This window comes from Rhinatrema bivittatum, chromosome 1, assembly GCF_901001135.1.
Source record: "Rhinatrema bivittatum chromosome 1, aRhiBiv1.1, whole genome shotgun sequence".
NCBI classification, from domain to species: domain Eukaryota; kingdom Metazoa; phylum Chordata; class Amphibia; order Gymnophiona; family Rhinatrematidae; genus Rhinatrema; species Rhinatrema bivittatum.
The window spans coordinates 739,739,137-740,011,748 of NC_042615.1; the positions used below are offsets into that span (position 1 = coordinate 739,739,137).

At 45.3% G+C, this 272,612-nt stretch overlaps 1 protein-coding gene across 3 annotated transcripts; it reads right to left on the bottom strand.

Moving 5' to 3' along the window:
* Window positions 1–37,947: 37,947 nt before the first annotated feature.
* Window positions 37,948–213,860, bottom strand: NIM1K (NIM1 serine/threonine protein kinase). 3 transcript variants are annotated; one of them, XM_029577920.1, is made up of 7 exons: window positions 213,616–213,860; window positions 188,618–188,816; window positions 187,459–187,624; window positions 156,786–156,873; window positions 89,579–90,674; window positions 47,671–47,939; window positions 37,948–40,795 (listed from the first exon to the last, which is right to left on the bottom strand). In XM_029577920.1, the coding sequence occupies exons 5-7, from the start codon at window positions 89,877–89,879 to the stop codon at window positions 40,049–40,051; spliced, it is 1,317 nt and encodes a 438-aa protein (XP_029433780.1). In that variant the 5' UTR covers window positions 89,880–90,674; window positions 156,786–156,873; window positions 187,459–187,624; window positions 188,618–188,816; window positions 213,616–213,860; the 3' UTR covers window positions 37,948–40,048. The 3 variants fall into 3 exon arrangements, with proteins under 3 accessions (XP_029433780.1, XP_029433799.1, XP_029433789.1); XM_029577939.1 differs by having other exon boundaries at window positions 156,786–156,893; XM_029577929.1 differs by lacking the exon at window positions 213,616–213,860 and adding an exon at window positions 191,125–191,304.
* Window positions 213,861–272,612: the final 58,752 nt, after the last annotated feature.

The window sequence follows — 272,612 nt, forward strand, 5'->3', positions numbered from 1 at the left end:
ATGTTACAAGATGCAGGAGAAACAAGTATTCAAGCGTGCTTCTTTCCAGCCAAGCAAGGAGTGAGATCCAGGGCAGTCCTTACAGACCCAACACAAGGAGTTAGGGATTTGTTGTGCCAGTGGAGACTCTGCAGGCTAGGGGTTTAAACAGGTGTGCTATCAAGAGTGGGTGTCCTTTTGTGCCAATGAGACTTTGCAGGGTGTGTTCCAGCCCCCCAACACCTGGAGAATAGCCAACATAGCTCTCCCTGGAGGGCTCCAGCCTGCCCCCTGACTAGGTTAGAAAATAGAGTTGAGAGTGAGACCATTGCAATTAAGTAGTGGTCAATCCAAAAAAATCGCTTTAACGCGCCTTGTGTCACACTGTAAGATATGGATGCAATTTAGATTGTTGAATCGCCCTACTTTTGAAGAACTGCCTCAGATACCTTCTACATATTGTTTATTAGATCCGTGTCCATTTTGGCTCATTTGGGAAGTAAAATTATATGATCCAGTTGTGAGGATAGTAAATGCTTCCTTACAGAAGGGTGTGTCCCAGACCTGGAGAATCAAAATAATTATGTTTCCCTAGCTCTACACTCAATATGGCCCTCTCCCTGGAGGGCTCCAGCCTGCTGCCCCCTCAACCAGTGGTTCAAGACCCGCTGGTTCTGATGGTATTTTCCTCTCCTTATGGCACCTCCATGGACATCCTTTTGGGCTCAAACATTCCTTTTTGAAAAATACTAAACTTCATACTACATAAAGATCTCCTATACCAAAAAAGGTGTTAATCGCAGATATCAGTTAAAACCAGAATTAGTCATTTTGAAAGTGCCTTCGTGGTCAGCGCTATTGATAGTCTCAATAGCTGCCCTGCTGACCTTTATGACAATTAAAATGGGGCAAACTTGGCTCTGATAGAGTCAACTCTAATCCCAAAGAGATTCCATACTTGGGGCTGTTAGGTTTGGTGGCTCTTGGAGCCACCACGCTCACCCTAGGACTCTCCTGCCAGCTGAGAACGCTGCTGACCGTTCTATGTGGCATGGATGCCGCCAGCCTCCTTCTACCTGCGCGCATATCTGCACCGGAGTTTCATGTCTGCATGTGCGGGCGGGTGACCAGCTCCGTGTGCAGGGAGGGAATTTTAGAAAAATACTCAAGGCGACGCAATCGGGCCTCCCCCAGTCCGCTCCAATTAAGGAGTGGACTGGGAGGGAACTTTCCTACCCCTAACTCTATCCTTGCACCCTCTTCCCCTCTTCTTCCCATCCCCCTAAACCTACCTTAACTTTCCCCAAATTTTTTATTTTGTTACTTACTGCTCCTCCAGTAAGTGCTGAGCTCAGGTAAGGTTGAAAAAAAAAAAATGAGAAAGTTTACCTGAATCAGAGACAGTTAGAAGGGTTTCAGGACTTTCTCTGGTCTCTGTTCTCGGCGTGCCATGCCGATGTTCATTCCCGCTCCCGTTGAGGTTGGGGAAATGGTCAGGCTGGTGGGTTCAGTGGCTCCCGGTGGGTGAGGCCCTACACTTGGGGGTAGATTTTACAAATTTGTGCACACGCATACTTTTGTTTGCGCACCAGGCACAAACAAGAGTACGCGGGATTTTAATAGATACGCACGTAGCCACGCGTATCTGTTAAAATCCGTGATCAGTGCGCGCAAGGCTGTGCAAAATTGGCAGCCTGTGTGCACCGAGCCGCGCAGCCTGCCTCCGTTCCCTCCGAGGCCGCTCTGAAATCGGAGCAGCCTTGGAGGGAACTTTCCTTCCACCCCCCCACACCTTCCCCTCCCTTCCCCTACCTAACCCAACCCCCCAGCCCTACCTAAACCCCCCCTACCTTTGTTGCACAAGTTTCGCCTGCCAGAGGCAGGCGTAACTTGAGCACGCCGGGCCAGCCGCCGGCACACGATTCCCAGGCCCGGGAGCCATTTCGGCGGCCTCGGCCACACCCCCGAAACGCCCCTGGGCCAGACCCATGCCAGCAGCCCCGCCCCCAAATGATGCGCTGCCGCAACACGCCCCTGACACCCCCCCCCCCCCCAAGGAAAGCCCCGGGACTTACGCACATCCCGGGGCTCCGCGCGCTGCCGAGCCTACTCAACATAGGCTCGGCGCACGCAGGGGGAGCTTCAAGCAGGTTTTCGGGGGGTACGCGCGTATCTTTCGAACGTACCCCTTTGAAAATCTGGCCCTTAGATTTTTTTCTTGCATGCCACGTAATAGGCCGCAGCAGCCATTTTCATGTGCTCTTGTGCATGCTCTGCTGCCCTCTATAAGCTGTCGGTGTGCGCAGTGTGTCGGCTCTGCGCATGCATTGTGTGCTCAGTTTTTGGACTCGCTTTTTATGCGCACAAAAGTTTTTACACGCTTAACTTGATGCACAGGTTGTACATGCGCTTTGTCGCACTTTCTTCTAGGCGCTTATTTTTTGGGCGCATTTAATTTTTTAGTGTGAGCCGTTCCAATGTACATTTACCGCAGCAATGGTGCCGGTAAGCAAGAAGCCTAAGCGTCTTCCTATTTGTGTTGCCTGTCATATTAGGCTTCTCAGCCTTACCTGGCTTCTAACCTGTGTCAGTGCTGCTCAGACGTTCAGGGAGCGTTGTCTTTCTCGGATTTTTGCTAAGCGTAGCTCTTCCCATTCTGATGATGGGTTGGTCACAGGCTTTGACTGGGGGGACACCAGATCTTGGTTCTCCCTTGACTGGCTGCTCCGCTGGCGAGGGCAGTTCTGTGGGACCAGCTCCATTTCCTTCTGGGCTTGGTCTGGACCTGGTTTCTTTTTCTTGGGTGGAATTTTTTCAAGGCTTACAAGCCTTTCTTCAGGCGCAGTCCATAGCTGGTGGCTCTTCCCTCTTCCAGACCTATGCTTAAGCGCTGGGGCATGCCTCAGCTCCCTGTGGGTGTTCCCAACAGAAATCCAGTTGGCACTGATGATGAGGTTGATTCTGATTCCCTGGAAGATGGGGAAATTCCTCCAGGGCTGGAACTGTATTGAACCATGTTGCGATTCTTTCATAGAGATGAACCACCGGCTCTGATTTCCCAGACCTTGAAACAGCTGGATGTTCCTGTGTTGCGCCCTTATGGCGAGATCTTATCTGCTTTTCTCTCAGGAGGTTGATGAATCTGGAAGGAGTTCCAGAGCGGTTATGGAGCCTGCTGCTGCCTTTTTAGCAGACGCAGGCTGTGATTTGGTCCGGACCTTGACCAGAGGAGTGGCTTCGGTGATAGCAGCTAGGCATTGACACTGGTTGTAAAACTGGTCAGCTGACACAGCTTTCAAAGCCACTCTTACCAAGATGCCCTTTAAAGGCTTGCTCTTGTTTGGGAGCGAGTTGGAGAAACTGGCCAGTAAGTGAGGTGAGTCTCCAGTGCCTTGGATGCCCCTTTGGTATCAGGGGTCATTTCTTGGGTTCCAGGCATTTTCGTCCCTACAGAGGGACAACCTTTTAGCAGACTCAACCTTTCAATATGTCTCAGTCCTTTCGTCCCCAGCAGCCCAATCGAGGAGCGGGCTCGGGTGGTGGACCTTCCTGAGCTTCCCAATGAAGGTTTGCTGACCCACCTTCCAGAACAGGAAATAGGGGGACCTCTCTCTCTATTGGGTCCTGGAGGTGATACGTAAAGGGTATGCACTGGAATTTTGCAGTATTCCTCAGGAAGTGTTCATGGTGTCCCCTTGCCATTCCCCACAGAAGAAGCAGACAGTGGAGTTCATGTTTCAAAAACTCCTCAGACTGAGGGCTATGGTTCCGGGGTCAATGTCTCAAGAAAGCATGGGGTGATATTCCATTTATTTTGTTGTGCACAAGAAGAAGGGCTCCTTTCATCCCATTTTGGATCTCAAGAGGGTCAACCGACACTTGAAGGTGACTCATTTTCGAATGGAAACCTTAAGCTCTGTAATAATGGTGGTGCAGTCAGGGGAATTTCTGACCTCCTTGGATCTGTCAGAGGCTTATTTTCATATTCCCATCTGATTGGAACACCAACACTTTCTATGCTTTGCGATGTTGGGGCGCCATTATCAGTTTCAGGTGCTGCCTTTTGGTCTAGCCACCACTCCCAGAACATTTTCCAAGATTATGTTGGTGGTAGTGGTGGCCTTGCGAAAAGAAGGAATCCTGGTGCATCTGTATTTGGAAGACTGGCTGATTCGAGCTAAGTCTCAGGAAGACAGCCGCCTGGTGACACACAAGGTGATCTCCTTATTGCAAGAGCTCAGTTGGGTGGTGAACCTGACCAAGAGCAATCATCAACCATCCCAGTCAGAGTATCTAGACATCCAGTTCGACAAAGGACAGGACAGTTTTCCTACCGGAAGTTCAGATCCAGAGATTGATATCTCAAGTGCGTCAGTTGATGAATATCATTCACCCAACGATGTGGTCCTACCTATATGTACTTGGCTCAAAGGCAGCTACCCTGGAAGTGGTGCCGTGGGCAAGGGCGCATATGCATCCTCTTCAGCGCTCTCTGCTATCTTGTTGGAAACCGCAGTCTCAAAATTATGTGGTTCGGCTTCACTTGCCAATGGAAATCTGCTCCCACCTCCAGTGATGGTTGCAGGGGGATCATCTGAGAAAGGGAGTTCCCTTGTCCTCTCCGGCCTGGTTGGTACTCACAATAGATGCGAGTCTTCATGGTTGGGGGGCACACTGTCTGGAGTTAATGGCCCAGGGGTCCTGAAATGCTTAAGGGTCCTGCTGGAACATCAATTGCCTGGAGGCCTGGGTGGTATGGCTGGCATGCTTGCAGTTCAGCCACAGGCTGCGGAATCAAGTGGTTCACTTGAAGTCGGATTTGATGATGGTGGCTTATATCAATCACCAAGTAGGAACCGAGAGCCAGCAAGTGTCACAGGAAATAGACCAGCTGATGGAATGGACAGAAGGTCATCTGCAGATGATCTTGGCCTTTCACATTGCAGGAAAAGACAACGTAAGAGCGGACTTTCTCAGCAGGGAGAATCTGGTCCCAAGAGAGTGGGTGTTGTCAGCCAAGGCATTTAAGCTGATTGTGGATTGCTGGGGCCTTCCGTTCCTAGACCTACTGGCGACCTGTTGAAATGCAAAGGTTCCTCGCTTCTACAGTTGCAGGAGAGATGCGTGGTCCCTGGGAAGAGATGCTCTCGTACAGGTCTGGCTGGAAGACAGATTGCTTTATGTCTTTCCTCCATGGCCATTGCTGGGCAGGATAATTCACAAGATCAAAGGCCACAGGGGGCTAGTACTCCTGGTGGCCTAGGCATCTGTGGTATGCGGATTTGCGATGACTCCTGGTGGAGGCCCCCTTCGTCTTCTGCCACACATGGATCTGCTTCAGCAGGGACCAGTTCTTCACGAGGATCCAACTCAATTCTGTCTTATGGTCCTTGAGAGGGCTCGCCTGTTAAAGTGTGGTAATTCCTCTGTTGTGATTGCCACTTTACTTCGTACTTGCAAGTTCTCCACTTCCTTGGCTTATGTGCGGGTTTGGAGGGTTTTTGAGACCTGGTGTGAGGAGTGGGGTGTTCTACCTCATTTAGTTAAGAACCCTCTCATTCTGGAGTTTTTGCAGGATGGACTGAATAAAGGCTTGGCCCTTAATTCCTTGAAAGTGCAGGTTGCGGTTCTTGCCTGTTTCAGAGGCCTGGTGAATGGTGTTTCCTTGTCATCTCACCCTGATGTGGCCCATTTTTTGAATGGAGTGAAGCACTCTTGAGGTTACCGGTTCCATTGTTGAGACAATTTGGTGATGGACTTTTTGGCAAACCCTACATTCCGACCTCTGTGTAGCCTTTCCTTATGGTGGCTATATGTTCTGTGCATTGGATTTCTGAGTTGCAGGCTTTGTCTTGCCAGGAACCGGTCCTTCGGGGTGACTCTGGGGGCATTACAGCTGCATACTGTTCCATCCTTGCCCAAGGTAGTCTCGGACTTTCATTTGAATCAATCCATCTCCTTAACATGCCTGGATAAGGTCAGGGATCTCTGAGTATTTTCGAAAGACGCACTGTTAGCCCACGTTTGGATGCGCGTTTTCGACTCGCTAGCTTTACCCTTATTCAGTAAGGGGTCGAAAACGCGCGTCCAACCCCCCTGAAACTAATAGTGCCTGCAACATGCAAATACATGTTGATGGCCCTATTAGTTATTCCCGCGCGATTCAGTAAGTAAAATGTTCAGCCAAGCCGCACATTTTACTTTCTGAAATTAGCGCCTACCCAGAGGTAGGCGTTAATTTCTCTCGGCACCGGGAAAGTGTACAGAAAAGAGGTAAAATCTGCTTTTCTGTACACCCTCTGACTTAATATCATGGCGATATTAAGTCGGAGGTCCCAAAAGTAAAAAATAATTAAAAAAATAAAAAATTTAATATCGGCCCGAGGCCTGCGGGTTGATAACTGGACGCTCAATTTTGCCGGCGTCCGGTTTCCGAACCCGTGGCTGTCAGCGGGTTTGAGAACGGAAGCCAGCAAAATTGAGTGTCGGCTGTCAAACTCGCTGACAGCCACCGCTCTTTTTACCGCGGGCCCTCATTTAAATACTGAATCGCGCACACAGGAGAGTGGCCTGTGCGCGTGCCGGGAGAGCGGGTGCTCGCCTGCTCTCCCGGGACTTTTATTGAATTGGTCTGTGTGAGCTTGCCTGGAAATACAGCCATTATGCTGCTAGGTGGTGTGGGTGTGACTGGATTTAGTGTGACTTCTTGGTTAATGTACCTCATCTTGGCGCTCCATCAAGCTGTGGAATATGTAGCTAGAGGACATAGGCAAAGTGACTAGCGTAGTGGGGTTTAAAAGAGGTTTGGACAAGTTTCTGGAGGAAAAGCCTGGTAAACTAAAGAAAGCTATTGTTATCACTGGGGGAGAGAGTAACAGGAAATAGATCTACTTTATGGGATCGGCCAGGTACTTGTGAGCTGGATTGGCCACTGTCTGAGACAGAATGCTGGGCTTGATGGACCTTGGTCTGACTCAGCATGGCATTTATGCTCTTAACGAGGTCGAGGAAGGAAAAATTGGCTACTCTAGAAAATAACATTCAAGCGATGAAGGTGAAACATAAATTAGATTGCTCTAATATTATACTAAGAGCTCTTAATTTGGCAACTGATTAGTTGAAAGCCTTACAGATACCCAAAATGGAATGCTCTCTCAGATATACAAAGCAAACGTATTGTGAGCATGGGATATAGAATTGGCCCATTATTAGTGAGGGCAGTTAGAAAAAAGACAAGAGAGGGCAGCAATTTATGGGATAAGGGATGCTAATTGCAATATTCAGTAGCTTCCATTGAAATAAAGACTTTGGGCATTTTTCTCTCATTTCTTTGCTTCCCTTGGGGAGGTGGCCTTTCTGGGTTTGTTAGAGCTCCCAGGATGACAGGAGGAATTTAGGGCATGTTTATCCTTACCCTTATCTTGGGGGAGGGCAGGGGAGCAATTAAGACTTTAGCATTTTAGGGCAGAGACTTGGATGGGGACAGGCAGTTTGGCTCTGCCTTCACACTTTCCTATTAATTTTAAGCAATATAGATCAGTTAGCAGGGAGTATCCTACTGTGGCACATACATTAAAATTCTGGGTAGCAGCCATGAAACAAAAATTAATGAACAACCTAATCCAAGGGCAGATTCTGCCCCGGTTTTCCTCAGTACATATTTATCTCCCAGTTTGTCTTCAGCAAATGCATTGGTTTGGAGAGACTTGTTTGAGGATCGATATTTTAAGCCCTTTTTAGAGTGGAGAGTAAATTTCAGATTCCTGCTCATACAGATTATTTCTACTTGCAATTCCATAGGGACAATATCAAGAATTTGGAGACGAGGTAGGGAATCAAGAGTGTTAGGGACTGGAGAAGCTATTGTGCTGCCCAGACAAGAATCGACATATTGTGTCTCTGACATACTCCTGTCTTAGGGAGGAGAAAGGGGAAGAGGGAGCTCGGAAAACTATAATCCAAAAGTGGAATGCTGATTTATTAGGAAATCTAGGTTAAAAGAGTGGAAATGAATTTGGCATGCTTCCCAAAACATTTCAATTTGCTATAAGTGTTGCAAGCACTGCGGCCAGGCCCTTACCTCTTGATTCCCGGACCTGCTCCCGCCTCCGGAGCCCTGGCCTGCGGCCTGTTTGGCGGCGCCCCCACTGGGGCAGCGCCGCCAGGAAGGTTCCGGGGGATGCCCTGTCCCTAGGCACGCGCCACTTGGGCACCTTTGTAGCCCGTTTCCCGCTAGTACAGACTCCGCCCAAATCCTGACGTCAGACGCCACGGCCTTGATAAACCGGCCACGGCCATCCAGCCCTTGCTTGCAACGGGTTAGCATCCTGGTTTCCTGTTGCCTTGCACCCCGGAGTGACCCGCTTGGCTACGTCGCTCCGTTCCTGCTACAGTACCTGCTTGGTTCCTGCCTGCCTGCTACAGTTCCTGCCTGGTTCCAGTATCCGAGTGTTCTACAGTTCCTGCCTGGTTCCAGAACCCGTACCCAGTTACAGTATCACTACTGTCCTAGTCTGGTTCCAGTTACCTGTCCTGATCCACAACCCGCCTAAGTCCCAGCGGCCGGGCCCCTACGGGCTCCTCCCAGGGGGGCTTCGGCTTCCAAGGGTGAAGCCACCTAAGTCCCAGCGGTTGGGCTCCTATGGGCTCCTCCCAGGGGAGCACCAGCTTCCAGGGTGAAAAGCATCTACGTCCCGCCTGAACATCTGCCTCCCGGCCCACTGTTCATCAGAGACATTGTCCATCTCTTCCTATTCTCCAGTAGGTCGGCCCAAGGGTCCACTAAACTGAGACTCCCACAACCGTAAGAGAAAGGAAATTTTAGACTACTACACCATACCCCCCTTTTTTTAAATTCTAAATTTAGCAAATTGAATCCTGATTGCTGGAGAGGGTGTGGATTTCCTGGTGGCTATATCCATTTGTGGTGGTTTTTCACAGGTTTGGTTTTAAGTCGCTCAAAGGATGCGTGTCACTTGTGGATGTGCATTTGCACTTAACCTATCACTTGCTTGTTGGGAGTTTGGAAAGGGGACTGTACATCTAGGACAGTAGATAAGTTGATTGGTTTATTCCTCCATGCTGCTTGTCTCATGATTGCCCAGGATTGGAAGATGGTGACGAGATTAGAATTGAGAGACAGTAAAGTTGCAGAAATTGCTGTACGGAACGTATGACATATACCCTTAAATTAAGGTTGGGTACATATGAACAAATGAGTGTGTGTGTGTGTGTGTGTGGTGGGGGGGGGGCGGTCTCCAGAGCAACATGATAATGGGGATTAGCCTGAAAGTGAGTCTTGCAATCTGAAGTATTTTGATATATTGCAAATGGAACAGTAGTTTATCTCTGTCAGTTATATGAAGTACTATTAAATAAAAAGTTACCAACTCCTACCCCTCCCACCCCCAAATCATGGAAAGTACTTTTTCATTCAGCACACAATAAAATGGTGGAATCTGTTGCCAAAGGACATGCTCAAGGCGACTAGTTTAGTGGGATTTAAAAGAGGTTTGGACAAGTTCCTGGTGGAAACGTCCATACAACTTTGTTAGCTAGGTAGACTAGGGAAAACCATTGCTGTGCCTGGGAGTCAGCAACAAGAAACAGATCTACTTTTGGGGATCTTATGGGTACTTGTGACCTGGACTGGCCATTGTCGGAGACAGGATGCCAGGCTCGATAGAACTTCGGATAACCTAGCATGGCATTATGTTCTCATAGGGTCAGAACTATTTTAATTAGCATGATGTTCTATGATGATTTTATTTTGTGGATTTATGTATTGATTGTATGCATTTTTTATAGTTTCTAATTAAAGGGTAATCAAAAGTTATAAAAAATTAATTAGAAAAAATTGAAGAACAATGGGTCTTGATATGAATTATAAAGAAGGCAGGCTCGGAGGAAATACTGTTTTACTGAGAAAGGTGATAGATGCCTGCAAAAGCCTACTAACAGAGGTAGTAGCAACCAAAAACATGACAGAATTTAAATATTTATGGGACATATACAGTGGTGAGAGCAGGAGAATAGAAAGTAGAAAAAACTGGGAGGGGGAGAGGAATCATGGAATGACTGCACCAAGCATCCACAAAACAGGAACAGGGATAACCAAGGGTGTGATATATTCTTAGGTGGAGGAACTGTATAGACAGGTTGGGTCAAATGGGCCTCATTTATTTTATTTATTTATTTTATTTAACAGTTTTTTATACCGACCTTCATAGTAAATTACCATATCGGATCGGTTTACAGTTTAACAAGGGGAAAAAACTAGAGTAACAAATTCACATAAACCAAAGATAACAATAAGAAGGAATAAGTCAAAGTTACAATCAACAGGGGGAGAGAACTAGGAAGCTTGCAACAAGCCGGAAAGAAGAAAGGCCGGTAAAATTATTTTTACCATAGAGTTAGAAACTTAAGAACGGTGCTTTAACCTGAAAGTCTCAGAGTCCATTTATTTTTTTTTTCTTTGAGAAACGGAGTGCCAGACCGGGTAGGAATGAAGGCCAACTAGTAATTGTCTGGTGGTTCAGGGAAGGCTTGGTGAAAGAGCCAGGTTTTAAGTCTTTTTCTGAAAGTTAAAAGGCAAGGCTCCAGTCTGAGATTGGATGGGATGCTATTCCAGATAGATGGGCCTGCTATCGAAAAGGCTCTGTCTTTAGTCGTAGCGAGGCGTGTGGCTTTAGTGGGGGGAACATTAAGAGTGCCTTTGTAAATGTCTCTAGTTGGTCTGTTAGAGGAGTGAAGTTTGAATGGTATTTCCAGGTCAAGTTGAAGTTGATGATGGATGGTTTTGTGGATTAAGGTGATTGATTTGTATAGAATTCTGAAATTTACTGGTAACCAGTGTAGGTTCCTGAGAATGGGAGAGATGTGTTCGTAGCGGCTGGTACTGGTCAACAATCTTGCTGCCGCATTTTGAATCATCTGCAGAGGTTTGGTAGTGGATTTGGGGAGTCCTAGTAGAAGGGCGCTGCAGTAGTCTATTTTGGCGAACAGTAGCGCTTGGAGGACTGTCCTGAAGTCATGGAAGAATAAGAGAGGTTTAAGTCGTTTTAGGACCTGTAATCTGTAAAAGCAATCTTTCGTTGTTGTGTTGACCATTTTCCTTAGGTTTAGTCGATTGTCTAAAATCACCCCAAGATCTCTAACCTACTTACATGTGATGTGAGAGTTAGGTGGTGTTGGTTGGGGGATATTGTTATCATTTGAGGAGATGAGGAGAAGCTCTGTCTTGGAGGCGTTGAGGACCAAGTTTAAGCTGTTGAGTAGATTGGTGATGGATAGTAGGCAGTTATTCCAATGGGTGAGTGCTTTTGAGATTGATTCTGTTATGGGGATTAGAATCTGTACGTCATCTGCGTACAGATAATAAATTAGGTTGAGATCTGTTAACAGTTGGCTGAGGGGGAGGAGGTATATGTTGAAGAGGGTTGGGGATAAAGAAGATCCTTGTGGTACGCCAAGATTAGATATTGTTAGGGGTGACGCTTTATTATTGATTTTGACTTTGTAAGTCCTATTGCTGAGGAAGGACTTGAACCAGTTGTAAGCAGATCCAGAGATGCCGATATCTGCTAGGCGATCCAACAGGATGGTGTGATTGACGGTGTCGAAGGCCGCCGAGATGTCTAACAAGACTAGTAAGAAGGAGTGTCCTTTGTCTAACCCCATAATTATATGGTCTGTTAGTGAGATGAGGAGGGTTTCAGTGTTGCGTGATTTACGGAAACCATATTGCGAAGGGTGTAAGATCTTGTGGTCTTCCAGATAGTCAGAAAGCTGTGTGTTTACCAGTTTCTCCGTTAGTTTAGCGACGAATGGGAGGTTAGAGATGGGTCTGAAATTTGCTGGTACATTTGGGTCTAAATTGTGTTTCTTGAGGAGGGGCTTGAGTGAAGCGGTTTTTAGGATGTCTGGGTAGCTTCCTTGGGATAGGAGGCTGTTTATGATGCTGGTCAGAGGTCCTGAGATCAAGTTTGGGATGAGAAGCAGGAGTCTCGATGGAATATTATCAGCCGGATGGCTAGATGGTTTCTGTCTTTTTAGAAGGGATTCAATCTCTTTGGTGGAGATTGATTCGAAACAGTCGAATTTGGGTCTATTTAGAGAATTGGAATTCTCGCCTGACTTGATGGGAGTTGTATTTGTAGGAAGGAGGGCGAGGGTATTTAAGATCTTCTGTTGGTAGAAAGAAGCGAGTTCTATAGCTTTGGAGAGAGCTTGTTCATCTGGGATAGGTGGTGAGGTCGATTTAGTGATTTGTGATACGTAAGCGAAAAGGGCCTGGGCATCATACTGAAAATGGTGTATTTTGTTTGCATAGTATTCCTTTTTTTTCTGTAGAATGGCGGTCCTGTAGTGATTTAAGAATCCCTTGTATGATGAGAGGGTTGTTTTGTTTGGAGTTTTGCGCCATCTGTTTTCTTTCTGGCGTAAGTCCTGTTTCATTTGTTTCAGTTCCGAGCAGAACCAAGGTTGGTTTCCTTTCTTTGTTGGGTTGAGTGATTTGGAGATTATTGGGCACAATTTGTTTGCAACTGTTTCTGTAATCTTTTGCCAGGAGGATAGGGCTGAGTCAGGATTAGCTAGGTCTAGGTTGGAGAGTTCTTTGGATAGCTGATCGCTGAGAATGTCAGAAGGACATGCTTTCCTGAATTGAATGGTAGAGGTGTGTGGAGAGGTGTGTGTCTGTTTGTGTGTGGAAAAGGAAAATTCTATCAAGAAATGATCTGACCAAGGGATTGGGGTACAGGAAGGTTCTATTGTGCAAGTGAAATTAGAATTGATGAATATTTGATCCAGGGTGTGACCATCTTTATGCGTGGGGCTGTTGATGGTCTGAGGCGGCCGTGGGTAAGTGAAAAATCGGGCCTTACCCCGGCGGGTCTCCGGCGCCGATCGCGCAGGCCCTGCTTCCCTGCTCTGCCGTGCTGCGTCCAGAGGAAGAGGGCTCAGTCCGGGAGATCTTCAAATTTAAAGGCCAATCAGGGCTGTCCCCTGATTGGCTGAACGTGGTCGGCGTGCCCCTCGGAGGCGGAGGAAGGTGAGACGGATGTCGTCAGCGTCTCGGTTCGACGGAGGCCGGCAGGGGCTGCCTCGTGGTCGGGGTCGGAGGCGGCCGTGGGTAAGTGAAAAATCGGGCCTTACCCCGGCGGGTCTCCGGCGCCGATCGCACAGGCCCTGCTTCCCTGCTCTGCCGTGCTGCTGAACTGGTGGTGCACCCTGTTACCTTTTGTAAATGCTAATTGAAATACCTCAATAAAGAAGAAAGGCATCACTGCCTGAAAAAAAAGAATGTGAGGGGATTTTTTCAGTTTGCTAATATGGTTTACATACATTTCACTGACGTGTTGTGTACTGGGATGTAACTGAACAAAAACACTAGGTGGCAGTATAACACCACATTAAAGAAGAGCGTGTAAAGCAACATTTTTTTGAGTTGTTTCTTTTGGGAAAGTTTCTTCTTTTCTTCTTTTTTGAGTTTTGTTTCCTTTTTTTGTTTTCTTGGTTTCAGAAAATAGTGTATACTTTTGCAAATAGTGCATGCTCTTTTCTGATATATATAAAAAAAAATGGAAATGGAAATGAATCTAAAAAAAAAAAAGCAAAAAATGTCCCAATTGAAATGCCATAAAAACCCAAGTAAGACCCAAAGGTCTCCAGAGACACCCCCCCCCCCACCCCCTCTGCCGCTACTGGAGGTGGGACTGGGGGGTCTCCCCAGGAAATGCAATAATTATTTGAAAAAAAAACGTGATGGGCCTCGCCCCAAACCTCTCTTTGTTAAAACATAGCCCCTCCCTCAGGGGCCAGGCCTCCACCACCCACCCCAGTCCACCCTTATGACTCCCTCTCTAGACTCACCAGATTCCCTCTGGTGGTCTAGTGGGGGATGGAAGCAATCCCTCCACTCCTGGACCCAGCCAGTGCCATTTTCCAAAATGGTGCCAGCAGGCCTTTTGCTCTATCATGTGACAGAGGCTATCCAATGGCACCAGTAGCCCCTGTCACATGATAGAGCAAAGGGCAGACGGCACCATTTTAGAAAATGGCACCAGCCGGACTCAAGAGCAGAGGGGTTGCTCTGGGCCCCTACTAGATCACTAAGGAGGATGTGGTGAGTCTTGGTGGGCAGGTGTCAGGAGGGTGGGCAGGCAAGCACTAAGGAAGTGGCTATGTTTTAACAAAGGAGAGGGGTTGGGTCAAACCTGTGACCAAGAGTGGCAGGTTGCTGGGTCCAGGATTTCCAGAGACCCCCCCCCCCCAAGGAGGAATGTTTGTTGGGGATACCTGTGTGCAGTATTTGCAAATAGTGGGGTAGATTTTCAAAGGGTTGCGTGTGTAAGATACGCGCGCAACCCCCGAAAACCTACCCCTGCCTCCCCCTGCACGCGCTGAGCCTATCTTGCATAGGCTTCGGTGCGCGGAAGCCCCGGGACGTGCGTAAGTCCCAGGGCTTGAAAAAATGAGCGTTCCGGGGGCAGGGCTGTGGGCGGGGCACCGGCCCGGGGGCGTTCCAGGGGCGGGACCGAGGCCTCCGGAGCAGCCACCGGGCCGGGGGATGGAGAGCTGTCATGCGCAAGTTAGAAAGGTCAGGGGGAGTTTTTAGTAAGGGCTGGGGGGGGCAGGTTTGATAGAGGAAGGGAGGGGAAGGTGCGGGGTGGGGTGGAGGGAATGGAGGTAGGCTGTTTGGCTCGGTACGCGCAGGTTGCACAATTGTGCACCCCCCTGTGCGTGCCAACCCTGGATTTTATAACATGCACGCAGCATGGTATAGTTTTGCAAATTTTGTTTTATGAGAAATGGTAATGCTTCTGTTTTTTTTTTATTGTTGGAATTCATATAGAATTTGGCTTGTTGTGGTTTCCAGTTCAGTTTTTGCCTGTACATTTCCATTTATAGTTTATGGTCTCTTTATTCTATATTTGAGGGGCTATCTGTGTTTTGCATGCGTGACTGAGTAAGGTATTCCAATAGTGTGAAGTTTGTATGTAGAGATCTATCGCAGCTTGGCTTGTTCTGTTTTCCTAATAGGGGTGTATTAGTGTTTTAGGCCTGGTGTAATATTTGCAGTGATAACTCATAGGTAGAGTTGTTGCTGTTTGAGTGCTGCCAGTTAGTGTTGTTTTGATACAGAAAGTTTATTGCATTGTAATTCTGGTTTTTTGTGGCTAAGGGTCATGCCCATGCCCAAGATGTATTGCAGTAGGCTTAATACCATATGAGTTCCAACTGTCTCTTGCTTTTTTGCAGGGTTTTCTGGTTTGCACCACAGCAGATAACCAAAATAGCTGGTGAATGTTATTGATATTTTAACTTGAAGACTGCTAAAGATGTTTAAACTGGCCATTGATTAAAGCCCGAAGAATTTGAGAAGCGGCAAGAGAGAAACTACATCTCCTTTTTGATGAGACTCTGCCCTGATACAGCATTCTGCGAAACGTTGCCAACGTCGGCGTTTCTTGTGTCTGTTGGCGTTCCGGCAGCTTTAACAAGCACCGCTCAAAATCTTAAAGAAGAAAAAACTGCTTCTAACACCTGCAATAGTTGCCGATATGAGTACCATTGGTTACTGGGCTTATTTGACAATTCATGTAGACTGAGATATTTTGTAACAATATTGCCAATTTGGCTTTGTACAATTAACTTGACTCAATTGCTACAGTGCTGCTTAAATAAGCATTTCCTGAATTAGTAATTTAGCACTGTTAATAAGGCATTGAAGTTTTGGAGCTAACACAACATACAGTAGCTTATAAGCACATATGCTCATTTTAAAGAAAAGTTAAAAAATCATAAAAAAGATTTCTTAATAAAATATTTTAAGAGGTTTTTTAAAGACCCATGATTGCACCGACTGGTTCAAAATCTGATAAAATCATTCAGAAACAACACCAGTGCTGAGGTCTTTTTTCCTCTGAAATTTACAGTTTAAACTTCTTTAGCAGTCTTCAAGTTAAAATATCAATAACGTACACCAGCTATTTTGATTATTTGTTTGAACATACACTAGTGGATCCTTTAGTATTCTTTCTGAATCTGCACCACAGCAGTGCATGTAAATATAATATACATATTGAAAGTGATATTTTTACCTCAGAAGACTATGCTTTGGATGTCCTTTTTCATGTAAAATCTATTATAAATGCATAATTTTTAATTGTCTCGCTCATTACACAACATAGAAACATAGAAACATAGAAACATAGAAATGACGGCAGAAGGAGACCAAATGGCCCATCTAGTCTGCCCCGCAAATTTTCTCTCTCATACTTATCTGTTTCTCTTAGCTCTTGGTTCTATTTCCCTTCCACCCCCACCTTTAATGTAGAGAGCAGTGATGGAGCTGCATCCAAGTGAAATATCTAGCTTGATTAGTTAGGGGTAGAAGCCGCCGCAATAAGCAATCTGCACCCATGTTTATTTGTTTTACCCAGACTGTTATACAGCCCTTATTGGTTGATTTTCTTCTCCCATGCCGTTGAAGCAGAGAGCTATGCTGGATATGCATCGAAAGTGAAGTATCAGGCACATTTGGTTTGGGGTAGTAACCGCCGTAACAAGCCAGCTACTCCCTGCTTTGCGAGTGCGAACCCTCTTTTCTGGATGTGTGAAGTATCAGTTTTTCTTCTCCCCTGCTGTTGAATCAGAGAACTATGCTGTATATGCATTGAAAGTGAAGTATCAGGCTTATTTGATTTGGGGTAGTAACCGCCGTAACAAGCCAGCTACTCCCCTCTTTGTGAGTGTGAATTCTTTTTTCCACATTTCCTCTTGCTGTTGAAGCTTAGAGCGATTTTGGAGTCACAGTAAGCCTGTGTATGTTTATTTAATAAGGGTATTGACTCCAGGCAGTAGCCGTCATTCTGGCGAGTCACCCACTCTTCATTGGCAGCCTCTTGACTTTATGGATCCACAGTGTTTATCCCATGCCCCTTTGAAGTCCTTCACAGTTCTGGTCTTCACCACATCCTCCGGAAGGGCATTCCAGGCATCCACCACCCTCTCCGTGAAGAAATACTTCCTGACATTGGTTCTGAATCTTCCTCCCTGGAGCTTCAAATCGTGACCCCTGGTTCTGCTGATTTTTTTCCTTCGGAAAAGGTTTGTCGTTGTCTTTTGATCATTAACACCTTTCAAGTATCTGAAAGTCTGTATCATATCACCTCTGCTCCTCCTTTCCTCCAGGGTGTACATATTTAGATTCTTCAATCTCTCCTCATACGTCATCCGATGAAGATCCTCCACCTTCCTGGTCGCCCTTCTCTGTACCGCCTCCATCTTGTCTTTGTCTTTTTGAAGGTACGGTCTCCAGAACTGAACACAGTACTCCAGGTGAGGCCTCACCAAGGACCTGTACAAGGGAATAATCACTTCCCTTTTCTTACTCGATATTCCTCTCTCTATGCAGCCCAGCATTCTTCTGGCTTTAGCTATCGCCTTGTCGCATTGTTTCGCCGACTTCAGATCATTAGACACCATCACCCCAAGGTCCCTCCCCCCCCATCGAATACAGTTCATTCGGATTTCCACTCCCCATATGCATGACTTTGCACTTCTTGGCATTGAATCTCAGCTGCCATATCTTTGACCACTCTTCCAGTTTCCTTAGATCCCGTCTCATTCTCTCCACTCCTTCCGGCGTGTCCACTCTGTTGCAGATCTTAGTGTCATCCGCAAAAAGACAAACCTTACCTTCTATCCCGTCCGCAATGTCGCTAACAAAGATATTGAACAGGACCGGTCCCAAAACCGATCCTTGTGGTACACCGCTTAAAACCGCTCTCTCTTCAGAGAGAGTTCCATTTACCATCACACATTGTCTTCTGTCCGTCAACCAATTTGCAATCCAGGTCACCACCTCGGCACTCACTCCCAAGCTTCTCGTTTTATTCACCAGTCTCCTGTGCGGAACCGTATCAAAAGCTTTGCTGAAATCCAAGTAGATGACATCGAGCGCTCTTCCTTGATCCAATTCCTTGGTTACCCAGTCAAAAAAGTCAATCAGATTTGTCTGACAGGATCTTCCCCTGGTGAATCCATGTTGCCTCTGGTCCATTAATTCTCCTGACTGTAGATAGTTCACTATTCTCTCTTTCAACAGTGACTCCATTACTTTTCCCACCACCGAAGTGAGGCTGACCGGTCTGTAGTTGCCAGCCTCCTCCCTGATCCCACTCTTGTGAAGCGGGACCACCACCGCTCTTCTCCAATCTCTTGGTACCACTCCTGTTTCTAGGGATCTATTGAACAGGTCACACAGCGGACCCGCCAGAACATCTCTGAGCTCCCTCAGTATCCTTGGATGAATCCCATCAGGCCCCATGGCTTTGTCCACTTTCAGGTTCTTTAGCTGTTCCCATACATTCTCTTCTGTAAAAGGATTTTCATCTATTCCTCTTCCCTCCAGTTTCTTGTTGTGTAAAGATGGTCCTTCTCCAGGGTCTTCTTTAGTGAACACAGAGCTGAAGTATTCGTTTAATATTTCTGCCATTTCTTCATCTCTCTCCATACATTGATCATTACCACCTTTCAATTTCACTATACCACTTTGGACCTTTCTCTTTTCGCTGATGTATCTGAAAAATGTTTTGTCACCATTTTTTATCTCCTTGGCAATCCTCTCTTCCGCTTGACTTTTTGCCAACTTGATTAATTTCTTTGTCTCCCTCAGTTGATACAAATATTCTTCTTTGTGTTCCTCCCTTTGGGAACTTTTATATTTCTTGTATGCTGTTCTTTTAGCTTTAATTTTGTCAGCCACCTCCTTTGAGAACCAGATAGGTTTCAATTTTCTTTTGCTTTTCTTTACATTTCTAACATATAGAGCAGTTGCCTTGGTGATTGCTCCTTTTAGATTGGTCCACTGCTGATCCACATCTCTTTCATTCTCCCATCCTTTTAGTTCTTCCTCCAGGTACTTCCCCATTTCCTCAAAGTCTGTGTTTTTGAACTGTAAAACTCGGGTCTTTGTGGTTCTTTTCCCTATTCTTTTAGTGATATTAAACCATATCGTTTGATGATCACTGGTGCTGAGGTGGGTGCCCACCTGGACATCGGAGACATTATCTCCATTAGTGAGCACTAAGTCTAGTATAGCTCCTTCTCTCGTGGGTTCCAACACCATTTGTTTGAACAAAGATACTTGCATGGCATCCACTATCGCTCTGCTATTTTTAGATTCTGCAGATGGGATTTTCCAGTCTACATCTGGCATATTAAAGTCACCCACGATCACCACTTCTCCCTTCTTACCTATCTTATGGATGTCTTCAACCAGATCTCTGTCCAGCTCTTCCTTTTGGTTTGGAGGCCTGTAAACCACTCCAATATAAATGGATGGTCCGTCATCTTTTTTTAGGTCAACCCATAGAGCTTCTTCCTTGCCCCAACTTCCTTGCAGCTCAGATGCTTGGATGTTGTTTCTGACATAAAGAGCCACACCTCCCCCTTTTCTATCCACTCTGTCCTTCCTTAACAAGTTATAGCCTGGTATTGTTGTATCCCATTCATGAGATTCTGTGAACCATGTCTCTGTGATAGCAACAATGTCCAATTCTGCCTCTGTCATTAGGGCCTGTAGATCTGGGATTTTATTTCCCAAACTATGAGCATTTGTGGTCATAGCCTTCCAGGTACTCTCTTTAAGGTTATTGCTTTTCCTGGACTCCTTATGAGACTTTGGTTGAGATTTGTTATTCACTTCACTCATTCCTTTTGCGGTTGTGCCACTGTTGACAGAGTTATCCATCTGAATTAGATTTTTCTTTTGGTTATGGAACTTGAAATTCTGCATGCATTGTGTTTTTTTTCTCATTTCTGGTAACACGTCAATGTTTTTCTCAAGAACTTCATTAGTTTTTAATATAGAGAAGGCTTTTTGTTCTTTTTGCATCTGGTACATTGTGTGTCTCCTTATCACAGGTCTAATTCTACCAGAGCCCACTGTAATCCTGGATTTTAAAGAATTTCTTAATGACCTGTTTGAGTGGGGGGGGTGTACCTGTTGGCTGCCCATCTGTCAAGAATGGGTGACTGTGGGGCCTACCTGAGCCTAATGAATCTCCTTTTCTTGACTCTTGGTTTTTCTGTGATATTGGGGAATTAATTTCTGAGTAATGCAATGTGGGTGTAATACTTGTAATTGAAGCTAATTGAGCTTTAACCTCAGTCAGCTCCTTTTTCAATGTAGAGAGTTGTGCACAAATTGGGCAAGCTCTAAGTTTCCAGATGCTTTCCCTGAGAATACAGGCTCCACAGCAGTTACATTGGATAGTCCTCATTTTGGTAATATTTGATTTGTATTTCCTTGACCTATCAATGTACTAATTTATCTTGCTGCTAATGTTAAGTTAGGCAGTCTTTATTAGAAAACAAGCCCCAGGGGTGGGTGGGTAGAGGGGTAGGGTGAGAGGGAGTCAAACAGTTTAATCTGGGACAAGCTGGGTAAAGCAGGGCACTTCCTGGAGCAATAATAGTCCTCTATTAAATGATCTCTCAGTACTTATGTGCCAATGTTAAACAGATTATAAAGATAGCTCTACAATAAGAGAAATGCAGGTATGCTGAATCTTAAAGCAAACGAATTAGCAAAGAACCAGACCAAATATATACTCCAGCCTCTTCACTGACCACAATGGCTCTCCTTCTCACTAACTTTACCTCCCCCAAGGTCTGAGACACACCCAATCCAGTTAGATGAGGTCACTTCTGGAAGTGTATCTGTCCTTTGATCAATTGCTTTAAAACAGACTTTATGCCCCAATATAAAAATTTGACCAGATTATTTATGCCAGCTAACTCCAAAAAGAGAGAGATTTTACAGATTAAAAGCTGGACTGCTTTTCTGTGGGGTTTTTTTTTTGTTTGGTTTTTTTTTTTTTACGTTATGGCAGCAACCAAACAGCAAATTAACTTCAAGAATATATCTTACTAACAAGAAATGAAACACAGGCAGGAATTATTCACAGAAGCTTTCCACAAAACTTGAAAGTAATAAGCAGAGTACTTATCCAAAATGCAAAATCACAATGCAAATTCCAGTAGCACAAGGAGAAAAACCTTCCAGCCTCTTCACTGACCACAACTTCACTGAGTTGGAAAACTTTGTTAAACGTTTGTACAGTAATGCCCATGACCAATGCAAGGCTGTAAGGTTTTCCTAGAGCGCCTAATACCCTTGCACTGGCCATGGGCATTACTGTACAAACGTTTAACAAAGTTTTCCAACTCATGGTATTATGTGTTGTGTAATGGGTGAGGGCACAGTTTTTCACTTGGCCATAGGCGCCATATTGCCTGACTATGGCTCTGGTGGGTGGGCAATGGGTGGATTGGAGCAGCACTACTTAGCCAGATAAGTTATCCAGCTAAATAGTCATAGCAAGTCTAAACTTAGACGGATAAGGCTTAACCCTCTAAGTAGCAATTTGTCCAGGGATATTTAGCATCATAGACTGAATATCCCATCTAGCAAGGTCATTCATCAAATCATATTAGGGTGTTTGGTGCACTAGCAGCTATCAAGCTAGGTTGAGAGTACAGTGTTTGATGCACTAGATGCTACCAAGCTAGGTCGATAGTACATTGTAGAAATCTCATCTTTGTGTACCTTTCCTCACTCCAAATCACATTAAATCTTTACTGATGTGTACTGTTCTATTCGTACTTTTGTGCGTGTAAAATTGCCCCCCAAGCCCTAGACCATCACCAAAACCTCACCTCGAGTTACTAGTTGACCCTCCTACAGTGATATAAATAGTTTACTTATATAAGAGCCTTGTAAAGAGTCGCTCTCTTTCTCTCAGCATTTTTCTAACCATGCCTTTTTTTTTTTTTAATCTCAGGCGCTATTCATGTGAAATTTATAGCAAAATCATGAATCTAGGTCTAAGTTAGCTGGCTAACCTTTGTGTTTTTTCTATTATTTAGTAAAAAAAACCCCCAAAATGTATTTATTTACAGAAAAATGAAACATCAACAATGTTGTTATTATCTATGTCATTTCAAATGAATGCACATACCTATTAAATAATGATTTTTCTTGCATTTGAAGAGTTCTTTTATTATGTACTGAGCAAGTTGTATGTGGTTGGCCATATATAGGGACCTTCATTTTCAGGTTTGTTTTTTTTTTAATTTTCCTGGGAATATATTAGGGTTTATTATGACAAAATCAAAAATAGGTGAAAATCAGTGGAAAGATGTGACTATTTTTCTGGGTAAATATCGGAGTTTATTTGGATGGACAGAAGCCAGGACAATAAAATGATATTAAGCAGATTCTGCCACTAAGCAGCATCCCTCTCTACCCTCATCCCCTGCCTAGCATGTCCCATTTGTTCCCCACATCCCCAGCGAGAGTCTCCCTCTCTCAACTCCCCCAAACATCCTTACCAGTGGTGGCTCCAGGTATCTCCTCTCTGCTTCAGCAGCAGCTTACTGAGGCTCCCGAGCTCTGCAGCACTGCACTTCTTTTCGTGGGGCCAGGGGCCCTGCTGGGAAGTGCTTCTGGTGGGCGTGGCCTTCAAATGCTGCATTGGTGGTACCGAGCAGCAGGTACTTTGGTTGCTTGGTGGGAGGGATTTGAAATAGCACATCAGTGGCACTGGAGGGCAAGCGCTTTTGCTGGTGGGGAGTGGGACTTGAAATGCTGCAGGTGTTTTGGCCTACACTGGCTTCCAGCAGTTGCTGGAGGCCTTGAGAATCTGCATCTGCAGCTCTGGAGCTGCTCTTTAGTCAACTGAAAATTAGGGTGAAAATTGGTTTAAACAAATTGCCACTTTTGGAAAAATCCAGGAATTTATGGGTGAGAAATAAGTTTAAATTGAAAACAAAGAACCCTAACCATAAAGCAGTGCAGCATAATGAAGGCACTTTCTTAATTCATGTTTTTTTCTTTTATGCTCGGTTAGATTTTATTAGTAATTGATAATATGAAGGTCTTTATTTTTTTTTGAGGAGTACTGTCATGTTTAGTTCAAGACAGGCAAGACTGGCTCTAAAGTAACCTGTGACCTGTGCAAAAATGGAAACTGGCACCTCCTACCCTTTCTATAAAAAAATAACACTTTATTTATTTATTTATAATATTTATAGAGTGCACAATTGGTATTAAAAAAATAAAAGTACTTTATAATCAATCTTTAAGACAAATAAAAAATACTTAACAAATTAACTCCCAGTTTTCTTCACTGGTGCCACTGCCTGCAGCCTCTTAAGTGATCCCTTCCCTATGCCCTACTTCCACTGGTGCAATCCCTACCCAATTCCCCCCCCCCCCAACATGAAAAATTTAGGTTTTTACCACCTCTAGGGGCTGTTGGTGTTTTCATCATTCTCCAACCCGTAATGAAAACTGGGGTCCATACAGGATGGAGAGAATCCCAATATGCACCTATATCTCAAGTTCTCTAAACAATGTGGGGTAGATTTTAATATATGCGCGCAGGTCCACGTGTGCGTGCTTCCCGGCATGCACACATGGACCTGCCAATTTTATAATCCGTGTGCGCATGTGTGTGTATTGCGTGCAAGGGGGGATCACTTATGCTAACTTCGCGCGGCGACGCATCCCGGCCTTCCCCAGTTTCCTCCCAGTCCGCTCCAATTAAGAAGCAGACTGGGAGGGAACTTCCCTACCCCCCTACCTAACCTCCCTTCCCCTTCCCCTCTCCTCCCCACCCCTAAACCCTTTCCCTTACTTTTTTTTTTCTTATTTTGTTGCTTGCTTACTGCTCCGTTGGAGTAGAAGCAACTTGTGCACACCCTTCGTCCCTTCCCGGTACAGTGGCAAATGGCTGCTGTACCAGCCGCCTCCAGCCCCGCCCCTCCTTGCCCCCCCAGACCACCTCTTTTCTTTGGCCTGGCACTTCTGCGTGTAACAGGAGTTACACGCATGGCCAGGCTCCTTTGAAAATGTGCGCAGTGCACGCGAGGCCCAGCCACACACGTAACCCCCGTTTTTCACATGCGCATCTTTTTCAAAATCGACCTGTATATGCACTTTCACCCACAGAAACTCTCCCAACTATATGAGCAGAAAGCAGAATTAGGATTTTTCCCCTAACAACTCACCAGACCAATAAAAGGTAAATTTTGGTGTCACCTCAATAAAAGCAACACAAAGCATGTTTGTTTACCTGTAAACAGGATTCTCTATAGACAACAGGATGAATTAGCCAGGTCGCTGTAGAATTCAGTTTAACCTCTTTTTTTTTACTTCCCTACTGCATTATGGGGTAGATTTTTAAAAAATGCGCGTTCGCGTACTTTTGTTGGCGCACCAGTCGCAAACAAAAGTACGCTGGATTTTAGTAGATACGCGCGTAGCCGCGCTTATCTTCTAAAATCCAGGATCGGCGCGCGCAAGGCTGCCGATTTTGGGCAGCCGGCACGCGCCGAGCCGTGCAGCCTGCCTCCGTCCCCTCCGAGGCCGCTCCAAAATCGGAGCGGCCTCGGAGGGAACTCTCTTTCGCCCTCCCCTCACCTTCCCCTCCCTTCCTCTACCTAACCCACCCCCCCGGCCCTATCTAAACCCCCCCCTACCTTTGTCCATGGATTTACGCCTCCCGGAGGGAGAAGTAAATCCACGCGCACCAGCGGGCCGCTGGCGCGCTGAGACGCAACCTGGGGGCGGTTCTGGAGGGCGCGGCCACGCCCCCGGACTGCCCCGGGCCAAAACCACGCCCCCGGGCCCGCCCCCGAAACGCCACGTCCTGCCCCCAAAACGCCGTGTCGATCGGCCCCGCCCCCGACACGCCCCCGACACGCCCCTGACAAAAACCCCCGGGACTTACGCGAGTCCCGGGGCTCTGCGCGCGCTGGCAGGCCTATGGAAAATAGGCGTGCCGGCGCACAAGGCCCTGCTCGCGTAAATCCGGGCGGATTTACGCGAGCAGGGCTTTTAAAATCCGCCCCTATATTTATTGCCTCTACTCAGCAGGAACTTCTGCAATATGGAATAGTGTCACTGATAATCAGGAAAGCGAAAAATTACCTGAAATTTCACAAGGCTTTGAAAGAATGGATGTTTTCTCAAATATATGAGGATCATTTAGTTTAACATAATATACTTGATGGCTTCTTTTTTACTTCCATTTTATCTTGTCTGATTTTAATGCCATTTTAATCTTTTTTTGAATTTAACTTTTCGTTTACCTTAATTATATTTTTTATTGAATTTAATAATTGCTTTTAGAAATTTTAGGTTTTTTAAAATGTTATGCTATTTATTTTAATGTTGTTATTGATTTTATTTTATTTGATTTATGTTGCTAGAACATGAGAACATAAGATTTGCCATACTGGTCCATCCAGCCCAGTATCATGTTTCCAACAGTGGCCAATCCAGGTCACAAGTACCTGGCAGGATCCCAAAAGGTTGCTAGATTCCATGCAGCTAATCCCAGGGATAAGCAGTGGATTTCCACAAGTCCACCTTTATAATGGTTTAGAAATGTCTGTTTTTTATTGTTAACTGTTATAATAGTTTATAAACTGAATAATGGTCAATCAAATCAAATAATAATAATAAATAATGAGGTGACTAGTAAGACCCACACGTAGCCACACATGTGCGTGTTTACGGGCTCGCGAATATGGACAAAGCAATTTTATAGCATACACGCATATATGCGCATGTTATAAAATTGGCTATATGAACGTACATGTGCGCACAACTTTACACTGATGCGCTCATGGGAGTGTAAATGCTGCCTCGAGTGTGCAAGTGGGAGGAGTTTAGTAGATATGTGCACTGACACAATTACCTATTTCCCCAGTTCGTTCCCAGTTCACCCCAGTAAAGGAGAGGACTTCCTAAGCCCCTTAGCTAACTTGCCTCCCTTTAACCCTAATAGCTCCGACCCTTATGTTATGGTTTCGAGGTGTTTGAGTGGATTCCTGGGTACTGTGGCAGATGACCACATCCACAGGGGGGGGGAGCCACAGTACTGGGCTAGACTCAGGATGCACAAACACAGAGTTATGTCTTTTATTGTACAGCTGATGTATACCATCAGAAGTGGCAGTAGTGAGGTGATCCAGAGGAAGCAGTCCATGGACCCTCGGCAGAGGGGACCCGTCTCACCAAGATGGTATAGGGATATCCAGGTGTAGGTTTCCCAGTACGGCAGAGCTGTAGATGAGACAGATTGAGAATTAGATTACTCCCTAGATGGTAGCTGTAAGGGTGATGATTTCACCAAGCAGAAGCAGATGGTAACAGGCACCGAGGTAGGGAGAGCAGGCCCTTGTGGAGCGAGTACCTGATCCCAGTAAGGCACCTGAAAGAAAGCAGAGGGCCTCAGAGGAGCAGGTACCCAGGTTAGAGAATACCCCAAAGGGCAGAGAGGGCTTCCAGCGGCAGCACGGAAGCGGCAGAGTAACTTAGACCGGACGAGCCCAATCCTTGCTAACTCAAAGAACTAGCAAACAAGCGTAGGCTAAATACCCGGATGGCGTGACATCACTCAAGGGGGACGCCCCCGAGGTTCCCGTCATGAGGTGGATAAAGACGTGGGTGGTGTGCATGCACGCACCCTAGGAGGACCTTAGGAGAAACATGGTGTGAGGCTTTGCCATAGCCGTTCCGGGGACGCCGGAGGATGCAGCTTGCAGACGTGACAGTAGCCATCTTCCCAAGGCTAACAGGGAGAGCAGAGAGAAAGGTGAGGCACAAGGGTCGAAGCCGTCTGAGACCGATGGACGCAACACCTTAAAACCTGCTGACTACCCAATTTTTTTTTTATTTCACAACTTACTACTTACTCGCCGTCCATAGCAGAAGTAAAGTTACGTGGTAGAGGACTCCATTGTGTGCTTGTGCACATAAAGACTTATGTGCAGACTTCATAGTCCAGACCTGGCCTGCCCATGTCCCGCCCAGACCACACCCCGTCCCTTTCTGTGAAAAAAATCTTTGTGCACGTAGCAGGAGATACGCAGATACTTGCGCGGTTTTTAAAATCCACGCGTTATCTCCCAGCTTTGGTGCACGTAGAGCTTTTAATATCGACCAGAATGTGTGGGTGATGTTATTCAATGGCACATACATTGATTCAGCTCTTAGAGCTCAGTAACTACTTCACTGAGCATAGGAGGCAGTTCTCGCATTTCTATCTATTCTAGAGCCTAAGCTTAAAAGGTGAATTTTAAAAGCCTGATGCATGCCAAAATTAGGGGATGCACAAATGCTGGGCTCGCGCACGCCATGTGGATGTTAAAAGCCGCTCAGATACGCACGTAAATGCCACTGTGCGCATATATCTCGGAACTTCTCCAAAAGGAGCAGGGTGTGGGCATGCTCTTGCCGGGGCATGGGTGGAACATGGGTGTTTCGGGACTTCCACCAGAAATACTTACACGATCCGGCTTACGCCGAGCCTCCCTGCTGCGTAACTTTACTTCTGCTATGGATGGAGTCTAAGTCCAAATAAAAAAAATAACGAGCCATTTTGGAGGGGTTTAAAAGATCTGGGATAACTGGGGGGTGTACAGGCTATCAAACCAGGAGGGGATGGAGGACCTATTTGTTAACTGGGCAATATGAGTCTTTTCCACAATTAAAGTTTAGGGTTTCTCCTGACATATCTAGACAAACACAGAAAAAGAGAAAACAGTTTTTGTTATTTTGACCAAAAGAATTACAAATTGGGGCTTTTTTCCTCTTAAAATGTTCTTGTAAGTGCTATGTCAAATATAAAGCCCTCTCATATATTTACTTTCTTTTATCTCAACTTCAAAAAATACAGACTTTGTGGACATGGGGAAGTATTTGGAGGCAGAATTTACAGACTGGGAGAAAATGAGAGAGGTGGAACAACAGGGGTCCAAACTAAAAGGAGCAATTACTAGGGGTATGCATTCGTTTTTCGACGTATTGGCAATCCGCAACGTATATGTCCCTATTTGTTGTATTCGTGGGGTCACAAAACGTATGGCGAACCCCCACGAATACAACGTATCTAACGAATAAACCCCCCACCCTCCTGACCCCCTCAAGACTTGCCAAAAGTCCCTGGTGGTCCAGCGGCAGTCCCGGAGCGATCTCCTGCACTCAGGCCATCGGCTGCCAGTATTCAAAATGGCACCGATAGCCTTTGCCCTTACTATGTCACAGGGGCTTCCCGTGCCATTGGTCGGCCCCTGTCACATGATAGGAGCACAAGATGGCGCTGGCACATCTGTCCACTGCACTTCCCTAGCAATTACCAAGGCAACTAATCTATATGTCAGAAAAGTAAACAAAAGCAAGAGAAACAAGAAACCGGTCTGATTCTCAAAGGAGGTGGCTGATAAAATAAAAGTAAAAAGAACAGAGTTCAAGAAATATAAAGGATCCCAAAAAGAGGAACACAAAGAAATATATCTGGTGAAACTGAGGGAGATGAAGAAAGCAATCAAGAAAGCAAAAAGTCAAGCAGAAGAAAGGATTGCCAAAGAGGTAAAGAGAGGGGACAAAACATTTTTCAGATGAATAAGAGAAAGGAGAAAGCTCCAAAGTGGTATAGTGAAATTGAAAGGTGACAGGGATCAATATGTGGAGAGAGACAAAGAAAAGGCAGAAATATTAAACAATTACTTCAGTTCTGTGTTCACTAAAGAAGACACTGGAGAGGGGCCGTCACTAATTAAGAAGACATTGGAGGGGGGTGGAGTAGACATAACTCCATTTACAGAAGAGAATGTATGGGAAGAGTTAGGAATTCTGAAAGTGGACAAAAGCCATGGGACCTGATGAGATTCATCCCAGGGTACTGAGGGAGCTCAGAGATGTGTTAGTGGGTCCACTGCAAGACCTGTTCAATACATCCTTGGAAATGGGAGTGGTGGTGGTCCTGCTTCACAAGAGTGGGAGCAGAGAGGAGGCTGGAAACTACAGGCCAGTTAATCTCACCTCAGTGGTGGGAAAATTAATGGAGACTCTGCTGAAGGAAAGGATAGTGAACTATCTACAATCCAGTAGGTTGCTCAACCCAAGGCAGCATGGATTCACTAGGAGAAGGTCCTGTCAGACAATTCTGATTTTTTTTGATTGGTTGACTAAAGACCCCAATCAGACCCCATCAGCCACAGAATCCAATACAAAACCCTAACCCTCATACATAAAAAAATGATCAACAATAAGATGGACTGGCTAAACTCTGCTATACTCATACACCCCACACAGGAACCTCAGATCCACAGATTCTGGGCTCCTCACCGCCCCCACCTCCAAAACAACGCACCTGACATCTACCCAAAAACGCGCCATATCAGTAGCCGGACTCACGCTATGGAACTCCTTCCCACCCCACCTCAGAACGGAACCATCGACTCAAATCTTCAAAAAACACCTTAAAACCTGGCTCTTCCTGAAAGCCTTCCCGCCAGAAACTTAGCCCCCCGCCCAGGCCCTACCTCTGTTTAGAAGTGAATCTTCCTTTCCCCTTTATTGCACCCCCCCTAAATGCATCCTCCAACAAATCTGAATACAACAAACCTGAATACAACCCGTAATCTACCTCTTCCTCCTTTGGCACAAGCATATCAACCCATCCCTGCCCTCCTCCTCTTGCCCCTTTCCCCCGTAATTCCATACCATATTGTAAATGCACCCCACCCTAATGTCATACTCTTACCTCCTTGCAAGACAGCCCTGTTTTCCCTGTCACCCCTTCTACCCAGTCCCCCTCATCTACCCTATTTGTTCCCCCTGTAAAAAGTCACTGTAAGTAGTTAAACCTGTTTCATTTTATTTTTATGACTACTTATCTTCAAATCACTTGTTAAATGTTATCATCTCAAAGTTATTATGTAAGTTAGCCTTCCTAAATTCTTAAATGAGTTACAATGTAAAATAAGCAACCAATGTCTTATTTATGTTCACTTACATGTGAACTGATGTGATATCTCAATCGAATGTCGGTATACAAAAACAAATAAATAAAATAAATAAATAAATAAATTGGAATGAGGAAGAGCGCTCGATGCAACCTACTTGGATTTCGGCAAAGCTTTTGATACAGTTCTGCACAGGAGGCTTATGAATAAAATGAGAAGCTTGGGAGTAAGCGCAAAGGTGTTAGATTGGATTACAAACTGGTTGACAGATAGAAGGCAGCATGTGATGGTAAATTGAACCTATTCTGAAGACAGAATGGTGTTAAGCAGAGTGCCACAAGGTTCAGTGGTGGGACTGGTTCTGTTCATTATCTTTGTGAGCGACATTGCGGAAGAGATAGAAGGTAATGTTTGTCTACTCCTTCAGACGTGTCGTCTGAAGGAGTAGAAAGAATGAGATGTGATTTAAGAAGCTTAAACAGTGATCAAAGACATGGCAACTAGGATTCAATACCAAGAAGTGCAGAGTCATGCATCTAGGGTATGGTAATCCAAAAGAGATGTATATGATGGGGGAGGGGTGTGTGTGAAGGGCTGTTGTGCACGGAGCAAGAGAGGGACCTTGAGGTGATAGAGTCTAGTGATCTGAAGATGGTGAAGCAAAGTGACAAGGCGATAGCTAAAGCCAGAAGAATGCTGGGCTGCATAAAGAGAAGAATAACCAGTAAGAAAAAGGAGGTGTTAACGCCCTTGTACAAGTTCTTGGTGAGGCCTCACCTGGAGTATCGTGTTCACTTCTGGAGACTGTATCTCAAAAGGGTCAGAGACAGGATGGAGGCGGTCCAGAGAAGGGCTACAAAAATGGAGGAGGCTCTCCATCAAATGACTTATGAGGAGAGGTTGAAGGACCTAAATATGTATACCCTGGAGGAGAGGAGGAGCAGGGGAGATGTGATACAGATCTTCAGATACTTGAAAGGTCTTAATGATGTACAATCAACAAACCTTCTCCATTGGAAAGAAATTAGTAGAACTAGGGGCCACGAAATGAAACTCCAGTGAGGAAGACTCAGAACTAACATCAGGAAATATTTCTTCACGGAGAGGGTGGTGGATGCCTGGAATGCCCTTCCGGAAGAGGTGATGAAGACAAAAAAGTGAAAGATTTCAAAGGGACATGGGATAAACACTGTGGATCCCTAGGGACTAAAGGATGGAAATGAAGAGGGAAGACATGGGGGTAACTTGCTGTGTGGCGGTTGCTACCCTTAACTATTAGGCCTTCATACTGTTGATGCAACTCCAGTATTGCTCTCTGCTCCAATATTACTCTTTGCTTTAACGGTAGGGGGGAAAAAAGTGTGTGTGTGTGTGGGGGGGGGGAATTGGACTCAGACAGCAACCAATGAGGACACTGGATTTTGGGGTCTGGGAAAACAAGTAGGAGTGGGGGTACCTTGCTGATGCTGCTGTTACTACCCTTAACCAATAAGCCTTATACTTTTGATGCTACCACAAGCTTGCTGGGCAGACTGAATGGACTATTTGGTCCTTTCTATGTTTCTGTATGTTCATTTCTATGTTTCTATATGTTTCTATGTTTCTATCTCTTTTTCTGAGTGATAAGATGGTTCAACAAACTGAAGTCAAGTGAAGCTGCCTCTGCTTGATGCCCCAATTGTCAGTAATTGGATTCTCAATGTATAAGATGCCTCCGTTTTTTTTCAGTGCTGTAAATTTTTCTTTCCTGTTATTTTTAAAGATTTCTTGAAATTGTGTAATTGGATCTCTTATTGTAGACTTGGGGAAAGTTGGGATGATTGTATTTCCTGTTGTTGGTTTTGGCCTGATGCTTAATTTCACATATGAACCTTCTTTTTTTTGCTATGTCAACATTATCTTATTATTTCAAAATATTATACATTTTGAAACTGCATAAATAAAAAAAAAACATGCACATCACATGTAATGTAATTGCATTTCGCTGTAAAATTAAATTAAATCACATTTCTATGCATGTTTTGAGAAGAATGGAACTTATATTTGTCACTTCTTAAGCCACCATCTGGAGAACAACATTCAATTCCAGAGATCATGCAGGTAGTTTTCATATAAGTGCATAATACTTTTGTAATCGCTGTTTTATAAACATTGAAATTACATGCATACTTTAGGGTTTGCGAGCACATATATGCACATAAAAAAGGGACAGTCTGGGGGCCAACAGTTATATGTATAATTTGCCATTTTAAAAGAGATTTGTGTGCATAGGAACAGATTTTGAAAAGCAATTTACATGCTTAAAACTGGGTTTTACATGTGTAAATGCATTTTATGCAAGTGGGCTTATGAAAATTGCTTCTATAAATGCCATTGAATTGTTAATAGGTTTTACCCAGTTAAATGCATTATATGCAGGTAGATTATACTTTTGAAAATTGTTACGATAGTATGTTACATTTAAATGTATAACTTTTGAAAATTCACTTAATAGACTTGGCAATTACTCGTGTAGTTTTACACCTGATAATTTTTTTGCTTAAGTGATATCAAAGGTGTTCACTGTGTAAGACTGGCTGGGTGGGAAGTCTGGGTAAACTTCATGCAGTATAACTAAGAGTAGAGATGTGAATCGGAACCGGAATCGGTTCCGATTCCGGCTCCGATTCACATCATGAAATTTTTTTCGTGCGGTCCGATCGTTTTTGGTTTTTTATCAGCTGCGCCCTTAGATTCCCCCACCCTACCGACCACCCCCCCCAAACTTTTTAAAAGTACCTGGTGGTCCAGTGGGGGTCCCTGGAGCAATCTCCCGCTCTCGGGCTGTCGGCTGCCACTAATAAAAATGGCACCAATGGCCCTTTGCCCTTACCATGTGACAGGGTATCCGAGCCATTGGCCGGCCCCTGTCACATGGTAGGAGCACTGGATGGCCCGCACTATTTTAAAAGATGGCACCGGCCGTCCATTACTCCTACCATGTGACAGGGGCCAGCCAGTGGCAGGGATACCCAGTCACATGGTAAGGGCAAAGGGCCATCGGCGCCATTTTGATTAGTGGCAGCCGACGGCCCGAGAGTGGGAGATCGCTCCCGGGACCCTCACTGGAGCACCAGGTACTTGTAAAAAGTTTTGGGGGGGTCAGGAGGGTGGGGGAAGCTAAGGGATCTGTTTTAGGGCTGGGGGGTGGGTTGTTTCTGTGTGCCATTTTTCCCGCCCTCCCCCAAAACGATAAGAGAACCCCACGAACAATTTTGTGGGGTTTTCCTATCGGTTTCGGGAAGCCCCAGATTTCTGACGACTTTGAAAATATCGTACGATATTTTCAATTGTCAGAAAAACGATTCACATCCCTAACTAAGAGGGTCTTGATGACCTGGAGAAGGACTTGGTGACCTGCTAGAGTAAGTAGTAAATTGGTCATTTCAATTACAAGCGCATGTTTAAAATAGACTGACTTGCATGCATAAATCAGGTTTTATGCAAGTCCTACGTTAATTCTGTGTGCAAAATACATGCACATATATTTTTAAAATAATTAAGAAAAGTAAGTGCTTTCGATGCATTGAAATACTTTTAATACACTGTATGCATTCGCACGTAAGCATACATATGCACATAGGTGCAGATTTTCAAAGGGGTACGCACGTAAGATACACGCGTACCCCCCGAAAACCTGCCCCAAGTTCCCCCTCGTGCACCGAGCCTATGTTGAATAGGCTCGGCGGCGCGCGCAAGCCCCAGGATGCGCGTAAGTCCTGAGGCTTTCCTGGGGGGCGTGTTGCGGTGGCGCGTCATCCGGGGGCAGGGCTGTGGGTGTGGGTCTGGCCCGGGGCGTTTCGGGGGCATGGCCGAGGCCTCCGAAACTGCTCCCGGGCCGGGGAATTGCGCAGCCAAGGCAGGCGTAACTCTTCAAACAAAGGTAGGGGGGTTTAGATAGGGCTGGGGGGATGGGTTAGGTAGGGGAAGGGAGGGGAAGGTGCGGGGGGGGGGGGGGGGGGGTGGAAGGAAAGTTCCCTCCAAGGCCGCTCCCATTTTGCGCCTGGTGCACGAACAAAAGTACACGCGGGCGTACTTTATTAAAATCTACCCCATAGGTTGCGGGGTAGAGATACACATATTTTATAATGCACGCGGGTTAAAAATACTACTATAGATCTATGTGAAGCTATATATGTGCGTATATATATATGGGCGTCCTCACGCGCGCGTGAGACTGAGGAGGAGCAGGCACGTAATGGCGGCCGCCACGTGGAGTGAGAGAAGCCCCCAGGGTCCACCATCGGCGGAACGCGGCGGTTCCTGAAGCGGAGGTATGCAGGGTTGAGCCCAAAGCGAGGGGAAGCGGTGGCGACCGCAACAGGATTGGCCACTGTTGGAAACAGGATGCTGGGCTTGATGGACCCTTGGTCTGACCCAGTATGGCATTTTCTTATGTTCTTACCTGCTGCTGCATGGAGTTCTTTGAAAGCTACCCTCCACATCTATAAAAGGACGTTGAAATGGTAGAAGCAACTGAAAGAAGGGCCACCAAAATGGTACGTGGTCTGTACAATAAAGGGCAGATTTTAAACTGCCCGCATGTGTAAAATCTGGTCTTTATACGCTTGGCCGGGCCTTGTGCGCGCCTGGGACATTTTCCAAGAGGCTCAGCCATGCACGTAAAGGCCAGTACGTGCACAAGTGCCGGGCTTCCTGGAAGGGGCGGCCGGTACAGTGGCCATTTGCCACTGTGCCAGGGAAGCGCGCACTGGCCGACTGCCGGGCTTCCTGGAAGGGGCGGGCTCGGGAGCTGAAGTAAGTTGCAAACAAAGAAGAAAAAAAGAAAAAGAAAGGGTATAGAGGGTGGGGAGGAGAGAGGAAGGGGAAAGGATGTTGGGTATGGGGGTAGGGAAGTTCCCTGCCAGTCCGCTCCTTAATTGGAGCAGACTGGGAGGGAACTAAGGAAGGCCGGAATGTGTCGCCGCGTGGAAATTGCAAAAATCCCCGCCTTGAGCGCACCGCCTGCACATACGCACATGGATTATAAAATCTGGCACACATGTGCACGCGGCCCACGGATTTTTCACCATGCACGTGCTGGCACACGCTTGGTAGAAAATCAACGCGTCCATGTGTGCGCAGTGGGAAGCGCGCGCACAAGGACGCGGCGCGCACAAGTGGAAAATCTACCCCTAAATCACACACACAATGACAGAAGGACCTAAAGATGTGCGAAAAAAGGAACTGAAAGGAGAGATATAATACAAACATTAAAATATCTACCAGTCTTCTATAGAAGGTAGCATTTTCCATAGAATGAAAATCTCAAGCACAAGGACAAGGACTAGGGGGTCACATCATATGAAGTTCAAAGGATAGAAGCTGGAAACGAATGTGAGAAATACTTTTTCACTGAGAAGGTGGTGAACACCTGGAAGAGAATTTTGGCTGAGGCTTCAGAAGCAAAAATAGTGACAGAATTCAAGCATGCATGGAATAGACACTAAGGGCCGGATTTTAAAAAGCATTTACACACTTAAAATTGATTTTACACGTATAAAAGCACTTTACCTGTGTATGTGTGCATTTGAAGATTGCTACAGTATATGCCATTAAATTGTCCATAGGATATTCACGTGTAACTGACTTTTAAAAAATCGCTATGATCGCAGGTTACTTTTACTTTAAAATTATCTCCAAAGAGGGTAATATTCAGTAAGGTGGCCAGTGATCGATCACGTTATCTGGATAAAGTTAGCTAGATAACTTGTCCCGGATATTCAGCGGGATTAAAGTTTTGATGAATATCCCTGATCAGAGTTATCCGGCTAACTTTAAACCTAACTGGCCAGCTTTTGAATATGGCTAGTTAGGTTTAAAGTTATCTGGCCTTGTGTGGCTGGATAACCTGCCATTTAACTGGTTAAGTGGCAACAGTTATGGGCTTTTTTTTGTTTTTTTAAGTTTGATTGCGGACCTCCTGGCCCATTGACCACACCCCTCCCCTACCATAAATTTTTAAACTCTTGCGTCCGAATTTTAAAACGGCCACGCGAGTAAAAAACGAGGGTTACGCGCGTGGCTGGGTCTTGTGCGTGCCGCCCGCATTTTCAAAGGTGCCCAGCCATGCGCGTAACCCCTGTTATGTGCAGAAGTGCTGGGCCCAGACAAAGGGGCGGTCCAGGGGGTGGGGAGGGGCAAGGCTGGAGGCGGCCGGTACAGTGGCCATTTGCCACTGTGCCAGGGAAGCGCATAGTGGCCGACTGCCAGCGCACACAAGTTGCTTCTGCTCCAACTGAGCAGTAAGCAATAAAACAAAAAAAAAAGAAAGGTAGGCCAAAGGATTTAGGGGTGGGAAGGAGAGGAGAGGGGAAGAGGGAGGGAGTATGGGTAGAGGGGTAGGGAAGTTCCCTCCTAGTCCGCTCCTTAATTGGAATAGACTGGGAGGGAACTGGAGGAGGCCCGATTGCGTCGCCGAGCGCAATCTTACAAAATTGGGCCGCCCGCACATGTGCGCACGGATTATAAAATTGGTGTGTCCATGTGTGCGCGCCAGGAAGTACGCGCACCTTGTAAAATCTACCCCTTGGTGGCTGAGCCCCCTCCACAAAGGAAATTAATAGACTCTCCCTAGTAAATGAAATAAGAAATATGGCCTCCTGACTCCAGCACTCCCCCACCCAATCACTACCTAACCGGATCCCCGTTTGCAGCGCTAGGGGCGCTTCCAGTGTTGCTCTGGCTGGGCTGGGCATGGAATAGGTGGGTGGGTGGAAGGGTTAGGGTAGGATGGGCTGGGTGGAATAGGTGGGTGGGTGAAAGGGTTAGGGTAGGATGGGCTGGGTGGAAGGGTTAGGGTAGGATGGGCTGAGGAGGCCACACTTTTATTTTATTTACGGGGGAGAGGGAAGGGGAATAAGAGAAGATGGATTGGAGCTGAGAGTCTCTTTCTTTTTTTGCTTTGTAGGGGCTTGGCCAGCAGGGGTGTTAAAAATATAAGGTTGTGATCGGGGGGGGGGGGGGGGGGGGCGGGGGAGGAATCAGGCTGGGAGCCCCACGATCAAAAGTTTAAAAAAAAACCAAAACATAAGAGTGCTACAGGCAGTGCTGAAAGCATAAGCTTAACATATGTTTACACTTCAAGGGTCGGGGGATAGGGGTGGGGGTGTTCCAGCTATTTAGTATATCCTTGTGGGTGTGGGTGGGTGGGTAGGCGGGAAGGGAGGGGGGACACCAGAAGTTAACATTGTGAACACACCAGGACGGGGGTGGGGCTGTCTGGTTAACATTTTTAGGAATGAGAGGGTGAAGAAGGCACGGCCAAGAGGGCTTTTAGAGATATTTGGGGGGGGGGGGTGGCTGAGTGAGGGGATGGCCTGCTCTCTTTATGTCATACTTTTAAACTTTTGGCAGTGCTAAAGAGCCAGATATCATTAAGATATTCAGTCACATAGCAAATTATCCGGCCACACGAGGTTGGATAACTTTATAACCTAACCGGCTACATTCCAACCTAGCCGGTTAGGTTTCAAAGTTATTAGCGGGATGTATATCCTGCTGAATATACTGGACAATTTATCCGGCTCACTGGAGCCAGATAACTTGTCTTCTAAATGGCCTATTGAATATTGGCCTCCTAAAATCTAACCGGATATGTGGAGGATATATGAAAAGTCGGCATTTAGCCAGATAACACGAGTTATCTGTATATGCTACTGAATATTGACCCCAAAGAGACCTTCCTGGTGGAAGGAATGAGAAGGCCACAGATCAAATAAGACCTGTGCCAGCACAGTAGGCAGATACAAATGGGCAGAATTGTTGGAGCCAGTGATAAATTTTTATCAGCTTCTAAGTTTCTGTTCTTTGTGGTGTGGCAGCTAAATAATTAGTGGCACCTCCTTTCCTATTCTCTTAAAGGGAACGAGTCTTCTCCCTTCATTATGACGAAACTCACATTTCAATATTTACAGCCAGCCTGTAATTCTTTCAAGGGCTTCTGGTGATAGGCTGTGCATTATCCTTTCAACATTTAGTGTTCTGGTTTCTAATGTCTCCAAGCAAGGAAAATACAAACCATTTACTGTCTTCAATTAGTTTAAAATATCACCATTAAACCCCTCAAAAAAGCAATAATGACCAATATTAAATTGTAGCAAAATAGTGTATTACATTGACTAATATAATAAAATACAATATAAGAATAAAATTCCTAGTCCATCCCTTTACAATTATTATTGAACTACAGTGTATTGTACCTTTTGGAACACTGTATATGTACAAAATGAAAACTTCATGACACTAATGAAAGTTTACAATTTGCATTTGCATGTTAGTTATACTAATCTCTTAGTAAAATTCATGCATCTCAAATATGATCCAAGGTATTTCCATACCATATATTAGCAATAATGTGTGGACAGTACAATGGTCTTAAATGCACTTCAATGAAAGTTAATGCCATATGATGCAATATTTTACAATATTAGACATGCTATCTTTGCTACAAATATCCCTTCCTCAGGAATGGATTCTTTCGTATCGGACTAGATATGGGTCATTTATACATGCTAATATATTACAATTATACAGTGTAAAAATGAAATGAATGCCCAAATGATCCAATCATAAACATTAAGGGGACATGCTTCAACATGTGAAATCACACTTGGTTTGTAGGTTTCAGTATAAATCGAAAACGCTTGAATGCACCATTGCAAGAGAGTTTTTCATAGCTCAATTACTATGAAAAATATTGGTTTGTGGCATACAAATAGCAGCATTAAGACAGAACTGGAAAATCTCTTTCAGCCTTAGATGAGTTTTGATCACATCCTGTCAGATTGTGTAAACCACCTCACTTCATCTAACCATAATATTTCTGTGATTAAATGCTACAAGTATGGATAGGATTTTCTGTCTTCAATATTTCTTTCCCAATTTGGTGCTAGTACAGACTTCGCTCTAAAAATAGTCTGACCTGCATAATTTGAATTTCAGAACTTTCAAAGACCAAGACTGGTATCTTCCTAATCGCCATCAGATTTCTGCATTACCATTAATAGAGTCTTATAATGTTCATCCATATACACTGCTGTACACTTCCAAAGTGAATATTTATCTGCTTTAAAGAAAATTCAGAGTTCCAAGCACTGCACTCCAGGGCCCTTTTTCAGACAAGGTACTTTAATTAAGGCTGGTTTTTCTGCATATATAAATTCAAATTAATATTACAAGAATTAGGGGCTTGACTTATAGAACACTTTTCCCACAGGCACAAGATAGGGCAAACACTTGTAAATAAATTAACCGTAGGAATTTAGTGTATCCAGACAGCTGGATTAATCAATTGTGGATTTAATCAGGTCTGGCTCTCATTAACCTATTAACATAATTAGGGCTTCTGATTTTAGGTTTTAACCGATAAACCCCAATAAAACATCCCAATGCCAAAAATATAAAATAGATAAACCCTGGAAAACCGCCACTTCCCCTCGTACTCTCTCACCCCCCCTTTTGCCAGTCCTGAATCCTCTGCTTTCTTTTTGTGTCTTTTCCATGCTGCACAAATATACGTATTTGCTTCAACCAGAAAAGATACCCAACAATAGTACCTGTGCCACAAAAACACTGATAAACACCGATTTTGGTACCCCCAACAAACCCCTAATTAGCTAGGAAAAATAAGCCTAAAGTTACAATTTTGATAGACTGTGATTGCTAGTCAAGGACCAGCAGGCAGGATGCTTTGGTACATGAGCTTTTGAGATGATACAATCCCATCTCCTATACTGTAGCATCTTCTCTGTTATTCCTTGACTAGCTATTGCAACCTACAAAGACTCTTGGAATCTATTCATTTGAAGGTATGGAAGGTATGGATAATTTTAAAATACAGGGCTGCAAAGTCTCCCCAAATGGCACAGGGTCATGTTCCATTACTTTGGATAACAAGGAGAATCCATTTACAAGGACCTGTAGCTTATTGGATTGAGATGTAGAAGCAACTTTGCTGGGCTCTTCCAAGGGAAAGAAGCTTCATTTTATTCCATCAAAGGAAACAAGCGGGTGGAGAACCATTGTAGGGCACAATAATAAGCTGAAAAACTGATCTTGAGTTTTTAAAAAAGCATTATTAATTACAGTTTATTAAAATTACAAAATAGCATGAAGCTAATATTACCATATCTATGAAAGATTTCAGAAAAATGTTCTCTGTTTACATTTACGGTAATGAAGTCCCAAATACAGTTTATAAAATAGAACAAAATTTCGATGTGTGTCTTATTTCTCTGTATGTTTTATATTTCCTTGATGTCTTCTCTTTGGGGTCCGAGTATGTTACAATAGGGATGCTCTCCTCGGCCCTGCTCTTCTGGACTCTGTGTAAAATAATTCTGTACACCCCAGTTATGGAGCTCCGAGAATCCTTCCCTCGGTTGTTTAGAATATGCTCCTCAGTAATCCCCAAGTTCTGCAAAGTGTTTTTGACCTCTATTTCTTCTTCCTTGAGAGTGCTTGCCTCCGGCAAATGCCTTGGATCCAGCTTAAATGGTGCCAGGGGTTTTGGATACTGTATGCCGTGCATCCATTCACTGGTCATAATGTGCTGAAGGCTGCAGCGATCCCCCGGTGTCGGCTGAAGCATTCCCCGAATCAGCCCCTGACAAGCTTCCGAGACGCAGGGCGGAACACTGTACGTCCCATCCAGAATGCACTTCTTCAGCTTGGTCACCGTGTCTGCTCGAAAAGGCATGTTCCCCGTCACCATAAAATATAAAAGAATACCTAGCGCCCAAATGTCAACATAGACGCCAAGGTAATTTTCATCTCTGAACAGTTCCGGGGCAGCATAAGGAGGGGAACCACAAAAAGTGTTCAGAGTTTCCTCTCCTTTGCATATTGTGCTGAACCCAAAGTCCCCCACCTTCACACACGTGTTACTTGCATAGAACACATTTTCTGCTTTCAGGTCCCTGTGAATTATTTCATTGTCATGCTGTGGGACAAGGAATGAAAACAAACAGAAAAACAAAACACCAAAAAGATCCAGTTACCAAAAGCATAAATCACTATTTGATTTAATTTAAAATTTACATTCTGCATTTTCAGGCTAAAAAGCCTTTTCAAGGTGGATTACTATTTATAATGAAACACACAGGGAGGATCGTACCGTATGTATAACATAACTATGGCACATTGTGTATGCACATACATCCAAGAAATCCTGAAGGTGAATTTTAAAACAAGCGTGCAGGCGCACACGTGTGTCCATGTTCGTCGGCCCGCAACCAGGGACGTAATCATTTTAAAAGATAGGCATAAAGATGCGCACATGTTGGAAAACAGCCCGACCGCGTTCATGGGTGTGCGTAATTTTAAGTGAACCTGTGCCTATGGGGTCGATTTCACCAGTTTTCCCATTTCATTCCCAGTTTGCTCAGGTAAGGGATAGGACTTCCAAACTCCCGAGTTTAATAGCCTTCCTTCTCCCCTGTTAGCCCTAACGTTTAATACCCCGCTGATCTACCTAGAATTCTTGGTTTTACAAATTACACATCATCCATAGCAGAAGTAAAGTTACGCCGCCAGGGAAGCAGGTGCGCGCTTGTGCGCGTATTTACGCACAAATTTCAAGTTTGAATCCAGGAAAAGCCGTGCCCTGCCCTTTTTTTTGCAGCTTTTCATTTGTGCATGTAGCAGCAGGTACGCGCATATTCGGCGGCTTTTAAAATCCATTCGGTTTGCACCAGCCTGACTTGTGCGCATATCTCCCAGTTTTGGTGCACGCTGGACTTTTAAAATTCACCTTATAGTGAGCCCAGAGCAGAAATAAAAGGGACATTAATTAAGGTTGGTAAAAAGGGAATTCACTTTTTTCTTTTTTTCCCCCCGCAAAAAACCCATGGTAAAAGTGCCCATGGGTGGCACTCACACCTATATTTACTGTCATCCAGAGGCAGAACTTTTAATTGAAAACAAATGATACTTGCACGTCTTTAACCTTGTCTTTATCGCTGTTATACACTTTGGGGTGAATTTTGAAAGATATTTACACACTGTAAGGTGAATTTTAAAAGCTGGGTGTGCGCCAAAATTGGAAGATGTGTGTTCATCTAGCACATGCACGTGTCCCCCAATTTTCTAAGCGGCCCACATGCGCATACAAGTACTGATGGGCAAATACGTCGTATTATTGGGAAAAAAAAAAGTGCAGAATGGGAGCAGGACATGGGCTTTCCAGGGCGGGGCCAAGAGATATGTGTGCAAGTAGCTATGCGCCTGGGCGTGCACCCAGATACTCTTATGCACAAGTTTACTTCTGCTACGGAGGCGATGTAAATCTTTATAAAACTGTTTCCAGGCATCTCTGAAGTGTTGAGGGGGGTCTAGGTTAACTGGGGGGAGTGCAGGCCAGTAGCATACTGAGGGTCTCCAGCAACCAGGTGCCAATGCATTTGTGCAGCGCGCCCCCCTTCTTGTACTAATGCTGAAGGTCACAGAAAATCAGTGGAGTCTCTACACAGAAGAATTGGGGGGGAGGGGAAAACCAAAGTGACATTTCCGCACATCTCGCCCACCTCCTTAACATGGCCCCCTGCCCTGAAACTGGCTATTAAAGAAGTCTCAATAATAAAGTCCCAAGGGATCTTCTGTGTAATTTAAAAAAAAACAAAACAAAAAACTGGCCAGTTTAACCCTTCTAATGAAACTGCTATCAAAATAATTTGATAACCTCATTCAGCTTATTCTATATGGCTCTGAGTGAAGTCTGGAATCTACAACAGGAAAGGAGAGAATGTCAATATAAACCCCACACCTCCAGTTCTGTAACACACTGCCTCTCCTTGTTTTTCAGCCACCAGTGGGATGGGGTCCACTGGCGACCGCATAGGCCTCCCTATGTCGGCCATCAGCAACCCCCTACTTCCCTGTGCCTGGGTGCATGGGCACCCCCATCCCCAGTTTGGAGGACCTGCCTCTAGACTGGGAAAACTGGTGGTTGAACCGGTGAAACTGGTCATGGCCTGGACGTGGGTCTGTTATAAAATTCCCTCACTTGCGCGTCTCAATGCCGACTTATGGAGCTGTGTGTGCACAAGTTTAAAATTAGGAGCACGCATATGCACGCCAGGGCTATTTTATAACATGCACTCGTATGTACCTGCAGGATATAAAATTGCCGCATACCTGCCGCAATCCCATATACAATGTATATATGTGTGCCCAGGCGTCCGTTTGAAAGTTACCATTCTTGGGGTAATTCAAAAAGGATTTACATGCATAAAACTGGGTTTTATGCATGTTAAGTGGGCTTTTAAAGATTGCTACAATATGTGCCATTGAAATGTCCATAGGTTATACACATGTAAGTGCACTTTACACATGTAAATGGCTTTTTAAAATTGCCAGAATAGCATGCTACATTTACATATGCAACTCCTTTTAAAATACCACCATAGGATTGAATTTTCAAAGCAGTTGCACGTTTGAAAGTAGCATATACGTGCATAAGTAGTTTGTACTCATGTACATGCTATTTTGTAGACATAAAAATGTGCATGAATTTTCAGTTTCGCACACATTTACCTGCACAAAAATGGGGCAATCTAAGGGTATTCTGGGTTGGGGCCAAGAAGAATGCACATCAGTTGCTATTTTATAAGAGATTTACGTGAATTCATTAGGAAATTATTCATGCAATTTTACACCTGCTAATTATCCAGCATAACTGAGATCAGACTCCTCGGTTGTCTATTATTGGTTGGGTGGGAGGTCTGGATGAACTGGAGGAAGTTCAGGGTGAAGAGCTAGGAGGGTCTCGATGATCTGGAGATGGACTGGATGAACTGGTGGAGGTATCAGCAAACTGATCATTTAAATTATGTGCGCATGTTTTAAAATATACCAACTTTCATGTATAAATCAGGGTTTTATGTCAGCAAATTATATTTTTTACATACGGAAAATATATGCACGTATGTTTATAAAATAGGTAGGAAAGGCATGCGCTTTCAACACATTGCATGTATTTGTGCATAACCAAACATATGCGTATTTTATAATCTACTCATATCTGATTCGCGCAGGTTAGAAAATACTGTAGTAGATCTCCACTCAGCCATGTATGCACATATATGGGGTTGTGTGGCGTTGTTTGAAAATGATCCTCATAGAGTTCAACTTTCAAAACTGTTCACGGTGTATAGTTTGCACGTACAACTGGACGTGTGGAGATTCATGCACGTGTTTAATAAACAGTGTGGCAGGTGCCGCGCTGTTTCTAAAAATACTCCATATTTGTGCCACAAAAGTACACACGCTCGTTAAAGTAAACATCTATGTTTCCAATGTCTGAAAATGCTTACTTTCTCTACCTATTTTATAAATGTACATACAGAATGTGCATTTTAGGTGCATAGAAATATATAACATGTCTGTCTCATAACCCCAATTTAAACACAGAGGCAGGTATTTTGCAAAGTATATGCATATACCATTATGAAATTACTTGCGCGCAAACTTGGACTCACCAGTTTGCTGATACTTCCAGCAGCTCACTCAGTCCTTCTCCAGTTTACCTAGACTCTCTAGCACTTCACCCTGAATGCCCGCCCAAAAACTGCAAACAAAAGACAAACCCGATTTTTAACTGCATGAGTTCATTAGCTGGTGTAAAAATGTTCAGACAAGTTCGGTAATTCTGTGCATATGCCTCTTACAAAATAGCCACTTGCGTGTGTACTTCTGAACCCCACGCCTGAATGCCCCTTTTTTTCCATCCGGTAAAATGTTTGGGTCATACTGGAAATACATGCATGTTCTCAAGGCTTATAAAATAGCAAATATGAGTGAAAATGCTACTTATGCATTTATATGCTATATTTACATGCAAAATCCCTTTAAAAATTCACTCCATAAAGAACAGATTTAAATGCATAAATGGCTCGTTATACAATTGCCTGGGATTTGTACATGTAAAAGTTTCTGCAAAACACAATTCTGCATATACTTTTGTGCACATAAGAAAGAGGAATTCCATGGGTAGGGGTGGAATTTGGATCTACATGGATAATTTTGATTTAAAAAATAGGCACATAAATTCACACGCACAAGTTTCATGTTGCAAACTGCAGGAGGAACTTTGTGTAGGTGAATTTCTGCAAGTACTTTTGCATAAGTTCATTTTGAAAATCATGTGCATAAGTTACCCGTGATGTTACAAAATTACCCTCCCTATGGTATCTAAGTTCCAATGACACCTAAAATAGGTTGTGATCCTGATAATAAATACATTTCTCCATAAGTCCAGCTTCAAGATTCTGCATTATAGCAATAAACTGAAAATCATAGAAAGGTAGATTTAGGTCCAAAATGTAGAACGTTCTTTTTTAATGATGGAAAAAGAATAGAAACATTTCCTTACTGTTAATTCCTATGCTATTAACTCTTACAGCAGTCAGGATCTGTGAGTTATTATGGCTCAAGGCATGCTTAGACCATCAGCAGTTTTTAATGGAACTTGTCACGGACCTTGTAACTTCCATTCTGCCTCCCTCCAACTCAGCAATGGTCCTTCCCATTCCGCTGTCAACACTTTTCCAACACTAAGATACTGTGAAATCGACTCTCAATACAGCAATATGTTATTAGACTGCTCTAATCTAATTACACATTTTTAATTTTATATATTTATATATTTGATTTATTGAAGTGATTTATATGTCACCTTTCAGGAACTTCAAAGCAGATTACATTCACATAACTAACCTGGCTTAGTTCCTGCCAATCACGGCCTCATTGTTATGACTTAATGCCTCTTCTGTATTTATACCTGAATCTTAATTCTTCTTTCCCATACAATAGATTCATCAGTTTGGGCTCTAGACCAGGAGTCATTTCTCAGCTCTTACATAGAACTGGGGTACGGAAGTTATTCTAGGCCTATTTACACTAAATAACAACAGCTGACTTGTTCCTTGTTCCGTGTAAACCGAAGTGGTATGCACTAGTGCATGAACTCCGGTATATAAAAGCCTTTAAATAAATAAATAAATAGTAACAATATACAGTTCATAACCTGAGTTCTTTTTTAAATATTTACAGACTCCAAATTTATATTTCATGACACTCGATTAATATCCTTCCATCTTGTACTACCTATTGTAATTCTTCTCAATCATGGCCTCGCCGTTTTTGTTCAAAGGCTCTTATTGATTTATTGTTGTGCATCTTGGCTACCTTGTAAGCTCCAAGGAATAGGGGCTGTCTATTTTGTGTCGCTATACAGTGCTGCGTACATCTGGCATATGCTATATAAATCATGATATGAATGATAATAATAATATCACACTACACAGCCAAGCTGGCCCTGTATATACTAGCAGCTTTAAAGTGTGTCGCAGGAAGTATAGTCCTGGATGTCTTAGGAGTTAATAGAACAGGAAATAACAAGAAGAAAAATTCACATAGTACTGTACTCCTTTACAGGCAGAACCTTATAGCAGAAGACCATCATACAACAAGAGGGAAGGACCACTGGAGTGGGAGGGGAGAGAGAGAAGGAAAGAGCTGGGAGGCCCAGATTCACAAAACCAGTGGCAACTTCTCACCTTATAAAAGGAGGAGATTGGTATTCTTACTCCCCAGCTTGCAGGTTCTGATTGGTGGGAAGCATAACAGGGCTCAAAGGATACACATGCTAACCTGTATCTTCTGAACAGTGCCTTATATTACCAGAGGGAAGTGTGAAAAGAAAATGGGTGAAATGCCTTAACAAGAAGTTTCGCCCGGAACTAGATGAGCCTACTTTCTGGGACTTGTGTGTATGCAGGCCGTGGAAACACGCTAATCCAAAAACACATACCCTGTCAAGAGTCCTCATGTCCCCTCTGATATAACCTGAAAATGTGATGTAGATAGGGCACCAACCATAAAAGTTATTTATTTATTTATTTATTTATTTACTGAATCTCTTATTCTCTGTTGATTCCAATTTATCTTCTCAGCAGATCACAGCCTTAACAAAAACAAGCTAAGTACACAGCAAACATGAATAACCAAAGGGCAAACACATACAGTAAACAATCTAAAAACACAAATAACCAAAGCACAGTAATGTACAATAAGCAAACTAAAACCATAAAAATAAGGATACCAAAAATATCTCTTATGGGAAAAACCTGATAGTCTTAAAGGTAATTCAAGCGACACATAGACACCCAGCGATTTCATAAGACTTCTTTACCTTGGGTAATTTGATCTAGTACACTGCTCCAGGATGTTTACAACCATTAATGCTAAATAGCTGAAAATGCTGAAATGCAGTGGCATGGAGAAGGAACTCACCCCAAAATGGCTCACTTCTCTCAAATGAACTTAATGATATAATTTGTACGCTATTTTTAAACTATAAAAGATGTTAAAACAATTTGGGGGGGCATGTAGAGATGTGGGAACAATTCAGAGATCGAACGTGAATCAGGTGGATTTCAGCCTGGTTCGGGTTTGATGGAAATTTCTAATTTATTGATTTATTTACATTTATTAATCACTTCTATGAAGAACATGAAGTGATTACAAATATGGTATCACTCATCCGCTGGGGAAAAACTGAAACCAAACCATAAAGTCCAAAGCAGATCTTTAAAATATTCAAAATGAATGTGCCAAAATTGCCTTGGGATTTTTCAAAGATCTATAGAGGATTTTTGGATCTTCTTCAGATTTTATTAAAAAAAAAAATGTTTGCCAAGTTTAAGAAACTTTAAAATTTCTTCTCGATTTGTTAAATTGTCTGATGATCCTATTTTAAACAAATCTGCACACCTACAGAGAGAGGCTTTAAAAAAACAAACAAAGAAACCAATTTACCATGTGTTTCACAGCAGACACAATTTGGGAGAAGATGACTTTAGCTTCCAATTCTGATAACTTTCCCTCAGTGCTGACTTTAGCAAAGAGTTCCCCTCCACCTGCATACTCCATGACAAGGTGCATTTTGGAAAGGGTCTCGACAACTTCATATAATCTGATGATGTTTGGATGGTGCAGTTTCTCCATGCTGGAAATTTCTCGAGACAGCAGGCGCTGGGTCTTCTGATCTAACTTGGTCTTGTCCAAAATTTTAATGGCTACTTTTTCTGTAAATTGAACATAACAAGAAAGTTTACTTCTATAGCAAACACTAAAAAAACAAACAAACATCAGTTACTTTATTCATTATGGGGTATTTTTATATTTGTCTGCATTGGTGCAAAGTCTGTGGGTACTTTTTACCCACAGACTTTGCAGAAATCTTCAAAGGGAAAGTACATGTATAGTTTTCCTTGGAAGATTACCCTGGGAAAACTACAAACACACACACAAATGCACACACATTCACAAATGCTAATTTGTGCAGACAGTTTTTCTGAGAAAAATTATGCGCAAGCTTTTCAGTTTTCAAAAGTATGAGTATAAGAACAAACCCCTTCCCAAGGCTGCCCATGGGAATTCCTTTCCTCAGTGGTGGTAAAGTTATGCGTATAGTAGCACTGCATGTATATATTTTACCCGCACATAGGGAAGCAACTTTGAAAAAAAGCCCTTTTCTGTAGGTAAAGCACTGGCCAGGGTTCCAAAAATTACCTCACTATGTAAATGCTTTGAATTTTATTACTGCTTCCATTTGCTTCCTGATATGTTTATGGAAAGGAATGCTTCCAGCTTGCTTGTCCTAAGGAAATTAGACTTGATGACAACTGAGATACTTTTTACTAGGTAAGTATCAATACTACACAGAAATGCTTTCGTGGACAATATAGTCCCTCTCTTAAATGCATGTTGAACTTCTTCCATGAGATTGTGAATGACAACCTCATCTAGCTGCAAACCCGTTTCCCACTGTTAATTAAATTTCGCAAGGAAATTCAGTTTGCAACCTGAATGCTGCACAGCCATTTCTGAATCATACAAGAGGTAAGTAAATATGAGATATACTTTCCATATTAGCTTTTTAAAGATGAGTGACTTATGAACGATGCGCCAATGGACCACAGCCAGGGTTGAAGCCTTGATGATGGATGCTATTGTTCACAAGTTTCAAACTTGTGCTTATTTAACCTTTATTTGTGCCCATTACAATGTGTCCACTATATGCACATAGATTTTTCTTCTTAATGACTGGAAGAAACTCTACGTACTCAGTACCAGAGGTTCAGCAAAAATTAGCTCCCGTTGTGTTTGTTTTACATTCTCAGCTGCCACTGTTGCAGACGTAGACCTTTAGGCTGAGGGGCAGTTGGCACAACCTGCAGAGAGGAGTCCTGCAGGTCCCCACCATCGGTAGGTGGAGCTGGCTGAGGTAGAGGCCCAACTGGAGCTTCATCAATACCAGCCCATGTTCCCCTTAGGTTGAGCCCTTGTGTGCTGGGGCCAGCTGGTCTTAGGTGCGGGCCTCTGTGGAGGTGAAGATCCATTATGTAGGGGATGTTGCAGGCCAGCACAAGATGATAGTGGAGTCAGAATTGAGCAACAGTCAGGGCAGATGGCAGACAGATGGAATCTAGTTCGGGCTGTGGTCAGAGGTAGGCAAAGTTCTCTCAGTGTCATAGTTCAGGCAGAGTTCAATCGGAGGCGGGAAGCAGGCAATGGTTAGTGACAGGCAGAGGTCAAACAGCATCGAGGTCCAATCCAAGGTCAAGCCAGATGTCCAATCTGAGGAGACGAAGAACGAAGAGAAGGATGAAGGACGAGGGACCACAGGAGCAGGACAAGATGCTGAAGACAGACGAGGGAAAGAATGACCATGAAGACAAGAACTCAAACAAAGACCAGGCTGCCAAAGGAACCAGGAACAGAAGATAGGAACTCAGGAATAACACACAGTGGGAATCAGGAACCAGGAAGCAGGAATCAGAAACATGCAGAGGCAAAGCACTTCTCCAAAGGAGTCGACCTATTGCCAAGGTACTGATGGGACATCCAAGAAGGTCTTAAATACAGAAGAGGTTATGAGGTCAAGAGGTGCCTCTGCTGGATTCCCGCCACTGACCCTTTAAATTGCCAGCAGTCTCTGCACGCGCACCCTAAGGGGAGCAGGACCAGGAATAGCAGCATCCTGCAGTGAATGCTGCACGGAATGCTGTTGGGCTGCGGCATGGCTGGTTGTCACATCAGAGGAAGGAGGCGAGTGCCGGGGCATCGATGAGCTTCACGGGTGGAGATAAGAACGGTGGCTCAAGGGAGGAGCCTACAAACCACTGAACGCAACAGCCACTCCTATTTTTGCTTCCATCTGATCAAATATTCTTACAGTGCTGTTTTGGCCTCCCCCACTTCCACTGGAAGGCTGTTCCATGTAGCCACTGCCTTTTCTGTGACAAAATCTTTTTCTAAAATATTACTCCTGAGTTTATTCCCTTTGAAGCCCATGCTTGTGCCAGAAATTCCTTTCCACTAAAAAATGTTCACTTCCAATGCATTATTTATAACTTGGAGGAATCTGAATGTCTCCATCACAATGGTTTTTAACTCAGTCCTCGAGTCACGCTCAGCCAGTTAGGATTTTAGGATGTCCACAATGAATATGCATGATATTGCATACAATGGATATGCAAATCTATCTCATGGATGGGCATATCACAAGGACTGGGTTAAGAACCAATGCTCTAATCATACACCACTCTCACTATAGGGACTGAGGTATAGAATCTGTGCTCTCCTCTGGGTTGACTCTACTCTGTCTATATCCTTTTTAAGATACAGCTTCCAAAAAGTGTTGGATAGCGGCTACCTGCTTGCCTGATAGTATTCTTGTCTGTTAACAATTAATATAAAAACTCCTTTCCCAGTTTTCTTTTTAAAAAACTTATCAGGTCCAAATAATATACATTTTTAATCTTTTGATTTTTTTTAAACCAATTCTACTACTACAGGCATTTAAGCTCCAGCTGAAAGTAACTCCGCTTAATTCTGTCATTGTTACTAGTTTGAGGTGATTTTAAATTTCATGAAAGGTACCACAATAATAGCACTAAAAATGTAGGGTGCAATTTTCAAAATGTCAGCATAGGCGCATAGTCCATGAGTATCCTTCATGAAATCTAAAATCACTAGACCTTGTTCCTAATTTTAGAAGTGAAAGTACACATGTGCTTTGCCCTTGGCCAGTTCTTCCATTATGGAAACTAGATGGTTGCCTAGGGGGCCAAAAATATGGGAGGTGGCAAAGTCACCTGAAACCTCTTGGTGCCACCGACCCACTTTTAAAGCATGGCACCACAAGATATAAGGGAATGAATGTGGGTAGACATAGAGGGTGGAGATAGAGAGGAAGCTGGGTGGGTGGGGAGTTGTGGAAAGAGGCAGCTAGGTAGGTGGAGAAAGAGAGAATGCTGGGCAGATGAGGGTGGGGTGGAGAGAGAGAGGATTCTAGGCAGGTAGGAGGTGGAGAAAGAGAGGTGCTGGGCCCTGCAGAATGGAGCATAGAGATTTAAAGTGGGCAGCTGTGTTTAACAAAAGTTGGAGAAGTTTTAAAGTCACAGCAGGTAAGCCGACAAAGATGGCATTACAGTAGTCGACTAATGGCAGGAATGAGGCATGTACGACAGTACAAAAATCTGGCTCCACGAAAAGATGTTTAAGGCCACACAAGACCTGTAGCTTATAGAAGCCGGACTTTAGCACACTTCTTATGTGGGGATGGAAAGAGAGCAAAGGATCGATTAGAACACCAAGATTCCGTATACATGAATTCAGTGGAAAAATGGTATTCTCAATTACAATTGTTGTATATTAAATCTTGGAGCGTAGTCGCTTGATCAAAACACATTCGGGCCGATACAGTACAGTGTGCTCCGACGGAGCGCACTGTTAACCTGCCATTGGACGTGTGTTTTCCCTTACCCCTTATTCAGAAAGGGGCGGGAAACGCACATCCAACTCGCCGAACCTAATAGCGCCCTCAACATGCAAATGCATGTTGATGGCCCTATTAGGTATTCCGGTACGATTCAGTAAGTAAAATGTGCAGCCAAGCCGCATATTTTACTTTAAGAAATTAGCGCCTACCCAAAGGTAGGCGCTAATTTCTGCCGGCACCGGGAAAGTGCACAGAAAAGCAGTAAAAACTGCTTTTCTGTGCACCCTCCGACTTAATATCATGGCGATATTAAGTCGGAGGGTGCACAGAAAAGCAGTAAGTATCATGGCGATATTAAGTCGGAGGTCCCGAAGAGTAAAAAAAGTTAAAAAAAAGAAAAAAAATATTTAAAATGGGCCGGTGGCTGTCGGGTCGAAAACCGGACGCTCGATTTTGACGGCGTCTGGTTTCCGAGCCCGTGTTTGTCAGCGGGCTCGAGAACTGACACCAGCAAAATTGAGCGTCGGCTGTCAAACCCGCTGACAGCCGCCGCTCCGGGCCAAAAGGAGGTCCCTAGCACCTCCTTTTGCCCGTTTCTACCGCCGGGCCTCATTTAAATACTGAATCGTGCGCACAGGCGAGTGGCCTGTGCGCGCGCCGGGAGAGCGGGCATTTGCCCGCTCTCCCGCGGACTTTACTGAATCAGCCCGATTGTGTTTTGGCAAGAGTTAAAGACAATTTATTAAAGAATAGCCATTTCTGAATGGTAGAGAGACATAAGTTCACAAGCTCCACAGTGTCTGTCCAGGATGGCCGAACACGTATGAAGAACTGGATATCATCAGCATAAAGCTTGTATCCATCACATAGGCCAGCCAAGGTCTTACACAAAGGGGCTAAATAGAGGTTGAAAAGCATGGCCGACAGGACTGAGCCCTGTGGAACACCTATCTCTATCTCTGACCATTGTGAGTGATTGCTATCATACTCCACATGTTGAAACCATTGTGAGAGAAATGACCTGGACCACTGCAAGACAGATTCCGAGATATCGCATTCAGGGCCAGATTTAGGCATAGGCAACACTGTGCGCAAAATTCTTAAAGTGTTCAAAAACTGGGATTTGCCCTTATGCTTTCTGCTTTCCAGGGGGAAGGGAAGAAGTGAACATGAACACCTTGCAGTGTCTGCAATGCAATCCTCAGCTTGAGTCTCCCTATGCTTTATGGATGATTCATGCATGCTTGTTGGAGAAAGCAAGTTTGTTTACCTGCAAACAGGGGTCTCCGAAGACAGCAGGATAAATTAGTCATACTTGCCCACCTTCCTGAAGAGCTGACTACCTTGCTAAAACATAATGTCTGGAAGAGACTGAGGGGCTCATAAGGCAGCATATGTGTGCAGGAATTCCAGTGCATGCTCAGAAAAATTTTTACTGAGCTCTGAGAGCTGGGTGTGCATTGAGGCTGTGGGATGACATCACCCACACGTTATGGGTGATTCATCCTGCTAACCAGTCCCAGTTCCTGTGAAATTTGAAATCTGAAGTATAATGTCTTATTTAAACCTCTAGGGCATGCCAACTGCAGGGTACCACAAAATCAAATCAGAGCTGTCAGCCTACTGGCATGCTGATCGGCACATCCTCCTACAAGAAGAAACTGTACCTGAGGGGATGAGGGAAGACGATGACGTGCAGTATGTCAGGCATGTCTGGACTGAGTTGGAACCTTCCTCATGGCTCTCTAAAGCTCTAATGAGAAAGCTGTTTTCATGATATTTATATTAAATGTAAAGTTTTCGAATTTACATGCATTTCCGCCACCTGGAACTTGCTTATTCAGAAATGCAATCGTGTAAAGAAAAGTACTAGACACAGCAAAAACAAATATTTGCAAAATAAGTCAGTACCAGGATGTATTAAATCAATTTTCTTTAGCTATTAGTCTAGCTCCATTTTTACAACTGTTTTATAGGGTTCACAATGATAACACAATTATAAAAATGTGAGCGCACCTTATGCAGAGTGGAAGTGCTCAAAAAATATTTATGCACAGGAATAAATCTCTAGGATACTGCCCTGAAAATCCTACAAACCAACCCTCTATGGCATGTGAAGAAAATACCATAGGCTGAATAGCTACGGATATTCCATCCAAGAATTTTGCAGTGCTGAGACTTGTGTTTTGATTATGATCCCATGCATTCCAGAGATAGCAACTGATGTCTGAGCACATCTAATGTTTTTATTTGCCCAACTAATCAAAGGGTCACAAGACATGTCTAAAATCTGTGGGTCAGGAAAACACAGCTGATTGACAAACGAGGAAGCCTAGTAATCATCAATACTTGCTCACCAAGCCAGTGTTCATGAGTGTGCCATAACAGAAGCAGCAGGGAGCTTAACTTAGTAGCACATTTCCCTGACAAGCCCTTCTGTAGCCCTTCAAATGCAGACCTTACTAAACTGTAAATAAACACCAATAAAAACATCTCTGATGCAATAAATAAAATAAAATAGGTCTTTATTGGGTAAACACCGTGAGCTCCATATTTAAAACTCATCCAGCTAGCTACCCTGTTATAGAGTCCATCAAGCTAGGGCGAGAGAACATTGTAGAAATATCATCTTTGTGAGACTTTTCTCACTCCAAATGATGTCAAATCTTCACCGAGGTGTACTGTGCTGTTCGTACGTCTCACTCTGCATGTTAAACTGGCCCCTAAACCCTAAAAAACCACCATCTCACCTAGAGCTATTAGCTGGCCCTCCTATAGTCATATAAATAGTTGACTACTATGTGGGCCTTTTAAATAGAGTCTCTCTCTCTCTCTCTCTCTCTCTCTGTGCCAGCATGGTGTGATGATTGTAAAGTTACCATAGTTATGCCTCTTTTTCTTATCACGGGGGTTATCCATGCACAATTATACCATTTTGATGAATCTAGGGGTAAGTTAGCTGGATAAGTAGTTCCTCCCTTCATCCCATCGGCACAACTCAGCCAGCTAAATGGGAACTACTCAGCGCGGCCGAATATTCAGCGCCACTAAGGGGGTCATTTTCTAAAGGGATCGCACATGATACCTAGATCGGGCCGGAATTGGGGCAGAGTCCGCACCGGGAGGAGTTGGGGCGGCGTCAGGGCGGACTCCGCGATGACTTCACTGATGGCAAAAAGGTAGGATACCTTATCGCTGCCAGTAGCGCGCCCAATAGCACCACCTTTCAGGGTGGTGCTATTGGGTGCAAAAGCCGGCAGCGATAGCACCGCGGAGGTATGATCACTGCCGGCTTTCATAGGCCCGCCCCCCACTTCCCGGTACCGCCGAATTCACAGAGCCGCGATAGTTTAGAAAATCCGGCCCTAAACCAGATCAGTTAGGACTTATCTGGTTAAGTGATGGCAGCTTCATGATTTTACAATTCATAACACCTGTAATTAGAAACCCTAATTATGAATTATCATCTGCAATATAATAACTTGGAGCAAGCTTGCATCTATAAACACCACAACTCTGTTTGCGCTCTTCTAATCAGCGCCTATTGGCAGTGCCAATCATCTAACAGGCACATTTGGTAGAAGTGTGGAATAGGGCAATATCAGAGGCAGGTGCATTGTTGTGGAATACTATGCCTGAGTAATTTCGTAGCAATGATAACCTGAAAGAATTCAAGAAAATGTTAAAAAATTGACTTTTTAAACAAGCCTTTGATGAGTATAGGGCATGAGCAGTCTGTTATAATCTATCATCTGTCAAGTGGAGGTCCATGATATTTGAAGGCTTTGATTTATTATCTGTCAAGTCAAGCTGAGTCAAATTAGAATAAGAAAGGAATATGAAAAATTTGGAAAATTATATGTTTTCATTTTATTTATTGACAGTATACATACATTGTATTTTATTTTATTGCATTTGTCTATATTCTCTTTTGAGATAAATATTTTAATTAGGTATGTTTTAACTGTAAACCATCCTGATTTTAGGTTATGGGGGTATGGGGGTATAGAAATAATTTAAAATAAAATAAACAACTCACCCTGGAAGAACTGCATCTTTCGCCAGGAAGCACAGAATATGTACAAGAATGTCAGAGGCAATATCATTATTCTCTCTCTTAAACTGTATTCAGTACAGTTTATGGAATTATAAAACAAGGCAGCTCACTAATTCTGTAACAGTCTACTTTGTTTATAATGTAAGCGGGCACTTTAAGCCTGCTATTTACAAGGGTGAATGGCTTTCATAATGGTCCTCATCAAAGCAATTTTCAACATAGTTGCAAAGTATGCAGGTACTTTTAGGCCATGCTCTTTATGCTAATTTTCAATGAGAAACTAGTTCCTAACATACGGGGTCATTTCTCAAATAACGTTATGGCTTTTTCGCATGTGTTAAGGCATTTTTGCATGCGTTAAGCACCTTTAATGCATGCGAAAACCCCTTAACGCATGCGAAAATGCCTTTAACACATGCGATAGCACCATAACTATGGTGTGATGCAAATCAGAAAAAGAGGAGGAGTGGGCTGGGTTTACTGTTTTGCGAAACCCTATCGCACGGCTTTAACTATACCTTTTTCAGTAGCCGAGCGATAGGTTGCGTTAAGGCTTTATTGCATGTTGTGTAGTTTTGAGGCTCCCGGGGGGGGGAGGGGGGGAGAGAGAGAGAGAGAGAAAAAGAGAGAGAGAGAGCCTAGCCATAATGCCCTCACACTAGAAGGGAGGCTTCTAGGAAAAGTAAAAAGTCATGGGATAGGTGGCGATGTCCTTTCGTGGATTGCAAACTGGCTAAAAGACAGGAAACAGAGAGTAGGATTAAATGGACAATTTTCTCAGTGGAAGGGAGTGGGCAGTGGAGTGCCTCAAGGATCTGTATTGGGACCCTTACTTTTCAATATATTTATAAATGATCTGGAAAGAAATACGACGAGTGAGATAATCAAATTTGCAGATGACACAAAATTGTTCAGAGTAGTTAAATCACAAGCAGATTGTGATAAATTGCAGGAAGACCTTGTGAGACTGGAAAATTGGGCATCCAAATGGCAGATGAAATTTAATGTGGATAAGTGCAAGGTGGTGCATATAGGGAAAAATAACCCATGCTATAATTACACAATGTTGGGTTCCATATTAGGTGCTACAACCTAAGAAAGAGATCTAGGTGTCATAGTGGATAACACACTGACGCTGCGGCAGTCAAAAAAGCAAACAGAATGTTGGGAATTATTAGAAAGGGAATGGTGAATAAAACGGAAAATGTCATAATGCCTCTGTATCGCTCCATGGTGAGACTGCACCTTGAATACTGTATACAATTCTGGTCGCCGCATCTCAAAAAAGATATAATTGCGATGGAGAAGGTTCAGAGAAGGGCTACCAAAATGACTAAAGAGAGGTTAGGACTTTTCAGCTTGGAGAAGAGACGACTGAGGGGGGATATGATAGAGATGTTTAAAATCATGAGAGGTCTAGAACGGGTAGATGTGAATCGGTTATTTACTCCTTCGGATAGTAGAAAGACTAGGGGGCATTCCATGAAGTTAGCATGGGGCACATTTAAAACTAATCGGAGAAAGTTCTTTTTTACTCAACGCACAATTAAACTCTGGAATTTGTTGCCAGAGGATGTGGTTAGTGCAGTTAGTATAGCTGTGTTTAAAAAAGGATTGGATAAGTTCTTGGAGGAGAAGTCCATTACCTGCTATTAAGTTCACTTAGAGAATAGCCACTGCCATTAGCAATGGTAACATGGAATAGACTTAGTTTTTGGGTACTTGCCAGGTTCTTACGGCCTGGATTGGCCACTGTTGGAAACAGGATGCTGGGCTTGATGGACCCTTGTCTGACCCATATGGCATTTTCTTATGTTCTTATGTCTATGGGAGCCCCACCTAGTAACTCGAGGTGAGGTTTAGGTATTACTGTAGTGGTTAGGGGCCACTTTGACATTCAAAGTGAGACGTACGAACAGAACAGTGCTCTCTTGTGAAGATTTGAATACCTTCGGAGTGAGGAAACTCACTCAAAGATGAGATTTGTGCAGTGTTCTCTCAACCTAGCTTGATGGACTCTCTACCTGGGTAACATCAAGCTAGGTTGAGAGAACATTGCACAAATCTCATCTTTGGGTGAGTTTCCTTATTCAGTAAGGGGTAATAGCACGTCGAAAACGCGCGTCCAACCCCCTCGAAACTAATAGCGCCCGCAACATGCAAATGCATGTTGATGGCCCTATTAGTTATTCCTGCACGATTCAGTAAGTAAAATATGCAGCCAAGCCGCAGTAAAAACTGCTTTTCTGTACACCCTCTGACTTAATATCATGGTGATATTAAGTCGGAGGTCCTAAAAGTTTAAAATAATTAAAAAAAATTTTTTTTAAATTGGCTCGCAGCTTGCACGTTGAAAACCGGATGCTCAATTTTGCCACGTCCGGTTTCCGAACCCGTGGCTGTCAGCGGGTTTGAGAACGGAAGCCGGCAAAATTGAGCATCGGCTGTCAAACTTGCTGACAGCCTCCACTTCCGTCAAAAAAGAGGTGCTAGGGACGCGCTGTTGTCCTTAGCACCTCTTTTTACCGCGGGCCCTAATTTGCATGTTTGTCCCCCCTGAATCGCGCGCAGAGGAGAGATAGCCCAACTCTCAGCAGACGAATTGCATCGCATTTGGGTCTCCACACGGCGCGCACTGATTAAAGCCAGTCAGGTGGCAAAAAGATTATGTCAACCAGCGACGGAGACCGTACCCGCCTCTGAGACATGGTCAAAAGGTATGGTTGAGCACCCAGTTTATTCGCCTGAAGCTGCCATCAGCGCGACTGACCCCTCAATTTATTGGACCTTTTCCCATCCTCCGTCGGATTGGTGCAGTGTCGAACCAACTTCGACTACCACCTTCACTCCAGATACATAACACGTTCCATGCCTCCGTTTTGAAGCCTCTGGTACTTTCCTGGCTTTCCAGTATTCATCCGTCTCCCCAACCTATCGCCTCTGAAGATGACCTCACCTATCAGGTCCGAGAGGTGTTGGACGTGCGAAAACATCGAAAGAAATGGGAGTATCTGCTAGCTTGGGAGGGTTCGGCCCCGAAGAAAACACCTGAGAGCTGTTGGCCAACATCCTAGACCGAGGCTTGCTTGATCAGTTCCACAGAGACCATCCGTCTAAACCCAAGCCTCTGGGGAGGCGGCCTAAAGCGGGGGGTACTGTTGTGTTGCGCGGCTGCGGACGCCCATGGTTGCGGCCCCCTACCTGAGCCCTATTGGTGGACCACCGTGGCAGCGTCAGGGGAAGCCGTGGGAATCCGGTGCCCATCATTCCCCCATGTTGGTGTGGGTCTCCGGGGTGGCCGCCGGGTTGTGAGCCGTCCCTGCTCCTCCCTTGCGGCGTCAGGCAGCCTTTCTCCGCTGCTGGGAATCCAAGATGGCCGCTGCCATCTTAGGCGCGAGGCCGCGCCTCCTCACAGGATTTAAAGGGGCCTCGTCCCTTTAATTGCCTGCACCTGTTTCCTATGAGCCAGAGCAGAGGAAGTATATAAGGAAATTTCCTCTGCTCATTCCTTGACTTGACAACAGCTTCCAGTGTTGTTCGAGTCTGCTTGCTTCGGTGAGTCTTCTTGTGCTTCGGATCCTTGCTGCCTGGTTCCTGTCTCATCTCATTGATTCTTGGTTCCTGACTTCGGATTGGCAAGCGGTGATTCCTGGTGTGTGTCTTTGGACTGGCAAGCGATGATTCCTGGTGTGTGACCTCGGACTGGTAAGCGACGATCCTCTGGCACTTGACCTCGGACTTCTTCTGGACCATCGTCTCCAAGGGCCCACCTAAGTCCCAGCGGCCCGGGTCCCTATGGGCTCCTCCTGGGGGGGACTGCGGGCTTCCAGTGGCGAAGACACAGTCCTCTCCTCGACATCACGACTCTTCGTCTGCCTCCATGGTCACCTCAGTCTCCAGTGCCGAGGGTCAGCCGGTCGCATCTTTTGTTCTACCTCGCCATCTGACGGGAGAACCTAAGGATCCACCTCCTAAGGTATATCATCCTCCCGTCGGTCCAAGGGTTCACAACCCTGAGCATAACAACTTACCACCAAGTTTCTTAATAATCTAGAATTATGTAGGAAATATTTTGTTTGAACTGTATTTAAATGATATTTATGCCTTATATTTTATTATTTTTGATATATATTTAAACTGTGTTTATGTATGGTGTTTTATTTATGAATTATATTTATATAATATGTATTTTTGAGATTGCACAGTAAGCAGTTTTAGGTAGTCCTATAGGACTGAAAAGGCAAGAAACAAATATAAGACCAGATTAAGTATAAACTTGTTAATATTAGACAATTTTCAGCACATGCAATAAAATTCTTGTTGTTTTTATTTCTTTGGTTCAGATCTTCCCTTTTTCTGTATGAAGAAAAGTGTTTTGGAAGCTGAGGCTAAGTCAAGTTAACCTTGTCTGCAGTGCAGCATGCTAACAAAGTCTAATCTCTGCTGACCTAACCGTCTGCAGTAAAGCCCAGAGTAAGCACTTGCAGCTATCGCTTTCCAAGGTAATAAAGCAGATGCAGGATCTAGTTTTGCTCCGATGGTGAAAATTTATCCTCATACAATGACTGTAGTTTCTCCTTAATAATTGATTCCCCTCAAACTACGCAATCAGCTGCAGGTTAAAAACCGTAGCCTGTGATTAGAGGGAAAGAACATAAGAGAATCATTGTAAGTCTAGGTTTCTATTTAAATACAGAGACTTTCCTCTTCATTAGCGCTAGTTCTGGAAGCAAAATAATTTTGTACACTATAGTGACATGCTGTATGTTATTATACAAGTGTGTGTTACACAGAGGGCATTCAGAATGGGTAACATGGAGTTAAGGAGTTTTGCTAATCAATTAATGGAAATCAGTTAATCTGGCAATAACAGAGACTGAAAGCTTTATACTTTTTATGCTGATAGTTTATTAAAGAATAGATGTGGCAAGAAAAAAACAAGTAAATGAAGCCACTTGCACGTAAACGTACATGAAAATATCAATTTAAATATTCATTATAAATAACATAGAAGTTCAAAGAGCAGGTGAATAGCAGCAGTTGTGAAACAAGTTGTATCTTTTGCATGCTAAGACCCATATTTTACTGTTTAAACAACAATATCCTCAATCTCTCTGAACCTCAACCCAATGTAGCCAGTCCTTTCAACTCTGACCCTTCTATCTGGGTCTTCATAGCATATCCCCACTCAACTTAACCTTCAAGCTGCAACTACATACTTCCGATAAACCAACTAGAAGAGCATACCAAAACAGATTGATTACCCAACCCGCAAAATCCTCCCTGAGAAAACGCGCTCTATCAACGGCGGGCTCGTCCCTCTGGAATTCCCTTCCACCAGACCTCCGCCTTGAGCCGTGCCATTCTACTTTTAAGGCAAAACTAAAGACTTGGCTCTTCCTGCAAGCATTCCCAGAGAGCTAAGATCCAAAACAAAACAATCCCTGTCCTTTTTGTTCTAATGTATTTATCCTTATGCTTTATTTATCCAAGATTATAAATTGCCTTATTTATATGTTTATAGTTGAACCTAGCTAGTTTGTTTTTTCTTATTTACTTAGACCAAATTTTTCTGTTTTCTGTTCCAAGATTTGTTCCATGTAAACTGCCACCCGGCAGTAGTTATTACTGTTTACTGTGAACCGGAGTGATATGTATTGTATACAGGAACTCCGGTATATAAAAACCATAAATAAATAAATAAATAAATAAATATAATCTTCCAAGCTCACTGTTTATGATTCTTCTGACCCCAATGTCATTCCCCTTTCATCTTGTCTGTAAAATCAGACAATAGTACCAACCATAATCTCACTCCCCCTTCTCCAAACAACGGATTGACACAGTGTGAGTAATCTATTTGACCCAATTTAACTTTAAAACACGTATCACACTACTCAGACAATATTCTCAACCTTGACCTCATTCTCCATGAAACAGAACAACAACAGGCCACCTTGTCAGATGCAGACTTCCTTTTATGGGTACCATCTTCAAAGTTCTGTGAGAGAGAACATTTGTGTGTGTGTATGAGAGACAGTATGTGTGTGTGAGAGAGAGCATATATGTGTGTGTGATTGAAAGCATGTGAGAGAACACGTGTATGTGTGTGTGTGTGTGTGATTGAATGTATATGAGAGAGCAGGTGCGTGTGTATGTGTTAGTGACAAAGTGTGTGTGAGAGGGCACATGTGTGTGTTCATATGTATGACAGAGAGAGAGCATATGTGTGTGTGATTGAGAGCACGTGAGAGACAGCATGTGTGTGTGTTTGAGATTGAGAGCATATGTAAAACAGAGCATGTGTGTGTGTAATTGAGAGCAGGTGTGAGAGAGAGCATGTGTGTGATTGACAGCATGTGTGAGAGCATGCGTGTGTGTATGCATGAGAGAGAGGAGAATGCTTGCAAGCAAAAGCTCTCCTCTTCTCCCTCTGCTAATTCACAACAATCTCAGGGCACCTGGAAATCAAAAGTTCTCTGGTATGGAGAGCTGAAGACTTTTTTATCCTTTAGGTTATTTATAAAGTCTTTGTGTCTGCTATTCTGAAATTTTGTTTTGGTGTCAGGAAATTTTCCATCAGGTGTGTCAGCTCTTTTATGATCTTAGTAAGGCAGATTTCTGTTTCAGTTTCCCTGCCAGCAGTCATTTTCTCTGTTAACAGAGGGTCCTATTTGGACCTTTTGACTCCATGCGATTCCACATAAGCAATTTCTGTTTTTTGTCCATTTAAGCAGAGGTCATGCAGTTCTCTTTGGATAAGATATCAGTTTTACTTGCAGACTTTACTGATTTTTGGCTTGTTCCTCAGAAAGAAGCTCTCTCATGTTTATCCAGCAGCAAGCACTCTAGTGCTCCCCTTGGCTCCAACTCTCCCATAACATAAGATTCTGAAGTGTTTTGCTTTGATGTTAGAAGATATAAAAATAAAGCAATGTACATGATTCGACTTATTCAATTTGTATCTACATTTCCATGATTAGGACTGTTCTGTTAGGAGTTATTCAGGATTGACCTGTTTGCTTCCCCATTGCCCTGTCCTCCCAACAAAAGGAAAAGTATATTAAAAGTCAAACAGAACCAGGTTTTACTGAAACTTTGTAATGAATGTGACTTTCATATAGAATGTATTCCTCTCTAAATATGCACCACAGGCATTTGTATCTATCTAGTACAATTTCCTTAATTTTTGAAATTCATCGCAGAATAATAAACTGCCATCAACATTCTGACTGCTTAGCTTGCCGTGCCATAAGGCTCTTTTCATCTGACGTAATTGATTGGTTCCTAATTACGCTAAAAATAACATTTAATTAGGCGTTCATGCAACCTCTCTTTTTTGCACTGCTGTTGCTTGCTTTCGAAGGACGGTTCCAAGCCTGAATGAGTACGGGAGCACTGCGGAACAGCACACTCACTACCTCGCTTTTAAGCTTCCCCTCTTCTTACTCTTAGTCTGAGCCTATTAAGGCTGTTGCTTGTTTTTCATTTGGTAAGCCTGCCCTCATAGCGCCTAAAACTGTGCAATGAAAACAAACAGACGCACTGTTGTTTAGCTCTTTTTCTGCAATGCGTTTATACAAAAAGAACAGCGAGGGGCTAAATATTAGCAAGCCTGCTTTTCTCTCTCTATATATTCTGAAGCACACTTTTATTTGTAATAATCTTAGTTTACTTTAAGCGCTGTACCAAAAACAAACGGGGAAAACATCTGCCCAAAGCTGAAAGTGGGTCTCTGCTTCTTTTCACCTCTCGTGTCTCAAACTACACGGCATGCCTATGTAATTTTGTTTTATTTACATCTCAAACAATTGGATATTCTTGACTATAAAGAAATAAACCCTTTGATGGTTTAAACAGATTCAAGTGTTTTATATGTTACACTCTTCTAGCAGTTGTTGAAAGGCTACATGCTGTTTATAAATTCTTTTTTTCCAATACGCAGATACGCAGGGAGTCATTTATTCTAGAGTCCCCCTCCTTCCTTCTTTGCTTGCAAAGGAGGCTGCTTCCCACAGAAGATTGTGCTTTTTTTTTTTTTTTTATAAAGTTTACGCTAATTGTCAAGTAGGAGAAAACATCAGTATTTTTTTTATTTTTTAATTTTATTTTTATGCATTTCAAGAATACCTTGTACAGAAATATAAGGCTATACAAAACATGGATATTCCTATCACTCTTATGGCATTAATAAACAAAAAGAAAAGAAAATGAATAGCCTCAATATTATTTTAGGAAAAAGAGGGAGGAAGACAAATAGGAAAAATACAGGGCGATTTTTACCAAGAAATAAAAAATAGGCATGCTGAGTTAACGTCAATAAATTTTATGCCGGTGTAAATATAACTAAAGTGGAGGTGAGACAAGAAACACTCGCAGTTGAGATGGCTTGAAAAAAACATAATCCCAATTTGAATATCTAATGGAGTATTTGCAAGGGTACCGCAACAAAAATTGACCACCCTTGGCGATTACTTCAGGTTGCATAGAAAGAAATTTCTTGCGGCGCTGCTGCATATTCCTTGAAAGGTCAGGAAAAATCCAAACCCTTTGACCATAGAACAAGAGGGATCTATTACGAAAGAAAAAACGTAATACATTATTACTATCCATAGGAAAAGCGAATGTCACAAGCAAAGTCCCCCGAGAAGACATCACAATGGATTGAGAGTTTTCTAAGAAATTGGTTAAATCTTGCGTGCATTAATTAGGGGATGCGTGAATATTTTGAGTTTGAGTTCCTTGTAAACCGGTGTGATATGTATATTATACAGGAACATCGGTATACAAAAACTAAAAATAAATAAATAAATAAATATGTTGGGCTCGCATGCGTTGAGCGCATTTTAAAAGCTGCCGAGATACGTGTGTACCTCACGGAGCGCACACATCTCGGAAGTTTTGGAAAAGGGGTGGGGAATGGGCGTGGCCTGGGCATTTCAGGACGTGAACCTGAGATGTGCCACGTAAGCGATCTGGTATGGGCCTAGGCCCCCTGCCACATAACTTTACTTCTGCTATGGAGGATGTGTAAGTTAAGAAAGAAAAAATAGGCAGATCTGCGGGGTTTTAAGGCTCAGGGAGAAATGGGGGAGAGGGAAGGGTATTAAACTAGGGGGGTTTGAAGGACCTGTTTCTTAACTGGGCAAACTGGGGACAAACTAGTAACACTGGGAATAGCGTCAGTGTGTGCTCCTTTTAAAATCCCCCGATTTACACAGAAGCGGCATTTGCACGCACATTCACGTGCCCACTTAAAATCTGGCACACTTGTGTGCAGCCAGGCTAGTTTATAACATGCTTGCATATATTATTATATTATATATCTATATCTATATTAGGAGTGGAGGAGTAGCCTAGTGGTTAGAGCAGTGGGCTATGACTCAGGAGACCACAGTTCAAGTCCTGCTGTTGTTCCTTGTGACCTTGGGCAAGCCACTTTACCCTCCATTGCCTCAGGTACAAACTTTGATTGTAAGCCCTCTGGGGATAGGGAAATACCTACAGTACCTGAATGTAATCCACTTTGAAGTGCTGAGAAAAGTGCAAAAAGCAGAATATAAATATATGCATGCAAGTTATAAAATAGCCACATCCCTGGGCATGGGCTAACACACACACGTAAATGTGCACCCATACACAGGTTTGAACGTTACCATCCCTGCACCTCTGAGGAAGTCATTTAGACCCTGCAGGCTTATGCACAGGTAATAAGTTCTATGGGGCAGATTAACCTTATCATTTGTCTGGGTGGAATTATATAACTAATAAATATTATTACACAAGTATAAGTAAAATGTGTGACTCATTTAGGAGTAAATAAATCAAAACTATCTGCGGGCTTCCAAACCCACCAGTATTTTTAACCTGTGGGATGTGACACAACAGACTGAAAGCGAGAACATACATATATTTTTGCTTTTGTTATTACTTGCTGAAAAATTACCCACAGAGAATTGTACCTGCTTTCTCTGTGGTTCATTTTTCTGTTGGAAACAATGCATGTAGTTTTGATTATACAAACCTACACATGTTGTTCTGTCCCTTGCATCCTGGGAACTCCCTTACCAATGTGGGCAAAATTACCCACCTTGTATTACAATATTGGTAATTTTAAGAGGATAAGCAATAAATAAAATCCCCAATTCCTTAAGTAAATCAATATCTTTCATCATTGCTTGCTACATTCGAGAAGGTATTTTTTGGGGGGAAAGGTAGGGATATGAAGGTTGGTACTGATGCAGAAACGTTTTTTGGGGTTTTTTTGCATGATTCAAAGAGAGTGAATTCAGATACACTATGAACTGAAGAGTTTTTCCTTTTCTATTTCTATTAAAATTCCACACCGTGTACACCCTGCATGCTTGGAATCTGAGAGCTCGGTGCACTGCGTTTGTGCAGCACACATGAACACACACGCATGCATTTCTAACAGGGCAACAGACTCTGGTGGAGGGACATGGGTTTACACATTGTGAGGGTGGCTTTTCTTGTACTGGATGCTTAGAAACCACATTGCCCTGCTGTGTAATTGATTCCCAGAAAAGTGCGTGTCAACCACAAAAAAGGTACATTAAAGACTGAATCAGATTTCATGGGAAATAAACCAGTAAAGCTGTGGATGAAGATGTCAACACACTGGGTTTACACAGTGGTGACTGCTGAGAAGGCTTCTAAGAGCCTTGGCTCTAGTGACACAAACCCAGCATTAAAAATGAACATTAGCAGCTTGAACACCCAGGAAAATACAAGAAGGTAAACAAAGTCAGGTCTTTCTGAAAAGGGCATTTTTTTTTGCCATTCTCTGCCTATGGAAAACATCTTCGCTGAATAAGATCCTTTTTCACCTTCCTGCCAAAACCTGCTGTTTGTAGGAGCAGCTGTGCAAAGCCCTTCGTACAGTGTGCAGAACACATGCTGTGAGGGTTGCACTGACGTTTTCATGATTTGTTACTTAAAATGTATTGTGCCCCAGCATTTTCTCTCTAGATATTGGTAAACACTTCTCCAGGGGCACACTTTTACCACGATATACCTATCGCAGGCCTGTGAAATTACAGTACGATCACAAGTCACAGCAATGAGCATTATGTGGACCCCCATAAAGACATACGTCGTCACCTCCTTTTACAAGAACATTAGACTGTATTATAATTTCAAAGGGTTAAACCAGAAAAAAAATGTTAGCTCTTCTTGTTTTTGGAAGAGAAGAAATTATTTGCAATCATGAGGCCAGTGGTACATTAGCTACTTCAAAATGTCCAAAAAACGTTGTCCAGGGTTACAGTCCACTGAATATCCTGCCCTCCACCATGACCAGACTTACCCTGCCCTTGGAAAGCCTCTGCACCGCCTCTATATTTGTCTGGGCTAAAACACACCCATTCGGAGGGACGGGAAATTCAAAGTGTGGGGTTTGTCTAGCTAAGGCCTGGACTTCTCCAGACAAACTCTCTCAATGGTGACCTCAGGGATTCTAAAGGTACTGAGGAGCTGCGGACTCGGCACTGAAGGCCACCATAAAAATCATTATGAGAGTGTGGGCATTGCTGACAGTGCCGGAAACAGTTTCAGACGTTTTTGAGCCGCATGACTGCCACACAGGAAAGAAAAATTGTTTAGACTATGTATTTAATCAACAATGCAGAATTTTTTATTTTTTTTTTTGGATAAGTTACTAACTTCATGCCACCGATTACTGCCAGTGACTAGAACACCTTCAGAAAAGGGTGATGAAACTCCGCAGTCTCTAAGGGTACAAGTGCAATAAACCAGTCAAGGGAATTCTATCAAACAGGGATTTTATAAAGCATTTCACTTTTTACCCAGAGGGCTTTGCACCAGTTCTCAAAGGGAAAATACTGTCCCTTTGAAAACTGCCTCAGTGAAAATCTGCCTGCAGATATTTGCATCTGCTTATTGCTGATGTACATTTTTTTTAACCATCGCAAACAACACAAGTAGATTAGAAAATACAGTCTACATGTATTATTTGCCTCCCCTGACCTAAACACGCCCCCAGGAAGGCCTCCTCTCTATGGGCCTCATTTTCTAAAGTATTGCAGGCCTGCAATACTTTAGGGAATGAGGGACGGAGGACCGAAACGGGGGGTGGGCCTACGCTAGCCGGCAGCGATCACACCGTCGCGGTGAGATCGCTGCCGGTTTCGCACCCAACAGCGCCACCATAGAAGGTGTAGCTATTGGGCGCGAACTCGAACGCGAAACGGGCCTTACCTTTTCGTCGTCCGCAGCGTCTTCACGGAGTCGGCCCCGGTGACGCCCCGACTCCTCCTCTTCCGGGGCCGACTCCACCCCCATTTTGGTATCTGATTAGAAAATGAGGCCCAATGAGGGGAATTTTAAGACCTGCACGTGAGCTCACACGCATGTTTTTGCTGGCTCGCACTCATGGACGCAGTGAATCTATAACATACATGCATATATGTGCACCTGTTATAAGATAGGCTATACACGCGTACATGTGTGTACGGTTTTATACTGACGTGTACGTGTGCGCAAATGCCACCTCGATTGTGTAATGGGGGATTTTAGTAGATTCGTGCGCCAATGCAATTACCTGTTTCCCCAGTTCGTTCTCACTTCGCCCCAGTAAAGGAGAGGACTTCCTAAACCCCCCTAATTTGCCTCCCTTTTACCCTATTAGCCCCAACCCTTAAAACCCCACTGACTAGCCTAGTTTATTTTATTTTACTACTTACATGCCATCCATAGCAGAAATAAAGCTACGCCGCAGGGGACCCCGGCGCGCGCTTGTGCGCATAAATACTTAAGCACACACTTCATATTACAGACCATGCCCCCCCTTTTTGAACTATATGATTTGTGCACGTACCGGGAGATACACGCGTACTAGCCACCTTTTAAAATCTGCGCGGTACGCACTGGGCTGAGTCACGCGCGTATCTCCCAGCTTTGGCACACGTAGGGCTTTTAAAATTGACCAGTAGGTGGGTAACATGGTTTTAGCCATACAGAGGGAGGGCACTATTCAGGCAGCCCTCTTTCCCAAGAAATGTATTTTGAAATTGTCCCCCCCCACCTCCATAAATTACTGGAGCTACTTTTACTAATTACTACAATCAATCAAATGTTCACTTCCCTTGGAAAATGCACATCAAAATTGTTAAATCATTTTTAAAATCTGGTACATGTTAAAAAGGCGAATGCAACTCACCTGTTGGCAAATCTGCAAGTACGTTGCTGTGTGCGAGTCACAACATCTCAGTTTGTGTGTACAGCAAATAATTCTGAAGGCTATAATGAATTTGAGACCAAACAACAGGCAGATGAGAAACAGCTAATTAAACATTAGCTTGTACAGGAAAATCTCTTACCAGGTGTCCGGACTTGCAAAAATAAATGATTTGAGGAGCAGAAGCAATAAATTATTTTTCTTTCGCAGGCCACATACTTTATTTTATTTATTTATTTATTTTAAGTTTTTCTATACCGGCATTCGCGATGGGTATCGCATCATGTCGGTTTACAATTAACAAGTGAAGAGGTAACAAGAGGTCATAAATAACAATAAATAACAATAAATAACAATAAATAACATAAATTATAAAGGTAGTAGTAATAGTAAACAATATACAAGTGAAAGTTAAGAGTTGCAGTTACAATAAAACAAGGGAGTAATATAACTTGGAACAGAGAAAAGAAGCAGGGGTTTTAAACTAGATACATATGATACATATATGCCTATCTATGCATTTGAGGTGATAACGAATTGCCCTAATGCTGTGGAGTTAATTGTTATATTAAGGTAAAGTCAGAGTGACTAGTCAAAGACTGATTAAAGTTCAGTTTAGGTCAGGAAATGCTTACTTAAATCCAATTTTATTTCCCAAAGAATCTCTAGTAGTGTGCGGTGCAGGCACTGTTCAGAGAGCAGCTACATACAAGCAACAGGTTTTGGAGACATCTTACTAGCTGTATTTGTGCTTTCTGGGAGCACAGGAGGTGGTGGCTGCAGGAGAATCTCCCGTGGACACAGCGCCGATATCATCGAATAGTGCCAGGGATCCTCATAAAAGCGGCAGCCTAGCGGTTTGTACCAGGAACATGTTACTGGCTGTATCTGTGCTTTCCGGGAGCACAGGAGGTGGTGGCTACAGAAGACTCTCCCATTGATGCGGTGCTGACTTCATCGAATAGCACCGGGGATTCCCATACAAGCGGCGGCCTAGAAGTTTTTACCGGGTGCATCTTACTGGTTGTATTTGCACTTTCCGGGAGTGCAGGAGGTGGTGGCTACAGGAGACTCTCCTGTGTACGCAGCGCTGATGTCATTGATTAGCAGTGGGGATCCCCATAAAAGTGGTGGCCTAGCAGTTTGTACCAGGGACATCTTATTGGCTGTAGCTGCACTTTCCAGGAGAACAGGAGGAGGTGACTGTAGGAGACTCTTCTGTGGACAAGGTGCAGACATCATCAAATAGCACCAGGGATCCGGTTAGAAGCGGTGGCCTAGCAGCGTGGCGCACACTTTCTGACCAATCCTCCTGCGGGCCATGGGTAAGAAAAGGAAAATGAAAATCATTTTTCCCCCCTATTGCATCGACTCCAGTAAGGCGTCCAATGGACTCACATGTATTTCACTTAGATGGTTCTCAATTTATTTCTCCTGCTGAATCTCGAGACCTCTTTGAATCCAGATACAAGCCCCCTACCTCAATTAACTCGTCCTCCTTCTCCTGAGACAGGGAAGAAGAGTTCCTTTGGAGGTGAAGGTTCATTGGTACTATATCCAGGAACCTTGCCCCATGGAATAGTTGGTGATCTCTCTCCTTCGGGGAATGTCTTCTCCCAGGGTCCTTGTGAATGAGGTACATGTTGCTATTCAATCTGGTGCTAATGTTGGAACGCAAGGAATCTCCTCTGCTCCTATTCCGGTTCCTGTTGTCCTTATTGAGCCTCCTGATGGTTTCAATAAGGTTGGAAAATGTTCTTCTGAATCCTTGAGATTTCCTTAAGGGACATCTGGAATGTAGTAGCTCGATTGGAATCTACTTTGACCTAATATGTCAACAATTATGTACTTTTACCTCTGAGGTTTCTCTTAAATTTTCTGACTTGGACTCAAGGCTTGGGACTCTGAAGACTCAATTCTCATCTCAATTGTGTGCTGTTAATTTGTTACAATAAAAAGCTACAGCTGCTATTAAAGTTAACTTGAGCTTACATTTTAATTAAGAGTGTTGTGTTCCGCGCCCGTGGACGGCCATGGGCGCGGCCCCCTACCTTACCCACGGTGGCGACCTGCCGCGGCAACTCCTAGCAATACCCCTGAGCCGGTGCCCGTCGCTCCAGCGCAGGTCCCCAGTCTGGCCGCCGGGTGGGGAGCCGTCCCTGCTCCTTCCTCGCGGCGTCCTGCAGTCTTTCCTCTGCGGAGGAAATCCAAGATGGCCGCCGCCATCTTTAGGCGCGAGGCCGCGCCTCCTCATTAGAATTAAAGGGACCTGATCCCTTTAACCTTCTACAGCTGTTCCCTATGAGCCGGAGCAGAGTAAGTATAAAAGGAGGCGTCCTCTGCTCATTCCTCGACTTGGCAATGTCCCACGTAGTCAGGTCTGCTTGCTTCGGTGAGTTCTTGTACTTCAAATCCTTGTTCCTGTCTCGTCTTGGTGTTCCTGGTTCCTGACTTCGGATTGGCTAGCGGTGATTCCTGGTGTGTGACTTCGGACTGGCTAGCGGTGATTCCTGGTGTGTGACTTCGGACTGGCAAGCAGCGATCCCTTGGTATACGACCTTGGACTGGTAAGCGATGACCCTCTGGCACATGACCACGGACTTCTTCTGGACCATCGTCTCCAAGGGCCCACCTAAGTCCCAGCGGCCCGGGTCACTTCGGGCTCCTCCCGAGGGGACCGCGGGCTTCCAGGGGTGAAGCTCCAGTTAGCCCTTGCACCGATCTCTTGACTCCTTGACCTCTCAAAGGTCCACCTAAGTCCCAGCGGTCTGGGTCCCTTTGGGCTCCTCCTGGGGGGACCACGGACTTCCAGTGGTGAAGACCCCGTTCTTCTCCTTGACGTCACGACTCTTCGTCTGCTTCCACAGTCGCCTCAGTCTCCAGAGCCGAGGGTCAGCTGGTCACATCTTCTGTTCTGCCTTGCCACCCGACGGGAGAACCTACGGATCTTCCTCCTAAGGTACACCATCCTCCCGTCGGCCCAAGGGTTCACAAGCCTGAGCATAACAGATTGCCAAGTCCATGGACCCGGCGGAGGTATCTGCCCGCCAGGCCATTCCTGGAATGGCCCAGCGTCTGAAGGACCAGCAAAAGACCCTGGATGCCAATGTCTCTGCTGTGGAGGGCCTGAATCAACGCCTCGAGACATTTGGGCCCATGAACCCATGCTGCCGTCCCCGCCAATGGCTCAAGGGGGCCGCTCTACTCAGCAAGGCCCCGTGCAGGCCACCATGGGCAATCTTGGACAGGGTATTCCCACGCAACTCCCGGCGCCCTCTCAATACGCTGGAGATGCGAAGTTGTGTCGGGGATTCCTCAGCCAGTGCCAGGATCGCTTTTCTTTATTACCTGCGCAGTTCCCAAACGACTTGCTCGACCTTGCTCGACGGGAAACCCTTGATCTGGGCCTCTCACCTATGGGAGAGACGAGACCCGGTGTTTGAAAGCCTGGATCAGCTTTTGTCCGCCTTTCGGCAAACGTTTGACGAGCCTGTCTGCAAATCCATTGCTGCCTCAAAACTACTCCAGTTGCGGCAGGGTATTCAGACAGTGGCCGAGTACGCAACAGAATTCCGTACATTGGCTGCAGAGTTAGACTGGAGGGAGGATTGCCTCCACGGAATCTTCCTGGAGGGGCTAGTCCTGTGCCTTTAGGATGGACTAACAGCAAGGGAACTCCCGGACGATCTCGATGGCCTAATAGATTTAGCCAATCGCATGGATCGTCGTATACATTTTCGTCCTCCAGAAGGGAAGGCAGGAAGGAGACCCTCACCTGCGCCCAAGGCGGAAGTGAGAACCCGTTGAATGCCGACCGAAGAGCCCATGGAATTGGGTCATGCGAGAGTGTCTCCACAAGAACGCCGGTGGCGAATTAAGGAGGGACTTTGTTTTTATTGTGCTGCAGCGGGCCATCAAATAGCCGTATGCCCGATACGGCCAGGAAATTCCCCGGGCCTAGGACCTGAAGGAGGTTTCTTCCTGGGCCATACTTCAGCTGCACCTCCACTAACGCTACCAGTGGCGTTAACATCTGCGGACGGGGAGTTCCACACCTTAGCCCTGGTGCCGGCGCCGGCGGCAATATCATTATAAAGAGCCTGGTGGAACACAAGTTCGTCTTCCAGCTCCTTTGGTCATCTCCTCGATCCAAGGGAAACCTCTTCCGGAACGTGTGACACACACCATGGTTCCCATCCAGTTGAGAGTGGGAATCCTGCATCGGGAGCAGATGCCATTCTATGTTTTGGAGTATTCCATACATCCGGTCGTCCTGGGCCTTCCCTGGCTCCAGGAACATGCTCCTCAATTCAACTGGAAGACCTTGCAGCTATCTCGCTGGGGGCCGAATTGTCACGACAATTGCCTCCAATCAGTGACTCCAGTTTCATGCTCCATCACCTCCACTAGTCTTCAAGGCCTGCTGGCCTCCTATGCCTCATACGCGGACATTTTCTCAAAACAAAAGGCCGAGATACTTCCACCTCATCGATCATTCGATTGCGCCATCAACCTCCTCCCTGGTACTGAGCCTCCTCGGGGGCGCAGCTATGCCCTCTCGCCTGCAGAGACGCAGGCCATGACAGAGTGCATCAAAGAGAACCTGGAGAAGGGCTTCATTCGGAAGTCAACGTCGCCAGCAGGGGCTGGATTCTTCTTCGTCAGAAAGAAGGACGGAAGCCTTCGCCCGTGCATTGACTACCGGGGCTTGAATGCTATAACGGTCAAGGACCGGGGCTTGAATGCTATAATGGACAAGGAGCGAGGATCTTCACCAAGCTGGACCTCCGAGGGGCCTATAACTTAATTCGCATCAGAGAGGATGACGAATGGAAGATGGCCTTCAACACCCTAGACGGCCACTATGAGTATTTAGTGATGCTGCTCGGGCTCTGTAATGCTCTAGCAGTGTTCCAGAACACCATGAACGAGATTCTCCACTATCTCCTGTATCGATGTGTGGTCGTGTACCTGGACGACATCCTGATATTCTCGGACTCTTTGACCACTCACCGCCAGCATGTCGTCCAAGTATTGCAATGCCTCCGAGAGAATAGATTATACGCGGAACTCGAAAAGTGCCTATTCGAGCGGGAGTCCCTTCCCTTCCTGGGGTATATCGTCTCCAGTGAGGGATTTCTTATGGACCCCCAAAAGCTAAAAGCCATTTGGGAATGGCCGCAGCCGTCCAGATTAAAGGCACTCCAACGGTTTTTGGGTTTCGTCAATTATTACCAGACCTTTATTCCTCACTATGCGTCCATTGTTGCCCCAATGACAGCCCTGACCCAGAAGGGCGCGGACCCCAAGCACTGGCCTCCGGAAGCGAAGGCAGCCTTCTTCCGACTCAAAGAGGCGTTTCTACAGCAGCCGTGCCTATACCACCTGGACCCGCAACGGCCGTTCGTCATCAAAGTGGATGCATCCTCAGAAGGCGTAGGCGCCGTTCTGAGCCAGACTTCAAAGAACCACAAGCTACGCCCGTGTGCCTTCCTCTCTCGTCAGTTCTCTCCAGCAGAATGGAACTACGTCATCGGTGACAAGGAGCTCCTAGCCCTTAAAGTGGCTCTAGAAGAATGGCGCCCTTGGCTAGAGGGGGCACAGCACCAGTTCACGGTCTACATGGACCATAAAAACCTTGAGTACCTGCATCGAGCGCAGCGACTCAACCCCCGGCAGGCACATTAGGTGTTATTTTTCACCCGTTTCAACTTTGTCCTACGCTATCGAACTGTCGGGAAGAATCTCAAAGCTGACGCCTTGTCACGAGTCTTCGAGACTACCGAGAACCCTGATGACCCTCAGTTCATCAACAAACCATCACGAGTCCTACTGTCCGCCACCATGACCATCCCTCCTGGGAAAACTCTGGTTCCCCCGAACCTACAGAAACAAGTCCTGGCGTGGGCTCATGATTCCCGTTGCTCCGGTCATCCGGGGCAATACCAGACATTACAGACCCTTCGCCGATTCTACTGGTGGCCTAAGGTCAACAAGGATATCCGGTCCTATGTAGAGTCCTGCCAGTCATGTGCTCATCACAAGAGAATTCCAGGTGCGACCCCGGGCTTGCTTCAGCCTTTACCAGCCCCCTCGGAACCATGGACCCACCTTGCGACGGACTTCATGGTCGACCTGCCGTCGTCCAGCGGGAACACGTTCATATGGGTGGTCATTGACCGGTTTAGCAAAATGGCACACTTTGTGCCTCTCCCAGGGCTGCCATCTGCACCACAGCTGGCCCAGCTGTTTGTCCAGCATATCTTTAGGCTGCATGGCCTACCAAGGAGTATTCTCTCGGATCGAGGCCCTCAATTCACTGCCAGATTCTGGAGGGCCCTCTACCAGAAGTTCGACGTCACTCTGGACTATACTTCTGCCTACCCCCCTCGACCAACGGTCTAGCTGAGAGAATGAACCAAACCTTAAAGCAGTTTCTCCAGATTTATGTTAATGAGAAGCAGGATGACTGGGCAAGTCTGCTGCCTTGGGAGGAATTTGCCCTTAACTCACATCTTTCCGCGGCTACCGGGTCATCACCATTCCAGATAGTCTATGGGAAGCAGCCACGTCCGCCGCTGCCGGTTCCCATTTCCATCATGTCCCTGGTAGCCCAACTCTCAGCGGACGAACTGCACCATCTGTGGGTCTCCACATGGCGTGCATTGGTCAAAGCCAGTCAGGTGGCGAAAAAGTATGCCGATCAGCGAGGGAGGCCGTACCCGCGTCTGAGTCTGGGTCAAAAGGTCTGGCTAAGCACCCAGTTTATCCACCTGAAGCTGCCATCAGCGCGATTGGCACCTCGATTCATTGGGCCGTTTCCCATCGTTCGACGAATCGGTGCAGTATCGTACCAGTTGCAGTTGCTGCCCTCGCTCAAGATACACAACATGTTCCATGCCTCTCTCTTGAAGCCTCCGGTACTATCCTAGTCTTCTAGTACGCCTCCAACTCCCCAACCTATTGCCTCTGAAGACGACCTCACCTATCAGGTCCGAGAGGTCTTGGACGTGAGAAAGCATAGGAAGAAATGGGAGTACCTGTTAGCATCGGAGGGGTTCAGCCCCGAAGAAAACACCTGGGAGCCGTTGGCCAACATACTGGACCGGGGCTTGCTTGAGCAATTTCACAGAGACCATCCGTCTAAGCCCAGGCCTCCGGGGAGGCACCCTAAAGAGGGGGGTACGGTTGTGTTCCACGCCTGTGGACGGCCATGGGCGCGGCCCCCTACCTTACCCATGGTGGCGACCTGTCGCAGCAGCTCCTAGCAATACCCCTGGGCTGGTGCCCATCGCTCCGGCGAAGGTCCCCAGTCTGGCCGCTGGGTGGGGAGCCATCCCTGCTCCTCCCTCGTGGCATCCAGCAGTCTTTCCTCCGTGGAGGAAATTCAAGATGGCCACCGCCATCTTTAGGCACGAGGCCGTGCCTCCTCATTAGAATTAAAGGGACCTGATCCCTTTAACCTTCTACAGCTGTTCCCTATGAGCCAGAGCAGAGGAAGTATAAAAGGAGGCTTCCTCTGCTCATTCCTTGACTTGGCAACGTCCCACGTAGTCAGGTCTGCTTGCTTCGGTGAGTTCTTGGTGTTCCTGGTTCTTGACTTCGGATTGGCTAGCGGTGATTCCTGGTGTGTGACTTCGGACTGGCAAGCGGTGATCCCTTGGTATACGACCTCGGACTGGTAAGTGGTGACCCTCTGGCACGTGACCTCAGACTTCTTCTGGACCATCGTCTCCAAGGGCCCAACTAAGTCCCAGCGGCCCGGGTCCCTATGGGCTCCTCCCGGGGGGACCACAGGCTTCCAGGGGTGAATCTCCAGTTAGCCCTTGCACCGATCTCTCGACTCCTTGACCTCTCAAAGGTCCACCTAAGTCCCAGCGGTCTGGGTCCCTTTGGGCTCCTCCTGGGGGAACCGCGGACTTCCAGTGGCAAAGACCCCATTCTTCTTGACGTCACGACTGTTCGTCTGCTTCCAGTCACCTCAGTCTCCAGTGCCGAGGGTCAGCTGGTCGCATTTTCTGTTCTGCCTCGCCACCCGACGGGAGAACCTAAGGATCTTCCTCCTAAGGTACACCATCCTCCCGACGGCCCAAGGGTTCACAAGCCTGAGCATAACAAAGAGCTCTTGAAAAATAAATAAAATCTTTAGGGCAGATTTTAAATGCCCGGCGTGCGTAAATCCCGGCCTTTACGCGCGTGGCCAGTCTTTACGCGCGCCGGGCCAATCTTCCAAGTAGCCGGGCCACCACGTAAAGGCCGGGACCCGCTAAAGTGCCAGGCCTCTTGGAAGGGGCGGGCTGGGGGGGGCGGGCTGGGACAGTGCCATTGTTCGCTGTCCTGGAGCCCTGAAGTAACTTGAAAAATAAAAGGTAAAAAAATGTTAAAATGGTTTTTAGAGGGTGGGGAGGAAAGGGGAAGAGAGGTTAGGGTAGGGGGTAGGAAAGTTCCCTCCCAGTCCGCTCCTAAATTGGAGCAGACTGGGAGGGAACTGGGGAAGACCCCGATGCGTCGCCGCGCAAATGTGGACAAAATCGACTCCCTCTTGCGCATGCCGCCACCGATTTTATAACATGTATGCACCGGGTAGCATGCGCACATGGACGCGTGCAATTTTTTAAAAATCTAGTCCTTTGTCTTTTGAATTTTCCCCAGACCCATTTAATGTCTGGAATTGGGTTTAAAATAAATTTGCTAAAGGTACTACAATTTGTCTCTGACAAGAATTTTTTGCTAATTCTTATTTTGTCCCTAAAGCTAGTAAAGTTATTAATGTTTAGGAAGGGTCTTTAGATATACTTGATCCCTTTGATAGCTCAGTTGTGTCCCATTTCTTACAGTCATCACAGGATAATATTACTTTTTGTACAACTTTTGTTGTATCCTTTTTTTGGATTCTGATGGAGATTTAGTGTTTCTTCAGTTTTTCAAATGTAAAAATGTTTGTTTTGTGGTCAAAATGTAATTACTTTTCCTGACATTTGGAGGGGATCTCAGTCAAGAAGGAAGCGGTGTCTTATTGGTTTGCGCGATACCTCAAGGCAGTACAATTGTCCAAGCTTTTATATTAACAGCTATTAATTATTACAACTCTTTATGTAGTAGTGCTCATAAGTTTACATACCCCTGGCAGAATTTGTAAGATGTGTAGCATTTTAAGAAAACATGAGTGATCAGACAAAACACATCTGTTATTTTTAATGTTTCAAATTAAACTATTATGCAGCACCGAATAGCACAAACATTAAACAAACCATGGCAATAAAAGAAATCATAAAATGGTCCTGTTCAAAAGTTTGCATACCCTTAGTTCTTAATATTGTATATTGACCCATTTTGTATCAATAATGGCTTGCAGTCTTTTGTGCTAATTGTGAATGAGAATGTTTATTTTTTCATGTGGTAAAGCTGCCCATTCCTCTTGGCAAAAGGCCTCCAGATTCTGTAAATTCTTTGGTTGTTTAGCATGAACTACATGCTTGAGTTCTCCCCAAAGAGGCTCAATGGTGTTGAGGTCAGAGCACTGTGATGGCCACTCCAGAACCTTCACTTTCTTCTGCTGCAGCCACTGAAGGCTTGGCTTGGCCTTATGTTGTAGATCATTGTCATGTTGGAAAGTCCAAGTGCGCCCCATGTGCAGTTTCCTGGCTGATGAATACAAATTCTCCTTCAATATTTTATGATAAGATGCTACATTCATCCTGACATTCATTTTGACTAAATTCCCTGTGCCGCTATAGCTCACCCCCTCCCTCCAAAACAGCAGAGATCCACCTCCATTCTTCACGGTAGGGATGATGTGCTTCTCTTCATAGGTCGTATGGACTCTTTTCCAAACACAGCATTTATGGTTGTGACCATAAAGTTTACTTTTGATCACATCACTCCAAATTATTTTGTTCCAGACGTTTTGAGGCTTCTCTAAATGCTGTTTGGTGTATTGTAAGTGGGCTGTTTCGTGGCAGAGGTGCAGCAATGGCTTTCTTTCTGGCAACTTTACCATGCAGCCCATTTTTGTTCAAGTATCTCCTTATTGTGCATGCTGAAACACTCACCCACTTTTTTTCAGAGAAGTCTGTATTTCAATAGTTGCTTGTGGGTTTTTCTTTGCATCCCAACAAATTTTCCTGGCAGCTTGGTCTTCTAATTTCTACTTCTTGATAGAATTTGAACAGTACCGATTGGCATTTTCAAATCTTTAGATATCTTTTTATATCCTTTCCCTGATGTATAAAGTTCAACTGCTTTTGCTCACAGGTACTTTGACAGTCTTTTTCTTTCCCTATGCTTCAGTAACCATCAAAGTCAGTACAGCCCTGGATGAAATGCACAAGGGTTTCTCAAGAGCTAAGAAACTTGTTGACTTTCTATACACAGACACTAATTACAATCAAACAAGCACAGTGTGGATACCTACCCTTCACTGTATCTCAACCTGTGTGTGTCAACTTGAGTGTATATTAGCAGCCCAAACATTCAAGGATATGCAAACCTTTGAACAGGACCATTTTATTATTTCCTTTATCGCTATAGTTTAATGATTGTACTATTCTGTGATGCATAATAGTTTAATTTGAAACACATTAAAAATAATGGGCATGTGTTTTGTTTGATCACTCATGTTTTCTTAAAATGCTACACATCTTACAAATTCTGCTAGGGGCATGTAAACCTATGATCACAACTGCATATGGGATGTCCAAAAACTCATTTACGGGCATTACAGAATCTACAGAATTCTGCGGTCTGGTTGATCCTGAAGGTGCCAACGTGAGAACATATTTCTCTGCTGTTACAGAGTTTACACTGGTTGCTGGTAATTCGGTGGATAAAGTTCAAAATCATATTTTTAGTGTTTTTTTAAAATGTATTCTTTATTGGTATTTAAAAAAAATTGCATAAAAAAAAACCAGGATAAGGAAAATGAAAAAACATAACAATAAGAAAGCACGTGCAGGAAAATACATAATCTCATATCCTTTCAAGTCCACATTATCATGGGGCCAATAGGTAACCAAACCAATAGGAAAACAAATCAATAGCCACAATAACCTGCCAGATAAATCAAATTATGTATTAAACTCCATCAAACAATCATTACTTCCCAAAGTAGCCAATTAAGCATCAAGAGATTTCGCCCTTATAAATGTTTTCAGATGGGCAAGGTCAATAAAGGTATATTTGTTGCCTTGGAGGTTTATTAAGCATTTACAGGGAAACTTTAAGAAAACATTAGATTTCAAAGATAGGAAGGATCTCCTTTATAACAGTTTCTCGTGAGATATCTGGAAAAATCTATACTGCAACCCCACTAAAAATCTCATTCTTGTATTTAAAGTACTGTTTAAGAACCACTGCTAGGGCCTGGATTCTCTAAGATCACAGACCTTAGAGAATCTGGCGGTAACGGGGAGCGAAGCTGGGGGCGGGCCTGCGAAAGCCGGGCAGCCATCGCACCACTGCGGTGCGCTGGCTGCCGGCTTTCGCACCGAACAACTACACCATAAAAGGTGTAGTTATTTGGGGCGAAACTGGCGGCAATAAGGGTCCTTACCTTTTGCCGTCAGCGATGTCTTCGCGGCATCCGCCCCGGTGCCACCCCGACTCCTCCCCTTCTGGTGCCGACGCCGCCCAGAACCCGCCCCAATTTAAGTATCGCACGTGCGATCCCTTTAGAGAATGACCACCTAAGTCTGCTACAAAGGTGACAATTAAAGTAATATTTTTAGTGTTTAAATCTCTTCAAGAAAGGGCACCAGAGTACTTGTTCAACCTAATTAAAGAGTATGTTCTGTCTTGATCATTACAATCTGCAACTCAACATCTTCTGGAGATCCCCAATATTATGGTTGCACATCTTCAAGAATCTCGTATTCGTGCCTTTTTAATAATCAGTTCTATCCTATGGAATAAGTTACCAGAAGAGCTAAGAACTATGTCAGATCTTAAACTATTTTGGAGAAGGTTGAAGGCTCTGTTATTTCAGGAGACCTTCTCTGCTGTTTTAGAATTATTTTTGTACTAGTTTTATCTGCTACTGCTCCTGCTGTTTCAAGAAGATTACATCTTTTAATTTATTTATTTATTTATTTATTTAATGGTTTCTTATATACCGAGGCACGTTTGCAAAACATCACCTCGGTTCACAATGTAACATAACTTAGCAACAAGCTTTACAATAATAATAATAATAATAATAATAATAACTTAGGAACAAGCTTTACAATAATAACATTAACAGGTAGCGGTTAATAGGGCAGGGGATGATAATACGAGATATATATACAAATGTACATGTTAGTTTTAACAATAAAGTTATATAAAGCAATCAGGAAAATCAGCAGGGTGAAGTGAACGATGGAAGGGGAAGATGAGGAGAAGACCTAAAGAGGTTGGGAGGGGGGGAGAGAAGATAGCGAGGGTGAGGGTCAATTGGGTAGGGAGAGAAAAAAGAAAGGGCGAGTGTCAGGTGGGCAGTCGGTTAGGCGGTCAAGTCATATCTTAGGTGAGAGACAAATTGTTAGTCAGGGTATGCTAGTTTGAACAGCCATGTTTTAAGATTGTGCTTGAATTTTTTGTGGCAAGGTTCCTGGCGTAATTGGGAAGGCATTTTATTCTAGTGGGCGGTTCCTGCGATGATGAAAGATCGCTCTCTAAAGGTGGTATGCTTCATGAACTTTAGAGAGGGTATCTGGAGTTTGGCCAGGTGATGCGTTCTTGTGGGTCTTGTCGGAGCGTGAAGCAGGAGATGTTCAGGGAACCATTGCATGTCATGGTTATGAATGGCTTTGTGTATGAGCGTGAGTACTTTATATACTATCCTGGAGGCTACGGGGAGCCAATGTAATGATTGAAGGACGGGAGTAATGTGGTCATGACGGTGAGTGTTGGTAAGGATGCGTGCTGCAGCATTTTGTAATAACTGTAGAGGTTGTAGGGTACTTTTTGGTAAGCCTAGGAGGATAGCGTTGCAATAATCAAGTTTGGACAGGATCATAGCTTGCAGAACTGTGCGGAAGTCAGAGGTATGAAGAAGAGGTTTGATTCTCTTCAAGGTGTGGAGTTTGAAAAATCCGCTTTTTATGGTGGCTGAAATGAATTTTTTGAGATTAAATTGATCGTCTATCATAATGCCAAGGTTGCGGACTAGTAGAGTAGGAGGGCAACTGGGTAGTGAGGGTGTGGGGGAGAGACTGCGTGAAGGGTTGTTGGGAGGGGAGAGAATGAGTAGCTCTGTTTTGTTAGTATTGAGTGCAAGGAAATTATCGGAGAGCAGTTTATTTATCTCAGATAGTGCAGAGTTCCAGATCTTCATTGCGTTTGCAATAGAATCATTAATAGGGATGAGTATCTGCACGTCGTCAGCATATATAAAGTGCTGGATACCCAGTTTCGAGAGGAGTTGGCAGAGGGGGAGGAGGTATATATTAAATAGTGTAGAAGAGAGGGATGAACCCTGTGGTACTCCTTGAGATAGTTTGACAGGGTTAGATTTGTTACAACCAATTTTTACACTGTAGCTTCTGTCTCTAAGGTATGATTGGAACCATAGTAGGGCTGTGCCAGCAATGCCAATTTCCATGAGGCGTTTGATGAGTGTGAGGTGGTTTACGGTATCAAATGCCGCAGAGATATCTAATAGTGCAAGTATGTGGGATTGTCCGTTGTCCATGGCTTTAAGTATAGATTCTGAGAGGGTGATGAGTAGTGTTTCTGTACTATGGTGTTTGCGAAAACCATATTGAGATGTGGAGAGTATGTTGTGTTCATCAATGTATTCAGTGATTTATCATTCTAAGCAGAATATAAATGTTTTAAATATATAAATTATTATTAATATTTGACAAACAATAATGGGCATTGAAGGGGTGAACTCTGAAGTAATCTTTTCCTGAATAAAACTCGTAGGAGATGGATTAAAATTGGGCATTAAAATGCTTGATTTTATTATCTGATTTACTAAATGGTTTACAGATTCTAGTAAATCTGTTGTTAAAACCAGTTTTAAACAGCAATGAAAATCCTGAGGAGGACTCTGATCTTCCTCTGCTCTCTGCTGCAGTGAACAGAAAGGCTGCCATAGGCCAAAATGTTTTCTTCTCCCCACTCCCCCAAGTGAACAAAGGAACTCTTTGGATCCCCACCCTCCAAGTGACAAACATAGTGCCCCCCCCCCAATCCTCCCCTACTCCCAAGTGACAATCATGACAGTCCCCCACCTCCATTGTACAAAGAAGGCTCCCTAGGCAAAATAAAGTACCTCAGGCTCACTGCCTACCTCATCAGCTGTGATACAACTAATGAAGGAAGGCAGGAAAGAGGACAGTTTACTCCTGCTCTGCTACTTTCATCAGGCAAATTCATGCTAGCCAATCTCTTGTGGCCCATTGCACCAACCAGAGTGATTTTGTCTGATGCAGCCAGTTGGGTTGTGCTTTTTTTTTCTTCCATCTCCTTCAAGTCTTTTTTCCTCCTTCCAGCCTTTTTATCCCCACTTCTCTTTCCATCATAAAAACATAAGAAATTGCCATATTGGGTCAGACCAAGGGTCCATCAAGCCCAGCATCCTGTTTCCAACAGTGGCCAATCCAGGCCATAAGAACCTGGCAAGTACCCAAAAACTAAGTCTATTCCATGCTACTGATGCTAGTAATAGCGGTGGTTATTATCTAAGTCAACTTGATTAATAGCCGTTAATGGAAGTCTCCTCCAAGAACTTATCCAAACCTTTTTTAAACCCAGCTACACTAACTGCACTAACCACAGCCCCTGGCAACAAATTCCAGAGTTTAATTGTGCGTTGCGTGAAAAATAATTTTCTCCAATTACTTTTAAATGTGCTACTTGCTAACTTCATGGAGTGAACCATAGTCCTTCTATTATTCAAAAGAGGAAATAACCGATTCACATCTACCCGTTCTAGACCTCTCATGATTTTAAAGACCTCTATCATATTCCCCCTCAGGCGTCTCTTCTCCAAGCTGAAAAGTCCTAACCTCTTTAGCCTTTCCTCATAAGGGAATTGTTCCAACCCCTTTATCATTTTGGTAGCCCTTCTCTGTACCTTCTCCATCGCAACTATATCTTTTTTGAGATGTGGTGACCAGAATTGTACACAGTACTCAAGGTGCGGTCTGACCATGGAGCGATATAGAGGCATTATGACATTTTCTGTTTTATTAACCATTCCCTTCCTAATATTTAACATTCTGTTTGCTTTTTTGACTGCTGCAGCACATTGAGTTGACGATTTCAAAGTATTATCCACTATGATGCCTAAATCTTTTTCCTGGGTGGTAGCTCCTAATCTGGAACCTAACATTGTGTATCTACAGCAAGCATTATTTTTCTCTATATGCAACACCTTGCACTTGTCCACATTAAATTTCATCTGCCATTTGGATGCCTAATTTTCCAGTCTCGCAAGGTCCCCCCTGCAATTTATCACAGTCCGCTTGTGATTTAACTACTCTGAATAATTTTGTATCATCTGCAAATCATCTGCGGTGCTACGGGAGGCTCCTCACCTCTTCCTGGAGGCTGCTCCAAAGCCGGGGTCTCGCCTACGAACTATCCAGGATTTGCTCCAGGGCCTGGGAGGCCTCGATGTCCTTGTGGCTTGCCTGAGGCTTGTTTGCGTCTGCATGGACTTCCTGGTTTGGGCCATGCCCTTCTCCCTATGGGCCGGCCTGCAGCACTTCTCCTCAGTTATAGGGCCAGCCCGGTGTGGCCCATCCAAACTCCTCCCAGTGAGTTGCCTGCCTTCAGCCCTATAAAAGGACTTCAACTTCCAGTCAGCTTTGCCTTCACAATGAGCCAGCTGCTTTGAGCCAGTCGCTCTGAGCCAGTTGTCTGAGGAGCCTTTCCCTCCTTTTGGACTCCATGTGCCTGCTCTTGCCTGGTGTTCCAGTAGTCCAAGGAATCCCTCTTCGTTTTGTCTCTGCTGTTCATGATTCTGGTCTCTGATGTCCTGATGTTCCTGATGTCTTCCGTCTCTGCCCTTCGGATGTTCCTGAAGGCCTGATGTCCTTGATGGCTAGAGGTTGCTATGTTCCTGATCTTCCGGATGTCTGTCCCTGTAATGTTCCAGCTCTCCTAGTCCTCCAGGTGACCACCCTGAGAGTAAATCCGTTCCGTCCAGTTCCTGTTTCTGGTCACTGGAGTCCCTGCCTGCTGGATTCCTTTCCTGAGCTCGTCCCGCTCTCCGCATGGCCCGTGACCAGTCTCCTTAGGCTGTGTAGGGCGCACAGCGGGACAGGGTGGTTCGTGACCAGCCCATTGGGTCTGCCCATGAAGGTGGGCTGTGTAGGGCGCCCTGAGAGACAGTGCCAATGTCTACCTCCCCAGCCCTCGTCTGTGATGTCTTTGCATCAGCCCTCGTCTGTGAAACCCTCGTCTCAGCCTTCAAGCTTCAGCCCTTGTCCGCCCTCGTCCCTTGTCTGGCCTGCCGCCTGTGCTGCTCCCTGCAGCAGGTCCGAAAGGGCTGGGAGTAGTCGGAGGACCACTCAGAGACCAACTTTGCATGGTTGGCCTCATCCAGGCATGCAGGTCGGCAGGGGCCTGGTCAGCTTTGACCCTAGACGAGGTCCGTCTTACCGCATGGGGCACACATCATCACCCCCAGCGCTCCCAGCCAGCAGAGCGCAACAGAGTGTGAAGGCCTCTGAGCTTTCCCACGCTCAAGGCCGCCCTTTCTGTAACATTTGATTACCTCACTCGTCGAATTCCTTTCCAGATCATTTATAAATATATTGAAAAGCACCGGTCCAAGTACAGATCCCTGAGGCACTCCATTGTTTACCCTTTTCCACTGAGAAAATTGACCATTTAATCCTACTCTCTGTTTCCTGTCTTTTAACCAGTTTGTAATCCATAAAAGCAGGGGTGGATCCCCGATGATGACCGTCCTGGGGATTTGCTGCCCCGGCCGGCCCAGGAGATACCACGTGGTCTGCCGAGCACGGCTCTGTCACAGCTGAGCTCGGCAGACCACGTGACTAGAGCGACCGGCCCACCGGGGGATGCCCGATCCCCCAATAGACCAACCTGCCCCTGCATAAAAGGACATCGCCTCCTATCCCATGACTTTTTAATTTTCTTAGAAGCCTCTCATGAGGGACTTTGTCAAACTCCTTTTGAAAATCCAAATACACTACATCTACTGGTTCACCTTTATCCACATGTTTATTAACCCCTTCAAAAAAAATGAAGCAGATTTGTGAGACAAGACTTCCCAGCGCCTACAGGATCGTGCTCGGTCGGCTCGATGGACGGGACGCAGGCGAAAGGGCGCTTTCGGCTGGAGCGGCTCTTTAAATCCCCCGCCTTAGTCGCTCTTCTCCGACGTCATCGGGCGCGCGACTGAACTCGTGGTGGCAATGGGAAGCAAGGGGAGGCCTGCTGAAGGTAAATCCATGCTTACTGTGTTCCATTAAACCATTTCTTTCTGTATGCTCTGTGATTTTGATCTTTAGAATAATTTCCACTATTTTTCCCGGCACTGAAATCAGGCTCATTGGTCTATAGTTTCCCGGATTGCCCCTGGTGCCCTTTTTAAATATTGGGGTTACGTTGGCCACCCTCAAGTCTTCAGGTACAATGGATGATTTTAATGATAGGTTATACATTTTAATTAATAGATCTGAAATTTCATTTTTCAGTTCTTTCAGAACCCTGGGATGAATACCATCCGGTCCAGGTTATTTGCTACTGTTTAGTTTGTCAATCTGGCCTACTTCTTCTTCCAGGTTCACAGTGATTTGGTTCAGTTCATCTGACTCATCACCCTTGAAAACCATCTCTGGAACCGGTATCTCCACAACATCCTCATTAGTAAACACAGAAGCAAAGAATTCATTAAGTCTTTCTGCAATGGCCTTATCTTCCCTAAGAGCCTTTAACCCCTCGGTCATCTAATGGTCCAACTGACTCCCTCACAGGTTTTTTGCTTCGGATATATTTTAAAAAGTTTTTATTATGAGTTTTTGCCTCTACAGCCAACTTCATTTTAAATTCTCTCTTAGCCTGCTTTATCAATGTTTTACACTTAACTTGACAATGCTTTTGCTTTTTCCTATTTTCTTCAGATGGATCCTTCTTCAAATTTTTGAAACATTTTTTTTGGCAAAAATAGTCTCTTTCACCTTACCTTTTAACCATGACAGTAATCGTTTTGCCTTCTTTCCACCTTTCTTAATGCATGGAATATATTTGGACTGCGCTTCTAAGATTGTATTTTTAAACAATGTCCACTCCTATTGTACACTTTTAACTTTTGCAGCTGCACCTTTCAGTTTTTTTATATTTTTCTCATTTTATTAAAGTTTCCCTTATGAGAATTTAGTGTTAGATCTGTAGATTTACAAATTAGTTCAAATTTGATCATGTTATGATCACTATTGCTAAGTGACCCCACCACCGTTACCACTCTCACCAAATCCTGCATTCCACTAAGAATTACATCTAGAATAGCTCCCTCTCTCGTTGGTTCCTGAACCAACTGCTCCATGAAGCAGTCATTTATTCCATCCAGGAACTTTATGTCTCTAGCATGTCCTTATATTCCATTTACCCAGTCAATATTGGGGTAAATGAAATCTCCCATTATTACTGCACTGCCAAGTTGGTTAGCTTCCCTGATTTTTCTTAGCATTTATCATCTGTCTGATCATTTTGGCCAGGTGGACTGTAGTATACTCCTATCACCGTACTCTTACCCAACACACATGGGATTTCTATCCATATAGATTCTACTGAGCATTTAATCTCTTGTATGATCTTTATCCTGTTGGACTCTATACCCTCCCGGACATAAAGTGCCACATCGCCACCAAGTTGACCCTCCCTATCATTGCGATATAATTTGTACCCTGAAAGAGCACTGTCCCATTGGTTATCCTCCTTCCACCAGTTCTCTGAGATGCCAATTATGTCTATCTCATCATTTACTGCTATACACTCTAACTCTCCCATCTTACTTCTTAGACTTCTGGCACTGGCATACAGACATTTCAAAGTGTGTTTTTTGTTTGTATTAACAACCAGCTTTTCAGTTGATAGGGATAATTTGAAATTCTTTAGCTCAGATGATTCTTTACTTATATGCACATGGACTACTTTTTCTTTTATTGAAACCTCTCTGTTGGGATGCCCTAACTGTCCTGTTTCATTAGTATCCTTAAAGGATACATTCCTCCAAACCATACACTGCTGAGTCACTGTCGGCTTTCCCCCTTGTTCTAGTTTATAAGCTGCTCTATCTCCTTTTTAAAAGTTAGCGCCAGCAGCCTGGTTCCACTCTAGTTAAAGTGGAGCACATCCTTTTGGAAAAAAGTCTCCCCCCTCCCCAAAAGGTTCCCCAGTTCTTTACAAAACTGATTCCCTCTTCCCTGCACCGTCTCATCCACGCCTTGAGACTTTTGAGCCCTGCCTGCCTCTGGGGACCTGAACTTGGAATAGGGAGCATTTCAGAGAATGCCACCCTGGAGGTTCTGGATTTCAGCTTTCTACCTAAAATAATAAATTTGGCTTTCAGAACCTCTCTTCCATATTTTCCTTTGTTATTGGTGCCCAAATGTATCACAACAGCTGGCTCCTCCCCAGCACTGTGTATAATCCTATCTAGGTGACGCATGAGGTCTGCCACCTTCGCACCAGGCAAGCAAGCTACCAGGCAGTCCTCACGTCCACCAGCCACCCAGGTATCTACATTTCTAATAATTGAATTACCAACCATGTTATTTATTTATCTATGCATTTGGCAATTTTGCTTTTTAAGAATTGAAGTGGGATAGTGATGCAAGTCCAGCCCATGTTTCTGTAGGCCAGTGACTCCTTTCAATTCACTGCCACTGGGCATATATCCATCACGCCAACACCAACAGAGCACCCAAAATGTTCAGACAATTTGAAAGCAATTATAACAGAGAAGGACTCAGCTTCAGATAACTTTATTGGCATGTCATTTTAATATACACTTTGTACTGAGCAAAGAGAAAGCTCCATATTGTGCCCTCTTGTTTATGAATTGTGGTGATTCATGATATGCAGGATACAGTTTGAAACTGCACAAGTGAACTGGATTTGTGAATTCCCTGTGAATTCTTTTCTGATGTTCTTATCTGTGTAATTATGCTAGGATTTCATGTGTGCTTTGACAATTTGTGGAGTCTTTTGTAGATACCCCAGACAAAGTGTAGAAATATAGTCCTTTTGCAATAGTAAATAAATTTAATGGATCATACAAAGCAGAATGCGAGTCCTCTGTAATTAACTCAAGGTACCTCTGTTATAATTTCTTTCAGACTGTCTGAACCTTTTGGGTGCTCTGTTGAGATGTGCATGCAGCAGATGTATGTGCGCCTCTGGGCAGCTTTTTAAAATTTGGTCAGCATGCAACAAGCCCGGGCTTTTAAAATATACCTCTTAGACTGTAAGCTCTTTTGGGCTGGGACTTACTGTACCTGAATGCTAATAATGCTGTAAGCTACCATCAGCATTATTTGGAAAGGCAGAGGCTAAAATCCACAATTTTTCCTGTCTGTTGCAATGCCAGAAAGTCCAGTTAATTCCTGGCTATCACATTCACTTTTCACAACTAAGCATACTGTGGTATTTAATTTATCCCTCTGCCTAGCCTGTGCTACAGAGCCAAATGACTGGCACTTACCTTTCGTTAGAGAATGGATTCCAAGTTTCACTTGCGAGAAGTTCCCATTTCCTATTTCACCTCTGACTCGGTAAAATCCAATTCTCTTGCCCAGCGTTAACTCTTTCACCACCTTTTCATCCTTGGACATGTCCTGGGTCAGTTTCTCGAAAGGTGTCAGCCTGCGCTGTTTCCCCTCACCATCTCCTTCAGAGACCTGGGCGCGCACATAGTCCTCGGAGCTCTCCAGGCGATTCCAGCGGCTGTAGCGCTGGTGTCCCAACCCCCCACCATTCATATATACTGCTGTCATAGTCCACATTTGGTTCCCTTTGGTGAGCTGCTTTAGTGGAGAATTTAGCAAAACACGGCAGTGCTACATTGGGCAAAAAAATACCGTTAATACCGAACACTATGCTATGCAACAGTCTGAGAAGCGACAACAGAGTGTCTGGCTGCCAGTTCAGAATTGGCTTAAGAGCAAATGCAGCATCATGTCCCGAAATATAAGTGCATTGCCAATGCTGCCCGAAAATGTTAGTTTAAATGAACAATGCCAGATGCAACTGGATATGCTTTCCCTTAAAAAAACAAAACAGTACAGCAAAGAAACTAAATGGTCAGACCAGTAAATCTCCCTCACTTTCAGGTTCACGACATGGAAAAATCAAACAAGAAAAATCAGCTGGATAATTCAGGGACTGCTTTGAATAGTCAGTTCGCTCTCTCAGTGCCCTGGACAGATGTCCTCAGGCGAGAATTAAATGTTACACCTTCTTCTCTTCCTGTCCCAGTCCAAACACAGCTGTCCTTTTACCTGAGATTCATTCTTCAGTCTCTGTGGATTCCACTCTGCACAGATGTTCCCAATCTGTCTGCGGAAGTTTGGTTGCAAAACCCTTTGTGTCGGCTCCCTTCATGTCTACTTCTCTCTTCGCTGGCAGCAGCCAGCAGCACTGTCGGAGGATGCTGGTCTGTGCAGTGGAGAAATAGCACTGCCGAAGTCACATGGCGATCTGCCTAGGATTAAGTGTCAGCAATGTCAATTCAGCCCTCTGCGGAGACCAGGCTTTAAATCCTTGAGCCTTCTCAAAAGTTTGCCAGATGTCTGCTTTTCCTGATAGGGAGAGAAAAAGAAAGTCATTAACCCTTCATAATCACATATTTCTATTACATAAATTTATTTATTTATTGGTTTTTCTATACCGACATTCGTAGGGTAACATCATATCGGTTTCCATGAAACATGAAAAACAACAATTGCTTTACAGAGAACTAGAAAATAATGATAACGGGTAACGCTAAAGAAAAAACAATATTACCTAACAATAATACAAAAATTAAATTACAAATGCATAATTGCATAAGGAGGGGGAAAGGGAGAGCGTAACAAGAGGAGAGGCAGAGGGGAAGCGGGGGGAAGGACGGGTGAAAGAGGAAGGAAGAAAAAGGGGGGTGAAAAAGTGAAAAAATGTAAGAGCGGAAATTACAAATATACAGAAAAATCTGTAAACGAAGTTCAAAGTTGAGATTATTTAAAACAGGTACTATAAATAAGGTACAATGATGAGGTTATATAAAACAGGTACAATAGTTGCGAGAATAAATAATATGAACATCATTGCGAATAGAGGATGGAGGGACACAAGGGAGGGAGGAGGATGGAGGGACACAAGGGAGGGAGGATCAGGAGTAGGCTTGTCTGGCATATTACTATTATCAGTCAAAGTACAGCACTGAAGCAGTGAGGCTCCATAGGCAGGAGTTGTCCTATGGGGCGATGGCCCCAGAAAGTCTCCTTTATGTTAATAAGGAATGATTAACATAATTGTACATATCAGAGAGGACGTCTATTGCAGTTATTAAATTACATCGCATTTATAATGTCAGTGCGTGCCTAATTTGACTTAAAGTTTGGGCACAGGAAGACCCCAAAGTCTTTTGCATTGTCTCTAGGAATCTTTTTGTTCACAGCTGGTTTTTAGGACCTTGCTTTCAAGACGTCAGCAGCCAGCATTTTCCTAATGAGGATTAGCAACAGCAGGCTTAAGGCCAATGTAATGCGGTGCACTCTGCTGTATGCACGTGAATGCACAGTTGTGCATACATTTTTCGGCATACAACATTACTCCCAACTTAACAAGGTTAACGTATAAAAATGTGTGCGCAAATGTGAATAGAACCATGTACACAAATTAGCACTCCTCCATACAAATCCCATGTTAATCAAGGCATTAGCTATTACTCCGCAATGCAGAGACTGATAGTGTTAATGTTTTCTTAATGCTGCAAATTTAACTCCTGGTCAGAGGTGGAGCAAAGTTTCTGAGATTAGTGTAAGTCTATGTGGCTGAACCTAGAGTTCTTGGTGCGGGGATCCAGTACTAAGGATTTATGCACACAAACCATATTTGTGCATAAAATATGTTCTCTGTGTATAAAACCATGTTTTATATGTGCTAAGCTTGTCTTTGTAAGTACGTGTTCCGGATAGCATGCTTTTTAAACTCCTGATACATTAGCACTCCATTAGTTTACTGCATTGGGAATTAACTGGTTTTTTTAGCGTGTGCGTAAAGAAAATGCGCTGAAGTTCAGTGAACGTTTTTTTATTCATGTCTTATCCCATTAGGGTGTCTCTTAAATACATTTATTTCTTCTCCAATCCACTAGTTAATACAAATTTTATTTGTAGTTATTGAGAAAGATAGTATATGCATATAACTTGAATAAAGTCTAAAGAAAGGCAATCATTTATGGGCATGATACTCATGTTAACAATCACTGTAGATCTAAATTTCCAAGGTCACAAAGAGCATAATGTAATGATAATATAATTTATAAATGATCAATATTAAGAATGTTACTACATTTTCATCTGAAAGCAACTTGCTTAGTTTTGAATTTTATTTCCTTCCATAAAATATTGCCATTTTAGGGCAATAAATGGGCCTTTAGAAAATTACTCTGGGGGTTGAGCATGTTTACTTAAAAACATTCATAGCCCGCTTATAACGAATCAGTCTAGCTCATCAGGTCACAACATATACAAATAGATCTAATAATAACATATAACAGTATGCAAAGAAGCAAGAGCATGTACTTTTACACATACTGGAAAGATGTGTTCCCAGGGATGGAGTTGGAGCAGGGAAACCATAAATGTGCATACTTAAGATTTTCAAAAGTTATGCATGTAAAAAAATATACTCATAACACATTTACATCTGCTCCCAAGCAGACAAAAATGCGTGAACCTATGCCTCGCAGTATCCATGTACACCTGCTAATTTTCAATGCAGATTTATACATTGTTGCAGGTTCACAAAGACAGGTGACCCCGGCCCCTTTTCCTAGCAAGATTCCCTACTTTTAAACTTAAATAAGCCAGTATCCCCTAAGCACATTCCCCGCCTCTTCAGACCAGCTGCCCTGAACACAAATGAAACCAATATCCTGCCGGCTTCTTTTCCCTGACAGGATCAATTCTATTCAAGAAAACACAAGCCAAACTCATACTCTGAGTTAACATACTTAATAGATTTCAGGATAGCAGTGTTTTATTATATGCCCAATAGAAAGCAATGCAGCAAGGGTATCACAAATATACAGACCAAAGGCAATAGTTACAATAATAAAGCAATGCTATACTTCCCTCTCTCTGTTGTCACAAAAGCCCAGAAGAGTAGTACGGCTCTGTTGCTTCTAGTTTTCAGGACTGCAAAATCTTCTCTCCCTCAGTTATATCCCCTTTCCATCTGCACATCTGAAACTGTGTTTTGAGAAACATATGCGGTTTTACCAAAACAACCGGCTTTCTCCTGATTCTGTACATCTTCTGTTTAACTGTTCCTTTCCGACACTTGTTCACAATCATGTGACATGTCTGTGTGAGAAATCTGAATACATCCTGAGACAGAATAGTCAGACTGAGACTAAGTAATTCCATTACACACACATATAAGCCTGCTTTGAAAATTCGGGCTAAGTTCTGCCTGTGTCTCGGATCTGAGCCCTTTCACTGGGGCATAGTTGATGCAGCCTAGCAGGCGAACCCACTAGGCTCATGCCAACAGCAGGTGGATTCGCTCTTACAAGAACTAGGTCTAGAGCTTCACCTATGCCAGCCCCAATCCCTGCAGGTTAAGCCCTTGGATTCCAGGGACTGGCAGGGCTTAAACGAGAGTCATGTAAGGAGAGGAAAGATGAGGTCGAGTAGCAGGCCAAGGTCAGGGTGGACAGCAAGGAAGCAGTGACAAGGTCCAGGCAGAGGTCGGGACGGGAGGAGGTCAAGCAGCGTCGAGGTCCAGATGGAGGTTGGGGCAGGTGGAGATGAGACAGCTTTGAGGTCAGGGCAGGCAGAGATCCAGAAGAGCAGTCGAAGTCCAAGCCAAGGTCAAAACCAGGAGTCAGGCAGAGACAGACAAGACCAGTGCAGGACACGAAGGGACCAAGACACGCAGAGGCAGGAAGGAAAAATAGTGGAAACTATTCTAAAGATCAAAATCATAGAGCATATAGAAAGACATGGTTTAATAGAACACAGTCAATATGGATTTACCCAAGGGAAGACTTGCCTAACAAATCTGCTTCATTTTTTTGAAGGGGTTAATAAACATGTGGATAAAGGTGAGCCGGTAGATGTAGTGTATTTGGATTTTCAGAAGGCGTTTGACAAAGTCCCTTTTGAGAGGCTTCTAAGAAAACTAAAGAGACATGGGATTGGAAGCGATGTCCTTTCGTGGATTACAAACTGGTTAAAAGACAGGAAACTGAGAATAGGATTAAATGGTCAATTTTCTTAGTGGAAAAGGGTAAACAGTGGAGTGCCTCAGGGATCTGTACTTGGACCGGTGCTTTTCAATATATTTATAAATGATCTGGAAAGGAATACGACAAGTGAGGTTTTCAAATTGCGGATGATACAAAATTATTCAGAGTAGTTAATTCACAAGCGGATTGTCATACATTACAGGAGGACCTTGCGAGACTGGAAGATTGGGCATCCAAATGGCAGATGAAATTTAATGTGGACAAGTGCAAGGTGTTGCATATAGGGAAAAATAACCCTTGCTGTAGTTACATAATGTTAGGTTCCATTTTAGGAGCTACCACCCAGAAAAAAGATGTAGGCATCATAGTGGATAATACTTTGAAACTGTCAGCTCAGTGTACTGCAGCAAGCAAAAAAGCAAACAGAATGTTAGGAATTATTAGGAAGGGAATGGTTAATAAATGGAAAATGTCATAATGCCTCTGTATCGCTCCATGGTGAGACTGCACCTTGAATACTGTGTACAATTCTGGTCGCCGCATCTAAAAAAAAATATAGTTGCGATGGAGAAGGTATAGAGAAGGGCAACCAAAATGATAAAGGGGATGGAACAATTCCCCTATGAGGAAAGGCTGAAGAGGTTAGGGCTGTTCAGCTTGGAGAAGAAATGGCTAAGGGGGGGGGGGGGGGATATCATAGAGGTCTTTAAAATCTTGAGAGGTCTTGAACGAGTAGATGTGAATCGGTTATTTACACTTTCGGATAATAGAAGGACTAGGGGGCACTCCATGAAGTTAGCAAGTAGCACATTTAAGACTAATCTGAGAAAGTTTTTTTTTCACTCAACGCACAATTAAGATCTGGAATTTTTTGCTAGAGCATATGGTTAGTGCAGTTAGTGTAGCTGGGTTCAAAAAAGGTTTGGATAAGTTCTTGGAGGAGAAGTCCATTAACTGCTATTAATCAAGTTGACGTAGGGAATGGCCTCTGCTATTACTGGCATCAATAGCATGGGATCTTCTCGGTGTTTGGGTACTTGCCAGGTTCTTGTGGCCTGGTTTGGCCTCTGTTGGAAACAGGATGCTGGGCTTGATGGACCCTTGTTCTGACCCAGCATTGCAATTTCTTATATTCTTAAGGAGAGGCAAGGCAACGATAATGGAAGTTAGGGCAACAAGGTGGGACAAGGCAACAAAGAGAAAAGGCACAATGAGTAAAGGCAAGAAGAATACACCAAGGAAAGCAACATGCAATGCAAGACTACAGGGTAACCTGTTGCTGAGGCAACTGTGGTTAGGGATTAAATACCCAGCTATATGACATCATCACTGGGCACTGGTAGTAGCATTTCCTGCCATGGGTCCTTGAAATGGCAGCGTGCTTGTATGCTTGCATGCCTAGGATGCCCAGGGAAGAAATGGCATGGTGGTGTGTCAGCTGCATCAGAGGTGTTTGGGGGTAAGTGTGGCCAGTCACGGAGCTGTCCTGTATGTTACAGCCTGTATGCTCTACATGAGGACTTCGGTCCTACCCGGGTTATTATAAAATGATCTCCCACTAAATTTAGGTCAAATGCAAAATCATAATCAAACAAGGACAAACATGCAACACACATAACACAGATAATGCAGTGTTCAAACAATGTGCAACACTATGCCAGAAATGTTCAACTTAAAATCATAGATTAGAGAAGGGATAGGCAACTTCAGTCCTTGAGTGCCACAAGCAGGACTGGTTTTCAAGATATTCACAATGAATATTCATGAGATATATCTGCATACTGTAGAGGCAGTACATATAAATATATGTCATGAACACTCATTAGGGATGTGCATTTATTTAAAACAAAAGTACAAAAAATTAGCGGGTAGATTTTCAAAGGGATATGCGCGTACCCCCCGAAAACCTACCCCAAACTCCCCCTGCGCGCGCCGAGCCTATTTTGCATAGGCTCGGTGGCGCGCACAAATCCCGGGGCTTGCATGGAGGGGCGTGTCGGGGGCGTGCCAGCAGTGACGCGGCATTTCGGGGGCGGTGCCGCGGGTGTGGTTTCGGCCCGGGGGCGTTCCGGGGACGTGGCCGAGGCCTCCAGACCAGCCTCCGGGACCGGAACTCGGAGCGGGGCAGCCGGCCGGCGCGCGCAAAGTTACGCTTGCTTCCAGCAGGCGTAACTTTGCCGACAAAGGTAGGGGGGGTTTAGATAGGGCCGGGGGGGTGGATTAGGTATGGGAAGGGAAGGGAAGGTGCGGGGGGTGGAAGGAAAGTTCCCTCCGAGGCAGGCTGCGCGGCTCGGCGCATGCAGGCTGCCGATTTTGGGCAGCCTTGCGCGCGCCGACCCCGGATTTTAATGGATATGCGCGACTACGCGCGTATCTATTAAAATCGCGCGAACAAAAGTACGCGATCGCGCTAATTTATAAAATCCGGCCCTAGGAGTGAGTCCATTTTTGTTTAATTTCAAACAAATCAAAAAATTTAAAAAAATATTGTGACTTTGCTAATAATGCATCTTACTTGCTAATACAGCACACTATTTCTTGAAAACAATAGCACCCAAAAAAAAAAATCTAAAAACAAAAAAAAAACAAATCAAAGATGAAAACAATTTATATACACTTCCCTAATATTCATTGCGGATATCTTGAAAAACGGGCTTGTTGATGGCACTGGAGGACTAGAGTTGCCTACCCTGAGATTCAAGTCTGCAATATCTGAATGCTTCTGCTGTTTCTGTATAAAAATAAATCATTAATTTTCTCAGCTGATGTTTGGATTAAAAATTACATTTTAGAAATATTAAATCGGAATAAGGTTGACAGGTAAAATTACACTGGTATACAAATTTTTTAAAATGCGCCAATTATTATATGACAAACCAGCTATCTGGCTACTATCTCTATGATATTTAAGTTTTTACATTTTACATCTATGTCTGTTGCGTAGATAGTAGAGTTTTAATCATAAATTGTAAATTTAGGTCTTTTCATGTGTTTATAGTTGCATAATATTTCACCTGTCCTGCTTATGTAATACTTTAAAAATTAACCCATAGATTCATCAAAAAGAGGCATGTTTATGGAATTTTTTAAATTACTGCTTTGTATTGGTAGTATTGTAAACTTAGCATGCCCTGTGATAATTCCTATTTGTTACATATTGTGGTAAGGGGAGAGAGAGAGAGATTATCTACAAGGCAGTTTTTGAGGGGGGTCCACACTGGGCACATTCTCCCAGAGAATATTGCAGTGCTTAATGCCTCTGGGAGAGTGGTGGTCCCTTGGAGTTTGGATTTTGGGGTTTGTGTGGTGGAGTGTATGGAGACAGATGTATATACGAATGGCTGGGTGAGTGTTTGGGGGGTGGGGGGGTTACGGGATGGGTACAGGAGGGAAACGGGGAGGATTAATATGTTTCGGGTTGCTAACAATGGGGAAACAGTCCTACTTAAAGTGTATATTGCATTGGGGTTCGGTTGCCGAAATCATCTGGGTGCTATTAAAGAAAAGGATATGGTCTTGTTCTCCAGGCCTGGGCTGGGGGGCATGGAGAAATATGTCCTCAAACTGATTGCTTTACTGGTTTTGTATAGGTCTCTTTTTGGCTATTATTAATCTGGGTTAAATCATATTTGCTACACTCAATGTCGATGGAATACACTCCCTAGTAAAGCATACAAAGCAGGAGAGGGTACATATTGCCTGCCTTCAGGAAACCCACTTATCTGATACTGAGCACCTGAAATTTAAAATAGAGTGAATGGGAAGTTGCTTCTTTGCTCTATATTCTATGCAACAATAGGGTGTTGCAATTCTTCTCCATAAGGACTTGCCTTTTCAAATGGACAAAATTGTGAAAGGCCCTGAGGAATGTTACCTTTTCGTAGCTGGTACACTGCACGGTAAACATTATTTGCTGGTTAGGGATGTGAATCGTTTTTCAACGATTAAAATTATCGTCCGATAATGTTTATATCGTCTTAAATCGTTATAGAACACGATACAATAGAAATTCTAACGATTTATCGTTAAAAATCGTTAAATCGTGTTAGTGCGCACTAACTCGAGTTAGTGCGCACTAACTCCCCGTTAGTGCGCACTAACTCGATTTAGTGCGCACTAACTGAAAATGATACAAATAAACACTTTCCAGGTCACTGAAGGTCAGTTAGGAATGAATATGTGTTCCTATTGGCTGGCTGCCCTCTTATCTATTGATGTTACCAAGGTTACCACTGAGGTGATGGTTGGGGGGATGGGAAATGGAACTGGAAACTAACGAACACCAACAGAAAATGAAACAAAGTGTTCACACTTCCCAGGTCAGTAAAGGTCACTTAGGAATGAATATGTATGTATGTATTCCTATTGGCTGGCTGTGCTCTTATCTATTGATGTTACCAATATGGTTGGGGGGATGTGAAATGGAAACAGTTGGAAGCTTGACAAAAAAAGTAATGTAATGATCAGCACTCACGTGACTAGAACTTGTTTGTTTATTATTTTTGTTAGCAGGCACCTGAAATGCTAGTGCATGTTGAATTTGCCAATCACTGTGCATTTTAGAAAGGTGGTCCTGGCTGGAACTGTACACAGTTCAAATATATGTAATTGATTGTTGGTAAGTGTATTTTTTAAGTAGCCACACTGGCACCAGTATGTTTACTTTTCCTCCTACTTAACTCACTAGCTCAGCTTTGTAAGAAGGGCTTCTCTGCTTGTGTGTTGTTTTTGTTTGGTGTGAGGAGAGCAGAAACATCAGATCTTTATTCAATCTACTACAGTCATCTCTTACAGTGCCCTATCCCTATTAATACCAGGAGTGTTGTGATCTTCCTGCACACAGTGCCCTAACCCTGATACCAGTCTGAGACAGCTCCCTCCCTGCATTACTAGTGAGAGGCTGGCTTCGCAGACAGGGGGGAGCTGCCTGACCCTCACTCCTGACTTCCCCCATGTCCCAGCTAGTGAATGGTGTGTGGGTGAGGGGGGGGGGAGGATGGTGAAGTCTGAGACAGCTCCCTCCCTGCATTACTAGTGAGAGGCTGGCTTCACAGACAGGGGGGAGCTGCCTGACCCTCACTCCTGACTTCCCCCATGTCCCAGCTAGTGAATGGTGTGTGGGTGAGGGGGGGGGGGAGGATGGTGAAGTCTGAGACAGCTCCCTCCCTGCATTACTAGTGAGAGGCTGGCTTCACAGACAGGGGGGAGCTGCCTGACCCTCACTCCTGACTTCCCCCATGTCCCAGCTAGTGAATGGTGTGTGGGTGAGGGGGGGGGGGAGGATGGTGAAGTCTGAGACAGCTCCCTCCCTGCATTACTAGTGAGAGGCTGGCTTCACAGACAGGGGGGAGCTGCCTGACCCTCACTCCTGACTTCCCCCATGTCCCAGCTAGTGAATGGTGTGTGGGTGAGGGGGGGGGGAGGATGGTGAAGTCTGAGACAGCTCCCTCCCTGCATTACTAGTGAGAGGCTGGCTTCACAGACAGGGGGGAGCTGCCTGTCCCTCACTCCTGACTTCCCCCATGTCCCAGCTAGTGAATGGTGTGTGGGTGAGGGGGGGGGGGGGGGGAGGATGGTGAAGTCTGAGACAGCTCCCTCCCTGCATTACTAGTGAGAGGCTGGCTTCGCAGACAGGGGGGAGCTGCCTGACCCTCACTCCTGACTTCCCCCATGTCCCAGCTAGTGAATGGTGTGTGGGTGAGGGGGGGGGGGGAGGATGGTGAAGTCTGAGACAGCTCCCTCCCTGCATTACTAGTGAGAGGCTGGCTTCACAGACAGGGGGGAGCTGCCTGACCCTCACTCCTGACTTCCCCCATGTCCCAGCTAGTGAATGGTGTGTGGGTGAGGGGGGGGGGAGGATGGTGAAGTCTGAGACAGCTCCCTCCCTGCATTACTAGTGAGAGGCTGGCTTCACAGACAGGGGGGAGCTGCCTGTCCCTCACTCCTGACTTCCCCCATGTCCCAGCTAGTGAATGGTGTGTGGGGGGGGGGGGTGGATGGTGAAGTCTGAGACAGCTCCCTCCCTGCATTACTAGTGAGAGGCTGGCTTCACAGACAGGGGGGAGCTGCCTGACCCTCACTCCTGACTTCCCCCATGTCCCAGCTAGTGAATGGTGTGTGGGTGAGGGGGGGGGGAGGATGGTGAAGTCTGAGACAGCTCCCTCCCTGCATTACTAGTGAGAGGCTGGCTTCACAGACAGGGGGGAGCTGCCTGTCCCTCACTCCTGACTTCCCCCCTGTCCCAGCTAGTGAATGGTGTGTGGGTGAGGGGGGGGGGGTGGATGGTGAAGTCTGAGACAGCTCCCTCCCTGCATTACTAGTGAGAGGCTGGCTTCACAGACAGGGGGGAGCTGCCTGACCCTCACTCCTGACTTCCCCCATGTCCCAGCTAGTGAATGGTGTGTGGGTGAGGGGGGGGGGGAGGATGGTGAAGTCTGAGACAGCTCCCTCCCTGCATTACTAGTGAGAGGCTGGCTTCGCAGACAGGGGGGAGCTGCCTGACCCTCACTCCTGACTTCCCCCATGTCCCAGCTAGTGAATGGTGTGTGGGTGAGGGGGTGGGGGGGAGGATGGTGAAGTCTGAGACAGCTCCCTCCCTGCATTACTAGTGAGAGGCTGGCTTCACAGACAGGGGGGAGCTGCCTGACCCTCACTCCTGACTTCCCCCATGTCCCAGCTAGTGAATGGTGTGTGGGTGGGGGGGGGGGGGGAGGATGGTGAAGTCTGAGACAGCTCCCTCCCTGCATTACTAGTGAGAGGCTGGCTTCACAGACAGGGGGGAGCTGCCTGTCCCTCACTCCTGACTTCCCCCATGTCCCAGCTAGTGAATGGTGTGTGGGTGAGGGGGGGGGGTGGATGGTGAAGTCTGAGACAGCTCCCTCCCTGCATTACTAGTGAGAGGCTGGCTTCACAGACAGGGGGGAGCTGCCTGACCCTCACTCCTGACTTCCCCCATGTCCCAGCTAGTGAATGGTGTGTGGGTAAGGGGGGGGGGGGGGAGGGTGGTGAAGTCTGAGACAGCTCCCTCCCTGCATTACTAGTGAGAGGCTGGCTTCACAGACAGGGGGGAGCTGCCTGACCCTCACTCCTCCGGGGTATTGTGATCTTCCTGCACACAGTGCCCTATCCCTGATACCAGGGGTGTTGTGATCTTCCTGCATGCAGTGCCCTATCCCTATTAATACCAGGAGTGTTGTGATCTTCCTGCATGCAGTGCCCTATCCCTATTAATACCAGGAGTGTTGTGATCTTCCTGCATGCAGTGCCCTATCCCTGATATCGGGATGTGTGCAAGAAGATCACAACACCCCCGGTATCAGGAATAGGGCACTGTGTGCAGGAAGATCACAACACCCCCAGTATCAGGAATAGGGCACTGTGTGCAGGAAGATCACAACACCCCTGGTATTAGGGATAGGGCACTGTGTGCAGGAAGAACACAACACTCCTGGTATTAATAGGGATAGGGCACTGTGTGCAGGAAGATCACAATACCCCTGGTATCAGGGTTAGGGCACAAGTTCTAGTCACATTGACTGATCACATTACTTGTTTTGTCAAGCTACCAACTGTTTCCATTTCCCATCCCCCATATACTGTCAGTAGGAAACTTGGTAACATGAATAAATAAGAGGGCAGCCAATAGGAATACATATTCATTCCTAAACTGACCTTAACTGACCTGAAAAGTGTCAAATTGTATCATTTTCAGTTAGTGCGCACTAACTCCCAGTTAGTGCGCACTAACTCCCGTTAGTGCGCACTAACTCGAGTTAGTGCGCACTAATCGGAAAAAACGATTTTTAACGATTTTTTAACTAAAAAATCGTGCCTAAGACGATTTTCTTGCCCTGCCACACGATTTCTATCGTTAAGACGATATGGAAAACGATTCACATCCCTATTGCTGGTTATGCTCCCAATGTTTACTCAGCCGATTTTTTTCTCTTCTTTGCTGAAGGTTGTTCTTTCCTTCCCTGAATATTCCTTGTTAATGGGTGGTGACCTCAATAGAGTAGTGCACAGCGAGTTTGACTGTAAGCCGCCCAAGCCACATAAAGCTCAAGATCCAGATAAAGAGGTAAATTTTCTAATAAATACTCTGGAAGTGTTGGATATTTGGCATCTGTTGCACCCTGGAAAGAGAGATTATACTTTCTATTCCCACCCACATGGTAGTTACTCCAGATTGGATTATATCTTGAAAGACGAAAAATTATTTTTGTCGGTCCTTAGCTCCCATATTGATGTCATCACCCTCTCATATCATGCACCAGTTTTCTTGCGACTAAGATTGGGTAGCTCACATGTAGGGCCCTTTAATTGGAAAATAACCAGTCGTCTACTTAAAGACGAGGAGTTTGGACAACTTTTGAAGGCCCGCTGGGAGGAATTCTATAGACTCAATACTGCTGGCGACCCCTCTCCAACTGAGGTGTGGGAGGCGGGTAAAGCTGTAATGTGGGGGGAAATCATCGTATACTGGCGAAGCAATGGAAACAAAGAGATGCTGAAATACTGCGTCTTACCAATTTATTAAGAGCTAAAAAAAAGATCATATTCACACAATGAAATCCGAAACTAAAAAAATCTCTAAAGGAAACTCAAACTACTTTGAACCATTTGCTCCACCTTAAAACTTTATGTTCCCTGCAGTCTTTCAAGTTCCACCTATACAAATTTGATAATCTATTTATTTATTTATTTATTTAAAGGATTTATATACCGGAGGTTCCTGTATAATATACATATCACCCCGGTTTACAAGGAACGGTAACTATCGCTTCATTTAGCGGTTTACATTGAACAGGTTTACATTGAGCTGGGTAAACTGTTGGCGAACCTCACGAGGGGCCCATGTCAAAAAGCATACATCACAGGGCTGAAATCGGGGGACGGCAGTCTGGCGGTTGAAACAACAAAAGTGCTTGATATCTTTCATTCTTTCTATCAAAGTCTCTACAATGCACAGCCCTGCGACATAACACAATGGGATGTCTTTTCTGATGGACTACCTCTTCCTACAATTATCCCAGAACAAATGGAAATTTTAAATCAACCTATGCTGAGGAGGAGGTGTTTAGGGTCATTTCCAAATTAAAAATGGGCAAAGCTGCCGGCAATGACGGCTTGGGGCCTGAGTTTTATAAAATATTGAAATGTCAACTCCTGAAACTTGTGGCAAATATGCTAAATCATGCCATGCTTCATAGCTTCTATTCATTTTCTATGAAGCAGGCGATTGTTGTCGTATTACCTAAAAAGGGGAGAGATTTGAGTTTGCCTGCCTCTTACTGACCTATCTGCTTGTTAAATGTGGATGCAAAAATATTGGCTGCTATATTGGCTGCTAGGTTAACCAAGGTAGTGCCCTGTTTGGTGAGTATAGATCAAACAGGGTTCGTTTGATCTATACTCATGGAGTAAATAATGTAAGATAGTTCTTGGCTGTATTGCACATCTTTTCTGACAATTGTGCAGAGGGGTAGTCCTGAGTTTAGAAGCAGAAAAGGCTTTCGATAATGTTAATTGGATATATATGTTTTGGGTATTTATTTATTTATTTAAAAACTTTTCTATACCGTTGCTAAGTTTAAATACCATCGCAATGGTTTACATGTAAGCACATATTTAATGTAGGTAAAAGTGTACTATAGTGCATTCTAACAGGTGCCGTCAAAGGTTCGGTTACAATATATCATTAGACATAGTTATTTAGCGAAGTAGTTCATGACCAATTGTACCAAGGTACTTACACGGGTGGTTTTATCACACATAGTATTATAGTTAAGCTTATTGTGGTGTAGAGTTCATAGACTAATCTACTGTAAAGTTCTAAGTACCCTGGGTCAGTGCCTTTCTGTCTTTTCCTGAATAATTTCTCTCTATTCTCTCATCTCTTTGTAAAATGTTTGTTTAAAAAGCCATGTTTTTAAACTTTTCTTGAATGCCTTGAGATCACTTTGTAGTCTGATTATGGGTCCTGCTAGTGATAGGGCTCTTTCTCTCACTTGTGTCAGTCTTGCTGTTTTAACTGATGGAATGGTTAGGAGTGCTTTATTTGCTGATCGGAGGTTCCTGTGTGGAGTGTGTACCCGTAATGCTGTGTTTAGCCAATCTGATTTCTCATCATAAATTAGTTTGTGAATGATACATAGGGTTTTGTATTTAATTCTGTGTCCAATTGGTAGCCAATGTAACTCTGCTAGGGTTTCAGTTATATGGTCCCTCCTTCTTTTTCCGGTTAGTATTCTAGCTGCTGTGTTCTGAAGTATTTGCAGTGGTCTTAATGTCGTATTAGGTAGTCCTAGCATAAGGGCATTGCAGTAGTCTGTGCTGGAGAAAATTAGTGCCTGTAGAATTGTTCGGAAGTCATTTTGAGTTAGTAGTGGTTTAAGTTTTCTGAGTACCATGAACTTTGCATAACCTTCCTTTACTTTTAGTGATATGTGTTGTTTCAGATTGATTTCAGGAACTATAATTATTCCCAGGTTACGTACTTTTCCAGCTAGTTCAAATTTCTGGTTGTCTTTGAGTATTATTGAGGTTTGACTGATTTCAGAATTTTTTCGTCCTAAGTGTAGAAATTCTGTTTTATCAATATTAATTACAAGTTCCATTTGTGTCAGTAGTTGTTTTATAATGCTTAGGTACATGTTGGCTAGGTTTAATGTTTTCTCTAAAGTGTCCTCTATGGGTAGAATTAGTTGGATGTCGTCGGCGTAAATGTAGTGTATAATTCCTAGACCTGCAAGTAAGTGGCATAATGGCAGCATGTATATGTTAAAAAGGGTCGCAGATATAGGGCTGATCCCTGTGGAACTCCTGTTTTGAGATTAATTTTTTTCTGATATAGTGTTGTTGATCTGAACTTGGAAAAACCTGTTTTTTAGGTATGAACTGAACCATTTTAATGTTAGACCATGTAATCCGATTTCTTCCAGTCTATTTAGTAGTATTTTATGGTTTACTGTGTCAAAGGCTGCCGATAGATCAAGCATTAGTAGAATATAGGGTTTACCACTATCAAAGCCTCTCAGAATGTTATCTGTTAGAGAGAGTAGCAGAGTCTCAGTGCTGTAGTGTCTCTATTGTATTAGAGTAATATGGGATTACGAGACCCTTTTTGGAGTGGGATAAGACATTATATTCAGAACCTATTGCCTGTATATTAGTCAATAGGGTTCATTCGGAATTTTTCCCTCTTTTTTTTTTTTTATATTTTTATTGAAAGTTTTCATTATACACAATCGAGAGCAAATAAGCATTTATAACAGTAACAATATGTCCCCTAAAAAGCAACCCACCCTAATCCTCCCATCTACTCCAACCAACTATTCAAATACTTGTGTAATGAGGTTTGCATCATCATAGGCATGTACAGGCAAATAATACAAAATATAAGTTTGTGTCATCATCAACCTAAAACGAAGAACATATGTTTCTAACGCAATGACAGTTACTGTTAAGCTCCCTTGGGGGTCTTCTAGAGTCCTTTATGTGAGGTTTGGGGCTAGTATATCTACCAAGTACTGTTAATTGTTAGTGTGTAAAATATCTCTGTCTCAGAAAGATTTATGCTAGTTTGCCATCATTTGAGTGTCTCTATTGCATGAGTAAGTAGTGGTTGTATGTTTGCTTTATAAACATTATCCACATTGATTGGGATCTTAATGCCTAGATATTTTATTTTGCCTGTTACCCACCTCAAAGGAAAAGTTCTGGGCCAGTCAGATTTAAGGGTTCCAGTAACATCGATGGCCTCAGACTTATCCTTGTTGATTTTGAGGCCTGCAAATTGCAAAAAGGTGTCCTGGAGGTAGAGTACTAGAGGAAGGGAGTGGTGTTGGTTCGTGAGGAAAACTAGCATATCATCGGCGAATGCCGCTAATTTGAAGTCATGCAGTAGGCCTCCAAAACCCTGTATATCAGGATCTGATCCTATCTTTCATAGGAGAGGATCTGTGGATAGGATGTAGAATAACGGTGTTAGGGGGTACCCTTGTCTTACTCCTCGTTGGATGGGTACATCTCCTGATATGCATTTATTGACTATTACACGCTATTTTTGGCTTAGCATAAAGTATATTGCAAAAGGTTGCCTTGAAGACCTATTCTGTGAAGTATTGAGAAAAGATAGAGCCACAATACCCTATCAAATACTTTCTCTGAGTCAAACCTGATAGCCAAGGTGGGGGTGTTGATGGATTTACAAATTTTCAGGGCCCTTAGTAAGCTAATAATGTTGAGATTCACCTTTCTCTCTTTAACAAATCTGACTTGATAATGGGAAATTAGTACGCTAATAATATTGGAGTTCACCTTTCTCCCTTTAACAAATCCGACTTGATAATGGGAAATTAAGATAGATAACAGAATGTTTAATCTGTCAGCTAAGACTTTTGCTAAAATTTTTAGGTCGCAATTTAAGAGGGAAATTGGCCTATAAGAGGACGGTAAGAGAGGATACTTCCCAGGTTTCGGAAGCACCGTTATATGAGCCAAGTTAAAAGATGCAGGGAATTTGTGTTTGGTTAGGCCATCCAAGTAAAATTTTGTCAGGGTTGTGATCACATGTTCCCACAGTATTTTATAAAAATCGTAGGAGAATCCATTGAGACCTGGGGACTTGCCCGATTGTACAGAGACAATTGCTCACATGACTTTGTAAATTTGAATTGGGTGGTTCAGGAACTCCAATTGCTGTTCGAAAAGCTTAGGGTGTGGTAAATTAAAAAAAAAAACATCTTCTACCTCATCCCTTTTGTATGCATCTGCTGTGTATAACATTTCATAAAAAGTGTGAAAAACCTCGCAGATGTCTCTTTTTTGAGAGACCAGCGTCCCGTAATTATCTCTCATACAAGCTACAAAAGTGTTTTGTTTAGCTGTGCACACTAAATTGGCAAGAAGCTTCCCAGCTTTATTACCAAATTGGAAGAGACATTGATTCTCCTTTTGCAAGGAGTTTTTGGTGCGCAGATTGAGTAGGGTATTCAGACGTCCTAAAGTAATGGAGTATTTGCTTCTTTGGGCTTTGGAGGGGTTGTGTATTAATGCTTCTTTGGCATCAGTTAATTGTGCTTCTAATTGCAAAATGCTGTCATATAACTTTCTATTGCGCGATTTCACATATGAATTATCTCCCCGCGCAGCACTGCCTTGCCAGTTTCCCAAAACAACTGAGGGGTGTTTATATGTGGTAGATTATGGATCATGAATTCTTTCCATTTGTCCTGTAAAAACTTCTGAAATTGAATATCATCTTTGAGGTATGTGGGAAATCTCCAGATTCTGTCAGAATCCCCACTGCCTGGCATATCTATAAGAACAGAAACTGGGGAGTGATCAGAGATGACCTGTGGTTCAATGTTTGCTTTGGTGATGGCGTGAAAACATTGTTAGGAGACTAATATCTAATCAATACGAGAGAGTGATAAATGGGATCTCGAAATGTGTGCATAATCTTTCCCGGTCAGGTAGAGTGATCTCCAAATATCCAGAAGCCCCAAATGATGGCAAAGGAAAGCTATACCCTTTTTCTTATTTCTACCTTTCCTCAGTAATGGTGGACTTTTATTGAAAGTGGAGTCATGAGTGCAATTAAAATCTCCCACTAGAAAAAGAGTACCCTGGGCGTATGTGACAAGAGATTGCACCATTTTTTAAAAAAAAGCATGAGAGTATTCGTTTGGGGCCTATATGTTAAATATCGTAATCATTAAGCCATTCCATTTCCCTATAAGTATAATGAACCTGCCTTCAGGGTCCTGTATGTTTGTAATGACCTTTAAGTTGGCTGATTTATTAACTGCCTGAGGCCGCCAAGTACACACAAGTGTCTACCTACTCCCTTTTCAATTTCTCACTCTCTGCTGAAGATAGACCAGTCTCCTGTAGGCAGGCAACAGCTACCTGAGAGCGTTTGAGATGTGACAAAACTCTTTTCCATTTTATAGGTGATCCCAGACCATTCACATTCCAAGAGAGTAACTTATTCATAGTTCTTTGGTGTGAGGTTGTTGATATGATAAGTCAGTAAAGCATAATCCAAAGGGGGGGCTCCCAGCCTAACCTCCCCTTCCACTTCTCTCTTTAGACTTAGGATTAGAGGAAGAAAAAACATGGGAATCAAGAGAGGAACATCCCTTACATAACAGTATCTCCCAAGTCTAGGTGTATCAACAATCTCACATGAGCATATTCCTCATACCCTTACAAGGAGAAGTACCATTGAACAATTTGACAAAAAAAGGTTGGAGTAGAAAAGCAGAGAAACCCCTTCCCAAACATCCCTTTATCAAACCCCCAAATATAAACCCCAACACCCTTCGCACCCCTAGTCCAGAGAAAAATCCTCCTTCTTCGAGGGAGAGGAGTCGCGCTTCAATATGGTCAAGTGCCATGCTCCTATGCATGGTAGAACGAACAAAATACCACTCCATAGCATGAGGAAAGAAAAAAAAAATCATGTCGCCATTATAATATGAGAGGCGCATTATAAAGGGAAGCAAAAGAAATCTAGTCATGATTGCGCATCCCATCAACACAATTTAACCAGGCTTTGCTGGAGCACCGTTAGGCAAAACTAGGCATTCAAATAAACTGCCATCTTGCCATTAGTGATTCCCATGAGGTTTGTCATTCAGAACGGATCTCCTACATCCATTGCGAAGAATACAACACAGTCTCTCTTAACTGATGCAATCCCAGATAAAATGGCGGACTGTAAAAACCAAATGCTGGCTCACAATTAAGAAGAGTAGGATAATTCCATGTTCGCGGATAAGTCATGCAGATGGAGAAGTATTAGAAACAACAACTGAGATAGATTAGTGTCTCGCGGTGTGATGTAATTCGAGTGATCCGCTCTCAATGACTCACTAACTCCTGACCTGCTGGGAAATGATAAGAAATGCATCCCAACAAAGTGGATCCAAACTAAAAGGGCGAAACAAAGTTATGGGTGATTGCAGAATTGTGAGCCCTTGGTTCAGCAGGGTAGATTGTCTAAGAAAGTTTTGGCTTTGGCTGGCGCGTCAAAAAAAAGAAAGAGATCTGTCACCGTGCCAAATTCGCAGCTTGGCTGGGTACTTTAGAGAAAACTTAATTTGCTTTTGTATAAGAGGGAGCAGACCAGTGAAAAGCTTTTGCGAATCTCAGATACTTGGGTCGAGTTATCCTAGAAGATGCGAATGCTGTGAGAGTTGTAAGTAATTCCTTGTTTTTTCTGTTAAGCCAGCCATATTTCATGCTTATGTGCGAAGTTTAGGACCTTTGCTATCACAATGCATGGCCTGGTTGTTCCATCTCTTTTTACCCAGAGTCTACTAACACAGGTCTGGTAAATCTAATGCCACGGGTAGCCACGATTCCAACAGCAGCCCCAAATTCTGCTCTTCAATGAACTCTGGGAAACCAAGAATATGTAAATTAGAGCGTCAAACTCTATTTTCTAAATTGTCTATTTTTACAGTGAGTTCCGTGATCGGTTTTCCATGGGCCGCCAGCTTAGCAGTAGCGGCCAGTGAATCATCCTCCAGGACAGATATGCGGCCTTCTACCTGATCAAGTCGAGACACTAATTTGGCAAGCGTAGCATTTACCTGAGAGAGTTGTATTGCAATTCTAGTCAACTTTTCATCCAGCACGACTAATATTGATTTTTTTATTTCGGTGAGGATTGCAGCCGATGGTGGTTGATGTCTCATGGTATCACTGCCAGCCACCATTTTGTGTTCCAGGCCGCGAGAATTTTCTTTTTTGCCTCCTTTGGTTGTCATCGGTGGGGAGGATTTCTGCATATAATGCATTCTTGACATATGCTCAGCCCGAATTCCGATAATTTTTGGCTGGAGTCGATGGGTTTGGTGAGGATTTAGATGGTTATGGGAGCAGGCATTCGGAGCCGAAGAAAAACCCTCTTTCCTGGCTCACTACATGTTCTAAATCTGCTAGGGAGTAGCAGTCTCTGTATAGGTGTGGGTGGATCCTTGTGCTGGTGGCAGTTGACCACGCCCCCAGGGGAAGATCCCGAGAGGGACCACCGGTCAGGCTCAGAGTTTGGAGACAGACACACACTAGTTCTTTTATTAAACAATATATTGGACTACCAGAGGTGGCAGTAGTGAGCTGGAAAGCCTGGCTGGGCTGTAGTCCCTCAGATACTGGAACAGCGATCCCTGGAGGCTGAGCTGTAGAGAAACTGAGATATAGTGAGTAGGCAGGGTATGCAGATGGAAACACTTACACATTGTCCCAATAAAGCCCAGGCGCTGGAATGTATAGGCTCTCAAGGAGCGAGTACCTGGTTCCAGGGAAAGCTCAGAGAGAACGATGGTAACTCACTGATGTAGCTGATATAGTTAGTAGTGATGACTTCCAGGGAGAAGAGTATATGAAGTAAGTCTGGAAACAAGGGCCCTTGAGGAGCGAGTACCGGTTCCAGACTGTCACTTGAAAAACAAAGAAGAGAGCGAGGCCCCCGAGGAGCGGGTACCTCTGGTAAGTCCGAGAAGGTAGAGTTGCTTAGAAAGACAAAGCGAGACCGTTGTCAATCCTTGCTAACTCGATGTGTTAGCAAAAACTGAGACCTTAAATATCCGTCGCGGGTGACGTCATCTTTGGGGGATGCCCCTGAGGTTCATGCTATTGCCGGTACTTCAGTCGGGGCCACGCCACGCGCGTGCCCCTAGGCCTGCAGGAACATGGCGGATAGCAGCGTCGAGCCGGTCCGGGAACGCCCGAAGACTTGCGGCAGAAGAATGCCATGGCAGCCAATCTTCCCACTGCCGGAGAGGGAGGTGCCAGAGAGGTAAGGAGGGCGGAGAGAGGGTGTCGGGCACCGACGGACACAACACTACATCACGTGACTTCATCTTTCCCTCTTAAGGGAAGTACAAGGCAGGGATGCCCCCTGGCCCCTCTACTATTCATCCTCACTTTAGAGCCTTTAGCACTGAAATTAAGGCAAACTAGAGATATCAAATCTATTGGCTCCCAAGAGATTAAGATGTGTTTATTTGCAAATGACATATTATTTCATGCGGAGGCACTTACTGCTATACCATCGATCCTACATTATTTTTCTACTTTTCAAGCCTTTGCAGAGTTAAAAATTAATTTTGACAAATAGGAAGCCCTTCCTCTTAGTCTATCACTACAGAACAACTGGCAAGGCAACTTCCCTTTTCACTGGGCTCCCTCCCAAATCAAGTACCTAGGTGTATGGATCCCCAGGGATTTATCACAGTTGAATATGGCAAATTTTAGAATTTTGATAGATGGGCTAGAAAAATCAGTTACAGGTATGGAGAGATCTTCCTTTGTCCCTATTGGGTAGGAACGCCCTGATTAAGATGGTCATTCTGCTCAAGTTGCTATATAGGCTACAGATATAACCATGTGGGGTAACCCTCCAGGACTATAGACATCTTCAGACTATGACAATCAGATTCTTGTGGAGGGGGCAACAGCCTAGAATTGGGTACAACAAATCAACAAGTGGCAGGGTGAAGGGAGTGATAGAGGCCCTGGACTTTCAGACATACGCTACTGCATGCCAATTGCATTTTTGGGGGGAATTTTGGGGAGACAGATTCTCTTATGATGCCTTTCATTTACTGGAAGAGATGTACACCCCTTTATCTCCTGAACTTACATTCAGACAACATCCAACAAGGCACTGATCTGTACAGTCTGGGTAAACAAGCCTCGGGGTAGCTTGCTTGATGCGGCGGTTACTACCCTTAACCATTAAGCCTTATGTTTCACTTTTGATGCAACTCCAACATTATTCTCTGCATCAACGGCAGGGGGTGGCAGGAAATTCAAATCAAACAATTACCAACAAGGGCCCTGAACTTGGTGGTCGGTGAAACAGATAAGTATGGGAAAATAAGTGTGGGAGCTTGCTGGGCAGACTGGATGGGCCGTTTGATCTTTTTCTGCCATCATTTCTATGTTTCTATGGGCTTAATACATTTATCCAGGGCAGCACTACCAAGAGGAATTAAGGGGAATATCTTAAGTTCTGCTACCAAGGCTTGGAAAACTCTCCATCAGTATTTGGGAGGGCCCTGGAATGTTTTTCTATATCTCCCTCCATCACAAAACTCTACTTTTACGCAGGGCCTGAAATCATCACTGTTTATGGATTGGAAGAACAGAGGTATAGTTTGTTTGTGACATTTGGTGGACGCAGACTTGGGTCTCTTTGTAAGCTTCTCCCATTTACAGGATGTTTATCATATCCTGAATTCACTTTTTTATGGTTACCTGCAAGTTCGGCACTATTGTCACTCACTTGGGTTGACAAGTGAACAGGTTAAAGGAGAGCTTAAATGGGCAGCTGAAACAGATCATATAGTGGGGGGGGGGGGGGGGGAAATTACACATCAGGATAGTATTAGCTCTGCAAATCCCACTTTCAAGTTATGGGACTTCACAATTTAACAGAATATTGGCAGAAGGATTAGAATGTACAATATATGATGAAGTCTTGGGATCAATTTTTGTAGACTTTAATCAGCTGCCTATCAAGATCACCCTGAAGGAAATACAGTTCAAAATTATACATCACTCTCATGTAGACAGAGCATGCCTGCACAAAATGGGATGGTGGACTGTGAGGAATGTCACAAGTGTCATCTAGAACCGGGTTCTTACTCTCATCTTTTTGTAACCTGTTGTCAGACTTTTGACTTCTGGAAAGGTTTCCATGGCTGTCAGAAGTGTTCCAATGTTGTCTTGCCTTTTTGAGGAGACATGTTGCTACTGGGAAGATTGAGCATACTTCGCTCGGTGGTATCTTCCCTTACGAAAAGCCAGTATCTTTTTGTATCAGTTGCTTTACTGATGGCTCGAAAATGCATATTGGCAGAATGGATCACTGAGAGACCCCCCTCCATTAAATCGATGGAAGGAATACATGACCGTTTTTATGCAGATGGAGAGATATGATGTTTGTATATTGCATCGTAGAGTGCCACAAGAATATCTCTCCATCTAGTGTATTTTTCATGACACTTTGGCATTGCAGACTCAACTTAGACTGAAAGAACTGGGATATTCAATATGTTGGTGTGAGAAAGGCACAACGAGGTCTCGATTTAGGGCTGTAACCTAATGTTGACATCTAAGAGTGGGGGGGGAGGCGTAGGAGTGGATGAATGTGTGAATGAGTGTGAATGTAGAATGGCTGAGTTAATAGGTGCATAGTTGTAATTATAATTGCAAGTACAATTATAAAACTGGCATGGAGATAGTGGGATATGACTATGGTCTGTTATCTGTGTGCTGATATGCCTATCTATGGGCCTCATTTTCTAAAGTATCGCAGGCCTGCGATACCTTAGGGAATGAGGGGCCGAAACGGGGGGCGGGCCTGTGCTAGCCGGCAGCGATCGCATCGTCGCGGTGCGATCGCTGCCTGTTTCGTACCCAATAGCGCCACCATAGGAGGTGTAGCTATTGGGCGCGAACTCGGATGTAAAAAGGGCCTTACCTTTTCGGCGTCCGTGGTGTCTTCGCAGAGTCGGCCCCGGTGATGCCCCAAGTCCTCCTCTTCTGGGGACGACTCCGCCCCCATTTTGGTATCGCGTGCGATCCGTTTAGAAAATGAGGCCCTATATTGGATAATTTCCTCATTTTGCTCTAATAGTTGTGACTTTTGAACTTTTGATTTGTACCACTTCTCAATAAAATGATTTTGGAAAACCATTCAATAGCATGCATTAAGCTATTGTGCAGTGCGATATTGCCCCTCATTTAACTAAATCCTGCCCAAACTCCTCCCTGATCCTGCCCCTCCCAAAAATTTGCATTCGTGCCAAGTGTTACAATTCTTTTCACATGCGTTATGGCATTAACACGTGCATTAACGGCATAACACATTTTGATGAATGACTCAGTAAATCAGCAAAAGGATTATAGAAATAAAATTTACTATGAAACAAAAGGCCAAAAGCTATTTTGTGTATATATATATATATATATATATATATATATATATATATATATATATACACACACACATAGTTTAGTCCTTATTCAGTGGCTACTCCGCTCTTCTTGGCTTGTCTCTTATAGTCATTAAATGGAATATCTTGTCACTGTCTAGTAATAATCTGCAAGCATTGATGGGCTCCATTTATTTTCCATTGCTGCAATGTCCTGGTGAAATTGCTCGTCATGCTCATCATTCACTGCTCTGCAATTTGGTGGAAAAACATCTAGATGAGAGTGCAAAAGATGTATCTTTAGTGACATGTTACACTCTCATGCCTTGAGGAGGTTTTCCACCAATTCCTTGTAATTGTCTGCCTTGTTTCTGAGAAAACTTTTTACCACTAACTGGAAGGTTTTCCACACCGTCTTTTCCTTGACAAGCAATACACAGTTAAATGCATCGTCTTAAAGAAGTTCACAGATCTGAGAGTTAACAAAGACACCTTCCTTTATCTTATCTTCAAGTAACTTTGGAAATTTACCTCCGAGTTACCTGATGCTTTATTTTTGTCCATGGTCTTAACAAAGTTCTTCATCAGTCCCAGCTTGGTGAATAAGGCTGTTAACAAAATCTTCCTTGATTCAACAGTCATTTCTGGTTTAATCTGAGATCTTTTTACTTCTTAAATCACTTATCCTCTGCAATTCCCAAATCAAAGGTCATATATACTGACCCAGTAGCATATCTTGAAAACTAAAGCCAATCAACAATTCTAAGCATTATTTTCGTTCTCAGTGATCCAGATTTAATAATGTTTGACTTCATTCATTTCATAAGCATTATGGCTGTACACATGTGTTATTGGGAAAAAGAAAGGATGGAGAGAGGGCAGTTAGAAGATCATAGGACCAAACAGAGGAAAGAACTGTCTGATCCAAAATATATGATACAACTTTCTTTAGATATATAAGGGAAGGATTTAAAACCAAATGGGAATTTTTTTTTTAAATGTTTTATTCAAATCACAGTGAATAGAAAAACAACAGAGCCTCATTTGAGGCCATGATTGTCTCAACTTGTCATTACCAAGTATATCTATACAAATTAAAATACATATTTAAAAAGTAATTCTCTATGACTTTTCCTTTTTTTCTTTTGTCTCACCTCTCAGAGAGGATGGTGCAAATTTTCCTCACCACAGCTATTTCTCCTCCCCCCCCCCCTACTTTCCAATCACTCACACATCCATTTTCGACGATTCTCTTCTCTTGATATTGTTTAAAATAGCCTGATAACTTTATTCCACAAAGTAAAATAACCTTGCATCATTGCTATTTGCTTTAGATGCTGAACACTCTTTTTCCGCAGTAACTCCATCTGCGTCATCAGTTCTTTCCATGCCCCTACTGTTGGTAAAACATAAGGTTTTCAGTTTAACAATATGTGCTTTTTTGCTAGCACAATGGCAACAATGATAAATTTTATCCCCCTTGAAGAAGCTGTAAACCTGTCCATTAAATGTAGATAAAAAAGTTGCCCTGACCAAGAAACTTTGCAGCCTAAGGCCAGATCTAACAGCCCACATATCTGCCTTCAGTAACTTTGTATTTTAACACAACCCGTAAACATATGACATAAAGTCCCTTTTTGAGCATTACATTTTATGCATAAATCTGACTCCTAAAGGTGCATGATAGATTCATCCTAAGGTTTTAGTTATATAAATCCTGTGGAGGAGTTTAAATTGAATCTCTCTTAAATTAGCCAAAATAAGGTGCTTGTATAACCATGAAAATGCAATTTCAAATCCTCCTGTTCCACCATTATAGCCAGATCTTCACTCCACTGCAATGCTAAATGTGCTAGATGAGGATCTGGTAATTTAGATTTTAAATGATCAACCCAAATCGCAATTTTGTTAAATTTAGGAATGGTTTCAAAAAATGTTTCCTCATCTTCTGAGAGGGACAGCAAGCTCAGATCCTCCTTGCACAGTTGTAGACAATAATGCTTCCCTGTAAGTACACAAAGAATTGCTTGTTCAACAACTCCCACGTCCTCTGTAATTGTCAAAAAGAATAAATGGAAAATGAATCAGCGTCCACCCATTGTGTTACAGAGTGGAAGCCCATATTAAAAATGGGAAAAATTTAAGATAACAGAAAATGGGGTTAATGAGGAAACATAGAAACATAGAAGTGACGGCAGAAGAAGACCAACGGCCCATCCAGTCTGCCCAGCAAGCTACGCAGTTTATCCATTTTTTTTTTCTCCCCCTTTTTCTCCCTCCCACCCGTCTCTATTGGCTTCCAGCACCCTCCGGCCCCAATTCCCCTCCACCCCTCCACCAATGCAGAGAGCAGCGCCATCCCAGTGAACATCCAGCTCAATCAGGGGTAGCAACCGCCGCAACCAGCAGGCCACACCCCTGCCCCCTACCCACCCCTGTTTTGTTTGCTTGTTTGTTTGTTTGTTTTTATTTTATTTATTTATTTTTTTTGAGATGGCAGCCCTCCATCCTTCCGCTCCGTGAAGGTGGAACACCAATCACTGGCCACTGGCCACTGGCATCCCGCTCCGTGAATGCCTCTGTGGCTAAGATGTAAAGGAAGGAGCCCAGCAGAAGGCAGAAATCTTAAATAAGTTCTTATGATCTGCTATTTACAAAAGAAGGGGAAGATAACTTGCCTACGGCAGGATTACATATACACAAATGATTACAAGACTAATTATTTATTTAGACATTATATACACTATCATTCCATGTACAGAACACAATGGTTTACAAAGTGCCATTCATAGTTATAAGTCAACAAAGAGCCTCATTTACTAAGCATTTTCCCATAGACACAACATGGGAGAAAAGCCTTGGTAAATCAGGCTCAAAGATTGGTTACAGAGGTGGTATTCATTAAAATCTATCAAGTGAAATTTTCCAATACATATTAAAATTAATCTAGTACTTAAGGCAAAGAGTACGGATAAGTATAGCAAAATGATAGTCTTTACATCTTAGTCAGTGGGTTGTTTTGAGAATCTTGAATTCTCTCGTTTGATTTATTCTTCATGATTCGATTATTATCTTTTGCCCTTCTTGTCTTTGTGGTTCTGTATATTCTGATGTTTTTAAGTTAAATTAAATGCGCTTTTGAATAGCCATGTTTTAAATTCACATTTAAATCTCTTTCTATCTGGTAAAATATGTAACGTCTCAGGCAAAGGATTCCAGCGCTTTGGACCCACTATGGAAAACACTCAATCTCTTATTTTCATCAGATGTGTGCTCCGTATAGTGAGAATAGCCAATAGTCCTTTATTTTGAGATCTTAGTGTTCGCTGAGGATTGTAAGGTTGTAGTGTCTCTCCTAACAAGCTAGTGTTATTGGAATGAATGATGTTGAATATTATCGTTAATACTTTATAATAGATTCTAGATTGTACTGGTAACCAATGCAGTGACATCAGTGAGGGTATAATGTGATCATATTTCCTAGATCCTAATAATAGTCTTGCTGCAGCATTTTGTAATAGTTGTAGTTGTTTTAAGTGACTTGCTGGAAGACTTAGTAGTTTTAGTAGTTTAGTAGATTAGAGTTTGCAATACAGTATGGAAGTCCTCAAAAGTTAATAATTGTATCAACCGATTAGTATACGCAACTTGGCGTAACCTGTCTTAATTAATTTACTGATGTACATTTTCATTGTGAGGTTCTCATCTAGCTTTACACCTAAATTCCATACTTGATGAGATTTTAGAATTGCTACTTCATAGAGTGGGTTAATCTCTACTTTGCAAGGTACTAGCTTAAGTTCTTTTTTACAAATTATTAATAACCCCCCACCTTTTCATTTAGGTCTATGAAAGTGAAATACCTCATTGTTAGAGTGGAAAATTTGGTTTAGGAGTACATTATCTTTGTCAGTCTGCCAGGTTTCAGAGATGTAAAAAATAGTGGGCTGTAAATCTTTTAGCAGGTCATTAATCAAAGGGATTTTTTTTTACATAGGCTGAACATTTAATAGGAGAAGAGTAAACATTAAACAGGAAGAGATAGTGGAAGCATTAGTACTTATCATTGGGAATACCAAGTTTGTAATCCTTCTTTGCTTCTTACTTGGGGCACTCCTTAGATCTCCGTACAGGCATCCTAGTATGGACTAAATGAAGCATATCTGGTCCATGATTGTAGTATTCAATTAATGCACTTTGGGCATGCATGAAGGGGTGCACAAAGGGGGCTAATGGTATGCGTATCATGGCGTCACCGCCACGTTGATCTAGACAGGGGAGGTGGGCGGGCAGTGGGCGGGATGTAGGTGGGGGAGCCGAGACGGCGCCGGCGATTCCCTCTTCTCCCTCCTGATTCTGGGGGTGGGAGTAACTCTCAGCGCATTCTAGGCGCTGTCCCAGTGCCGGTGGATGGCTCCGATGTAGCCTGGTAGGCTGTGCTCCCTCTCCGGAACTCCTTCTCCGGCATCACTGCCACTCACCACCACATTAATCTAGTCGGCAACTCCCTCCTCTCCCTCCTCATTCCAGGGGCTCCGATGCGGCCTGGTAGGCCATGCTCCCTCTCTGGTGCTCTTTCTCTGATGTCGCCACCACTCGCCGCTGCATTGATCTAGAAGGAGGAGGTGGGCGGAATGGTTTTATTCAACTCCATCTACAGAGGAAGAATTTCTTACGTACTTACACAAATGAGAGTAGTTAAGATAATAGGACCCAACAAGTATACCCTGAATACGCTCAAGGAAATGCTGACCGCATCCCTCACAGTTCTGCACAATTTGTCCTTAGAGACTGGATGGGAATAAACATAGTTCCAGTCCACAAACGTGGGAACAAGGAGGCAGTGGGTAACAACAGACCTGTCAGTCTCATTTCCATAATGGGCAAAGCTATGGAAACACTACTAAAGAAAAAGATAGCGAGGTACCTAAAAATAAGTAGATTCAAGGATCCTACATACCATAGATTCACAAATGGGAGAGCTTGCTAAACAAACTTGATTGAATTCTTTGATTAAGTAACAAAAGTAGTGTATCAGGGGAGCATGAATGGATGTGGACTACCTGAACTTTTGACACTGTTCCACACAGAAGACTAGTAACTAACTAATCTGTATGGGTCTAAGGCAGAAAGATGTTAACTGAGAACTCAGAATTGTTGATCAATGAAGCCTTCAATGACAAAGGTAAAGTGCCCAGCTGGGTAGTGACACTGCAGAGGGATATGAGGTAAAAATGACTTTCTATAGATGACACAATCAGAACAGGATAAAACACCGGTAGGGGTAGGAAAAATGAAAGAGGACCTGAAAGCATTGGAAAAATGGTTAAGGGGTTGGAAGTTGTTCTTCAGTTCGGACAACTGTAAAATTAAGTATATGAGGAATAAGGTGAAATTACTTACCTGATAATTTTCTTTCCTTGAGTACTGCTAGATCAATCGATTACAAGAGAGTTTCCCCCCTCCACAGCTTGATGGAGACAGAGGACACGCCTTTTCATGAGCTCACTCTTGGCTATAAAGAGGGTGTGGTCCCGGTCCAGTACCAGTAGCTTGTTGACATAGTAAGGTGACCATCAGAAATTCCCCCTAATACCACCCTCATTTTTTTTCAAACAATATCTGCTATCAGGTACTAGGACTGCTCTGAGTGAAGCCCAAAGGCAGGCCAGGTGAAAGGAGAACAAGAGGCTGAAGGAGAAGTACATGTCCAGGCATTCTTCCCAAGCTGCCCATAGTTCCCATGATAGTCCTTGCCCTTATTTTCCTGGGCGGGATCTGGACTGGTCTAGCAATACGCAAGGAAAGAAAATTATCAAGTAAGTAATTTCACCTTCCTTTTCATCTACTAGACCAGTCCATTACAATAGGGGCATACTAAAGTGATCCCTAAACGGGTGGGAAGAAGACAGGCCGTCTTCCCAGACCTTGCTTCAAAGGCAGCGCCTGCCTTGGACCATGTGCCTAATATATACTGTTCATCATGAGGGTGTAAGGGTGACCAGGCTGCTTCCTTGAAAATTCCTTCCAGCAAAGCCGAGGTGACTCTGCCCAGGATAAGGCTTGTGCCCTTGTAGAGTGAACTCTGAGCATTAATGGGGGCTGCTGATCTGACATAGGCAGGCCGATGATGTTGGCTTGAACCCTATGGCTATGATGGCTTCAGCAGCCACCTACTCTTTTCTATGTACCACAAATAGTTTGTCTGCTCTCCTAAAATCGTGGGCTACCACTTTCAGGTATTTCCAGAGAACCTGATATACCTCTCCTAGTCAGAGACTGTTATATATATTTTTGACAGCCTCCCACAGAGGACTGGAGGGGATTCTGATTACTTCCTCTGGATGGCTATACTAATTTGGGCAAGAATGATGGCCCCAAACCAGGCCTGAGCTAGGAATGCAAGGTGACTGCACCAACTCCTTAGAGGAATCAAGTCCTTGGAAGTACCCCCTTAATGGCAGTCTGTTTTAATGGGTCAACAAGACTATCTTCCCAAGGCTTTTAGCACCTGACTGAGATCCTAGGTTACAACTGGCCCAATTAATGGTATAATGTGTTCTATCCCTCACAGGAGTCATTCTGTAACCAGATGCACCACTACTAGAGTGCCTTTAAGGCGACACCAATCCATACGTAGGTTGCTACCTGGGTCTTCCTGAGACCAAGTGCCAGCCTTTCATTCAGGTCACTTGTAGGAAGTCTACATCCGTGGGACACTGCTTCCTCAAAGGGAGGATAATCCTCTAAGAAATTAGATATGATTCAGACCTTCAAGATATGATACAGACCTTCAGATACCGGAAAAGATATGATACAGACCTTCAGACACCTGAAAAGTTTTAATGATGCACGATCAACAACAAACCTTTTCCGCTAGAATGAATCCAATAGAACTAAGGGTCACGAAATGAAACTCTGGGGAGGACGACTCAGAAGCAATGTCAAGAAATATTTCTTCATGGAGAGGGTAGTGGATGCCTGGAATGCCCTGCCGGAGGAGGTGGTGAAGACAAAAATGGTGCAAGATTTCAAAAGGTCATGGGATAAACACTGTGGATCCCGAAAGGAAAGGGGTAGGGGAATGAAGTAAGGCATTGGGGTATCTTGCTGGTCAGGTGGATACCACCCTTAATAAATAAGCCATCACACGTAGGTAACTTGCTGGTGTGGCAGATATTACCCTTGGCAAATAGACTCCAAAATGTGACGCAACTCCATCATTGCTCACTGCTTCAATGGCAGGGGGAAAAAAGGAAAGGAGGAGTTGGATTCAGATAGCAACCAACAAAGACATGAACTGTAGGGTCTGGGGGTAACTTGCTTGGTGGGGTAACTTGCTTGATGCGGCAGTTAGTACCTTAAACAAAAGTCTGATACTTCACTTCTAATGCAACTCCAACACTGAACATTGCTCTCTGATTCAATGACAGGAGGGAGGGAAACTGGTCTTAAACAGTAACCAACAAGAACCCTGACCTTGGCGGACTGAGTAACTGATAGGTATGGGAAACTGATAACTTTGGGAGCTTGCTGGGCAGACTGAATGAGCAGTAGGGTCTTTTTCTGCCGTCACTTTCTATGTTTCTTTGTTTAAATTCCCCCAAATCTGCTATGGGTTAGGGATGGAGAACTTCAGTGCCTTTAATCTAGTTAGTATTAGTTGGTAATAATACAAATAGGAAAAGAGAACCCACTTTAAGCATAATAATGGACCAGCATACTAAGCACTACCGGCAACACAGGCCTGTTGCACATGGAGTGGACCCTTGGCCTGGCGCAGGGTTGGTACGGCCCTCCGGTCGGACCCGGAGGGCGCCTGCCACCAGAAGGCGGAGGACAGAAGAAGATGGTCTGAAGTGGGCCTCACAGGATCTTGGAAGAGACAGTTCAGAGGAGTGCCCACTATACAAGGATGCGCAGTCGTTATCTGAGGTAAAGGCCGGAGGTCACAAGAGGCCAGCAAGGAGAGTCCAATGGATAGCAAGGGTAAAGAGCTAGAGATCAGTACAGAATAGTAGCTAAGGCAGAGGTCGGTTACCAGAGGTCAATCCGGGAAGTTGTCACAGGCAGAGGTCAGGTCAGGCAGCAATCCAACATGGTCCATAAGCAAGCAATGGTCAGTACCGAAATCAGTCCAGGGGTACTACCAAGGAAGACATGGAACAGGAACACTTGAGGAGAAGACACTGGAAGGCAATGGTCAGTACCGAAATCAGTCCAGGGGTACTACCAAGAAAGACATGGAACAGGAACACTGGAGGAGAAGATGCTGGAATAGGGGACACCGGAACAGGAGACGCTGGGATAGAAGACACTTGGAACAGGAGACACAAGTGACAACCTGACGAGAGTGCTCGGTGAAGGTCCTGCCGGACTGGTGTCCCCGCTACCTGGAGAGGAGTCATCGGATGGAACGGTACTCCAGGAACGGTCAACGAAGACGATGATCCGGGGCGATGGAGGAGCTGTAGCAGGGAGCAGGACACTGGACAGCGACGTCCCTGCCGCAGCCGTGCAGGAGGAGCCAGAGGAGGGCTGCGAACAGGCCCTGACGAGGTCGGCGGCGTCCAGGGGCAGCACCGGCTGCTAGGCAACACCAGTGGCAGCCTCCAGGCCGCGAAAAGGAGCTCCAGAGCGGCCCTTCCGGCCGCAAGAAGAGGAGGCAAGCTGCGGCTTCAGGTTGGCCATGGGAGTAGTGAAGATGGCGGCCTCTGGGCTGCAAGTGAAGGCAGGCTGCAACCTTACCGGGCCTTGGGACAGCAGCGACGGCAGCGGCCCCACCGCCGAGGTAAGAGGTGGCTTGTGGCTCCAGCCATGGGCCGCATTGCAACAAGGCCTTCACTACTTTCTCAATAATCATCGGTCCAGAAGTTCAAGAATATTTTTTTTGGTATTTCTTTTGCAAATAAAATTGAATAGAACAAACACTTATCTTGGTGATGATTATTGATAAAGCAATGAAGGCCTGTGTTGCCTTAGTATGATAGTCCTTTATTATACTTAAAATGGATTCTCTTTTCCTATATGAACTAATACAAAACTTTTTGTGACTGTATTATTTTCTATTAATTGGTAATACCCATTCTTTCACCAGTGTTCCCTTTCATGCACCAGACTACCAGCGGAAACTTAGATGGTCCTCCTTCAGCCCTGGCTACTGCCTGATAAAGCTCAATTCTTTAGGCAAGTATAACAGGGTTCCATACCGGAGTTATCAGATTCATGAACCAGGGAGGGTTTTTTTCCCGACCACAAAGACAAGGAAGATCCATCCCCTTCCTTCTTGTTTAGCCTGTAAGTGGCAATGGTGGGGGTCTACAGTAGGTTGAGCCTTGGCCAAGGAAACATGAGTATACTGTATGTCTTCCCTGGATCTGCACTATGACTGCAAAATATCTCCTCTGATGGTCACCACGCTGCCATTAGGTCTACGCGGAGAAACCTTTGTCAATTTACTACCATATGAAATAGCATTGGCCCTGGTGTCCTCACATCTGATTTCAGCCTATTTCTGCTAGGGAGTCTGATTTGTAGATTTCTCTTCTTTGCTATGTAGGCTGCTAGAGAGGATGTTCTCCCACTTACTCAAGCAGCCAAGTTGCTAGCTGCCCTAATATGATCTGCTAGTGTCCCCTTGCTCATGTTGCCGCTATGGCCTTGTCTACAAGAATCCTGATTGCTGACCCTCTTACTAATGGGCAGAGGCATTTTTGCTAATCTGATGGCTTTCACTTGCTGAATAAGTCATCTGTACTGGCCCATGCACTTGGGTCATTTGGCCCAGTCAAAATGCATCTTACCCTTTCCAGCCATTGTGACCACCATCCCGTCAGAGGATACTAAGGTCATCTCTTTCTGGAGTTTTGAGGGTGAAGCTCATCTTATTAGGTTATTAAGAACTTCGCTGTCTAACCTGTCTGAGGAAGGGGTGAAGTACCACTTCAGAGGCCTGATGACTCCTTTGAGCTGACTTGGCCTTTAAGCTAGATGCCTGAATATGGGTGCCCCCTAATGTCCTGCACCTTTAGGGCTGCTTCTACCTGTACCATGACCCTGTTAAATTGTTCTGAGGGCTGTTGCCAAACCTGAAGCTGTGCTTGAGACTGAGACTGTTTGCCTAATGCCCAGGAGCTTACTAGATTCTGACAGAATATGGGAGTAAACGTCTGCCAGGTCCCAAGACCCAAGATGTTCTCCCAGTCTTGCTTGACCTGCCAGGACCAAGGCATCAACTCAGGGAATTCTGAGGCCATTCCACTCTTGCTGCATTCAGCCATATACCTTATGGCACTATGAGAGTGTTGCGACCGTTGCTGCCCGACGTCTTTGCTCCGCTCTCTTTACCTCTGTGGTGACTCCCTCCGGGGTTGAAGGACGGCTGGCTGCCGCGGCGTCTCCCTGCTGACTCCCTCCGGCATCCCCGGACCGGCTCGACGCTGCAAATCCGCCATGTTGTCTGAAGCCTAGGACGCGCGCGCTCCGATTGAAGTACCAGCAAGGGCGAGTACCTCAGGGGCTTCCCCCTGAGATGATGTCATCCGCTTCTGATATTTAAAGGTCTCTGTTATCGCTAACAAACTGAGGCCTGGATTTATCAAAATGCGGTAAGTACCGCATGCGATAGCAAAAGGGGTGTGTTTTTTCTCTCTCTCTCTCTCCAGGCTCTGGGACCTTTAATTCTCCTGAAATAGGCCTTACGGGAGACATCGCAAACGGCGAGAAAACCTTACCGCATGGTCACGGCAGCTATCGCACAGCCTAACGCAATCGAAAGAGGTGTTGTTAAAATCGGCATTATGGCTGTGCGATAGCTCTTCGCAGACAGGCTAACCCAGCCCACTCTCCGCCCCTAACTCCTCCTATTTTTGGAATTTGCATCGCACCATACGATATGGTGCTATCGCATGCGTTAAACACGTTTACGCATGCATTAAGAGCCTATCGCATGCGATAAGCCCTTAACGCATGCGAAAATGGCTTATTGCATTTTGATAAATGACCCCCTGAGTTTGCAAGGAATGGAATAGGATTCGTTCTAGCTACTCTGCCTCCTCAGACTTATCAGAGGTACCCGCTCCTCGGGGGCCTCGCTCTCTCTTTGTCTTTCAGGTTTACAGACAGGAACCGGTACTCGCTCCTCGAGGGCCCTCGTTCCTGACTCTCTGCTGATTCTCTTCTGCCTGGAAGCTATCGCTGCCTACATCATTGTGAATTGCCATTGCTCTCTCAGAGCTTTCCCTGGAACCAGGTACTCGCTCCTCGAGGGCCTACCCTTTCCAGCTGCTGAGTCTCTCCAAGACCATTATTGTGAGTGCTGTCATCTAAGTTCTGTTCATGAACTCTGCATACCCTGCCTACTCACTGTCTACAGTTTCTCAACAGCTCAGCCATCCTGGGATCGCTGTTCCAGTATCTGAGGGACTTCAGCCCTGCCGGGCACTTCAGCTCACTACTGCCACCTCTGTTGGTTTGAAAAACCTGTTTAATAAAAGGACTAGTGTGTGTCTGTCTCCATACTCTAAGCCTAGCCGGTGGTCCCTCTCAGGATCTTCCCCCAGGGGCCGGCCCAAAGATCCACCCACAACTAACACCAGTATTATTACAGATTGATAACTCCCCTATCTGATTGCTCCTCCCATCAGCATAGCGGATTATTACAGAGAGGAGAGCCTTTGGTTGCTTCCTTATGTCCTGAAGGGTATGATCCCCTTCCACCAGGTCCTTAGCACAATAACTACTATCCCTAAGGGGGGAGGGGCCAAACTGGAAGCGAGGGCATCAGCTCCTCCTTTCCAGCATAGGTGTAACATAGTGAGATTGTCCTTATCTAATGACAACTCCCTTCTCCAGGGTCCCTGAGGTGAATCTCTGAGACTGTGTGCTTCACTAGGAGCTTGATTGGCTCTACACTGAAACACAAATATATATATATGAATTTGGTCCCTTGGTTGCTGTCCCTAAGGGGATGTGGTTATCCCTCAGGCTATCAGGGACAATAAGATGTGTAGGTCCCTGTATGGCTAACTTATGCCTTATGTATCGCCCTAATAAAATGTTGGATAAAAGCTCCCATGAGGCATCCTGCTGACTTATATTCCATAACCCCTGCTGATGTTCATAAATCACCTGGTGAGCACCTGCTTTGCTCTGCAGCCAAGGCATTACCAGGTCAGAGGGGCCTGCAGGAATAAGACCCCTGGCTGCTCCATACTCAGTTTATTACCAGTCAAGAGAAGCCTGCAGGAATAACATCCTGACTGCAACATAGTCAGTTTATTACCAGGTAAGAGAGCTGACAGGGATAAAACCCTGATTGCTCCATAGTCACCTTATTACCGAGGAGTGTGCAGGTATAAAACTCTGATCGTCCTAGTCAGTTTTTTACTAGGTAAGAGGAGTTTTCAGGGTGGAGACCTGCTTGGGTCAACAGTTACTGCATTATCATTTAAGAAAAGCCCGCAGAAATGAAAAATCTACTTGGTCTCATAGAGTAGGCTTCTTCAGAGCCTACTTGGCTCTGAAGAAGGACCATTACCATTTAAGGGAAGCCTGCAGGACTAATTCCTCTGCAACACCATAACACAAATAGTGGGGTTGCTGATAATTAAAGATTTATAAGATTTAAGATAGCTGAGCCTGGCTTATTGTGCTGAGTACTAATTAACCCTTGTGCATGCCTATTGTCCAGTTTGGAAAACCACACTTGAGCAAGTCTGCAGTTGTTGACGTGGGCCTTGCCCTGCCTGAACTTGATAACTCTCATAAAGGTATCATACTATGCACATATAAATAGCAAAGTTATATCAGCCTTGCAAACATGCCACAGGGACAACCAGACCAACAGCCCAACTGCAAGGAGTTAAACTTCCCTTCTTCTGTGGTAAATGAGCCTGCTCATTTTCTCTTAATTTTTTCTCTCTCTCTTTGTCCCTGCCATATGCATACTTCCAGCTTAAAAAAAAAGGCACAGTTGCTACTCACCACCCGCAGGACTAACTTCTACTTATTTTTGTTGCTCCTTTATCTGTGAAAGAGAGGGAGAGGGAGGAACCAGGGGTGGGGAGGGCGAGGGAGAGAGAGAGTCTTGAAGCTCTCTCCATTTCTTTTTCTTTTGGATGGGCTACCAGGCTCCTGAGCATTCAGGAACGACTCTCTGGAGTTCTGCAGACCCCAAAGGGTACTGTAACCACCATCATGCTCTGTAGGCTGCAGAGACCCCTAAGTCTGCAGCTGGATCCAGCACCTTTCTCTGGAGGCTCCACAGACCCTTAAGGGTATGGGATTGGGAACAGATTTCTAGAAGCTCAACCAGGGCAGGGCCTGGGAGATAGCTCCCACTGGGAAAATCAATCCCTCGAGGCTGTTGTCCCATGAGCAATAAGGGGTCAACAGGGCCGGGGCCACACCCTGGCTCTGGAAGCTACATCCTCTTCGTGTGTCCACCGCTGCACGGAGACAGAGACTACTGGTATTGGACTAGAACCACACCCCCATTATAGCCCAGAGTGAGGTCATTAAAGAGGCCTGTGCCTATTGTAATGGATTGGAGTGCTCCAATAGTACAAAACTGTGTTGAGCATAAGCATAGCTTCAAGCACTTAAGATGCTACATACTACAGATGGTTCAAGTCTCACAAAGAGGAGATTGTAATGGATTGGTCTAGCACACAAAAATGAAAAATCAACTGGCTACTTTAATTAGGAGGATAGGAAATGGAAACTGCTGAACAGGAGAGGGACGTAAGAGTAATCATCTCAGATGATCTGGGGGTTGCCAGTCATTGTTAGTAAGTGGCACAGAAAGTTAGCAGCATGCTTGAGTGCATAAAGAAGGGTATCAGCATCAGGAAAAATGAAGTAATATTGCCATTGTGTAAGTCACTAGTTAGCCCCATTTCAAGGACATTGTTCAGCACTGGAGGCTGTACCTTCATAAAGGCACTGATATGATGAAAGCAGTTCAGAGAGCAGCTACCAAAATGGGTCAGGGCCTACAACAGTGTTTCCCAACCTTTTCAAGCCCAAGGCACACCTACAGCAACAAAAATGTTGTGTGGCACACCAACCTCCATGGGGCAGGCAGTGGAGACATGGAGAGGACTCATATGGTCAAAAGAAGAGTTAGGAAAGCTGTGGAAGCCCCACCAATTTCTTTCAAATTTTAAAACAAAGGAAAGGAGGGGGCAGAAACACATATGAACACATCACAATCTGCCAATTCCCTTTATGTACAAGTGCAGGAGAAGGGAGAAATCGGTGTAATGCAGGCATCCAGCTTGGTTAGCTACCTTAGTTGCCGCATGTGGCTCCCAGAGCTACTCCAGTTCTGCATCTATATGCATTATAGGTGCCAAACAAAGTAAGGCCTGGCTATGCATGATATGCATGCTGTCCATTAATTACCACACTTTCGGACTCATGCTGTAGCTAGGAAGAAGAGGCATGCATGATTATGCATGTTCTCAGAAAGGAGTAGCTACAAATTTAAGAGCCACCACTGGTAACTCTTGTTGCTGTGAGGTGTTGAGAGCAGAGCCCAAGTGTGGATCTAAGTATCAGGCAGTGGTGACTTTACCATGGCATACCTGGTCAGGTATGAAGACATATCTAATATGCCATGGAACAATGATTGGGAAACACTGGCCTACAGAAGCTTAAGAAAGTATTTGATGGAAGAAAGAAGGGAAAGATGTGGGCTGTATAATAGAAATATTCAAATATTTGGCAGGCTTCAATAAAGTACATGCCATTTTTTATTAACACATAAATTCAAGGAACAGATATTAGATACCTGGAATAGCCTACAAGCAGTAGTGGCAACCAAATCCATGAGAGAATTTAAGCATACTTGGGACAGATGCAGAGGGCAATAACAAGAGCAGGCGGGATCAGCACTAAATTATGGTGGTTGGTGGGGACTGGATATTGGACTAACTATGGAAATGTATATGTTTAAATACCTGGAACGGCAGAGAGCCAAAAAGGGGAAAAGGCAAAGTCGACTAGCATAAAGCAATGGTATGGATGTGCCATAGCAGAGGCACAGGATGAGGTATGAGCAGCATCCTGTCTGTGTGGCATACGTGTCACACCGATTCATTTTTTTTTTTTAAGAGCGTGATAATGACAATGGCTGAGTAGCGATCCTCAGGAAGACGCCAGGGACTGAGACACATCTTTAAAGATCTGCCTACCATGTATAAAATGATTTGGTTCAGTGCATCTGAGTCACTTATCAAAAATAACCATCTGTCGACAAAAATAGCATGGCTGCCCTGTTAGTCACTCAATGGTCACTTTAAAGGAAACAACCCGCACAAAGGTAGCATATTTTATCAAATCAAAGGTCAGGCACACACCAAACATAAACCTACATTTCTGCAAATATAATTTTGCTTTTATTACATTTACATAATATCGAATTTAGTTTTACACAGAATAACGTGTAAACTGCAGGGAAGGCTGCATCATCATTATCTGTCCCAGTGGATACTAATGACCAAGGAGATGTTCAGTACTGTGGATAAATGAGAATCTCCATGGCAATCAAAGCCACCACAGACATAGTAAAACATTTTTTTTTACAAAATGACTTTCCCTTCTAGAGTAGTGATCGGTAGGGATGGCGAACCATAAGCTTTTCCCATACCCTGTAACTCCACCTGCCCCTATGGTCAGTAACTGAACAGAGTCGGCAGAGAGTAACACAGGAGCTTCTATGGAGAAAGTATACGCAGGACATATACTGGTGGAAATGTTTGTCCCAGCCTATGTGCCGTTTTAGGCCTTTGTTGCTTTGCTGAATGCGTATTTTCCATGCTTTATTTAGAATTTATCCAGCTGTCTTCTTTTGCTGGTTTATCATCCTTAATTACTTTGGCTGTAAGCTATACCAGTCAATTTAGTCAGGTGCAGGACAGTATTCATGTCCTTAGGGAGCATCCTGAATGCTTCTAGGCAGCACTGCCTTTAAAAAGCCACTTTAACAAGAAGAGTTTTTAGCTAATAGATGTCTTCCAAGATTATCCTCAGAACAGACTTGGGGAAAAAAACCATTTTTGAAATTTCCCCAACATGCCTATTTTTCATGTGTGTACACAACTACATATGCACACAAATGCCGGCTTTATAAAATAGTGTGTGTACACAACTACATATGCACACAAATGCCGGCTTTATAAAATAGTGTTCCCACGTGCCTGGCACACATGCGCAAGAATCCAAAAGTTTTCACATGCACAGGGCTTTTAGAATTCACCTGTAAGCGAACAGGCTCAAACCAAACTTCAGTGATGAAACAGATATATATATATATATATATACACAGATAGATATAGATAAATATAGATACTGTATGTGTGTGCATATGTACATATATATAGTTCAGAAACACATAAAACACATGTTGAGAACGGGGGTGTTTAGTGTGCCCTTGGGCCTCAGCCCGGGCCCAGACCTTCAGGGCCGAGCCAAGGGTTGACGGTGGCTCCGCATGACTGACGGGCTGACCCTCTGCCAGGCCTGCAAGCTCCCAAGGCCAACACCCAAGGATGTTGGAAGTTGAATGTTCCTCCGACCATTCTGAGCCCTTTCGGACCTGCTGCGAACAGCATGGAGCAGCAGGCCTGGCCTGAGGTTGAGGGCAGATAGAGGCCTTGACACGTAGACAGGACTATGATGGATGCGGGGGCATCTTGGATGAGACTGGGTTGATGCAACGGCATCACAAGCATGACAAGGAACTTGATCTAAACAAGACAAGATATAGGGCAGGAGGACATTGGCACTGTCTCTCAGGGCGCTCTACTCAGTCCACCTTCATGGGCGGACCCAATGGGCGGGTCATGGACCACCCTGTCCCAGGGGAGCGGGACAAGCGCAGGAAAGACCCAGGCAAGGAGGAACTCCAATGACAAAGCCGGTGTCATCCGAAGCTTCCCCCAAGGCTGGCGGGAACGGAGGCTCAGGAGCACAGGGACGAATCCCACCTGCAGGCCACTCCATTCTCAGGCACGACATCATCCGAGAACCACAGCTATGCAGGACGGAAGGCTCAGGAGCACCAGACGAAGACGCAGGGAAGAACATCCTGGCAGGCAGACACATCAGGATAAGGAAGATCATGGCGGAACATCAGGACATGGTCAGGGACCTCAGGCAAGACATCAAGACACAAAGACGTGGTATAAAAGCAGACGAGACGAGGAGATCCACAAAGAACAGAAGACCTTACAAGGCTCTGGCAGGCAGGAGCCTCCAGAGGGAAGTCACGATGATGCAAGGCAAAGACAGACTGAAGTTGAAGTCCTTTTATAGGGCTGCAGACCGGCGACTCCCTGGGAGGAGTTTGGCAGGCCCACACCTAGCTGGTCCTAATACTACGGAGAAATGCTACGGGCCGGCCCTTAAGGAAGGGCGTGGCTAAAACCAGGAAGTCCTTGCAAGCACAAGCAGCCTCAGGCAGGCCCCACGGACATCGAGGCCTCCCAGGCCCTGGAGCAAATCCTGGACAGCTCGCAGGCGAGACCCTGGCTTGGAGCGGCCTCCAGGAAGAGGTAAGGCGCCTCCCGTAGCCCCGCTACAGGAGGGTTCATAACAACATATTTCAGAATCATGTTTCATTTTCTTCGTATGAAAATTTTTATGCATTACTCAAGTTTAAATAAATTTGCAGTGTTCTTTCAGTCATTTTACTTCTGGGCTTGCTATTTGGGACTTTATTTTAAAACAACACAAAGTATAGAAGTTTTCTGGTTTGATCCTTAGGTCGGGTCTTCTACTCCCTAGGTTGGCCAGGGCTGGGAATGCTGTGAAGGGCGAGGAGGGAGTCATGGTCATTGCTTAAGCGTGACCCCTACTGGTCGGATCCAGGGCCCATGATTTCAGAGTTCTGGAAGGAGCCCTTAAAGCATGGCCCCTGGCCCAGGACCGATACTGCAATGGCTGGTTTAAACATAAGTTGGGATGGGGATATAAAATAGGAGAAAAATTACCCAGGTAGGCCAAAGAAGCCACAAACTGTGGAGAGAGTGAATAATGAATTACTATTAATTATTATTATTGAGCCCAAATAAATAAACAAGTGTCTTAATTTGTGTTAATTATTAGGGACATTGAGGTGGCATCCAAACACAAGGTGGTGCAGACTGAGGTGCAGGTGGCTGGGGCACGGGGGGCCCTTCAGCATAGGGATGTCCCATCCATGCACATGGTGTGCCGAAAAGTAGAAGATACTGCATCCAGAGCCCCAACGTTCCTGCACAGAGCAGAAGACTGATAAGTTTTGGCTGTCCAGTGAAGGCACAGCAGAGCCAAGTGTTGGAGCTGCTTACCCAGAGACAGAATAGCCACATGACCTAGATTGGGGTGTTATGTGATGTCATAATTGAGGAGGAGGAGGAGGGAGGCTAAAGAGAGGGAGCCTCATTCTGAATACCCTCCTTCTAACCTCAGTGACCCTACATCCGCAGCCTCCAGCAACTTGTAGTTAACCTTTGCCCTCCAGTGCTTACTGAGCTCTGCTAGAATTAGAATGGCTGAGGGTTGAGCACTGCAGGAGGCCGGAGGTGAAGGATCACTGGGATAAGTAAGCAGAAAAATGTTTTGCCATCTGTGTGTGTGTATGAGTGTGTGCATTTAGGAGAATGTTCATTCCCAGCTCTGGCCCCTTTCCTTCATGCAGGTCACAGATGGGCCACTGCCACCTCTTCTTTCGTTCCTTGCCCTCTCTGCAGCTGCACAGGCCCACTTTCTTAGGGTCTACAAATTAAGCCCACATCACATTTTCTTCTCTCTTTCCTCAGCCATTCAAGTACAGGTGTACTCATCATGTCACTTCCCTCTGCTTGGGGGGGGGGGAGGGGAGGGGGGAAAACTATTGGTGTGCTTGGGCAACTTCATTGTTCTCCATGGACATGGATGTGTTGCCTGGTATTGTGCTTTAAGATCTTCTGTCCTCCTTTGGTGTTTACTGAAGGAATCTACAGCAAATGCTGTATGCATTCCTCTCTCTCTACCTACCACCCCCAACCCTCTCAGCTGCCCTCCTTCTTGCCCTTTAAACTCAAAGACTGCCACACTACCTTTGCACCCAGGTATCACCTGCCTGCAGTCCCTGGGCAAAGGTTGGGGTATTTGCCCTTCCAGTCCACTCCCTGCCTGGCAGGGTTTCTAACCCAAGTTATATGAGGATTTCAGAGATTTCTCATTATAAGAAGCCTATGAGACCCCTGGGCGTTGCTTGGGAAGAGGGCACGGTGACCCTCTCTGTGGAGGGGCCAGGATGGGGGAAGACCTGTCTCACTGTGACCTTCCTAGGAAGCAGAGGAATGGTGGGCAGCCACTGCAGCTTCTTCTCATTTTTTCAGAAATTTTGGGGGAAAGACAGTGTGGTTATGAGTCCTGGGAGTAAGACTTTTGATGCCCCTTGTTCCTGCCCTGACAGAGGAACATCCACAGCTGTGTGTTCCAGGGGATCCCTTGCCAACTTGGGATGAGAGAGAGAGACTGTGAGGCACATTGGAAAAACTGTCAGTAAGATCTGTATTTATTTACATCCAAGGACCCCCACTTGCAGGCCTATGCAGAAAGGCATGTTCAGCTGAACAAACCTTTCCGCGTGCACTTCAATACACATTCTCTGCGGGCAAAAGTTAAGGCTGATGCGGGAAGGAGTTCTGCACACAGAAAACACGTGTTTCCAAACGGGAGTACTGCTTAGCGCCCTCGTAGGGAAATCCCATGCCAATAAGGACATTAAGCATTTCTCCCTGATGCAGAGACTGCATTTTGTCAGCATGCCTTATTTTGCACTGGTAAGCTAACCCCTGGTTACAGCTGGAGTTAAGTTTGCAGCGCTATTATAAAAAGAGTCAAAACATTAACACAAAGAACAAAAATAGTCTAACACAGTGAAGGCGGCCGCCCCCGTTTACCAGGATAATAACCGACTTACCTGAATAAGTGGCAGCAGCCACCACTTACCCAGACAGCCTGTCAGGGATGCTTCCACCCTCTCCCTAGTTAAAATGGGCATTATACTTTTGCCAAGCATAGAGTTTACAGTTTCTTACCATTTATAAGCTCTGGATGCATTAGCATATCATTAGCTTACTGCATCGGGAGTTTAACCAAAATAATATTACTTATTACAAAATGTGCAGTGAAAATCTGTGCCCATTTTATTAGTGCCAAGATTATTGCATCAGCCTGTTGGAGTCTTGACCCCTGGGAAAGACAGAGGAATTGAGACTCTCACTGCTGAGGCACTGTTAGCATTGGAGGGGGTTTCCTAATCAAACAAGAAAAACCCTGGCAACCTGTGAAACACAATTAATCCAGCCCTACAAAAGAAAGGACACACACACGAAGTTGCAAATATAAAAATTGTTATAACAATTTTAAAAGAACTATTTACATGAATACAAAATGAATAAAATAAAAAATGACAGGGGTGGGAACAACTAGGAGCCAAAACTATTTACAAGGACTGAAAAAGGGTCCGGGGAAGCCAGAGACAGCAGATTAAGGGGCCTGGCTGGAACATTCCCATGCTCAAGCCAAGGCCATCAATACCAGGCTCTGGCGCCACAGGCCCCAGCTCAGTGTGTGGATGCTTCAGCCAGCTCCCCAAAGGCTGCTTGTATCACCCTCAGCTCTTCCAACATCATCTACATGGCCTGTGGAAACTGACACTGAGAAATAGGCTCAACGCCTGGTTTTCCAGCCAGGCCAGCAGTTGATGTTGGAAGAGGCGGAGGGTGATGCGGGCCTCCCTCGGCAAAAGCTGCCCAGTCTGCATCCCTACTACCTCGGTCCAAAAGGGGAGGAGGCCCTACTGGGATGGGGAGAGGGTACTGTGCCCCGGGATGTGCCTCCTGGAGGTGGGGGAACCACCACCAGTGCCACTTCTTTTCCTGATAGTGGCAGGGGTTGGGGAGGAGCAGCCTGGTCCTCCCCAGAGGTGGCAGCTGCATCTGCAGAGTCTGGGGCTGGGTTGTCTCCAGGTCTCTTCAGTTTCCTGTTCCTCCTTCTCCTCCTCCAGCGACGAGTTCTCATCTGTGAAGCAAATAGCAATAGTGTGCCATGTGCTTCCATTCTGTTAGAAAGTATTGCTCACGTTGGGGAAGTATAGGGCAAGGGAAAAGCTAATAGGTATGAGGCTATGTGGTGCCTAATCGATAGATAAATCCTTTGATATTCAGAATATCTATTTCAGCAGGCTGTTGTATGATGCTGCCTTGCTTGTGCAATGGGCTGTGATTTTGACTCTGTGACAGGGTTTGAAATGATGGGAAGTGGTCTACATAGCAAGGCATCTAGGGTCATGAGGCTGTATATATCAGTTGTGTTGGATAGGGCCCATACCATTTGCATGCAAAGAAATGTTTGAGTAGTTGTGAAAACCTGAAGGTTTCCCAGCTGGGCCAGGAGGATACCTTTTAAGGAACACCTCATGACAGTGCCACCTATGACTCTGAAGCCATTTTTGATGTGTAAATGATAATTTGTGTGTGTAAATGAGGATTTTTGTAAGCAGAGGCAGGGCCATACAGAGTAGTAGGCCCATGTGTGTGTGCCGATAGAAACAGGATCTATACAAACCATGTGAATATGGCCTTGATGGCTAGAGAAAGAACTTATCTCTAACTGCAGCCCGCCAAGCTCGCAGCCGGTCTAGCCACCTCCTCTTCCTCAGGCGCAACCACCAAGCCTTCTTCTCTAGGTCCTCAATCTATAGGAAGGAATAGGATGAAAATGTTGAGTGTAACAGTGGCTTCTATAATGGTATGTCTTCATGTATCCTACTGATGTCTGAAGTAAGTAGCATGGTTCTTTGCACTTCATTACTGTAAATAGAAGTGATGTGATGGTACCTGGACAGGCAACCTGCATGAAGAGCCCTAGGTCACTATTAACACAGAATTACAGTGCAGGCAGCGGGAATATCCGTTTACATAGAGGGAACGGCTTTGTGGAGTATGAAGAACCATGCAACAGGCCTTAAAAAAGAAAAAAAAAGGTGAACTTCATCAGGAACTGGGAAGAGGCGGCGATGAGTGCTCCGATTAGAGACCCGCCCCCCCCCCCATGACGTCATTGAAGATCGGACCGTTTAAGCCCGCCTTACCACCAGGCGTCGCGCGCCCCTTTGTGTACCCCTTATGTTGCGGTCTCGGTCGCCACGGTGGCGCCCGAGGCCTTACCTTCCCTTCCGGTCCCGGAGTCTCGCCGCGTTCCGCGGACTCGGGACCCCGACCGCAGCTCCCTCCTTCCGCTCCGACCCTGCACCGCAGCTCCCGCTCCCTGCTCCGACCCTGCACGGCCTGCAGGGCCTTCAGGCGCCATGCGCCGGCTCCCTCTCTGCCACCGGCGTCCTCCCGCGGCTAGCCCCGCCCCTAGGCACGTGCGCGCGGTTCAGCCCTGGTTTTAAAGGGCCCAGCGCGGGAAAGCACGGCTCCTCCCTTTCCTGACGTCAGACGCTGCAGGGCTATTTAAGCCCTGCAGTTCCTAGCCTTCCTTGCCTTGCAACGAGGTTCCTTCACCGAAGAGTTAGTTGCCATTGTTCCTGATTCCTGTTTGTCTTCAGCCTGCCTTGACTCCGGTCCGTGACCTCGACTCCTGTTTGTCTTCAGCCTGCCTTGACTCCGGTCCGTGACTTCGACTCCTGTTTGTCTTCAGCCTGCCTTGACTCCGGTCCGTGACTTCGACTCCTGTTTGTCTTCAGCCTGCCTTGACCCCGGTTCGAGACCCCGACTTCTGCTTACTCGCCGCCTGCCTAGACTCCGGCCCGTGTTCCACTTCTGGGTTCCTTCGGCCTCACCTAAGTCCCAGCTGTCCGGGTCCCTACGGGCTCCTCCTGGGGGGACCTCGGGCTTCCAGGGCGAAGACTCCTAAGTCCTAGCGACCCGGGCTCCCACAGCTCCTCTGGAGGAGTCACGGGTTTCCAGGTGAAGCTCCAATTGCCCAGTGGGAGTTCTGCCTTCCGACTGTACCCTCGGGTAGGTCGGCCTAAGGATCCACATCCGGATTTCCTTCATCACAACACCTTAGTACAGTCCGCAGTGCTAGGGTTATTTTAAATCTTAATAATCAGATGTCTCTCATTGTTATCATTCATTTTAAAATGTTTGTAGCCTTCCCATGTTTGTAAACCGTTGTGCTGGCTTTATGTTGAAGCCAAATGACAGTATATAAAACCTGATAAATAAAATAAATAAAAATAAATAAATGACTGGCTATATATAAATATTATGGCCAGAATTTCCAAAATACAGCACCAGAGTAAATATGTTTGCCTGTGTAATGTTATATACGTATATTAAAATATGCTTATTATATATAACATTACACAGGCAAACATATTTACTCTGATGCCTTATTTTGAACAATTCTGGCACCCTAGTATCCCCCCCATGCACTACATACCCACCCCTAGAGCCTGCCCATGCACTACTTATCCCGCCCCAGCCCCTTCTGTCCACTCCCTTGCACTATTTACCCAACCCCAGCCTTTACTGGGCCCCCCCATGCACTACTTACACCACGTATTGAAGGCCTCCCTCAGCTCCTCCCAGGCCTCCATGCTCCTCCTGAGGTTGCACCTCACCTCAGCTTGTGGAAACAACCTGTTTTTATTCTGTTCCACCAGGGACACAAAGCAGGCAAAGTCCCTCATGGTAAAATTTAACTGGCATGCTGGTGGAGGCATCTTGGCAGCACATGCGGAAAGAACAGGAAGTTATACCCTCGCTGAAGTGTGCATGCGTGAGCATGCACTTGTGCACACTTATGTGTGCAAATGTACATGTACGTACACACATTTTACAAAGTGTGTGTACACGTTGCGAAATGCCTTCCTTTGTGCCTGCACACCCATATACGTGTGTTCATGGGTGCAAATGCACATTTTTCAAAGTTACCATCTTAATGAACTGAGATATAACATTTAATTTTAATTTAATTAAAAATTTGTAAGCCACACAATCCAATGATCTAGGCAGCTTACACTTTAATATACATAGTAAAACAAAAAACTAAAACAAATCATAAAACATCTGTTTAACTGCAAAATAAACTTTATTTAAAGATTTTATTGTGATCCTTCTATTCAAGAGAATCTGCAAGTTTGCAAGGACAGTCATATTTAAAAATACTACTCCTGTTGCGATCGCAAGAGTGCAGTCGCTTGCTCCAGGTGGATGTGAGCTCGTGGGCCACGGCGTGGCTCAGGGAGGAGTCCCAAGGCACTCAGCGTGGGAGGCAAGTGGCCAAGCACGGGCTGGTGCTGGAACAAGGCTGGATCAGGATCAAGACGTGGAACAATCTAAGGAAGTGGAACAAGGCAGGCTCTGACCTCCATGGGACCTGCACACATAGGTGAGACCCAGCAACGCAATGCTGGTCTCAAGAGTAGCCCTCCGGCCAATCGGTAGCCCTTTCGGACCTGCCGCTTGGGAACGATGAGTGCATGAGGCTAGACAGAGGCTGAGGGCAGAAACAAGAAGAGACATGGAACTGAGGAACTTGGAAGACTCAGATGAGGACTCGAGGAACTTGGAAGACTCAGACGAGGACTAAAGGAATTGGAAGACTCAGACAAGAATTCAGGATTCAGGCACTAGAAATGGGTGAGTACTGCACCACAGTGCGCCCTACACAGCCGCCCATGGTTGGTCGCAGACTACGCCGGAAGTGAAGCAGACTCCAGACAAGAAGGTGAAGACTTAAATGATGAAGATTCAGGAGAAGCCTGCACCGAGGCGTGCCCTTCACAGCCGCCTGTGGCTGGTCACGGACCACGCTGAAGCAGAGCAGGTTCTGGCTTGAGTCTAGGGCATGGACGGAAGCAGGAACAAGGAATTCCGAAGAGCAGGAACAGGATTCAAGGATTCAGAACTCGGATTCAGGAACAGACCTCGGTATTAAAAGTAAGGGCCTTACGGAGACATGCACTACAGACATGAAGGTGGGCCTTGTGCTACAAAGCCCTCTATACAGTCCCTATTGGGCTGGTCATGGACCACGACGGTGGCACACCAGGAAAAGTGGATGAACAGGAAATCTGGAAGCAGGACGGAGAGCCAGAGACGGGGACATCAGGACCAGGACTAGAACATCAGAAACTCAGAACGTCAAGAACAAGGAACATAGGACATCAGGAACACAGGAGAGACAACGGAGGAGCTCCAACGAAGAACAGGAACATCCACGGAGGCCAGTAACATAGAACATGGAACCATCTGGACAGGAGAAGACCACGGGAGACCTTGTCGGACTGAAGAAACCATGGACAACCATGAAGATCTGATGCGAAGGCCCCGAGAACAAGCTGAGCCCTTTCATAGGGCTGAACATGGCACAGGCTGATGACATCATGCGTTGGGGCCGCGAGGCTTTTCCCGCCACTGGTCCTTTAAATAAAGTGCTGAGGCGCGCGCCTAGAGGAGCCCGGGTCAGGCAGGAGCAGAAAGGCAATGTCAGCGGCATTCCTGCCACGAGATGAGGCACAGTGATGGTGGCACCAGGGCCGCGAAGAAAGGAGTATTGACGGCTGCTTCCTCTGCCATGCGAAGAGGAGGAATCAGCGGCGGTCTCCCTGCAGTGGGCAGCGGCAACGATGGCGGCTCCTTGCCGCGAGAAGAGAAAAGACTACGGCAGCCCCTCCTGCCGCACACAGCGGCGGCAGGCCGCAAGGGAGCGGCAGTGGTGGTCTGGGGCAGCATAGGCCGCGACAACAGGGGACGATCGTTGTTGGTGACCATGGAGAAGGAAGAGGGCTGCAGCGGCGTCGGGCCGGGATGGTGGGGTGAGTGAGGCTGAGGACAGAAAGCAAGCAGGGGAGCGCAACACTCCAGGTTCCATCCTGATCATATGGGGTGGATGATTCAATATGTTTTTAATATGGATTTTGTTACTTTGCAATATAAAGATTTTTAAGCTTAGTAGTCTTAAGCTTTTGAGTCATATATATATTTATTAATAAAATATTGTTTTCATTTTCCTTGCAACTATTTTTGTGCATTAGTGTTTGAGTTTTGTTTGAGATATATATATATATATATATATACACACACACACACATATACTATATGTTAAACATGATTCTGAAATATGTATTGTGAGTTCCAGTGGCTTTTTCTATCTGATAATGCTTGCAGGAACTTGCAGTTGATCAGCTCATGCGTATGTTCTATTTGCTAATACATAATATAGCTGTTTTGCTACAGAGAACTGCAGAATGTAGATGTTTATGAAGTCAGTTTTTCTCCCTACAATAATATTGTGCATTTCTATTGCTCAGGACTGATACTACTTGTTAAATTCAAGCATTAAACAGGGGCAGGAGCAATTCAAGCGTCCATCCCTACACAGTTATGTCACTTTTATATCTGTTCTGTGGTATATTTGCAACCTCCCACATTACTTAAGCAGAGATACACAATTATTTAACAGTGTATGGTAGACAGCTATCCACTATGGGCTGCCAATTCATTTTACTTGGTACATAACATGCATATGTTTTAAAATTCTTAATCTCGCATTAAAATGTTTATATGTAATTTAATAGAGCAATAAAATCACCAACACAAGGGGCTAGGCCAAGGGCCAAATGGTTAGCTCTCAGCACTGCCAAGTGAGACATTGATCCAAGGGCTATCTTGGGCTTGGCAACAGGAAAGGAACAATGTATGCTTAAATAGCACTCTGTCCGTGAGGGAAAGGCTCAGACAAACGCTGCTCTAATGACACCACCAAGATGCTAGTTAAGTAGCTGTGCTGGAGCAGGTTTTATTTTCTGCTCTCTAAGCCTCAGGAGGTCACTGCAGTAAGTACTTATCCTGTACATAAAAGGAAAAAACAGGACTAAGACAGGAAGAGGAGGGAGGAAGGAAGGATTGTGCTTAAGTCCCTCAGAAGAGCCAGATGGAATAAGCCATTTGAGAAGACTTGCACTAAAAAAGATATATAAATGGGTGCTCTAAGTGAAAAATATAATAAACAGTTGTAAAATGGTGCAGAAAACAATTTTTTTACTAGCAAGACCAAAAAGCTGACGGGATACGGTTTGGTGTTGAGATCTCAGTTTTTGTATTTTAATAGTCTTGATTCTTATAAAATTGTTTTCTTGAGGCTTTTTTCTTCTTTGCAGCACACAAAAGATGGTTTTAATAGATTAAAGCTTACAACTAAAAGCTTTGGGTACAAAAATGAAGTGAATAAATGCCAGCTGAGATTTCTGTTTTCTCTGTATATTTATTGAAATGCTTTCAGAATTTACAATTAAGGTTTCTGTATCAGGTCAGTGTCATTTTCTTCCCAGTCTCAAGAATGTCACACAATGTCTGCAAAACAATTAGATGTACTGTATCAGAACACTGTCAAAATTACAATCTAAAAAGGCTAACTTTATTCCATTTACATAACTTACCAGAATACAATACTTTCTTTTAAGAAAATAAGTTTTGAATACAATTGTGACATTATAACATTTTCCCAAAATAAATCAGTTGGCATATTTTATTTTCTTCTTTCCCTTTTTCTCTTGCTCCACTATGTGTAGGGGAATATTAGACAACAGATTCTGGTTTAAGGGACATACTGGCACGGTACTCTATTAAAGCTGCCACTCAGGAAGTATAATATTTGGCACCTGGAGTGGATACTTTCTTTGGCACCCTCACCCCCAGATTCACTTCTCCGTCCCTCCTCCCCCAAGTGATCTCCGGTTCCCCTCTCACTCACACAGGCTCTCTCTCTCTGTCTTGCACACACCCCTGCGCACAGGCTCCCTCCTTTTCTCTCTCTCTCTCTCTCGCATACACACCCCTTCACACAGCTCCCTCTCTCACACACAAACATGTACCATCAACACACACACATACAGACATACTCTAACACACACTTAGACACAAACACACTCTCTATCACTTCCTACTCAGCTTTCCATCAGAAGCTCAGCAGCAGTTTCCTCCTTCAGCCCCTGCGACAGACGGAGACTCTTGAGGTGGCATAGGGACTGGTGTGGGTCTACTTCTTTCATCCGTGGCAGGGATGGTGGGGGGGCAAGGCTGTTGCTCTTCATTGGGCGTGACTGCATGACCTTTCCTTCTTCCCACCCACGTGGACCCACTACTTTTTCTTCCGGGCTGCGGGGGGGGGGGGGGGGGGGGAGAAGAAAAGGCTACGTAGTTGCCGGTTCCAGCCACGTGGCGCTCTAGGCAGCCGCCCAGTGCTCACACCGCGGGATGGGCTCAGCTCGCGGCCGCCAACCTCTCGGCTGTCATCCGGGGCAGACCGCACTCCCGCACCTCCCCTTAGTATGCCACTGAGCATAACAATACTGGGGGTCATATTTTTAGCTCCCACTTAGGTGACAGCAAAACAACTTACTGGAATTAATTTGGTTACCATTTTTAGCAAGTCTCAATTTCTGGAATTTTTTAATGAAGAAATCCATTTTTAGCATATCTAATTGAAAGCATACGTAGATCCCCATTTGGATCCCTACAAAGGATTATGGCCTAGTAGTTAGATCAGGGCAAGGCAGGGCCGGCGCAACCATTAGGCAGAGTAGGCGGTCGCCTAGGGTGCCGGAAGTGGGTGGGGCACCATCGCTGGACGCAAGAGCGGAATTTTTGAAACAGCAGGAGGTCGGAGTGGCATGGCAGCGCTGTGGAAGTGGGAGAGCTCATGTGTGTGCAGGGAGCAGAGGAGGCGTGTTGTTTGCAGAGATCACATGATGCGGTGATGACATCACTGCTTAGGGCGGCTGGCCACCCTTGCACCAGCACTGGGGCAAGGCAGTGTGGACTAGAGGAATGTACCATCATTGCTATAGCACACCCACTAGAGGCTGCCGTACTGGTTTATGCCTGTTTGCATAAAAGCAAGTGATCTCTAGTGTTTGTGTGGATTTTTAGTTTGGATTTTGAGAGAGTAGGTGCTATTCCTTTGCAGTTCTCTTTTTAAAGGCCCAAAGCCCTGGTTGAGGAATCTTAGAAATAAGTGCTTGGTATTACATCTCAAGTGATTTTTGCAGTTATTTACTCTGTGTGATATTTGTTTGGGATGAAGTTTTTATCCACCTTTCCTACCCAGACAGAGAGGAGTTTTTCTGGTGTCACTTAGTCCAAGGGATTCCTTTGACAATCCGGCAATTGGTGGAGATGGTGTTATGCACGTCGGTCGCAGACAGCTGCGACCACTGTTGCTCACCTCTTGCCTCACTGTGCTGACTCCACTGGGAAGACTTGCGGCCTCCGCCAGCTATTACTGGCCTGCCCGTCCTTGTTCCCGGGCCTCCTTGGATGGTGTGGATGCTGCTGACCACCATCTTGCCCTCGGAGCTCCTTAGGCGCATGCGCACGCTTCCGGGCCTGTCTTATGCACGTCATGGCGGGAACCTCGGGGGCGTCCCCCCGGATGACATAATTCTCCATGGACTCTTAAGCCGGCTGGCCCTGTCTGCCTATGATTTAGCAATCGTAGGCAGACAGTTCCCTCATTGCTGAATCTGCTTCACTCACTACAGACTTCCCGTTCCAGTTCCTGCTTCCTCGGCGTGAGACATCCCGGGTACCCGCTCCTCGGGGGCCCTTTCCTCATCTCTGGCTATCCGCTCCTCGGAGGGCCTTGCGCCTAGGTCCGCTGCCTGCCCCGCTCCCTGGGGCTTCCTCTGGAACCATCGCTACTTCTACTGTGAGTACTCCGCTTGCGGACCATTACCGTATCATCTCTACTGAGGAACACTCATCGGTGTACCCCACTGTGCGGACCATTGCCATATCATCTCTACTGAGGACCCTCACTGGTGTACGGACCATTGTCATATCATCTCTACAGAGGAATCCTCTCTTGGGTATACCCCACTTCACAGACCCTGTGGTAACTCTGTGTCTGTGTGACTTTCTTGCTATACTCCCCGCTCCGCGGGCAGTGTCGCTCTCTCTCTCTCTGCTCCCTCTCCAGTACCTGCTGTTCTGCACACCCAGCAGCTGAGACCTCGCCTCCCAACGGTGAGGATCACAGGGCTTCTCCCCGTGGGCGGTACCATCTCTCACCTCAGCCCAGGGCCCACAAACCCACAAATACTAACAGATGACGTGAACACCCAGTGCTATCATAACCGGGAAGAAAGAGGAGAATCTGAACTGGCACTCTAGATGCTAGCAAACAAGCTAAAAGGATACCCTCAGAATAAAAGGGAGATGGAGAAGAGAACATTAGAGAGTTTGAGTTTGAGCAGTGGATCCCAGGCATTGTGAAGGGGAATCAAATTGGGAGATGAGGCCCCTATGTGTACAGTTTACCTGGGGAACCTTCACATTCTATTTTAAGATAGATACAGAAGGGACAAGAGGTTCACAGATTTACTATTTGAAATTCTTGGAAAAAGTAATGCTATGGATATCATCTGAGACATCCTGGGGTCCATGAGATTAGCATGGGGGATCTGCCAGAAGGGAGGCAACCAAAGTGCAATTACTGAGAAGCAAAGCAGGCTGATCTCATCTCTCAGGAATTCTGCTCTAAGGCTGCTGCTGCCTAATCCCACTGTTTGATGGTATATGCCAAGGAGAGGAAGATCAGAGCCTCCAGCAGCCCAAACAGGTGCAGAGAGGAGCAGGGGAAGAGTGCAGCTGATTGCTACCAAGAGGAGCCTGAAGATGTGCCAAGGGGATGCCTGCAGCCACCGGCACCTTTAACAGCTGCCTCTCTACATGACCAGAGGTGGAAACAAACAGGGTGATGATCCTGAGAAGCATTTCTGGCAACTGCTACATTTACTCTGGCTGTCCAGCTGGCCTTACAGTAAGGGGAAAAGCTGCACTAGGGGATTAGTATGGCAATGGTGGGGGGCAGGGAGAAGGAACTGTAAGGGGAAGAGGACAGGAGGCAAGAGTTTAAATCTAGCTGTAGAATGGGAAGCTTTAATATAACAATAATCTAGTTAGAATTATGTTTATTCTCAATTTTTATTTTGATTAGAATCAATTTTCTACATGAATGATTTAGAGGTTTACATTTTTAATCTTGTTGATTGGTTGTGAGTAGGCGAAAGGGCGGGGATTGATAAGTATATTGCAACTTCTGGCTCAGTTCTTTGATGCTTGATGCAGTTGAAATGAGCCGACTCTGTGCTATCATGTTAACAACTTGTTTGATCTCCTTTCTTTGAAAGGTTTCTTGATTATGAGGTTTTGGGGTTTTTTTTCCAAAATAATTTTTATTAGGAAGAAACATTGACATTTAGTCCCACTTAGCAGCAGCTGCCGCTTTATCAGCCAACACATTTATAAAGGTGGATGATTCTAATAACCAATCTCTAATGGCCCGCAGGTTGCAAGCGCCAGGTCTGGGACTCCCAGGCCCCCCTGTCCCCACCTCTACCTTAACCAGGGCAGAGGAACCCTAGCCTTCCCACCACGCCAGAAAAATTGTCTCTGCGCCTTGGCCAACTGCAACGAGTCAAGACTTCGCATCAAGAGTAACAATATAATTTAATAGGAGTTATTGGGAATACAGTACATAGCGGAATAGCACATATTTAGGTATTATTGATGCTTTTGCCAGTAATGATTAAAATAGCAAACAAGCCGCTATAGCACAACCATATATGGTGGCATATTTAAGACGTTATGAACTGGCTTTTCATCCATTTTCAGATAAATATTTAAAAATGAAAAATAAAAAATAAGTAAGTAGTGGGTTCCCTTTTTCTGTGTGTGTGGTGTGTATGTGTGCATAAACAAAGTTTAATATTTAAAAGTAAGATGCACAATTCTGTATTTTTACAGGATCGCTCTGGAAGGGGTGGTAGTGGAGTAAACATGATTTTTAAATTTAATTATCAAAATTTCAGTGGTGGGGAGTTATAGGCCTGAAAGTTAACTGTACGGAAGATTTGCCTAGAGTGCCTAATACCATTGCACCAATCCTGTAAACTAAAATTAGCAAGGCTGTTGTCCTGGCATCTGGTTCCTAGGTCTCCATGGACTTAGTGGACAGTATTGAGGGCAAGCAAAGCGACAGGATCAAGCCTTCTATGTACTGTTGTGGAAGTATTTTTGATTTGGTAAACTGCAGTCATATAGTTGAAAATTACTTTATTAAACTGACTAACTGAATTTGTTTTCTGAATGATTATCAACTGATGTAACTAGTACTGTAGTTAGCTAGCTATTGAGACCCTGAGGAATTTTGTGTTAAAGAACATTTTTTTGTGAGGGAGCGAGGTTGAGGGAGAGTTAATACATTACTGATGAGAATTAAAATCTTTCATCCCTGTCCCTGTGCCAAATGCAGTATTTAATTAATTAATTAAGTTTTATATACTGATATTCTGATACAATCATACCAGTTTACAACAATATTTAAATAAATCAGATTAAAACATTTTTAAGTAGCATCAAAATGTAAACTCATAAATTCAAATATAAACAAATAAAACCTTAAATGTGACTGAATCATAAATCAAATTATATAAAATAGTAATTAAAAATGTTACAAATAACATACAATAAAATAAAATAAGAATAAGACTTAATATAGATAAAATAAATACTAAATAATACTCACTCTCCATATACCTGTATTTTAAAGTTAATCTTAAAGGTCTGATATTCATTAATCTCAAACTCAATCTCATGCCTCTCCAAATGCCTGTTTGAACAACCATTTTTTTTTCTTCAAGGTCAGAAAGTTAGTTTCTAGACTCAATTCCATTGGTAGAGAACTCCATTATTTGGGCCCAGCCAGTGGTAAGCTTCTTTCTCTCACTTTATTCAATCAAGTTGATTGGTTAATCCCTGGTTGGTGCAAGAAGTTTGTAAAAACAGAACGGTAACAACAGGCAGGGAGGCCAGCTCAGCTCTTTAAAACTGCCATTCCCATCCCACCATGCTCCTGTAGCTGAAATCATAACAGGCCCCTGATATTTAAAATTTATCCAGCTAACAAGGTCATTTATCAACTCACATTATGGCGTTTTCGCATGCGAAAAATGCCTTAACACATGCAATAAGCACCATAACATATGGTGTGATGCAAATTTTTAAAAGGGGAGGGATTGGGGAGGAGTCAGGGGTGGGATTTTCATAAAAGTGGGCTGGCTTCACGAAGCCAGAATGCACGATATCACCGAAAATAACTACACCTTTTTCAAATGCGTTAAGCTGTGCAATCTCATACATTATGCCCATAACGCAATTTGCGATTTTTTCACAAATTCTGCTTTGGGCATTTTTAGGCTGGGGAAGGGCCTGAGATGTGTGTGGGGGGGTGGGGGGGTGGTGAGAGAGAGAGAAAGAGAGAGAGCCTCTGGGGGTGGCACCATAGTAAGCAGCTATTTATGCTACTATAGGAGGCCCACCTAAATCGAGGTGAGGTTTAGGTAGTGGTGTAATGGTTAGGAGCCACTTTTACATGTAGAGTGAGACATACGAACAGAACTGTACACTCTTGTGAAGATTTGATGTCCTTCGAAGTGAGGACACTCACACAGAGATGATATTTGTACGATGTTCTCTCAACCTAGCTTGTTGTTACCTAGGTACAGCGGACTGGAAGAGAACTGGGGAAGGCCTGGTTACGTTGCCGTACGAAAATTGCATAAGTCCCCCTCCCCTTGTGCGCACCGCCCGCATATATGCACGCGGATTATAGGCCCCCACATTTTATAACATGCACGTGCCAACAAGCGCATGTTATAAAATTGGCGCATCCATGTGTGCGCACCAGGAAGCGTACACACATGATCATGCGCGCGTAGGTTTAAAAATCTACCCCTTAGCTGGCTAAGTGGTGCTGAATATCAGCCTTCAGAAAATTTGCTGGTATTATTAAACAATCATTATGGTAGTGTCTGAAAATGTTACTAGAGAAAGAAAGCATTCCAAGCGCTTAATATAATTTCCTGTATGCATTAACTGAGTGTGTAAAACAATGATTTTAGCCGCTGACAACCTCACAGTTGCTTATCCCAGGGATCACCTTTATACAAATATAAATAACTTTATCATTACATGGAACCCAAAAGAATTTTTACAACTATCAGGAATAACAATGTTGAAGAGCGGGAAGCCTATCGGTGTGCAGGGAAAAAAATTTGTTTCAAGGTTTTGTATTTTTGTTTCATTTCACGCACAGTAAGAGAGTTTTAGTGCACATGCTTAATGAAACAAGACAAACGAAAAAAACAGATCACTAGGGAAGACATGATTCATGTCTCTGCGTAAACAAAGCTGATCACTCAGTCACACCATCACAATTCTGGTGTGCAAAATAATAGCTGGATCAAGATCCTAATTACTAATGTTTTCCAAATTGCTTCTAAAACACTTCTGTCCCGTAAAAGTCCTGTATGGCATCTTTGTCTAGCAGCTTGAGTTTCTTTTTTGAAAACAGCAGGATACACGCCAAGTGATAATTTAAACCTTTTAGTCATGCAGCTATTAACAAATATTCTCTATTTAATTGAAGTGCCTCAGTAAGACGATCCAATGAGCAACACAGAAATAGATGCTGGCTGATAAGAACTACTTGGTCCTCCCAGTTTGCCCATTTGTGCTGCCACAGATCCTACTTAATTTAAATCTTTTTATTGAGATTTAAATTAAGTAGGCAACACAGTGCATAATTGTTTCCACTACAGGCCATAGTACAAAAATACATAATAGTGCAAAACAGAACTTCTTCTCTATCTGATATCTTCCCCCCTTCTCTGAAAGCTTGTCCCAGCTAACCCACCCTATTCATGCTGCAATGCAACTAACAGAAAACAAAAGGTAACAAAAATATAAAACAGACAATTAAAATGAAAGTAGGACTGCAGTATTCTGCATGCTGTTTAGTAAAGACTGGGCTCATCCAACTATACACAACAGAAGGTATAAAAATAATTTCTCTGCTAATTCATTCATTATTTATATTAATTCTTGCTCTACAGTAGAAGGCGTGGAGAAAATATGCAATTGCCAGGTTTCCAGAAATCTAGTTGGTAAATTTTAAAAGCCTTACGAGCACCAAAGTCAGGGATACATGAGTGTATTGGCCCAGTGTGCATCGCAAGGATTTTAAGAGGCACTCGGGTACATGCGTATGCGAGTAAAATAGTTTTTCATAAAAGGAGTAGGGTATAGGCATGGTCTGGGCAGGGCATGAGTGTTCCAGCGTTCTGAAGGAACTCAAAAATGAAATTTCAGATCTTTTAGTTAAAATTTGTAACCTATCATTAAAATCATCCATTGTACCTGAAGACTGGAGGGTGGCTAATGTAACCCCAATATTTAAAAAGGGCTCTAGGGGTGATCCGGGAAACTGCAGACCAGTGAGGCTGACTCAGTGCTGGGAAAAACAGTGGAAACTATTCTAAAGATGAAAATCACAGAGCTTATGGAAAGATGAGGTTTATTGGAACAGTCAGCATGGATTTACCCAAGGGAAGTCTTGCCTCACAAATCTGCTTCATTTTTTGAAGGGGTTAATAAACATGTGGATAAAGGTGAACTGGCAGATGTAGTGTATTTGGATTTTCAGAAGGAGTCTGACAAAGTCCCTGTTACGCACCCCGTCCATGCCCGGCCCGCGCACGGGCCTGCTCACCTCTCTGGTTCCATGGCAGGTCCCAGGTCGGCCTCCGTAGCAGCAGCTGCAAGCTCTTCCAGGCCTCGGCGTTCCACGGCCGGGCCTTCCACTGCGCACCAGGCCTCATGCCAGAGTTCGGCGTCCTCAATGGCGTTGGCCACGCCTCTATGCGAGCGCGCGCAGACCGCCTGGCCTCTTATAGGGCCAGGGACGGGTCCTAGCTCCGCGGCGTGCCCTGATTGATTCCTTGATATAAGGAAGTCCCTGCTTGTACTTCCTTGCCTTGGCAATCAGGTTAGTGTCTTGCTAGATTATCACTGCGTCTGAACCTTGTTCCAGTCTTGTTCCAAGTCTCATTCCAGGATCCTTCTGTTCCAGTCCTGTTCCTGCCTTGTTCCTGCATCCTAGTCTCCAGCGTCCTTCTGTTCCTGTTCATCTGTCCGCCTCCCAGGAGGTACCTCCAGACTGTCTCACTGGTACTGACCTCGGCTTGCTCCCTGACCTGTCTGCCTGCTGCCTGCCTTCCGACTTCAGCCTGCTCCTTGACCTACCTGCCTGCCTGTGACCTTATCTGACCTCCGGTACCTGACCCCTGCTTTGTTGACCATTCCTTGGACTGACTCCCTTATTCTGACCTCTGCCTGCTTGACCACGTCTCCAGATTCTGGCTCTGTTCCTAGCCTTGTCGTCACCTACTCTGTTCTGGTCCTTTCTGCTCCATCTGACCTCCAGTCTCAAACCTGACCGTGCTCCTCTCCTATCTGTGGGCACACTGGACTTCCATCTCTCCAGGAGACCCTGCGAGGCCCACCTAAGTCCAAGCGGCCCGGGTCCCTATGGACTGCTCCTGGGGGGACCTCGGGCTTCCAGTGGTGAAGCTCATCCTAGCCTCTGTCTCCTCCAGTGCTCTACCCCCTGGGGGCAGTTGCTTCCTGGTCCCTACCAGGGAGCCGTTCTCCACTGCTCCAGGACAAGGGTCCACCCCCGAGTGCAACAGACCCTCATGAAAGGCTTCTAAGAAAACTAAAAAGTCATGCGATAGGACAGTGATGGCCACCCTTTTGAGTTCAGTGTGTCAAAATTCATAAAAAAAACCGAGCATAACTCGGGTGGTATGTCACTTCTAGAAAAATCCATAATTTTGTGATATTTGTAGCTCTAATTAATAACAAAAAGATATAAATTTAATATATATACTGTACTGTTAATAAAGCAAAAACAAATAATTCTTTACCTTACCTGCTTAGTGACTTTTTTGTTGCTGAATTTCATTGGCTAAATCTTCAATTAAAACTAATAAGGATTTTAAAAAGCCCCTGCTGTCCCCTTCTGTGGGAGCTCTTGATTTCCAGTCACCCTGATATTGTCAAGGATTAGGAGGTTATCCTCTCTCTCTCACAAATACTCACATGTCCATTCTCTCTCACACATACACTGTCACATACATACACATTCATGCTCTTATACCCACCATAACCTCTCGCTCTCACAGACACTGACACACTCTCAGGCTCTAAGACACTCTCTCCCCCTCCCCCCCCCCCCCCCCCCCCCCCCCCCCCCCCCCCCCCACACACACAGAAACTCTTACTCCCTTGGATTTTCTCATACACACTCATGCTCTCACACTCACTGGCTCCCTCACATACCCACAAACACACACACCCAGGCAAGCTCCCAGTCATTCTCACACACACACAGGCAAAGCTCCCAGTTATCACACTGACCCCCAGGAAGGCTCCCATGCATTCACACACATACACCCCCAGGCAGAGTCCCATTCATACACATGCACACACTAAAGGCAGACCCCCTCTCTTTCTTTTGTCAGCAACCTCAGAGCCTCCCTCATTCATCTGCTGCCACTGTCACTGATGCCGCATGGCTATTGGGGAGGCGCTGATTGCTGCTACTGGCACTGAAGCTCATTCTGCTGCCTCCTCTGTGCAGGCCCCGTGGGCTTCCACTTTCTCCATGCTGACCTCGTACATTGTGAGATCCGCATAAAGTGCTATTTATTTATTTAAGATATTTTATATACCGGTGTTAGTGTGTACATCACATCGGTTCACATTATAACAGTAGCTTGGAAAATACATTAAACAGGGGTGTACATTAAACAGGGAAGTAATAAGGCATGGGCCATGTGAACGAATAGAGAGGCATAGAAATATAGAGTAACTGGCAGAAGGTTCAGAACCTAAGAAGATAAGGTTCAGAGTGCCGATTCCTAACATGTTGCAAATATTAATGTAAAACGAGGTAGATAACAATAAACATATGTTAATTATATACAATATGTACAGGAGTGCATAGATGTACAGATTTGCATGGTATTAAGGATGGAGGGTAGTAGGCTAAGGGGAGGACAGAAAATGGTCTAGGGGAGGGTGGAGGTGGTTAGTCGGGGAATGCTTGTGTGAATAGCCATGTTTTTAGTTTCTTTCTAAATTTGAAATGGCAGAATTCGAGACGTAGTGTTGATGGCAGGGTGTTCCAATGTGAGGGGCCTGCAATTGAGATGGCACGTTCTCTTGTAGTGGAAAGGTGTGCCGTTTTTAGAGAGGGTACATGAAGAGATCCCTTGTTGATTGACCTGGTGGGGCGATTTGACTGAGTAGAGGTGAAAGGGTGGTCAAGCTATTCTTGCACATTCCCAAAGATTACATGTGCCAATCACTAAAAAGTAATTTTTTTTTTTTTTTACCTTTGCTGTCTGATCTTAGTTTTCTAATTGGTTGGTCACAGGCTTTTTTTTCCCCACCTTCCCTTTCTTATTTTTTTCCACTTCCCTTATTTTTTTTTTTGCCAATTCCTTTTATATTGTCTTTTTTTCTGTTTCTTTTCTCTCCATCTTCTTCCCTCAAACACACAGTCAGGTTCTCATTCTCACATGCATTTCTCTCTCACACACACCCATGGGCTCTCACTCTCACATGCTCTCTCTCATACAATCATTCATACACACAGTCTCTCACTGGCACATGCTGTCTGACTCACACACACAGGCTCTCTCTCACTCCCACACGCTGTCTTGCTCAAGCACAGGCTCTCACTGTCACATGCTGTCTCTCTCACACCCACAGAGGCTCTCACATGCTGTCTCTGCAAACATTCAGGTCCTCACTCTCACACACAATCTCTCAACTCATCTCATACACGCGCGCGCACACACACACACACACACCCTCTACAGACCCTCAGCCTCTCTCTCACCTCTGGGCCTCCTCTTCGCGGGTCGCCGCAGGATGGGCTCTGCAGTGGCCCTGATCTTCTCGGGTCGCGGCGGCCCTGCTACCGGGCCTCTTCCTCTTCTCGGGCCGCTGCGACTTGGGATTCGCGGCAGCCCGTAAGCGCTGCTCCGCTTCTGCACGCACTGATGCTCCTCCTCCTTCCTGCCCACGCGGTTCCGGCAACGTTTACTTCCGGGGCCGCACAGGCAGGAAGGAGGAGGAGCATCAGCGCATTTAAACGCGATCTTTTTCTTCGGGCCGTGGTGACGTGAGCCTCACCACGGCCCTGCCCATCTGCCTGTCACTGCGCCGCATGAGCCTCCCTGTGCCTGGGGGCGTTGGGGGTGGAGGGGTCCGGAGGGAGGGGGGGATACTAAAAAACTAATTTTAAAGGGTTGGGCTGTGTTTTTGGGTTAATTTCCCGATAGTCCACGAAATGCTGCACGTGTCAGCAAAAAACGTCTCAGCGTGTCACCTCTGACGCGTGTCACAGATTAGCCATCACTGGACTTGGGGGCAATCCATGAAGTTAGCAAGTAGCACATTTAAAACTAATCACATAAAATTATTTTTCATTCAACGCACAGTTAAGCTCTGGAATTTGATGCCAGAGGATGTGATTAGTGCAGTTAGTGTAGCTGGGTTTAAAAAAGGTTTGGATACGTTCTTGGAGGAGAAGTCCATTAACTGCTATTAATCAAGTTGTCTTAGGGAATAGCCACTGTTATTACTGGCATAAGTAGCATAGAATCTACTTAGTGTTTGGGTACTTGCCAGGTACTTGTAGCCTGAATTGGCCACTGTTGAAAACAGGATGCTGGGCTTAATGGACCCTTGGACTGACCCAGTATGGCAATTTCTTATGTTCTTATAAAACCAGAGCTTAAGTACTTACGCACACCAGCATGTGCTGGGATTCCTATTTGCGTAACTTTACTTGTGCTATGGATGGCAGGTAAGTCAAAAAACAAAAAAAACCCTGGTCAGCATGGTTTTAAGGGTCAGGGCCAATAGGATAAAAGGGAAGCAAATTAGCTAGGGGTTTAGGAAGTCCTCTCCTTTACTAGGGCAAACTGGGAATGAACTGGGGAAACAGGTAATTGTGTCGGCATGCGTATATACTAAAATCCCCCCCACTTACGTGATCGAGCCGGCAAATGCGTGCATATGTGCTCCCACGTGAAGGTCTTAAAATTCACCTTTATATCTATGAGATGCTTCAGAATCCTTAGCGGGCAGCTTCTCCATTAACAACTTTTTAAAACATTTTCCTCCACTATATGTAGAGTGGATATTCATCAGATCGCCAATAAACTATAAATATTTATTTTTTATATTAAAAAGGCCATTATCTGACAGAACCGGCGACTGTCAGCGGGTTTGACAGCCAACGCTCAATTTTACCGGCTAAATTGAGCGTCCGTCTTCTAACCCGCGGGCAGATTTTAAATTTTTTTTTAAATTTTGGAGCCTCCGACTTAATATCGCTATGATTGTAAGCCCTCTGGGGATAGGGAAATACCTATAGTACCTGAATGTAATCCACTTTGAAGTGCTGAAAAAGTGCAAAAAGCGGAATATAAATCTAAATAAAATAAATAAATAAATAAATATTAAGTCGGAGGGTGTACAGAAAAGCAGTTTTTTCTCCTTTTCTGTACACTTTCCCTGTGCCTTTGGGCAGGAGTTAATTTCTGAAAGTAAAATGTGCGGCTTTGGCCGAGCGCACCATACTGAATCGGCCCGACTGTGAGGTCAGCTTGTTCCATCTCCATTTGCTGGCAGGGGAACATAAACCCACTGGTCCTGAGTCCCTCTGTCTCATGTTAGGAAAGTTGAAATTTTTATTGAAAAGTAAATTTATGACATTTAGAACATGCAGTCCCTTATTTATTGAAACATTTTCTAGTCTGCGCCATCGACTGTCCTAGGCAGATCAGAATAAAAACAATATTACACAATGCAAAAACTACATTCAATTCCAATCAAATTCCCCACAGAATGTGCCACACATTCACAGCCCTACTCTTACAAAATCACCACCAAAGACACAATATAGCCAGCTAGACTGAACACTCCACAAGAAATTACCATTCATCCAGCAGCTTCAAAAGCCTGAACAAAAAATAATGCTTTCATTTGTTTTCTAAAGCAATGAACACAAACTTCAGACCTCAAAACATCTGGCAAGGAGTTCCATAGACAGGGCCTTGCAACTGCAAATACTTTCTCTCATTTCTGCCAGCCTGAAAGTACATCAAGTAAATTAAGAGTCGCTAGATCAAAGCATACGCGAGGGGCAATATAACCTTAAAGCTGAACTAATACACAGTGGCACTTTGGCATTAAACTTGATATAATATTGTATTGGTAACCAATGTAAGTTTCTCAGTTATCATGTCAACAAGTACCAGTTAAAACATGACTGCCAGGCTTTGGATAACTTGCAAATCGTGGAATATGAAGAATGGCAACTCAAAATAGGTTGCATTTTAGTAGTGCAAACCAGTTAGCAAGAGAGACAACACACTAGGAAAAGGGCATTTTCAGTAGCTGGTCCTATTCTTTGGAATTCACTCCCTGACTCTCTTCGGCTTACTCTTCTGCACAACAATTCAAAAAAATGTTAAAAACTTATCTATTTCAGCAAGCCTTTAGTTCACTGACTACTTCTTAATTTCCCATACACTACGTTCAGGTTTTTTGTTTTGTCTTTTTTTTGTTTTGTTTTCCATTTTTTGTTTTGTTTATTTAGATGGGCTTTTATTATATTTTATTTTATGTTATGTTGTGTATTATCTGATGCCTTGAATTTTATGTATGTTTTTATTGTGAACCGTTTTAATTAATTCTTTGAATTGTAAAAGCGGTATACAAACATTTTTAAATAAATAAAATAAATAAATAAACAAACACTGTGCAAAGGTCCTCTTGATTCAAAAATAGTGTTAACCTCTGAAACAGTTGTTACTTAAAAAAAAACATTTTTAACTACTGCTTTTACTTGCAGAGATAGAAAGGCTGCAGAATCAAAGATCACTTCTAAATTTCAAACCTGTACTAAATTTGGGATAGACCGCTCTCCTGCCTGCAGGCTGGAGGATAAGTTTGTGAATGCTGTTCTAGAAAGTATCATCAGTTCAGTTATTTAATTAGGGATTCAAACCAGACCATGTCTGTAAGTGGTGCTTAGCAATACTGCTTAGGTTGGTAACTTGGGCTTTAAAATGGCCATTAGGAACATCTGTAATACAGGGCCCTGTGCAGAAAGTAAGATAAGATAGTTTACATGTACTAGTCTGTTACTCTCACAGCAGAACTTCAAAGTAAAAACCATCCATTTAGTCTTCTTACAACATAGAATTACCAAGTATTTCGAATACATTACAAAACAGATCACAAAGGGTTCCAATATTAATCAACATATTACAAACTAATGTATTTAAGTTTTTTATGTAGCTAACAAATACAAATTACAAGAAAAAATTATGATGTTTTGCACATTAAAGGTTTTCAGCAACAAAGCTTAATTAGTGTTTGAACCACCTATACCTTTTTCTTGCTTTTGTGCTGAACCATTGATTCTCCAACTCTTTGAAATACATGTGCATCAAATGTTGTTTGTTTTTCTCTATTCTTTCGTGTCCTTTGCTTCTGAGTATCATTCATGCTTACCTCCTCAGCTGTTAGCTATTTCTCTGCGGTAGATCCATTCTGATTGCAGTAGTACTCAATGGAAACAAACACACTCCACCTGATATACCTGGAACCAAGTGAAACAATCTACAATAAGTGTAATTGTTGGTCTTTAAAAGGAACAGTTTTGCTAAAGAATATAAGCACTTAGGACACACAACACTATATCCCAATAGCTGGAGAGAAGGAGATTTAATCATTCTCAACAAATCACTGGACAAGATGTTCTAATGTAAACCCCAGTCCCAGGAGTGGTTTTTGAGGACATTTGTTTGCATATAAAAAGTTTGCAGATAAGAATAATCTTTTTTACAATAAACTATAAGGTGAGGGTCATCGTGGTGCATTAATATTGAAAAAATGTTTTTGGGGGTGTTTTTTATGCCAGCCATGATTACAGAAATAGAACTGTCACTTGCAGCTGAATTAGATTTTGGCATGAACTGGCTTTTTGACTCTCTTTTTTATGGATATGGGTAAATTTGCAAAAAAAAAAATATAATTTTTTTCAATATTTTGGTTTCTGACCCAATGCTTTTTGAGTAGACAAGTAGCCTAGTGGTTAGAGCACTAGGCAATGAATAAGGGAAATCAGGGTTCAAATCCTACTACTACTTGTTGTGACCTTGTCTCAGGTATAAACTTAAGATAGTGAGTCCTCTAAGGATAGGGAAATTATCTGCCATACCTGCATATAATCTGTTTTCAGGTTCCTGAAAAGTAGACTATAAATTAATGACAACAGGAAAAGAGCCCAAAGTCTGTCCTGTAAGCTTTTTTTTTTTAGGTAGTAACTGCCACTACATGGAGGTTACCCTTTCCCCCAAATTTGAACTTGTTGTTTATAGTATTAGAATTGCAATTTGAAAAATGTATATAATCTGTGTATTGTGATCCATGCAGCACCTACTGTAATACAGCCCATCCCTCCAGCTGCCTTGCACTGCCTCCTCTCTTCAGAGGCTGGCGGGATGTGTCTCTTGAGAATACATTGAATCTTTTGAAGGCCGTGACCACAGGCCACAACTGTGCTGACATTGTAAACATGTTCTAAACTCATAGGCTGGCACTTCCTGGCTGATCAGCAGCCAGAAAGTGCTGGCCTACAAGTTTTGAAACTGCGTGTAGTGCCTGCAGAGACACTGCAGAACGGTGGGCAGTGGTGGGATGTGCTGATACGATGCTACAGTTTCCATGGTCCTGGTGAATGGTGATGGCATGCTGGTACAGGCTGTATCAGCTGGTTTACAGCATGCGCAAACACTGGAGGAATGCTGTGCAGCTTGTGCTTGTGCACCTCTTAGAAGGAACATTGCTCTAGCTGTGCCCATTTTTTGTGTATATGGCATAGTCATTTTGTTTAATGGCTTACATCCTTATTCAGAAAACTGAGAGCAGGAGGTATGCAAGACATCCTATCCTAGAAGACACTATGCCAATATATATGATAGCTGCGTTGTAGAAGGTGGAAGATGTTTGCAGGTATAGGATGTTTGGAAGCATTACTATTGGAAAAGAATAAATGAAGTTGTGATCTTGCTCTTATATATAACAAATAAGGCTTCTGTGCCTCTTGCTCTATCCTTGCTAGCCTATTGTATTTTGATGTGTGAAAGGGGGTTTACAAGGTTGTAAAGCCATGACAACAATAAGATGCTTGGGATATGTGTAAGGGATAGGGATAAGGTCCTGTGATTGTAGTCCCTTCATAGACAGAACAGCTGTGAGTGGACATTGGACAATAAAAATTGCTTAGATGTTAAAAGGTGTTTCTTGTCATTTGCAGACATGACAACCCTGGATGCTAACAGTTTCTCAAACACTGCAGCTTGCTAAGGCATAAGCAAATTCTCTGTTAGTGATATAATATGTATATGTGAATGCTGGAGGTTTACCCATTATATATACCCTATGGAGCTGGACCAACTGTTAAGGGAAAGTATGCAATTGAGGTGGTGTGGTTCATAAAATGGAGTGCTGGCAGACGTTTTTTTTGCTTTCTGCTCTTAGATCACACTGATATAGCCCATGCATGCTCAGTGTGGTTTCTCTGCCTTTTTTGAACAGAGGATCAATGTCATCTGAACCACTTTGCATATCAGAAAAAGGATGAAGGTTATGTATGTATTGTAATAAAGCTAACAATGCATGCCATGACTCAGACCCAGCTGGGCCCCAAATGCTTTATTATACTCAGGGCTGGGAATGCTGCAGAGGCAGCATTCGCAGTCCTTGGTCTGGAAAGGATTCTCAGCTATTGCTCAATGGCAACACCTGATGGCAAGACCAAGGATTCATGTTAGCCAGGAGTTGCAGTCTGTGGCTCCTGGACTAGGCCCATCTCTCTGATGGCCTAGCTGAGCTGAGATGGGATATAAAAATAGGGGGAAAAAAATCCTGGGTACTTCTAAATAAAGGCTCATGGTGCTGTAGCCAGACGCTGGTCCTAACTGACCTGAATAATCCAAAGGAGCGGGAATAAACTTCCAGGCTAAAAACAAAAACATATTAAGGAAATTACCGTAAGCTGTAAGGAAACAAAACAGGCAAAACAAAGTCTTTGTGACTGAACCAACAAAGCTGCAATGGAAAAGTTAACAAAAGTGTTTCCTGTCTATTCGAAATGACAAAAACATACAACTAAAAAGTAACAGGAACTGAAATTAATTACAGCAACTGAAACTGAAAGAGAGTCACAGATCTCACCTCTGAAAAGACAAAGCTGACAGAGATTCTAAATGATTTACTGATAATAAGGCTAAATATTTATAGGAATATCAAACAAGTTTGTGTGGGGAACCCATATTTTATTTTTAAAATGTATTTGTACATTTATAACCTACAACATACTATTTGTTTTAAATTGAGATTTCTGATCACTTTTCCTATCACAGTGCTTCTCAGTTCATTCCTTGGAGACCACCTAGCTGGTCTCATTTTCAGGATATTCACAAAAAACATGCATGAAATATTTGCATAAAATGGAGAAAGTGCATGCAAATATATCTCATGCACATTCACTATGGAGCTTCTGAAAACTAGAATGGCCAAGAGATCCTCAAGGAGCAGGTTGAAAACCACTGTTCTGCTGCTTTCCAATGATACTATGTATTGCCTGGAATTAACTTTAAGTCAGGTGTTAATCAGATTTCCCCCCTGAAAAGCGAACTCTATCAAAACAGAAGTTTAGCCCATGATTTACAGAAGATAGGTTGCTCATTAGCAAAATCTCTCAACATTGATCATTATAAAAACTATAATATTACAATTTGTGCAGCTAAAAAGCTATTTTTCTTCACTACTTGCTAATTCAGGAAAATCATTATAAACAATCTTTTTCAGATTGCTAATAAACATTGTTGTAACTGTTTACTTCCAAACTCACTGTTTCCTCTATTCTACCCCTCACTATAATGAATTTGTTTCTTTTTTTCAGAAAAAAATTGCCGATATTTGCAGTGATCTGGATTTAGCTACAGCCTTGCTTGAAAAGTGGCTTGCACTGATAGGCACCAAACATTACTACTTACTGTCCTTTACGGAAATTACTGAGCATGGTGCGGATCTCATTATCTGACATGAAAATTACTGCCAGTTCTCTGGACCCTGCCCGTTTATATTACTGAAATCAGCAAAGGCTTTTAGAGAGGGTTATTTCCCAAAAAAATTAAAATCAATTTTAATTGTCCTCCTCTCTTTTGAAGAAACCTGCACTTGATCCATCTAAGTTGGAAAACTACAGGCCAATTTCAAACTTGACCTTCCTAGAGAAACTTCTAGAAAAATTTGCCTATGCTCACCTTCTGGTATTTCAGGATTTAAAAAAAATGTCCTTAATCCCTCTCAGTCTGGATTCAGGCATCACTATAGTAAACAGACTCTCTTACTTGCTCTGACTGATGACCTTTTATGCAAATTGGACAAAGCCATTGACTGTTTTAATTCTTCTTGATTTTAGTGCCACTTTGACATTTTAGACCATAGAATTTTATTAGATCAACTTTTAGAGCTGAGAACTGGTAATGCTGGGTTTCATTTGTTTCACTCATTGTTATCACAGAGGTCTCAGAAATACTTTGGAAGATTATATCTAGGACTCCTATAATATAAAGTATGCTATCCCTCACGGATCCAGTCTTTCGCCCCTCCTTTTTGATATATGTGTTCACCCATTGAGTACCTTGTTGTAGGCACTAGGAATGAATTATTTTATGTATGCAGACAATTTACAATTAGTTATGCTTTTAGGCCCAAAATGAGAGGAGGCGACAGCAAAGTTAAAATTTTGGCTCAAGGAGGCTCTAAATTGGGCCATATTAATAGACTTACACTAAATTCTTCAAAGATTGAGATTCTATGAGTAACTAAACCATTAGTTAAGTTACCCTGTGCCCCTGTAACTCTGAACAATATTCCTTTAATGGTTATAACTGAAGATTACTGCTGTAACTAAAAGGGGTTTATGAATTTGGCATCTCATTAGAAAGCTGTACCCTTTTTATCCACTGATGATCTCAACACCTAAATCTTCTTTCTTGAGGTGTGAACTGATGACCAAGTTGCAGCTTTGAAGATGTCTTCAATGGACACATCTCTGAAATAGCCTGGCTCTTACTTGATGAACCTTGACAGAGTACGTGATGTGAAGGCCAGCCAACACATAACAATGCACAATACAGTCCGCTAACCAGTTTGACAAAATACGTATGGCAACAGCTACACCTAGTCTGTTGGGAACATGGGAAGTAAACAACTAAGAAGCTTGATGATGTGGTTGAGTTCTCAGATAATAGGCTAAAGCCTTTTTAAAGTCCAGCGAATGAAGGGCCTTCTCTCCTTTGTATACATGATTTTGGAAAGAATATTGGCAAAACAATAGCTTGATTCATAGAAACATAGAAATGACGGCAGAAAAAGGACCAATTGGTCATCCAGTCTGCCCAGTAAGCTTATGGTAGCATCTGCTGCACCGTGTAGGTGCTTATCAGTTTCCCACACCGTAAAAGCCAGAGAGTTACGCCCCTGCCCGCGCTTCACGCGGATAGGGCCTTACCTCCGTGGCCTGGGTTGCCGCCGACGCTGCTCCTCTTGGCCCGGAGGCTGCAGCTGAAGCTGGGGCCTCGCCTGAGGCGGCCGACGCCGGGTGCTCCTGCGGCCCGGCCGCCATCTTGCTGGCACGGCAGGAGCTGTGCCGGGTCCTTGCCTCGCCTGGAGTGCCTGGAGGCCGACTCCCCCGTCGGGGCCCGCCTGCGGCCCAGTCTTCTTCTCCCCGATGCGGCAGGACGCCACTGATGTCATCGAGGCCTGCTTCCTCTGCTCTGTCTCCTCTCTGCACAGCGGCAAGGACGCCGCTGTCCCGGGTTCTGAACTTCCTGTTCCTGCTCCTCCTAGGGGATAGGCCCACAGCTCTCTTCCCTTCTTAAAGGGACAGAGAGGTTTGTTCCTCCTAGCAGCTCCTCTTAGGGAGTTGCCCTCTCAGCTCTATAAGAGGGCCCTGCTTCATTCCAGCTTTGTCTTTGCATCAGCTCAGATGCTCCTGAAGACATCTCTTCATCTGATATCCTGTTCTTGAGTCTGGATCCTGATGTCTATTCCAAGTCCGGATGTCCGTGAATCCAGCTTCCGATGTCAGCTCCAAGTCCAGACGTCTGTGAGTCCAGATCCCGTGGTCCGTTCCAAGTCCAGATGTCCGTGAGTCCAGCTCCCGATGTCTGCTCCATTTCAAGTCCTGCAGTCCGTTCCAAGAAGTTCCATGTTCCAAGGTTCTGTTCCAAGTCCTGCAGTCCATTTCAAGTCCTGCAGTCCGTTCCAAGAAGTTCCATGTTCCAAGGTTCTGTTCCAAGTCCTGCAGTCTGTCCCAAGAAGTTCCAAGATTCTGTTCCAAGTCCTGCGGTCCATTCCAGTCCTGCAGTCTGTTCTAAGATGTTCCAAGATGATCTAAGGTGTTCTGAGATGTTCCAAGTTCCTAGATGTCTGCGAGTCCTCGTCCTGTGATGTCCCTTGTCTCCCTATTGATGTTGTCCCGGTCCTAATGCTCCAGGTCTGGTGGGACCCGTGGCTCTGGAAATTCCCTGCTTTTACTCTGAGCTTTCTAGCTTCAAGCTTTTATCTGTTCCCAGTTCCGACTCCGGATGATCCTAGGGGTTTTAACTACCCTGTGCTATGAGACTTCCTGAGCTCGCCCCTTTCTCCTTGTGGTCCGCGATCAGCCATCTGGCTGTGTAGGGCATGAAGGGGACAGTGTGGTCCGTGACAAGCCCAACGTGCTGTGTAGGGAGCCTGAGGGTCTTGCTCATCCCTGCCTGTGTCCTGTTCCTCGCCTGAGTCTTCAGTGTGGTCTGTGACCAGCCCCATGTGCTGTGTAGGGCGCCTGAGGGACTCGCCTTTCTTACCCAAGTCTTCATCCCAAGTCTTCATCTCCACGTTCCAAGTTCCAAGTCTTCAGCTCTACATTCCATGTCTCCAGCTCCACGTTCCAAGTCCAAGTCCCAATCTCCATGTTGTCCTCTGCGAGAATCCTAAGTTCCAAGTTCTTCTCTGACTCTTTGTGCTCTCGCTGTCCTTGAACTCTCCGATGTTCTAAATCCCATGTCCTAGCCAGAGACCTACATTGTAACCTGTGTTCCTAGCCCCGTCCAGCTCTGCTCCTGTGTTGCCCGTTCCCGCATACACACCTCACCATGGGTGCGACTCATGTCCTGACCTGAGCCGCCCTGTGGCCCAAGAGTTCCACTCTTCTATGAGCCAAGTGATGAGCGCTGAGCCCCCACCATCGGCCCCTGAAGGCTGCGCTCGCTGTTTGAATCCAATTCCCTGTTATGCCTTGCCACTGAAGCAGAGAGTAATGTTTGAGTTGCATCCAAGTATCAGTCTTATTGGTTAAGGGTAGTAACTCACGCATCAGCAAGTTACCCCCATACTACTTTCCCCAGTCTGTAAAAGTCGGGGCCCTTGTTGGATGCTGTACGAATCCAATGCCCCTTTTCTCCCAGCTGTTGAAGTAGAGAGCAATGATAGAGTTGCATCAACACTATCAAAACTTATTGGTTAAGGGTAGTAGTAACCACCACACTAGCAAGTTACTCCATGAACTATTTTCTTCACTTCCATCCCTTAGCCTTTAGGGATCCAAAGTATTTATCCCATGCCCTTTTGAATTCTTTCACTGTTTTGGTTTTTACCACCTCCTCCAGAAGATTCTGAGACGTCCTCCCTGGAGTTTCATTTCATGGCCCTTAGTTCTACTGATTTCTTTCCAATGGGAAAGGTTTGATGTTTGTACATAATTAAAACCTTTCAGGTATCTGAAGGTTTGTATCATAATACCCCTGTGCCTCCTCTCTTCCAGGATATACAAATTAATATCCTTCAGTCTATTCTCATAGGTTTTATGATACTGAGCCCTTCTCTGGACCACCTCATCCTGTCTCTATCCCTTTTGAGATAAGGGCTCCAGACCTGAACACAGTACTCCAGGTGAGGCCTCACCAAGGACCTGTACAAGGGCATCTTCACCTCCATTTTCATACTGGTTATTCCTTTTACTATGCAGCCCAGCATTCTTCTGGCTTTAGCTATCGCCTTCTCACATTGCTTCACAATCTTCAGGTTGCCAGAGACTATCACCCCAAGATCCCACTCTTGGTCTGTGCACATCAGCCTTTCCCCAATCACATACAACTCTTTTGGATTACAGCATCCCAGATGCATGACTCTGCATTTCTTGGCATTGAATCCCAGCTGCCAAATCTTTGACCACTCTTCAAGGTTTCGTAAATTACTTTTCATTCTCTCTACTCCTTCAGACATGTTCACTCTGTTGCAGATCTTGGTATCATCTGCAAATACAAACTTTTTCTATCCCTTCTGCAATGTCGCTTACAAAGATATTGAACAGAACTGGTCCCAATACCGATCCCTGTGGCACTCCATTTAACACGGCTCTCTCTTCAGAATAGGTTCCATTTACCATTATATGCTGTCTCCTATCAATCACCCAGTTTGTAATCTATGCCACCACCTTGGCACTCACTGTGAAGCTTCTCATTTTGTTCACAAACCTCCTATGTGGGACAGTATCATAAGCTTTGCTAAAATCCAAGCAGAAGACATCGAGTGTGTTATGCTTGTGGACCCTTGGGCTGGTTGGGACAGAAAATGGAGTGTGGTAGCGATCCTCAGCAATAGTCCCAACCAAGAGGCGGTTCGAAGGCTCAGTGCTGGCTGACACACGGGACTAAGGTGAAGTCCTTTGCGACCAAGGACTAGATACCCACTGGATGGATGGACGATGTTGGACCTGGGTGATAGAAGACTCTTCACCCTGGAGACCGGTACTCCCCCAGGAGAAGCCCTTAGGAGTCCAGCCGCTGGGACTTTTGGAGATTCACCCTGGAAGCTGAAGTACCCCCAGGAGGAGCCCGTAGGGACACGGCCGCTGGGACTTAGGCGACTTCCTGAAGGTGAGGGTGGTCCGGATGCAGGCGCCTCCTGCAGGTCGTGGTTCCGGACGGCTGGCGCCTCCAGCAGGTCATGGTAATCCAGAAGTCGATCCAGGAGTCGGAGTCCAAGAGCGGTCCGCAGCCAGTCCAGGGGGTCGGTATTCAGAGAGCGATCCAAAGCCAGTCCAGGGGTCGGAGCCAGAGAGCGATCCAAAGCCAGTCCAGGGGTCGAAGTCCAGAAGAATCAAACAGCGAAGAGAAGGCAGAAGCGGGACGAAGAACAACCCAAGAACGCAGCAACGACATACCAACACCAGGAACCTTGTTGCAAGGCACTGGAGGGATCTGGAGGCAGGGTACTTAACCCTGAAGGCGTCTGACGTCATCCACAGCTGTCAAGAGGATTTTCCCACGCTGGCCCCTTTAAGGGGAGCTCCTCCCCGTGTGTGTGTGCGTCAGGGGGCAGGGCCAGCCGCGCCGAGCCGTCGGCGTCTCTCCCGAGGAGGGAGAGACGCGCTGGAGGGCCTGCAGGCCCGGGGAAGCTTCGAAACGGCCCGGGCCGCCCCCGAGGTAGGTGGAGGGACCGGGGCACAGCCCGGGACCGTAACAGTACCCCCTCTCCTACGTCCCCTCCCTGGAGGCCGGGGTTTACTTGGGTGATCGAGATGGAACTGATGGAGGAGACTCTTGTCCAGAATATTGGAGGACGGCTCCCAGGAATTCTCCTCAGGACCATACCCCTCCCATGAGAGGAGGTACTCCCACCGGCGGCGATGAAACCGGACGTCCAAAACCTCCTTTACAGTATAAATGCCGTCTGCTTCAGCTTCGGTGGTAGTGGGTACTGGGGTCTTGTCATGAAAGGAAGAGAGCACCAGCGGTTTAAGCAGGGAGACGTGGAAAACGTCATGGATCCGCAAAGTGGAGGGTAATCGTAGACGGTAGGATACTGTCCCTACTCGTTCCAAGACCGTAAATGGTCCTACATACTTAGGAGCTAGTCGCATAGACGGAATCCGCAGGCGAAGGTTCTTGGTGCTTAACCAAACTTTACTTCCTGGAAGGAAGATCGGAGCTGGCCGTCGTCGACGATCGGCATATTTCTTCGCTTTAGCCGAAGCAAGTCGGAGCTTCTCCTGGGTGGACGTCCACAGGGAGTGCAGCTGCTGGGCAGTAAGCTGAACCGCCGGAGAGGAGACTGATAGAGGCAGAGGCAACGGGGGCCTGGGGGTCTTCCCATAAACGAGCTGAAACGGAGACTGGTCGGTCGCTGAATGCTTATGACGATTGTAGGAGAATTCAGCCCACGGTATAAGGGAAACCCAGTCATCTTGCGGATCCCCAACTAAGACTCGAAGAAAGGCCTTCAGTGTTCGGTTGGTCCGTTCGACCTGGCCATTGGCCTGTGGGTGGAAGGCTGTAGTAAGGTCCAAGCGTACTCCAAATTTCCTGCACAGGGATCTCCAGTATTTGGCTGTAAACTGCAACCCACGGTCAGAGGAGATGTGTGAAGGTAAACCATGTAGACGAAATACATGCTGTGTGAAGAGGTTGGCCAGTTCCGGCGCCGAGGGTAGCTTAGCGAGGGGCACGAAGTGGGCCATTTTGGAAAAGCGGTCGACCGTGACCCAAATCACCATCTTCCCTTCGGAAACAGGCAAGTCTATGATAAAGTCGGTGGAGAGGTGGGTCCACGGCTCCGTAGGAATAGGCAGTAGCTGCAGAAGCCCCCAGGGACGTCCATGGAAAGGCTTTTGTTGAGCATAGGTAGGACACGACTGGACATATTGTCGTACGTCCTCCTTAACTCAGGGCCACCAATAGAATTCGGTCAGGAGTTCCAGAGTCCGGGTGATCCCCGGGTGTCCAGCGGTCAGCGAATCGTGGGCCCAGGCTAAGACCCTTTTGAGAGACCGTGTAGGAACCACTGTCTTACCCACTGGAGCCACTTCAGCGGCTGCTAACAAAACCCTGGCTGGATCCAGGATGTATTGGGGCGGGTTGGGTGCATCTTCGGGTTCGGAAGTCCGAGAAAGCGCATCCGCTCGTATGTTCTTCGCTGCTGGTCGGTATCGAAGGGAAAAATTGAAGCGACTGAAAAAGAGTGCCCATCGTGCCCATCGGATTGAGGCGCTGAGCCCGACACAAGTACTCGAGATTTTTGTGATCGGTGTAAACGATAACCGAATGTAGTGCTCCCTCTAACCACTGACACCACTCATCGAAAGCTAGCTTAATCGCCAGTAGCTCTTTATCCCCAATGCCGTAGTTCCTCTCAGCGGGGGAAAATTTTCGAGAGTAGAAAGAGCAGGGCAGAAGCTTGCCTCTGGTAGATAGCTGGCTTAGAACTGCCCCCACAGCTGTATCAGAGGCATCCACCTCTACGATGAACTGACGCGGGGGTCAGGATGGCACAGGCAGGTGTCCTGGAGGAATGCTTCTTTCAAGTCATGAAAGGCCTGTATGGCCGTGGTCGGCCAATTTTTGGCATCGGCCCCCTTCTTGGTGAGCGCAGTTAGAGGAGCCACCTTCTGTAAGTAGTGCGGAATGAATTGCCGGTAAAAGTTGGCGAACCCCAGGAATCGTTGGAGGGCTTTCACCCCCTGAGGTTGTGGCCAGTTCTTGATTGCAGCAACCTTCTCGGGGTCCATCAGAAAACCGGTGGATGACACAATATACCCTAAAAAGGGTAATGATTCTTGCTCACACACACATTTCTCTAACTTAGCGTAAAATTTGTTCTCTCGAAGCTTAAGCAGTACCTGTCGGACGTGTTGGCGGTGCGTCTCTAGGTCCTTGGAGTAAATAAGGATGTCATCAAGGTAGACAATGACTGAAGAGTGTAACATGTCTCGAAGAACCTCATTCATAAGGTTTTGGAAGACCACCGGGGCATTACACAGACCAAAAGGCATAACCAGGTATTCATAATGGCCGTCCCTCGTATTGAAGGTGGTCTTCCATTCATCGCCGGGACAAATCCTTACCAGATTATAGGCTCCCCGCATGACCAATTTAATAAAAAACTTGGCCCCCTGTAACCTGTTCAGGAGCTCCGGAATCAGAGGCAGAGGGTAAGATCTCGCCGAGTGATGCTGTTCAGACCGCGGTAATCGATGCAGGGGCGGAGTGACCCATCTTTCTTGGCTACGAAGAAGAAGCCTGCCCCTGCCGGGGATTTAGATGGCTGAATGAATCCTCGCTCCAGGTTCTCCCGGATGTAAGTAGACATGGCTTGAGTCTCTGGAAGAGATAATGGATAAACCCGACCTCGCGGCGGTGTGGCACCAGGCAAGAGGTTGATTGCGCAGTCGAATGGACGATGCTCTGGAAGAATTTCAGCTTTCTCCTTGGAAAGAACATCATGGAACTCCCGGTACTGAAGAGGTAACGCCAGAGGGGTAGTCATTAGAGCCACCGGGGCACGGGGTAAATCCGTCAAACAGGTACTAAAGCAGGCGTGATCCCAGGACGCCAACTGGAGCAAATCCCAAGCAATGACTGGAGAATGCTTCCGGAGCCAGGGTAACCCCAAGATGATAGGATGCATAGACTTCTCTAAGATGAGGAAGGAGATTTCCTCCTGATGCAGGGCGCCTGTACGTAAGATGAGGGGTGAGGTACGTGTGGCAATGGTACCTGGAAGAATTCTCCCCTGAATAGAGGATATCCGGAGTGGAGGTTCTTAGGGTTGTACCCCAATCTGGAGTTGCTGCACAAGCTCCTGGAGGATGAAACTCTCCCCGGCCCCTGAGGCGATCAAGGCTTGGGTCTCGAACTCCCCGTCCGGGAGTAGCAGAGTTACTGGAACAAAGCATGGGGAGTCGGCGGTGATAGAAGACTCTTCACCCTGGAGACCGGTACTCCCCCAGGAGAAGCCCTTAGGAGTCCAGCCGCTGGGACTTTTGGAGATTCACCCTGGAAGCTGAAGTACCCCCAGGAGGAGCCCGTAGGGACACGGCCGCTGGGACTTAGGCGACTTCCTGAAGGTGAGGGTGGTCCGGATGCAGGCGCCTCCTGCAGGTCGTGGTTCCGGACGGCTGGCGCCTCCAGCAGGTCATGGTAATCCAGAAGTCGATCCAGGAGTCGGAGTCCAAGAGCGGTCCGCAGCCAGTCCAGGGGGTCGGTATTCAGAGAGCGATCCAAAGCCAGTCCAGGGGTCGGAGCCAGAGAGCGATCCAAAGCCAGTCCAGGGGTCAGAGCCAGAGAGCGATCCAAAGCCAGTCCAGGGGTCGAAGTCCAGAAGAATCAAACAGCGAAGGGAAGGCAGAAGCGGGACGAAGAACAACCCAAGAACTCAGCAACGACACACCAACACCAGGAACCTTGTTGCAAGGCACTGGAGGGATCTGAAGGCAGGGTACTTAACCCTGAAGGCGTCTGACGTCATCCACAGCTGTCAAGAGGATTTTCCCGCGCTGGCCCCTTTAAGGGGAGCTCCTCCCCGTGCGCGCGCGTCAGGGGGCGGGGCCAGCCGCGCCAAGCCGTCGGCATCTCTCCCAAGGAAGGAGAGATGTGCTGGAGGGCCTGCAGGCCCGGGGAAGCTTTGAAACGGCCCGGGCCGCCCCCGAGGTAGGTGGAGGGACCGGGGCACGGCCCGGGACCATAACAGAGTGCTCTTCCTCGATCCAATTCTCCTGTTACCCAATCAAAAAAATCAATCAGATTCGTCTGACAGAACCTTCCTCTGATAAATCCATGCTGCCTCAGGTCCAGCAACTTACTGGAACTGAAACATAGAAATAAATTTAGGTAGAAACTTAGGATAGGTAAAGAGCACCACCCTATTGTGAAAGAAAGCAGGTGTTCTCTGAGAACAGCAGGATGTTAGTCCTCACAGACTAGGTGACAGACTGAGATGGAATTTTGGGTAGTTGAGAATGAAACCTAGTGACTCCAACACCTGAATGGTCAAGTGCATGGACCGGGTGGCCCTTGACTGAGATGTGCTCTTCACCAGCCAATCATCTAGATACAGGAAAATATGCCCTCCCATTCTGCAGAGGTGTGCCGCAACCACGGCCAGGCATTTTGTGAAAGCCCGTGGGGTGGGTGTATGTGTCATTTAGGTCAAGGGAGCATAGCCAGTCCCCTTTTTGCTAAAGAAGGATCAAGGTGCCCAGGGAAACAATTTTGAACTTTTCTTTTTTTAGAAACTTGTTCAAGGCCCTCAGATCTAGGATGGGAAGGAGTCATCCTATTCCCTTTGGAATCAGGAATTACCTGGAGTAGAATCCCTGCCCTCTTTGCTCTGGTGGTATGGGCTCAACCACTCTGGCTGTTAAGAGGGAGGAGAGCACCACTTGTAGCACCTCCTGATGCCCTACTGGCCCCCATAATGGGCTCAGACGGCAATTAGGTGGGACACCCAGTAGATTTAATTGATACCTCTGGCAGACACGGACAAAACCCACTAGTCCGAGGTTACACTGGGCCACCAGTTTGCAAAGAACCACAGTCTGCCCCTGACTGGAGGGTCCATCTTCCTGGGTACAGGCAACTGGCTTATGCTCCCTATGGCCCAATCAAAACCCCATCTCCGGAGCTGACTTAGAAACTGGCTGGGGCTTGGGAGCTCTCTGCTGCCTGGGACAGCTGTGGGAGTTCTGATGGTGTGGATGGGATTGATGAGGTGGAGGATAGTACCTTCTTTGGTGAAAGAAAGTCTTCCTGGGCCCCGGTTTGATGGCCTCCTGGATAACAAGGATGGGTCCAGAATGCCAGCGGAGAGTTTTGGAGGGTTTCATGATGGTCCTGGAGTTGGGCCACAGCATCCTTCACCCTATCTCCAAAGAGATTCTCTCCAGTGCACATCAGCGTGTCATTCCTGTACCTTTGGTCTGAGATCCGAGGCCTGCAGCCATTCCAGACTGCGGGCACTGATTTCTGCTACAGAGATGTTGTTTCAAAAACATCGGAGGTCGCACAGACTCTCCTTGCTGAGAAAACCTGCTCTTACGTTGTCCTTGCCTCCAATATGCAAGGCTGAGATCATCTGCAGATGCACCTCTGCCCATTCCATAAGTTGATCTATTTCCTGCAACACTTATTGGCTCTTGGTACCTCCCTGCTGATTGATGTAGGCCACAGTTGTTGCATTGTCTGATATTACTTGGATCAATCGATTCTGCAGCCTGTCGCCGAACTGTAACCACATCAGCCACAGCACCCTAGCTTCCAGCTGATTGATGTTCCAGAGAGATTTTTCCACACTCCAGCGCCCTTGCGCTCTCAGTTCCTTACAGTGAGCTCCCCCATCCCAGGAGACTCACATCCATCATCAGAACTAGCCGGTCCGGTAGAGATAGGGAAACTCCCTTCCATAGATGATTCGCCTGCAGCCACCACTGCAGTTTAGAGGAGACTCTTCAGACTCTTTTTTTTGACGGAGTTGTGAACCTCACGGTTGATTGAGTTCTTAAAAATTTTGGCTTTTTGGCCTAGGTACAACTTCTTTTTCTTGTTTTCGTGATTTTTTTCTCTCTGTTCTGTTACCAGGTCCCTCTAGGTGCCTTCCCGTAGTGTCCCCAGTCAGGGTTTTTGAAGTCTTTGGGTAAGTTTACTTTTGTGGTCAATTCCCCAGTGGTGGCGGTGCCTCTGTGCCTGCTAGCCATCAACGTCCACTGCCACTGCTCCGTCCTTCAGCCCTTTTGTTTCAGTCCATCATGGCCATGTCTGGTTTTCGCCGATGCCCCCAGTGCACATGGACCATGTCGATCACCGATCCACATGAAGTCTGCATCTTCTGCCTGGGGGCATCGCATAACATCCACGGTTTCCGTTTATGCACCCAGATGACCCCAAAGGGACATCGACTTTGGCCTGACAAGATGGAGCATGTCTTCAGGTCGAAGAAGTCTGACCCATCAATGGCAGCGTCGGCATCTAAGGACCTCAGAGCTGCACTGATGGACACCTCGCCATCGACACCGGCAGGACCGTTGGTTCTGTCAAAGTCGCTGATGGATAGGGGCACCAGAGACCTCCGCATTGAGTACACCAGGTTCATCGTCTTCAACCTTGGCACCGGGGAAAGACTGGGCTGAGCATCATGGGAAGACCAAGAAGCATCGGCACCCGTCCCTGCCGATGCACGGTGCTGGGCATGGGGATGCACCAGCTTATGCTGCGATGCCCCCAAAGCAACCCCATTGTGAGATGCGCCAGTCCTTCATTGATGCCCGGGATATGTGATGATCTCCACCAGTCCTGGTGCCAGTTGCCGATCCCCCTCGAGGGTTCAAGGAAGATCTACCCACCCCTCCTTCCTCCCAGTTGGTGTTGGCGCGTGGCAGTGGAGTTGGCAGTGGAGCAGGCACTGCAGGGCCATGGTCCTGTAGCACCAAATTAACTGAAGCCGGTACCACCTATTCTTGTACCACTTCTGGAGAAGCTCAATGTGCTTATCAGGGCCTTACCGACCCAGCTGGCATCAGTTCCTGGGCCTCCTCTGACCGATACGATGGTCGTCACTGGTTCTTCTGAGGAGTAAGTTTCACAAAGGCCGGCAGAATCGCTGATGCCTGTTGTCCCTCGTCAAGTTCCATTGGTTCCTGCACCTCTGGTCATTAGCCGAGCACCTAGCACCCCATCCCCTGTGACATACAGAGAGGATGAGGGTCCCTGGAGGAATGATCAGATGAAGTTTCCTCTGAGGATTCGGATGGTCTCCCGTCAGACCCTTCTCCTCCAGAGGAGCAAAGGAAGTCTCTGCCTGAGGACTTAACCTTTGCAGGTTTTGTTAGTTTGATGGCAGAGGCCATCCCGTTCCAGCTGTTGACGGAGAACAATGCCAGGCTCAAGATGCTTGAGATCCTTCAATCTGTGGAGGCTCCTAAGAAGTTCGTGGAAGTCCTCGTACACAAAATCCTTCTGGAGTTGCTGCTGAGGATTTGGGAACATCTTCTCACAGTGTCTCCTGTCAATAAGAAGGCAAACAGGGTTTACCTCGTCCAGAAGGCTGTCAGATTCGATAAGTGTCAGCTGCCCCACCAGTCAGTGGTGGTTGAATCCGCCCTCAGGAGGGCCAAGTGCTCACAGACCCACTTCTTGGCGCCTCCTGGGAAGGACAACAGAGCGATAAACACTTGTGAGGAAGGTGTTCCAAGGTGCCATGCTTTTTGCCCGCATCGCTGCCTGCCAGCTCTACATGAGCCAATATTCGCGGGACATTTGGACACAAGTGTAGGAGGTGGCTGAGCGTCTGCCTCAATAGCAACAAGACATTCTCATGTCACTGGTGTGCAAGGGTTTGAAGTGTGAAAAACACGAGGTCCGTGCGGCCTACAATGTTTTTGAGATGGCATTGAGAGTCTCTGCAGCGGGAATCAGTGCCCACAGAATGACATGGCTGAGGGCCTCGGATCTCTGACCAGAGGTACAGTAATGACTCGCTGATGTGTCGTGTATAGGGGAGAATCTCTTTGGAGATAGAGTGAGGGATGCTGTGGCCCAACTTCAGACCATCTTGAGACCCTTCAACAACTCTCCGCCAATGCTCCGAACCTGTCCTTTTCTTCTAGGAGGCCATCGAGGCAGGGGCCAAGAAAGTCCTTCTTTTGCCAAAGAAAATACAATCCTCCACCTCCTAGATCCTGTCCTCATTATCAGAGCTCTTGCAGCTGTCCCAGGCAGCAGAGAGCTCCCAAGCCCTAGCCAACTCCTCAGTCAAACCCGGGGATGGGGTTTTGGCTGGGCCGCACAGAGTATCAGCCAGTCGCCCGGACCCGGGGTGATGGATCATCTATTCTGAGGCAAGCTGCGGTTCTTCGCAAACAACTAGCCCAGTGTAACCTTGGAACAGTAGGTTCTGTCCATTGTCCATCAGGGGAAGAATTAAATCTATTAGGTGTCCCACTAAATTGCCCTCCATGCCCGTATTAGGGTCCAGTATTGCATCAGGAAATACTACTAGTGGAGCTCTCCTCTCTCTTAACAGCCAGAGTGGTTGAGCCCATTCCACCAAGGCAGAGAGGGCAAGCATTTTACTCCAGGTACTTCCTGATTCCAAAGAGAACAGGAGGACTTCGTCCCATCCTAGACCTGAGGGCCTTGGACAAATTTCTAAAAAAGAAAGTTTCAAGATGGTTTCCCTGGGGACCTTGATCTCCCTTTTGCAAAAAGTGGACTGGCTACGCTCCCTCAACCTAAAGGACGCATACACCCATATCGAGATTTTCCCAAGTCACAGGAAGTATCTCAGATTCATGGTGGGAAAACAGTACTTCCAGTATTGGGTGTTGACTTTCAAGTATTCACAAAATGCTTGGATGTGGTGGCGGTGCACCTCCACAAATGTGGAGTGTATGTTTTTCCATATCTGAACGATTGGCTGGTCAAGAGCAAATCTCAGGCAGGGGCAGCCACATCCATGCACTTGACCATTCAGGTGCTGAAGTCACTAGGGTTTGTTCTCAACTGCCCAAAGTCCCATCTCAGTTTGGCACCTCAATTGGACTTTATCAGAGCCCCACTAGACACAATTCAGGCCAAGGCCTTTCTGACATGCCAGAGGGTTGTCTCAGTAGCGGCCATTGCGGCAGAAGTTCAACAGAGCCAGCAGGTATTGGCTTGGCACATGTTGAGGTTGTTGGGCCACATGGCTGCGACCGTCCATTTTACTCCCTTGGCACAATTACACATGCACAAATCCCAATGGACCCTGAGGTCTCAGTGGGAACCTCCAAGATCGCATCCAAGTCACCCTGTCCTTCCAGGACTCCTTGTTCTGGTGGCGGATACTCTCCAATCTGAAACAAGGAATCTCCTTTTGGAGTCTTCCCACTCAAATTGTGTTAATCACAGATGCATCTACCCTGGAGTGGGGAGCTCATGTGGATGGGCTTGGCACCAAAGGCTTATGGTCCACTCAGGAATGTTCATGTCAAATCAACTTCCTGGAGCTCCAGGCGATCAGGGACGGGCTATGGGCTTTCAGAGCTTGGCTGTCCAACAAGGTTGTCCTGATCCAGACCGACAACCAAGTAGCAATCCAGTATGTCAACAATCAGGGAAGCTTGGGATCATACCTCCTGTGTCAGGAAGCGGTCCAGATCTGGTCATGGGCCCTGTCCCATGAAATGGTGCTCAGGGCCATGTACCTGGCCAGGATGGAGAACGTGGTAACGGAGAGGCTGAGTCAAACCTTCAGACCCCACGAGTGGTCCCTGGAACAGAAGGTAGCAAATCGGATATTCCGCCTCTGGCGGAACCCGGGCCTAGATCTGTTCACGTCCCTCTGCAACAAGAAGGTGCCTCAGTTCTGCTCCTTGCACAGAACAAATGGCAAACCAGCCTCAGATGCCCTCGCCTGCCATTGGGGCATGAGTGTTCTGTATGCATATTCTCCGATTCCCTTAGTGGTGAAGATTCTCTTGAAGCTTCGCAAGGACAGATGGATTATGCTTCTCATAGCCTCTTATTGGCTGAGACAAGTCTGGTTTCTACTCCTACAGGAGTTGTCCATCCAGAGACCAATCAGTCTGGGGACTTCCCCAGATCTCATCTCGCAGGATCACGGCAGGCTGCGGCATCCTAACCTCCAGGCCCTGTCACTCAAAGCCTAGATATTGAGAGGTTAATTTTGCAGCCACTCAATCTTTCAGAAGATGTTTCTCGGGTCCTGGTGGCTTCTAGAAAGCCTTCCACTACAAAGTCCTATGGACTGAAGTGGAGGAGATTTTCTGTGTGGTGTGAGCAGAAGGCCCTAGATCCGTTCTCCTACCCCACACAAAAACTGCTTGATTTCCTGCTACACCTATTGGAGCCTGGATTAAAGACCACCTCCATTAAGGTCCATCTTAGTGTGATTGGCGCTTACCACTAGGATGTAGATGGTATTCCCATGTCTGCACAATCTATAGTTGTACATTTTATGTAGGGTCTGCTTCAGCTGAAACCTCCCATAAGGCTTCTTGCTGTGTCTTGGGACCTGAATGTGGTTTTAGCTCAGCTGATGAAAGCTCTTTTGAGCCACTGCGCACCTGTGACCTGATCTGGAAGGTCATATTTTTGGTGACGGTCACTTCAGCGCACAGGGTCAATGAGCTCCAGGCCTTAGTGACTTATCCACCTTATACAAAATTCTTTCATGACAGGATGGTCTTGTGTATGCACCCTAAGTTCCTGCCTAAGGTATTGATGGATTTCCATCTTAAACAGTCAATCATCCTGCCAATATTCTTTCTCAGGCCCTATTCGCACCAAGACGAACGAGCGCTGCACAGTTTGGACTGCAAGCCTGCCTTATCCTTCTATCTGTAGCAGACAGAAGCCCATAGACAGTCCACCCAGTATTTTGGGGTTTTTTTTTACAAGAATAGGTTGGGCGTTGCCTTTGCCAAACAGACACTATCTATCCAGTCACGCCTGGGCATCTCCTTCTGTTATGCCCAGGCGTGACTGCATCTTGAGGGTCATGTCAAGACTCATTTTGTCAGAGCCATGGCAGCGCTGCTGTGCCACTTGTGAGCAATTCTCATGGAGGAGACCTGCAAGACTGAAGTGGAGTTCTCTTCACACATTCATATCCCATTACTGTCTGGATAGGGATGGCCAATGGAACAGTAGGTTTGGCCAGCCTGTCCTCAGGAACTTGTTTGAGGTGTAGAACTCAGCTCTCCCAATCTAGGGCCCATTGTTTGGGTTTAGGTTTTCTCCCCCTCTGTTACCAACAGCACTGGTGGTGTTGTGTCCGCTGGTACCTGGTTGGTGTCTGTTGGTCCCCTTTTGTGTTGGGGTGCAGCATGTAGCTAGGGATTCACCCATGTGTGAAGACTTCCATCCTGCTTGTCCTTGGAGAAAGCAAAGTTGCTTAGCTGTAACAGGTATTCTCCAAGGAGAGCAGGATGTTAGTCCACACAAAACCAGCCCGCCACTCCATGGAGTTGGTTTTCTCCAATTTTAATTTTCATCATAATTCTATGTTACGAGACTGAAGAGGGACCCCGTGTGGACGCGAGGTATAGGGCATGCTGACCATGCTCAGTGTGCCTAGTCAAAGTTTCTAGAAACTTTAACATACGTTTTTCGCATTGGGCTCCATTTGATGATGTCACCCATGTGTGAGGACTAACATCCTACTGTCTTTGGAGAACACCTGTTACAGGTAAGCAACTCTGTTTTCTCCCTCGATAAACTTTTGTGAATTCATTCTTGAGGGCCCCCTGGGATGGTTTCACAGACCCCTGAGGTCCATGGACCCCAGGTTGAGAACCACTGCTCTATAGCATGTTAGATGTGACCCCTAACAGTAGATTTTCAAAAGGTGCATTGCCTAATGAATTGATCACAGGATTTGTTGAATAGCTTTCAGATATATGAATGAGGTAACAAATAATGTGGGACATGCCCCTTCCATTTCACATCTGAAGTACAGTTTTTTCACCTGCAGCAAATAATGCTGTTAGGAGCGTGGAGGCGTGATCCTATCTCTAGGGGAGTTGTGAGCCCTTGGATCATGGTGCGGCTCAGGGAGGAGCCCCAAGACACACCGTGAGAGGTAAGCAGGTACGAGCATGGGCGGTGTTACGCGTACCGCCCGCAGCAGACCCGCAGCACAGCCCTCTCCATCTTCTTGTACGGACTCCAGCTCCTGGTTCCTCTTCACTGGCGTCGGTGGGCCACCAGCTCTGACTTCGGGTCGATTCCGGTACCTCCAGCTCTGCCATGGTTCCCAGTGTTGCCAGCCAAGATGTCCCTGCTCATCGGGCCTCTCTGCTTGGCCCGCGGAGAGACGCTGCCATCAACACCGCACCCCTCCCTAGGCGCACACGCACACATCGCTGATTCTTTTAAAGGGTCTGCGGCAGGAACCTGGCCGCGGCCCCGGATGCTGACGTCAGACTCTTCAGCGTATACAAGCTCAGGTCTCGCTCCATAGAGTTGCCTTTGCAACATGTCTCCTCATACTCCTCATACTCGTTGCTGATAGAGAATCATCTCTACGTCATGTTCCTGTCTCCTGTGGTTCCTGGTTCCTGTCTTCCTCGTTCCTGCCCTGTCTATGTGTTTGACTGACTTTCTGGATTTCGACTCGGCTTTGTTTGACGACTCCTTGGCTTATCTCCAACCCCGGACCTTTGCTACGTTTGACTACGCTTCAGCCTGTCTCCAACCCCGGACCTTTGCGATGTTTGACCACGCCTGCCTTCTCCATGTTCTGACCATTGCCTTGATAGACTACGCTACAGATTACTCCGTGTCCAGAGTTCTACATTGCTTGCCACGACCTTTGCTTGCCGCCAGCTCTGATTCCAGCCTGTCAGTGACGCGTCCTCTAGCCTATCTCCTGGACGTGGACTTACAAGGCTTCGGCCTTTCTTTGCTTAGGCGCCTCCAGTTACCTTCTGTTCCACTGGTGCCTGAGTTTCTGTACCGAACCCTGTCCAGGGTAGGACTACGCCACCTATCGACTGCTGTCTCTGGGCTGAACTGCCTTACTTCATGAACCAACCTTGAGGCCCACCTAAGATCTGTCGGCCCCAGCACCCAAAGGCTCAAACCACGGGGAACGAGGACTGGTATAGTTGAAGCTCCAGTGGCCTCTATCTTCAGCCCACTCCACCTGCCGACGGTGGAGAGGGCTGAAGATAGAGGCAACCTACGTGTTGCGCCAACCCCACTTCGGCCCAAGGTTCCACCACCGACACAACAGGCGGAGCAAGAACAAGGCTGGCTCAGCCCTCCGCTGAGTTCTCTGGAACTCTTACTGCTAATGGGGTATCCGCTCCTCGGGGGCCTCTTCTGCTTCTTTCAGGGCCTATGTTCCCTGAGTCGCTGCCTGCATCTACAATCTTCTCTACTTGGAAGACTTCACTAACAGTATCCATCTGTGAGTACAACTACCATCTATTCCACAGTACTGCTTCCCTGGAACCAGGTACTCGCTCCTTGAAGGACTGCCCTCTGTTCCAGTGCCAGACCTTTTGTCTAGTGGAACCGCTGTGTGAGTACAATACCACTGAGTCTCCCTGCTCTAAGGGATCAGGTACTCGCTCCTTGAGGGCCTGCTCTCCCTGTCTCAGAGCTTCACCTATTCTACCTGGGACTCTGTATATATCTCACTGTGTACTCATAACTCTCAGTCTCTCTCCACTACAGCACAGCCAAGCAGAGGATCTGCTGTTCCAGCGTCCTGTGGGATACTTGCCCAGCTGGGCTCAACATCTACTACTCACTACTGCCACCTCTGGTGGTTTCCAAAACTGTTTAAATAAAGATTCAATCTGTGTTTGTGTTCCAGCGTCTAGCCTGACACCGTGGTCCCTCATGGGACTGCCCCCGTGGGCATGGTCAGCTGCCACAGTGTCCAAGGATCCTCCCAAAACACCAATAACCATAACACAGATAAAATGGAGAGATGCACAAAGTTAATGATCCAAACTCTTGTAAAACCAGATGGATGAGAGCAGCCCTTTTAATAAGGTCAAAAGGAAGTTGCATCTCAGGTATAATCCGATGCTAATGCAGGCTCCCATGTGATAGATGTACATGCTCAAATTTACACAGAAAGCTGTTTCCTAGAAAGGGATCTCCAGAATGTCTTGATAAGTGGCAAGCTCCAGAAGGCAAGGCTTGGAGACAGTACGGCATTCCAGCAGAGTCTATTGGACGCTCATTTCCATCATAGGCAGATAGAGAGAGCAGATGGTAGCAGAGGTCTTTGCAAAGACAGCCTATAAGGATGGAAACAGCTAAAGGCTGGCAAGATTTGATCATCCTTGAAAAGCAGTCCTTAGATGGAGCATGGGGTCCTTCCTGATGGAAACTGAACAGAAGAATCATGCGGGCTTTCCAGACAAGCCTGAAAGTGGCAATGATGGACCTTTGTCTGGCGGCGAAGACAGCATCAGATGGGCAGATGAACAAGTCAGGATCTCCCAATCTGGATTCTAGCAGCTCAAAAGCTGTACGAAAGACACCAGAAGGGTGGTGGTTTGCAAGCTGTGGATTCAAAACAACTTGCCATGTTAAAATTAAGGTAAAGAGGCACAACAAGATATCTTCAGGAAATCTGGAATGGAATTAGAAGCTGGAATTCCCACTTGTGCAAAGCAGAGTTGGGATTTTAGCTGTAATTAGTCCCATGACAAGCACCAAGCTGAGTGAAGCATGGACTGAATTGGAACCAGCGGGACGGAGCCAGGCCTAGGGTGCAGGTGCCTCCTGCAGGTCGTTCAAACCCAAGGACCTGGAGTTGCTGTAGAATTTTTATTCAAGTAAGTGTACATTCCCAGAAGCTTGATGATGCATGGTGAAGAAGCAGAAGTTAGTAAAGGTGATGTGGAAACCTGGGCGCAGGTGCCTCCTGCAGGTCTTATGGAACCCAGGCTGAACCCCACATCTCTGTGGAACTGAACAGAGATAGTCTCTGGAACAAGTGCTGGCGCCTCCTGCTGATCGAAAGGTGTTCCAGGACTGGACTGGCTTCAAGAGGATCTGGACGCAGGCACCTCCTGCGGGTTGTGAAAATCCAGACACACCAAAAAATGAAGCAAGCAGCAAAATTTTAACCAGGCAAAAGTGTCCAGGAAACTAGGAGCAAAAACTTTTCTAGGTAAGGAACAAGATTAAAAAAATATCCAGGAAACTTGAGTCCGTCGCAGGCACACACTCACTGAGCTCATGGCCGTTGAACCTGTTAGGAGCGCGGAGGCGCGGTCCTATCTCTAGGGGAGTTGTGAGCCCTTGGATCACGGCGCGACTCAGGGAGGAGCCCCAAGACATACTGCGAGAGGTAAGCAGGTACGAGCACGGGCGGAGCAGGAACAAGGCTGGCTCAGCCCTCCGCTGGACCTACACACACCAATGAGACCCAGCAACGCAATGTTGGTCTCAAGAGTAGCCCTCCAGCCACTCGATAGCCCTACCGGACCCGCCGCTTGGGAACAACGAGTGCTTGAGGCCAGACAAGAGGATGAGGACAGGAACTAGACGAGATATGGATACTTGGAACTTGGACAAGACGAGGACACTTGGAACTTGGACCTTGGACAAGACAAGGACACTTGGAGAAGACGAAGATACTTGGACAAGACAAGGATACTTGGAAAAGATGAGGATACTTGAAAGGCACTGCCCCTCAGGGCGCCCTACACAGCCCACCGTGGGCTGGCCACGGACCACTCTGTCCCACTGTGCGCCCTACACAACCTGAAAGGCTGGCTGCGGACCACGTGAAGAGCGGGACATGCGCAGGACTGAGGCTCAGGACGAAGGAGGAATTCGGGAAATGCTCAGAGAAGGGTCCAGCAGGAAGAGGGTTCCAATGACCAGAAACAAACATCGGATCTATATGGATTTACTCCCAGGGAGGTCAACTGGAGGCGAGGTCCGGCAGGCGAGTCTAGGCTTGAAACCAGAGCTAGGAACTAGCAGACACATCAGGAACAGGACTGGAACACAGGATGTCAGGATTCAAGACTCGGAACTTGGAACTCGGAATCATGAGGATCCGGACTGGAACATAGAACATCAGGACATGGAACATCAGATACTGCTGGACTAGGAACAATCGGACTTGGAACATCAAGACTTGGATGAGGAACATCTGGACTTCTGGACATCAGGAGTTCCGGATGAAGAACATCAGAACTTGGAACATGCAACGAAGGAGGAATCCGGGCAGCACTCAAAGAAGGGTCCAGCCGGAAGAGGACTCCAATGACTGGAAATAGACACCGGATCAATAAGGATTTACTCCTGGGATGGTCATCTGGAGTTGAGGTCCGGCGGCAAGACTGGTTTGAACCCAGAGCTAGGAACTAACGGACACATCAGGATCGAGAAGAACATGGAACACGAAGCCATCAAGACAGGAGCAGACCACGGAAGACCTTGACCGGAGAAGAGGAGACATGGACGATCATGGAATCCAGTTCGAAGGCCTCGAGGAACAGGAACTGAGCCCTTTTATAGGGCTGAAGCAGGAAATGGACTGGAGCTGACATCCGATGGGGCCGCGGGCTTTTCCCGCCACTGGCCCTTTAAATATGAAGCAGAGGCGTGCGCCCGCGCCTAGAGAAAGCCAGGAGGATGGAGGAAGTCGGCGGCCACAACAGCGCTGCAAAGGAGCACGAGTGCGGCAGCTCCATCCCGCAAGGAGATCCCGACGGAAGCACACAGGCCACTCAGATGGAGGCGGCGCCAGCGGTGGCTTCCAGCCACTAGAGGAAGTCCCAGCGGCGGCTTCCCCCGCCAGAGGAGTCAGCGGCAGCGGCTCAGAGCTGCAAAGATGAAAGGAGACGACGGCGGGCACCAGCCGCATGGAGCGGAGTCCCAGCAGTGGCTCAGGGCCACGGAAGAGGAGGGACGGTGGCAGCGTGGCCTGGGGCAGCCAAGGCTGCAAGAGAAGATCCTGCAGAATCGGGCCGGCATTGGGTAAGTGAGAGCCTGTCCGCGGGATAGGGTCCGCGAGCAGGAGCATAACAAATGCTTTTCGCAAGATAAAAAATAATCTATTTTTGCCAACACTAGGTTTATAATTCTACCCCCCTTTTCTTCTTGTATCTCCAGCAGGTCCTTTATTGTATCTCCAGTTCATCATTTGCCAGAAGACAAGAAGTAGGTGCAGCGCTTCCCTAACATGAGAAGTCATGCTAGGGGATCCAAGTATTTTCGGCCTTACAGAGGAGCATCTTTTCAGAGGACTTGACCTTTCAGTAGGTTTCAGTCCTTTCATCCATGACAATCCAGAAGAGACGCAGGCTCAGGTGGTGGAACCTCCAAACCTCCCAATGAAGTTTTGCCGACCCTCCCCCGGGAGCAGGAGATAGGGGGATGCCTGTTTCTCTTTTATCGGAGGTGAGTCGAAATCACATCAGATCAATGAGACCTGGAGGTGATACAAGAAGGATATGCGATGGAGTTTCGCAATGTTCTTCGGGACGTGTTCATGGAGTCTCCCTGCCACTGCCTGCAGAAGAAGCGGGGGAAGTGGAGGATACGCTGGCAAGGCTCCGCAGTCTGAAGGCTGTAGTGCCTGTGCGCACATCTCAAGAAAATATGGGGCGATATTCCATTTATTTCATTGTGCCAAAGAAGGAGGGCACTTTTCATCCCATTCTGGACCTCAAAGGCACCAACCGTCCTCTGCGAGCGAAGCATTTTTGAATGGAAACCTTGCACTCGGTGATCATGGGCGTGCAGTCGGGGGAATTTCTGGATCTTCATTCCCATCCAACTTGAACATCAACGCCTCCTGTGGTTCACCATTCTGGGATGCCACTTTCAGTTCTTGGCACTGCCCTTTGTTCTAGTCACCGCTCTCAGAACTTTTTCCAAAATAATGGTGGCAGTTGCGGCAGAGTTGAGAAGGGATGGAATCCTGGTACATCCGTATTTGGACGACTGGCTGATTCACACCAAGTCGCTAAGAGAGCCGCCAGGTGACATGCAAGGTGATTTCTCTGTTGCGGGAGCTCGGTGGGTGGTGAACCTAGCTAGGAGCAGTCTTCAGCCTACTCAGTCGCTAGAATACCTGGGAGTTAGGTTCGATATGAAGCAGGGCACGGCGTTCTTGCCGAAGCCTGAATTCATAAGTTGCTAGCTCAATGCCATCTGTTGGGGCCGCGGGCTTTTCCCGCCACTGGCCCTTTAAATATGAAGCATCCGACCATGTGATCTTACTTGCAGGTTCTTGACTTAATGGCGGCGACCCTGGAAGTTGTAACATGGATGAGGGTGCACATGCGTCCTCTTCAGAGCTCCCTACTGTCTTGGTGGAATCCGCAATCCCAGGACTATTTGGTTTGGCTTTACCTGCCGATGGAGGTCTCATAAGAACATAAGAAGAAAGTTCTTTTTCACTCAATGCACAATTAAACTCTGGAATTTGTTGCCAGGGGATGTGGTTAGTGCAGTTAGTGTAGCTGGGTTTAAAAAAGGTTTGGATAAGTTCTTGGAGAAGTCCATTAACTGCTATTAATCAAGTTGACTTAGAAAATAGCCACTGCTATTACTAGCATCAGTAGCATGGGATAGACTTAGTTTTTGGGTACTTGCCAGGTTCTTATGGCCTGGATTGGCCACTGTTGGAAACAGGATGCTGGGCTTGATGGACCCTTGGTCTGACCCAGTATGGCATATTCTTATGTTCTTAGGAAGCGTGGTGTAGGGCATGCTGATCATGCTTAATGTGCTTAATCATAGCTTCTAGAAACTTTTACATAAATATTCCGCATTGGGCTCCATCTGATGATATCACCTATGTGTGAGGACCTCCATCCTGCTTGTCCTTGGAGAAAAGGAGCAGACTGCTTGTTCCTGCGATTAGTTGAGCTGCTGCCACAGGACAGGATAGTGAGAAGGGCCTATTATGGCCCCAAAAATGTCACCCCACATTGCTGCAGGCCAAGAGGAGGAGGGACAGAGAGGAGACAACCACACCTATTAGAAGCCTCAAACTGCACTGTCACATGTTTAGAGGAGGTAGGGAAGAGAGATACCAATTTTAGCCCTTGAGAATTATTAACCTCACTGCTGCACTTCGTGAGGATGGGGGGAAGAAAGGGGCCAATTTCAGCTGTCAGAATCTTTAGCAACCTTTGCTGCACAGTGAGGAAAGCATTAGAAAACTGGGTTATCACAGTAGTAAGAAACCATTTCCCACTACTGCCACATGCTCTCCAAGTGGACTGAAAGACAGAGAAAGAGGAGAGGAGAGTCACACCAGAAAGGTGGGTAGAATGGTTCAAAGGAAGAAAGGATGAAATGGGACAGGGGTTGACAGTATGACAGGAGAGAAGGAATGAGATAGGAATGGAGGATAAAGAGGGAGACAGGATCCATGATTGACCTGGTTAAGGGGAGTGAGAGTGGATAGTAGCCTATCAGGGAAGAGAAGGAGAGGACCTCCAGGAACCATGTAGACAGAGGAAGAAAGAGAGGGACAGAGGACAACCATGGTCCAGGAGTGAAGAAGGTAAAGATGAGTATCAGGGATCAAGGAGGAGGGAAGATGAGACAACAACCAGGTGAGGATATGACATTAAGCACACAAGTTATTTAGGGGGACACACTGACAGACAGAGATCTCATTAGCCTTCTTCCCATTGAAAAGCAGGCTACTGTTTTGCTTTGTCTAAAATCTAAATTATTTAATAACTATCATTTTCTATATGTGTTTGAGATCATAAAAGAAAATAATAAAGTATTAAAGAAAAGTAGGTTAAAAGGGGATCAGTTCTCAAAGAGGGTAAGTTTCAAACTTTTTATATGGGTTAATACTTGTTTACAACCATCACATGAGGAAACAATTCACTATGTGCAAAATACTTTGTTTTATTAATACAAAAATTATTTTACATATATAGGCAATACATTTTAAAAAACATTCCCCATTTTTCATACACACACATACATTCACACCATTCATTCAATTTCCAACAAATAAGGATCCTGTTTCACCTGAATCAGGCTTCCTCAGGGAATATACCAACAATTATATACCGTTACACGGACGAATCCATCTCAGCGGTTTACAATTAATCACAGTATTCGGAATAAACAGAAAAACAGAAAAAGAAAATTACAATAATATTATAAATATATATCCACTCTAAATATGTCTAAAATCTAAAACTATTAATTAAGTACAAAAGATAAAAAGTAAAAGCAATAAAAATTGAGAGCTTCCCTATTCCTGGAATCCCCTTTGTGCTACTCAATGTACATTTCCTGTCAAATATTTATTATGAAAAACAAAAAAGCCAAATAAAGGACCAACCCAACTAAATTAAAAAGGAAAAGTATCAGATTAAAACATAATCCACAGGCTCTTGCCCGCAATCGGCTTCAACCAGCATCATTTGAGCATAAAGTTAACCTCATTTACTTTTCCTAATAATACAATTTATCGCCTATTATGTTCTTAAATGCAAAAATATTGACACAAACTTTATTACAAAAATGTTTTTTTAAATGTAACCTTACTCAAGCACATTATCCACTGTGTACATTTAGGGCCAGATTTTAAAAACAGCGCAAGGGCGTAATTTGTTCGCGCAACCCGGCGCGAACAAATCTATGCCCAATTTTATAATATGTGCACCTTGCGCGCGCCGAGCCCTAGGGGAGCCCCGATGGCTTTCCCTGTTCCTCCCCCCCCTTCCCCTTTCTAACCCGCCCCCCAGCCCTAACTAAAACCCCCTCCTGACCTTTATATCGAAAGTTACGCCTGCTGCCGGCGCACCATCCCTCGGCACGGCGGCTGTGCCGGAGGCCTCGGTCCCGCCCCCGGCACACCCCCAGGCCAGCATCCCACCCACGGCCCTGCCCCAAGAATGCCCCTTTTTGCAAGCCCCAGGACATACGCACAGGGGGCAGATTTTCTCGGGTTACACGCATAGCCTTTGAAAATCTGCCCCTTACTCAACAATAAAACTTATCTTTTAAATGCTGTTCTTATAGTCTCGAACATTTCTTCAAATATCCAAATGCTCAAAAGAAACCCAAGCAACCTGACATTGACAATATTTTGGCAGGTATAGTGCCTGCTTCAGGGGAGCTGAAATCGTCAACCGTTACTCTCGGCCGAACTCGGCTCACCAAACCACTGAAGAAAAGTACAACATGCTCTTAAACGAAATGGTTTTGAGTTTTCAATATTGTAAACAATAAGAGAAAAGCATGGTAGGAAAAACTGTCCCCCCCTCCCCCTTTCATCCTCAGCACTCCCCAATCTAAACCATGGGATTAGCTACTGTGCTGTGCAAATCTCTCATCTGTTAAGGCATACACAGTGCCAGCCCTTGGCCAGTCATCCAGGAGAGGTCGGGGCAGAAAAGAAAAAACAGGGGGGAAGGCAAATAAATAAATTAGCAAGGGAGAACAAAAGGGCTCAGTCAATCCCATTCTCACAGGTCAACATACGCTATCAGTAAATTTAAGGAAAAGCATAAAATGTAGACACAAATGCTTATGACGGAAACATTTGTTCCATGTCATATTTACATTAGATAGAGTGTGTGTTAGATTAAGGCTGCCAACATTTACATTTCGCATTTCCACCAGCATAATCAAATCATAAACAGCAGTATTTCACAAAAAGTGCTGATAAGAGCATTGGAGAAAAACAATGACGCAATCATGCCAACACGAGGAAACAGAGCAAGCAGTGGTAAATAACAGAACCAGAGGAAATGTATTCAAGAGTCACCAGATTATCCATACTCACAACTGAAAGAACAACCTCACAAAAATCCTTTTCCTACCTTAGGTATAACGGAGTTAAAAGGGGGAAATTCTTTCATTTGACAGGATCTTCAATTAAAATAAAAATGTTTTTCTAGAAATGCAGAACTCATTCTGCAAGGGGAAGAATTCCATCTTCATGACAGCATGCTCTGCTTTTTTTTCTTTTGTAAACATGTGATGTGACTAAAAGAAAGGGAAAAAATAACCAAGGAAAATGAACATAACTTGCTCAAGCTGCATGTGAAAACACTTCATCCAAAGCAGGCCCCTGCATACTTTGAGGGACTATGTGTGTGTGTGTGTGTGTGTGTGTATGTGTGTGTATGTGTGTGTTTGTGTGTATGTGTGTGTTTGTGTGTATGTGTGTGTTTATGTGTGTGTGTATGTGTGTGTTTGTGTGCATGTGTGTGTACATGTGTGTGTTTGTGTGCGTATGTGTGTGTTTGTGTGCGTATGTGTGTGTTTGTGTGCATGTATGTGTTTGTGTGCATGTGTGTGTTTGGGTGGGGAATGGGGGGCGGGCAAGGGTTGCAATGCAATGCCTGCTTAGCTCTAAAGCTTCTTCTCCTGAAGGGCAGGGTACAGCCATGCTGCTTAACTGGCCCCTCTTTCACAGAGACAAGTTTCTGAGGAGGGGGAAATGAGACTGATGGGAAAGGGAACTAAAACCAAAAGAAAGGTAATGGAGGCAACTGCTGGAGCTGAGGCAAACCAAACATATTTACCAAAAATAAATAAAAAAATACAAATAAAACACTACATCAAAACAGCAAAAATAAAAGCTACTGCACTGTTCCAGTTCCTGCAGTTTAATGATTAATAGGTCAAACTAATTCTGTTTTCATGTGATAAAATGTAAAATAAGAATAAAATTGACTAAGGATGTGGTGTTGGTACTTTACTTTTATGAAGGCTCCAGCTTGAAAATTCTATCTGTAAACACTGGCAAAAACTGATTCTTGAAATCCAGGCTGCAATTTAGTGCCATCATCTTCAACATTAAAGAAATCCAAAGGGTCAAGACAGGTACATTCTTATCAATCCAATAAATCATAATAGCCTTCCTTCCTGCCAATAAAATCTTAACATTGTGCATCTCCTGTTTGCTTTCCTCTCAGTGCACTTTTACCCTTCCCTTTACCTCCCTCCCTCTCCCAAGTATCAACATAATCTTACCAAACTGAATCTTGCAATTCCCCATCGATTCCATAGTATTTATTATCTGTTGCCAAATATAAACAATTTCACATTCCAAAAGATTGCGGAGAGTAGTCATATTTCAGACATAATGGTGAAGCTAGCCATCTCATCTTGAAACCTCTATGGCGATCAAGGTAGGCTCTATGGAGTACTTTAAACTCATTTCTTGCATCACCTGTCAACACAGAGTAAACATCTGTTTGATTATGTCAAATGTATCCTCCTCTGTTAATTCCAAATTCAATTTTTTATTCCAATGAGGTAATATTGTCAAAATCTATGGATTCATTTTACAATCCATAATCTGTTTATATCATATAATAAGTTTATTCCCCCTTTTTAAATATATCACAATTATTTTCAAAGGATAAATCAGAGAACACTGCTTTTATTTTGCGATATCTATGATTATATAATGTTTGATTTGTAAAAATGTAGAAAATGTTTACTGGTATACCTGGGAAACTTTGAGATTGCTGTTGTTCAGCAGTGGGATTGGGAGGGAGGGAGGAGAAGAATAATGCATATCAGTTTCTCTGTTCCACCCACTCCCTGATAATCCACCCTCTCTGCCAACACCACAACTCCCCCCACTCTCCAGAGATGACCCTCCCAACCATTCTTCTCCTTCCTCCCTCCCTGACTAGTATGCTCTTTGCTCCCACCCCTGTAAATCACAGCTCTCTGACTTGTGCACCCTCACTCTACCCTCAGCTGAGTCCCAAGCCCTGGAATCACAGCTGTAAGCTGAGCTGTGTGGGTTGCAGTTCCTTTCCGATTCATCCTCACATGCTGCCTGCAGTGTGTGTGTTCCAAGCTAACCCTCTCCTCTCCTGTTCCCTACAGGCTTCCTGAAAGGGAGTGGCTGGAACTGTAAGCAGAGAGGTCTGAAGCTTTATAGTGTTTCCCCAGAGACCCGGCAATTGATGCAAATTCCCTGAGTCTCTGGGTGAAATCTGGAGAGTTCCCAGGTATGTTTACTGGAGACATCTATTTTCCCTTGTTGTTGAAAGAAATTACTCCTGTCTTCTTATCCAACTCCTGTATTGTTCTAATCCCCAAGTTGTTAATTCACATATTGGGGCAGATTTTTAAAAAGTACGCGCGCGCGTACTTTTGTTCGCGCAACCGGCGCAAACAAAAGTACAACGGATTTTAAAAGATACGCACATAGCCGCGCGTATCTTTTAAAATCCGGGGTCGGCACGCGCAAGGCTGTGCAAAATCGGCAGCCTGCGCGCACCGAGACGCGCAGCCTGCCTCCATTCCCTCCGAGGCCGCTCCGAAATCGGAGCGGCCTCGAAGGGAACTTTCTTTCCGGCGCCCCCCATCTTCCCTTTCCTTCCCCTAACTAACCCGCTCCCCGGCCCTAACTAATTCCCCCCCTACCTTTATTTCAAAAGTTATGCTTGCCCAAGGTAGGCGTAACTTTCGCGCGCCGGCGCGCCATGTTCCGGTCCGGGGGCTGGTCCGGAGGCCATGTCCACGCTCCCGGAACGCCCCTAGGCCGGAACCACGCCTGAAGCCACGTCCCCAGAACGCCCCCGATGACACGCCGGCCGCGAAACGCCCCCCCCCGTCACGCCCCCGACATGCCCCCCCTTTTATTGTCTCTCACATATACACACATCACCTCTCTGACCAGTTCCTCTCAATTACACACATGCTCTCTCTCACACACTTACCCACATGCTCTCAATCAAATGCATGCTCTCAATTACACACATGCTGTCAATCAAATGCATGCTCTCAATTACACACATGCTCTCAATCAAATGCATGCTCTCAATTACACACATGCTCTCAATCAAATGCATGCTCTCAATTACACACATGCTGTCAATCAAATGCATGCTCTCAATCACACACAGGCTGGCTGTCTTCTCTCTTTCACTCACTTTCTCCCTCCCCCCCCCCCCCCCAGGCACAAATGGTAGCTGCAGCAGCCTCCTCCAGTCCCTGCAGGCCAAGTGAAATACTGTGAGCTGGAAAGAAAACCTCATCCCCTAGTCAAAAAAGTAATCCTAGAAGATACACCCCTCCCCTACAACTTCCAATTCTGGAGCCTGGGCTTTATCCTAAACTCTAAGCTCACCACTAAGGCCCAGTACTTACCATGAACAAAACTATGTTCATCCATCTACACCAATTACAACACCTCTGCCCACTCTTTAACACAACTGTCCAGGCCTGTGTGATCTTCCACCTGGATTACTGTAACTCACTCTACACAAGGATACCCAATCTAATCTGCCATCTAGAAACTAATAGAGACTGCAGCAATTCGACTACTGATGAGCACAGACAAATCCAATAAGATCACCCCCAGTCCTAGAAATCACTAGCTCCCAAAGATTTCCCATACCAAGTTCACAATCCTGAACACAGAGGAATGTAATCCGCTTTGAGGTGTCAAAAATAAAAAGAAAATAAATAAATAAGGCCCTTAAAGGAAGTTCACCTCTCTGCTTCAGCAGTCATACCTTGCATTCCAATGAATCCAAGCATCACAATAACATAGCAAATGATGGAAAATAAAGACCCAAATGCTTGATCCAGTCTGCCTAACAAATTGCTTGAGTGGTAACTGTTGCTACATGCAGGTTACCCCTGTGCCTTGTATTAAGAGTAAGGAGAGGCAGCGCAGGGAGCCGTTAGGGAGAGGGGATGGGGGGTGGGGTGGGGGAGGGGTGGAGGTAACCCATGGCGACGGCAACAAGTCTGAATTGCTGCCTCATCATTGGTCACCTCAGAAACAGTAGCAATTGCGCGGGTTTTATTTGCTTGCCTCAGTCAGCAAGAAGCAGCGAGGCAAATGGCAGCAGCTTGTTTTGCTTCGCAGCTTGAGCTGATCCAGGAGGTTTTTGCTGGAGGTTTTTGCTAGCGGTTTTAGTGCTTAGGTTCTGTTTTAGTGACAGCATGAAGCGCGGCCGCGAATGCGGAGCCACTTCCCTACCTGCTGCGGTGGTCGGCCGACCTCCGACGGCATCCGGTCAGGTGCAGCCCGGCTGGGCACCCAGCCCCTCGAGCAGACCGTCCCTGGTGAGTACTGACGGCCTGGCGACCCCGCTGCCCACGGCCCTCCCCTCGGTTTTGTCCCCCAGTCTCCCCCCCCCCCTTGAAGGCGAGGGGCCCCCCCAGCCCATGCGGCGGCCTTCGCCTGAGGGGGCGTCTGATTCCGGCAAGAGCGGCCCTGTGCCTGCCCCAAGCCGGCCTTTGCTTTGCCCACCCATTCCTTCACGCGCACACACACACACCCACCCACATGCAAAGCTTCCCTTTGCTACGATATGAAATTTATCATATGCTTCGGCGGGAATATTGATTTTCCCGGGCTATCCCACGCTGATTCCGGCCCATATTTTGTGCGACCCCCCCGCGGTTTTTGCACCGCCCGTTTTCCTTTGGAGCTGTTTAGCACAGGCATGGCTGGCTTGGCCTACCCTGCGCCCATAGTGAGAAGGATTCAGTGAGGGAGGGGCAGGCAGTTTTGCAGCCCAGCAGTGGTGAAAAAGGCAAGGTTCCGTGAGAAGGAGGAGGGAGGTGCGCGGATTACACCAGCAGCTCAGGTTTCCTAAGGAGCATGCAGCCACCCTGCCCCCTTCCCCATAACAACAGGCTTATTGCAAGGGAGGAAGGGCGGTGCACGAGGGAGGGGTAAGCGTCCAGTTAGAAGGCGGACGGCGGAGGTGCCTGCAGTGAAGGCTAGGGTGGGAAGAAGGGGTAGAGCTAGCATGGCAGGGTATGCCAGGGAACTGCCAAATTATGGGGAAGAGGGACTGAGTGGATTTTCCCAGGCGGAGCTTATAGCGGATATCCTAGAGCGGTATGTGAGTACCCGACTAGTGACGGGGGTGGCAAGGGCAGTTCAGGATGGTATGGGTACCGGGGGCTTTGGCTGCTGGATTCTGGGTCAGTTGAGAATTTTTCCGCCAGGATGAGTGCAACATGGGTCCAGGGTCAGATGAGCAGGGCTCAGGCTGCTTTGTTTCAGCATCCAGCAGGTTTGAGAAAAGCGAGTATGGTTGCAGGACAGGAGTTTGGGGGGGTGCAGGGGTAGGGGCATCTTCTATTTCAGATGCGGGCAGACGTAGCGTTTCCAGGAACTCCGAGGCAGGAGGCATAGATGGATAAAGAGTTCCTGCAAGGACAGGAGGGCCACGTTCCCAGTAAGAAGTTGGGACCCATCTGGAGGAGACTCGGGAAAGCAGCGCAGCGACTTTGGGGGCAGGTAAGAGTGAATCTGTACACGGATTGCATGCGTCGGGGTGGCGGAAAAGGAGGGCTAGATTCAGTTCCTCTTCTAGTTCATCTTCCTCTTCCTCCAGTCTAGGGGGTCAGGACCAATCAGGCAGGTGGTATTAGAGGAAGGCCCTAGGCATGATAGGGGACATCCGGCTTTGGCATCATTAACTGAGTTAGGGGAGGAGGTGCCTAAGCATCTGGTTATTGGAGGGGCGAAGAGGGGGTAGGAAGGATAAGAAGAAAAGTAAAAAAAAAAAAGGAAAAGAGTGAAAACAGGGCCAAGGGTAGCCCAAAAATGTTGTGACTTGGGTGCAGGGTTTCCTGAGATTGGCCAGCGTAGTAGGGCATTTCAACCCGACTCAGCATGGTGCATTGCTGTTTTACGCAGATAGAATAAGGGGAGCATTCAAGGATTATGAAGGTTGGGCCTAGCTCAACTACGTTGAGAAAATTTGCAACAAGATGGATGGCAATCGATTCATGTCGTAGGGAACTCAAGACATAACACCTGATGGTTAACTCAGATGACCACCAAAAGGTGACAATACACCTATAAGCTCAGGGTGATAATTGAGTGATAATTGAGATATTGAGTTAACTGTTAAGGACCACTGATTCAATTATTTTACAGAGAAATGGGAGAGATACTGGGTTAAAAATTATTTAAATCACTACTGTAAGCAGATGGTTTCGTTAGCATTGGCAAAATTGAAGCAGTTTTTGAGAGAGGTCGGGAAAGATCCAGAAGAGAGAGAAGGAGTTAACAATGTGATTGGTTCAGTGATGTTATCCCTGATTAATTTTAGCAAGATAGTAGAGCAGGGATTTAGAAGGCATGTGGAAGACTTCATTTCTGAGATGATTTGAAGAATCTCACTTGTAACATCTTCAAAACTAGCTCAAACTGAATCAGGTGTCACATCAGATATGTATATGTTGGAAAGGAATTGACAATGTTTGTTATTTTAGAACCCAAGTGATTTGCAAAAGCATTGCATAGTTCAAAAGGAGAGTTAGCAATTACATATTATGGCACATTATCTCGACATTTAGTGAGAAATTTTACTGTATTGAACAGCATATGTGGATTATTGCAGGGAGGCTCTGATACATTTGAGTAATATTCTCTCTTTGCTGAATTGACTTCAACTCTGTATGGCATATATTTTTAATGTGAAGAAAAAGTCATCATGTGGTTCCAAAGCCTTTCCCTGTTCCTCTGCCTGAATTTTCCTTCCAGTCATATACATGCATCGCTACGCTTAGCACGCCTAATAAAACTCATCCTTTAAGTGTCCCCTATGTGCAGTGCACAGATTGATGGCCTCTTGCCTTAACTAAGATGAGGCCAAGAACACCAGAATGTTGATGAACCACAGTGTATACAGTTTATGGGAAATATCTCCAATGTGGCTGTAATGACATCTGTCTCTCAAGGAGTCTCTTTCTCATTCTTCTGGGCAATATTTGCTTTATCTGATATTCAACAAGGAGAAGGAGGAGGAGGAGAAAGTGAAAAGTGAAAGCTGGGATCTTATAAGGCAGAACACAGAAATATCAAACACTTTCTGAGGACCGAAACTACTGTGCAATAAATAATTATGCATAAACCTACTTTTCAGTTAAGGTGCAGCTTATTTGTAGGAATAAAAAAACAGTGATTTCTATTACGACTGCTTCCTTAACACTGTAATATTAATTATGTAGAGCGCTGAAGGGCATACAAATTAACAAGACCTCTGAATTCCCTGATGACACATGCTTTAGTTGATTTAGCATGTTCAGATGGCAGAGGCAATCCCAGATGTGACCTGCTCACTCCTGGGGAGGGCTGGCCCAGTAGCTTAGTTGTATGCCATGCAGAAGGGTTTGAGCATCGAGTTGCATCTTCTGCACACCAGGTCACCTGGGAATGCTGTGGAGAAAGAGTTCACAGTCTTGGGGGAGGGGGGGGCGGCGGGAGAAGAGAGAATAATGGTTATCTTTAAGGGTGACATCTGGTGGCCAAGTTTAGAAATCATGAAGGAGCCCTGGTGTATGACTCCCAGTCTCAGAACTGGTTCTGGCAATGACCAGACTATGAACGGTGAAAGGCAAGTCCTTAAGTAGAAGAAAATCCCTGGATAGCTGGGAATGAAGATTCATGGCACCAGAATCCCAGTACTGGTTTCCAAATAAGCTGGAAGAAAAAAAACAAAAAAAGGAGGAACTAGCAGGCTCCCTCCCCTCCCCCCCCCAAAAAAAAAATACTCTGGTGCTTAGGCATGAAAAAGGATATGTCATCAGGAAGCCCAAAGGGGTTGGGTGATGCAAAAAGTCACTTTTCAGTCATGCTCAGCCAGCAGGGAACCTGGTGGAGGATTTAAACAGTAAGAAAGTTGCCAGATTTGTAGCTAATATTTTTAAAAATAGCTAAATTAGCTTCCTGTTGCTTTCACATTTCTAAAATCTTCATCAGGTTGAAAACGCTGCCAAATCGGACGACAATATTGCTAAACTGGCAACACTGCTTATGAAATGGAACCTTTAATGAATGGGTTTACATTCTTGACTCCTCTCTCCCTCTTGCTTTGGGGAAAAGACTCAAAAAGAATTTCTGAAACAATTAATAGGGGTCATTTTCAAAGCCTGGCAGCGGGGTTGTGTGCATGAAATTAGCATATACATGCTTAAGTAGCAGGTATACGTGTAGATGCTATTTCTATAAATCCCATGAGTATATCCATACTCATGTGGATCACACATTACAGTAAATGCGGACTAAATGGGCAAGTCTGGGGCATGCTGTGAGATCTTGTTTGTGAGTTATGTGCATAAGTTTGTATTTTATAAAGTACACATAGGGTTGCCAACTTTCAGCCATGAAAATTCTGAACACTCAGAGGTACAGAGTAAATTTTTTAATGACAATGTACTTGCATGTTCACACACAACTATTAATGCCACCCGACTTTAATAACATACAGGCCGATACAGTACAGCGCGTTTTCGACTCGCTAGCTTTACCCCTTATTCAGTAAGCATAATAGCGCATCGAAAACGTGCATCCAACCCCCCCAAAACTAATAGCGCCCGCAACATGCAAATGCATGTTAATGGCCCTATTAGTTATTCCAGCGTGATTCAGTAAGTAAAATGTGCAGCCAAGCCGCACATTTTACTTTCAGAAATTAGCGCCTACCCAAAGGTAGGCATTAATTTCTGCCGGCGCCGGGGAAGTGCACAGAAAACCAGTAAAAACTGCTTTTCTGTGCACCCTCTGACCTAATATCATGGCGATATTAAATCGGAGGTCCCAAAAGTTAAAAATAATTATAAATTAAAAACAAAAATTTAAAATCAGCCCGCGGCTTGCGGGTTGAAAACTGGACGCTCAATTTTGCCGGCGTCCGGTTTCTGAACCTATGGCTGTCAACGGGTTTGAGAACCGACGCCAGCAGAATTGAGCGTCGTCTATCAAAATGGCTGACAGCCGCCGCTCCTGTCAAAAAAGAGGCACTAGGGATGCGCTAGTGTCCCTAGCGCCTCTTTTTACTGCGGGCCTTAATTTGAAATTTTTTTTATTGAATCACGCACACAGGAGAGTGGCCTGTGTGCGCGCCGGGAGAGTGGGTGCTCACTCGCCCGCTCTCCCGTGACTTTTACTGTTATTGACCTGATAGTAAATGACAGCAGATAAAGACTAATTAGTCAACAGCAATCAATCCTACATAAGAACATAAGAAATTGCCATGCTGGGTCAGACCAAGGGTCCATCAAGCCCAGCATCCTGTTTCCAACAGAGGCCAAAACCAGGCCACTAGAACTTGGCAATTACCCAAACACTAAGAAGATCCCATGCTACTGATGCAATTAATAGCAGTGGCTATTCCCTAAGTAAAATTGATTAATAGCCATTAATGGACTTCTCCTCCAAGAACTTATCCAAACCTTTTTTGAACCCAGCTACACTAACTGCACTAACCACATCCTCTGGCAACAAATTCCAGAGCTTTATTGTGCATTGAGTGAAAAAGAATTTTCTCCGATTAGTCTTAAATGTGCTACTTGCTAACTTCATGGAATGCCCCCTAGTTATTATTCGAAAGTGAAAATAACCGAGTCACATCTACTCGTTCAAGACCTCTCATGATCTTAAAGACTTCTATCATATCCCCCCTCAGCCATCTCTTCTCCAAGCTGAACAGCCCTAACCTCTTCAGCCTTTCCTCATAGGGAAGCTGTTCCACCCCCTTTATCATTTTGGTTGCCCTTCTCTGTACCTTCTCCATCGCAACTATATCTTTTTTGAGATGTGGTGACCAGAATTGTACACAGTATTCAAGGTGTGGTCTCACCAAGGAGCGATATAGAGGCATTATGACATTTTCCGTTCTATTAACCATTCCCTTCTTAATAATTCCTAACATTCTATTTGCTTTTTTGACTGCTGCAGCACACTGAGCCGACGATTTTAAAGTATTATCCACTATGATGCCTAGATCTTTTTCCTGGGTGGTAGCTCCTAATATGGAACCTAACATCGTGTAACTACAGCAAGGGTTATTTTTCCCAATATGCAACATCTTGCACTTGTCCACATTAAATTTCATCTGCCATTTGGATACAGATGAATATGAGAGTGATCTATCATTAACCCCCAACTTATACAGAATAGAACAAAACTCCTATAGAAATCCTGCACCTCCAGTTCTGCAAATAAATATTCTGTATCCATAGAAACCTCCCTAAAAGGGTGCAGAAGAGGAGAAGGAGGTCTCCCTTACTATTCACCATATGAAAAGGAATATTCAAAGTTTGACATCATTTCAATAACAATAACACAATCTCCATCCTGTACCAGATTCTCTATGAAGCAACATAAAATCTTAAAAAAGCTCACTCTGCACCTATGTAGCAAACCTGCCATTCCCAAACAGCACTAAAACCCGGAACACAGACAGCACTAACACTATATATGAAAAAGTGGCACTGCAAATATTACAATGAGCCCTAGAGCACCAATATACTTCCTATTTATTTATTTATACGTTTTTATTTACCGAAGTTTAGCTAGAGGCCTTCACTCCAGTTTACATTTGGAACAACGAATTACGAAAAGAGAAGAAAGTAGACTGCTATTAATCACTACATAAAAACTACATATTGGCAGTATATCTCACCTCAGCCACACATGCAGAACACAGACAGACCCTCACAATACAGACTATCTGACCAGAAATTTGAAATATTGAGAAAAAATTGAAATTGGAAATCCTGAGAAGCCAGACTCCACAATCAATGTAACATTGGAGAACTCGAAACAGAAATGAATTTCCTCCTCTGCTGAGCAAAATGAAAGGATAAGAGATGCATATATTTGCATAATAGACATTTCCAATCAGTAAACTATAAATTAAAATGCTTTCTTCTACCTTTGTTGTCTAGAGATCTTATTTTTCAAGTTGTGTTGATCCCAGTCTCTCTGCTGCTTCTCCTACGATCTTCTCCTAGCTTCTCAATATATTGCTACTTTCTTCTCTCTTGTCTTTTTCACTTCCTCCTCTACATTTGTCTGAGATTGATCTTTCATGTTCATATCCTTTCCTCTGTCTCTTGCCACTCATAGCTAGATTTCATCCCTTCTTCTTTCTCCTCAGCTTTCATTCCTCGATGTCTTTTTCTCAACAGCTTTCAATCTCCTATTCCCACCACCTTCTGTAGGAGCAAAACCACTTCCCAGTCCATCTCCCTGCTTTCTCATTCTTTCCCAATCTTCTATTCCCTCACTCCCTAGTCCCTGTTTCCACCTATTTTCAGTCCTGAACTATTTCCTCTGCCTGTAATCTTCTCATCAGCACTCTTGCCTCTTTTTTTCATGTTCTCCCCTGCCTCATGCCCCTTTCTTTTGTCTTTTACCCTCTAGCCAGCATCCAAGTATCCTTTTACCACCTCCTCATTCTTAATTCTGCTCTCTCTCCCACTCCATACACACACATGAGCTAAGTCCTTCCCACTCCACACACATGCACACATACAAATGCGCTCCCTCTCTTCCACCTGATATACACACGTGCCCTCTCTCTTCTCTCCCCTCCCATACACATACAAATGCGCTGTCTCCCACACCTTACACACACGTGCTCCCCTCTCCCATCCCATACACACACACACGTGCACTCTCTCTTACATCCCATACATATATTCAATCCCTCAATCTCTCTCTCATTCTATACACACATTCAAAATATGCTCTCTCCCCCTCCCACATACATATACATATAGGTGCTCTCTCTCTCCACTCCCCAACACATATATGCTTTCTCCTCCCCTTCATACACTCACTATCTTCCCCAGAACATGCAAACAGTGCAGCTTCAGCTTCCTCCATTGGCCTACGTGGCACTGGGATGCCTCCTTTCCTCTATTTATCCAGATGACATTGCTTCTCTCTTTGGCTGCACAGGCTTATCACCGCTGACATTCCGCCTTCTCTTCAATTGGAGGGCCTGGCCAGCACACAGTACTCCAGCTTCTCTCTTCTGCTGGGAGCGTCCGTTCCCTGTTTCTATGTGTCTTATTTTTGGCCGGGAGGGCCCAGCTACTGCTCCTCCAATGCTCTCCTCCTCTTGTGGGCTCAGTTCAAAGGTCAGCTGATTGAACCATGTGGGCTACAGAGACCTGCACAGTTCAAACAGCTGACGTTTGAACTGTGCACTGCACTAGAGGCCATTTGGCTGGGGAAGCATTTAGTTAAGACACCTCTGTGCTGGGAAAGAGCAGAGCTCCGCAGAAAAATGAGATAGCAAGTGTGATAGAGAATATACCAAAAGGGACTGTAGCTGGACCTGGAGGACTAAAATCTGGACATGTTAGCCCTCCTCCTGGCTTCTGGACAGTCCCTCTAATATCTGTACTGTCCGGAGAAAATCTGCATACTTGGCAACCCTAAATAAACATGCACATCATCAACTATGCTAGGACACTTTTATACCTGCTAGTATTTAACATACCAAAATCAACCTTTTTTGTCTTCTGGGACTGGTGCTTGGTGTGGTGGCTACTGGTGGAGACTGTAAATTGATGGCGGTTCTTGAACAGTGTGTGCCGTGCTTATCTAATAATGTACTCGTCCATTTGTTTGCTCTGAAGCAATTCTACCCCCTCCTGAGGCGCAGGTTTCCCATTACCCGTGTGAGAGGTGAAGTTCACCAAAGGGCCCACGTGCTGTTGGCTCACAGACAGGTCCCACAGTTACTTTCTAATTTTTTTGTGCACCACGGCCTTTCTACAATTTGACCCTCACCCCTTTCCCTTTAATCCTGGAGTCCTCCTGGATCAACTGAGCCAAGCTAAGTGAGGGAGTAGGACCCAGGATAGTACTGTGGAAATATGCTGGGCCTAGGTTTGAGAAGGAGGGAGGAGAAAGAGTGATGTGAGATACTAAGCTGAGCTGAGGAGGAAAGAGTAATGGAAGATGCTGGGATGGGGGAGAGAGCAGCGCAGTCCGGGGGCAGGGCAGGGTCAGAGGCTCCTGGCATAGCGGCTATTTGCCGCTGTGCCGGGGGATCAGGTGCCAGCAGGCTGCCAGCAGGCGCAAGAGGTAAGATAACTTTTTGGGGGGGGTTAGAATATGGCTAGGGCACAGGAAGGTTAGGGGAAAGGGTAGGAAGGTTAAATTAGGGGGTAGGGAAGTTCCCTCCCAGGCCAGTCCTAAATTGGAGCAGCCTGGGAGGGAACGGGAGAAGGCCCCGGGCGTCGGCGTGCACAGGTTGCACAATTGTGCACATGGACGCACACACGCAACTTTATAAAATCTACCCCTTACTGAGGTAGATCTTAAAAAACTACGCAATCGCGTACTTTTGTTCGCGCACCAGGCGCAAACAAAAGTATGCTGGATTTTATAAGATACGCGCGTATCCTATAAAATCCGGGATTGGCAGCCTGCGCGCGCCGAGCCACGCAGCCTGTCTCCGTTCCCTCCGAGGCCACTCTGAAATCGGAGCGGCCTCGGAGGGAACTTTCTTTTGCCCTCCCCTCACCTTCCCCTCCCTTCCCCCACCCCACCCCCCCCCCCCCCCGGCCCTATCTAAACCCCCCCTACCTTTATCCATGGATTTACGCCTGCTGGAGGCAGATGTAAATCCGCGCGTGCCAGCGGGCTGCTGGCGCGCCAAGACCCGACCTGGGGGCTGTTCCGGAGGGCCCGGCCACGCCCCCAGGCCCACCCCCCAAATGCCGCATCACACCCCCCAAACGCCGCATCATTCGGTGACGCCCCCGACATGCCCCTTTCAGGAAGCCCCGGGACTTCCGCGTGTCCCGGGGCTCTGCGCGTGCCGGCGGCCTATGCAAAATAGGCGCGCCGGCGCGCGAGGGCCCTGCGCACGTAAATCCGGGAGGATTTACGCGCGCGGGGGTTTTAAAATCCGCCCCACTGTTTTTACCTCTCTTCTTGCCTGCCATACTACTAGTGCCAGCAGAGGGCTCACTCTGTCATACCCCTAGTATCAATATAAAACATAATCTCCAACACCTTCCAAATCCAAATTACTATATATTTTGTGACTGGTTTTCTTTTTTTTTTTAATTTTTAATAGAGATGTGATTTGGACAAACCTTTCGGTTTGGCCTTCGTTATCGGCCCGTCACGAGAAATTTAGTTTCCCGCGGTTCGGCCTGATTTTTTTTCGACTGTCCCGATCCAAAAAAAAACAAACCCACCCCAACCCGTTAGATTTTAGTAATTAGAATCCCCCACCTTCCTGACCACCCCAAAACTTGCCTAAAGTCCCTGGTGGTCCAGCTGGGGTCCCAGGAGTGATCTCCCGCTCTTGGGCCATCGGCTGCCAGTAAACAAAATGGCACCAGTGGCCCTTTGCCCTTACCATGTGACAGGGGCTATCGGTGCCATTGACCGGCCTTTGTCACATGGTAGGAGCAATGGACAGCCGGCGCCATCTTAAAAAAAAATGTGGAAGAAAAAGGAAAGCTGATGGTATAGTTTGGGAAAGTTCATGCATGTCGACTGAATGAAGACAGACATCCCCTGAGGAAAGACTTTTTGTGACTGAAACTTGGCCTCATTGGGAGGCCAGTAAGCTTTTTTTTTTTAGTCAAATATTATGCTTTGAACTGTTGAATTCTTATAATGTTGTTAACAATTTAACTCTCTCATGATAAGACACTTGTAAAAATTTAATTCTCAAATTTTAAAACTATGTGCCCATTTTTTAAGAGCCTATAAAAAAAAAGACAAAAAAAATATTTAAAGCTGAAGATGTTATACAGGCTAAGCACATTAATGTGTTTGGATGGAGATTGGGCAGTTGATGATAAAAAAAAAAGTAAAATCATTACCGGGTGGTAATGTTTGAAGATATGAAACCTGCCACCTCGACCATATATTTATTTATTTATTTATTTAATTTTTTATATACCGGCATTCGCGATGGGAGTCGCATCATGTCGGTTTACAATTAACAGGGTGTGACAAGAGGAGAAAAACTTAGAACATTAACATGTGATATAAGAAGAAGTAGCAGTTACAATAAAACAGGGACATAAAGTAACTTGGAAAGTAAGGAAAGCAATAGAAAATTAACAATGTGATAAAAAAGAGTAACAAGGTAATATACCGTATATAATAAATTTATATAATATAATAAAATATAATATATAATATATAACATACCGTATATATAATATACCGTATATAGTATACCGTATATAATAAAAGCAACATAAAAAACATAAAAAACATAAAATAAATAAATAAATAAAATAAATAAAATAAAATAAATAAATAAAATAAATAAAAGCAACATAAAAAACATAAAAAACATAAAAAACATAAAAAAAGCAACATAAAAAAAAATATATTTTTTTTTGTTTTGAAATTTTCTTGAATTTTTTTTCTATTGGTTGAGTAGTATTCTTATAATTAAAATTTTTTAAAAAACCAATCACAAAATATATAGTAATTTGGATTTGGAAGGTGTTGGAGATTATATTTTAAATTGATATTTTATACCCCTAGTATCAGCATAGAGGATTTGCTGCCTGTCTCTCTGTTATACCACTAGTACCAGCAAAGGGCACCTGTCTGATGTATTTCTGCCATACCCTTAATATCAACATTGGGGCCCTGCTGCCTCTCTCCCCCATACCCCTAGTACCAGCATAGAGGACCTGCTGTCTCCTGTCTCTCTGCCATAGGCCAAGTACCAGTATAAGGGACCTGCTGCTTCATGTCTCTCTGCCATATTCCTAGTGCCAGCATGGGGGACCTGCTGCGTGATGTCTCTCTGCCATACCCTTAGTACCAAATGTTATAATAAATCTCACTTCAAATAAAAATTCAAGGAAAACAAGGAACACTCCAATATTTAATAATGAATTTTATTGGATTAATGTGTTTTGTGCATTATTTAGAACCCAGGATTGTCATAAATGAGAAGTGTGCAAGTGGATGTACCCCTGAAGAAGGAAGTACGGTTCTGAAACACTGCAATGTCAGGCTGGGGCTGGAAGAAAGCATGAAATGCACAGCTAGATTTTAAGATGAGCACACATTGCCACACATAACATGGTTTCTCCTCCCAGAGAATCAAGCACAAAGATAAGTGCGGGGGTTCCAAGTGATTTTTTTTATGTGGCAAAAGAAAAAATCCTTTTAAAAAAGTATTCAAAGTTATCAAACAAGTATACACATTAATATATTATTACCGATGATTATACACCACAGCACATTAAGGGGAATGTGATATGCAGCCCTAGTGCTATATAAATATCATTATACAATTTATTGAATATTGAAGTGTTCCTCGTTTTCCTTGAATTTGTTTGAATTGAGATTTATTATAGTATTTGATTTGATTATCCTTGCTCTTAGTGGGTTTTTTATTTAAATACCCCTAGTACCAGGATGGGTTTCTTGCTGGCACATGCCTAACTGCCATGTTCCTAATACCAGCATGGGTGTCTTGGTTCTACTGCTCTATCTACCTGCGATGCCTGTCTATTAATATGTATGAGTGTGGGTGTTTTGGTGCTGTTATACCTGTCAGTGTCTTGTCCTCAGCCTGCCTCTACCTCGGAACAGGAACTGATCATGCCTTGTCCTCAGCCTGCCGCAACCACAGAATGGAAACTGACCACGCCTTGTCTGCAGTCTGCCTCGACCTCAGAACAGAAACTGACCATGGTTTGTCTTCAGCCTGCCTCGACCTTGGACTGGATCTTAACCACGCTTCACTCTCAGCCACCCTTGACATCAGGACTGAACCTCAACCTAAGCTATATGTTCTTCCGGCTGCCAGGACCTGAGGGCTCAACCCAAGGGGGAGGTGGTTGACTAGGCAGATCTTTGGCTGGGGTGACTCAGTTGCCAACTGCCAAGGCCTATTCTTTGCTTTCACACAAAAGAGGCAGTGCAAACTTGACAGTCACCTAAGGGCTTACACCATCTGCTTCTCAGTATGACAAGTGCCTCTGTGTTGTTTCTCCTTGTTTCTTTGATTTACTTAAGTGCGTGCTTTTCCCCCAAAAAAGAGGTGAAATATTTTGGAAAAAAATGTCTCCTCACCTCCAGCTATTTTACAGTTCTTTGTTTTATTCTAATCCCTCAGCAATGATCCCAGCAAGGGTTTCACATCCTGTTCATTTCTGTTGTTTCTACTGTGCTGTTTTCTCAACAAATCAAAAATATGAAAAAAAGAGAAAAGAAACAAGTTTCTCCTTCCATGGACTTGCTGCCTCATATCTACCTACTTTCCCAGCTGTCACACCACCATAAAGAACTTGCTTTCACATGCTAACCTTCCATAATATTGCTGGTGCCCTCTTTTGGAGCCTGGGGGTGTTTTTTTCCACATTTGCACTCTTCTTGGTTTGTTATACTGTGGTATTTTATCCCCAGAACATTTGAAAGAAGTAAAAAAAAAAAAAAAGACATGATTTTCATTACCAAAGCCTAACACTTATTCTATGGTTTTCCTTTCCTCCAACAATCTCAGCCTGATTCTCCCATCCTGTTGTATATTTGATTAAACTGGGGTCGTTTCTCCAACAAAGCCCTCATTCAGAGGAAGAACTTCTGGTCAAGACCAAAGAAGCTCAAGAGAAACAACTTACTGAAGTGCATGCCATAAAAGATTAAAGTAGTAAGAGAAAAACCAAATAAATGACAGTGGGGCCGATTTTAAATTTTGCGCGTGCAGGGTACATTTGTGCGTGCTACCCGGCGTGCACAAATGTACACCCGATTTTATAACATGCGAGCTGCCGCGCGCATGTTATAAAATCCGGGGTCAGCGCGCGCAAGGGTGTGCAGACTTGTGCATCTTGCACGCGCCAAGCCCTAGGGGAGGCCTGATGGCTTTCCCCGTTCCCTCCAAGGCCGCTCCGAATTCAGAGCAGCCTTGGAGGGAACTTTTTTTTTATCCCCCCCACCTTTCTCTCCCTTCCCCTATCTAACCCACCCCCCAGCCCTACCTAAATCCCCCCCCCCCCCACCTTGTTTCGTAGAGTTACGCCTGCTGACTCACTGCCGGCACGCCAGGCACCGACACAGGCCACTGTGTCAGGCACTTGGCCATGCCCCCGGACTGCCCCCGGACCGTGGACCCGCCCACAGCCCCGCCCCGGGCCGCCCATTTTTCGAAGCCCCGGGACATACGCGCGTCCCGGGGCTTGCGCGTGCCGCCGAGCCTATGCAAAATAGGCTCGGCGGCGCAGGGGCAGATTTTCGGGGGTTATGCACGTATCTTACGCGTGTAACTCTTTGAAAATCCACCCCAAAATGTCAACTTGACAGCATTCAGGTACAGGATACGGGAAGTTCTTTCTCAAAAAAGCCCTCATTCTGAAGAAGAAAATACTGGCACAAGACAAAAGATGCTCAAGCATAATCATTTCACTGTTCTGAATGTGATAACATTTAGAGTAGTGCCAGAAAATCAGGACAAGTAACAGGCTGAGGGCAGCTCAATGATATAGGAAATGGACTCTAGATAAAGTAGTCCTCATTATTTTCCTGGAAAACAACCCCGTATCATTAGAGAAACCAATGTGATATACTAAGTGTGATGCTTTATTTATTTATTTGTTTTTGTATACAGACATTCACTCAGGGGATCACATCGGTTTACATGATGTATTGTTAATTAGGCATTAATATGATAACCTTTACATTTGGCAAACCCATTTAAGAAGAAAATCTGAATTCCACCCTGCACCTTGGGGGGCCTCTGTGCCACTCACCCTTGCTTCCATGCTGAGATCTTACACGTTGGAGTTTTCCTTGGCCACTGTGCCTTGTTGTCATACCCCAGAGCTAACACCTTGCCAGTTTGGGGGGATTGCTTTGTACCTATCATGGTGGTTTGGAGTCTTGAAGCATCAAAGCTCTTCAGTGCCTGCATTGGAGGTTTTCCTGCCACCTTTTCTGCTTTGTTCCACCTGCCACTTGAGATGCCATCAAGGGTTCATGGCACTGTTGCTGGTGCTCTCTTTTGAAACTTTGGGGTATTCTTCCCAACTTTTTCTGCTTCTTTACTCCTCTTATAGTGACTTAGTAAAATCCTGCCAATGCTGGTACCCCCCTTTATGGAGTCGTAAGCTATTCATGCCACTTTTGTTGCCACTTTCCAGTCTTTCTAGGTACCTTGGAGTTCTTTCTCCCCTTCTGTTGATTTCTTCAAACAAGTTTTAAAACAATTGATTTAAAAAAAAAACCTATTCTAGAGCCAAATATAGGCTGAAAGTTACCAATAATGCCTCCCCCATTGACTTTAATGGCATACGAAACAAATCAAAGTGGAAAAATAGTTAGGGTCCTCATGAAACAAATTTTATTTATTTATTTATTTAAAATTTTTATATACCGACATTCATCCAGGATATCATATCGGTTCATTTTAAAATTAAATGAATTATTTTCCTGCTGTACATGCCTACTGAGAGCTATGCAACTACTCCAAAATGCAGTGTCTACAGGACCACATTTCCCCTGTACTGCAGAATTTACACTGGTTCCCTATAGACCAACATATAAAATTAAAAATTTTGGTGCTCACGTTCCGTCTATTACATGACAAAGATAGTCCTGCCTACCTAAAATCGTTATTAGAATGGTACTAAGCCAGCCCTTGCTTTACAATTGGCAAATTCTCACTTATTATATGTCCCTGGAGTCAGAGGGGTTCAACTGAAGGAAACTTGTAGGCGGGCCTTTTACAGAATAGTCCCAGTACTCTTCCACTATCATATCAAATTAAGGACCTGAAATTATTCAGAAAAAAAATAAAGACATATCTTTCTCAGGAAGCATTTCTAATTTGCTCAGACATTTGAAATATAATTCGTGGGCATACTCCCGGTATCTTTCTGAGAGTAATTTTAAAGATTGTCATTGTATTTTTATTGAAGCAAGTTTGCTGTAAATTGGATTTGTTATGTTTTATGATTTTACATGTTAGAATCTGTATTCTGCCCAGAATAGCCATTCTAGAATTTGAGCAGAATATAAATAGCTAAAATAAATAAATAATAAAATACAGCTACTTCTTACCCCTGTATTTTCTTAAATTCTTTTTTTTTTTTTTTTTACTGTGCAATGAAACAAGACTTTTTAGAATTACAATTTCAAATTCACTCATTAGAATAAGTTGTAGACACTTGCTTAGATTCTAAAAGTAGTATAATGATGTTTTAGTATGTTTAACAATTGAAATAGAAATAAACAATGTTGGAGCCATATAGCCCTGCTGCACTTCACCTGCTTGGTTTTCTTGAACTAATCAGTTTGAAAGTGGATTAACATGCTGCTCTAGAGCTCCATACAGCCATAGTTGTCATGACAATGAACAGAAAATGTAACCTGCAAAGCCTGAACAGCTCGTGTCTATCTCCATTTAGCATGAACAGGTCTTAGCACTGGCACAGATAGAGTTAGGATGATTCTGCAGCTGTGTGTACCAGCAGGCATATCCCTGTGGCTTTTTTTTTTTTTTTTTTACTACAGTTTTAAAAAGTACCAGTAATTGTACTTATGTTCACAAGGAAAAAGAAAATGTAGTATTTTTTCTTTGATAAATTCTGCATAGAAATTATGACCCCCATATTTCACAATGCAAACTAGACTATACTTATTTTTATATTTGGGTTTGCTCTGAGACAAGAAGGAAAATCTTACCAGACGACTCCTGAGGGGAGGTCTGCATGAGAACAGAACCTGGCACTGGCTCATCTCTCTGTCCAAGAATGGACAAGAGCCCAGAAAAACTCAGACTGGAACAAAGGTTCAAAGCCACAGTTCAGTGGGGCTCCCAGGACCGTGCAATCATGGGCCAAGGGCTGTAGAGTTGTACTCCAGTCCCTTGCATACAGTGAAATGCAGAATTGTAACAGCTGAATACTCGCACCTGGCTTAACTCATTGTTACCTCGCGCAACCAACTGAGGCAGCAACTCCTTTCTTAGGTCAGGTTTCCATGCAGTTATTTGTTCGGTTATCAGACTCTATTTAGATATGGGCTAGTAGAACTTAGTAGTCTTAATAATTTAGAACTCACAGAAGACTAGAATTATTACTCTCTCCTCTGATTTGTATCGATATTGATTTTTTAGCTCTACTAAGAGGACAACATTATACATCTGCATAAACCATCACGTACAACAAGATCTACATATAAAATTCAGCTGGATGTCCCTTCATTACCACAAGCCAAAACTTTCCTCCACCAGAATAGAGCCATTTCTATAGTCGGCCCAAAATTATGGAACTCTTTACCTCTACACCTCAATTCACAAGAAAATCTTAAATCCTTTAAAAAGGAACTTAAAGAATGGCTACTCTCACAGTCTTACAATGAATGTTCACCCAATGATAACAAAGCATAAATCCTTTTTCATATCCACCTCTCGCCCCCTTTTTATTCCAACAATCCTTCTGACTCTCGCCCGACTTGCAGAAACCTTCTTTCTCTTTAACGGCTTCAACCGTCAACTTCAAGAACTGCATACATTCTTATCTATTGTTCAATGTACTTGTTAACTTTTACTAAGTTAATACTCTGTTTCTATCTGTTTTAATGTTATGAATTTAAATGTAACTGGTTCGTTGTAATGTAAACCGGAGTGAAGGCATTGTCAGCTGTACCTCGGTATATAAACAAATGCTAAATAAAAAAATAAATAAATGAAAGGACTACAGAACAAAAATGACTGCACTTACAATGAATCATATTCAAAACATGTACAATCTATCTACTATACATACGTCAGTGGTGACATTTGTGGTAAGTTTGTTTCCCCCCACCCTCTTGTTCAGAGAAAATGTTACTAATTCATCAAGTTAAGACATAAGTTACAAACTTAAAGGTGGAGTGTCACTTTTGTTTTGAACTGAAAAAGAGTGCAACCACTATTTTTATATTTTCTTGCGAAAGTCCTTGTCTTTGAGTAGAAGAGATTATTTATGCTGAAAATGCCCTCAACAAGTGAGGTTGGTCATGCTGATAATTACACAGAAAGATGTGTACATATAGAAGGTAATTTTTAAAGAGGTTATGGGAGTAAATGTAACATACTATCATAGCAATACAACCATGTTTTCACTTTTTTCTGCAAATTTGAATAAAAATTCTACTAATATCAAGCGGTAATCTGTTCCATATTAAAGGGCCAACTGTTGAAAAAATCCTTGTCCTCAAATGAGCGTGTCCCCATCTCTTTAAAGATGGGACAAGAAAATGCACTTTGATTAGATCTTAATTGCTGTCATAGACAGTACCAGATTAATTAAAAAAAAAAATAATCTGGGCCATTATCTTTTAATGTCTTAAACATCTTGAAGTCCATATTCAAAAGTTAACTGGCTATGGAAGCTAGCCGGTTAAACATATCCAGCTAACTTAGAGCCAGATTCATTAAGGCTTTTCTCCCATTTTGTGTCGATGAGAAAAAACCCGGGGACAGTACTTTTAAATAGCCATGCGGGTGTACATGTACGTGCGAATGGCGGCTCATGTGAGTGGATGCGGCCATTTTATAACATACACGCATATATGTGCACATGATATAAAATCACATACATGTGCATACAAATCGAAGGGACTTTTCAAGTGCGAAACTTCCCTTTTCTCGTGCAATAGCGTTAGAAAATGACTCCCTTAGTTAGCCAGATAAGTTTATCCAGCTGATTTTAGACCTGCTCAATTTTTGTTAGGTTTTTTTTTTTTTTTAGCTCTCAGGGGGTGGGGGGTGGCAGCTTCGCTGTACTATTTGGGGGGAATGGCAGACGGGGAACGGGATTGTCTGACCCTGCCCCAGCCACTTGGCCTGGTTCCGATCTCCACGTTGTTGTCACTCTCTGCATCAACACATATTTGCCTCCAAAATGCTGCCTCAGAATTTAAAAGATGTGATGGTCAATTCCATGCATGCTGTGAACTTCATACAAGCTTGTTCACACATCATTACTTCTTTACTCTGCCAGGAAGTTGGTTCAAAACACAATGTCCTCTTGTACCCATGGAAGTTCAATGGCTCTCACAAGATCAAGTTTTCATCAGCTCATGGAACTTTAAGAAAACAATCTCTATGGAAAATTCAAGAATCTGGATCTTGACCTGGGTCTGGCTTATTTGGCCAAGATTTTTCTCATTTGAATGACCTGAATCGTTTGATTCAGAGGCCCAATCAAGTGATCATGGATGTGGGGATAATGTTGAAAGCATTTCTGGACAAGTTGCTCCTCTGGAAAAAGTAGCTGGAAAAGACAATTATGCGAATTTCTTAAGGGTGGAAGGTTTCTTCTGGCATATGAAGAGGCTGAAGAAATCTTGCCAAATAATATCCTAGATTACATTTTTTTTTTTACTTATTTCAAAATTGTTTTGGCTCTGAAGAACTAAAACCCGATGCATGAGTTTGTAACCTATTCTTCATTGACCTGAGTGGACAGCACTGATGATTCTAATATGGAAAAGGGTGATTTCATTGACTTGTGAGCCAAGAAAATGATGACAAATTAGTTCCATACAAGAATGTAGAGGAATTTTGGTATGAAGTGATCAAGGGATATCCTGTTCTCGCCAAACAACCTCAAAATTCTCTCAGCCCATTTGCCACAACTTACCTCTGTGAAGCAGAATGTTCCCAAATTGGTTGCAATCAGATGATATGCGTGTCACTATACCAAATTGAGCCCCTCAGTTTCATGTACTGGTTACTAAGAAGCAGCAGGAATCATTGGGTCGCATTTTTAAATACAGATTTTTTGACACCCGTTTATGAGTTGAGCTTTATCTCTGGATATTATTTGATTTCAGAACAGCAGTTTTCAAGTGGTGCTTGATATAACAACTAAGAGTCTGATAAAATATTAGATTCTTTTTCAAAGCAGAAATTTATATTGACACCTCATTCCAAACAAAAACATCCTTTCCTGCCTTGCCCCACTGCTCCATTTAAACACAGGCATTCTTAACTTGTTTTCGCACCTACAGGCTCCCCCATCCCCAGATCATCAAGTATTAACCATGGACACCCCCACTCCATTTATATTTTCATAAAGCTCCAGTAAAAATTAGAGAAAAACATAAGTACTTGGATAATTATTTTCAAAAACTTTATTCTGACTCACCAGGAAACAATTCAATGCAGCAAAGAATTTGCATTAAAAAAAAAAACAGCACAAAGTTACACTATATAATCAATGAACTATATGGTACTTGCTTAGACAAAAATAATATTTTCTTACATTAGTAGTAGCTATCTTTAAATTCTGTTAATAACCAAAAAGTCAATATTGTTTACAGATGTAATGGATATTATTCTATTAGATAAATGAGGCTTGACCGACGTGCCGCAAATGCGCAGTACAGAGCAGCTCTACTGCGCATGTGCGGGCAAAACACATCGGTCAGAGCAGAGCATCAGCTCTTTGAAAACATGGCGGCGGCGAGGAGCAGTAGTGGCGGCGAGGCGCGGTGGCGGCGGCGCGCGAGGGAGGGAGGGACCTCCCCCGGAGATCTTCCATTTGTGCCATCCGAAGGGGTTGTGAATGAGCTGAGAGAGGGGGAGTGACTGAGGGGAGGGGGGAGGGAGTGACTGAGGAGAGAGAGGGAGAGAGACACTGAGGGGAGGGAGGAGGGAGTGACTGAGGGGAGGGGAGGAGAGAGGGAGGGAGACTAGAGGGGGAGGGGAGGGGGGATGGGGAAGGAAATGGACCGAAATTTTTTTTTAATGTAGCCGGTTGTTACGGGCTTAACGGCTAGTATTCACATAAATTAGGGATTATCAGGCTATTCAGTTAAGATGTCTTGTTTTGAAAAATAAATGCTAATCACAATTCCTTAGAAACAGAAGGGGTTATTACAAAGGTGAGGGAGAGAAAGAAAGCAAACGGAGCATTTTTGGTTCTGGAGCAGGGCAGGTTAGAATTTAGCTGGCCCTATCTGTCTGATTTAACCTGATAGTTACTTTAGGACTACTCTAAGGTTAGTAGACCAGATTCTCTACAGAAGGTCACAACTTTAATATTTGAAACTTGCTTGGACTTACAGCCAAGAACAGAACAAGCTCACTTTATAGGTTCAAATGTTAAGACTCTACAATCCCAGAAGCACCGAAGCATGTTGCTATGAAACTAAAACCAACATTTGATTAGAGATAAGTGCTATCACATAAAGACCATGTCTGGCCCAGTTTACTTGCATACAGTCTTGAGTCCTGACCCCGCACATATAATCACTGAATTTTACGAGCGCCTATAATGCAGGATCCCAGAATGACTTCAATGCTCGCTCCGTGCAGCACGAAAAGCTAAAATGATCTGATGCCAAAAACATAACAGCATCTCGATTTTACACGTCCTTATACTTTTTTTATTAATCAAAGAGGAGGAAACGAATGACTGAAATACAACAGCTCATGATGCTGTCTGTGTACGGTTGTCATGAACACGCTTAGTTTTATATATTAAACTATTATCCAGGACAAGTTCTGACCCGCTGATCTGGCATAAAATCCAGAGCCAAAATAAAGGGAATACAAAAGCCAGCGACCGCGAAAGTCATTCACGAAACGTGACATACACAACACAAAACCCGAGAAGGGATAGTCTTCTCTGGGTTCGGCGCTCGGACTTTCTGGTGAAACTTTTCCCTCCAAGACTTGAATACAACTCGAATACAAAAGCTGAGTGGAAGAAAACCCCTTACTGAAAGGTTTTGCTCCCAGATAGCGTGACGACAGACAGACGATGCAGCAAACGCTGCTAAGGGAATCCGCGCACTGCTGGGAAAGCAAAGCTGCAGCACAAGCCCCTCACTACATCCACTGCACGCCTAAAAGAGCGCGCGACATTAACTACACCTGTTCAAAAGGCAAAAAAAAAAAAAAATAATTGTAGCACAACTTCTCCATTTGCATCTGTTCAGGAGGCTACGCATTACAGAGACTGCAGCGATGCACCAGTCAGCTAACTGCGCAAGAGACAGCAACCATGCAGCACCTGGTCAGCCCCCTGCCCACCCGGGCTCCTCCCCCAGCACCGTGTCTTCGCACAAAACCATTTCGGCTTTCTCCAAGCTGCTAGCGCTTTGTTTCTGCTCCCACACCCCCCTGCCAGTAATAGTAACGGTAGCCGCAGCACTCCCCAAAAGCCATAAGCTTCTCTCCATGGGCGAGCCAAAGCCTTCCCGAAGTGTCTGCCCGGCGCCCCGTGTGTCAGACTCTTACCTCGCGCTGCGCTTCTCTCTTCAGCGCGCGCAGTCCCCTGAGCACGGGCTTCCTAGCCTCCACGCGCCCCTTCGTGGGCTCTCGAGTGGCGGGTAGGTAGAGGAGGTTCCGTGGACAGTTTAGTGGGCGCAAGAGAGAAAGAGAGGTGCTGCGATAGGATCAGCGCACCAAAAATCCGGCAAAGGGCCCCGCGCGCGCCCGCCTCTCCCGGGGCTCCGGGGGCGCACGAGCTTGGGAAGGGGGCGGGGCGCTTCACCCTGATGCGCCGGTTTCTATAGCAACAGCTAGACTAAATGGGTTAGGAGGGTTTTTTTGCCTTACTGATGGATTTTTTTTTCTGATTAAAGCATACTTTATAGTTTATTTAACAATTAATCTGCAAGTAAACTGGAGAGCACACCTCGGTGTTGCGCTGCCTTCCAAAACAGTTCAATGCCCCTGTGTGCCAGGGTTATTGGAATTTAGGCAGAATGCACCTGTTTACAATATGCCTCAGTACAGAGATAGGATAGAACAGAGATAGGACTGAATTTCTCTCAGAGAATGAGGCTCTGCAGCACTCAAACTGGGCAAAGAGCAAAAGCGAACTCTTCCACCTCACGGATTCCACTGCTGAGGAACATTATTTTTAGGGGATATTTTTTTTGTTTGTTCGTTCAAATATAGAACTCCGCCTGGAGGAGAAAGGTCGTCCTAACCCTTATCTGTAATACAGTATAATTTTCCTCTTAACAGAATGTTAAAGGTGAATTTTAAAAAAGACGTGTTCACATAAAATAGCAATTAGCGTTTTTTCACTCTACTGCTGTTTTATAAACCTCGCAATATGTGCCTAAGTACTGGTGGGGTGCATTTGGAGCCGGTCAGGGGTGTTCCAGGGTGGGGACCAATATTTATGCGCATAAATCACGATTTTATAACCAATGAACATAGAACATATAGGGCATGTTTACTCCTCTTTATCAGGTGTAAGTCAGAATAATACTCTGTATAGCTAAAAACTGACTTGGTGAGGAGTCTGAGTAAACTGGGGGGAGTGCAGGTTGAACCAGAGGGGTCTGGATGACCTAGAGATAGACCAGACAAACTGGTAAACTAATTAATAATCACACAAAACACCCACTCACACCACCCATGTAATTCCAGTACACAACTCTGTAAACAACAACAAATCCAAACCAATGTACTGTATATACTATAAAGCAACCCTATTACCGGCAAGCTTTTGTTAGACCCTCTATCACGAGTAGGCATAAATCAATCCATCTCGTTTATCATAAGAGGTCTCATTACTTTAATTTTCAATCTCATATATTTTTGCTTTTTCAAATTATCTTTAAAAACAGTCCCGACAAAAATTCATAGGGAAAACTCCCAACTAATAAATCCAAACGGTGATATTTATGCAGATACTTATCCACGATGAATAGGTCCCAAACGTCCCGACATGGCCATGTTTCGGACCGAAGTCCTGCTTCAGGGGAAACGCTGGAAGATGGAATCCAATTCAACGGAAAGAATCATCAAAGAACGGAAAGAATCATCAAAAGTGTAATACGTGCATATCCTTTTCTGGACGCAAGCTGGATTTCAACCCGCAAACTTTAACAAATGGCGCCAAACCGGACCCTTTTATATTCATCTTCTGGAAACCCACTCTGGGCCACTCCTCTTCCGGAAACACACTCTGGTCCGCTTCTCTTTCAAAACAAGCCGGTATCAGGTCCTCCATCACGTCCTCTTCAAAACTAAAACAGACGCAAGTCGCGTCTAAGCAGCAACAGATAAGTTCTCCATCAGGTACGGGAATTCAGAAATCAATCTTCGGAGTACCCTAGTCCTCCATCACGTCCTCTTCAGCGGCGATGCACACAGCAAGCAAGTTCTCCACCAGGTCCTCCAAATGCGGTGCTCTAAAAGTCCCTTGCGGAAATAAGGAAGTTGACCTTCCAAATGCCCAGTCCTCCATCACGTCCTCTTCAAGCGACGACAGTAATGAAAAAAAATTTTTCAACAGATCCATACATCAATCAATCTAGTATGAAAATTGACATCAATCATCAAATCAAGGAATACCAATTAATCCTTTCATTTAACCCATGGGGATCAACAGTATTAAGCGAGAAAATCCAGAAATGCTCTCGGCGATTCAATACAGATTGTATGTCACCCCCTCGTGTATTGCAAAATACCTGCTCCAAAATGGACCAGTGTAGGTCTGTGAATTGATGATGTTCTTGCTACAGTGTTGTACCAGGGGGGCTGTAATTTTCAAGGTCTTAATGCAACTCCTGTGCTCTATGAGTCTCGTACGAATCTTTCTCTTAGTACGACCCACGTATACCAGATTACAGGGACATTGTAACACATAAATTCCTCCCGTAGAATCACACATAGTTAATTTTGCTTGGCGTATCACCACCCCGGAATGGGGAGCCTGCCATTGTTCCCCTGTCAGGGCTAGGGCGCACATGTCACAAGACCCACAGACTTTATGCCCACCTAAGACAATTTCCTTCATAGTGGACAAAAAATTTGAATGTACAATTCGGTCTCTAATATTCTGGCCTCTAAAATAGGCGAATCTCGGGCCTGATTGAAATATTGGATGTAAGGATAAGACCTTCCAATGGGTACGTATAATATTAACAACCTCATTGACATGCCGGGAGAATTTTAGAGTACAAGTAAGGTCCTGATTGTATGGACGTTGCTGATATTGTAATAACAGGTCTCTATTTGCAAAGAGGGCCCACTTGTATGCCTTCTTGATCACACCCTGGGGATATCCCTTCTGAGCAAATCTTGTAGAAAGGGAATGGGCCTGAAACTTGAAGTCTTCCAAAGATGAACATATTCTACGCAACCGCAAAAATTGAGAAATGGGGAGCCCATTTTTAAGCCTTTGGGGATGATAACTGGAATACCGCAAATAGTGATTGCGGTCTGTTTCTTTTCTATATAATGAAGTTTTGACTGAACAACCCTCTTTAATGATGAGGATATCTAAAAAAGCAACCAAATGTTGATCAAAATGCGCTATAAATTGTAAATGAGGATCTTGCAAATTTAACCATAGTAAAAAATGCTGTAAAGCGTCCCCTGATGCTGTCCAGATAAAGAACACGTCGTCTATGTAGCGCCGCCATAACAATATCTCATTAAACCAGTCCGAGGCATACAGAAATTTGTCCTCAAATTGGGCAACATACAAGTTTGCAATGTCAGGGGCAACAGTGGCCCCCATCGCCACTCCTTGCACTTGTAAATAAAAGGTCCCAATCAAAGCTGAAAAAATTCTTGAATAGTACCAACTTAAGCAATTCCAAAAGGAAACCCGTAGGTGCCCTATGCGGATGCGGGCGACATTGTAAGATATTCTGTACCAGAACAAATGCTTCATTTTGGGGGATGTTGGTGTATAGGGAAGTGATATCTAACGTCACCAACCAACAACCCTCCGGCAAAGGTGGTAGATCATGAAGTAACTGGAGCATATGGGATGTATCCTGCAAGAATGATGTAGATTCCAATACAGCAGGCTTTAGAAAAAAATCTAAGAAATTAGACAATGGCTCTAAAATAGAGCCACGACCAGCCACAATCGGGCGGCCAGGAGGGGCCTCAATGTTCTTATGTATTTTAGGCAAGGTGTATAAAACAGGATGTACAGGATGTTGTACCTTCAGAGCCCGGGCTTCCCTGGAAGTCAAAAACCCCCTATCGATGCCTTCTTGTACTAATGTTGCAATTATATCTCGGAGAGATTCAGTAGGGTCTTCTGTCAAAACTTGGTAATATTTAGAATCACCTAATTGGTGAAGTATCTCCGCTACATATGCATCAGTATCTTGAATGACTATCGCTCCGCCCTTATCGGCAGGTTTTACTACCACATTGTGATTGCCTGAGAGTTGTTTCAAAGCACATTCTTGAGCATAACTCCAATCATATGAAGAACAAACTTTATTAATCCCTTGACGCTCTTCCAATATAGCCAAATCTTTCAATACCAATTGGATAAAAGTCAGGATGGTAGGGTCGATAGGCCCTAGGGGTAACCAAGTGGACTTAGAAGTAATAATTGATGTATACATATGTCCCGGGGCTTGAAAAAGGGGGCAGGGAATGGGTGGGGCCGGAACCTCCGGGCACAGCGGCAAATGGCTGCTGTGCCCGGGATCGCGGGCCAGCCATTGGCTGGCGTGTGCAATCTACGCCTGCCCAGAGGCAGGCGCAACTTATGAGTTAAAGGTAAGGGGGGTTTAGGTAGGGCTGGGGGGTGGGTTAGGTAGGGGAAGGGAGGGGAATGTGGAGGAAGGTGGGGGAGGGCAGAAGGAAAGTTCCCTCCGAGGCCGCTCTGATTTTGAGCAGCCTCGGAGGGAACGGATGAAGGCTGCAAGGCTAGGCGCACGCAAGTTGCACAATTGTGCACCCCCTTGCGCGCACCGACCCTGGATTTTATAACATGTGGGTGGCTGCATGCGCATGTTATAAAATCGGGCGTAGATTTGTGAGTGCCGGGTTGCGCGCACAAATCTACGCCCACGCCTAATTCTTAAAATCCAGCCCAGTGTGAACAGGAAATTGAAAAAGCTGTACCACTGTGTTGCGATCCTGCCCGTGAGGAGCGCGGGCAGGCTCTTACCTCGAGCGGCCAGTCGGGCCGCTGCTGCCGCTGCATCTGTGTTTCCGCGGCCTTCGGGCTCTCCTCCGGCTGCCTTCTGCTCCGTGCAGCGGGGCCGACCCGCCGCGAGCTCTTCCTCACAGTCAGGACCCCCGCTGCTGCTTCTGGCTCTCCCCGGTGTGCTCTGACGCTCCCGGGGTCTTCAGCCGGCAGGGAGGGCGTCCCTGCCGGTGCCCGTGCTGCAGTCCGGGTCCCTGCCGGTGCCTGCAGCCACTCCAACTCCCTGCAGCCCTACCTGATGTCTTCGTGGCTGGGAGCCGCTCCTACAGCCTGCCATCGCTACTTTCCTTCGGCCCCGTGGCGGGGCTGCTCCTGCTGCCTTCCTGCTTCAGGCCTGCAGCTCTCGGTTCTCCCTGCAGCCAGCTTGCCTCGCTTCTGCCTCCCTGCTTCAGTCTTAGCGGCTGGGAGCCGCTGAAGCAGCCTGCCACCTCTCTACCTTCAGGGCAAGGCTGCCCCATGGCCTGCCTGGCTTCCTTGGATTCTCCACGTGGCCGGGACGCCACCAGTTTCCAGCTTGTTTCTCCAGCTTCCTAGGGCGTGGGCGCGCGCCTCTCTACTCCTCTTCAAGGGCCAGCCAGATGTGGCCCCCTGCTGGCTCCTCCCTGGGCGTTGTCATCATCAGCCCTACTAAAGGGCTCAGCATTCAGTCTGTCTTTGCCTTCGCAAGGAGTTGGTCACTCCTGGGACTCTACCATCCTTGCTCCAGGAGTTGTCCGTGTTCCAGCCTTCTGCAAGGTCCAGTGTTGCTTGTTCTCTGTCGGAGCTCCTCGTCCTGTCCTGATGTCTACCTGCTGTTCCAGTCCTGATGTCTGCTTGATGTACCAGCCCTGATGTTTGCCTGTTCATGTTCCTGCCCTTGGCCTCTCTTCCAATCCGGTACCCGTGTTCCATTTCAGATGATGCTTACCTTGCCCTTGGCTGCCGGTGTGCAGCAATCCCTGCTTTAGGCTGCCGGTGAGCAGCAACCCTTGCCTTTGGCTGCCGGTGTGCAGCAACCCTGCTATAGGCTGCCAGGAGTGCAGCAACCTGCTTTTACCCTGTTCCTGAATCTCCTGAAAGCTAGCACCTCGTTCCTGTGTCTTCGAGATGTCCTGGTGCCTCGCGGCAAGCCATGTCGTGGTCCATGACCAGCCCCACGGGCAGGCTGAGTAGGACGCTTCGTGTTGCAAGCCATGCACCGCGTTCCTGAGCCTCTGAGAAAGCCTTACCTTGTTCCCGAACTTTCTGAAAGCCTGGTATCCTGCGGCAACCCCTGTTGTGGTCAGTGACCAGCCCCACGGTCGGGCTGTGTAGGGCGCTCCATGTTGCCAATCTCGTACCTCGCCCTTGAGTCTCCTGTATGCATCATACCTCGTTCCTGACTCCACGTCTCTTCCTCCAGTACCTCGTTCCTGAGTCTACGTCAGCACGTCCAGTACCTTGTCTCTGAGTCTACGTTTGCACTTCCAGTACCTGTGCCTGAGTCTACGTCTGCACTTCCAGTACCTCGTTTCTGAGTCTAGTCTGCTTCCATGTTCCAGTCTTCGCTGCCCTGGCCTCCATCCGGCCTGCCGCTTCGTGCCGTGCCCTGCGGCAGGTCCGAAAGGGCTGGGAACGGTCGGAGGACTGTTCACAAGACCAACATAGCGTTGTTGGGTCTTCCGAAGCGTGCAGGTCCGGAGGAGGGCCTGTCTCCAGTCATCTCTCCAGCCTTGCTTCCGTCCTGCCCATGCTCGGGCATGCCACACCTCCCGCGGTACTTCTTCAGAATCCCTCTGGGGTCGAGCCGTGGCCCAAGGACACACATCTCCCAGGAGTGGGATCGCTCTCCTAGCACTCCCCAACACACTGCTCTCCATCCTTTTGCCCTCTGGCATATTAGATTTTGAAAAGTTCAGCTTTCTATAATATTGCATGCTCTGAACATTACCTGTTCAATACAGTTACCCGACCCCCAATCCGAAACATCAGCACTCCCATCTCTACCTCGCCATAATGCTATGATTAAATGGCTTCCCTTACAAACTGGAACAAACCCATCATATCTTCTATATTGACTTGCACTGTGACCTGCAGTGACCTAGGTGTCAAACTCTACAGCACTAAATTGTAATTATTGACCTTTGCTTTCATCTTTTGTAATAGCATGATTGTAAACACAGACTGTTGTAACACAGTTTGAATTCTTGTGCTAGAAAAGTGATGGTGATATGGTGACAATTTAAACCATAACCAAGAAGTCAAATAAATTAAGTCTCTTTTTAACACAAGGAAGTAGGCAGGGACACGAGGGCTTTCTGTGCCTGGAGTTTTTATGGTTAACATTTTTTAATGTGAAGAAAAAGTTATCATGTGATTCAGAAGCCTTCCCCCGTTCCTCTGCCTGAATTTTCTTTCCAGTCATATACATGCATGGCTACGCTTAGCAGCCTAATATAACTCATCCTTTAAGTGCCTCCTATGTGCAGTATGCATTCACTGCCAACAGACTGATGGCGTCTTGCCCTAATTAAGATGAGGCGAAGAACACCAAAATGTTGATGAACCATAGCATACACCGTTTATGATAAATATCTCCAATGTGGCTATAATGATTTGATTTCTGTCTTTCAGGGGAGTCTCTTTCTCATTCTTCTGGGCAGATATTTGCTTTATCTGATATGCTACAAGGAGAAGGAGGAGGAGGAGAACATGAAATGGAAAAGCTGGGATTTTGTAAGCAGAACACAGAAATATCAAACACTTCCCTGAGAACCCAAACTACTGTACAATAAGGGCCAGATTTTAAAAGGCTGAAGTAAATTGTGAAATTAAAAAAAAGCAAAGGAAAAGGTAGGGGGGAAAGGGCGGGGGAGGTAGGGGGAGGTAGGGAACGGGGAAAGGCAGCACGGCACAATTGTGCACCCCCTTGCGCGCGCCGACCCCTGATTTTATAATTTGCGCACACCTGTGCGCCCAAGTTATAAAATCCAGCATACATCTCTGTGCGCCGGATAGCGCGCACACATGTTCGCCACGCGTGTTCCTTTTAAAATCTACCCCAAGGGCCGGATTTTAAAAGGGTTACTCACACCGGGCCTATTTTAAAAAGGCCCAGCGACGCGTGTAAGTCCTGGGGCTTTACTAAAGGGGCGTGGGCGGGGAGGGGCGGTCATATTAAGAACAAAGAAGGAAAAGGAAGGGGGGAAGGGCGGGGGAGGTAGGAGGAAGGGAAGGTGGGGTGGGGGGGGTAGGGATCGGGGGAAGGCTACGTGGCTCGGCGCGTGCAAGGTACACAATTGTTCACCCCCTTGCGTGCGCCGACCCCTGATTTTATAACTTGCGTACACCTGTGCGCCCAAGTTATAAAATCCAGCATTCATCTGTGTGCGCCGGGTAGCGCGCACACATGTACGCCACGCGCGTTCCTTTTAAAATCTATCCTAAGGGCTGGATTTTAAAAGGTAGGGGTAGGGATCGGGGGAAGGCTACATGGCTCGGCGCGTGCAAGGTACACAATTGTTCACCCCCTTGTGTGCGCCGACCCCCAATTTTATAACTTAGACGAGCAAGTTATAAAATCAGGCGTAGATGTGTGTGCACCGGGTAGCACGTACACATGTACGCCCACGCGCAAGCTTTTAAAATCTATCCCTAAATAATTACTGCATAAACCTACTTTTCAGTTAAGGCGCATTCCCGACTTCAGAATAAAAATTATTGCTCTGAACTGCAGCTTATTGTAGGAATAAAAAAACAGTGATTTTCTATTAAGACTGCTTCCTTAACTCTCTGATATTAATTAAGCAGCACAGCTGAAGGGCATTCAAATTAACAAAACTCTGAATTCCCTCATGACACATGCTTTAGTTGATTTAGCATGTTCAGATGGCAAAGAAGCAATCCCAGATGTGACCTGCTCACTCCTGGGGAGGGCTGGCCCAGTGGCTTAGTTGTATGCCATGCGGAAGGTCCTTGATTTGATCCCTGAGTTGCGTCTTCTGCACATTAGTTCTCAGCCTTGGAGTAGAGGGCAAATGACAGGAACGGTCATCTTTAAGGGTGACATCTGGTGGCCAAATTTAGAGCTCACGAAGGAGCCATGACTCCTGGTCGCAGGACTGTTGTAGCAATGAGGAGACTAGGAACAGTGGAGAAGACGAGTCCTTAAAATAGATTTTAAAAATCCCTGGATAGTTGTGAATGAAGATTCAAGGCACCAGAATCCCAGTATTAGTTCAAAATAAGCTGGAAGGAAAAAAAAGAAGGGGGAACTAGCAAACTCCCTTCCCCCCGCCAAAAAAAAAGAAAAATATTCCTGGTGCTTTGTGACCACAGCACATTCATAGCATGAGCTATTAAAAAGAAAACATGTTGTAAGTTTCTCTTTCATAGAAACATGGAAACATATAGAAACATAGAAATGACGGCAGAAGAAGACCAAACGGCCCATCCAGTCTGCCCAGCAAGCTTCACACATGTTTTTCTCATACGTATCTGTTTCTCTTAGCTCTTTGGTTCTATTTCCCTTCCACCCCCACCATTAATGTAGAGAGCAGTGATGGAGCTGCATCCAAGAGAAATATCAAGCTTGATTAGTTAGGGGTAGTAACCGCCGCAATAAGCAAGCTACACCCATGCTTATTTGTTTTACCCAGACTATGTTATTCAGCCCTTATTGGTTGTTTTTCTTCTCCCCTGCCGTCACTAAATCAAGAAGCAGACAGATACTGCATTAGAGTTCATTCTAGAAGGCTATATTGTATGCAGTGGTATGAAAATGGATATAAAGCAGCATTTTGTCCTTGCAGGGATTGTGCCACAACTTACAATAACGGACAGGGTGCAGTCTGGGGAGCAGAGAGAGAGAGAGAGAATAACGGCGTGGCTTCAGAGGCAAAACTCAGGCCAGCCACGACACTCTTTGGAATGCAGCTGCTCAGAATCTCCGAGCCACTAATTGTGCTAGAAATGTCACAGGTCTACAACGATCATCAGTCCGCATGGTCTCAGCAATGCGGCGTTGTTGAAACCACCATAAAATGAATTATTTTTTAAATAGCAGCTAAAATGAGTTTGCTGGCACAAAAGAACCCATAAATCTGGCACATCCCACACAGGTACACCACACTCTAAAGATGGAAGCTGTGAAAATTCCAGCTATCTCCTTCCTACCAGAACATAGGAAACTAATACCAGTAATTTTCAAAACCTACTCAGGCCACTAGTCTGTCAAACAGACTTAAAAAGTCTCCTGATAATGAAAATCAGTCCATTTGGTCAGTAGCACTGCCAAAGGGTAGGTCCAGGTTCAGTGCTGCCCTATCAAGCCTTCACCTACTTTAAATCTGAAACAATTTTTCCCCAACAAGAAAATGAAGGAAAGGCATCCTGTGGACACCCACACACACTATAGTAATCACTAAGTGTGAAGTTTTTAAAAAATAGCTCATCACTAAAGGAGAAGTTACAATTGTAAAGTTAGTGTTATACTCAAAACTGATATAGAGAAACCTGGACATGATTTATCACATTTATCAATTAACATTGATTACAAACTATGTTACCGAACCTTACGGCACCTGTGTGAACGGACAGATTTTAGTATCATTACTTTTATGTGCCTTACTGTAAACCGTTGTGACGGTAGCCACCTTAACGACGGTATAGAAAAAGATTTAAATAAATAAATAAATAAATAAATAAATAAATAAATAAATAAATGGAGTGCTTTAAGGCAACCCATACTTTTTCAAAGGAAAATTAGCCCCAAATTCCTGTACAGATGACAACTACAAACACTGCATTTTTTGCCAGGTGGAATACAAACCTACCAGTGAAGTGAGAAGTATTCAGAACAGAGAACAAAGGAAATTATTGAGAAGAGTGTATACACCTTTTATTGTCTTCAATCTATATTGCCAACTCCTAGGTGAAGAAAGTCATTCGATCCACTGTGAAAAGTCTTCAGATTGGGATAAAAATGGTAGAACAATTTGTTGCTCGGCGATGCCAGCACAGCTGAATACGTCTGAGTTCTGGTCACCCAAAGACTGATATAGATTTGCAGGAGTGAAAGGGTTGGTGTCTTGCACTCACATTCACAAAGACACATGCTTTTTGGGCTGGGGTTTTTTTTTTGACAGCCTGCTTTTAAAAGTCTTATCAAAGCAGCTTGCATTACTAATGACATTATACATACACTCTCACTCTCTCTGATTCACACTTCCACTCAAATGCTCTGTCAGCGAATGCCCGTCCTCCCCCAGCGGGCTGGCTAATGAATAGCATTGCAGCAGCAGCATGCAAAATATTCTTGTGCTTGCTTCCAGCCCTTTCCCATCCAGTTCCTGCTACTTCTTGGCAACTCCGCTCTCCAGGATATTGACTCAACCAAAAGGGGATGCAATGACTCCCCTATGAGGAAAGGCTAAAGAGGTTAGGGTTGTTCAGCTTGGATAAAAGACGGCAGGGGGGGGGGGGGGTGTATATGATAGAGGTCTACAAAATCATGAAATGATTTGAATAGGTAAATGTGAAGCATTTATTTACTTTTTCAGATAATACAAGGACTGGGGCCACTCCATTAAGTTAGCAAGTAGCACATTTAAAACAAATTAGAGAAAATTATTTTTCACTCAATGCACAATTAAGCTCTGGAATTCATTGCCAGAGGATGTAGATGAGGCAGTTAGTGTATCTGGGTTTAAAAAAGAGTTTGATAAGTTCCTGGATTTAAAGAATAGCCACTGCTATTACTTGCATAAGTAGCATGGGATCTATGTAATGTTTGCGTACTTGTCAGGTACTTGTAACCTGGATTGGCAACTACTGAAAACAGATGCTGGGCTTGATGGACTTTCAAGTCTGATCCAGTAGGGCAACTTCTTATGTTACCCTTTGATGTTTTTTAGTTACCCTATGATTTATTTTATGGATGTTTGAAAAATTTATTTTTATGAATGATTTATATGACTTCGTTATTTGTACTGTAAACTGATGTGAAGCTACCATGAACATCGGTGTACAAAAATAAATAAATAAATAAATCATGTTATTACTTGAGAACAGAAAATGGCAGAGCAAAGGAAGTGGTGCACGAAAGGAGAGTAAGGTACAGAAAGCTTAAATGCATAGCAAACAAAGGAGAGATTCAAGAGCTATTAGGAAGAACTATAGAGAAGGAATATGGAGGTGCATCAAATAATGAACAAGGATAACTACATTGAAATACATTTCATTATTTTATTCTGCAGAGCAGTAGTGCGACAACTGTGAATCTTATGTAAATTGTACATGATTAATGTAATAATGGTAGAAGTCACGCTACTGGAAAACCATGTTCTTATAAGTGCTTTAATTTCTAATCATTTTTACAATGATTTAATTTGCCAGTAGGATGTAAAATTCTGGATTTGCTTAGGTTTTGAAGAATATCAGATTGCATAACAGAGCATTTAAACTGGAGTAGCTGGGAGCTTGAATGACCATGCGAGGGAATGTAGCAACAACTCCTTCCCTCTATCTTAGGGGGCCCGGCTCAGACTTTTAACCCAGTCCTCCTTAAGGCAGAACGCCGCAAGGAAATTTGGGTGAAGGGAGGTTCCCTTCGCCCTACCATGAGAATCCAGGCCCAGAGAGCTTGAGAAGGCCCCAGGTACCAGAGAGGAGTTAGGGTTGCCTCGAACGCTTATAGCTAAAGGACCCTTATATAACCTAAACTTAAGGTGAGCGGCATTACTGTTAAACCTGAAGCAAGGTCGGCTGTTCTACTTTGTTTTATGTGGCTTTAAATTGGTGAATAAACTGTATATAAGGAACAGTCAGGCTCATCCTCCTTTTTGTTTTACTGGTTATTCCCGAGGCTTGGCCAGCCTAATGCATCACAGACCACTTGCTGGCCTGTAGCTTTCACCTCCTCATCTACAGTATTGGTCTCTAATACAGAAGGCTGAAGTCAGTTCTGTCAGCTGACTAAGCAAGAGTAGTGGTACTGGATATAGCGATATAGACAGTGGGGTTTTTTTGTTGGTGGAGGGAGTGTTGAGAGCAGGGACCTGGCAAATTCTACTTACTACTTGGATTTCTAGGCTTTCTGAATCTTGCCCATTCACAACCATTAATAACAGGGGTTCCATGACTGAAATACCATAAATCTTTATTTATGATCGGCCATGGCTTTGTCCCCTATTTCTACTCCCACTTTCTCAAACCTTTCTCCTGTGCAGACATCACCGTGGATTGGTCTGGCTGAGGAACGAGGATCGTGGCTTCCTCTGGAAACCTGGAAGAAATACTCTCAAGTCAGTCAATAATAAGCATTGCTGTTGAGTGATGGCTGGGAATCTTTTCCCCCTAGGGGGCTATCAGTGCTGCTTCCATAACATCCTGGGCTCCTGCTGACCCAAGAAACATGAGCTGGGTCCAAGAATCAAATCTAGGTTTACTGGACATCAGTGTGCATTGATGTCACTGGGGCATTAGGTTAGCTCAGGCAAGGTGAGTTAAACAAATATTTTTAAAGAAAACTATTTTCCAAATAAAGAATTTCTGCAAAATGAGGAGGATCTTGAAGTGTGTGTGTTCGTGTGGTTCACAGGGCCGGTTCTAGGATGAACGGAGCACTGGGCGAAAACGTTTGATGATGGTTCCCCCCCCCCAGTCACTCTCTCCCCTCTATCCCATCTCCTGGCATTATTCCCTCTTTTCCCTCTATCCATTCTCTCCCCACTCCCTCCAGTCATTTTCTCCCTTCTGCCTTCCTCCCTCCCTGCATGCATTCTCTCCCCCTCTTTTTCCCCTCCTTCTGGCATTCTCTCCTCTTCTCCCTTCTTCCATCCATTTGCTCCCCTGTCTCCCTCCCTCAACATTCTCTCACTCTTCTCCTCTGCCCTCCAGGTACTCTCTACCCCTTCTCCCGCTCCCTCCAAGAATTGCCTTCCTCCTTTCCCTATTTCCTCTCCTTTCTGGCAATCCCTCCCCCTCCATGCTGTCCAGCCAGGCCCAGCTGCTCCACTCCTCCCCATTCATGGCTGGAGCTCTTCCTGTCCTGGATCCAGGGCTGCTTTAATGATGTCTGGGGCTCTGAGAAAATTTCTGTGGATGGGGCCTCCTTTTATTTTTTTTTCTAGAATGATCCCCCTCCCCCAGCCTCATCTCACACTGGCCAATCTAACACTTCCCACCAGATTGCCGAGTCCCTCTACTTCAGTTCCTTCGCAGTCTCTAAATTCCTGCTCTCCTCACTCCTCCCCCACTTCCCAAATCACCGAATCCCTGTGCTCCCACATCTTCCCCCACAATCCGAATACTCTTCTTCCCCCCACCCAGTCTCCTAGTCACTACTACCCCAGTCTCCAAGTCTTCAATCTTCTCTTCTCCCCCCATTTCTGTATTTCATTCAAGGAAAACAAAAACAAAAAAAATCACCAAAAACATTGCCTACAAAAAGATAACTGTATATTTTAAAAGGTTTTTCCCTTGCATATGGAGAGTTCTTTTAAAGAATGTAGATCCCTTGTAAAATATGAATGACTCTGAGGACAAAATTCAAATGGTTTATCTGGCTAACTGTTGGAAATAGCTTGATAGAGCCCCCCCACTTTAATTTTTTTCTCCTTCTCCCTGGCTAAATTTTGGCCAGTGAGACTGTTTCCTGGACAAAATTAATATGCAGGGAAAAATAAAAAGGCACCACAGAGCACAATTTTTCACTTTGTCCGGGCAGAGCTGCCTAGGCAAAGTTACCAGAATAACTCTGTCTGGGTAAATAGCGGTCCTAGAGTTACCCTGACATCTTTTTCCATGTAACTTTAGAACTGACATTCAGCTGGTGTGGCTTTGGGCTGAATATCCAGATAAAGTTACCCATAATTATCAAGGTAAACTTTACCTGCTCATGGCTGGCTGAATATTGACATTTCTGCCTGGTCAGCCACTTCAAAGCGCATTATATTCAGGCACTGAGGGTAGTTAATCTGTCCTAGAGGACTTACATAGAAACATAGAAATGACGGCAGAAGAAGACCAAATGGCCCATCCAGTCTGCCCAGCAAGTTTCACACTTTTTTTTTTTCATACTTATCTGTTTCTCTTGGCTCTTAGTAACCTTTTGGTTCTATTTCCCTTCCACCCCCACCATTAATGTAGAGAGCAGTGTTGGAGCTGCATCTAAGTGAAATATCTAGCTTAATTAGTTAGGGGTAGTAACCGCCACAATAAGCAAGCTACACCCATGCTTATTTGTTTACCCAGACTATGTAATTCAATCCTTGTTGGTTATCTGTATATAGATCCACTTTTCTTCATTCCCCCTGTCGTTGAAGCAGAGAGTTATGCTGGATATGCATTGAAAGTGAAGTATCAGACTTTCTCCCCTGCCGTTGAAGCAGAGAGCTATGCTGGATATGCTTGAAGTGTCAGACTTTCTCCCATGCCGTTGAAGCAGAGAGCTATGCTGGATATGGTTGAAGTGTCAGACTATCTCCCCTGCCGTTGAAGCAGAGAGCTATGCTGGATATACTTGAAGTGTCAGACTTTCTCCCCTGCCATTGAAGCAGAGAGCTATGCTGGATATGGTTGAAGTGTCAGACTATCTCCCCTGCCGTTGAAGCAGAGAGCTATGCTGGATATACTTGAAGTGTCAGACTTTCTCCCCTGCCATTGAAGCAGAGAGCTTTGCTGGAGATGCTTGAAGTGTCAGACTTTCTCCCCTGCCGTTGAAGCAGAGAGCTATGCTAGGTATGCTTGAAGTATCAGACTTTTCCCCCTGCCGTTGAAGCAGAGAGCTATGCTGGATATGCTTGAAGTGTCAGACTATCTCCCCTGCCGTTGAAGCAGAGAGCTATGCTGGATATGCATTGAAAGTGAAGTATCAGGCTTATTTGGTTTGGGGTAGTAACTGCCATAAAAAGCAAGCTACTCCCTGCTTTTTTGTGAATGCAAATTTTTTTTTTCCCACATTCATTTACGTCCTGTAGACTTTATGGATCCACGGTGTTTATCCCATGCCCCTTTGAAGTCTTTCACACTTCTGGTCTTCACCACTTCCTCCGGAAGGGCATTCCAGGAATCCACCACCCTCTCCGTGAAGAAATACTTCCTGACATTGGTTCTGAGTCTTCCTCCCTGGAGCTTCAAATCGTGACCCCTGGTTCTGCTGATTTTTTTCCGATGGAAAAGGTTTGTCGTTGTCTTTGGATCATTAAAACCTTTCAAGTATCTGAAAGTCTGTATCATATCACCTCTACTCCTCCTTTCCTCCAGGGTGAACATATTTAGATTCTTCAATCTCTCCTCATAAGTCATTCGATGAAGACCTTCCACCTTTTTGGTCGCCCTTCTCTGGACTGCCTCCATCTTGTCTCTGTCTCTTCGGAGATACGGTCTCCAGAACTGAACACAGTATTCCAGGTGAGGCCTCACCAAGGACCTGTACAAGGGGATAATCACTTCCCTTTTCTTACTCGATATTCCTCTCTCTATGCAGCCCAGCATTCTTCTGTCTTTAGCTATCGCCTTGTCACATTGTTTCGCTGACTTCAGATCATTAGACACTATCACCCCAAGGTCTCTCTCCTGCTCCGTGCACATCAGCCCTTCTCCCCCCAACGAATACAGTTCATTCGGATTTCCACTCCCCATATGCATGACTCTGCACTTCTTGGCATTGAATCTCAGCTGCCATATCTTTGACCACTCTTCCAGCTTCCTTAAATCCCGTCTCATTCTTTCCACGCCTTCCGAAGTGAGGCTAACTGGTCTGTAGTTGCCAGCCTCTTTCTCTGTTCCCACTCTTGTGAAACGGGACCACCACCGCTCTTCTCCAATCCCTCGGCACCACTCCCATTTCTAGGGATCTATTGAACAGGTCACACAGCGGACCCGCCAGCACATCTCTGAGCTCCCTCAGTGTCCTGGGATGAACCTCACCAGGCCCCATGGCTTTGTCCACTTTCAGTTTCTCCAGCTCTTCCCATACATTTTCTACTGTAAACAGAGTTACATCTACTCCACTCCCCTCCAGTTTCTTGTTAACTAGGGACGGTCCTTCTCCAGGGTCCTCTAGAGTGAACACAGAACAGAAGTCGTTTAATATTTCTGTCATTTCTTCGTCTCTCTCCACACATTGATCCTTTCTACCTTTCAATTTCACTATACTACTTTGAACTTTTCTCTTTTCACTGATGTATCTGATAAATGTTTTGTCACCTCTCTTTACCTCCTTGGCAATCCTCTCTTCTGCTTGACTTTTTGCTCTCTTGATTAATTTCTTCGTCTCCCTCAGTTCTACCAGATATTCTTCTTTGTGCTCCTCCCTTTGGGATCTTTTATATTTCTTGAACGCTGTTCTTTTAGCCTTTATTTTGTCAGCCACCTCCTTTGAGAACCAGATAGGTTTCATTTTTCTTTTGCTTTTCTTTACTTTTATAACATATAGATTAGTTGCCTTGGCAATTGCTCCTTTTAGATTGGTCCACTGTTGATCCACATCTCTCTCATTCTCCCAGCCTTTTAGTTCTTCCTCCAGGTACTTCCCCATTTCATCAAAGCCTGTGTTTTTGAACTGCAAAACTCGGGTTTTTGTGCTTCTTTTCCGTATCTTTTTTGTGATATTAAACCATACTGTTTGATGATCATTGGTGCTGAGGTGGACGCCCACCTGGACATCAGAGACATTATCTCCATTAGTGAGCACTAAGTCAAGTATAGCTCCTTCTCTCGTGGGTTCCATAACCATTTGTTTGAACAAAGCTACTTGCAGGGCATCGACTATTTCTCTACTATTATTAGATTCTGCAGATAGGATTCTCCAGTCTACATCTGGCATATTAAAGTCTCCAACGATCACTACTTCTCCCTTCTTTCCCATCTTTTGGATGTCTTCAACCAGATCTCTGTCCAGCTCTTCTTTTTGGTTTGGAGGCCTGTAAACCACTCCAATAAAAATGGGTGTCCCATCTTTTTTTAGGTTGGCCCATAATGCTTCTTACAAGCTGGGCCTGACTTACTAAGACTTTTCTCCCATTCCATGTCTACGGGGAATATGCTTAGTAAATGAGGCTCTAAGCTTGTACCCGAGGTAATGGAGGAGGAAGTGACTTGCCTAAGGTGAAAAGGAGCATCAGCGGGATTTGAGCCCCGGCTTGCCCAGGTCTCAGGCCATTGCTCTAAGCACTAGGGCTACTCCTCCACTCTTAATGTACTTGCATTTTTGTTGATGAATTATTCTGATTTATTTTCAAATTGTACTCTGTTGTAAACCGCTTTGGGTTGAAACTTTGTTCAAGGAAGGTGGAATATAAACACAACAAGTTAGCAGGTATGTCAGCCTATAATCCTCAGTACTGCATTAAAAGGAGAACTACCGCAATGTTTTTAAAGATATTACTAAAGTGCTATCACTTTCCATGGAGGCTGTGGTTTTGGAAACAGCACCTGTTTATAAAAGTCAATCTATTTATATTTTATCCGGGTTTTTTTGGATGTTCTTGTTTGCAGAGTAGCTCCAGTGATATCACAGTGCACAGAGTAGTTAGCAACCCAGGACATTCCATCTCATCTAGAAAGGTTCCTGAATTTGTACTTCAGGGTTTACAAGCCAGCAATTTTCTCCTACTCCTTTGGTCTTCCAGTGCACCTGGAAGGGGTCTCCTACTGGGGGTTGTCACCATGAGCTTCATTCACAACTCCTTGAAGGAGAGAGGGTAGACTTTTTATTTTATATTCCCTTTTCTAACTCGGTCCAGTCACCACACCCTAGAATTCAGCCAGCTGCCACAAAGCCCGGTTACCTTTGGAAGTTGGCTAACGTGGACCCCCCTTCAGTTCTGGCCATTTGAGTGGAAAATGTATGTGATAGTTCAGGTGAGTAAAAATAATCATATCCTGCATTTTGAAAAGGCTGTGCGAGGCTTGCACAGCACAACAAACCCCAGTAAACCTTCTTTATGTGAAATTTAGGCCTGCCTCCACTCGCTTGCTGTACTATTGGCTAAGGAATAAAAAAAAGTACCCATACGCAGGATGAATATTTTTTTGGGAAGGGCCCCTGGGCAAATCAAGCAGGTGCAGGAGAATGTGCTAGTACTCAGTACCAGCAAGTATCCCCCGCAAAACAACCTTGCATGAGGTTCATTCATTTTCTTTCTTGGACACGCAGAGCCACTCTGCTGACATCGTCAACATCTGGAGCTGGGTGAAGAAAGCACAGAACATGATCGTGGCATGATGTCAGCATAATCTAATGGCAAGAAGCCAAAATGACTCATGTTTCAGTTGATTCACCACCTCATTTAAATATTTTCTTAAGACACAGCCTGGATCCATAGAATAGGAGTGATCTAACCTGTCCTCGGGTGCTCCCTAACCAGTCGGGTTTTCAGGATATTCCTAATGAATATGCATGAGAAATATTTGCATACATAGGAGGCAGTATATGCAAATAAATCTCATGCATATTCACTAGAAATATCCTGAAAACCTGACTAGCTGAGGGGGTGGGGTCCAAGGACTGGATTGTGCACCTCTACCATAGAAAATATTGGGGGGGGGGGGGGGGGGGGGGAAGGGGGAAGGGAGAAGCAGCAGTCCCACATACAAAAAAAACCCCTTATTACTGGAAATAAAAGGCAATGGTAGCATGATCAACTACTTTCTTGCAAGGTAAATATGTATTCAATCTTTTTCCTGATCTCTACCATCAAATAAAACTGTTTCCATGTCTTCACTGTTTCCCTCATTCATGAACACCTTTCTCTCCTTCCCACAAATATGTGTAGGGCTTTGTAAAGTCCTTACTAAGTCCTTTCTATTTTTTTCTCAAATTCATATCGGTAGAGTGCTAGTGTTAGGAGAATATGTCAGCAGTTCCCAAAAGTATGCCAAGTCAACCCTGGAACCCAGCAGAATTGAACCAAAATATCTCCAAAATAGACATGATCTTTCCTAAATAACTAAGAGCACATTCTAGACCAGGGGTGAGGAGAGCTGCGGCCTCCGTTCCATCCATGTAAATTGATTGGGCCCCCTACACATCTGCCTATATCTCTTACAGGGATATATCCTGGATCCCTGGTCTGGCTCTTGAATCAGTTGCAGGTAATGACACTGCCAGCCAGTGTCAGACACGGACACACTCAGTCACAAACAGATTTTTAGACTGCAGAAAGTTTATTGGCACATACACACTGACACCCACAAAGAGACACACTCTTTCTCAGAGAGAAAAACACACCCACACCAGAGAGTGTGTATGTGTGGGTCTGTGTCAGAGAGAAAGATACCCACTGTGTATGGGTGTCTCTCTCGCTCTCATTCTGTCTGACATTCTATCTGACACAGATACACAAACACTCTCTCTGACAAGCCACTGTTGTAACACTGCTTATGTGCCTTCTCAAGAAGTGCCCCCAGTTTAGCACTGCTGCATCATGGTGTAAAGGTTCTTGCTTGCAACTAGCTCTTCCCCATTCTGCAGCAGCCCCCTCCCTTTCCCAATCTCATTCTCTAGGACAGTGGTTCTCAACCTTTTTTCTGTTGGGACACACCTGACAGATGGTTCTCACATGTGTGACACACTGACCCATGATCGTCACGGGGCTAGATGTAAAAGTACAGTTTGCATCCACGGGAACCCCCCTGACCCACAATAATGGATGTAAAGCAGAATTATGACATTCCCCATACAACTCACCCTACCAAAATGATATTCTGGTTCTGGTGTCATCTCAGTATCAACAACTCAAACTCCTTCTACTTCCAGGCTCAATAGCCCTACTTATGAAAAGACAGCAGTTTACCACCAATGCATGTCCTCTGAGAAAACACAACAAATAAGACCGATACAAATGCTTACATGCTAGTAAAATATCTCATCTCGGTAACAGACACAGAACCAACCAACATACTCCCAGGATCTGTAGTAATGCACATAAACTAATCTGCACACAGTTACACCTGTATTATGGAATACACTCAAACAGGAGCAACCCTATCTATGAAAAGGCAACACTATGAATATTAAATCAGGCCCTAAAAACCAATACACCTCTTATTAGGAAAACAGAACTAGCAAGCAGCTATAGATCCCCACACAGAAATTATTGTAAAACTATACTAATAAGCAGAATAAATGTTTCTAAACAGCTATGAACAGAATAACATCCAACAATTAAAAACTCATAAAAACTATTAAAAATTCTCCAAACACCAATAAAATATTTCAAAAAAAAGCAGACACATCACATAATATTAAATAATTAAAATGGCAGTCAATCAAGAAAAATAAACTTAAAAAGCCACCTTTACTTACCCCCCTCCAGCAGCTCTCCTACTCCTCTTCCATGCAGGCCATAGCACATAGCAGAAGCAGCAGTAGAGGCTAAGCTCTATACTCATGGTCCTCTTCCTTAATGCCCATGTCTCTCACACACACACACCATACCAGTCATGCCCCCCATGACCAGTTTCTGTCTCTCACACACCAATCATCTCCCAAACAGTCTTTGACACACACACCAGTCACCTTCCTGAACAGTTTCTCTCATGCCATACACACACACAGGCTTCCCACTCCCGTGTTCTACTTACATATACGGGCTTCTCACTCTCATAATCACTTTCTCTGTCTCACACACTCACCAGTCTCTCACTCCCATACTTGTTCTCTCCACATGCACAGGCTTCTCATTCCCATAATCACTTTCTTTCTCTCACACACACACACACAAACACACACACACACACCAGTCACCTGATCTCTCTCATGCATACACACACACAGGCTTCCCACTCCCATGTTCTTTCAGATATACAGGCTTCTCACTCCCATGCTGTGTCTCACACACACCCAGGTTTCTCACTCCCATGCTCACTCTCTTCACATGCACAGGCTTCTCATTCCCATAATCACTTTCTCTCTGTTACACACACATACATACAAACACACACCAGTCTCTCTCTCATTTCCATGCTCGTTCTCCACTGCACAGGCTTCTCATTTCCTGAATCACATTCTTTCTCTCATATTCACACACACCAGTCTCTTTCTCTCATACACACCGTCACCTTACCAACCAGTCTCTCGCTCTCATGCATGCACACACACACACACAGGCTTCCCACTCCCATGTTCTCTCTCTCACATAATCAGGCTTCTCCCTCCCATGCTGTGTCTCACACACACCCAGATTTCTCACTCCCATGCTCACTCTCTTCACATGCACAGGCTTCTCATTCCCATAATCACTTTCTCTGTTACACACACACACCAGTCTCTCTCTCATTTCCATGCTCGCTCTCCACGTGCACAGGCTTCTCATTCCCTGAATCACATTCTTTCTCTTACATTCACACACACCAGTCTCTTTCTCTCACACACACACACCGTCACCTTACCAACCAGTCTCTCTCTCTCATGCATCACACACACACACACACACACACAGACTTCCCACTCCAATGCTCTCTCACATAATCAGGCTTCTCACTCCCATGCTTTCTTTCACACACATCCACCCCCCCCCCCCCCCCACAACAGCAGGCTTCTTACGCCTATGCTTTCTCACATACCCAGATTTCTCACTTCAATGCTTTTTCTCTCTCTCTCACACACACACACACACACACACACATCAGTCACCTCCCTGACTAATTTCTCACACTCTCACATACACATCAGTCATCTCCTTGAGCAGTCACTTTCATTGTCTCTCACGTAAACACACACATCAGCTCTCTGACCAGTTTCTCTCACTCACACGCAGGCTCTCAATCACACACAGGGTGGCTGCTTCTTTCTCTCACTCACTTCCTCTTCCCCGCCCCTCCCTGAGCACAAATGGTAGCTGCAGCGGCCTCCTCCTCCAGCCCCCGCAAGCCAAGAAAGAAGAATCCCATCGGCCGCGGGAGGCTCAAGCTGCTCTCTCCTTTCCCGATTACCGTCTACTTCAATTGCTCGGGGGCCGATGCTGCAGCCGCCGCTGCTACTTTATCACGCAGCACTGCTCTTTCTCCTTCCCGCGCACCGCGTATCACTTCCTGTTCCGGGTCACGGGGGGGGGGGGGGGGGGGGCAGGCGCGGGAAGAAGAAAAGGCCCAGCCACAAGTGCCACAGCTTTTTTTTTAGCACTGCTGCCGTTCCCACTGGGCTTGAACGTGTTGATAGCCCGGCGGCAACGGCAGCAGGGAAGAAAGAGCAGCGGGAGAGACCGGGACCACGCGACACAGCAGCCGGTGCTTGGCGACACACTAGTGTGTTGCGACACACCGGTTGAGAACCGCTGCTCTAGGAGACTCTCCGGTTCCACAGCCAGCTGCTTCTCTCAGAGCTCAGTACAGTCACCTCAGACAGAAGCCTCCCCAACTCTCATAGGCACTTCCTTCCTGTGCCTGCAGCTTGCCTCCACTTCTCTGCAACCCTCCCACCACTCTAGTGCATTCCCACTGACTGCAGGCTACACAGCCTGCTGCTTTTATGGTTCTCCAAGCTCTACTCTGCCTACTGTCTCCAGGGGAGGGGGGGAGGGGACCAGAAGTGACCCATACTGTTCCCTGGGCTTATAAAAAAGAGAACATTAAGCCCTGACTGAGACTGAGGAGAGTCACTAACCCAAAATAGCACAGCTCCAGTTGGAATCCTGCGCTCTCTTGTGGAGCCAGGACTGGTGCAAGGGTATTAGGTGTCATAGGCAAAACTTACAACCTTGTACACACTCCTGGCCCCACCCTTCCACACAAATAATTTAAAAATATGCATTTATAGTAATAGATTTTACATGAAAATATTCAGTGTTCTGAGGTAAAAAAAAATATCAGTTATAATATGTATTATTTACATGCACTGCTGTGGTACCAACCAGAAAACTGCAAAAAAGTCACCTGCAGCCACATGATTGGAACTATTGTAAAGCATGTCAGCCCTCAGAAAGCTTTAATTAAACTGAATTACAATACAATAAAACTCCCATACGAAAACAGCACTAACTGCCAGCACTCAAAGAATAACAACTGTACCTGTGAAAAGGCAATACTACAACTATTACACCAGGCCCTTAAACACCAATACATCTGATATTAGGAAAACAGAACAAGCCAAGCTTAAGATGCCTACACAGAAACTACATGCTAGCAGAATACCTCACCTCACCTCAGTCATAAGAGCATAAGAACATAAGACATTGCCATACTGGGTCAGACCAAGGGTCCATCAAGCCCAGCCTCTTGTTTCCAATAGTGGTCAATCCAGGCCATAAGATCCTGGCAATTACCCAAACACTAAGTCTATCCCATGCTACTGTTGCTAGTAATAGCAGTGGCTACTTTCTAAGTCAACTTATTAATAGCAGAACTTATCCAATCCTTTTTTAAACCCAGCTATACTAATTGCACTAACCACATCCCCTAGCAACAAATTCCAGAGTTTAATTGTGTGTTGAGTGAAAAAGAACTTTCTCCAATTAGTTTTAAATGTGCCACATGCTAACTTCATGGAGTGCCCCCTAGTCCTTCTATCCGATAGAGTAAATAACCGAATCAATTTTACCCATTCTAGACCTCTCATGATTTTAAACACCTCTATCATATCCCCCCTCAGCCGTCTCTTCTCCAAGCTGAAAAGTCCTAACCTCTTCAGCCTTTCCTCAAAGGGAAGCTGTTCCATCCCCTTTATCATTTTGGTTGCCCTTCTCTGTATCTTCTCCATTGCAACTATATCTTTGTTGAGATGCGGCGACCAGAATTGTACACAGTATTCAAGGTGCAGTCTCACCATGGAGCGAATCAGAAGCATTATGACATTTTCTGTTTTATTAACCATTCCCTTCCTAATAATTCCTAACATTCTGTTTGCTTTTTTGACTGCTGCAGCACACTGAGCCGACAATTTTAAAGCATTATCCACTATGACGCCTAGATCTCTTTCTTGGGTGGTAGCACCTAATATGGAACCTAACATCGTGTAACTACAGCAAGGGTTATTTTTCCCTATATGCATCACCTTGCACTTATCCACATTAAATTTCATCTGCCATTTGGATGCCCAGTTTTCCAGTCTCACAAGGTCTTCCTGTACCATCTTTTTTTTTTTTTTTTAAACAGTCCACAATGATTCTTCTCTACCCCATATCCCTTGCAATTCAACTGCTTGGATATTGTTTTTGACATAAAGAACTACTCCTCCCCCTTCTCTGTCCTCTCTATCCTTTCTTAGCAAGTTATAGCCCAGTATGGCCATATCCCAATCATGAGAATCAGTGAATCAGGTCTCCATAACAGCAACAATGTCCAAGCCCACCTCCAGTATTAAGGCCTGCAGGTCTGGGATTTTGTTGCCCACACTATGAGCATTTGTAGTCTGCTTTCCAGCTGCTCTTCATATTCATCTTTTCTGATTTTTTTGAACTGATTGATTTTGTTTCTTCCTCTTCCCTCTTCCTGTTTTGCTTGGGGGGGGGGGGGGGGGTGTGACATGCCGAATTCACTGGCCACTGCCTGCCACCCCTGCTGACTAGTTTAAATGCTTGATAATGGATGATCTGAATTTTTCACTTAGCGTCCTCTTTTCTGCTATTGACAAATGTAGGCCATCCTTACCATATAATCTTTTATTGCTCCATTCACAGCCCCAGCTTCCAATGTATCCAAATCCACATTCTTTACACCAGGTTTTGAACCAGGCATTGAAATTCTCTATATGGCATAACCTTTCCTTTCCATTTCCATGAACAGGTAATACTTCTGAAAAGGCAATAGTCTTTGCCACATGTCTAATTTTTTTCCCTAGATTTTGGAAATCTTTCTGTGCTTTATGGACACCATTTCTAGCAGGGTCACTGGTCCCCAGATAAATAACACTGATATCAGAGTTTTTATTTTCTTAGATAATTGTGTTCACCACCTGGTTTGCATTTCTGCTAGCTGAGAATCCTGGAGGGCATTTAACTGTTGTATCCCCATCAAAATGAGTTCCCAAATTGGTTCCTCTGATGACTGAATCTCCCAGCAGATGCAGCTTTCTTTTATGACATTTGATCATACTGAAGGATTTCTGGATGCATAGGGTAACTACTTCCCTTTCAGACATCATTTCATATTCTGTTACTTGGACTTCTTCATTTTCCAAGGCAGAAAATATATTATGTAAGGGTAACTGCGGGGAGAGTGGGTGTCTCTTCATCACAGGCCTTATTCTACCAGAATCCACTGTAATCCAGTTATACCTGGGATTCCGAAGCCTGGATGTCAGACTTCTATGTGAGAGTGGAGGTAGATTCTCAGGATGCTTCAAAGTTGGGGAAACTGGGTGTCTCAGAGTCACAGATCTTGTACCAGAGCCCACTGTATAACATTTATACCTGGGTTTCTGAATGCTCTGTGAGAGTAGGGAGAGATATTCTGGATGCTGCAAGGAAGAAGAGGTTATTTGAATCTTGTATAATATGTCTTTCAGGTGCATTAGCTCCTTATTCATGGTAGACAGCCCATAATTCTACAAATAATAGTCCTTGGGTTATAAGCATCACAACTGTTGCACTGAATAAAGGACATATTGCTATTAGTGACTAATAAGCTAGTTGAGAGATTGGTACTTCAGGCCTATATGAATCAAATTTCCTAGGTCCTTAGAAGAAATATTTAACAAGGAAATACTTTAGGGGCAGGGGGGGGGACTAAACAGCAGAGATAAAGCAAACAATATTGGAAATATACACAATAAAGTTATTTTAGACTGTTAGCCAAAGCAGGAAACCAGGAAGCAGTGCTGGAACCAGGTGAGCTGTCCCAGAATTTTATGTGTTACTGGTCTTTAGTAATGCTTGGCTTAATTACCACTCACTGTGCAACTGATTATACCACACCCAGAAAGTCTAGTAGGTAGGGTCCTGTGTACCTTTTTTTTTAAAAATACACACGGTTTTCAAAAAAACGACTAGTAAAATTTTATATGACCACAACACACCAGACAGAATAAGAACCTGCAGAAATAGGATTTCTATCTATTGGATAATGTATTTTGTTATATTATTCAGCCATATACAAGACAGAAGTAGAACAGGAAAATTAAGCAATGTCTATTAGAAAACAATAATCCTGCCCTCCACAGTTTCTAAACAGTAAAGATAAAGCAAACAATATCGGGAATATACTTAATAAAGTTAGATTAAATGAGACTGGTAGACTTAGCCAGGAAGCAGTGCTGGAACAGGTAAAACTGTTCCTTAAAATACATTAAAATTCCATACAGGCAATGGTTGTGGGCATAAAAATTAAAATGCACAGCCAGTCTGCTTGATGTATATTGGCCCAAAGAGAGTTTGAATTATCCATTATGGAGGCAATTTTCAAAAAGCTTTCCTATATTAGGCAGCAAAAACATGCATAAGATACACTGATTTTCAAAGCAGACAATGCATACAAATCTGATTTGAAAATTATGCTACCAAATTTATCCTCACATTATTACATCTGCTATTATGTGTGTGGAAAATTCTCAGGAAATTTTATATGCACACTTTTGAAAATGAAAAAGGATGTGCTTAAGTACAAACCTATCCATAGGAATGGCTCCGCTCAGTCAGAAAGCAAATGTTGCTTACCTGATGTAACAGGTGTTCTCACAGGACAGCAGGATGTTAGTCCTCACAAATGGGTGACATCGAGGATGGAGCCCTGTACGGAAAACTTTTCTGTCAAAGTTTCAACAAGCTTTGACTGACACTGGCACACTGGGTGCACTGAGCATGCCCAGCCTGCAATTATTCCTGTGAGCCACAGGTGTTTCCCTCAGTCTCGTCTTATAGCTAAAAAGCGCAAGCGAAACTAAAATAAAAGTATACAGACCCAACTCCGCGGGGTGGCGGGCGGGTTTCGTGAGGACTAACATCCTGCTGTCCTGTGAGAACACCTGTTACATCAGGTAAGCAACATTTGCTTTCTCACAGGACAAGCAGGATGGTAGTCCTCACAAATGGGTGAGTACCGAGCTGAGGATGCCCGGGAATGCACCAGATACACCGCAGATGCGCAAAGGCGTAACGACTGAGGTGGAAATGGGAACGGAGGGCATCCGCAACACCATAATGGGTTCGTGGAAGGATGTTGGGTAGTGAATTGAAAAAAGTAAGAGTAGGCGGACTGGCCAAACATGGAGCATGCCGGCTAGTCAAATGTAAGCAATAATAGGCTGCGAAGGTATGGAGAGGACTCCAGGCTGCAACCTGATAAAAAAGTACAAGCAGCAGTAACCAAAGGGAAGCTGTTAAGGCTAAGACGGACACAACAGTATGTGGATACCCACAGTGTTGTAGTGAAATGTCTGCTTGTTGGTAGGAAAGGAAATATAGACCACTTAATCAGAAGGATTAGGTCTGTGTGGCCACTGGAAGTAGCAGCTTGACCCTTGCATGAAGGAAAGAGTCAAGTGGAATTCACATGGAATGCAGTGCAATGTAGATAGAATGTAAGCGCAGCATTACTGTCCAGGAATGTGGAAAACCCAGTCTCTCCCTAGGGCGAGAGAGAGAGGTTAGGAAAAATTAATAGAGTATTTCCTGAGGAAAGGAGATACAACATCTACCTGAAAAGGATAGAAAGTTGAATGCGTAGAACTACTCAGTGGCAGAGGAACGGAGTCAGGTGAGTATGGAAAGAGTGCATAACTCACGGACCCTGCTGGCAGGAATGACATTAAGAGGGAAAGAAGTTCCCTTGCCAAACTGTGGAAGAGAGGAATGGAAAGGCTCAAACGTAGAATGTATGAGACTTATAAGGAGAATATATATGTTCATTCCGTGATTAGAGAAATAGAGGCGGCTTGATCAGTGGATAATCCATGGTAAGCCGACTCAGAGAGGATTACCGAAAACGGGAACCCAACTCCCAAAACGATACACCTCCTAAGAGAAAGGTGTATCTATGTGGAGGATGTCTGGAGAACAGAATCTGAGGGAGTAAGAAAAAATGGTGGAAAAGTAAAAGGGGTAATACCTCTTTTTTTTTTTTTTTTTTTTTTTTTTAGCGTCAGGAGGTAAAGCCTGCCATATTAAACGGCAAGATTTATGTTTAGAAGGTTTTGTGACGCTACCAGAACCTAAGAACATCAGTAAGTCTATGATTTGGGACTGACTGGTGAGAGAATAAAAGGTTACTGATATGATGGATTGAGAAGTATGGGAAAGCATACTGATCTCAGTCAGGGAGTGGGAAAAGAATACTGAACCCCATCCCAGTTCAACATTAGAAGAATGCTGGCTACGAGAGGCAGCAGAAGAGATATATTGAAGAGGCCTTTGATGGAAGAAAAGGCATCTAAGGGAACGCATAGGAAACATGTGCAGGGAGCAGAACCTGTGCATCGTATGGAATGATGCAGACGCCGAGGAAAGTTTAGTTAAACTCAGCGTTAAAAGATTTGCCCTGTACACATGTAATTGAGACCATTCGAGAGGATAGAACCTACGTGGAGAAGGTCTGATAGAGCGTTCATTAAATCTCTTAGATATGTGGCCCAAGGACGCATGAAGTGAACAAGGGCCAAGGGTAGAGCTGCGCAGCTGTCTAGCAGAGCAGCTAAGAGGTAATGCGTGCTTATGAGTTGGAAAGCACATTGTCCCTATGCTGTCTGTCTGTATGCACAAAGAATTGTTGCAAAAGCAGTATTGGAAGGCATAAGGGCATAACTCATGGGTGCAACGTCCAGGAAGTTTATGAGAAACTATGCTGGAGTGCAATAGATGCATAATGGGTTGACAGCTTTCAGGAGAAACTTTATAACCCTAAGGAATTGCGAGCATGAGTCGAAGGAGATTAGGTCCTAGTTCGAACTGGGATAAGAATCGGGGACGAAAGCAATGAAACCACTTAGGTCCATTGAGTATAGAATGTCACTGAATATAACCCATAGCAGTTTTGAATTATGAGAAAAATGCATAGTGGGAAGAAACCCCATAGCCCAACCATGAAAAGTTGAAAGGCTGAGGTTATGGAAAATATGCGCAGGGACATATAACAATGTATCAGAATGTCTGTGCGCATGCTGGACAAGAGGGTCTTAAGACTGTGGTGTCCAGAAGTGTTACAGAAGGGATTTATGGCAGTGACAGTAATCCCAGTTAGTAAATGTATAGTGAGTCCTGAAAAAAGTGAGAGCTCCTTGCATGTACTGAAAGTGGTTAGCAGTAGTCTATGCAAGGAAAGTGAATGATGTTACACTCCGCAGAGAAAACAGCATTCACCAACAGTGATGCAAGAGACAGTTCACTTACCGAAGCTGGTGCCAGCGGCAGAGCTTGGGGTTGTAATGTTGACTCACCATAAAGCACATAGAAACATTAAAATAATGTACTTACTGCAGTATGGAGTGATGGTAACCAAAGATACCATTGTACCTGTGACGTCTAAAGAAAGTTGGATTTTCTTAGGTCCAGGATGTGCGGAGAGTAACTATTTTCTGTTAAAAGAAAGAATAGTGCAATTAAAACTCCCCAACCCCCCTCCCTTCTCCCCTCTGCACTTCGTAGCGCCTGGGGGAGTGTACCGGGACTTTGATACAAGGTGGGGTGGCCGCTCTGATATCTGACCAGATGGGAGACCAGGAGGTGTCCCAATGGAGGATATCATGTAGGCTCCTGCAGGTGTGTGAGCGGTAAGTGGTACCCGCATTTCTGTATGCTGTACAAGGAGACACTGAGACCTGTGGCCAGGCCTCAAGGTGGACTTGTACATGGGGCAATGGTTGCTGAATCTCATGTTTAGCAGATCAGCCAATGCAGCTGGACCTTGGTTGGGAGGGAACCAAGAGTCAGAGCATTGGTCGGCACAGGGACTTGTTACTGACAAGAGAAGAAGCCCTGCTGCAATCCCAAGAAGATAGAGGGGTTCTCCTGATATTGTGGCTAACATAGCTAACATAGCGATATGTGACACTAATACAGTTCTAAAAGGCACATGACCCAGAACTTTTCGAACCACGGTCCGAATGGGAGAACACAACTCTATGGGAATGCCGCCGAAGCGGGTACTTACCATCCGACGTGGATCGCCGCAAGACGAGCCGGTGAAGATTGTTGACTCCGACGGTCTCCGGAGTCCTCGAGGGTAAGGCCGGGGACGTAAACGTCCATCTCGCTCTGAAACCCGGTATGGTGGCACAGGTACAGAGGAGACAGGCCAGGCGTGAGTGGCGTTTAGACTGCTAAGTGTAACAGATGGCCATAGTCTCACACCACTTGACGGTGGGGCACGCCAGGAACAGAGGAGCCCTAACGGAACTCATGTTCCCTTCCCTCGTCACAGCGGCTCGATGTGTCGTGACGCCAATGCAGAAGCTGTCGGACCTGGATCCGGAAGTTCTGGATCACCAAGGACTGCCAAAACTGTAGGAACAGTGCTGATGGCAGTGGTGATGTCGCTCTGCCCGAGCGTTGTCCAGCCTGGAGAAGGATGGCACCGATGTGCTGGATGGCGTCAGCGGCGGACGAACACGATGTCGGCGATGATGGGTGCCACGGTGCTCGGCCCGGTCTTTCCCCAGCGCCGAGATGGAAGCCCTCGTCGTCCTGGAAGGCGATCGATGACGAACTGTCAGCACGCCTGCTCTGCTCCTGACACAATGGAGTGTCTTAAGCTAATACGGGGCTTAAAAAAGAACCCAAAGCGTGGAGCAATGTGAGGAGGCGAGGGTATTATGTGGCGGTGCTATGTCGGTATTGACGATATTGAAGGCAACCTAAGGGGCTTCGAGGATATCATCAAAATGGGTATGAAAAATCGTCGATGACTGGCCAGGAGAATGATGACAGTGACGGGCACTGACAGCAGTGGCATAGGTATCTTTGAAACGATGTGGAATCGAATAATCGAAAAACATTGCCGTTATTGAAAAAGATACCGGCATCGACTGAGTCGAAGTCGAATCAATAGGGCGTCAAGGACACCGAAGGAAAACGGAGGTGTCGAGGGCATCGATGCATGGAGGCGGGCATTTATGCCGTTTGTGGCATGGCCACGGGCATCAACTATAGGGCCACAGACGTTGACGGTATCGATTTGGACAGACTCAGATTTCCAAGTGTACATGGCATCGGTGCCCCAGACACGTGTGTCGGTGGCATCGATATGGACACGTATGGAATCGATGGCATGGATCTCCCAGTCGATGAATTCCATCCCGGCATCAACGCCAGTCCTGGAATTGGCATCGATGCCAGCCATAAGGCTGGCATTGGCATCAACGCCCATCGACGGAATCGAGCCGGCATGGATACCCACCGATGGGACCCACCTGGGCATCGAATTTCACCGATGGGAGCAGCCTGGCATCGACTGCCCTCGATGGATGCATTCTAACATAGATGCCCATGGATGAAACACCTGGGCATCGGTGTCCATCGATGCAAAAGGACCTGGCACCGATGCCATCGACGGACGGCCATCCGGCACCAATGCCATCGACGGACAAGCCATCCGGCACCGATGTCCATCGATGGGGACCATCCGGCACCGATGTCCACTGATGGGGACCATCCGGCATCGATGCCCACCGACGAATCGATGTGGCACCGATGCCCACCGATGGAAAAGGGCTGGACATCGGTGGGGAGGATGGGGCATCGATGGCATCCCCAAAAGGGGGGGTGGCATCGATGAAGTGACCCTGGGATCGTTAAAAAGTGTCTCGGGCAGCGGTGGCGGCGACCCGAGTATGCATGGCAGTGACTAACAGCGTGTGCGTCAATGGCATGCATCCGGGTAGGGACGGCACCGAGGAAGCCCAAGGAAAAAAACAGTGCGTAGGAGGAAAAAGCCTGGTAGCACTGAAAAGCAAAAAACATGGATAAAGGCATCAGGGCACCGTGGGGGGAGGGGCGCTGATGACATATAAAAGCCCAGGGCGGTTTAGGAGGGTCCCGGTGTAGCGATAGGGTATCGACTGCGTGAGGGTACCAGGGAACGAAGGACTTGAAGCTACAGAGGTCCTAAAGTTAAGGAAAAAAATCCCTACCCCACTAGCATAAGCAAGCAGAGTGTCACAGAGATACTCGCAAGCTGTTTAAAGCTAACTGAAAAATGGGGGAAGGGAAGGCTTCAGTCAGTTAACAGCCTTAAGATAGTGACAGGAACCGACCGAAAAATAAGAATTAGTACTCACCGAGCGTCGTAAAAACGTACGCGGAGGGAGACCTGTGCAGGGAAAAGTGTTTTTTGAAGTGAAAAGTTAAGTGTTTCCATGAGGTAATTAGTTAAAAAATCCTCACAGAGCTCCAACCGCTATGCTGACTGCAGAGCGGAAAAAAGAAGACTGAGGGAGACACCTGTGGCTCACAGGGATAATTGCAGGCTGGGCATGCTCAGTGCACCCAGTGTGCCAGTGTCAGTCAAAGCTTGTTGAAACTTTGACAGAAAAGTTTTCCGTACAGGGCTCCATCCTCGATGTCACCCATTTGTGAGGACTACCATCCTGCTTGTCCTGTGAGAACAGGACATACAGGAGTATGTTTATCCGCATATCAGGCAAGCAGTTTTATAAAAGGCCAATTCCTCAGGTAAAGCACTGTTTTACCCATGGAAATACTTTTGAAAGTTACCCTTCTTAAGAATTCATGCTAAGGGGACTGACTACTACTGCCTTTATCTGAGGCTATGCCCTTAAATCTTGCTTCCTGGAAGAAACTCCAAGAGTGAATTTAGGAATCTATTTTTTTATTAAAACACTGAGTGGTATGAAATGATTGTGCTTGAATTGTTGTGAAGTGGTTTTAGGGCAGTTTCTTAGTCCTCCTTTTTGGGGTTTCCAGCTAAACTGGAACCAGCACTTATTGGGATAGAGCACTATGAGCCTTCACTAACACTTACCTACCTAGGGACTTTTCTCACTCTTTTTATATTTTCCCCCTGTCCCCCCCCAGCTGTCATCACAGCTACAGTGCAATCGTTGGTCAAGGGACACAAACTGTGGCTCCCTCCAGGACTCGGCTAATGTGGACCCCAAATCTGTGCACTAGGTGTTATTATTTAGCAATAGTTAAGATTCCCTCTACAGCATTCCCCCCTTGTTGCCCAGGGAGCAAAAGCTAGGCTTGAGCATTAAACCCAGCTCTTCAGCTTGGTGGCGCATAGAACTTGCTGCTGAAGCCCCACATTGGCCCAAGGCTTTGAAGTGTTTAAAAACTGCAGCCATACTTGTGGTACATGATATATACACAGATTTTGGCCTAGCAATTTTTGCTTGCTCTTTCAGGCTTCTAGCCCTGTCAAAACCAGCCTCTACTAGGGTTATGAGCCATATTTCACAATTACCTAGAGTTCCCTCCCTCATTGTTAATTTTCACATTCAGCCAAACCATCCTTAGCAGGGATACATAGGCTTTGTGATTCCCTCTGAAATTTGGAACATATTTACTCTGAACCTAGTCAGCACATATGAACAGGGCTCCTTCCCCTCAGACTATGACAAATGCCTCCCTATTATCTCCAGCCTTGGATTGCCCTAAAGAAAAGGTTGAGCTGAAGAATGGAACTTGTTATTTGTTGTATGGCAGCAGGCAGAAATGCCACTGAGTCATTTGGCTGGCTCATGAAACAACATTTAACCAATCATTAAAAAATATCCATGATATTTTTTTCCCATTAGATTATTCTTTTTTATGAAAATGTATACAGACTATGTCCAGTCCTTGACAAACAGTCAGTCAGATGAAATTAAAATATTTTACTAATGATGCTACATATGATAAATTAAATCTTACCTGCTAATTTTCATTTCCTTCAGTCCAGACAGACCAGTCCAGACAAGTGGGGTTTGCCCTCATAGCAGCAGATAGATGCAGAAGGCAAGTTCATTGTCCTGATGCGCTCTCTCTATATAACATGGTGCAGCAGTGAAGGCATTACTAGTCCCTTGCCTAAGCTGATGCATGAATTCCCCTCGGATAGCCAGGGAACTGACTTATAGAAACAAAAAAAAAAAAGAAAGGAAAAGAAACAAAAAGATAATTTGAAGAGGACCAGAAGGCTCATCTGCATACTGTTCCCAGCATCCCCAGGGAGAGGACTCCAGGGGTCCCAGCAAGCAATCCAGGGATTGAACTCCACAGCCCCAGCTTCCAGAGCCCCCATGCCCTTTGCAGTAGAGGAAGACCGGAAGCTGGCATGCAAATATCAAACCCTTCAATTCGTTGAGTGAAGATCAATTTAATGGTGGTTAAAGAGGAATGGTAAGTATAGCTTTGGGAAATCTTTGGACTTAAAGAGTTTGGAGAAAGGTGAAATAGTGGTATATTTTCTTTAGAGTTTGTGTGTCTGAGATAATAAGCAAGCCAGAGGTAGTTAATTCTAGTGTCTGTCTTTCCCACCCATTGAACCCTTGATTTTTAGACAGGAGACACTTTCTCATTAAAAATCAATCAGGCTCTTATCTAAATCATCCTATTGCACCAGCCCTTATTGAAAGCTTAATTACCCCTTGAAGGACACTAGCTGATTAATTAGTAAATTCATCTGTAAATTTAAAGTTCTCTAATTCAACTCCCTTAGTATCCTAAACTTAACTAGGAACTCAAGAAAATTAAGATGAAGGCAGCAGTCCAGCAGCAAGAGGGGAGCTTTTCAGTCTTTTTGCATTGAGTGTCACATGTATGATTTTTTATCCACTGGTGAGAGACTATGTGTGTACTCTGTGCAAAGAGCTCCTGGCTCTCAGAGAATGAGTCCAATCTCTGGAGGCTAGAGTAGCAGACGTGGAGGAGCCTAGGCAGAGAGGTACATTGATAAGGAGACCTTCAGGGATATAGTAGTCAAGTCCCAAATCCAGTCTGGCAGCCCCATTGCTGCCTTGGATCAGAAAGGTCTCCCAGTTGAATAACATCATCCTGGTATAGCAGGAAGTGATCCTCTGGCAAGGACCTGCTCTCCAGGTGATATATTGTCCTCTCGCACTGAGGACAAGTCTCCCAGGGCTACTGCCCAGGAGGGAAGGGTTAGGCCAGCCATCATAGTTGGTGATTCAGTTATTAGAAATGTAGATAGCAGGGTGGCTGGTGGATGTGAGGACCGCCTGGTAACTTGCCTGCCTGGTGCGAAGGTGGCAGACCTCACGCATCAACTAGATAGGATTATAGACAGTGCTGGGGAGGAGCCGGCTGTCGTGGTACATGTGGGCACCAACGACATAGGAAAATGTGGGAGAGAGGCTCTGGAAATCAAATTTAGTATTTTAGGTAGAAAGCTGAAATCCAGAACCTCCAGGGTGGCATTCTCTGAAATGCTTCCTGTTCCACATGCAGGTCCCCAGAGTCAGGCAGAGCTCCACAGTTTCAATGTGTGGATGAGACGATGGTGCAGGGAAGATGGCTTCAGTTTTGTGAGGAACTGGGGAAACTTTTGGCGAAGGGAGAGACTTTTGCCAAATAATGGGCTCCACCTTAAACAGAGTGGAACCAAGCTGCTGGTACTAACTTTTAAAAAGGAGATAGAGCAGCTTTTAAACTAGAACAAGGGGGAAAGCTGACAGTCACTCAGCAGTGCATGGTTCGGAGGAATGTATCCTTGAAGGATACTAATAAACAGGAGAATTAGGGCATCTCAGCAGAGAGGTTCCAATAAAAGAAAACGTAGTCCATGTACTTATTTGTAAAAAATCACCTGAGCTAAAGATTTCCAAATTATCCCTATCAACTGAAATGTAGGTGGTTAATACAAACAAAAAACGCACTTTGAAATGTCTGTATGCCAATGCCAGAAATCTAAAAAGAAAGATGGGAGAGTTAGAGTGTATAGCAGTGAAAGATGAGATATACATAATTGACATCATGGAAGGAGAGTGACCATTGGGACAGTGCTATATCAGGGTACACATTATATTGCAATGAAAAGGAGGATCAATTTAGTGGGGTGTGTTACTTTATGTCCGGGAGGGTATAGAGTACAACAGGATACAAGAGACTAAATGATCAGTAGAATCTATAAGGGTAGAAATCCCATGGGGTAGATTTTCAAAGGGTTACACGCATAAGTTATGCACGTAACCCTTAAAAAAAAAACCCTGCATGCGCCGATCCTATTTTGCATAGGCTTGGTGGCGCACGCAAGCCCCGGGACGCATGTATGTCCTGGGTCTTTCGAAATGGGGCGGATCGGGGGCGGGGTGGGGGTGTGGAGATGGGGCCGGAGGCGTTCCCAAGTTGTTTGGTATAGAAGCCGGCCGGCAGGCGGAACTCCATCAAATAAGGTGGGGGGGGGATTTAGGTAGGGCTGGGGGGTGGGTTAGATAAGGGAAGGGAGGGGAAGTGGAAGGAAAGTTTCCTCCGAGGCCGCTCCGATTCAGAGCTGCCTTGTAGGGAACGGAGGACGGCTGCGCGGATCGGCGCGCACAAGTTGCACAATTGTGAACCCCCTTGCGCGCACCGACCCTGGATTTTATAACATGTGCATGGCAGCACGCACATGTTATAAAATCGGGCGTAGATATGTTCGTGCCAGGTTGCACGAACAAATCTACGCCCATGCACACCTTTTAAAATTTGGCCCCATGTGTGTTGGGTAAGAGTATCCAACACATACCTACATACCCAACAAAAATACCCACAGTACCTGAATGTAATCCACTTTGAAGTGTGAAAAAAGTGTGAAAAGTGGAATATAAATAAAAAATAAATAAATAAAAAATTTAAAAAAGAGTATATTGATAGGAGTATACTACCGTCCACCTGGACAAAATGGTCAGACAGATGATGAAATGCTAAGAGAAATCAGGGAAACTAACCAATTTGGCAGTACAGTTATAATGGGAGATTTCAATTACCCCAATATTGACTGGGTAAATGTAACATCAGGACATGCTAGAGACAAAGTTCCTGGATGTAATAAACGACTGCTTCATGGAGCAATTGGTTCAGGAACCAATGAGAAAGGGAGCTATTTTAGATGTAATTCTTAGTGGAACGCAGATTTGGTGACAGAGGTAACGGTGGTGGGGCCACTTGGCAATAGTGATTATAACATAATCAAATTTAAACTATTAACTGAAAGAGGGACAATAAGTAAATCTACAGTTCTAACACTAAATTTTCAAAAGGGAAACTTCGATAAAATGAGGAAAGTAGTTAGGAAAAAACTGAAAGGATCAGCTGAAATGTTAAAAATGTTCAACAAAAATACAATCCTTGGCACGCAGTCCAGATGTACTCCACGCATTAAGAAAGTTGGAATGAATGGAAAACGATTACTGGCATGGTTAAAAGGTGAGGTGAAAGAGGCTAATTTAGGAAAAAAGAAATCCTTCAAAAATTGAAAGAAGGATCCATCTGAAGAAAATAGGAAAAAGCATAAGCACTGTCAAATTAAGTGTAAAACACTGATAAGATAGGTGAAGAGAGAATTTGAAATGAAGTTGGCCATAGAGGCAAAAACTCATAATTAAAACTTTAAAAAATATATCCGAAGCAAGAAACCTGTGAGAGAGTCGGTTGGACTGTTAGATGACCGAAGGGTTAAAGGGGTTCTTAGGGAAGATAAAGCCATTGCAGAAAGACTAAATGAATTCTTTGCTTCTGTGTTTACTAATGAGGATGTTGAGGAGATACCAGTTCCGGAGATGGTTTTCAAGGGTGATGAGTCAGATGAACTGAACCAAATCACTGTGAAGATGGAAGATGTAGTAGGCCAGATTGACAAACTAAAGCGTAGCAAATCATCTGGACCTGAAGGTACTCAAAAATTAAATTTCAGATCTATTAGTTAAAATTTGAAACCTATCATTAAAATCATCAATTGTATCTGAAGACTGAAGGGTGGCCAATGTAACACCAATATTTAAAAAGGGCTCCAGGGGCGATCTGGGAAACTATAGACCAGTGAACTTGACTTCAGTGCTGGAAAAATAGTGGAAACTATTCTAAAGATCAAAATCACAAAACATATAGAAAGACACGGTTTAATGGAACACAGTCAACATGAATTTACCCAAGGGACGTCTTGCCTCACAAATCTGCTTCATTTTTTTGAAGGGGTTAATAAACATGTGGATAAAGGTGAACCGGTAGATGTAGTGTATTGGATTTTCAGAAGGCATTTGACAAAGTTCTCATGAGAGGCTTCTAAGAAAACTAAAAAGTTATGGGATAGGAGGCGATGTCCTTTCGTGGATTACTGACTGGTTAAAAGACAGGAAACAAACAGTAGGATTAAATGGCCAATTTTCTCAGTGGAAAAGGGTAAACAGTGGAGTGCCTCAGGGATCTGTACTTGGACCGGTGCTTTTCAATATATTTATAAATGATCTGGAAAGGAATACAACGAGTGAGGTCCTCAAATTTGCAGATGATACAAAATTATTTAGAGTAGTTAAATCACAAGCAGATTGTGATACATTGCAGGAGGATCTTGCAAGACTGGAAGATTGTCCATCCAAATGGCAGATGAAATTTAATGTGGACAAGTGCAAGGTGTTGCATATAGGGAAAAATGTTGAGATTACTTACCTGATAACCTCCTTTTCCTTAGTGTAGACAGATGGACTCAGAACGAATGGACTCAGAACGAATGGGTATAGTATCCGCGTGCTAGCAGTTGGAGACGGATCTGACGTCAGCACGGGTGTATATATACCCCCACAGGAAGCGTAGCAACTTAGTAATCTTCCTTGCAAAAGCTGTTATGGATGTGTGTACTGACGCTCAGTGAAAAGTGAAACAGGATTCCCCTGACCGATTGATAGTAGCTGGAGACCGCCAGCATTCCCAACCGGAAGGCGTTGACACCTGGTAGAGTGTACGCTCTTATGGAAACAGATGACATGGCTTACCTTGAATCGGTGAAACCCATGTACACAGGCAGCTGGGCGGGATGCTGAGTCCATCTGTCTACACTAAGGAAAAGGAGATTATCAGGTAAGTAATCTCAACATTTCCTGGCGTGTAGCCAGATGGACTCAGAACGAATGGGATGTACAAAAGCTTTACTCCCAGCCTGGGCGGGAGGCTGCCTGAGGACCATGTAGGACCACCCTCGCAAATGCTGAGTCCTCCCTGGCTGGACATCCAGAAGGTAGAATCTGGAGAAGGTATGGAGGGAGGACCATGTCGCCGCTTTACATATTTCTGCAGGCGACAGCATCCTGGATTCCGCCCAGGATGCCGCTTGTGCTCTGGTAGAATGAGCCTTGACTCGTAGAGGCGGAGACATCCCAGCCTCCACGTAAGCTGCTCTGATAACTTCTTTAATCCAGCGGGCGATGGTGGGCTGAGAGGCTGCTTCCCCTTGTTTCTTCCCGCTGCGCAGGACGAATAGATGGTCCGTCTGTCGTAGTTCTTGTGTCACTTCCAGATATCTGGGCAGCAATCTGCCAATGTCGAGATGGCGCAATAAACACCCTTCTTCAGATTTCTTCAAACCCGCCGTGGTAGGCAAGGATATGGTTTGGTTAAGATGAAACTGTGAAACCACTTTCGGTAGAAAGGAGGGAACCGTGCGAAGATGGATAGCCTCAGGAGTGATTCAGAGAAACGGATCCTGACAGGCAGTGCCTGCAGCTCTGATATGCGGCGAGCTGAACATACAGCCAGCAAGAACACCATCTTCAAGGTTAGAGAATGGAGAGACAGTCCCCGAAGGGGTCTGAAGGTGGATCCCGCGAGGAAATCCAAAACAAGGTTGAGGTTCCATAAGGGCACAGGCCACTTCAGTGGCGGACGAATATGCTTGACTCCTTGCAGGAAGCGAGAAACATCTGGGTGCTTGGCGATGGTCTTGCCATCCCTCCTGGGGCCATAGCAAGACAGCGCAGCCACCTGAACCTTGATGGAGCTGAGGGAGAGACCCTTCTGAAGCCCATCTTGCAGGAAATCCAACACAATAGGGATCGTGGTCACATGTGGATTGGTGCCATGAGTGTCGCACCATGCTTCAAATACTCTCCAGATCCTTACATAGGTGAGGGATGTGGAAAACTTGCGAGCTCGGAGGAGTGTATCTATCACAGGCTCCGAGAAACCTCTTTTCTTCAGTCTAGCCCTCTCAATGGCCAGACCGTAAGAGAGAATTGAGCTGGATCCTCGTGGCGTATGGGACCTTGACGTAGAAGGTCCCGGAGAGGAGGCAAGGGAAGGGGCTCCCCTGCCAGTAGTCTTCTCATGTCCGCGTACCAGGGTCTTCTTGGCCAGTCTGGTGCCACTAGAAGAACTAGGCCCCGGTGTTTCTGAATCTTGTGGATGATGGCGCCCAGCAGAGGCCACGGAGGAAAAGCATATAGCAGAGTCCCTGGAGGCCATGGCTGAACCAGGGCATTGATTCCGTGTGAGAACGGGTCGCGCTTGCGGCTGAAGTATCTGGGTACTTGAGCATTGGACTTGTCCGCCAGTAAATCCATGTCCGGAATCCCCCAGTGATCCACAATCATCTGGAAGGCTGTGGGTGACAGCTGCCACTCTCCCGGATTTAGACTTTCTCTGCTGAGGAAGTCTGCCGTGGTGTTGTCCTTCCCGGCAATGTGGACGGCGGAGATGTCCTGAAGATTCGCCTCTGCCCAAGCCATCAGTGGGGCGATCTCCAGAGATACTTGTCGGCTTCTGGTTCCGCCCTGACGGTTGATGTATGCCACCGTGGTGGCGTTGTCTGACATCACTCTGACTGCTCTGTTCTTCAGTGTGTGAGCAAATCGAAGGCATGCCAATCGGACTGCCCGAGCCTCTAGACGGTTGACGTTCCACGCTGACTCTTCTCCGCACCACCGCCCTTGTGCGGTGAGTCCTTCGCAGTGTGCTCCCCAGCCGCTCAGGCTGGCATCTGTGGTGAGCAGAGTCCACGGGGGAGAGGACATCCTCGACCCCTTGCTCATGTGGTCGGACTGCAGCCACCACCCTGTGTCCGGACTCTGGCAGGCAGAGGTAGGTGCGTGGAATAGTTCCGTAGACGAGGGCTCTAGTGAGAGAGCAGGGAGTGTTGCAGAGGTCTCATATGGGCCCTTGCCCAAGGTACCACTTCCAGGGTGGATGCCATGAGACCGAGAACCTGCAGATAATCCCAAGCTATGGGCTGACTGGCTCCCATCAAGTACTGGATACGCGTCTGAAGTTTCAACCTTCTCATGGTAGTGAGACTGACTGTGTCTGCCTGGGTGTCGAACTGCACTCCCAGGTATTCCAGTGACTGGGAAGGCTGTAGGCAACTTTTGCTGAGGTTGATTACCCAGCCCAAGCTTTCCAGAAGGGCGATCACTCTGTCGGTTGTCTGATGGCTCTCCTCTCGTGACTTCACCCTGATCGGCCAGTCGTCTAGGTAGGGATGGACCAGAATTCCTTCCCGTCTGAGTGCTGCTGCTACCACTACAACCACCTTGGTGAAGGTCCGCGGTGACGTGGCCAACCCGAAGGGCAGAGCCCGGAATTGGAAGTGGCGTCCTAGAACCTTGAAGCGTAGGTAACGCTGATGATCCGGATGGATCGGGATATGCAGGTAAGCTTCCGACAAGTCTAATGCCGTGAGGAATTTTCCTGGCTGTACTGCGGCCTTGACGGAGCGCAGAGTTTCCATGCGAAACCTCGGGACCCTTAAGTATCGATTGACTGACTTGAGGTCCAGTACAGGCCGAAAGGTGCCCCCTTTCTTGGGTACCATGAAATAAATGGAATAGTGTCCAGAATTCACTTCCCAGGCAGGTACTGGGATGATGGCTTTCAAGGGCAGGAGCCTCGCCAGGGTAGCTTCCAATGCTGCCTTCTTGTGTGTGGGACAGGAAGATTCCACAAACTTGTCCGGAGGGAGGCGATGAAAGTCCAAATAATACCCCTCTCGGATGATGGCGAGGACCCACTGGTCCGACATAATCTCGACCCATCTGGGGTAGAAGAGGGTTAACCTGCCCCCTATGGCTCCGTCCCCCAGATGGATCGGCGGATTCTCATTGTGAGGTGCGGCCAGGACCTGAGCCCGGGCCTGCTCCCCTTTTGCGCTGCTTGGTCCGAAAGGACTGATTCCGGGCCTGAGGACGAGGTGCCTGGTAGCGACTCCTGTAGGGAATGAAGCGCTGGGAGCTTCTACCCCTGGAGGGCCTTGGAAAGGCGCACTGGTTCCTTCTGAACCGATCTTCCGGTAGTCGAGGTACTGGAGAAGCGCCCCATATGCTGGCCAATTTATCAAGGTCGCTGCCAAACAGGAAAGAGCCCTTAAAGGGCAATCTGGTGAGGCGTGTCTTTGAAGGCGCATCGGCTGACCATTTCCGGATCCAGAGCTGCCTCCTGGCAGCTACGGAGGATGAGATCCCCTTGGCTGTTGTTCGGACTAGGTCTGATGCAGCATCCGTGAGGAACGAGAGAGCTGACTCCATGTCTGCTGCTGGAGCGTTGTTCCTGACCTGTGACAAACAGGCACGCGTCACCACTGTGCAGCAGGTTGCGATCCGCAAAGATAGAGCTGCCACCTCAAAAGTCTGTTTCAGAATGGCGTCCAGTCGCCGGTCATGAGGCTCCTTGAGGGCCGTCCCCCCTTCAACTGGAATGGTAGTGCGCTTGACCACAGCGCTAATCAAGGCGTCCACCTGAGGGCACGCCAGCAGGTCCTGGATAGTCGGTGCCAATGGGTACATGCTCGTTAGGGCCCGGCCCCCTTTGAAGGAAGCCGCTGGTGCCGCCCATTCTAAATCTATCAGTTGTTGTACTGCTTGCAAGAATGGAAAATGGCGGGCTGTAGGACGAAGACCTTCCAGCAGGGGGTTCTGCGCAGAGGATACCGTAGCGCTGGGACCTGTAATATCCAACTCCGCCAGACACTGAGACACTAGGTCGGAGAGATCCTCCTTAGGGAAGAACCGCCTCATGGTTCTATATGGCTCAATCCCTGGGGGAAGCTCCCCCTCGTCCGGGAGTTCGGACTCGTCCGGTGAAACCTCCTGGTCTGACTGATCTGGGCTGTCCAGCGGTGGGAGGTCCCGCTCCGCCATCACAGCAGCAGCCGCAGCAGCCGTCTCAGTCGCAGCCACCGCAGGAACAGCAGGAACTGCAGGGCCTGGATGGGAAGCCGTTTGCATCTGTACAAAGGCATGAATCCCCTTAAAGAGATCCACCCAGGAAATTGAAGCAGCCTCTAATCACCGGGGTACAAGATCCCCCGGGAGTCCCGATTGGTCGAGACTGACCGCTAAATCCGGGGTAGCCCCTGGGGAACTGTCAGCAAATCGTGGCTGAGACTGGTCCTGGCCCGAGGGTCCCACGGCCTCCTCACATTGGGCACATAGGGAGTCTGGCTCTTCACTGTGCGTGGCTCGAAGCTGGCATGCGGAGCAGAGGCCGAGGGCTTTAATGCCGGAGGCTGGCGGCGCCCCCGCTGAAGACGCTGAGGCGTTCTGTTCCATTGAAAAGTATGCGCTGAATGAAAAGCGACAACAATATACGCTTAATAGAACAGGCGCACAATAATAATATGCGGCAGCAATATGCGCTTAGCACAACAGGAGCTTAATAATATGCGGCAGCAATATGCGCTCAATACAAAAGGCGCTCAATAATATGCGGCAGCAATAGGCGCTTAATACAACAGGCGCTTAATAATATGCGGCAGCAATATGCGCTTAACACAACAGGCGCTCAATAATAATAATAATATGCGGCAGCTATATACGCGTAATAGAACAGGCGCTTAAGAAGAATATGCGGCAGCAATATAGAAAACAAGCGCTCAGCCATATGCGGCTAACAATATACGCTCAATGATATGCAATATGCTCTCAGCAATAGGCGGTCATGAATACACGCTCAATTGTATGCAATATGCTCTTAGCAATATGCGGTTAGCAATACACGCTCAGTGGTATTCAATATGCTCACAGCAATAAGCGGTTAGCAATACACGCTCAATGGTATTCAATATGCTCTCAGCAATAAGCGGTTAGCAATACACGCTGAATGGTATTCAATAGGCTCTCAGCAATAAGCGGTTAGCAATACACGCTCAATGGCATTCAATAGGCTCTCAGCAATAAGCGGTTAGCAATTCACGCTCAATGGCATTCAATAGGCTCTCAGCAATAAGCGGTTAGCAATACACGCTCAATGGTATGCAATATGCCCTCAGTAATAAGGCAATATACGCACAATGAGGAATATAATATGCGCTTAGTCATAGAGCTGCGCCTATTACGGGCGCTCAATACCTGAACAAGGCCCACAAAATGGCGCCCTCCACGGCGTGCCACGCTGCCGATCCTCTGTTCCTCGGAGACCAGAAATAAGAGATGTACGCCTTACCTGATCCACGGCGCTTCCCGGCTGGAACCCGGGTGGTCTCCGGCTGCGGGGGGAGAGGGCAAGTACCTTCACCGCCGCGTTTGAGGAAATGCACCCGCTGCCTCGTCCACGCCGGGACCCAGGCGCCTCGTATGCCTCACCCGAACCTCGCCCGGGGGCTATGTCCCTGCCGCGATTCGGCCACCGGACCGAGGACTTAAACCTGCAGGGGATCACAGAAATCACCCCGGGAAACTCTACTGGGGGAGGGACCTTAGGGTATCACCGCAGGAGTGCGGGGCTCGATGCTGTAGAAGTTTTAGTTGAAAGAAAGTAGAAAACAGAAAGTAGATTTGGAAAACACGCTCAGCGAGCGTGCAGGCTCTCCAAACTGCTTTGGAGACGGAAATTACTAAGTTGCTACACTTCCTGTGGGGGTATATATACACCCGTGCTGACGTCAGATCCGTCTCCAACTGCTAGCACACGGATACTATACCCATTTGTTCTGAGTCCATCTGGCTACACACCAGGAAATGGCCCATTTTGACAGAAGACTTTATTTAAAGAGTTCCCTGTTTTTACTATTAAGAGAAATAGATCTTTTAGAGATCGCTTGGTTTTCTCTAGTAATTCTAGGGTTCAAGAGGATGATGGGGCTCCAATAGGTCAGTACCTATGCGGAGCATGTTCAGTATGTACCCATGTATTAAGAATTTCCGAATTCAGACATCTAAATTTGATATGCGAGTATAAATTAAGAGGACATTTCACATGCAAGTCATGCCAGTATATGCTGTGGTGTGCCCCTGCAATCTTATATATAAAGTCAAATGAAACATATGGTAGGGGTTCGATTTAGGGAACATCTCAGTTGTATACAAAAAAATACCCCATAAGTTGCGCATGATTTTTGAATGGCACACTCTCAGTCCTAAAGGGCTTAATAGGGAGATTGATTGGCCACATTATTATAGTATATAATTTAGTTTTTTGATTAGTCCGTTCGAATCACACACACAAGATATCACACTAAGTAATCACTGAATTTTTGATTGGCTCATTTGAATTATATAGAGGGCATCGCAATGCACAATTGTGGTGTTATTTGAAACAGTTGATATGCAGAGTCTAAAAGCCTGTGGGTAAGTAGTCATTTTGCAAACTCGCTGACTTATGGGTTTTATTATTGTTGTAATGGGTAAATTTATTGTTAGGTTTTTTTTTTTGTAGATGATTCGTTTAGACTGTTTTGAGATAGTATGGACAATTTAGTGATACTAACATTTTCGGTCGCAAGATGGTATGGAAGATTTAGGGACTCTACAGCCTTTAAATACAAAAAAGTGTGGTGCTGTTATGGTACATAAATATTACTTTTTTAAAATATATTTTACTTATTAATATCACTTAAAGACACATGATTATACAAAGTGTTTTGAACATGTCATTTAAAGGTATTTGAGAAATTGATCAGTCTGTAAATCTGGGTATTAAGACCCTGTGACGGAACCCTCGGGGAGCAGGGCACAATAGGGGTTGGAGAGGCAGGAGGGAATGGATGCAAATACTGCAGGTAGGTAGGAAAGGGTTAAGGGCAAAGGAGAGGGTGGGATGAGGAGCGGGGGATTGGGAAAAAGGGGGGAGATGGGAAGGTTCAGGATTGGTGGAGGTGGGAGTTCACATGAATAGCCAGCAGGCTAGAGCTCCCCTTTTCTCCTCGGCACAGCATGTCTTTCTAAGAAAATCAAGAAGAAAATTTGGAGGTGGGAATTTTTAGATATATTATCCCTCCTGTTTAGAGACCAAGACAGTGGTGAGGGTGAAGCAAAGGATAAGGAGGCTGGAGGTGAGGTAAAAGAAAAGAGACCAAAAATCTAAAAGAATATCCGTAATTGGATGGCAGCATTTCATATTTTCGTGAGTGTGATAGTGGAGCGCAAACCAGAGCAGGCGCCTTATTTAATATGTTATTTAGACATCATTATGAAAGTGCACAAGTTGGGGGGGGGGGGGGGAGGATTTTGGGCTTGGCTGAATTATAAGTTTTGGAGGAGCATGGTGGAGTTCAGCGCTATCTCTTGGAGACATCTGGTGTTGGACCTTTGGCTTAACGAGATGACTATGCATAGGTCATCGGTATCTGACAAACCAGGGTTCAGTGCAGGTGGTTCCTGGGATAGATTGCTACTGCCCAATGGAGGGAGGCAAGAGACATGTAGGGAATTCAATGCCAGATAATGCATGTGGGCCCACTTTAAATTCAAGCACGTGTGCTCCTCTTGTGGAAATGCACACCTGGCGACCCAATGCTGGCTCACAAGAGATTGTAGACAGCAGCCCCTACCCTCGCACGTAGCACTGAGGGTTTTAGAACCCACACCAGTCAACAGTGTAGTCATGAGGCCATGGTTATCGCGCTACGCAATGCAAAATCCTTATCTACCCATGAAGTCAAGGCAGAATGGAAGATCTCATCGGAAATCACCCTAGGTAGGGTTCTGGGCCCTTTTCCAGTTTCTCCCTAACAATTTGTCCTATCCGCCAGGAAATGCTGCAAATGATCTGATTGACCCACAGTTGTGCACAGTCTCTTATGCTTCCTTTGATTTGGCCAAGGCTATTATCAGAGAGGCGGGGGATTGTGTCGAGTTGGCGAAGGCTGACAGAATCTGCATTTCTTCTGCTGCTGGTCCACCCTGGTTCCTTTCACCTCTTAGGTTTTCAATTCCGAGGTCAGTTTTACTTTGACAGGTGCATCCCGATGGGCTGCTTAATCTCATGCGCATACTTTGAGCTGTTCAGCTCCTTTCTGCATTGCGTGGTTGAGCAGCGGTTGAGATCCAATGTGTTGTACACTAAAAGGTACATTGATGAGACCTTCAGGCACATAGTAGCCAAGTCCCAAATACAGTCTGGCAGCCCCACTGCCGCCTTGGATTACAAATGTCTCCCGGTTAGAATGCATCACCCTAGTGTAGCAGGAAGTAATCCTGTAGTAAGGTCCTGCGCTCCACCTGATGCAGTGTCCTCTTGCACTGAGGACAAGTCTCCCAGAGCTACTGCCCAGGAGGGAAGGGTTAGATCAGCCATCATAGTTGGTGATTTATTATAAATTTAGATAGCTGGGCGGCTGGTGGGCGAGGACCGCCTGCTAACTTGCCTGGCTGATGCAAAGGTGGCGGACCTCATGCGTCACCTAGATAGGATTATAGAAAGTGCTAGGGAGGAGTTGGCTGGCAAGGTACATGTGGGCACAAATGACATAGGAAAATGTGGGAGGTTCTGGAAGCCAAATTTAGGATTTTATGTAGAAAGCAGAAATCCAGAATCTCCAGGGTGGCATTCTCTCAACTGCTCCCTGTTCCACGTGCAGGTCCCCAGAGGCAGGTAGAGCTCTGAAGTCTCAATGCATGGATGAGACGATGGTGCAGGGAAGAGGGATTCAGTTCTGTAAGGAACTGGACAACCTTTTGGGAAAGGGGAAGACTTTTCTGAAAGGATGGGCTCCACCTTAACCAGAGTGGATCCAGGCTGCTGGTACTAACTTTTAAAAAGGAGATTGAGAAGCTTTTAAACTAGAACAAGGGGGAAAGCAGACACTCAGCAGTGTATGGTTTGAAGGAATGTCTCTTTGAAGGATTCTAATGAAACAAGAGAGTTAGGGGATCCCAACAGAGAGGTACCAATACAAGCAAATGTATTCCGTGTGCCTCTAAGTATAGAATCACCTGACCTAAAGAATTCCAAATTATCCTTATCAAATGAAAAGCAGGTTGTTAATACAAACAAAAAATGCACATTGAAATGTCTGTATGCCAATGCCAGAAATCTAAGAAGATGGGAGAGAGAGTGTAAAGCAGTGAAAGATGAGACATAATTGACATCTCAGAGACCTGATGGAAGGAGGGTAACCAATGGGACAATGCTATATCAGGGTACACATTATATTGCAATGATAGGGAGGATCAACTTGGTGGGGGTGTGTCCAGGATAAAGATCATACAAGAGACTAAATGCTCAGTAGAATCTATATGGGTAGAAATCCCATGTGTGTTGGGTAAGAGTATAGTGACAGAAGTATTCTACTATCCCCCTGGTCAAAATGATCAGACAGATGATGAAATGTTAAGAGAAATCGGGGAAGCTAACCAATTTGACAGTGCAGTAATAATGAGAGAATGCCAGTGCCTCCGACTTGTTCCAGTTAATACGCATGCCGGAGAGCGCTGAGTATTGACTATATACTGCCAGGAGAGCTTGCAACATTTACAGGCCCGTTGGCCCTGGGTTATGTGCTCATGGCCGGGGGTGCTAAGGTGCCCCAGGTCATTGCACGTCCCCCGCTGGTATTGCCTCTGCGGAGGACATGGACGCATCTCACCCGGCTTTTGGGGATACCCAAGCAATGTACTTGTCTAACCCCCTTGCGAGGTAACCCAGATTTTTCACCGGGATCTACCACCACTTATTTTGCAACTTGGCAAACCAAGGGTGTAACCTCCCTGGGTCATGTGTTGGATGCAGAAGGGAGGTTTATGTCTTTTGCCAGCTTGCAGGAACTCTATGGGATACCTGGGACCCACAGCTTTGGTTACATGCAATTAGGCCACTATATTAGATCTCTTAAGAGGCCGGAGTCACGGCTGGCGACTTTTAAAAAGCTAGATGGGTTCCTTCATTTTGATGCGGCCAACGAACCTTCATTATCTAGGTATTACAAGTAGTTAACTCATGCCTCTCCACAGGATTCTTATGAACTTTCGGTGGAACAGAGATGGGAGCTTTCAGTTGACCACCCAAATTTTCTCCCAGAGTGTTCGGGGGGGGGTTCTACCTATTACTAGCAATATGTATTTTCGGGAGATGCATTTAAAATTTTTGTGTAGAGCTTTTGTCTCCCCTCAATTGCATTTAAAGCGAGCCTAACTGATACGGACCTGTGTATACGCTGTGGGAAGGAGAAGGGGACTCTAGCACATGTTTTCTGAACTTGTCCCACTGTGCACAGGTATTGGCGACAGATTCAAGCCTATTTAGAAGCTTTAATTGATGTGACTATACCTTATTCCCCATATCTGTGGCTCTTTCATTGTGTGACGCATTACCTGATACCGGGGGAAGGACCTCGAACTCTGTTAAAAAAAAAGCAGGGCTGGTGGGGAAAAAGGTTATTTTGCTACATTGGCGTGAACAGAAAGGACCGTTCTTTTGGACATGGAGAATTCACTTTCATCGTCTTATGCAATTTGAAAATTTGGCATCTCAAACTTCAATAAGATGTCGAAGCATCTTTCTAAGAATCTGGGACCCTTACCTGCAAAAGTTACTGCACAGAGCTTGGAGTCTGGTGCTAAATGGGTGACTTGGGGAGTTGGTGGACTTTACCCAGGCAAATTTTGATTATAGCAATGGATCTCGGGGGTGGGTCGAGGGTAGGGGGGAGGAATGAAAGGGGACAGGGGGGAAGGCTTATGTACGATAAAAATCAGAGTGCCTGTTAATTTTAACTGGTGTGAAATTTGGATTGTTTGCCTACTTTTACTGTTCTGTCTGTTGTGACCATGTCACATGACTGATATGTAATGTTAGGGTTTGCTTCACTCAATAAATATATTGAACATAAAAAAAAAAAATAATAATAATAATGAGAGATTTCAGTTACCTCAATATTGACTGGGTAAATGTAACATCAGAACAGGCTAGAGACACAAAGTTCCTGGATGGAATAAATGACTTCTTCATGGAGCAATTGGTTCAGGAACCAACAAGAGAGGTAGCTATTTTAGATTTGTTAGTGGAACGCAGGATTTGGTGAGAGAGGTAACGGTAGTAGGGCCACTTGACATTAGTGATCATAACATGGTCAAATTTGAACTGACTGGAAAGTGGACAAAATGTAAATCTATAGCTCTAACACTAAATTTTAAAAAGGGAAACTTTGATAAAATGAGGAAACAAGTTAGAAAAAAACTGAAAGGCGCAGCTGCAAAAGTTAAAAGTGTACAACAGGCATGGACATTGCTTAAAAATACAATCTTAGAAGCGCAGTCCAGATGTATTTCATGCATTAAGAAGGGTAGAAAGAAGGCAAATGATTACCAGCATGGGTAAAAGGTGAGGTGAAAGAGGCTATTTTAGTAAAAAAAAAATCCTTCAAAAATTTGAAGGATCCATCTGAAGAAACTAGGCAAAAGCATAAGCATTGTCAAGTTAAGTGGAAAACATTGATAAATCAGGCTAAGAGAGAATTTAAAATGAAGTTGGTCAGAGGCAAAAACTCAAAAATTTTAAAAAATATAACCGAAGCAAGAAACCAGTGAGGGAGTTGGTTGGATTGTTAGACGACCGAGGGGTTAAAGGAGCTCTTAGGGAAGATAAGGACATTGCAGAAAGACTAAATGAATTCTATGATTGACAAACAAAAGAATAGCAAATCACCTGGACCAGATGGTATGCACCTCAGGGTTCTGAAGGAACTAAAAAATGAAATTTCAGATCTATTAGTTAAAATGTGTAACCTAATTATTAAAACCATCCATTGTACCTGAAGAATGAAGGGTGGCCAATGTAACCTCAATATTTAAAAAGAGCTCCATGGGCACTCCAGGAAACTATAGACCAGTGAGTCTGACTTCAGTGCTGGGAAAAATAGTGGAAACTATTCTAAAGATCAAAATCACAGAGCATATAGGAGGACATAGTTTAATGGAACACAGACAGCAAGGGAATTCTTGCCTCACAAATCTGCTTCATGTATTTGTAATGTATTTGGATTTTCGGAAGGTGTTTGACAAAGTCGCTCATGAGAGGCTTCTAAGAAAACTAAAAAGTCATGGGATAGGAGGCAATGTTCTTTTGTAGATTTCAAACTGGTTAAAAGACAGGAAACAGAGAGTAGGATTAAAAGGTCAATTTTCTCAGTGGAAAAGGGAAACCGTGGAGTGCCTCAGGGATCTGTACTTAGACTGGTGCTTTTCAATATATTTATAAAAGAAGGGAAGGAATATGACAACAAATGAGGTAATCAAATTTGCAGATGGTACAAAATTATTCAGAGTAGTTAAAGCACAAGCAAATTTTGATAAATTGCAGGAGGACCTTGCGAGACTGGAAGATTGGACATACAAATGGCAAATGAAATTTATTGTGGACAAGTCCAAGGTGATGCATATACAAAAACGTTAAATAAATAAATAGAGAAAAATAACCCATGCTCTATTTATACGCTGTTAGGTTCTATATAGCAAATGTTGCTTACCTGTAACAGGTGTTCTCACAGGACAGCAGGATGTTAGTCCTCACATATGGGTGACATCACAGGATGGAGCCCAATCACGGAACACTTTTGTCAAAGTTTCCAGAACTTTGACTGGCCCCTACTGGGCATGCCCAGCATGGCACTAACCCTGCAGCCAGCAGGGGTCCCCCTTCATTCTTGTTTAAAAGCTACAGGCAGTGCCGAAAAATAAAATAAGAAAACGTTACGAACCCAACACTGCGGGGCGGCGGGCGGGTTTCATGAGGACTAGCATCCTGCTGTCCTGTGAGAACACCTGTTACAGGTAAGCAACATTTGCTTTCTCACAGGACAAGCAGGATGGTAGTCCTCACATATGGGTGAGTACAGAGCTGAGGATGTCCGAGAAATCCACCAAATGTACCCAGGTGTGCAAAGCACTAAGACTGGGATAAAATTTGGTTGAGGGCATCCTGAACCCCACTGGGCAGGCGGAAGGGTGTTGGTACGTCACGTTGTAAACAGGTTACGAAGGACAGACTGGCCGAAGATAGAATCTTGTCTTCCGGCTTTGTCCAAGCAATAGTGGGCTGCAAAGGTGTGGAGAGAACTCCAAATGGCAGCTCTACAAATGTCAGGAAGCGGCACCGATCGTAGGTGAGCTACTGAAGTCGCCATGGCCCTCAGAGTGTGCTTTAACATGGTCTTAAAATAGAATGCCTGCTTGCTGATAGCAAAAGGATATGCAGTCTGCCAACCAGGAGGAGAGATTCTGCTTACCCACAGGCTTCCCTAAATTGTTAGGATGGAAAGAGACAAACAATTAAGTGCTTTCCCTGTGGGCAGCTGTACAGTCTAGGTAGAACGCTAAAGCCCATTTACAGTCAAGGGTATGCAGAGCCTGTTCTCCTGGATTGGAATGGGGCCTGGGAAAAAAAGGTAGGTAGTATGATGGATTGATTTAGATGAAAATCCGAAACTACCTTGGGTAAGAATTTAGGGTGAGTGCAGAGTACTGCCCGGTCCTGCAGAAGATTAGTGTAAGGCGGATAGGTAACTAGGGCCTGTAATTCACTAACTCTGCGAGCTGAAGTGATTGCCAGAAGGAAAATCACTTTCCATGTGAGATATCGAAGGTTACAGGAGTGAAGAGGCTCGAATGGTGGTTTCATGAGCCGACCCAAAACCAGGTTAAGGTCCCAAGAAGGGGCCGGAGGACGCAGTGAAGGCTTGAGGTGAAGCAAGCCTTTCAGAAAACGTGTTACAAGGGGGGTTGTACTGATATAGGAACATCCCCGACACCTTTATGGAAGGCGGCTACTGCACTGACATGCATTCTGAAGGAAGAAGTTTTTAGACCTGACTCTGACAAGTGCCAGAGATAGTCCAAAAAGTTCGTGACTGGACAGGTAAAGGGGTCAAGGGACTGAAGAGCACCATGACGTAAACCTGTTCCATTTGTAAGAGTAAGATTTTCTCGTGGAAGGCTTCCGTGAAGCAATCAAGACACGGGAAACTGGTTCAGAAAGGTTAAGTGGCTGAAGGATTAACCTTTCAACATCCATGCCTTCAGGGACAAGGCTTGAAGATTGGTGTGGCGGAGGCACCCGTCGTTTTGAGTGATCAGAAGCGGGTCTTTTCCCAAAGGAATGTGCTGCAAATGGAGAGATCCTGAAGTATTGGAAACCACACTTGGCGTGGCCAGTGAGGTGCTATCAGGATCATGGCTCCCTTGTCCTTATGTAACTTCACGAGAGTCTTCGAGAGAAGAGGAAGTGGAGGGAATGCATAAAGTAGACCGGTTGCCCACGAGAGGGAGAATGCATCTCTGGGTTGAGAGTGTTTGCTGCGAATGAGAGAGCAGAAGTTCTCTACTTTGTGGTTTTGAGGAGACGCAAAGAGGTCTATTTGAGGATAACCCCACTGTCGGAAGATGGAGTTCGCTACTGAGGGGTTGAGAGACCACTCTTGCAGTTGAAAGATGTGACTCAGCTTGTCTGCCAACACATTGTCCACTCCCGGTAACCAGGTGGCCGTGAGGTACATCGAATTGGAGAGAGCTTCTGCCCATATCTGTGCAGTTTCCTGACACAGAAGGAAGGAGCCCGTGCCTCTCTGTTTGTTGATGTACCACATGGCCACCTAGTTGTCCGTCTGGATCAGGATAACTTGATTTGAGAGGCGATCCTGAAATGCCCTGAGAGCATATCTGATTGCTTGAAGCTTCAGGAAATTTATTTGGTGTTTGGCTTCCTCTGCAGATTGGCCACATGAGCTCCCCATCCGAGGTTGGAAGCATTGGTGGTGAGAGTTAATTGAAGGGCTTGAGCCTGAAAGGGCAAGCCTTGGAAGAGATTGTTCTGATTTCTCCACCAGGCAAGAGATTGACGGAGTGAGTCGGTTACGTGGACAATGGTCGTCAGGGGCTGAATGCTTTGAGTCCATTGTGATAGCAGTGTCCACTGCATGACTCTCATGGCCAAACGGGCCATTGGTGTGACTTGCTCTGAGGACGCCATGTGTCCCAGGAGGATGAGAAAGTGGCGTGCAGTCGCGGAGTGCTGAGACTGTAGCTGGTGCGCAAGAGACACGAGAGTGAATGCTCGCTGTTGAGGTAGAAAAGCATTTGCCTGCAAGGTGTCCAAGTCTGCCCCAATGAACGACAAGGTTTGAGATGGGACTAAATAGGATTTTTCGTAATTGACGAGAAATCCTAATGAAATTAGAGTGTGTAAGGTTAGATTGAGGGACGACAGAGCAGCTTGCTGAGTGGGAGACCAAATTAACCAATCGTCTAAATAGGGGTAGACGTGAACACCCTTAGGAAGGCTGCAACCACTATGAGGCATTTCGTGAAGACTCGTGGCGCAAACGCTAGGCCGAATGGAAGCACTAGAAATCTCAGGTATTTGCGATGAGAAGGAGTTATCGCAATATGAGTGTATGCGTCCTGGAGGTCGAGAGAGCAGAGCCAGTCTCCTCTTTGTAGAAGAGGAAGAAGCGAGCCTAAGGTTACCATCTTGAAGTTCTCTAGCTGGAGGTACTTGTTGAGGGCCCGTAGGTCCAGAATAGGACGAACGCCTCCCGATTTTTTGGGGATTAGAAAGTACCGGGAATAGAATCCTAGGCCGTGCTGAGAGTAGGTACGGGTTCTGTTGCCTTGGACTGGAGAAGGAGGGGGACCTCCTGATCCAGAAGGATGGAGTGATCGGATGTTCTCCACGTCGGTAGAGGTGGGGAGTCCAGTGGCACGGAGAGAAAGTTCAGATGGTAACTTTGAGCAATTATCGCCAGAACCCATTGGTCTGAGGTGATTGAGTGCCATATGTTGTTGAAGTGGCACAATCGACTTCCCACTGGTATGTGAGGCAATGGAAGCTGGCTGTTGCTCTCTAGGTAGAAGTCAAAAACCTGAAGCAGGACCTGGTTGAGGAGCTGCTTGCGATTTTTGTTTCCGTGACTGACGAGACTGGGCTTTCTGAAAAGGTCTTGTGGAACGGGATCTGGCTGGTGGCAGGTAGGACTTCTTCAGGCGGAAGAATGACTTTTCAGAATCCTTTCGGAAGGGCTGTTTTGAAGAGTAGTCAGAAGGTATCAGAGAGAGCTGTCTGAGAGTCTCATGATGGTCCTTAAGTTCCGCCACCGTCCGTTGAATCTGTTCTCCAAACAGATTATCTCCTACACAGGGTAGGTCAGATAACCTGTCTTATACCTCAGGGCGAAGGTCGGAAGACTTGAGCCAGGCCCATCTCCTTGCCGAAATAGCTGCTGCAGGTACTCTATTAGCAGTATCAAAGATATCATAGGATGATCTGATCTCATGCTTGCCTGTCTCAAACCCTTTGTTTACTAGGGTTTGGAGTTGCTCTTGAAATTGCTGAGGCAGGGAGTCTGTTAAATCTTGTATCTGCTTAAAAATGACCCTATTATATTGGGTCATATAGAGCTGATAAGCGGCAATTTGGGAGATGAGCATTGATCCTTGGAAGACACGGCGAAGAATGGCATCTAGAAACTTCTGTTCCTTGCCAGGAGGAAAAGAAGTGTGAGGTTTTGATCTTTTTGCTCTTTTCTGTGCGGATTCTACCACTACAGATTGGTGATCCAATTGATGTTTTTGAAAACCTGGAGTTGACTGCACCAAATAGGTAGTGTCAGCTTTTCTGTGGACTGGAGCAATGGAGCCAGGATGTTCCCAGTTCTTCTTGAGGAGATCCAGAAGAACCTGGTGGATAGGGATGGAGGTTATTTCCTTGGGAGCATCCAGGAATTGAAGCAACTCCATCAACTGATGTCTATCATCCTGTTCAGTCTGTAATTGGAAGGGAATCAATTCAGACATTTCCTTCACAAAATTTATAAAGGAAAGGTCCTCTGGAGGAGAACACTTTCTACTCTCAGTGGGTGAAGGTGGTGAAGGCAAATCATCGGTGTCTGGGGAGGAATCATCAGTCCAGGTATCACAGGGATCAGCACCTGTCCCTCTAGGAGCTAGAGGGGGACGGGATGGTGGGATACCTGAGGGTCCTGGTCTAGGCTCCGAAGGAATAAGTGGAGGCACAGATGAAGGCATCGGCGCAGGCATCGAGGACATCGATGGATGGCTTGGTGGCGCCGACGGGCGTATCGGCACCGATGGTTGGATCGGTGGCGAGGGAAGTATCGGCATCGATGGCTGAGGCAGAACTCCCGATGGAGGGATGTGGAACGGTGTTTCTTCTCCTGATGACAAAGTTAGCAGGGAGGGTACCGGAGCCATTGGTGACCCGGGGTCCATCGGGAGAAAAGCAGCAATGAGCACTTCCATCCTCGAGAGCAGCAGTGCCAATGCTGCTGGAATCAGGTCATGGTCGGTTCCACAATCGGTACCGGTGTCGGTGCCAGAGGAACCTGGAGTCGTTGCATCGCCTTGTCGATGGCCTCCTGAACCAGCCGGTCCAGTTCTTCTCGGAGACCTGGAGCAAGCAGCCCCGGCTCCGGAACAGAAGAAGGAGGCAGAGGCATAGCCAGAGGGACCACCGTTAAAGGTGGAGTCGCAGCTCCCGATACTCTGTCGGGTGAGGGTTGCCTCGGTGACCCGCTCGCCGAAAAGGTCGATGCCTTTTCTGGATGGGGTTTCTTCGACTGCGGCTCGGATGATGGCGAGGTCGATAATTTCGTTCCCTCGATGGTCCAAGACTTTCGATGGCGATGTTTATTTCTACGATCCCCTCAGTCCTGAGGGGGAGTAGAGGGTGTCGAAGGCCGAGGTGTCGTCGACGCCAGACGGTCATCAGGCGGTGGTCGATGCTGACGCGAAGTTGACGGAGCCAGTTCTGACGACGTCGATACAACAGACGGAGTCAGGGTTTGAGCACGGAAAAGAAGTTCCATCTTCTCCATTCTGGCCTTGCGACCTTTTGGTGTCATTAGGGCATATTTGGTGCAGGTCAAGACATCGTGCTCTCGTCCAAGACACATTACATAGACTTTATGGGGGTCTGTGATGGACATGGTGCAATTATAGTCCGGGCACCGACGGAACCCCGACGGCCAGTAGGCCACGAGGGCCAAACTTGTCGGTAATCGATGAAAAATGGGTAAAAACTTACCAGAGTACCACGGCTTGAAAAAGTTAAAGAAGGGACCCATGTGGGGCAAATTAACTTTTAGTAATTCCGTGAGGAAAATTCCTGTCAGGAATCTCTGCAGAGATCCTTAACCGCGAGGCTACTGTTGGGCGGAAAAAAGAAGACTGAAGGGGGACCCCTGCTGGCTGCAGGGTTAGTGCCATGCTGGGTATGCCCAGTAGGGGCCAGTCAAAGTTCTGGAAACTTTGACAAAAGTGTTCCGTGATTGGGCTCCATCCTGTGATGTCACCCATATGTGAGGACTACTATCCTGCTTATCCTGTGAGAATAGAAGCTACCACCCAGGAAAAGGATCTGGGTATCATAGTGGATAATACATTGAAATCATTGGCTCAGTGAGCTGCGGCAGTCAAAAAATCAAACAATGTTAGGAATTATTAAGAAGAGAATGGTGAATAAAATGGAAAACGTCATAATGCCTCTGTATCACTCCATGGTGAGACTGCATCTTGAGTACTGTGTACAATTTTGGTCACCACATCTCAAAAAGATATAGTTTCACTGGAGAAGGTACAGAGAAGGACAAGCAAAATGATAAAGATAACGGAAGAGCTCAGCTATGAGGAAAGGCTAAAGAGGTTAGGGCTGTTCAGCTTGGAGAAGAGACGGCTGAGAGGGGATATGTTAGAGGTCTTTAAAATTATGAGAGGTCTAGAACAGGTAAATGAATCAGTTATTTCATTTTTTGGATAATTCAAGGATTAGGGACACTCCATGAAGTTAGCAAGTAACACATTTAAAACAAATTGGAGAAAATTCTTTTTCACTCAGGGGCGGATTTTAAGAGCCCTGCTCGCGTAAATCCGCCCGGATTTACGCGAGCAGGGCCCTGCGCGCCGGTAAGCCTATTTTACATAGGCCTACCGGCGCGCGCAGACCCCGGGACTCGCGTACGTCCCGGGGTTTTCGGAGGGGGGCGTGTCGGGGGGCGTGTCGGGGGGGGGCGGGCCCGGTCGTCGCGGCATTTCGGGGGCGTGTCGGGAGCGTTTTGGGGGCGGGTACGGGGGCGTGGCTACGGCCCGGGGCGGTCCGGGGGCGTGGCCGCGCCCTCCGTACCCGCCCCCAGGTCGCGGCCCGGCGCGCAGGAGGCCCGCTGGCGCGCGGGGAGTTACGTCTCCCTCCGGGAGGCGTAAATCCCCCGACAAAGGTAAGGGGGGGGTTTAGACAGGGCCGGGCGGGTGGGTTAGGTAGGGGAAGGGAGGGGAAGGTGAGGGGAGGGAACGGGTTAGGCAGCGCGGCTCGGCGCGCGCCGGCTATACAAAATCAATAGC

Excerpts from the sequence above, each read along its gene's own strand:
- NIM1K (XM_029577920.1), bottom strand. The coding sequence starts at position 89,879 with ATGTGGACTATGACAGCAGTATATATGAATGGTGGGGGGTTGGGACAC. Across the intron at positions 47,940-89,578 it reads AATCCATTCTCTAACGAAAG|AAAAAGTAGCCATTAAAATT; the intron begins GTAAGTGCCAGT and ends TTCAATTTACAG. Across the intron at positions 40,796-47,670 it reads TGTCTGCTGTGAAACACATG|CATGACAATGAAATAATTCA; the intron begins GTAAATTGGTTT and ends CTTGTCCCACAG.